The sequence below is a fragment of the Lissotriton helveticus genome, chromosome 5_1 (genome assembly GCF_964261635.1).
Source record: "Lissotriton helveticus chromosome 5_1, aLisHel1.1, whole genome shotgun sequence".
In the NCBI taxonomy this organism is placed as follows: domain Eukaryota; kingdom Metazoa; phylum Chordata; class Amphibia; order Caudata; family Salamandridae; genus Lissotriton; species Lissotriton helveticus.
The window spans coordinates 1,332,715,551-1,333,003,908 of NC_136065.1; the positions used below are offsets into that span (position 1 = coordinate 1,332,715,551).

General features: G+C 45.1%; 1 protein-coding gene across 1 annotated transcript; it reads left to right on the forward strand.

Moving 5' to 3' along the window:
* Nucleotides 1-63,152: 63,152 nt before the first annotated feature.
* Nucleotides 63,153-191,759, forward strand: CSRP1 (cysteine and glycine rich protein 1). The gene is made up of 6 exons (XM_078644189.1): nt 63,153-63,288; nt 139,104-139,216; nt 166,016-166,184; nt 172,870-172,999; nt 188,276-188,369; nt 190,387-191,759. The coding sequence occupies exons 2-6, from the start codon at nt 139,105-139,107 to the stop codon at nt 190,461-190,463; spliced, it is 582 nt and encodes a 193-aa protein (XP_078500315.1). The 5' UTR covers nt 63,153-63,288; nt 139,104; the 3' UTR covers nt 190,464-191,759.
* Nucleotides 191,760-288,358: the final 96,599 nt, after the last annotated feature.

A 288,358-nucleotide genomic window follows, 5' to 3' on the forward strand; every position in this document is an offset into this window, starting at 1 on the left:
AAATATACCATCGTCACATTAAAAAAATGGCACAGATTACCTTTGAACTTAATCGGCAGAATCAATCTTATTAAAATGAAGATACTCCCTACATTTTTATATTTGGATGTATGACGTTACAACGCATACTTTTACAACGACTACCATTACAACGCAAAAACTTTTACAACGCATACAAATACAACGCAGGATTTTACAACGCAAGTACCTTTACAACGCATACCATTACAACGTAAATATTGGTAAATATATAAAAAAAAAAATATATAAATTAATTTAAATTATTAAAATATAATTAAATGTAATGTAATTTTATTTAATTAATTTAATTTAAAAATAATTTTAATTTATTTTTACAAATTAACCCTGTACCCCAAAAACTGAAAACTGACCCTGAACCCTAAAAATACCCCTTTACCCAAAAACTGAAAACTGACCCTGAACCCTAAAAATACCTCTTTACCCAAAAACTGAAAACTGACCCTGAACCCTAAAAATACCCCTTTACCCAAAACTGAAAACTGACCCTGAACCCTAAAAATACCCCTTTACCCAAAAACTGAAAACTGACCCTGAACCCTAAAAATACCCCTTTACCCAAAAACTGAAAACTGACCCTGAACCCTAAAAATACCCCTTTACCCACAAACTGAAAACTGACCCTGAACCCTAAAAATACCCCTTTACCCAAAAACCCAAAACTGACCCTGAACCCTAAAAATACCCCTTTACCCAAAAACCCAAAACTGACCCTGAACCCTAAAAATACCCCTTTACCCAAAAACCCAAAACTGACCCTGAACCCTAAAAATACCCCATACCCAAAAACACAAACATATAATATTTTAAAAATAATTATATACTTACCAAATCCTGCGTTGTAATGGTATGCGTTGTAAAAGTACTAGCGTTGTAAAATCCTGCGTTGTAATGGTATGCGTTGTAAAAGTTTTTGCGTTGTAAAAACTTCGTTGTAATGGCAGTTCGTTGTAAAAGTTGCGTTGTAAAGGTTGTTTCCCATCATATTTATTTCGCTCCATCCCATCTGCTCTAAATAATACTTTCTTCAAACAGCTTGACGGGATTTTTAGTAGTTTCATATGGGGATACAAAAAAGCCAGAAGATCGCTGAAGCTCCTCAAAAACAACACAGACAAAGGCGGTTTACATTTTCCAGACTTAAAACTATACTTTTGGTCGTCGTTTATTAGGCGCCTTCGATCTCTACTACACAGGGAAGACACTCTTTTCCTTCATGTATTTATGTTAAAATCTGAATCTAATATGTTTTTACAGCGAGTTAACGACCATAATTATTTTAAAAGGGTTAAATTTAAGACCGCCAAAGATATTATCAGGATATGGAATAACATCCTGGCTTACTGCAAAACGTCTTTTTACCACCCGAAACTACAACTCTGGGACAATCCTGGCCTCCCGGGGATATTCAACGATGGAATGACCAATAGATGGTCAACCCATGGTATCAATACTCTGGGGGAATCTATATGGGGCACAAGGGTTTTTTAGATTTCCATACCTTACAAATTCTTTACAATTTGATGGAAAACATGAGGTTTAAATACATACAAATACATGATTTCTTAGTTAGAAAGAAACAGTTATTTAATATCTTAGATTCTGACATTTGGAACTGTCTATACTCTACCAAAAACAAATCAGTGATAAACGAGGCATACAAACATTTTTGTGCTGTTAAAATCGATGACTGTCTACAATTAGCTCAAAAATGGAGCAGTAACACTGGTTTAAATATAACGTCTAAGCAAATCAGAGGCTCTTTAGCTAACATCAATAATGCTGTACCTTCATCTAGTTTAAGATTACAACAGTTTCGCACAGTTTGTATGTTATACTATACACCGGAAAAGATCAAGGGAGGAAGAAGAAGGATAAGATGATGTAAGAGTGGAATAAGAAGTTTACGGGTATGTGATATAAAAGGAGGATGAAAAGAAGCAATCGAATATGTAAAAGCAAGAGATTCGTTAAAATCAAAGGGAGAAATAAAAGCTTTTTCTATAGATAGCCAAATAGGGGGATGAGGGCCAAGATCTGTAGAAAGCCAACAAGATGATTGTTTTAAGGAAAATACTTAATGATAACATTTGAAATCAGGAAACTTAAGACCACCAGTTGATTTATCTGCTTTTAAAGAGGATAGCGCGATACAAGGAGATTTATTTTTCCAAAGAAATTTTGATAGCAAAGAGTCTATTTACTTAAAATAGAAAACTGGAATATGCACCGGAATCATTGAGAGAATGTACAAAACCAGAAGGGAAAGCATCATTTTGATTGAGTCTACAATTAGCTCAAAAATGGAGCAGTAACACTGGTTTAAATATAACGTCTAAGCAAATCAGAGGCTCTTTAGCTAACATCAATAATGCTGTACCTTCATCTAGTTTAAGATTACAACAGTTTCGCACAGTTTGTATGTTATACTATACACCGGAAAAGATCTCAAAGTGGGCCCCTAACAACACTCAAGGGGATCGCACTAAATGTCCCAAGTGCCTTGCTTATGCAGCAGATCTAGAACATATGCTGTTCTCTTGTCCAATGCTAAAGGATTTTTGGGGGGAACTAATTAAAAAAAAAAAAAAAATGAGCAATGGGTATGAGTACCAGGAAAAGTTCCCAATGGTAAGGTCAGGTTTCATAGTCCTTAGTCATTCTAAAGTTGTCACGTGGATGCAGAATTTTGTACAGTTTAGCGATAGTAAGTCTTCAATCGGGCGGTGGTATGTGTCTGTAAGATTGCAGAAAATTGAGTTTTAGATGTTAACAAGTTTGGCATGTTAAATAATGATGCTTTGGGAAACAAGGACGTGAGGAGTAGCAGTGATATGTGGGATGATACCAATTAAATGAATGTTTAATCATCAGTTCTGTCAGTGATAACAATAGTTTGTGGGGGATAACCAGTGGCAAACATGCATAGTGAGCCTGGTGAACTGCACTCTGGAGAATATTGGCTATGTGATAAGCGAGATGTTGTGGCATCGTTCTTGTCTAATGTACGCACACCGTAAATTATTTCTAACGAACAAGGTACTGTGTGTGTCAGAGGAATGTGTCTAAAGAAGATCAAACTTACTAAGAGATTTGAATGCTATAAATGTGATTGATAATCAAAACACAAAAGTGCCAATGCTGATACCACTACTACACTCAATTCTACCAATCACTCGTGTCACTCATAGTGATCGAAGAGGATTTTGTCAGATTATTGTAATTGATTTCTTTTCATTTAATATTTTAAATCTATTATTTGAAATCTTTTTCTTTTGATATACACATAATTCAAGTTCAAACAGGACCAAACAACAGTATTTACATAATACATATAATTACATCCATATACATTTGTACAAAGCATTCAAGCTACAAACCCATTTTCCCACAACAAATCAAAAAGAATTATAATAGAGGAAATCAAGGAAGAAAGAAAGAAAATAAGAAGGTTTAGAAAAAGGATAAAGAAGGAAAAAATCTCAATACTTGATGGCAAAAATAGTATGAGCTTCAGATTTTTTTAAAGTTTTAAGTTTATTATGCAATAAGAACCAATATGAAAATTAACAAGTACAAGAAGAAACAATGTAATCTTAAAATGGCTATAAGAAATATAACATGAAAAAAGGGGGTCAAAAAGGAGGGGAAAGGGGAGGAGGGAAGGGGGGTATGTCTATCAGGTCATATATATATCTTATATCACCAAAAACCAAAAGAAAATAACAATAACATGGAATTCACTAAATGCATAATAATTAAGGTATAAAGAAACCCAATATGAATGAAGGATACACAGAGTAAGTCTTGTGATAATAAAATTATAAAAGGGCAAGACAAGTTAGCGCGTTTCTTCATGGAGGCTTACGGACTTCATCAGCAGTATTTACCCGGGAAATTCGAGTTAGATATGTATTTAAAGGGAGCCATAAGAGGTCTCTTTTGATAGATAGGGAGACAGGAGAGACGTGATTGGTATCCAGCCTGTGATGTAAACAAACAGCATTCCACCATGCTCTAAAGATGACTTTGTCCGCTTGTTTCCAATTGGACGTAATTAAGTGAAGTGCTACTGCCAGTAATACATCTATTTAATTAGCATTTGACGGGGAATGGGGCCACTGAGTGGATAGGGAACCTAAGAAGACATTAGAGAGGGAGAAAGGAACAGAGGTGTTAAAAAGGTTGTTGATGTGGGACCAGACTAATTGCCAAAAGCGATAGATATAGGGGCAGTCAAACAGCATGTGTTTTAAATCAGCATGTGTACAGGGGCAGGACCAGCAAGTTGGTTGAAAGTCTGAGGAGAAAGAGGCCAGTATAGCTGGGGTAAATATAAGCCGTTGATAAACAAAATAAAGAGTTTGAGAAGTATTAGCAGCCCGGGAAGTTTTATGAATTTTAAGCCATAGTTTATCCCAAGGAGGTATTGACCAGCATTCCTTTAAATCCTTTTCCAAGGCCAATTCAGCTTTTGTTTTATCTCTATCGGAAGAAAAAAGTAGAGATTTGTACAGAGAAGAGGCTGAAGATGGAGAGATTATTAAAGGGAAAAGAGTGGAACATTTAGCGGGCAAATCAGGAGTAGATGGTAAAGAGTTAAGGTAGTGAGTAAGCGAGGATAATAAAAGGGCGTTCACTTGAAGATCTGGAAAGGATAAAGGAACATTATCCAATAATAATTGAGAGATCCAAAATAATCCTTTCCGTCGCCAGGATTTCCAGTAAAAGGTGTGATTCTTAATACGTAGTAAAGAGTTATGCCAAATTGGTTGTTGATCAAGGGAGGAAGAAGAAGGATAAGATGATGTAAGAGTGGAATAAGAAGTTTACGGGTATGTGATATAAAAGGAGGATGAAAAGAAGCAATCGAATATGTAAAAGCAAGAGATTCGTTAAAATCAAAGGGAGAAATAAAAGCTTTTTCTATAGATAGCCAAATAGGGGGATGAGGGCCAAGATCTGTAGAAAGCCAACAAGATGATTGTTTTAAGGAAAATACTTAATGATAACATTTGAAATCAGGAAACTTAAGACCACCAGTTGATTTATCTGCTTTTAAAGAGGATAGCGCGATACAAGGAGATTTATTTTTCCAAAGAAATTTTGATAGCAAAGAGTCTATTTACTTAAAATAGAAAACTGGAATATGCACCGGAATCATTGAGAGAATGTACAAAACCAGAAGGGAAAGCATCATTTTGATTGAGTCTAATCTGCCCCACCAGGAAAGAAATAGAGGATGCCAGCGTTCAATATTATTGGACAAGGTTTTGATAATGGAATCAAAATTGAGTCTCAAAGTGTCAGGAATATTAGAGGCGAACCACAGGCCCAGATATTTTATTTTAGAGGGTTGCCATGAAAATCCTGTGGGAGCAAAATCATGTTTGAGGCAGGTTATATTAAGAGGAAGTATCTCACATTTGCCTGAGTTTAGACGGTAACCAGACAGCTGGGAAAAATAATCTACCTGGTTAAGAAAAGCAGGAATAGAAGAGGCAGGATTAGAACAATATAAAAGAATGTCATCCGCATATGCAGATAATTTAACATGAACACTGTCCAATTGGAAACCAGAGATCCGTGAATCTTGTCTAATCTTAGTTAAAAAAGGTTCTTAAGCAATTGCAAATAAAAGAGGCGATAATGGACAGCCTTGTCTTACTCCTCTAGAGAGTGAAAAATAATCAGAGGTCTTACCATTTACAAAAATAGATGCCTTAGGGCCAGAATATAGTAAAGAGATGAGGGAGATCAATTTTGGAGGCAGACCTATCCAGTCTAAGGCCTTAAACATAAATTCCCATTCAATCCTGTCAAAAGCTTTTTCGGCGTCTAAAGCTGTAGCTGAGATAGGGTAGTCATGAGACGAAGCTTTACCAAGAATATTAAAAAAGACTCTGGAGTTATCAGAAGATAATCAACCCTTTACAAAGCCCGATTGTTCAGGACCAATAAGATAGGGTAAAATAGGATTAATACGGAGGGCGAGAATTTTTGCAAAAATCTTATAATCAAGATTAACTAAAGATATTGGACGATAATTCTTGCACAGGGACGGGTCTTTATTATCTTTAGGAATCAAACAAATCATGGCTTCTGGAAAAGTACCAGAAGAGGTACCGGAAATAATGAAGTGATTAAAGAGCTTCAAAAGGTTGGGAAGAAGTATGGTGACAAAGGCGATGTAAAATTCAATAGTAAATCCATCTGGACCAGGTGCTTTACCCCTTTTTAACACAGAAACTGCTTGAGTAATTTCGGCTAACGTAATATCTTTATCTAAAGGGCCAAAATCAATTGAAGAAGAGGAGGGAGGCTGAAGATTTTGAAAATAGGAAGGCAAATCTTGTGGAGAAGGTTGTTGTTCCAGAATATATCATTTTGTGTAAAAGGAAACCAACTCATTCAAAATATCACAGTCTTTTAAATCTGTAGTACCAGTGGGGCTCTTGATGGAGTCTATCTTAGTTCGGTCTCGTCTTATTTTCAGATAATTTGCTAGCAATTTTCCCATTTTGTTTTGGCCTCCATAATAATGGGAACTACTTTTTAAAAGATAGGACGAAGCAGCCTCTGTGGATAATTTATTAAAGGTAATTTTTGCGTCAATAAGGTTCTTTAAGGACAATTCGGTATTTCATTTATAATAAGTAAGTTCAAGGTGTTTAATGTTGGCAAGCATCTGATTGGATTGAGTTTCAAAAGCTTTCTTTTTCCTAGAAACAGAATTCATTACAAACCCCCTTTCAGAAGCTTTGAAAGAATCCCAAATCATTACAGGAGAAGAGGGTGGAGTGGAATTCAAGATGAAGAAGTCTGACATAAAAGCGTTAAATTGGCCAGTGAAATTAGGATCAGCCAACAAAGATTATTAAATCACCACTTGCCAGCATGAGGAGTAAAGGGAAGTAAGTCAAAATCAACAAAAACTGGAGCATGGTCTGAAATAAGAATAGAACCAATTTTAGAGTGCAGTGCATGTTGAGAGAGGGATGTACTAAGACAAAGGTAGACAATTCTGGATTGTGAGTGATGAGGAGGAGAGTAGAAGCTATATTCTCGAAGGTCTGGATTACATAATCTCCAAATGTCAATTAAAGATTTAATGCGTATGGTGGAGGTAAATTGTGTGTGCATCTTTGTATTGACAAATCTCACTGAGGAATTCCTATCCAGTATAGGGTCAAGAACTTGGTTACAATCTCCTCCAAAGACAATATATTCATCATCAAATAAAAGAAGTTTGTCAGAAATATGAGACCCGAATACATTATCAACAGTTACCGGTGCATAAACATTCAAAAAGACTATGGGAATCTGATTGATGAGAAGTTTAAAGAAGAGCCAACGGCCATTAGAGTCCGATTCTTGATGGATTACTGAAATATGAAGTTTCTTGTGACACAGAATAGAAACACCATTTTTCTTACCTAAAGCTGGGGAAGAAAAAACATTGCCAACCCAACATCTTTGCAATTTAGAAAGTTCTGTATCCGACAAATGGGTTTCTTGAATTAAAGCCACATCCACTTTCAATCTAGCTAAATGAGTTAACACCTGTTGCCTTTTTATAGGATTATTAATCCCTTTAACATTCCGTGTAATAACTCTAAGAACAACTATTAAACTTTCATGAACAGCTAATAAGTATACAGTGAAAACCGTAAAGATACTATGTGGGGGAAAAAAGGGTGAAAAAGGATAGAGATATAAGAGCAAGGTAAAGGTTAGATCAGGAAAGTGGACGGTGGAATTAGAAATATCATGAAAAGAGAAGTGAGAAAGGAAGGAATTGATAACATCAATTATATACATGAATAGAGAGTAAAAAATCATATGATGACTTGAGAAAGTAAGAATCAAAATAGAGGAATATTGTCGGAATAAAGTAGAAAGACATAAAATGTTAAGGAGTATCAAAATAAGGAAAGTGAAATAAATAGCAAAAAGTGTATAAGAAGTAAAGAGAGGATCAGAAAATGGAGATACATAGAATATAGTACAGGAAGAGATGAAAATAGGAACATAACGTATAACGAAGGAACAAGAAGGGAAAACGAAGGGGAAAAACAGAACAAGGGCAGGAATACAAAACAAAAGGAGCATTTGAAGTGAAAATACCATAACAAAAAGTCATACCACAAGAAGACAATAAAGATGGGGATGGTGGAGCCACATGAGGGGGAGGGTCGCCAAATGGAAAACTCCAGGACAACGACGGCAAGGAGGACGCATTCAGGAACAATGAAGGAAACAAAGAACCAAGGGACCACACTTCATATCTGATGGAGAAGAGAATAAAAGAACAGATTAACAAAGCATCATACAAAATTTGACAAAATTACATCAGAAGGAAGACAAATCACCAAAACGAACAATACATAAATCAAACAACTCATGTTAAAATAATCAAGACATTTATGGTCGAGACATGTCCATGGATTCTTGTGTGCAGGAGTTCAAAAACCGTTGAAGTAGTGCAGGATCCTCATAAGACGTTGTTCTATTGTTATAAATCACCTTAAAAAGACAAGGATGAAAGAGACCATAGCGAGCGTTGAAACTGCGAAGTGTAGGTCTCATATCCAGGAACTTTTTCCGGCGATCCGCAGTCACTTTGGCATAATCTTGGGCAAAAAAAAGATTAGATCCATGCCAAGAAATGTTTCCTCGTTGTTTGGAAGCATGAAGAACTTTGAGTAAATCGGCATATTCCAAAAAATATATAATAACTCCCCTAGGTTTCGCTGAAGACGATGAAGAAGAATGCGAGCTCTGACCCAAACAATGAGCAAGTTGAATATTCAATGGGTGTTTATCAGGCGGACCAAGAAGAGAAGGCAAAAAGGATTGAAGAAAGGAAATTGGATTAGACCCTTCAAGACCTTCAACCAAACCATAAATGCATAGGTTGTTGCGTCTATTGCGGTTTTCCAAATTTTCAACTTGTTGTTTCAAATGTTCAATCTCTTTGTGCATAAGGGGGACTTGAGTAAGAGATTCTTGAGCTGAATCAACTCGATTCTCTAAGAACACAACTCTTTGTTCAGTATGGGACCAGTTGTCTTCAAGGTTTTGCAGGCATAAATTGGTTTCTGTCATAAATGGTTTAAGAGCGCGAATTTCTTCAAGGAGGAGCTCCATGGAAATAGAAGACGAGGAATTGGTAGGCGAAGGTGGATTAACCTTCACCCTTTTGCCTGACGTAGGTGTCCTGGCTGACGGTATTTTAGAATTCTGTTTAGGGCGAGTGGCAGGAGAAGCAGAGCACTTGGCATCAATAGAGTCAATGATAGTCTCATCCATGTTGTCTTGCAGGACAGTAAAGGGGTTAGGATCAGCTATAAATGAGCTGTTAGCATGCTGGGCGCCATTTTTATCACCACAAGGCATTGCCATGAAAAAGGAGTAAAACAAAGGCTCCCTGCAATAGACTTAGTGTAGAAGCAGCACGAATAAGTCACTCAGTCAATAAAAAACAGATGTGATAAGGATACTTCACAGCACTGAGGTGAGGAGAAAATAGTCATTTGCCTCAAAGAACATGCTGCACGAAGTAACGGCTAAAACAGGGAAGAGAGGTCAAAACAGGGCAAAGAAATGCTTCGAAAATGCCAAACGAGCATCATTTATGAGGAAAAGCGTTCTGAAACAATTACCGGCAGAACTGCAAAAGTGCCGGAAAAACGGACAAAACAAAATGGCGGCGCAAATCTGACGAGCCGCGTTGAAGGGAAATTCAAGCAAGCATCTCAAAAATGCAAATTAATGCTCCGTAGTGGTGGCATACCGTAGCGGTGGAATTCCGACGTCTGCACTGCCAATTTTAGCGGTCCGGCAACGCAAAAAGTTGCCTGGAGAAACCCCCTCGCTCACGTCACCGCGGAGCTCCAAAGAAAGGCGGCCATCACCCAAGGCTCCTAAGCCACGCCCCCCATGAGCTTCAGGTTTAACCAATGAAATCCTTTTGATTTAAATATTCTTTAAATAAACCTGACACCTTTATTTTAAAATACTTAAGTTTGCCAAAAACACAAAAAGGTCTATGCGTTTCAAACCCTACATATCATTAAACAGGTTCTCCTCAGGACCATGGGAAAAGAGCTCAGATATTTCTGCGAGCGCCCATCATATTCAAAGTCTTATGCAGATGCTGTCCTATGACCAAATATTTTTCCAACTTCACTTGACGGGTTCCACCATAAATCTCTGCACCATGCGTGTGAACAATTCTATAGTAACTTTCGTAAATTTTTCACGCAAGATGGGGCATTGAGAAGCCCACAAGCCGATACTGCAATATCTTAATTTTAGCAGCTTCCACCATGAACCAATGTCTTCCGTACGGCAATTGGTTCATGGTGGAAGCTGCGAAAATATTTAAATCAAAAGGATTTCATTGGTTAAACCTGAAGTCTTTGCATCAGGATTCTCAACCCTTTACATGCCTGCGCTTTATTTGATATTGACTATGCCCCTGACCTTTGACATTGTCAAAAAGAGTCAGAAGATGGATGAAGTTAAAATTATGCCCCCCTGAAAAGTTTCTGCGGACACCCATACCCACAGTCTTGTGTTAGGTTCTGAGCTGTAAACACAGTAGAAACTCTGTCACATGAGTTAACAATCTCTTTTAAACATGACACAAGGGTCTCTAGGCTGCATTGTTGCTTTCCAGTAACTCACTGCTCCTTTTTAGGTCGAGCCTAGCGTAGCGCGCAAGCGCTGCACTATGGGGAGCTTCTTGTAAGCACTCCAAACTTCCCACAGACTTCTCCGTGGGATTTAGTTAACTCCCACATATTTCATTGGCTATAGCATGTGTCTTTCCAAAAAGAAAGCACTTAAATGGCCGAAAGCATGTGTTTGTCTCACCTTTTGTTGAAATGTTCCCTCCCATGGTGTTTGGGTCTTGGGAGCAAGCAGGGACACGCATTGTGGCATCTGCATTCTTCCCTTGGATCATGTTACTAATGACAGCGTGGACGCTTGGCTTTCACTTTTGCGGTTGCTTTTTATTTTGTTTGTTTCAAATTTTTAAGCTGCATTCCTAGTGGGCTATTTCAAGCTGCATATACTTTAGCATAAAACTGGGCGGAATGTGTTTGCATGTATGACACACTGTTTTTTTTTATTTACACTAGCTACAAACATGCGCTTTAAAGCTGAACTTTTGCTATTTAGACTTTTTAAGTTTAGAAAGCTTTATTGAATCAAATAAGCCAAGTAAAACATCAATAAGAAACACAATCAGTAAAAAAAATAGAAAAGAAAAAAGTAGATAATACAATCTGAATGTGGAATATAAAAACAAACCCCGAAGGGGAAATATAAAAAATGTACTGAGGGAAAATGCTTTTTTAAGATTTTAGGGGGTGAGGAAGGAAAAGAAAAAAGGAAAAGGAAAAGGAAAAGAAAAGAGAAAAAGAAAGGCTAGAAGAGAGGGGGACAGAAAGGAGGAAGAAAGAGAAAGGAAAGAAAGAGGAGGCAGATCAGGGTAGGCGTCTGGAAAGAAAATTGGTTTGGGGTAACCATAACAAATCTCTTTTAATTAAGAGAGAGGTAGTCGTAGCATGCGCACGATCAAGTCTGTGATGATGACATAATAAGTTCCACCAGGCAGTAGAAGAGATCTGTGAAGTGTATTTCCAGTTTGAAGAAATAATCTGCAAAGAAATGGCTATAAAAAAATCTATAAAATTACGAACATTGCGTGAAACATTCCAAATAGGAGAAGAACCACCTAGAAAAATGTGAACAATATCAAATATATGATTGGAGTTTAAAATCTCATTCAACTTGCACCAAATATGCTGCCAGAGGGATGCAACCAACGGACATTGAAAAAACATATGAAACAAAGTGCCATCAGGGTGGGAGCATGACCAACAGTGGCTAGATTCAAGGACTTTAAACTTAAACAGGTCGTGTGGGGTAAGAAAAAGCCTATTATAAAAAAAAATAAAGAGTCTGAGTGGTGCAAGCTGAACGGGAGACAGTGTGAATTTTAGACCAGAGGGAGTCTCAAATTGAAATAGAAAAATCCTGTGCTAAATCCTTTTACCATGCAAGTTCAGGTTTGGATTTGGGGCGATCGGAAATAGAACGGGAGAGGATCTTATAAATGGTGGCTGCTTTAAGTGAGATAGTAAAAGTTAAAGGAGAGGAATCAGGAGGGGCAATATCTGATAAAGTAGTGTAATGTGAGAGAAGAGTAGATAAGGCAAAATGGAGGTCAGGAAACTGGGGAAAATATTTGTTAGATAAGTGAAATGAGGAGCTAATAGAAGAGAAATCCAATAAGGAACCATCAACAGAGAGCTGATGCACATACATAATGCTGTTGTCAATCCATTCCTTCCAGAAGAGGGCCTTGTTGTTGATCTTCAAAGAGTGATTATACCATAACGGGATAAGAGAGTGGAGATGAGCTTGAGAGAAGTAGGAACGAAACAAAGAGTGGGAAAGCGCCCTAGAGAGCTTAAAAGTGGGAGAAAGGAAGCGCTTTGGGGGTTGAGATAAATGGATAGTAGCGTGAAAAGGAAAAGGCGAAAGCTGAGCTTGCTCTAAAGCGCTCCATGCAGTGGGAATAGGGGAAGGCGAATATGCAAGGAAAGGCCAAATTTGCTTTAAAGTAAAGGAGGAATGGAAACGAACAAGGTTAGGAAAATTCACACCACCTAAGTGCTTTGGTTGCTGAAGGCGAGAAATGGATATCCTTGATTTACGATTATTCCAGAGGCAGTGAGTAAGAATACGATTAATTTGAGTAAAGAAATAGGCAGGAAGAGAAATAGGTAACATAGAAAGGTAAAAATTAATGATAGGCAGAAGCATCATTTTAACAGTTGCCAATCGACCCCACCAGGAGAGGAATAGGGGAGACCAGCGCTCTATGAGGCTAGAGAGCTTGGAAAGAATATCCTTATGGTTAATTTTAACAGTGTCTTTAATAGAGGAAGAATATAATACACCCAAACATTTAATACTGGTGGGATTCCAAGCAAAGCCAGAACCTTGAAACATGTGTGCAAAACAATATTTATGAAGAGGTCAGACTTATCAACATTTAACTTATAACCAGAGACTAAGGAATATTCAGTAAGTAAAGAAAAAAGTGCCGGTAAGGAGGTAGCAGGATTGGAGATGTAAAGTAAAATGTCATCAGCATAGGTTGTGAATTTGATATCTAACGACTTATAGACAAAACCAGAATAGGAGGTGGAAAGGCGAATTTGCTAAAGGAAAGGAAAGGCTCTAATGCTAAAATAAAAAGAAGGGGAGAAAGGGGGCAGCCTTGCCTAGTACCTCGATATAGGGGAAAATAGGAGGACTGAGCACCGTTAACCCAAATAGAAGTAGAGGGAGATGAATATAATAATTGGATAAGATTAATGATGTGCGGGCTAAAACCATGCCAGTGAAGAGCCCCAAACATGAAGTCCCAATTGACCCTGTCAAAAGCCTTCTCGGCGTCAAGGGTGATGACAGCGAGAGGGGTTGTAATTTTGGAAGCTAGGTGAATGATATTGAGAAGAGCTCTAGAGTTATCAGTAATAGACCTACCTTTAACAAAACCCGACTGGTAGATATTAATAAGGTCTGGAACAAAAGTAGATAAACGAGAAGCTAAGATCTTGGCATAAATTTTACAATCTGTATTGATTAAAGAAATTGGCCGATAATTCTTAGAGAGGGAGGGATCTTTATCTTTTTTGGGGAGTAAACATAACATAGCTTGGGTAAAAGAACCTTTAGACTCGCCAGAAGAGAGAAAAGAAGAGATGAGGGAGGATAAGTGTGGTATTAAACAAGTTTTGAACTGAAAATAGAAGCGAACCGTAAAGCCGTCTGGGCCAGGAGATTTATCTTTAGGTAAAAGAGTAATTGCTTGTAGTATTTCCTTCTCAGAAATGGGGACATCCAAAGCGGAGAAATCGAGGGCAGCAGAGGAGGATTTGGGTATATTGAGGAAAAAGGAATCAATTTGAGAAGGAGTAGGGGAAGATTCAGGTGTATATAAAGAGGAATAATACTGGACGAAGCAATCAAGAATCCTATCGTCTGTCCAGTGACGAATCCCAGCGGCATCAGATATGACGGCGATTTTAGATTTCTATTTCTTAATTTTCAGGTAATTTGCAGAGATCTACCCGCTTTATTACGCCCACGGTACATCTTGGAGTTAAATTTTAAAAGTTGGTTACAAGCAGATTCACAAGAAAATTTATTAAATTGAAGTTTAGCTTTGATAAGGGAAGAGAGAGCTTCAGGAGAGTTGGATGTATAAAAAATATGCTCAAGGTCTTTAATTTGTTTGAGAATAAGGGAAGATTTGGAGAGGGCCAGTTTCTTTTTAGGCGAAACAAAATCAATAATGAAGCCTCTGGCCGAGGCTTTAAAAGCATCCCAAACAAAATGAAATGAAGAAGTTGTATTAAGATTAGTACGAAAAAAGTCGTCCATAAAAAGAGTGAATTGGTCAATGAACTGCGGATCCAAAAGAAGAGAGTTATTGAAACGCCAACGGCGAGAGCTAGGAGTTGGGGAGGGTAAATCAATATCTAGGATGACAGGGGCATGATCAGAAATAAGAATAGAGCCAATTTCAACATTTGTCATAAATTGGAAGGTGTGCTGGGTGAGAAAAATATAATCTATTCGGGAGTGTGAAGCATGGACGGGGGAAAAAAAGGGAAATTCCAGAGAATCTGGGTGAAAAAGTCTCCAGGAATCAAGTAAACCTCTAGAGGAGATTGCTCGGGAAAAGGACTTTTGCATTTTATTAGGAACATACCTGGTCTGGGATTTACGATCTAAAAAGGGGTCCATTAATTGGTTGCAATCACCTCCAACAATCAAATCAACATTAGTATGAGAAGAAAGGAGTTTGACAAAATCAGACCAAAAAGTGGGGTCAATACCATTGGGACCATAAACATTGCAAAAAGATAAGTCGGTATCATTAACCTTAACATCTAAGTATAACCACCTACCATCAGAATCTGAGATTTCATTTTTTAACTGAATTAACAACGATTTATGGAACAAAATAAGAACACCATTCTTATTATTAACTGACGAGGAACAGAAAACTTCACCCACCCATTGTTTACGCAGAGAGGAGAGATCTTTTTGGGAGAGGTGAGTTTCTTGTAACAGGGCAACTTGGCATTTCAATCTGGCTAAGTGGGATAGAACCCGTTGTTTTTTAATCGGGTTACGAAGACCCTTGACATTCCAAGAAATAACTCGAAGACCAGTCATTTAAAAATAAAAAAGAGAGGTAAGCATAAAAATAGCAAAAATTGAAGAAAGAGAAAAAAGATAAGGGCAGTAGAGAGATTGCCTAGGGCTGAGAAGGAAGAAAGAATCTGGAAGGAGGGAGATAAGCGAAAAGGAAGGTAATAAGCCAATGCCACAAATGCATGAAGAGAGAAAAACTATAAAAAGTGAGAAAGAGAAGAGAAGCAGAAGTACGTGAAAAAATGCCATGAGGAAAGAAAAAGAAAAGGAGAGAGGGACAGTGGAAGAAAAGAGGAGTGGGAGAACACAGCTCCCTTGAGAAAATTAGAAAAGAGGAGGATGGCGAAAAACCAAGAGGGTTCCAGCCATACAGAACAGCTAAAAAGAAAAGCAATAGAATGAGAGCGGGAGCAACAAGACAAGACGACCGCACAAAAAAAGAGATGACGTCAAATGCATGGTCACAATGACATGAAATAAAGGTAAAAAGAGGGAAGATACAAATCAAATGAAGGACCAAACACGACGAATTAAAACAAATGAAGGAGACTTACCAAACAATTATGAAGGAGAGGCAGCGAACTGGGGCGACTAAAACGAGCTATTTAGACTTAGTCCTGGTGTGAAGCTGCGCTGGTTATGGAGGTGTTTATGAAAGAGTTGCATGGAGTAAACAGCAACTTCCTATTGATGCATGTACTGGCATTTTAACACAAAATGGTATAGTGAGGAATGCAGTGTTACTTTAGCCGGTAGTTGTAATGTTTAAAGGGCACTTGATAAGGATGAACATCTAATGGGCCCCGTTTTAATATAAATTGTAAGTGCTGTTGAAGGGGTTGCTTGGAGTAAATAGCAACTCCGTATTGTGGAACATAAAGCTGAAGCTGAGAAAACTTTTTGCTATTTATGCTTAGTTCTGGTTTTGAAGCCGCATAGGTCACGGATGTGTTTATGAAGGAGTTGCATGGAGTAAACAGCAACTTCCTATTGAGGCATGTACTAACATTTGAACACAAACTGGTATAGTGAGAAATGCGGTGTTACTTTGGCCGGTAGTTGTAATTTTTTAAGCGCACTTGATAAGGATGAATGTGTAATGACCCCGTTTTAATATACATTGTAAGTGCTGGTGAAGGAGTTGCATGGCATAAACAGCACTTCCCTATTGTGGCACATAAAGCTGAAGCTGAGAAAACCTTTGCTATTTGTGCTTAGTTCTGGTTTTGAAGCTGCCTAGGTCACGGAGGTGTTTATGAAGGAGTTGCATGGAGTAAACAGCAACTCCCTAGTGAGGCATATACTGGCATTTGAACACAAAATGGTATAGTGAGGAATGCAGTGTTACTTTAGCCGGTAGTTGTAATGTTTTGAGTGCACTTGATAAGGATGAACATCTAATGGGCCCCGTTTTAATATAAATTGTAAGTGCTGTTGAAGGGGTTGCTTGGAGTAAATAGCAACTCCGTATTGTGGAACATAAAGCAGAAGCTGAGAAAACTTTTTGCTATTAATGCTTAGTTCTGTTTTGAAGCCGCGTAGGTCACGGATGTGTTTATGAAGGAGTTGCATGGAGTAAACAGCAACTTCCTATTGAGGCATGTACTAACATTTGAACATATGGTATAGTAAGAAATGCGGTGTTACTTTGGCCGGTAGTTGTAATTTTGTAAGCGCACTTGATAAGGATGAACGTGTAATGGCCCCGTTTTAATAGACATTGTAAGTGCTGGTGAAGGAGTTGCATAGAGTAAACAGCAACTCCCTATAGAGGCACATACTGGCATTTGAACTGAAAATGGTATAGTGAGGAATGCGGTGTTAATTTGGCTGGTAGTTCTAAGTGCACTTGATAAGGATAAACGTGTAATGTACCCCTTTCCTAGTGGGCTATTCCAAGCTGCATATATTTGAGTATAAAACTAACCGGAAATTGTTTGCATGTATGACACACCGTTTTTTTTTTATTTGCACAAGCGACAAGTGCACTTCATAAGGATGAACGTATATTGGGCCCTGTTTCAATATAAATTGTAAGTGCTGTTGAAGGAGTTGCATGGAGTAAACAGCAACTCCCTATTGAGGCACATACTGGCATTTGAACTGAAAATGCTATAGTGAGGAATGCGGTGTTAATTATGCCGGGAGTTCTAAGGTTCTAAGTGCACTTGATGAGGATAAACGTCTAATGTGCCCCATTAGTAGTCGACTTTTTGAAGCTGCGTATATTTCAGCGTAAAACTGCCCGGAAATTGTTTGCATGAATAAGACACTGTTTTTTAATTTGCACTACCTATAAACACGTGCCTTAAAGCTGAAGCAGAGAAAACTTTTGCTATTTAGGCTTAGTCCTGGTGTGAAGCAGCGCAGCTCATGGAGGTGTTTATGAAGGAGTTAAATGGAGTAAACAGCAACTCCCTATTGTGGCACATAAAGCTGAAGCTGAGAAAATGCTTGCTATTTATGCTTAGTTCTGGTTTTGAAGCCGTGTGGGTCATGGAGGTGTTTATGAAGGAGTTGCATGGAGTAAGCAGCAACTCCCTATTGATACATATACTATTATTTGAACAGGAAATGGTATAGTGACGAATTCGGCACCACGTAATTACATTCTACTCAATGCAACATAAATACACACCATATAATACCACTCAGGACCACATAATCAAATGTCACAATTACACTCAACTCAATGCAACATAAATACACTCCACATAATACCACTCAGTGCCACATAAATATATGCTACATAATTACACTGCACTCAATGCAACATACACTCCAAATACCACTCAGTGCCACATAATAACACGCCACATAATTACACTCTACTGAATGCAACATACACTCCACATAATACCACTCAGTGCCACATAATAACACAGCAATTAATTACACTCTATTCAAAGCAATATAAATACATTCCACATAATACCACATAATACCACTCAGTACCATATAATTACACACCATGTAATTACACTCTATTCAATGCAACATAAATACACTCCATATAATACCACTCAGCGCCACATAATTACAATCAACTCAATACAACATAAATACACTCTACATAATACCACTCAGTACCACTTAATTACATATCACATATTTACACTCTATTCATTTTTTTTATTAGCCATCAGTTGCATACAGAAAAGCAAAACAAGACATTGCACAATAGAGTAACAGAGATAAATGCCATCATCAAACACAAATAAAAGTTCAAGTTCCAGGGACAAAATGCTCTAACAATATTAAGGGAAAAAAAAGGAAAGAAAAACCACACAAGTACAAGAATGAGAACAGAAAAATTAAACACATACTTAAATAGTATAAGCATTATCTAAAATAATCCCAATGAGGACTTGACCAGATCCTTTCAAATTTAAATCTTGACCTAGGACCCCTGACTTTAGCTAAGGCCAGTTCTAATTCATAGATCCCCCTAAGTAGTACCCAAAATTCAGTAACTTTCGGGCAGGTGTTCTGGATCCACGCTCTGGCAATGCACAGGTGGTAGCAAACTAAAATAATTGAAACCAGCGACTTAGATATATTGCCTGAGTCATTTATTATCCCCAATAATATTTCTTTCGCAGTGAGTTGAATATCTATATCTGCTAAATTACTCAGAACGAGGGTAACCTCATCACAAAACGTATTTAACTTTTAACACGTGATGAACATGTGTCGAAGATCAGCGACGTAATCCTGACATTTCTGGCAGCGTATCCTTGAAGAAACATTTATCGGTGTATAACTTCAGGGGTGTAGTACAACATAAACATAATCCTATGTTGCTATGTTGCTGTAGTTTCAAATTAACTGAAGTAACAGCACTATTAATTGTAATCAATGATTCATATAGATCCTCTTTTAAGATATCAATTACAAACATTTGATTGAGTTTAGCTACTACCTGCAAACCATCATTTTTAGTGGCTGATAAGAATAACTGGTAAACTTTCCCAATAGAGCCGCTACCAGAAGTCTGAAAGATTGCCTGTACTACCTCAGTTATACATGGTAGGGCTATTAGGCCCTCTCCTCGAATAAAATAATCCCTTACTTGGAGATATTTGAAAAACGTATGCTGTGCTACCTCGAACTCCTCTCTAAGTAATGCAGATCATTTAAAACCTTGCTCATCGTATAGCTGCCCAAGGCGAATCAAGTCGCTACGTTGCCAGCCTCTCCCGACTGAGTCAGAGAACATTCATGCAGGTCAGGTATTAAGTATGCCTTGCTGATGTCTTGCCAGACCCGCATCATAGGTCTAACTATCTTAAATCTGACCCTTTTATAGTTGTTTGGATCCACCATTTTATACAATAAAAACACCTTATTAGGGCCACCAGCCAGCTGATACGCGAACCAGATCTTTACCACCTCAGGCCCCTTAAGTAAACTCTGAATCCGGTTAACAAAAGCCGCCCAGAAATAACCTTTAAAGTCTGGAAGTTTAAAACCGCCCTGCTCGTATGTTAACTTAATATGTCTAAGAGCTCTCCTAGCCCTCCGATAGCCCCAAATAAAGCTGCTGACCGCGCTATCTAGCCGCTTGAAAAATGACATAGGAACCCTTAATGGAATTGTACGAAACAAATAAAGAAATTTCGGTAATATGTTCCTTTTAATCGTATTATACCTCCCCAAGATAGTAAGTGGTAAATTGTGCCACCTACGCATCTCGGCAGTAACCTTTTTAAGTAGAGGTTCGTAATTTAAAATAATATTATCATCTCCATGGGAGCTGAGGCGGACTTCGAGATAAGTAGCAGTTCTGGTAATCCCTAACGAGAGTGGGGCTGCCTCTAATTCGAAATTTTAGATTGACTTCGTTTTATTTATGTTTAACTTGTAGCTGGAAAACGAGCCAAAACGTTTAGCCTCTACTGTTACTCAGCCGTAGTGGCCACACGCTCTGTAGTGTATACGGCCATATCGTCTGCATATGCAGTAACTTTCAAAACCATATCATTAGGGGACACTGAGGATATAGAAGTATTTTGAAACAAGTGCCTAATGAATGGCTCAATATAAAGAGCAAATAGTAGTGGGGAGAGCGGACATCCCTGCCGTGTTCCCCTTTGCACATTGAACAGCGTAGAATATAAACCATTCACTCTAATAGCAGCAGTGGGATTGTTATATAGTTTCTGTACTGCTGAGATAAACCTCCGACCGAGACCTAGAGAAGACATCACCAGCCATAAGGGCCCCCAAGCAACTCGGTTGAAGGCCTTCTCAGCATCGAGCATCAGCATCCCAATCTGCTGATTTAACTGGCCAGCTACATCAAATGCAGCAATAGCTGTATTAATGTGTGCCGCTGTGTCCCGCCCCTGGAATAAAACCATGCTGCTGTTCAGATACTAACAGATGAATCATGGGAGCTAGGCGAGTGGCAAGAACTTTCGAACAAATCTTAGCGTCCGCGTTGATTAGAGATATTGAATGGTATGCGCCCCTATCCTCCACTGGTTTCCCTTTTTTTTGAAAACCGATTATGTTAGTTATATTCCAAGAGGCAGGCATGTTCCCCCCCCGAAGTATATTATTAACCAATTCTAGGAGGACCGGGGGCAATATGTCTTTAAACTTTTTCTAAAACTCTAAGGGGATGGTATCTTCACCTACCGCTTTACCCAAGGGTAGAGCACTGATTCCTAAATTACCTTCCTGAAAGTCCGCACCTCTGTCCAGTTGTTCGGACTGGGCAGAATCCAAGACTGGCATTGCACTTTCTTGGATGTACTCTGTGGCTGCATGTTGATTAAAGCCGGCCGAGTCGCTGTAGAGGTCTGCATAAAATAACCTAAATTGCTCTAGTATAGCTTGAGATTTTGTGTACACTAACCCAACAGTTTCTTTAATTTGCTTAATATATGACTTAGCCTATTGGTCTGCTAGCTGATAGGTCAAGACTCGTACAACTCATTCGCTGTACTCGTATTGCCTCAGTTTGTGCTTATGAAAATTGTTAGCTATGCTATCCCTTAGTCTTCTACTAAGCTTAGCCCTTACTTCAATGAGCTGACAGTAAATCTGTCATTTGCCATGATCTTTTAAAACAATTGCTCTAGCATGCCGCTGCTCTAGCTCGGCGCACTGCCTATGCTCCTCTTCTACCAGGCCATTGTTAGAACGATTCTGCTTGATAATATATTGAAGCGTTGCCCCTCTAACATAAGCCTTCAAACAATCCCATACTGTTGCCAATGTCGCTGAATGTAGATTAATCTCAATATATTCCCTTAGTGTTCCTTGAATGAATGTAACATAATTCGAATTACTGAGAAAATGCCCAGGGAAGGAAAATTCCCTTATTGACTCCTTCTCCTCCAACCGAAAATGTACAGTGAGCATGATGGGATTGTGGTCCGACGTAACTTTCGGACATATCATCATATGTGAATTTTCTAGCATATTTTGATTAGTGAAGGTCATGTCGATGCTCGAGTATTGTTTGTGCAGATTTGAAAAAAAGTGTAACCTGGTGTTAAAGGAAAAAGCGTTTTCCATGCATCCTCTACTTGATGTATACGAAGTAAATCAACTATGGCTGCCCTTGTCTGAACCATTTGGGCCCGTGTGGCTGTGTTAGTAGTATCAATTTTTTTATCCAAGATACAATTAAAGTCTTCCATTACTATAAGGTCACCATCCCGATCCAATAGTTCAGTACTCAAGAAAGAGATGACCTCAGGACAGTCAACATTGGGGCCATATACCATACATATCGTCAGCTTCAAACCAGAGATCAAAAGTTGGGCTATTGCCCATCTCCCCTTATTATCAGCCAGCATGCGTAACACCAAGACGGTGCAAAATTTGGGTTTTAAGACGCCCCCCACCCCTCCCACCAGGAACATCCCCGGAACTACCACATCCCAGCCTACACCGTCAATCACCTTCAGTGCAAAAAAAAACAAAAAGTAAGCAATACAAGGAGTATGCAGGAGACAGAGAGACACCCCCACTTAAAAAAAGACACATTCTACCTATGCCAAACAAAGTCATCATGAACATAAACACTTTAGAGCAAGCATAATTCAAAGCCATTAGTCAATTGTCGGTTGTCTCCCATCCCCTTCTTTTTATGTAAGCTAGAAACACCGTTCAATCATAATCATAATCATAGAGTCAGTCTTTATGAGTAGGCTTCCACCTAGAGAGGGCCTTCTTAGCTTCCTGTTAATTGGAAAAAAAATAGGAACGACCATCCTTTATAATTTTTAACCTGGCTGGTTCCTGTAAGAAAACCTGCATACACACTGCCTTAAAGGGGTTCATGATTTGTTGATGTTGCCATCGCTTGTCCATGGTCGATTTGCACAAGTCTGAGTGCACAAATATGGACATGGAATCAACTTTAACAGGAGCTGTAGGCCGTGCCATAAAAACAATTGCTTGATGCAACAAAAAATTCCCCAAAAATACAAGAATAGGTCTGGCGAAATTAGGCTTAACTTGACTACTTTGTGCAAGAAATATAAGCAATCTGTGGGCACGTTGGACCTGCGCATCCATGTCCCAGTCTGCCAGGTCGGGGAAAGCCTTTTGTAACAAGTTGACAACAAAAGTGCGTGGGTCCGATCCTTCCCAGCCTTCAGGGATTCCAAAAATCCTTAGATTCTGGCGTTGCAGCCGGTTGTCAAGGTATTCGATCTTAAATTGCATAGCTGGCAGTTGAGAGTCTTGAGATTCGGCCAAGTTCACTGTATAAGTATTGACATCCTCAATGCATGCCACCCGTTGTTGGCGGTCCGAGACCTCAAACGTTAACTTTGAAGCTTTAGCAGTCACTTTGGACAGAGCCTGCTTTATCTCAATATTGTCAGCTTTAGCCTGCTGGTAGTGGGTCTGTGCTTCCACCCTCTGGATTGCAAGTGCCTGCATAATCCCTGAGAGTGAGGGTTCCCCATCCTCACACTGGATGCGACTTACGTTACTCTCAGTTCTTGTCTCTTTAAGAGGTGACAGTAAAGGAGATGGCACCAGGGAGATAGCCAGAGTAGTAACAGAATGCAATGCAGCAGGGCCAAGAGGGGCGTTGTGTACAGTAGAGATAGGTTCCAGCATGTGCCCTACTGCTTGGACTGCCTCCCTTATTTCTGACCCTTGTAATAGGTCTCGGTCCCGGCCGTCAGACTCTATCTGTGAGCTGCTAATATAGATAGTCTAGAGATTATAGATTTGACCTTGCCCTTTGACGCAACCCATTTACGCAGTGGGCTCACACCAGCACCTGCACCTGCGCCACTCTTTGTAGCCTTTGAAAGTCCCTTCAGTCTGCCCAGCGCTTCTGTCACCTGTACCTTATCTCCAGCATCTCCCCGACCTCTACCACCTTTACCAACTCAAGTTGGTTTTAGGGCCTTCCCTTTAGCTGCTATTGCCTCCTCCAGAGTATTAGATTTGGGGCTGGTAGGGATACCTGTGGCACAGTTGGGGCTTAATTGAAGGTCTTGCGGCCCAGGGGTTGATACAGCGGTGATCCCACTGACATTGAGCTCCTTGTAGGTGCCGTTATCCCCATCTACACATGCTTTATCACACCTGATTGCTGACTTATCACTATGGAGTCTCTCTTTACCAGAAGTATCTAAGGGGGCCTCCCCATGTTGAGAACACTGTTCCCCAATGACAGATGCACTACAGGCAGGACCATCTGGGAGAGGGACAGGTTCCAACACTGTCTCACTGCCAGGCACATCTTGAGGCACATCTTGGGTAGTTACAAAATGCATGTTATCAGAGCCAGAGCTGGGTCAAAGTTAAAAGAAATCTCAGGAACAGTTAAAGTGCCAGGATCCTCAGCACCCCCAACACTCATGTATAGCTGCATTGAGGACATCGGCCATATGAAAGCCCGGGATGGCTCACTCAGAGCCACAGGATCGAAGAAGGGCTGTTGCTCTACCCGAGTGCAGGAGTTTCCACATTGGTTTCCCAACTTGCAGGCCAGTTACAGAGCTTGAGTTCACACTGCCAGCAGCCAACAGTGCAGTATTGCTTACTGGAATCCCCTCACTCTGAGCGCCTCTGCAAGTATCTGCCATACCCAGAGGCCTCCAGGACATGTACGGCTTCAGTAATGACCCCAGCTTCACCCGGTAATTCTGCACGTCCACGGCGTGTACTCCGCTGTGGGGCCATTCCCTCCACTTACTGGGAACCAGTCAGTGTGATTTCTCTCCTGCAGCACTACTCGAGCAGTACTTCACCTCTGCTCCCCACAAGATACTGCGGCTTTAGGTATGAAGCGATCAGTGGTCGTGGTGGCAGAGGTGTAACCACAAATCACCTCACCGCACGGCCGCCAAACACTGCATTGCCGAGCTGAGTAATCCAGCACATCCAGCAGCGGGAGGGCGGCCAGGTAACGCCGCTGGCTTTCTTCTTTACTTTCTTTTTTCAAGTTGCAACGTGACCTCACTGTGGGCTACGGGCTCGTGTGCTATACTCCCGCCTCCTGCTTCGACTCGGTTCATTCATAGCGCCCTGTGTGGGTAGGTAGCGGCAGTCCCGGTCCTAGCGAGAGGTAGTGGAGAGCGTCCACCAGCAGCGGACTCAATCCGCCGTCTTCCTTTTCCGGTCACTATTACACTCTATTCAATGCAACATAAATACACTCAATATAATACCACTCAGTGCCACATAATTACACACCACATATTTACACTCTTCTCAATGCAACATAAATACACTCAACATATTACCACTCAGTACCACATAATTACACCTCACATAATTACACTCTATTCAATGCTACATAAATACACTCCACATAATTACACTCTACTCAATGCAACATAAATACACTCCACAAAATACCACTCAGTGCGACATAGTTACACGCCACATAATTACACTACTCAATGTAACATAAACACACTCCACATACCACTGAGTACCACATAATTACACGCCACATATTTACACTCTACTCAATGCAACATAAATACACTCCACATAATATCACTCAGTGCCACATAATTACACACCACATAATTGAACTCTACTCAATCCACCATAAATACACTCCACATAAATGCACTCTATGCCACAAACCACCAATCAACATAAATGCACTCCACACCATGACACAATTTCACTAAGCATAATTTCGCTCAACACCACAGTTCCAGGCAAAACAATTCAACTCCACATGTTTCCAAAACACACCACATAATTACACACCAAACAACACATTTCAACTCCACAATCCACAACGTACCTCCAATCCACACCATATAGTGGTACCACCTGAGGACCAAACATCACTCACCACCGCCATTTTGTATCAGCGCACCACCTAAGCATCACCTAAACATCACTTAAGGATCATGTCAGTCTGCCCTCAGAACCTGGCTTCTGTTGATTCTCCCCTAGTATCCATCCGCTGCTCGTGTTCTAATTAAATTGCTGTTTTCCAACCTCCACTTCCCCAGTATTTATGTCCCACTCCCGCATAACAAAAACAATTATAACAAACAAGCATGAGAACAGACAGGAAGAAGTTGCCAGCAGTGCAAGTACAAAAAAAAACTAGAAGACAATTTTTATTTTAAAATCTTTTTTAATCAGGTTATTCAGTTGTATATAATGTCGTCTTGCTTTGAATAAAGGTAAACAAATGCTTAACATTTTTTATTATAAGTTTTCAGCATGATGCAGAGCAGCCACAATGCTCTACAACATAGCCAAAAGTTCTGGCTAAACCCATAAGGTCCCAAAGGCGAGACCTATTGGATATGCCAATGCTTGTCATGCATGAAGTCGAGAAAGGATGCTTTTGACAAGGATTAATAAGAAATTACGACACAGAATAGAAAGCATGTTTCTAAGAATCCTCTTCTAATCCTGAAAGGTTACATTATTAAATCAAGAACAACTGAATCATGGAGCATTGCATCAATTCAAATGCCTTATTTAGAGGGTTTGTGCATCGTAAAACATTTAATTACATTGGGTTCTCCTATTTCTCATTGTTAGATATTAGATGCAGAGACAGACTAAGGTCAGCATATCTTCCTTGACCTCCGTCACTAATGCTGTGCAGATCACATCTGTTTTGTAGATTAAACAGGCCGTGATTTTGAAGGCTTGGATTTATATGGCAATCAATAGAAGATCGAGTTTATATCAAAACATGTCCTTTCAAATTTGGATCATTAATAAACAAAATAGCCCTTTGCAGAAGGCAAAGTACTAAAATATTAACATGAACCACTTATCCCCCAAGTGAACATCCAGTCTAGGAACTAACTTGTCAAGAAAATCTTTTATTGTTAAACCAAGTGAACTATTCCTGCCTAATTAATATTTAGAAAACAGAAAAAATAAATGTATGGTTACTCAATATATAAAGTGTGAGGAAAGGTTTTTTGCAAACAGAGTGCAACAATGAGAAAACACCTGGTGGTAGCACCCACGAAAGAGTTGTTGCACATGGCCAGCATCCATGACTTTTCATCCTTGCTGTTAAACTAATTAGAAAAGAACCACAGGAGGAGGAACGGAAGTTGGTTACTATATGTACCGACTTCTATAATTATTCTTTCCAGAGGAGTAGCTCCTTCTTCTGTCCCTGCTCAATGGTGCCAATAGCGTAGTAGTTTTATACTAACGTTTCCCTAAACTTTTGTTTAGGGAGGTGTAACAATGACTCCCATTCTTTACCCACTCCTACCTATTAAAAATAAAAATTGTGGGCTTGATTCACTAACTGCACTTTGTAGCACGTTTTGGTGTACTACCATAGCAAAACTTACTACAAAGTGTTATTCACAAACTGCACTTTGTTGTACGTTTTGTAGCACTACCGTAGCAAAACTTACTACGTAGTACTACCGTAGCAAAACTTACTACGTATTTCAGCGCTTGGACGCCCACTGGGCAGCAACCGCGCTATATAAATAACAATACAATACAATACAATACAATTCACAAACTGCACTTTTGTAGTAAGTTCTATATTTGAGTGCGTTTTCTACTTCTCCTTATTCACAAACTGCACTTTCGTAGTACCGTACTAATTTGTAGTAAGTCTCTGCCTCCATTATTTTCCATGGGAGAGAGTTGCAGTACCACTGGTTGGTCGTGTGTAGTGCTGGACTTACTACAAAAGTGTTAGGTAATACAAAAGTGAAGTTTGTGAATACCAAAAAGTTGTAAACTTACTTAAATGTGTAAACTTAATCAAATGTATAAGTTACCTTTGTAACTCAGGCCCCACAAATCTGGTTATCATTTAATTAACTTGATTATTAATGTGCCAGAATTCATGTTATTTGAAACTCATTGTATAAAAATGCCAACTTGTTTCCCTCATTATTTACAGATTAATCAGGTGCCAATTGTTTTAGAAGTCAATTAACTCATCAGTGATTTCTAGTTTGACGTCTAATACTCAGAATCGGTACCGAACGGCTTTCGTACAGCCCGAGTCATTCGAAGCCGAATCGCACAGCTCTTTGGACATGGATTCCGAACGAGCAGGCCCACTGCAGACTCCCCTTCACTGGTAGACCTCGGGTTAGGGCCCATGGGGGTCCCCAAGGAACCCCTCTTACCACCCATGCACAGTGTGGCAGGCACCATGGGGGGCCCATCACTGGCTGCACGGTTTTCCCAAACCATCCCTTTTTGCAATGGGAGCCTGTGTTCTGAGTCGGAACACAAGTTCCCATTGAAGTAAATGTGAGTCCGACCGACAAATGTACAAATAATCGTTTAGTCGGAGTCGCAGAACCTGAGTCGGTCGAAAATGATTCCGAAACCGATTTGGTCGGAAGAGTTTCCGGACGGCATCGTAATCAACCCTATAGCGTATAAATGGTCCAAGAAGTCTGGTTTTGTTTTATTTATTAAAAGAGGGCATAGATTATTAATCAGGCCACCTTCGACAAAGTCTCAATTTGAAATTTGCTAATCAACCTCTAGTATGGATGTGTTTCACAAATTGGCTACAGGAATATCTAGCAAACACAAGGACTGAGCGTGAAACTTTTCAGACACTCACCCCTTGTCACAGATCTGGGTTGAATCTCTGAACCGGAAACAAGCATCCTGGGACCGGTTTTGGGGTAACAACTCTTATCAGCCAGCTTAGCTTGAATCCAATGGCAAAGTGAGCAAAAGACCCACGTCTGGCCATACCCTGCCAACTTAGGGCGAACAAAGCAAACAAAAGGACATAATGGACGGAGCGCTGACATTTTTCAGACACTCACCTCCAGTCACAGATCTGGGTTGACTCCATCATCGTTCTTTAGCTCACTTCCCCACCCCAGTTCAGACACAGCTATATGCAAATCAGTCTTTACCCTGTCCCTCATGGGAACAGTCCAGCCTAAACTGCCCCATGACCAGAAACAAGCATCCTGGGAGCGGTTTCACCCCCATCAGCCAGGCTAGCTAGAACAGCATCATAATCGACCCCCATGGTGTATAAATGGTCCAAGAAGTATGGTTTTGTTTCATTTATTTAAAGAAGGCATTGATTATTAATCAGGCCACCTTCGACAAAGTCTCAATTTGATTTGAAATTGACTAATCAACCACCAGTATGTGTGTGTTTCACATTTCGGCTAAAGGAATATCTACCCACATATATGTAATAAACACATATTGACAAAGTCAACAAATCTTGCCTTTTACACATATTGGCTGCGGCAATACATTTTGTTAATCTTGTACAGCATTGGCATTGCCAACACTGTACATCATGAACTAAAGAGAAAAAACACCATGATGAAATTTGGACAGCTACATCATTTTGTAGCTGTTGGCATGTGTCAAGACATGGGTGCAATTTTTTTAACGTATTGCTTTAAGATAGATTGATAAATAAAAAAGATATGAAAATGAAAACGTGCAAACGTGCTTTTATTTCTAAAGTAGAAGGGCTGGCAGCAATTTGCAATGTTTTCATGCTAACTATATCTAAATGAACCTATAAAATAAACATGCAATTTATCAAAGCAAATAAAGAGAGACTTGTGCAACATGTTCCGGTGCCATAATCTTCAGCTTCCTAGTTTATGATGGAAACAGGTTTTTGATAAAATCATGAACAATGGTTAGGACTAGTGGGATTATTTGATAGTTTGGCTTTGACCACCTAATTATGTATTTAGCACACTTGCCACAATGTGCCACTAATTTTCAGATTTCAGCATATAATGTTGTTTCTAGATCAAAGGTATGCAAATAATACTATGCCACATAACATTACATTATTTGCCCCTTTTCCTGCATAAATCGAATAACTGTCCTACATAATTTAGTCCTTCATTGTACCTAATCCTATTAATCTTGATAATGGTAACTCTTTATAGAGTGGTTTGGGAGCTGTCATCATGGTGAAGAAACATATTTCACCAGGAATTGTGAGATATTTTCCATCTATGGGTTATTTATATCACTGCATATTGTAAAAACACGCTGTTGTGTATTGTACATAAGGCTCCTGGTTTTATGTTATTTGTTTATTAACATTTCTGTCTGTATTTATCCATATTTATTTCTTGGCCATATTCTTGGTTTTATCCATATTTATTTTGTGTTTAGAGAATAAATGGAGTCGTAAAATGGTATGCATGCATTAAAGGAAATCTCATCTTTTTTTAGCTTCCCATGCTGTCTATCTGCTCAGCTGATGGCCTCTAATTCAGGAAGGACTGCATGGAGAGTCACACACAAGAAGCACGTTTTTCTGTATATTTCAGTTTTTTTTTCAAAAAGACATAAATGATATACATTGTGTTACTTCTGTATTTATCTGTATCAATCAGTAAAAACAGAAAACTGGGAGCTTTAGTTATTTAGCACAAGTGAATGGTTAAAGCATAATATAAATGTTTCAGTAGGGGAGAATTTAAGATTAACTAGAGGGAAAGATTTGAGTGGGTCATGCTTCCCTTCTCTCCATCAACAATGGTGTCAAATAGCATATTACACTCAATGGATCTACATGTATATTTTGTGCCATGCTCTTGAGTGCATTAGTATGAATTTGTAGTCCGATGTACTAAGAGACACGTTGCACATTGGAACTTGACCACTTTATTTCCGGTCTCTGATTCTGCAATGCGACTGATGGAGTGAAAGTTCGCATCACTTCAATCCTCAGTCTCAGGGGATCACAAAAAGACATGCTTAATGAATAGTAATCAGGCAGGTCAATATTTGCTATCTCCTATGCTTAGCTACAAAAACAGTGAGGTGGACTGCATCTCTGTGTTTGCATTTCCAAATGGTAAACGTTTTTGCTACATAAAAGAAAAAAATGTTTTCCCTTTAGGAATACATCAGGAGGAGTAGGCAGTGGTCCCAGGGATGACTATAGGCAGTGCTCTGCTCCCACGAATTCACCCGACAGGATTCGGAGAGAGTAAAGTGTCCTGAAGAGACAATTTCCCCTTTGCAAATCAGTTACCATCTTCTTTGAGGTTATCTGTAACTCATAAACTGTTTATGACTGTGTCTTCAAACCACTAGTATATACCATTGTGTCTCACATTTAGGAGGTTATGCCCCTTTCGTGCCCTCTACTAATTGTGATTAGGAATGGATCTCAAAACAATTTTGAGAGCTGGAAAAGCTTTTTCAATTCACAAACATTAGTAAATAGAAAACAAGTAATTTTGCATTCTTAAACCCAGTTATTTTGCAAATTGCAGGATGTACATCTGTCCCATATGTGGACCCAAAGCTAAATCTCATTACATAGGCCCACAATGTGAATTTGTACAAATTCATTTTAAAGGATGGACTAAGTGGGCAGTTGTCCACAGCAATCAAATTCCAAGGGGGCCCTAGGGTAGTGACACCTGTGTGCATAAAGCAGATGTTTTACTCTGGCAGCTAAGTATGAACAGCCTGCCAAATATTAATATTCACACTCTTGACCAAAAGGTAGCAATTAAATTAAAAACAAATAATCTTTATTTCTCCCCGTTTACTTTACCTATCCTCCACTCCTTGCCCTCATACTTTTCCTTTCTCTAGCTCTACATCTCTAAGTATCTAACCCTCTGATTCTACCTGAACTCTCACTAACTCACCTATGCCTATCCAACCTCTCTTTCTGTTAGTACCTATCTTGCTGCCTCTTGTTTCTACCTCTGCATCTCTCCCTCACATCTTTCTCTGTACCCCACTGCTCTATTAAAAAAGTAAAACAATTGTAAAAAGTGAGTAACCAAGTATTTGTAAAGTGAAATGAATCACCCCTAAGGGTCTCAAGGCGCTGGGGCCTTCGGAGAGATTAAGCGAGCTATTGTTCAGAGTCATTGGTGCTGGGCTAATCTGCCGCAGGGGCCCGGCGGGGACCGAACTGTGAGCCCCGTGCTCGGGAGTCAGCCGCCCTGGCTGCTGCACCACACCTCTCCCTTCCTTGCTCTATTCTATATCACCTCCTTGTATCTCTTCTTTGCTTAACATCTCTCTTAAATATACCATTCCCTTTACCTCACCTCTCACGCCCTCTCTACATCTCTTCATATCACACCTTTATTTACCTTTCTCAGCTCTCATCTCACTACACCTTACAACTTTCTCCATCTCTTACTACCTACCCTTTCAACTTACCTCACCTCCATGCACTGCCCCCCCTTCCTGCCCTCTCTCCTTTGACCTCATTTCCCCCCACCTCCTTCAGGATCTTACTTTCTCACTACCTCTCTTTCATTACCTTTACCTCTTTTTCTTTATCGTTACATTCTCTCACTCTTTTCTTTCTGCACTTCTTTCTCTATTGCAACTCAACCTCTCTATCTAACTTCTCTCTCTTTATACATAGCTCTACCGTACCTCTTTATTTTCTATCTTTCCAACAACCTCTCTACTCTGTATATCACATGTTCACTCTTTCCATCTTTGTAGCAACTCACCTCTCTTTCTCTAATTCAACAGTATCAGCTCCTATTTTCTCTGTGCAGCTCATTTATCTTACCCTTCACCCCCTCTTTATCTTTCTGCCTCACTACTATCTTTACCTAACCCAAGCTTTGTTTCTGCTTCTTCTCAGTTTGCTTCAATCTCTGCCACATCTCTCTTTCTACCACAACTTACTAGTAGAGAGAGGGTCTGAGGGCATTTAAAGACCTGGCCTAGGTTTACACCCCCTAATCAATATGTAAAAACACCGAAAACCTAGGGGTCTAGATGATGCACTATCTCAATCGGTCATAGTGGTCCAAACTATACCTGAATGACTACAAATTAATTAAAGAAAGTGGGACAAAAAAGCAAATAAAGTGTCTGTAGTGATTAATGAGAAGAACCCAAAAGGTATTCAGAGGATTCCCATCAACAAATTGCGATGATCAATACTATCATTTGGTCATCCTTCATAGGCAAAGAGGTCGCTTGATCATTGAGACCATGTTCTTACCTAGTACCATGGCTGGGTACTTCCCATAAACACTTTTTTTGTTTGGCAATGACAATTGTTGAGAGCTGGCCCACTTTTCAAGGGGCCGTCTCCGTTTTTGTGTTTCTATATTTTTGAAGACTACAGTAGGTTTGCAGTCTGAGCACCAGACAAGCCACATGTTTGGAGGCCTGGCAGGCAGCAGAGTATTTTGGTGTGGTAATGTCTCCTTCCATTACCTTTCAAGCATGCAATTCTGCCTTGAGTGACCCATAAACTAAGACCCATTATTTTTATTTTGGCTCCGGCATACACCGCAATCCTGCATGCAATTTGAGGACCACTGAGTCATGGATTGAAACCCAAAGTGAAGCTCTGTGACTAGGAAAGGGCTAACCATGAGTACTCTTCTTAGCAAGTGTGACCAATCTCAGCACAAACAGATTGTCTTGCATGGACAGAAGCCTCAGTGATTTAATTTATGGTGTCAGGATGGGCCTTTTTACCTGCTTCCAGTTGGGGCAGTTGATTATTGTGTGGGAGGAAGAACCAAGAGTGTTTGTGTGTCATGGATGATTGTGAGCATAGTCAATTCTATTTTTTTTAACAGAATGGAGGTTTGTGGGAGTCTGCCATACCAGCAATCTTTATTGCTGGTGTTGCTGGTGCTTGAGGGAGTCCTCATATTAGAGGATGGGGATTGACTGAAGACAGAGGACTCTTTAGAAGTGCTGGAATAGCCTTTTATGAGGTCTTGTCCTTTTGTTACATTCAAGTGTCTCCCCAAAAGTTTGAGAGATGACGTGGGAGGGTAGGAAGCAAAGGTCTCTTTAGAAGTCCATTCGTTTTTCACCCTGATCTGCCCTTTTGTTCAGGGTAGGACTCCGCAAAGGCTGATGACTGTACGATCTGTAGGAATGTCTCTTTTTTGGGATTGTGTTTTTGAACTCTTTCGGTAAGGATGCGAGCTCTTTATGCCTGGCACCTAAAGACAAAAACTGTAGTTGGCAAGTCTGCTGATGGTTATAAAAAATGGAAGAACCACCTCAAACCGGTTACAAAATTTGGCTAGGGAAATTCTATCTGTGAATATATTTGAAGAAGAGGACTTAAACCCCAAGTCGCGATTCCAGAACTTCTTGCAACTAGTTTAGGGGACACACTCCAGGGTGTGGTAGAATGTAGACTTTCCAAATATTCTTGTAGGAAAGTCCTAGTTTCATCAAAGAAAAAGAGGTGACTATTATTCTGTCTTTCTTTCCATGTGATTCAATAGAAACCAGTTTTTAAAAAGCGAGTTAGAAAAAAAACTGATAAAAGATTCAAAAGCTACAATATCTAGCAATCTTAGGTACAGGACTACACAGCTCCAGTCAGAGGTGCATCATTAGTCCTCTATAAATATTTGCCTTTCATCATCTTGCCCCTCCTCTTTCTTGATGAGTTAGGCAGTTCATCAGTGTAGAAATGGAAATCAGATGAAGAAAACACAATTGGCCATGAATATTAAAGACGCCAAAAAAATTTGGTGTCCAGTTGGTTGTTCAAGACGTTTGCAGAACGGTTGATTGAGGACATGGGAAAAAAAAGAAATGGAAAAAGAAAAAAATAATATTCTTGTTAATTGGGGGTAAATACATATTTATAATGTACAATCTAAAGCGGTGGAACAATATTTGCCTCCCTGTCTTTAATAACATTTCGATGTTCCTCCATGAATATTTGGATAATCGCCATTGCATGTCAAGACTGGAGGCTCATTATGTTATTGTGAAGCAACTTAACCACAGCAAAAGATGTGTGGAAACAGATTTGTAATAAAATTATTTGAACATGGAATCTTTGGACCATTCTGCTGCTCTAAGTATGTCTTGAAATCTGGCTCCAGACCAAAAAGCCTGTATTGAGTACAAAAATGGATACATCTTTTTCTGTTTGAGATATTAAGAACCTTACTCAAGAGGTGATAGTAGCTGAAGAAACCAGATAATGAGATGTAATAATGGAAAGAGCAGTTGACCATGAGTGGTCCTGAGAGAAGTGAGTATGGATTCATATTCTTTTAGGCATCGTATAACATAAAGTGTTGGGTGATCCAGAAAACCAGGATATTCCACAGCTGAAATCAGAGTCTTTGTTCTCTTTGACATTGAAAAATGGACCACAAATAGAATAAACTGCTGAGCTGGAATCAAGCTTTTACATCAGAAATTCTTTTGAAAGAAATTAGACATGGTTGATCAGATATTCCTCTCCTTCTCTGAACTCACCATGCTTGTGCCCTCAAACTGGAATCACCATCTCTGGCGTCTGTTGTTCAGTTTCTGACATCAGTTGTAGAGTAGAGCAGGTCTGGAGAGCTTAAGAGTAAGGAGCTTTCTGCTGTCTCTCGGCCATCTTTTTTGCCATCAACCCATCTGCTATCTGATATCCTCTGTGCTAGTGCTGCTTGAATTGGTGCAATTGCTTTCTCCAGCCTTGCCCAGCCTGAGCTATCATTTACATCTTCAATTGCCCCCAGAGTCAACCCTGTTTGTCCCTTTCCTAAAGGATGTTATATTGCTTCATAAAGGTCAATATAAAGGATGGAGTAAATTGTGGAACAAGGTTTGGCACTGGCTGGGAAATAATCTTTGCAGGGCCTTAGCTCTAGTAGAAGGCAGCAACATGTTAAGGTGTGTCTCATGGATTCGGAGTAGTGCTAAAACAGAAAATGGGGATTGTGTGGGGGTGAATTTATATCTGCTTTTTATATTGAATGAATACTGTCTGTCTTTTGCACTTAGTGGTTGAACTAAAACAATATTTCTGTAGTTCCTTTAGGATATTTTTATGAACCTAAGGATTACACGGCACTCCAAAGGCGTTTGCAACCACAGTGCATGCTTTTATAAGCCTTCCTCCTTCACCAACCTGTGATGAATTATCCAGTCAACACTTGAAATCAAATTTCCCCAGGGAATTGAATGATCAAGATTGACTGCTGTTTTTTTCCCATTCAATCTCAGGCTACATTTGAATATAATGGTATTGAATCAAACATTGTTATCGGCAACAATATACCGCTAGGTGTTTCTCAGACAGTCCCTCAACAAACCCTATATGACCATGACTACAATCTAACCATTATTGCAGGGCATAGTGATACAGTAATTACATCATCTGCTGCCCCTGTTTCAGAGCTCACTGAGTGAGCTGCGAGGTTAATATCCTGGAACATTGCCGATACTAAATCTAAATTGTGGGACTCTGAATGGGTAAACCTATTCCAGAAGTATTCAGTCTTATGTTTCCAGGAAATGTGGAGCAAAAATATTTTTTGTATCAACTGCTACATTTCATATTGTACTAAAGCAATTCAGTCAAGGCAAGCGAGGTCGAAGAGAGGTCTGGCTATACAGAGCTCTATTACCCAACCTGTAAAATTGATACAAATGTCTGTGAATTCCCCCTTTTATCAAGTTGTTTTATATGAAGTTGTAAGCCAGAGAAAGTTACCAATTATTCTAATAAAATCTTTGATCTGAGGAGTGCTAATGTTGTCCTTGTACTAGAAAATTATTTAAAATGTTCATGCAAGGATAATGGTGTCATCTTTCAATAGTTTGGTCAATGGATTCCGATGTGCGTATCTGTAACTTAACCCGCTAAAGATGTTTGTGGTGTGATTTATGTTGATGGTGAAGGTGTCCTACCCTTTATTCAAAATCCCTATGGAGATGCACAAAACAATTTTATTATTAAATTTCAACTACTTGCCACTTGTGAAATCTATTACTCTTTGTCACATTACCCAAGCATTTTTCATGTTAATGGTAGTGCTAGCACTATAGATTGTATCCTGGTCACAGAAAATCTCAAATTGCTACTATCTTGATTCCAGATCCTTCCCCTGTGTATGAATTCCACTAAGGGCTAAAAAAACTTTACGGTCAATACAGGGTCTAGAGGTAGGGTAGCAGAATGGTCTTACGATTCATTGGAATTTTATTGACAATGATAACTTCCTTGCGGCCACTATAAAAACCAACATGCCTGGACCATACAACAGATGGGGATTTAACACTTCACTCCTTTGAGCTAATCCCAACACTTATTAGGCAAGCTCTCTAAAGATTCTCTTGTAATGGACAAACAAAACTGGACAGGTCGTTTGATTCTGTTTGCGCTAAGGTGCTTTAAGCTCTAAAGAAGGCGTTAACAACAAATCCCCAAAATTGTCCTCTCAAATGTATTTATAAAGCGGTTACGACCCGTGATGAGGCATTGACATGTCTGATTTGGTTAAAAATCTAGGACTCACTATAAAGAGATCCTGAGAAAATGGAAACTAGTTATTAAAGCTACTTTACAAGATGCTAGTTACCAGCTCGATGGCACTGCATTTTGGAGAGTAATTAATTTACCTTTCTTTAAGGTGTCCTCTGATCTCACTGTTGAATGTGTTATTCCCCCTAATGATCGGGTCAAATACTTTTTTACCATTTGTTCGCTGTCCATAGAGGGGGGGCCTGTGATGATATGACTTAAAACTCCGAGGTTGAATGTGGCTTTCTGGGGAATATAGTGTTTAACACTAAAAAAGTTGTTAGTGCGATCAAAACTAACTACAAATGGAAGGCGCCAGGACCAGAAACGGTCCCTTTAGACTTGTTTATTGGCAACTTAGACCTACGGGCCCCCATCTTGATGAATGTCCTTAACAATCCAATTAGGAAGGTGGTAGTTGTCCTCTTGAGATCAGTCAGGTATTGTACCTATTTTCAAAAGAGGGTCCAGATCTGACACCAGTTGCAATAGGGCCATATTGCTTTTTGACTCTATCTTAAAGATGCTGGAAGAGTTTTGTTGGTATGATTGGAAGAGTGGGCAGATGAACAAAGGGGTTATCAATAATGTGCAATACGGGTTCTGCAAAGGCATTGGCACAATTGAACAGTGCCTAAATCTTCATTTGATAATCAATAAGTATACAGTGGAAAAAGATTTCTCTATTTATCTCGCTTTTATGGACGTGTCCAGTGCCTTTGACTGCGTTATTCACTCTAAGCTCTGGGCACTCATCGGTGAGATGGGGGTTAATGTCGCATTGATACATTTTCTAAGACAACTTTACACCAATACTAATGCATATATGTGGTATGTTATAGCTGGCAAATGTACGGATCAATTCAAGATACAGAGAGACGCGGGGCGGAGGTGCATCTTACAGGTAGACAAATTTAGAGGCTATCCTCCTTTTGTTTCGTGCCATCTCCCTATTTTATTATACACCGAAGATGCAGTTTTGTAGACGCTGTACCTCAGATTTTGGGAGTACCAATCTGCTTCTGAATTTAGATAACCCAGGTGATACTAAACTCCTGCTGAAATATGATGCTGAAGGCAGTAATACCAAAACTGTTTTGCTAGATGTTAATGTTAATTTTAATGTTAAAGTTAAAAAGACTTTTAAAGCACATGAATACCCTGGGGTGTCTTGGCGCTGAACTAGAGTAAGACCTTTAGACATAGACAAGGGGGAAATTATCTTAAAAACAGCCAAGTTTTTAGCTTTTTCCTAAAGGAAAGGAGAGAATTAGCATCCAATTAGCATTAGATCCACTAGAATATGGGACTGTGTACCTGCCGTGTATCTGCTGTTCCAAGCCTCTAGATTTTCTAACAACCAGGTTGCTTCTTTTTCTCTGGTTGCAGGATGAATTAGATTGTAGTAACATAAGCTCTGTCTGAGGTGGTGAAGTTCTAGGTTCTGAAAAGCACAATAGTGAAGAGGGCCTAGAAAAATAGCTTTGAATGAATTAAAAAGTGAGTAGACCCACTATATGTATTGTTGGAGGGAAACAGAAGATGACGTTAGTAGAAGTGCTAACTCCTTCCTGATAGTATTCTGCTTTGGTATAGGAAGATTGAGAGTTGAGAGCTTCGAGTTAACCAGAAATTCAATTGATTGCCTAGGAGATTGTAAGAATGTTTCTTGATTTATAACAAAATCCACATTTTCTGAAATAACAATGGTAGTCTGTAACTGGAATATGAGTAGTGTTTATCCTGTCATCTAGATAAATGGGAAGGCGAAACCTCTGCACGCTGAGATGTGTTATTATTTTTTTTTTATCAATTTGTTGAAGCATCAAGGAGTGGAGTACAGACCAAAAGAAAGTGCTGTGAATTTGTAAAACATACTCTCCTACTGACATTGAAGTTATTTTTGAAGGGGAGGAAGGATTGGAACCAAAAGGTAAGCATCTGTTAGGTCCAATCTCACCATCCAGTTGAAATGCTGTAAGCAGTCCTAAAGATGAAGAGTCATCTCCATTGTGAAATGTATAGAAACAGGGAAGTGATTGAAGTCTCTGAGGTTTATCAGCAGTCTTACCTTTTGTTATTTTCCTTGCTACAAATATGTTTCTTAGAATCTCTGACTGGTTGAACGCTGTAGGTTGTATAGCCTGCTTTGCTAATAGGTCTTTTATTTCCTGTCTGATAAGCCTGGACTCTGCTTGTGAAAAATGGATTATGTGTGAATATTGCACTTGAAAAGGGTTATTGAATAATTCTATTCAGTAACCTTGTACTATGTGAAGAATGTTATGTTATGTTATAAAATTTTATATAGCGCACAGCTACCCCAGCAAAGGGGCATCCCGGCGCTGTATTCCAGAACAGAAAAAAAACCATGAGCGAAGTAGCGGATAGGCATCTCCAAAGAAATTTTTTACAGGAATAGATGAGTCTTTATAGTTTTCCTAAAAACGGAAAAACTTTGAATTTCTCTAATGTAAGAGGGTAGAGCGTTCCAAGCTTTAGCTGCAAGAACGCGAAAAGAGGAGGAGGGGCCAAGATGGTGACCGAGATGGCTGCGTAAAGGCTCGGCTCCGTGAGCCTTCTCACCCCGCGCATACATCCTGGCAACTATCCTGGGCCGTAACGGCATATTTATGTAGGCGAAGGATAACTTTCACTTACCGTTCGCTCCCGAGGCTTCTGCTTGCTGCAGACCCGTTGAAATGTCCCCAAATGTTTTGCGGTCTTCACGGAGGTGGGACCGGGGTCTTGAGTGCGAAGAGCGGCCGTCCGTGACTGCACCAACAGCGGCCCCTGGTAACGGTGGGGAGTCGGCCGGAGGGAACTGAAGACCTGCTGGCCGATGGCGCCAGTGCCGACTCAGCCCAACTAGCGGAGACCCATGTGGGGAGTGCGATATAGCTGAGCAGAGGGGAGTGCGTGATGCTTGGCCCCCATTCCGGAGTTGTATCCGGGCACATTCACGACTTTTCCCGGAGTCAGCGTGCGGCCCCCAGGGAGAGGCGGAGTGTTTAGCCTTTTGGTGACTCTCCGCTGCGAACCCTGCCTTGACTTTTGAGATTCCCGTTGTGAATCCTGTCCCTCCCTGGTGTGGGGCCGGTCCCGCGGCGAGGTGGAGAAGGACGAGGCCGGATCAGCTAAGATGGCGGATAGAACCCTCTTGCGCACACCCCATCCGGGCAGAGAAGCCGTTGTGCGAGAGAGTCCTGATATCTGGCGACACGAGAAAGAGCCCACGTCCAGAGATATATTGGCTGGGTTAACAGCTCTGCATCTGACCCTGATCTGGGACGCTCGGGATCTGGGAAGAAGGATGGCCGCCATTGTTGTCCCGCCGCTCCACATGGGCATGACTCAATCTCAAGGAAGCGCCGCTGTGCCCGCTTCTGCGTCAGTGATGGATGTTCCAGCTGCGCCTACATTCGTGGAGACGCCGATAGCCCCGGTCCTTGACACCGCTTTGGATTGCCCTGTTGTATGTGTGAGTGACTCGTCGGGGCCCTTATCTGTACGGCGGCTGAAGAAACAACATCGATCCATAGTTCGGGCTGCCCCGGCGGCGTTTCAATGATTACCGGATTGTGTGACCCTCTCTTCCTGGCTGGTGAGACTGTATTCAGACTGGGGGATGTTTCCGGTATCGATACTGACACAGACGTATTTCCGCCTACTGTATTCGGCTGGGTTTTGGGGGCTACAGTCCCATGGAGTAATGGCGCTGTCCGGTCCACCCGGATCGGTTGGGCCCTCCACACTGCTCTGTATGTCGTTTGATGGATGGCCGCTTGTGGGTACTATTGTTAGGAGAGGCTAGGGGTGAGACCGTATAGGACATAGTGGAACGCATGGTTGGCTGACGGTGATTAGAGGGATACTCAACGGGGATGTTATTGATTGAATTGATGATTATTGCTTACTGTGGCTACACTGACCGGGCTTTTATGATGATTATTTTGCATGATGGGTGGGGGGGGGGGCGGGTGGTTTGCTCGAGGGCCCTTCTCCACGTTTTTTTTTCCCTTCTTTTTCCTTTTTCTATCATTCTATATTTCGGGTTCTCATTGAGGGCGACAGGCACGCTGCTGGGGGGGTAGGCCGTAGCCTTCTGCAGGGGTGCAGGGTGGGGGGTGGGGGGAAGGGGTTGTTTATTTGTTCTTTCTTTGTTTCTATGGCCCTTTGTCTTTTCTTCTTTCCGGTATCGTCGTTTTTCGAGTTTCCTACAGTCTGTTTTGTTTTAAGGGCTGGGGTGCTGTTCGACATGGCCTGTATGTGTTGTTTGCATTTATCCTGACTCGTATGCCTTGCCCCCATGTCTTTAAGTGTTTTCGCACTCTTTGCATATTTCTGTTTCATGTTGCTATTGTAGGACCATGTAGGACTGTATGGCAATTATTCTGATATTTTTTCCTTTTTATTTATCTTCACTGTAAAATGAACCCTCTTGACTCCTTATTTTCACGCTGTACGCTTGAATACAAGTTATATCCTGGATGCTTCTCTGACCCCGAATTATGGGCTACTGTATCTTTCTATATGGCTTTGCTGAATTTCCGAATTGCCTAGCGGCCGGCCGGGATGGTTGTAGGCCAATGCTTGTATTTATGTGAAGTCATAATAAAGGTTCTTAAAATTTTTTTTTTTAAAAAGAACGCGAAAAGAGCGTCCTCCCGCTCTATTACGTTTGAACCGAGGCACTTCGACCAAATTTTGTCCCGCAGAGCGTAGTGTTCGCGAAGGAGCATACAGGTCCAGAAGCGGGCAAAGCATCCTGGGAGTTGTTAGTCTTAAAATTTTAAGCGAAATACAGAGAGTCTTAAACTGTATTCGTTGGGCTACAGGTAGCCAGTGGAGCCTTCGGATGGTCGCAGAAATCGAGCAAAATTTAGGCACCTACTAGAGCTCTAGCAGCCGCATTGTGAATGCGTTGCATTCGGACAATTTCTGCCTGATTTGCGCCCAACAACAATGAGCAGGCGTAATCAAGTCTATACATCACTGTGGCCTCGACTCTTATTTGTCTGGTGTCAGAGTCAAAAAACTTTTAAGACAGGTTTCTGCTACGCAGGATGCCGAAACAGGTGGCGGCAACTTTCTTTGTATGGGTGGAAAAGCTGAGGGTCGAGTCTAGCCACACAATTTGCTTCCAAATGTGTAAAAATATTGTACCCCATTTGTCATTAAATTATCTGTCTGACATCGTGGGTAGAAGGGAGGTGTTTGGTAGGCGCACACAGATAGACCTCTGTAATTTTAGGTTTCAAGATTGCTATGGAATTGATAACGACCGGAAGAACGGCCCCCTCTGGTGGTGGTCTGTGAGAAAACCTGTTGACAGAAACCCTCCCTAAGAGATAATTGGTGGGGAACACTAGAGACTCACCTGAGGGTTCGCCATCGGGCGGAGCCGTGAGGGGAACAGCGGTAGCAGGCAGACGCTAACCGCGACCAGGGACTACACTTCCCAGCGGCCCCTGAGGCAGGCAGTGCGCTCGTGACGCGCCGAGAGCGCCCGGAGGCGCCAGTAAAAGGCTGACCCCCCGGGAGCCAGCGGGGGAACACCAGAGACTCACCTGAGAGTTCGCCATCGGGCGGAGCCGTGAGGGGAACGGCGGTAGCAGGCGGACGCTAACCGCGACCAGGGACTACACTTCCCAGCGGCCCCCGAGGCAGGCAGCGCGCTCGTGATGCGCCGAGAGCGCCCGGAGGCGCCAGTAAAAGGCTGACCCCCGGGAGCCAGCGGGGGAACACCAGAGACTCACCTGAGAGTTCGCCATCGGGCGGAGCCGTGAGGGGAACGGCGGTAGCAGGCGGACGCTAACCGCGACCAGGGACTACACTTCCCAGCGGCCCCTGAGGCAGGCAGCGCGCTCGTGACGCGCCGAGAGCGCCCGGAGGTGCCAGTAAAAGGCTGACCCCCCGGGAGCCAGCGGGGGAACACCAGAGACTCACCTGAGAGTTCGCCATCGGGCGGAGCCGTGAGGGGAACGGCGGTAGCAGGCGGACGCTAACCGCGACCAGGGACTACACTTCCCAGCGGCCCCTGAGGCAGGCAGCGCGCTCGTGAGGCGCCGAGAGCGCCCGGAGGCGCCAGTAAAAGGCTGACCCCCCGGGAGCCAGCGGGGGAACACCAGAGACTCACCTGAGAGTTCGCCATCGGGCGGAGCCGTGAGGGGAACGGCGGTAGCAGGCGGACGCTAACCGCGACCAGGGACTACACTTCCCAGCGGCCCCTGAGGCAGGCAGCGCGCTCGTGACGCGCCGAGAGCGCCCGGAGGCGCCAGTAAAAGGCTGACACCCCTCTCGCCCCGCGAGTCGCGCGCGGGAGCGCCCGGGGCTAAGCCCGGGCAAAGGGCGGGCACTCTGTGGCCCTCAGAGGCACGAGGTGGCCTGGACGGGCCAGCTCTCTTGGCTTCACATCTAAAGAAGGTATAGTACTGCATACCATTTACAAGACTATCCATGGACTTCCTGGCTTCTCCTTCACTGTCACTAATTTTGAACAGACCTTACTTTTAGTGTTACATAAGGGGGCATACCAACCTTCTATACTACAGCCAGAGAATGGAAACGCTTATTCTGAGCTATGCATCTCCCACCTCTATCTGCGAAACAAATATTGATGATCATCGCCAAATGCTATCCCCGTCACATACCCCCGTTTGTTTGCCAAACTTGTCCTACTGGGAGGAATTAAATGCTCTGTGCGGGACTAAGTTTATTCCAGTATTATCCTCCTCCCCCGTGAAAGGACTTAGCATCAACACTCCCCCTGACAGTCCTGGTGAACTTTCCCTACCACCTATTGAGGATAACATCCAGGCTACTGCTCTGTTGCCGGGCCAAAGCGTGAAAAGGAAATACGAAGGGGCAAGTGAACACGAACTCCAACCCAAAATACAAAAACGCTGTATCGATCCCCCATCGCCTGTTATAAACTCCATCATACCCAGGGGGGTTGGTGAAAATTTGGATGATAGAGTAACATCGCCTCTATTGCAACTACTGCCCCAGCTTGAACTGTTGTTAAATTCTGTAATAGCACCCTTGCTAGAACGAATCACCGCTTTAGGGGATAGGCTGACAAGTATAGAGTCTGCTATTAAAGCCAACTCTTCACATGTTATAAACATGGCAACACCCAATTGCTCCCTTCCACTAACTACACCTGAAGTGTTTACGCTAACTGACACAACAAAAACTATCTCAGCTCCCAGCATGTTACCTCCAATTGCTACTAAAACCACGCATAAACCTTTGTTTAACACAAAAAATGTCCCGATTGAAAGACAGCCTCCTAAGAGACAACCCCCACTGGTTACTAAAATTGCCCCTAAACCTTTGTTAACAAATTACTCCGCTATTAGAGCAGAGCCAAACAGAACAGCACGTATAGACCTACCCCTGGAAGCCGCCCCCTTTGTGCTTGTTCTTTCAGGAGTACCAGTTCCCGCTCACAGGAAATCCGAGAGTTATCAAGACCTATTATATAAGGTCATTTTCTGGTTAGCTAAAAATAGACCCCTGCTACCCAATATGGATGGTGGTATCCTGAGTGTTAGAAGGGTGGGCTGGTTAGGGTCTCTACCAAAGCACATTCCTGGGGACCTAATCCTTGTTAAATTTAGGAACAGAAACATTGTCCCCTACTTACGATCCTCCCAGCCTCACGAAGGTGATGGCCCCATCTCCATTTGGGATTTGTATGATTTTTATCCATGTACCTCATACTTTCCCTTACTAAGATCTAAAGTAGAACACAATTTTCTGCCTGAAAGGGGTGGTATTAGCTCACCAGCTGTTCATAGATATGACTCATTTTATAAACACTGCAATGCTTGAATAGCTGTTATTAAGGGTCAAATTTACGTTTCTACTTAACCAGTATTGTGGTTTCTATGTAGTACGTTCTTAAGCAAGGAAAAGGCTCCTATAGATTGGGCTTATGTCTCTTTCAACTTATATTATATGTAATTATGTAGAGCCAATAGCTGAGTGTCAAGCTTGTAAACATGTTAAACTTATTTTTCTTGGGAAGTATTCCTGAATTGACTCTTTAAATTTTTAATAACATTGACATAAACGTCTTTCTATGTTATTTAATTGTTTTTTTAAACAAGATTCTTGGAGGAAAATTTTTAAAATTTTAATTGTTTGTACTAACTTGTACATATTGGTTGTGTGTTTTGATTATGTATTTTATATGCATGTCTTTTATGAAGAAACACTTCGAAATAAAGACGTTAAAAACTGAAACTGAAACTGATAATTGGGCTTTGTTAATAGAACTTAGGGCCATATTATCAAGACGGGGCGATACAATTATCGCCGCTTTATCGGCAGGAAACTGACGCTAAAGTGGCGATGATGAGCTTGATAATATGCTCTATAGAATCCCAATAGAAACCCAGGTTACACATCTAACCTGGTCTTCTATGGGAATTCTCTAGGGCATATTATCAAGCCCCTTATCGCCACTTTAGCGGCAGTTTCCTGCTGATAAAGCGGCGATAATTTTAAACCCACTCTTGATAATATGCCCCAGAGTGTGTTAAATTATTTAGAGATTTATTTTATAAAATTGTCCCCAAAGAGAATCCCAATAACTGTGACCCTTCTTCCTTTCAATCAATCAATCAGGATTTATAAAGTGTGCCTAATCACCTGATAGAGTATCCAGGTGCTTGCAGGCCCCAGAGGCTTATTAGAACAGCAAGGAAATGGGGGCCATTGGGAATTCCTTTGAAGCAAGTTTTGAAAGTTTGGGATCTAATTTCAGTAGCAAATCCGTATGACTTAAGAGAGAGATGGCTGGATTGGCAATGCCAGTTAAACAAATTACACATTGTATCCTTCTTAAAAAGTTCATTATGGTCAATTGTAAAAACCTTTCTTTTGCTTGTTCATTCATCTAATTTTTTTTTATTATGAGATACATTGAATCTAAATGTGTATCCTGACAGTGCAACCAATGCCTTTATTTGGATCCTTAATGTATTTGGAAACGAAGTTCAAAAGCTTGGGGTCAATTGCTTGTGTGACTAAGATATTGTCAGGAATAATATATTTTTAGCGCGATCTGATTTTAGTCTGTTGTTTATGAGTTTATCTACCGGCGGCCTTATTCTATATCTAATGTAATCCTCTATGTGAGGGATGGTTGATTAGTCCATTGACAGAGGATGAAACAATAACAATGGATCAAACAGAGGTTCTCCAGAGAAAAAAAAAATCAGTTTGAGATTCAATGTCTCTTGACTCTTTTGGTAACTTGGTAGGCTTTTTTCATTTACTCTTGTGGGGACCTAACAAAATACATTTTGAGTCGTCCTGATTGCCTGTATTTGTGTCTGGGGTATATGTAATCACATCCAAATCACCATCAGGATATATATTATCAATTTGAATGTTTTCTCTTAGGAGTACCTCTTTCTACCTCCTCTAAGGAGGATCTAGTAGCGGTTATGTCCCCACCATCGTCAAAGGATGCACCATTCCTCTGACTGCATCAGACATCTTTTCAGCAGCAGGCCCAGCTGAATCCAAATGACTCATTCTACCTGATGTTAAAGATCTTTGACTGCGTTTGGTTTGTCAGGGAAGTGGATGAAATAGGTATCTGGGCTTCTGTTTTTTTTAAGTCGAAGAAAAATGCCTGCTGCCACCAGCAGGTTTGGTCTGGGCCATTAAAACCTCTCTTAGGCTGTGATCAACGCTCACAACAATAGCCTATATAGAAGCATCAACAGCTGAATTCACAGACAAATTTATTAAAATGTTTTAGGTTATACTGAAAAAGTCTTCATTGGTATCCATCTCTTCCTCACCTTGACTTATCTGAGAAAAGATGTGAAAGAATGTATTGAGAAAATAAAGTCTTTCGAATACATCACAGCAATGGAATTGAACTGACAATAACGTTTTTTAAAGTATCTAAGTTTCTAACCCCCTGTGGGAGATAGGGCGTGTTTACAAGAATAAGATAGGGTGGGCCTTAAATGGATAGCCATACGGAAAGACAAGCAATTACAATGCAATACGTCTCGCAATTACATTATTTTGAGCTATTGGCATTGTAAATGTCATAGGTTTTTTTTCCCTTCGTAAAGCATTAATGAAATGGTGTAATACAAAATGGCAATAGCTCACTTTGTTGTAATTGCAAAATCTATCGCATTGCATTTGTACTAGTGTGAGTTTTGTATTGTAAATGGTACTGGCTTTTATTAATATTTTTATTTTTTTATCACATTAATCTAATGCATTAAAAGTGTTAATACCCACTCATTTTGGAATAAGGACTCTAAGTGGATATTACATATACCCATGTATTGTTACTATGATTACAGTTACAGGAGTTAGATCACTATCATTGCAGATATAGGTGTGGTATTACTATCACTGCATATTTAGGTGTGAGATCAGTGTTCCTGCAGACACAGGTGTGTGATCATTATTAGTTTAGAAAGGTGTGACCTTCCTATCACTGCAGATACAGGTGTGAGATCACCATTATTGCAGATATAGGTGTGAGATTATTGTAAATGCAGCTATAGGTGTGATGTTACCATTACTTTTGATATAGGTGTGAAATTATTATCACTGCAGATATATCCGTGGGTAGATATATCTGTGAAGCATGACGCGGGTTGAAGACAAGGCCTTGGCGCTGGCTTATGCGTAGCCAACGAGATTACACATCCAGACAGCTAGCTGCATGGCTTGGCTTGAGCGATGTATTGCACACCCTACCCCTTTTCCCCCAGTTAAGTACCCATGAGCTTGTGGTTCTTCTCAGAGGACACCCAATGTGTTGGGATAAACATTGTTCAAGGAATGCACCGCAGACTGAAAGAACAGACATCCCTGCACACCATACCCTGCAAAAGTGTGAGACATCCATCCAAGGAGAAGGGTGGTGGGGCCAGCAGCATGGCCTGGATAACCAGACCTACTAGCAGAATGCATTCCATGCTGCAAGAAACAAATCCCAGACCGCTCTGCAGAATACATCAAGCGCAAGAAAAATACAAACCACTGAGCCACACACCCCTGCAGAATGCATCGTGGGTGGAAACAAGCCACTGAGCCAGACGTCCCTGCAGAAAGCATCATAAGTGGAAACATGTTACTGAGCCAGACATCGCTGCAGAATGCATCATGAGTGGAAACCTGTTACTGAGCCAGACGTCCCTACAAAATGCAACATGAGTGGAAACCAGTTACTGAGTCAGACATCCCTGCAGAAGGCATCCTGGGTAGAAACCATAAAAGACACTAAGCATGACATCCCTGCAGAATGCATCATTGGCGGAAACAAGCCAATAAGCCCGGCAGCTCAGCAGAATGCATCATGGGTGGAAACGATTTGAGATACTGAGGCAGACACCCATGCAGAATGCATCATTTCATGAGTGGAAACAACACAAGTCACTGAGGCAGACACCATTGCATGATGCATCATGAGCGGAAACAATACAAGCCACTGAAGAAAACACCCCACCCAACAGAAATCATTCTGGGTGGAAACAAACAACTAAGCCAGATATCTCTGCATAGCGCAACATGGATGGGAACTATACAAGACGCTCAACCAGCCACCCCTACAGATTGCATCATGGGTGTAAACAATACAATACACACCTCCATCCTTCATGGAATGCACTAGAGGCTGGAAGAACAGACAACCCTGCATACTATGCCACTCCTAAAGCGCACAGTACAAGCCACTGCCGCAGCCACCCCTGCAGAGTGTATCATGCAGGAAACAACCCAGGATACAGTCTGACTGTCTGGCAGAATTAATCATGCATGAATGAATTGTGCATATGAAACACAGCACATCTGCACCACATGAATCAAAGGCAATGGAGCCAGACCTCCCTGCAGGACGCACATTGTGTGAAAAGCCCCACAGGGCACAGAACACTTTGTGGTTTGCACTCTTCGCAACACTACAGGCCCGGCAGCAGCACACTGTATGCTCCAGAAGCAGGGCTTGAGCACAGTCTATCCTGTAAGGCACCCCTGCAGGAAGCCCACCGCATGGCCGACCACCCTGCGGCGTCTTCCTTCCATGCGTGCATGTAACACAACCTTACCCTTGAAGGAGGCTGCCTCCACCCCCCCGGACCCCGGTATAGCCCAGGCTACACTTAGCACACTCCCCGCCCCGGAGCAAGATCCTGTTGCACCGGAGCCAGAAGAGTCCCGCTGTGTTGCAGTGGAGAGAGCTGGAGCCAGAGGAGCCAGACAATTAAGGGGAGAGACACCAAGGGTCAGATGGGGATCTAGCTGATCGCCTCGGACAAGAGTGCTGCTGCCACGAGCCAGGTCCAGACTCCCACAGGCTGCAAGCAGGCTGTAGGTTTTCCACTAGGTGTATTGCATGCAGAGCTGAGAACTACCTCCTCCTCCCGCACTCAGCGCAGCGAGAGGCAGCCGCCCAAGGGGGGAGGGAGGGAGGTGCGTGGGTAGGGCCATGACAGGGTGGGAGGGAGAGAGCTGGGGACAGCCAGAGGACCATCCGCAGCCACTCACACCCTGCGCGAGCTGCCAAGCCTGCCGCTCGTGCTGCTCCCATCTATGGGAGGCTGTCTTTGCCTATGAGTGTGGTGTGGGAAGGAAGAAATAAACAAGCGTGCAGCTTCAATCAATGGGAGGCTGTCTGTGGCTCCGAGCGTGGAGCGGGAGGGAGGGAGGAAATAAACAAGTGAGAGGCTTCAATCTATGCGAGGCTGTCTGTGGCTCCTAGCATGGCGCAGGAGTGAGAGAGGAAATAAACAAGTGCGCGGCTTCAATCTATGGGAGGCTGTCTGTGGCTTCGAGCGTGGTGAGGGAGGGAGGAAATAAACAAGCGCACGGCTGCAATCTATGGGATGCTGTCTGTGGCTCAGAGCGTGGTGTGGGTGGAAATAAACAAGCTGTCAGAAACATAATCCGGCAGTACACACCTGAAGAAAAGAAAATGCTTCACGACAGCCTTGAAGCAGACGATCCTGTCCGGATGGGCCGGACGAAAAGGGGAAATGGTGGTCACAAAAAAACCTAATTTCCAATGGCAGGCCACCGTTTAGCATAAACTGTGACGCCAACCAATGAAAAAGAGGGGCGGGGCTTCAAGTCCCCTTCTGAAATCTCCTCATTAACAATATGTCTCGCCAAGCGAGCAGCGTATGCACACTGCAACGCTAGGTGAGATCTAAAAAACAAAAGCTCACAGAGGTACAGCGGGTCACTATTGCTTCCTTCAGAGCCAGAGGTTTGGGAGGGAAATGGGCTCCTACACAGTTTGATTGCGGCTCCTACGAAACTCACAAAAGCAATTATTAAGCCCGAGTCGCGAGCCCTGGGAGTCGCCCCGTAAATGAATTAAAATGTCAAATCAATGGCTTTTAAAGACATACATCTATCAAAAGACAACGTGAAAGGCAAAACCGATTGAAAATTGTAAAAGTAACTGCTATTGGCACAACTCAAAAATATATCCTATCGCAACATATATATATAAAAGGGTCTGGCTAGTGTTTCAACTAAAGTAACAAACTAATAGCCTTGAAAATGCAAATCAGTCTAACACAAATATGAAAAGCAATCAGCATCAAAACGTAAACAGCAACTTCGACTGACACAGGTTACTTATAAATACGAATGCAAGATAGATTTGAATTGCCTCTTGGTAGACAGCACAGTCATTCTAAATATTTAAGCAATTATGCAAAATTGCAGCAATAACGAAAGGTTAGAATAGTAAATTAAGTGATGTGACTAACTGCCAGCAGCAAGAAAGTGGAGGAACAAGATGATTGAAGGCATATATAGAGGACTAACTATGTACCAGTTTGACTGTAAGAGTGTAGTCCAGCACCTAAGCTTGCTGGGTATTGTAGTTTCTTAGAACTAGAGCTGGTGTTCTTGACATCTAGCTTCCCAGTGAAGTGACTGGACAGCACCTGAAAGAGCTGTAACGTTTTGCTTTTAGTAGTGAGTATCTGCCTTGGGTGAGGAACCCTAATGCTGCTCAGAGAGGGGAGCTGGAGGTGTCCTTGCAGGAGTAATCTGCCCAGATCAGAATCCAGACATGGCTGCCTGTAGGAGGAGCTGCCCAGTGAGAAGAGACTCTGCACAAGAAAGTACATTTGACTGCTGCACTGCAAAGTATCTTTTGGTATATCGTGAGCCCCTGAGTTCGTGGCTAGTAAGACACCAGTACCAGCTGCCCCCATTGGGGCTTGAGGGTGTTTACCTGGCAGTTTGGTGGTGTTGCCCGACTGAACTGACACTAATTATTTTCTAAGTAGCTGTGTGTGTGAGACCCCCCTGTTATCAAGTGGATCCTTTCTCTAGATCCATAAAGCATCAAACGCTTGATTAACTGCAACCATGATCATCAGTGTTTCTGTTTTTTGGTGCTGCAGATAACACTTGTGTGACCTTTTCTCACATTCACCAGTGACGCCTGGGAATCTGACGTGCAACTTTATCCCCCACAGACTCTCGATCCTTTGGCTAGTGGAACACCTTCCTTTCTCAGTGGATATCCAGCTGAGATCTTCTCCTATTTGGCCAAGTTGTATTGTTTGGGCCTGTGACCGCGCTCTGTAGATCTCTGCCGTTACCGAGTCCAACTATAGCCATTCTACGAGCCAGCAGCTTTAGAGAAGAGGTGTGGCTGGATGAACTAAGGAGCTGTGACCAGGAAGCGGCAAAAGAGCAGAGTACCTCTCTGACTGGTTTCCTTTCACCACATCATGATGTTAACAGTCTCTCTGAGGACCACACAAGCATAAAGACTGCTATTTACATCTAATAATCCGTGGGGGACCTTCTAGTACAATAGAAATAGTGACCTAAGGCTCTCAAATTGGTTCTGAAAAGCATCTACTTCAGAAAGGGAGTCTGATGTAACACTCCACGATGGGTTTCTGCCTACCATGGGGCTATGTTTTGGTGTGACTGGATGGCCAAGTGTTTTTGTGAAGGTGTTAGACTCGAACATTTGAGGAGTTTAAAAATACTCATGGTGAGAGCTGGTCCATGAGGACCAGCTCTCATCATGAGTCATGGCGTTCGTAGATGCTGCTCCAAGGTCTCTCCACTGCCATGGCCATCACAGGTGAAATAGACCGAAACTTTTCTTTGAAAAAGGAGCATCTATGTGGGTCCAGCGTTCGCTTCCTGAAAGGATGGCGCCTACCCTTTGTGGGACTCGAGAGCTACACAGCCAGACTCTAAGAATTGTCAAGTCTGCCCTTGGAAGATTTCCTGAGAGCACCTCTGATCAAGTATGTCATTTGCGGGGGGCGTGGCTTGGCTCCCGGGGAAAATGGAGGCGCACGGGTGTAGCTCAGTGGCTCACCTGGAAGACTCTGCATTTCCTAGCAATTTATTGTTCTGCTGGAGCCATATAGGAGCATGTGAAGACTCAGGGCATGCTTTGAGACCCTCAACAACTTCTGCTGTGACAGATAAGCAACTTAGTATCTTATAATGAGTGCCTTTGCGGCTCTGTTTCCATCGCGGCCGCCATTTTGATTTTATCGCGCAAATGCGCGTCTCCTCACAACGATGCTGAATCTTACACAAATGACACCCACTATGATTTCAGCTTGCTAGAATTATTATTATTTAACTGCTCTCAGTGAAGGATTTGAACCATTTAGAGAGGCGTTTCATACTTTGGTCCTTGTTTCAGCCTCCTCTTTGCAACCTGTGCAGCGGCCATTTTACGCTTTCATCCTTTCCTCACAGTAAGCCCTCAGGTTGTAGTGCCTCCTCTATCTTGAAACAATCGCTCCCTTCTTCTCTCAGTGTATTTTGGAATGGACAATTCCTGTCTTGCAAGCTGGAATGCTATTACTTTATGCTGACTCTCATTAACTGATTTTTGCTCAACTAGTGGTGGTGTATTAAAACCATGAGAGTCCCTCAATGACCCTCTAGAATGTGTATTTTATTTGTACCTTTACCACATTATTGCTTTGAACAGAGCACTTAACTTGTTTAACGGCTGTTATCTTCACTACAAGAGTCTTCCCAGCTAATATCAACGGCATACACATATGTCGGGGTATTGACTCTTCTCCTCAAGAGCTTACCTCTCTTCTTGTGTGGTCTGTACTCCATCATACCCGACTCTGCGCTCGCATTAATACGAACTGTGTTCAAAGTGCTTTATGGGCAGAACAATAACACCACATTCTTCACTTTCTATACCAAAGCACATTTTTTATAAAGAATTCAAAGAATAACAATGGAACCCTCTCCTACGGTCCCAGGGAAATCTAACACTAAACAAACTAAAAAAAGACCCTCCATTACCACCTAAATCACTTTCGCCAGTGTCCATGGAACTGTTATTGGAAGAAATTAGAGCTCTTCGACACTTCATGGAAGAAACTAACAACAAACTACAACTCTTAACGGACAATTGGCCTCAACTTGAAACAAGGGTCTCATTAGTCAAACAAAATGTTTCCTCCTTGAAAGAAACTTGTGTCAATGTTTCTCATCTCCACTCTCAAGTTGCTATGCTTCAAAACAGGTAGAGGACCTGGAAAATCGCAATAGATGAAACAATCTTTGCATCTATGGCCTGGGAGAGGGAATTGAAGGAACTGATTCTCTTGCTTTTTTCAACTCATTTTTTCCTAAATTGCTCGACATGCCAAAGGGAACGAATCTTAACATTCAGCGAGCGCATCGGTTAGGACGCATTCCATCTCATTCATTGTCCTCACAAAGACCAAGAGGAGTTATCATATACTTCTTAGAATACACGGATTTGTTGAAGGTTCTTTCAGCGGTCAGAGCTTCTCCAAAAATCACGTGGTCAGGCTCCTCTCTGTTTTACGCACAAGACTATGCTAAAGCCACTGCTAACAGACGCAAGGCTTTTTGAATATGCGTGCTGACCTTCGTTCAATTGGGGCCAGATATGGTTTGTTTCAGCCCTGCCTTTTTAAATTAACCTACAATAATAGAACAACTACATATGAAGATTCTCTGCGGTTACAAAGCTTCATCAATTTGTGCAAACCGACTGCTATGGACTCTTCTGGTCATTCTTCTTCTTTCAGGACCTGACATCGTTGTTCATTAACTGTATTGTTTGGATGCCATTTTCTTCATTTTAATGTTTGCTAGCTCAAGCATTGTTCTCTCCTTGCTCTTCTTATGCTTTTGCTACCATTACCATGACTCGCTTTTTGAAATTTGTTTATTGTCACACTTGGTTATTATTGTTCACGTTCGCTCTAGCACATCATTCTAACGTTTGTTATGCTTCTTCTCTACAGCTTCTCCACCCCGTCTCATGGTGTCTTCCCGGTTTTCCGTTTTGATGACCCCGGATGTGTTGTCCATTCCATGTGGTTCCACCCCCCTCCCCAAGCCTACCTGGTTTCTCCTTATGTAGGTGTGTCATTCTCCAACATTCCTATCCTATTTTTGATCCTCTTCTTCTTCCTCTCTTTTTTATCTACTCTTTCTCTTCTCTTCTCAGGTGTCATTGATATTCTTTTTCTTTGTGATACTTGTCATCGCTCTTTCTTGTATTATCTCTTTAATCTTGTCATTCATGTTACAACTTTCCAGGCTCTAATATTCATCATATTTACCACTTTTCAGTTTTTATTCATTTTCTCCTTCCAAATCATGGTTTTGACTCTATATCCCTCTATTTAACTGGTCTCACCTGTCAAATTCTTCTTTACTATTTAGGTGTTATTGATATTCCCTTTTTATTTGTTTCTTTTCAATTTATTATTGATATTGTCTTTTCCCAACTCTTATTGTTCATCATACGTTACTTGTCTTATGCTTCTTCTCGTAATCCACATTTTCTGGCAGCTTTTGATTTGTTTCTGATATCTCTTACTTCTCATAATCTATTATGTCGTTAAGTTAGTTTCATGGAACGTTAGAGGTCTCAATTCTCCTATTAAAAGGCAGAGAGTACTAACTCATTTGGCTAAGTTAAACGCTGACATAGTATTCCTGCAAGAGACTCATCAGAAGATGAGTCATTAAAATTAAAAAAAGGTTGGGTGGGAGAATTATTTTATTCCAGTGGAGATGGTAAACGTAATGGAGTTATGATGCAGTGTCGTAGATCCCTTAACTTTAAGTTCACCTCACAAGACTCTGATACAGATGGCAGTTGGCTTAATGTAAAATTGATGCTTAGGGATGTTCCAGTCTCTTTTTTCATTGTTTATGCCCCAACAGGCAACAACGCCTCTTTTGGCGCTCAGTGGCCAAGCAGCTCACTCTTCACATGGAGGACAATTTTATTTTGGCGGGAGATTGTAACCAGGTTTTCGATCCTTTTATAGATCGGAATTCTAATGTGTCATTTATCCCTAACCAAACACATAAATCCTTTACTCATACGATTACACAACATAAACTTTTGGATGCCTGGAGATTATGTAACCCTACTACAAGGGAATACACATTTTATTCCCCGGTGCATCATTCCCAATCACGACTTGATTATTTTTTTGTATCGCATAATATCTCACAAGCCCTTACACATGCAGAAATAGGCCCTATTTTATTATCTGACCAATCTCTTGTTTTGATTAATGTCGACATTTTACCCAAACCTAAGGCTCCCAGAAGATGGCGTTTTAACAATACTTTGCTTTTGGACCCAGAATTTTCTTCTTCATTCAAAACCTTTTTTACCGAATACTTTCTCCTAAATCACACTGATTCCCTACCTTTTTCAACTTTTTGGGATGCTTTTAAAGCCTTTTCTAGGGATTTTATTATATCCTATATGTCAAAGAAGCATTCTATTGCTTGCAATCGTACCCGTTCTTTGTTCCAAGACATTAAGAGACTGGAGCATTCTTTTCACACTTCCAATTCCAAAGATGTTTTTAATACCCTCATCAAAGCAAAGTTACAGTTTAAGAAGGAATCAACAGATAATGCTTCATTACATTTATTAAAATCCAGCGCGAAATCTTATGGTGGTAGAAATAAGGCAGGAAAACTCTTAGCGAATTATTTAAAAACAAAACAGATCAAGGTGAATATTGATGCTATTTTTGATGATGATTCTGTCTTAGGAAATTTTAGATGAGTTTGCTTTATTTTATAAAAGATTATATTTGTCCGAAACAAATTCTACAGACCATTCACTTTCACAGTTCTTTTCACTCATACAAAAACCCCACCAGTCTTCTGGTGATTTATCGCTATTGGAAACTCCGATAACGCAACAAGAACTCTTAACTGCACTCCAACATTTGAAAAAAGACAAGGCTCCTGGACCAGATGGATTTACTGTTGAGTTTTTTCTTCATTTCTCCAATTTATTAATGCCCAAACTGCACGTTCTAATTGAGTCTTTTCAATCCTTAGGAAAGTCAGGCGGTACCTTTTCAGATGCCCACATATGTTTGATTCCTAAGGAAGGGAAAGATCCGAAATACTGTAAGAATTTTAGACCCATTTCACTTGTTAACATTGATTATACGATTTTTTCTAAATCCTTAGCCCTTCGTTTAGACTCCTATCTCCCCAAGATATTAGGCAAGGAACAGTCTGGCTTTGTGAAAGGTCGTGTTATACAAGACAACACCAGACTTTTCTTCAGTATTTTATCCAAGTCTACGCATTTGAAACATCCCTTGCACCTATAGCACTTGATGCTGAAAAAGCATTTGATAGGGTAGAATGGCGTTATTTATTTTATACCCCTAAATGGTTTGGTCCTCATTTCATTTCTTTAAATTCCCTATTATATTCGAATCCACGTGCTGCTGTCTGTGTTAATGGGTTAATGTCCTCTTTCTTTGGCCTTGGTAGAGGGGTGCGTCAGGGATGACCTTTATCCCCCTTTCTTTTTAATTTGACCCTCGAACACTTCCTTTGAAGAATTCATCAAAATGTGCACATACACGGTTTTCAGGCCCCTACAACTAATGTCAAACTTGCAGCATATGCTGATGATATTCTGCTTTTTATTTCAAATCCCACTGAGTCGATCCTAGGCCTTTTTAGACGAAGTTCATTCATTTTCATTAATTTCAGGATATAAATTGAATGGTGATAAATGTGAAATACTGCCTTTGACTAAGTATACTTTAAAGCTGATTTTATCCTAACTATCTTTACGTGGAAATTGTCCTCTATCAAATATCTAGGCTTAAATTTTACACCCACAATAAAAGAGACAGTCACATTATGCTTGAACAATTGCATCCAAAAACTCACAGAACTCACTAATAAATGGCATCCTCTTTACTTATCCTGATGGGGTCGCCTGGATACTATTAAGATGATGCTTTCCCCCATAGTTTTACATACCATATCTAACATCCCAGTTTCCATATCTACTAAATTATTTCAATCCATTAACTCAGTGTTATCCTCCTTTTTATGGAACAAGAAAAGACCACTTATGTCTATCTCAAAGTTATCACGCCCTAAAGCTGAAGGTGGAGTTAATTTTCCAAACTTTATTACCTATCATAAAGCTTTTCTTCTGCGACAGGCTTCATGCTGGTTGCTTGACTCTGCGGAGGATTACCCTCTTTGGACTTCAGTAGAGCTCTCGTTCCTTTCTCCTTTTTCATTTCAAGAATACCTCTCTTTCTCTCGCAAACCCCAAACACTTTCTACTCCATTAATCAAATTTACCTCAAAATTATTGAACCCTATATTTCCCCTACTTTACGACACTCCCGAATCCTTTATGAATTCACCCATATGGCATAATAAAATGTTATTAATACGTAATAGACCTTTTTACTGGAAATCCTGGAGACAACGTGGTATAATTTGGATACATCAGTTGTTCTCAAATAAAGAATTTCTTCTGTTTTCCTTACTCAAACAGTTATACGCCTTACCTAGCTCTTTACTTTCCAAATTTCAGCTTCTTCGCAAAGCTGTTCTTGATGTTCTTACATCGCTATCCAATAACACTATTGCCAATCCCAACACTCATGTACATAAGGACGTCTCTGACCTATTACACACTCAGCCCAAGGCTTCTAAATTATACTTTTTCTTGCAAATTGCCAGCACATTGAGACAGAAAACAAGTACTTACATGCCGTGGGAAAAAGATTTCAACACGGAATGGTCTCCTATTTTGTGGAATAATTTATGGACTAAAATACGTGAATCCTCCAGATCAGCTAGTTTAATTCAAACACTGTTTTATGTGAATAATAGACTTCTTTTATCTCCACAACTTTTACATAAAACATTCCTTAATACTCCGGATACATGCTGGACATGCTCCTCTCCAAATGCAGATCTATTCCATTTGTTGTTCTTATGCACTTCAGTATATAAATTCTGGAAAGAGGTCTGGCTTGAAATTAACTTAATTTTTTCTATACAGTTCCCGTTCTCTTAGACACACATCTTCTTAGGCAGCCTTTCTTCAGTTTGGGATAACAATGCAACTAATTTTAAAATAATTGATCTATCAATAGCTGTCGCCCAACAACAAATATCAAGAAATTGGAAGAACTTGACGAAAGTTTCATACAAGGCCTGGTGGTATGATGTGTGCCACAATCACAGACTGGGTACATTCTCAAATCTACCTTCATCCACTGCCCTCAAAGGACTTCAGTTATGGTTACCAGTTACGACATTTTTTGATACTTGTGCCAAAAAAAATCCTCACTGAAACACTAGCAACAAGAAGTCCTCAAACCTCCATGGTTTCTCTAACTTCCTCCTCTTTCTTTTGTAACTTATTTATTATATTTTTCTTGTTTACCTAATGTGGACATTATTATTCCTTGTTTTAATTCAAATGTGTATGCTGGAATACAATTGTATTGTAATATTTATTGCTCACTGTTTGTTGCTTAATCACATTTATCGTACAATGACACGCCTATATTCTTAAATAAAATTCTTTTCGAATTGACAGACCATATTTCCTTGCTGGATAATAAGTGAGCAACGTACAGTGAATAGGCACTCTAGCTGAGTTAAATGCACATATAAAAGTACATATTGAAGTTTTATAACCCACTGCCGAAAGCAATAACGGAAGTTAAAGGCCCTAAACCCCAGTTAAAGCCTTAAGCCACAGGCAAGAGCTTATAGAAAGGGTGTATAGCCTGAGGCAGAAGGATTATAAAGCCTATGAAAACCGAAATACTGTTTGTATCATGCTCATATACTCCTATGCATTAAACTCTTAATGTTTAAGCATAGTGGCAAATATACCAATGTTTTACAATCAAATATGGATGTTGTTTCATAGTGGTGTAGTGGATCCAGTAGCTTTAAATATGCTTGCTAATTTTCATAATTCAATTGGGCCCAGAAGCCATGTTACTCAAAGCTGTACATTTGCCAGGGGTGTCTCCTTCATTTGAGTGGAGGAACGTAGCCCCACAAACAAAACCCCCAGGCCAGAGCTGGAAAATAAAATGGCAATAAAGTGTATTTATTGCCATTTTATTTTTCAGCAACTGACCCATCCTGAAGTGAGCATCAGGATGGGGCGGGGTCATTGCTGTTGAGTGGCAGCAGGGAGGTGTGTGCTCTTGAATTTAAAATTCACATCTCTTTAGCCGGCCGTCTTGTGACGGCCAGCCAGGCATGTGCATTATAAACTTCTCTAACCCAGATGTCCTAAGAGTTCAGAGTATTAATTTAGTGATAAATACATATATATTTTCTATATATAACCTGTGTGGTGTCCTTTCATTTGGTATTAAAGGGATTGCATATGGTAAAACAGCTGGCTTCACATGCCCTCTTGAGTTTAGCCTAAGACTGCTTTGTCCATGCTACCACTAGGATAGCTGGTCTATAAGGTTGACTTTACAACCATCACCATAAGTGTTGTTTGGACTGGTGCAAGGTGCTCACTAGATTAGTGAACATCATATACCAGGCCAACTTCTCACAATCGGGAACCTGCCTGCTGCCTGTCTCGAGGAGAGAAGGATCGAAGAGGACGTTGCACTCGTGGAAAAGGTAAGAACCTTTTTAATTTTGTTATGTGCCACCCTGCCTACCATCTTTGAGACATGCCAGCCGCCACTGAAATTTGCACATTTCATAGAAGCATAACCTCACTTTTGAACCTGGCAAGTTGAGTAAGATTTTAGGTAAATAATGGGCCTAGTATTCTATTTATGAATTTTTTCTAGTCCTCAAGGATCTTCTGTACTACCTGTGTGAAAAGATCCTGCCACCTTCTCATTCGATATGCTTTTGCTGAAAGTGACAAGTCTGCTGGGCCCAAGTCCTCCTAAGCTTCCACACCAGGCTGCCACATATTGCCACAGATTGGTGTAAAAAAAGACAGCTATGCAGCTCTTGCCATCTGTTCACATGCGGTTTTGGGAAAGGGGGCACAGTGTTTGTCCACTCTCCTTATCCCTGGCCTTTTATGGTCAGCAGTCCGCACAAGTGTATTAAGCGCAACCTTGACCAGCCCAGGCTGTCAACAACTCCAGTCAAGGCTTCTGTCATCCCCTTCCCAGAAAGAAGAAGACTGGCTGCACTGTACCTGGGAGAAGGCCCAGCCCAGTGAAAGGATGTGGCCAGCCAGCAGCAACAATTTGGCAGCAAGCAGTGATAAATGTTCAGGTCACTGGCTGGTGACAGCTAAGTAAGTTGTTCAGAAATCTGTAAATGGTGGTCATTTATTTGGGTAATGTGTATCAATTACAACACTGAAATACCAAACTAGTGTAGCATTTTTTTATGCAACATTAATTTCTAACTTACAGATCAAAGCATATGTGCATGCCGAAACTAAGATAAAATAGTTATTTGGTATAGACTATCAGCTACATTTTATTTAACGCTACAAAAAATATTACATGAAGGTATGGTACAGTAGGAAAGGGCGCAGGGCAAATTCACAAATCTCGAAGTACCCCATGTCAAGTGTGAGTGGTTTATTTAATCCAGGTACTACAATGCATTCATTAAAACAAGTTTTTCATTTTGTACCATAATCCACTGCCAGTTATAAAGTGCCAATGAAGGTGTCACACATGAGACGTGTATATCACTCATAGGTGACTTAAAAACATAGATATGTCACTCATGTGCGCTGGATGCTTGATTCCGGTCCAGGAAAGACATGGCTTGGCAGTTCGGGCTGGATTGTTCCCATGAGGCACAGGGTCAAGGCTGATTTGCATATGGCCATGTCTGAACTGGGGTGGTGTGGAGTGCATAAAAACGATGGATTTAGGCCCAGATCTCTGTACTGGTGTGAATGTATGACATTGTTCTGCATTCTGTCCATCAATTGTTGTTTTTGCATTTGTCACCCCGAGTGGGATGGGTATGCTCAGACATGAGTCCCATGCTCTCCACACCACTGGAGTCAAGCTATCCTGGCTGAAGACGGCTGATAGCCAGAAACCGGTCCTAGGATTCTTGATTCCGGTCCAGGAAAGACTTGGCTTGGCAGTTCGGGCTGGACTGTTCCCATGAGGCACAGGGTCAAGGCTGATTTGCATATGGCCATGTCTGAACTGGGGTGGTGTGGAGTGCAAAAAAAAGATGGATTTAGGCCCAGATCTCTGTACTGGGGTGAATGTATGACATTGTTCTGCATTCTGTCCATCAATTGTTGTTTTCGCACTGAAAACATGGCAGCAATGGAATGGGCTGCGCTGGTGAGGGTCGGGTGACTCTGGCCCGTGGTGACGGAGATAATGTCACTCATAGTCACTGAAATGTCACTCATAATCACACTGAAATTATGAAAATGTCACACATAGCAATCCGAAACCTTGACAGCTTTGATTCTACTCTACAAAACTGCACTCTAAAGCACTGCGTTCTACGCCAATCCACCCTACACTTTACCATTCCACTCTATACCACTTCACTCTCCTCTAAGACATTCTACTGTACGTCACTACACCCTATACTACACCACTCTAAGCCACTCTTTTACAATCTCTGCCACTCCACTCTACTCCACTGCAGTCTGTTCCACTGCAATATAAGCAGTGCCACTCTATGCCACTATACTCTACACAACTTTACTCTACATCACAGCGCTCAACATCACATAATTACTATACATATAATTCCACTGCACACAATGCCACACATTTACACTACACAAATCATCTTCACACCATTCCACGCTACACAATTACACAACTAACAATTCAAATCCAACCCACATTATTCCACTCAAACCACATACATCCACTCCATAACACAAGGGTAAAAGACATTGCCATTTACAACACCAATAGCTCTAACTCAAAAAAATGCGAGACCTATTACATTTCTATTGTTTGTTTGTATATACGGGTGGCCCTTTTGATATGTTTGTGAAAGGGGCACCATTAGCAGCCCTGGGCTTTTAAAACCAGCATCAAATGAATCCACTCTCCCTCTCACCACCCCCATCTAACCCTAGCCCCTTGTGGAATAAATGCGGCATAATATAATGCATATCAACTATGGTAAGGGTACTGGCCACAATACTTAAACTGCAGGATCTAATAAAATAACACCCATTCCCACTGGCTCACTTATTCACAAGCATGGGCGTAACAATAACCCCTGCAGCCCCCGCGGTGCGGGGGGGGGGGGGTGATCTTTAGGTCGGCCCTTGGGCAGTGTGCACGGCCACAAGCAGACCACTTGTATATGTAGTAGACCCTTGTACTCACTACCATTCCTAGGTGATTCTTAGAGTTTATCCATTTGTATCTCTTCCTTGAGTGACTTTACAACTTGTACATTTGCAAGTTTCTCTGTTTGTATCTCTTCCTTATGTGACTTTACAACTTGAACATTTGCAGTTTTTTTCTGTTTGTATCTTTTATGTAACTCATGTAATCCTAAATCCGTATGTATCGCAACTGGTTCTTTTGTAAAGCACTCTGACACCTTCGGGTAATGTTCGCGCTTTATAAAATCGCATTAAATAAATAAAATGAAATAAAACATAGATGCACTTGGTTTTTGCAGTCAGTCTTTTCATTTGAATTGTACCGATTGATACAAGCTGGGGCCTAAAAACTGTTTCCTTCCTGAATAAGATTTGGCCTACGCACAGAAACCTGCCTGGGTGCCTGCCCTGCACTGACGCCTTTATAAGGAAAATGCATCCTTCTGTGTGGGGGTTAAGTGGTGAAGGCGGTGTCAGCCTGCCGCTGGGCTGTGTGCAAAATCCGGTCTGCTTCTGGTATTCGCTGGGGCCCCTCCCCGTCTGCACACACACAAAACCCAGCTGCGCGCGCCAGCTATCGCCAGTCTGCAGGGAGAGAGACAGGAAGGTGACCCGCCCTTCACCGGAGAAGCACACAGCAGCCCAGCAGGTAAGGACTAAGGACGTGAGTGCGTGTGGACGTGTGTGGCTGTAAGCCTCGGGTTACCTGAGCCCCCGCTGGGTCTGAGCTGAAGAGCAAGACATGTCAAAACAGAGTAAAGTTTGCTGGCTCCTGTTACCACCATATGTGACGTTTGGGCTGGTGGGAGAGTTCTGTACATTCAACTCCCGCCGCAGTCATGTGTATAGGTCACGTGTCACGGACTTGTATCCTAAAATCTAGCACAGCCTTTCATCCTTCCCATATCAGTAACATTATTATATGTATTCTTGCATTGAACTACAATAAAGGAACAAACGTTTGTTTTAATCGTAAAAATAAGATGTTCCACAGCTGTTCTTTAGTTTTTATCACTCAGACATGTAAACATTGACGTTGTTGTTTCGGGTAATACAAATTGCGCTAAATCCGACAGCTGTTCCGGCTTATTAAGCGGGTGGCCAAGGCTTGGTTGATAAACAGAGTGAAAGGTGACTACTAGAGTAAAACTTTCCAAGCTGCTCGTGCTATCCCATTAAATGCAAGGACGATCTGACGAGAACTGCTGCTGCAGTCTCAGGTGCAGGAGCCATGACGAACAGCTCTGCCCCTCCCCCATTTAGATGTACATTCCCCTCCCCCAATTAGATGTACACCTCTCCTGCTGTAAACATGTAAAATGTATAGTACGTTGTGAAAGGGGCAGTTAGTGTCGTGTGATAAATGATCATCTGTTCAAATCCTTTATTTCACTACTATGTTCCTCAGTTGAGCGACGTGTGATCTTGGACACATCCATTGCCTCCCTGTGGTGCAGTCTGATCTGTTCGGAAGACGAGAGTGCTTAGAATCTAGCTAGCCCAGATACTAAGCCTCCCAGACAAACCATCAGGGGCATAGCGAATTGAGTGGCAGGGGGAGGGGGAGTGTTTGGGGTGTTGCACCCCCTAATAAATATATTTTCTCCTAAATAGTTGGGTGCAGTTGCTTTCCGTCGAGTATGGTGAGGTGTCTGCCGGATTTCAACAGGAACTTTTACATACATATAGACAAAAACACACACACACACCTACCCTCTGTTTTGAGTCTTCAAAAATGCTAGTTATTTTACAAAATAATGTGTTTTCTCTTACTCAGAAATGTTATCAATCCGCATTGTCTCCCTTTCCATTGCCCTTTAACACCTTTCATGCACCCAGCTTGTGGTATTTTAACATTAGCCAGAGCCATTGTTGGAAAATATGAAGCTGACCCCACCCCATCTTACTGACAAAGCTACGCCCCTGCAAACCATTCTCTAGGTGCGTTGGAATACAGGCATCATTTGTTAATTGTGCAAGCCAGGGCTTTATGTGGACCAGGTCTTACAAGCAGTTCTCAAAAGCAGGTTCTGATTCAGTTCCTTATAGTGCTCTCAATTTTTGCCCTCACCCTCCGGGTGAAAAAAAATCTTGACTCTGCAGCAGTGCCACCCTTCACTACCTTTGAGGTGTGCAATGAATCCATAGTTGTTGCTTATTTATCTGAGGCAACTAACAACCATTGACTAAGCCAATATTTCTGCCTTGTAGGTGCATTATTTACTTGTTGTATTATATATCTGAATGCAATGACAGAAGCAGCAACATTCCAGTGGGGTGGGAATCCATGCTAAGCACAGGTTTTTAGCTTAGGCATTTTAAAGCCACGCCCTTAATTACATGGGCCGCGGCCCTTGGAGAGACCTCCCATTTTTAGGTCGAGCCTCGGCAGTGTATGCGCTGCTCTGTGAGGCATGCTGTTTTCAGGTATTAGATTGAAGCTCTGCTACCGTCTGCTCATATTTGTAGGCGTTCCTGGATAGCGTGTCCTGCCTGAGAAAACCATTTATGTAAATAGTGCTCGGAGGCTGTAATTAAAGCCAATGCATGTAACAGAGGGTATCCTCTTGGGAGGCTACAACGTGAGGCTACAAAATGAAACAAGGCGGTACTAAGGAGGGACTACTAAGCCTACTGACCAATGAAAAGCTACAGTTTCCAAAGGACAATGACACCAGCCAAGTACAAATATGATAAGCTGTCAAGCTCTGTAAGTAGCTACCAGCCAACAATCCAAGCACCCATGAGCAAATGCACTGCAGAAAAGATAGAAAACATGGTTGTTCGAATATAATTAAAACATCCCACATCTCTGTGATAGAACCCAGAAAGACAATAACGCCTTCAAATTCAATCTACAGCTTACAACTGAGAACCACAGAAATAGGGAACAACCCAGCCAGCAAAATACTTTCAATATGAAAGTAAGCTATGAAGGGCTGGCCTGTGGTTCGCCTGAGTATTATGTAGTTCTGTCAATTCACATATGTAATTTCTGACCCACACTAATAACAACACGCTCAGCGATCCGCAGTCAACTGTGAATTGCCCCTCATGCACTCACATAAGACATATATATCTATTACGCAACTTGCCCATCACCAATACTATGCCAGCCAATAAACCATCCATCACTAAATTAGTAGGCATGGAACAACTAAAGAGATCTGCCGGATGCTGCTGGTCCATCGGAGGACTTTAATCTAGTCCACCACTGCAGATCCCACATAACTGTACAGCATGAGTACTTCTTTACATCCCACGGGGACCCTCTAATATGGAATCATAGTAACAAATCCCATCCCAGCAGATCTCCACGTATTTTTTTTTTGTCCGATCATGCCAGCTCAGAACCAAAACTATACACAACATTTCTGGTTGGGCAACCCAGTGCACTAACAAGCTTAGTAGACTATGGGTCACATGCATCAAAGAATGGAATTGCGATTCCTAAATAGCGATTATTAGGGAATCTCTATTTAGGAATCACAATTCCTTATCCATGTAAGAATCGCAAAAAAAAATGCAATTCCGACAAATTCCTTAATAGCGACTCGCAAGTTGCGACTCGCTATCAAAGAATGCCTTTCCTTTCATTCCTATGGGCCTAAAACCTATAGGAATGAATGGAAAGTCATTCGCAATTTGCGAGCATCAAATAGGTACTCGCAAATTAGGAATGCTATTTGAAAGGTGCTAGGGGGCCAAAAGGCCACACTGATACGCTCCCAATATTGGCATGTGTGTGTGTGTCACATGGCACTTAGAAAATGCAACTTTATGCATTTTTCTAAGAAATTGCAAATACTATCAACTTGAAGTTGATGATAATTTGCAATTCCAAATTGCTAAAACGCAATTTGCGAATGCATGATGCATCGCATTTTGGGAATCACAATTTGCGATTCCCTAACTGCATTCGCAATTAAGGAAATAGCAAAAAATAACGATTTCTTTAAATGCGAATACCTTTGGGCTTGATGCATCGGAAATAGCATTTTACCTGTCACATTCTGCACATCGGTCCGTTTGCGACCTGTAAAATGCTTGATGCATGTGCCCATGAGGTCATAAGAAAAAACATAAAGGGGCTGCAGAGCTACTCAAAACTGCCCTTGTTTAAAGTGGTTGTCAGGGCAAGACTGGTTTCTCGTACTTCAGTAATAAATTCCAATCAAACAGTAGTTCATTTTGTTGGTTGTTTATAAGGGTGTTGTCACTCTATCCGTGAGAGTGAGTGAGAAACAAACAAACTAACAGCCAACACGTGTTTCACCCCTTTACACGGCAATCCGGCCTGGGGCTTCCTCAGGGCGTTGCAATAAAAATGATGGAGTTGAGTTTTCTGTGTATATTGGGTCCTGAAATTTCTCATAATATCGGGCGTAATGCCGGTTCGGTCAAATTCCGTCTGTAGGTTTGGTCGGATGGCCGTGTAAAGCGGTGAAACACATGTTGGCTGTCCGTTAGTTTGTTTCTCGCTCACTCGCACGGATAGAGTGAAAACACCTTTATAAACAACCAACAAAATTAACTACTGTTTTATTGGAATTTATTACTGAAGTAGTGCGAGAAACCAGTCTTGCCCTGACAACCACTTTGAACCTTGCCTACATATTAGGGGGTTAGGGGTTCCCCCCTGTCAAGGGCAAGTATCACAACAACAATTTTCCTCAATTAACGGCCAGTAAGGGACCATTTTACTCTTTTTCTCACAGAACTACTCAAAACTGCCAGCTTACTGAAAACCATAACTGTGTCTCTATCTCTTACACTTCCTCATCCACCACACTAGAATACAATAACATCATCTCAGTGGTTATCTCACAAGGAATTGAAGCACTTTCCACATAGGATCACAAAAATGACCACAACATTCCAACCACACAACCTGCATGAAGTAACTTCTTGCTCACAGAGCTTCAGTGCCACACATAGATGTAGTAAGTACTATATAAATGCTGCAATACAATACAGTACAATGTTAAAAGTGCAAATAAAAGTCCAACAATGCATCCAGATGCCACACTTCAAGCACCACTTGTGAGCTATTATCAAGTTTCACAGAGTATGTAATAAACATTTTTTATAGAGTGTGTTACACTATTTGCATGACCTTGCAGCAATGATCATGGACACCATGTCTTCTATGTCTCATTTACATATGTACCATGCCTATAGGAGATTCATTTAGACATGCACCATACAGTAGAAAATAGAAACGTTATTGTTTGGTTAATTAAAACCATAACAATGTTACATACAGACATTTTTGTGAGTATAATAAAACCATTAGATGCATATAACTTCCTTAGACAAGAATTGAAATTACAGTTCAGTGTAGTAGGAAGAGTTTAGTTTATGATGTTGATTGAACTGGGGCGTTTTTTAAGGCTAATTCATGATACTTTAAAAACATTAGCAGGAATATCGATACCCAGTGGAAGAGTGCACAGTTTTGTGTCTATGTTAAATTCGGAATTTACTTTAATGTAAGCGCCAGTTGATTGAAAGATGTGAGACCTTTATTTATTAATGTCCAAGAACATCACTTAACATACTTATAGCTTGTCAGAAAGAACTGCCACCCTTTTCCGCAATTGTCAGGTAGTACCTGTGCATTGATCTAAATATTACTGCAAGTGATGGAGTCACAGTCTGCATCACTTCAGTCTGTGAGTGGATTGGTTACCTAAGGAACGAGATACAACTCAGCCTGTCCAGGTCACATAGGTTTTGAGTTAGGGCTTGGGAATCAACAGAGCCTCATTCTGCACCCAACACTTTTGTTTAAACCACTAGCCTGAGTAGAACACTTATAGCTCCCATATCTTCCACAAACCAGAATATTCAACTTTATTGGTGTAAGAAGGCTGAGTGAATGTCATGCTACCCACTATAAAGCATCCTACATACTGCAGCACCCCTCATAAAAGGCCTGAAGAAATAAAGCCAACCCCCTCCCCCCAACCCTAATGGAACTCCTATGGCTCCATTTGCCGTCCTGCACCGTCTTCAAAAACCGATGCATCATCTACAAAGCCTTCACGATTGCCAACCATTCCTGCTTGGCTGACAAGCTCTGCATGTCCGGTGGCTCTTCAAAACACCTGCAGCCAGGACACCATCAAACAGTGCAAGAAGTGAAAAATGGGGAAAAATGCAAGGCAACCAGTATTCTGCCTCATTCTGTGTACCCAGGATCTACAGCAACATCGCCGTAAGCATCAGGACTACACCAACCCTGCTTCATTTCAGGAAAGAGCAGATGTTACACCTTTAAAAACACTACACCATGATGCAGTAACAGTGTACCTCTTCCTTCAGAACCCAGCAATGCCCCAGTCTCTTGTTGACTGCGTCTTCGTATGTGTTCCTGTACAGTAATCTCCTGTCCTATATATTGTTGACGGCAGCTGAGATATGAAACTTGTAAGTTTGAATTTCAGTGAGACATTTGGCCTTCCATCCTCGTGATCTGTGTGAATTGAGTGCCATTACATTGCATTATATTGGATAGGTAACACATACTGGTTACAGCACATTGGGCCAGATGTATCAAAGGGGTTTACCCATTCTGTGTCTATGGGAATATGTGATCATACATATGGCCTTTAGAAGCTGCAAATTTGTGCTAAAAGGTTTTAATAAAATACTTATTATTATTAGTAGTAATAACAGTATTAATATTATTGCTGTTGTTATTATTACCTTCTCTTTAGAACCTAAACCTGTGTGCCTAGCGGCGTACTCTGGGGTAATAGGGTCTCTATGGCGACCATGATGTGGTCGCCAGTGAGGAGAATGTGTTACTTGAACTGACCTCAGTATGGATAACTGTGGCCGAGCAGCTCAGACAGGACTGTGGTGATAGCACCCCGGGGGACCTGTGGTGTGACGTTAGCACACACACGCAATGAGGGAATCATTTGCGTCCTGTTTCCAGAAGCAGGGCCACTGAGGCGGAAGGCAACGGCTAGGAGTCACATAATAGATGGACAAGATGACTTTAACAAGGTTAGAGATTCACTGAGCAAAGAACATGCTGAGTATCGAAAGTAGAAGCTCCACTGAACGAGAAGGCTGCTAAAGCTCTCTGTGGCTTGGCTCGACTCATATTGAAATCAACCTTGTTTTTCTGCAATTCTACCAGAGACAGCTTAAGAATTGCAGGGGGCCTGGGCCAAATGTATTTTGGGGGCTCCTGTTCGGAACCGCTTTTATTTTATGATCCAGTTTCATCTCTTTCATGCCCTCTATGGCCAGGTCACGGACAGTGCTCAAGCACACTCCTCCAAATTCTGAATGTATTTACATCTATTATTCGGGGATAGTGATGTGTGTTTTGAATATTGTACCACAGCAGAAGCTCACTAATATTACTACAAATTATTTCTGTGACACCCTCCCATTTCTTCTATGTGAAGTCCAGCTTTGATCTAAAAGAAAGTTTTTAATGGATGTTGCATGAAATATAAACACATTTCCCTGCAAAATATCTGTAATAGACACTCGCACATCACCCACAAACACAATTAAAGGAAAGCAGTATTTAAAACAATCTGTTTAAGAATTATTCGAGGTCGTCAGGGCGAGACTGCAGAACAGAGCTGGGTCTGTCTGCCCCCGAATTAAGGGGTCTTTGGGGTAGAGCCCACTTTGCCCACTCCTTAAAACTTCTCTGAATTCTGGAGCATTCTGTGGTGGTTTTATAAGCTTCCCCAGCTTTCCTTTTGACTCTCAGGTCGCCCCCCTTAAAGCTCTGTACTCTGATCACTGCATTGTCTGGAACCCTTTTCAAGGTTCACTGCACCAAAAAAGCAGAGTGCAGCAGATGTGAGGAATACCTGCAAAAAGCAAAGCCCCACTCTACACCTCAGCCAGCCTAGCACCTTCAATCCTCTTCTACTCACCTGATCCAACTAAGACCATTCAAAAGGGCGAACACTCGTGGAGTACAAGGTCCCGGATTGCATAGGACATTGCACCCCTTACTGTTCAAAGGTGCTCTGAAGTAATTGAGGGACAACATGTTGGCTATGCAAAACCTTGCAAAATAAATACATTCTAAGAAACACCAAACAATTCATAAACTAAACGAGGGAGAAAAATTATCTGCTAGGAAATATTGTGACATGTTTAGAGCTACATAATTTGTAAACAAGCCCTGAAGCTGGCATACCATGTCATGTGCATGTTACACAGGGACAGGAGAGACTGGTCCTGGGGAAGTGCAGACACAAAAGCATTAGAAAAAACTCGCACTGACTCAAGAAAACACGGGGACGGAGGAAACGGACACTGGCAAAGGAGAAAAATAACATTTGGATGGAAACCTAACCCTCAGATATGACAGATTTGCTGGGTTCGGGAAATTAACACTGGAGCGGAGGATTCGTACATTGTAGATAGGAAACAGCAAAATGCAACGAGGGTTGTGGATGCTTATAAGAACAGGACCCCTTTTCAGGGCTCAAACAGTAGGACAATCGACATCGACAGTTTTGCAGTGAATGCTAAAATTGACATCCACCCCGACAGGTTATGCAAATAGCGAGCATTGTACTATAGCAAAACATGTGCTGAAGCTTAATGGCAAAAAATATCCTTACTTTGAAGAATTAAAACATTTACAAACTACTAATGTGAGAAACGTACTCCTATCGCAACCCATTTGGCCACCATGGACTTATCTGGCACATTTAACATGGTATGTCCAAAATTGTTTGAAAACTCGCATCCAGCCCCTGGGCACCCCCTTATTGCAACAGAATGGCTTGCAAGGAAAGATGCATCTGTTTCTCAAACGAATGCTATTTTAAAACTTCAGATCATTCCCCGAGATTGATTGTGTTGGATTTATTTTCTTTTTGAATATTAGCTGGTTTAGTAGGAAGGTAATCTTCACCTTTTCTCCGTCTCAGTCATTGGCATTCGGAGCTCAGTTTTGTGCTTGAGTCAGATCTCCTCCTAGATGTATAACAACCTACTCCAGCTAAACGGAGATAAAACAGAGATCCTAGGCAAGACCCCACTTTAGGTGTTCTACCTACGCCATTGGACAAGGTTAAGAATCTGAGTTTCCTTGTGGATAAACCATTATCCAAGTGGCTAAGGTGATGGCCATCTGCTTTGCATTGCTTAAATGGCTTAAAAAGACCCTTTGGCTGATCCTCATCTCTACGCAAAGGACTGTCATTCAAGCCCTTATCATCTCCAGACTTGATTACGGCAACGTGCTGTATTTAGGAGCCAACAAATCTTCTATCCGTCGTCTGCAGCTAGTACGGAATTCTGCTGCCTGTCTTCTTTATCAGTTGCCTAAATTTGCCTCAGTCTCTAATCTCCTTCATGAGTTGCACTGGCTTACCATCTCGAACCGCACCAAGTTTAAAGCTCTATGCAATATGTTTAAGGCAAAAGCCAGAGGTAGTCCTAAATACATTATGGATCTGGCTCACCTGTACAATCCATCCCGATCTCGGACGTCCTCACAACAGGTCCTGTTTACTGTACCCAGGTTCCACTTGTTCCACATGAAGGGATACTCTTTTGCTTATTTAGGTCTGAAACTTTGAAACTCCCTTCCAGATTCACTGAGGAACTGTGCGTACTTTTCTTGCTTTTTGCAAGAGCCTTAAGACTTGGCTTTCCCAACCTGCCCATGTAGCTCTCTGCATCCCTTCCTTCTGCATGCACCGGGAAAGCCCTTGGGGTAGTAGCTGTGTGCACTATAAGTTCTTAATAATAAAGTTGCCAAAGCTCGGAAGAGTATGTACACCTCCAGAAAAGTTCATTTTCATCAAGATAATTTGGGGGTCCAGAGAGGATGACTTAAAACCGAATTGCCTACTTTCTCATCTCCAGACATATATGCCTATGCAGCTCCACGAAAGACTGTCAAAATTCGTCACTTGTGGTCAACTCTACCATCACAGACCTCTGTCAATATTCCTCATCCAGGCCAAACAACAAGGCAAAGATGTGAAATATGTATATGTCTACACCCATATGTATGTAAACTATTTGTGTCAGAATGTAATATCAGATTATTAAATTACCCGAACATGAGCTCCTGCTGTATATCCAGACAAGTACTGGCTTGCCGTTGTGACAAAGTGACAGTCTGAGACTAACAAAATGTATAGTGTACTCTTTATGCTACCAACACATTCAGTGAAAGATGGGAGGGAAGAAAGGGTGGAGGAAGAGTCTAGTTAAGACTCAAAAATATCTTTTCTCCATGTGTTTGTATTTGGCGTTGGCCACCCAATGAGCATAAGCTTACTCATACCTCAGCCCTCTTACTAGAATGATTTAGTCTTTCGTCTGTCTTGTTTCAACCACAAACATTACACACAAATCATCCCCAAGTTCATGAACTTCAGTGATACCATGGTATTCAGCTTGGCAGTTACTTGGTCGTTGTGAAACGCTGAATGGCCGCCAAACGTCTGAAAGTCCACCTCAGACAAAACAGAAAAACTCAGATGTGGAGAATGGCCCCAGAAGTCCCTAACTGGCCTGCAGAAGCAGCACCCCCTCAACAAACACAACATCATTTTTAGAAATCATCATAGATGCTGGCCTTACAGTGCACCCACAAACAGGTGATGTAGTGAGATCCCGAACCAATGTCCTCAATCCTAGAATGCATATTCCCACACCTAGGTTTCCAAAAAACTGAATTTCCAAGCTTCCTGGTCTATTCGGTGTTGGAGCAGCATTATTTCGTTGTTATAGTCACCTGTTCTTTTACTGGAAGAAACTGACCATATTCCATTTAGATCAACCATATCGCAAAAGAAGCACTCCTGAACTGTTTGGCTACGCCCGTGTGGTATAATTTGTTACCACTAATATATGGTTCTCCTTCACTGCGCTTCGTCAATGAGGTGTAGCTTCAGCTACATCCAACAAGGGTCCACGTGGAAATAGTTTATTTCCAGTGAAGGATTCATAGCAGACTTTAATAGAACGCGATAGACTCTATAGAGCACTCAGGTAGAGCGGACGAGATCTACCAGTTCAGTCACGACTGCACTTGTGGCACCACAATGAATTGATTTTTATATGATTGCATCCCTTCATTAATGCCATATACGAGCTAAAATGTACCAATGTCAGGCCTTAGACAATTGACCTGCCGTTTGGATTACTCGGCTATGAATGGTAATGTGGTGCTGGACTGCTGCAATGTTTGTGCGGCTGTCGGTAGATTTGCCCTTGCACCTTCTTACCTCCCTTACAATAAGGCCAATTTTGCTGCTTCAGAGACAATCAGCTGCCACCTGAAAGTGGCGCCCTTGTTACCCTTCTGGTATTGTCTGGCTGTAGACACGGCTGTGCAGAGATTTACCTCTGGTCCCCTCAGTTAAATCTGCTTCTCAGATGGTGCCCCTTCATGGGTTCCAGGCAAGTTACTACCGAAATATTTTCAGATGCCAGAACCATCCAGGGGCTGACTGCGGAGCTTTAAGTAATTTGTTATTTGATTAGTTCTTACGACATTGAAAGACAGCTGACTTCCTCTGAGGGGAGGTGAAGGTCCATGAAGGCCCCCCTTTTTTTTTTTTTTTTGAGGGCACTCAAACCTTAACAGAGCTGCTAGATCATAGACATGTTTGAGGGAGGACGGGAGAACACTGTGGTCAAGCATGCAATGGGCTTGAGAGAAGCCTTTCAAGTATGAGGATACAGAAGTAGATGAAGTATAATATAGCTTAACATAAAGTGGCCTTAGACAACACAGGGTAAGATAACAGTCCACCAGAATACCATAACTTTACATCATAAGACAGCCAGAGTAGCCCTTGTGCCTCTTCTTCGCAGAGCGTGTCTGAGCGCCAGCTGATTAGTGACCCATTTGTTCAGAATACATATACAACATTAAAATGTACCCACCCACACAACAGAGAGGACATTTATCATTGATGTTTTAGTCATGAAGACTACCCAACTTCATACTGAGTCATATAGAATCACCGATCTCTCTTGGACTAAAAAACACAAGTTAAACATTTTTAGGTCAAAGCCTGTCTGGTTTGCTAAAGACCTCTTGGGGACATTCTGAAAGCCTTCTGCCCACTGCTTAACATTGATTGTGTGATACGTGACTCACGTTAGCTTGCTTTCTATTTGCTGCCTTTATTTGTTTGACTGTCCAGCTTGCGTTTGTTCCCCTCAAGGAGCAAAGCCTTTTCAAGCCATCTCCTTGTATTCTTCCACAAGTGCTCCTTTCTATAAACAGGCCTGTAAATCTTGTTCTTATCTTGTTACATTTGCTGTGCATTCAAAGACAGAGATCAACTGTCAGACTCTGTCTTCTGAGGGAGCTAGGTGTTTACTTTTCTCTCCCTGACTTCAAAAACAGAGGATTTATGTGGCAATCTTTCTGGATACAGGGGGTAGGAAAGGCTTGTTTTTACTAGCACGCAACAGCATTTAAATGAACTGTGCAAGTATTTCAAAATATATCAGAATTCTGAAATTTTTTACTAGCACGCAACAGCATTTAAATGAACTGTGCAAGTATTTCAAAATATATCAGAATTCTGAAATCACAAATGAAACACATTTTTTGTTCATTCTGAGGTGTGTTGGAAACAAATACTTTAATATGATTTTTTTTAATTAATACGCTAAGTGATGCATTTTCACACATTATCTTTTGTGCGCTGTATAGTTTTATTAGTAAAACTGAATGTCGGTGCAAATGTAATGGTCATTTCAATTGAAAATGCGTTGTCTGTAATGGAGGTGTGCTACCACACCATCCATACTCCACTGTTCTATACACCACTCCACGCAACTGTACGCTATTCTGCCCCACTCCACTTTACACCACTCCACTCTATGCCACGTCACTCTTCGCCTCCCTACTCTAATCTGCGCTACTCTACTCTATGCCAATGCACTCTACACCACTCTACTCTACACTATTGCACTGTGCAGCACTCCAGTCCAGGCCACTCCATTCTACTCTTCACAACTCCACTCTGCAGCATTGCACTCTGTACCACTCCACTCTATGGCCCTGCACTTTATGCCAATCCACTGTGCGCCACTCTAATCTACTCTGCACCACTGCACTCTATGCCACTGCCCCACTTTAATCTATGCCATTACACTCTGCCCTGCACCACTCCACTCTATGTAAACAACAACAAAAAACCTAGGGGTCTAGATGAGAAACTATCTCAATCTGTCATAATGGTCTAAACAGTACCTAAATGACTACAAATTATTTAGAGAAAGTGGGACAAAAAAACACAAGTACAGTGTCTGCAGTGATTAGTGAGTAGAACCCAAGAGGTATTCAGAGGATTCCCATCAACAACTTGCGATGATCAATATTATCATTTGGTCATCCATCATAGGTAATGAGGTCTCTTGATCATTGAGACCTTTTTTTTCCTAGTACCATGACTGGGTTACTACCCATAAACACTTTTTTAACCAAATAGTATCAAGGTGATGGGTTATAGTGCAGTGCAAGAAAATATAAAGGTGGTGAATGATAAAACAGGATAGAGGACAGAAGAGAAGAATTTATTGAGAATATGCCCTCTTCCTGATTAAAAACTAGAACAGTGCAAGATAGCACTGTTAAACAAATAACTGCGTAAGAGCCAACATGTTTCAGCCTTAATGGGGAGGACCCAAGGCTTTCTTCAGGGCTTCTGTTCACAACGTTGCTACTGCAAAGTGAAAATGTCACATGAGAAAACTCAGTTGACAAAGGAATTATAAAGTGAGAAAATCAAAGGATACTGTAAATCAGTAGCATATCCTCCGTGTCTGTAGATGATTCAATGCATCCAGCGTGACCGGGGATTCAGCCTCACCTCACCTGGACACACACTCAGGGAAAATGAGACCACGCTCTGTCCGTCGTTGTCTCTGGCCAGAGGCCACTCTTCTCTGCACCACTGCTCTTTACACCACTCTACTCTATGCCACAGCATTCTATGCCAATGCACTCTACACCACTGCAATCTATGACACTCTACTGTGCAATACAACACTTTCCCCCTCTGAACTCTGCGCCACTTTACTCTGCACTAATGCACTCTATGCCAATCCACCCTAAGCCGCTTGATTCTGCAGCACTCCACTCCATGCCGCTGCACTGTACGCCACTCCACACTGCACCACCCTACGCCACTGCACTCTATGCCTCTCTTCTCTTCAGCACTTCTTTCTGCACCCCTGCGCTCAACACCACACCACTCTAATCTATGCTACCGCTTTCTGCTATGTTGCATTGTACGTCACTGAATTATATGCTACTGCACTCTACATCACTATACTTCACAACACTCTAAGCCGATGCACTCTACACCAGTCCACTCTACACTATGCCACTCTATTCGGCTCCACTCTAATCTGCGCCACTGCACTTTATGCCACTCTTCTCCACAGCACTCTACACCACTGCGCTCTAAATAGTCACACAATGACACTCTGTAGCACGGCAATCTACGATACTCTACTCTGCAACACTGAACTCCCCACCACTGAACTCTATGCCACTTCACTCTGCACTACCTTCTGTGCCAATGAACTCTACGCCATTGCACTCTACACCACAGCCCTCTGCAGCACTCCACTCTATTCCACTGCACTCAATGCCACTCTACAGCAATGCACTCTACACCACGCCACTCTACTATGCACCACTTCAGTCTGCACTACTGCACTGTACATCATTGCTCTCTACACCACTGCACTCTACTCTGGAACACTCTAATGAATGTATACCATTGCATTCTATGACCCTGCGTTGTACGCAGAATTCCATAATGCTGCACTCTACGCCACTGCACTCTGCAACACTCTATGCCAATGCTTTCTACACAAATCCATGCTACGCTTTGCCACTGTACGTGATTCCACTCTATGCCACTTCAATACACGACACTCTGTGCCACTACACTCTTTGACACTTTATTCCACTCTCTGCAATTGCTCTCTACAACACAACATACCACTCTCTTCTACGCCACTAACCTTTTGCTGTGCTGAACAGCAGCCACGCTGGTGTACAAGATGGCTAAAAAACATTGTCAAAGCCAATAACTCTTGCATATGCGAGAGCTATTGGCTTTGCCAATATTTGTTTAGCTTCTGGCTACAACATCAACTGTCAATTTCAAGGGCTCATGTGATCTATACAAGGCCAAGGTGTAGGAAGCTGGCATTTCATGTAATGTTGCCAATGTAAGGGCACACCATGTAAAAAGTCCAGACGACCCTCGTGTGTGTTACAGAGCTTACTTTAATAATTCCAAGTGCTCTATTTGTGGTAGTGTGGTCGAGGAGCTTAGGCTTACCAGAGGGGAGTGCAAAGCATTTGTCGCACACAGTCAATAATAAATGATGCACACACTCAATAAGAAAAGTTTGACCAATTTATAAAAATTGTCAAAGGGATTGAAAAGAATACTGGTACTGGCACTGGTCAACAAACTGTGAGAACTGTGTGTGAAGCGAGTAACACTGAACCACATCGACCATGATGCATGAGGTAATTCAGCTGTGACGTGTCAGCAGGGTGCTCCAAATCCCTTTAACTGTTTAAGATGGCTCCCGTGGGCCGTGAGCTGAAGAGCTCTGTGAGCACCTGCGCGCTGAGAGTGGCACTAACCCTGAGGAAACTGCGGCAGCACGTCCAGCGACCTATGAACATTTTCCCCACTGATGAAAGAGGAATCTAGAAATACGTGTCTGGGGATACACTTGAAAAGAATACTGGTACTGGCACTGGCCAACAAACTGTGAGAACTGTGTGTGAAGCGAGTAACACTGAACCACATCGACCATGATGCATGAGGTAATTCAGCTGTGACGTGTCAGCAGGGTGCTCCAAATCCCTTTGACAATTTATAAAAATAACAGATTGTTGTATAATTTTAGACTCTAAGATCTTTAGAATAACTTATGTGCTTTCAGGGATATTGATTTTACAAATAATTAGCAAAAATACTCGAACAACGTTTTTTGACGTATGAGCCTTGAATACGGTAAAGTTATCCTATGGGAGGAAACGGTATACATATACTTGCAGTCGAATTTTGGGGGTGCCCTATTGGACTTAAGGTGCAAGGGGGCCATGGTCCAAAGAACCACCAGCAGTTTCGGGTTACCTAGCATGGGGGTGTCTGGATGCAGAGGTGCTGGTCGGGATGGTAGCCTCAAGTGCTACACCATTGAAGAAAATAGGGACCTGTAAACAAAAGTGGTGAAAACGTTGAAGACTCATCCTTGGTAAGATGATTTACTAGCCACCCTGCTAGAGGAGGTGGGAACACCTTCTGCAGAGCAGGTATTGTTCCTGATCTCAGAAACTCGTCTGTGGGGTTAGGCTGGAAGTTACCAGTCAGCCAACACACTAAAAGACTAGTAGGGTACAGGGGGCACCTCTAAGAGCCCTCTAGGTGAATGTCTTCATAAATGCCATATTGGCATCAGTATGGATTTATTAAAATGAGGTGTTTCATACCAAACACCATTGTTTTCAGTGAACCCATTATGTAGCTTGGTAATTTGTGATGACCAGTGCCCAGTACATACTTTTTTAAATGGCTTCTTGATGACTTGCGATACCTGGCAATGGAACTAGGCACCGCCGGGCAAATATGGTCAGAGGTGCCCTCACATGTACTAAAATTCACTGTGCCTTAGGACTGTAAGGCCCGCAGTAGGGGTAATTTACATTTAGGACATGCAGTGTACTTTGGCAATGCCCACAGGGAGTGGGCAAGTCGTGTTTCTGAATAGTTTGCACCATTTCATGCATCCTGTAGTGGCAGTCTGTATGCAGTTTGAGTGTTGTTCCCTTAGGGTGGCCTAATATATCCTGCAGCCCTTAGAGACCCTTTAGTACCCATGTCCTAGGTACCAGGGGTACCACTTGCAAGGGACTTACAAGGGTGCTAAAGTCCTTGCAAATTGGGTTACAATTCACATTTGTCTTGTTTTAGGTAAAGAGACCTGGCACTAAGGGCCTGGTTAGCAGGGACACAATGCACTTCCAATAAAAAGCATCAGTACCAGTTAGCAAAAAGTGGGGGTGATCATGTCAAAAAGAGCCACTTTCCTACAGATGGATACTATGTTCAATTAGCCTTACATTATGGGTTTGGTGATGTGGAAAATAGTTCCTTACTTCACACACAAGTAGTGCAGATCTGTCAGCTGCAGAAGTAGTTCTTCAGTTCTCACAGGAGCTTCACACCGGAGGCTTGAGGCCCTGCTAGTGTCCACTCACCAGTTCTCACCCACTGAAGGCAGCTGTTCCTGAGAAACTTCCACAAACCTCTTAACACAGTGAAAAACAGCAGCATTGGTTTTGCCAATGCTTGCTTGAATTGTATAGTGAACTTCTGAGGGCTCTACAAAAGACTCACAAATCTGTGGATTGAAGGTTTCAGTGGTGGTGGAACAATTTTCAAACTGTAGGTGCTGCCATCAAAGTTACATCACTGAACTCACATGGATTCTGAAAAAGCCATGCATCACACAAAGAACAATTGTTGCAAATAAGCTACACCCATTCAGCACGAGAGTGATATGAGTGTAGTATGTAGCTAGTGTTACAATTAGGAGTACACTATCACAAATATATTACTAAAGTATGTATGGGGTGGTGGCACACTATCATTTACAGACCGTTCATTTTCTGTTGAAATGACCACTAAATTTGCAAAGACATACAGTTTTACTGATAAAACTATATAGTGCACAAACAATGTGTAGATATTGCGTTTCAGCAACATTAATCATTTGCGCATCATCAAGTAAAGTATCTTGATTCGTTTTCATCCTGTCAACATCTTTATTTCCATCACACTTCAGAATTAGCAAAAAATAGCTCAATTTGTGGTTTCCTAACTGTTTATTTATTCAGAAATTTTTACACAGCTCATTTATAGGTATTTAAATGTTATTGTGTATTAGGAGAAAACAACATCCCACAGCCTTCCCTTTCACACCAGCAAGATTGTCACATTGTTTACTTTACAAAATCTTCACACTTTGCAGTAAGAGAAAGAAACGTTCACTATACTCTACATGCTAAAAGAATAAGCAGCAATTTGTCAAAGACTAGCCTGACATTTGACCTCTGTTGCTGAACGCACAGCAAATGTGACAAGATAAAAACAAAATGTATGTTCATCTTTATTGCTCATTCACCATTGGAACTGCAGCATGGTTATTTTGGGGGTGCTGTAGCACCCCCGTGCCCCTACTTCCAGATCCTTTTTGGGAAGGCGCACCACACTCCATTTCTCCCATTTTAATAGACCTTTTGACTCTGTATAGATATGGTAGTTATCTCAATTTTTCCTTCTAGGACATTAACCTTCAGTACCTTACAGCTGTCCCAGCCCTGGTTACTAGTGCTTTGGCTCAATTGAATCAAACAAAATGCAGAACAACCCTCAAAACCTTTCGCTGAACTTAACTTTTCAATATCTCCTGTCTGCCCCCTGCAGTCTTATTTAACCACAGAGTTCATGTGCAACCAGTGTTAAATAAAGGTACAAGCGAATTAGTTCATCTTTACCCATTTTAGCTCCCACAAGAATCTTTGCTCTCCCTATAGAAAAATCGTTAAACGGAATTACACAAGATTTTGCATGAAATAGGACTATGTTTAGTTCGGTATAAGTGCATTTAGTACTCTTTGAGAAGTTAATGTTACACAAGTGTGTCAGCTGGGCAAGATAGGTTTACAACTAAGAGATATATGAGCCATTAATCTGCGGTGATCCATGAACTCAAGTTTCTGGAATAACTGCTTACTCAAATAAAAAATTAAAAAAGAATTTCAATTTAATTGGATGAGGCAGCTTTTTTCTCGTCTAACATTTCAGATTCGCAAATCCAAAGCGGTGTCGGCATATCCAAAGCCTCTGTTTGACTGGTCACAGTAAAGAAATATTTGTTGCAGTCACAGCTATAGGACACGGCCTATAGCCCGGGGCTCAGACCTTGCGATAAAAGTGTAGGAGACTTAAAGGGTCAGAAGAATCATCCCCTAGCCCTCTGGCTCACGGGTGAGGGAGGGCTAGTGGACCCTCAGAGTTTAAAAAGAAGAACAAATCGTATATTTTCAATGGAATGTATGGGCTCACAGACCTTAAGCGTGGCTCCAGGGTCTACACCCCCTCTCTGTGTCGCAAACCCCACGTCAAGTGGTCTTAGACAATAGTTGGATACCCTCTCAGAATCAAAGGCCTGGAGGCGATCCACAAACTCAAAAGGGAACCAACAAGAGTCAAAGAGTCTATTAGGTTTCTCAAATTCTCCGCTGCATCAGACAGCTCTTGCAGGGAGTGTGGGGCTGCATCAGGCGGGTACGAATATGGAGTGCAGGGCAGTATCATACAGCTATCCCAGAGACTGCTGAGCCACATCAGGCATCTCTTACATGGAGTGTGGGGCTGCATTAGGCAACTGTCGCAGGAAGTGGCAGGCTGCATCTGCCAGCTGCTGCCGGAAATGTGGGGCTGCGTCAAGCAGATGTCTCATGGAGAGTGGCTGCATCAGACATCTGTTGTGGGATTTGGGGGACTGCATCAAAGAGCTACAGCTGGGAGTGGGGCTGAATGAAACAGATATGCACATGGAGTACAGAGCTGCAATAGACAACTATTGCAGGGAATGTGGGGCTGCCTGAGACAGCTGTCGCAGGAGATGCATAACACGGCTATTGCAGACCGTGTTGGGCTGCATCAAGCAGCTGTTCAGGCAGGGTAGCATGGGGGTCCATGAGGCAGCTGTCACGGGGAGTGTGGGCTGCATCAGGCAGCTGTTGCAGTGACCATAGGGCTGGATTAGGGCAGCTACAAACAAGGAATGTGGGGTTCTATCAGACAGCTGTTGCAGGAAGTGTGAAGCAGCATGCGGTTGCAGAGCTGCATCAGAGAGCTGTCTCGGTGAATGAGGGCTGCATCAGAGAGCTGTCTCAGTAATTGTCGGCTGCATCGGAGGACTGTCTCGGTAAGTGTGGCCTTCATCAGACAGCTGTCTCAGTAAGTGTGAGTTGCATAAGACAGTTGTCTCAGTAAGTGTGGCCTGCATCAGACAGCTGTCTCAGTAAGTGTGAGTTGCATAAGACAGTTGTCTCAGTAAGTGTGGCCTGCATCAGACAGCTGTCTCGGTAAGTGTGGCTTGCATAAGACAGTGGTCTCAGTAAGTGTGGCTTGCATCAGATAGCAGTCTCGGTAAGTGTAGCCTGCATCAGACTGCTGTTTCAATAAGCGTCGGCTGCTTTAGAGCGCTGTCTCGGTAAGCGTGGGCTGCATCAGACATCTGTCACAGGGAGCCTGGGTCTGTTTTAGCTATGTAGTGCGCATATGGCTACATCTATCTGCTTTTGACAAATGGGCAGGGTGGGACCGCATCCGGTAGCTCACAGATGGGATTGCGGGGGCTGCATTATAAATCAATAACTCAGTATGAAATCCGCAGCCTCTACATATAAACAGGAATGCTAAAGCTTAAATTAGGAAGCACTATCACATCTCCCCAGCCTTGGCGCAGCCGTCTGTGAATTGGGATTATTTTCTTGGCAGCTTTTAATAAATTGTTCAAAAAACGTCTCATCCTTCATGGAGCTACAAAGACTTTTGGCTAGTAATTCCTATATAGACATTGTGATTATTTTAATTCTGCCTGTATCCTTATTTATAACTATAAACATGGTTTTGTGTTAGATTTACTTTTGATAAATCTTTTTATTTTTGCAACACCATTGTGCGTAGAACAGATCTATAAAATGTGAACTTGCAGAAGACTAGTTTTGCATACATTTTGCAGTCGATTCGATTGTACAAATAGTAGGGTATCAATTCTACTCTGTGTGTCTGGTTAGACTTTGGCTGGTTTATTAGCGTGTTGAATGACTCACTGAAACTGTAATTAAAGAAAAGGGTATTTCGCTGCTTCATGCAAAGTTGAAGAAAAAATGAGAAACTTAGCAGTCAGTGAAAATTGGGGTGTTTGTTAAACGATATGTTTTAACCAACCTTTCTTGGTATCTGTCTATTGGCTCCATGCCCAGGTAGTATTGATTTGATTCAAGATCATGGCTTTCTTGCCCATATACATTGGGTACCAACGATCTGTCATGCTGCCAAACACTGCATTGTTCTGTGGCCAACAAGAAATCTGAACAGGCCACAGTGGTAGGTACTGGAATGGTGAAATGGAACAACTGTAGAATCATCATGAAGACTTGCTCACATCTCTAGAGGAACAAGCTGGGGCCAACCTTGACATCTCAGCCTCTTTATTGTATATTACCCCACTGTTGATTTAACTGGGGTGGGACTAGTAGATCTAACTCCTCTGGAGTCTAACACTTTCCCTACTGTTGCATAGATTGGAGTGGGAATAGTAAATCTAACCCACCCACAGTATTGAAGTTTGTCTGTCTACATATCCATCTATATAGTGACAAAAACAATTAAAACTAGTTTACATTATAATAAGTTTAGATAAAATAATATTTCAAATATATTACTTTTAAAGTTTGTATTTATTAAAAAAACAATATACTTTTCTTATTTTTGACAATATTCCCTTCCATGATATTCTTGACACAATATTTTTGTCATTCCTAATATAAGTACAGGAAAAGAATATTTATGTCAACAACATTAAATAAACAGTATTTCTGTATTTCTGTTCTCAATATTTCATCATACAACCCACAGTGGTAGACTGTGCTCTATCTCAGCCTTTAGTCATTGAGTCTCGACGGAAGCACGGTAAATTAAGTTCAGGAAATTCCTAAAAGTGAACTTTTCAAACAAGCCATCGTTGAAATCTAACATTGTCTTGAAAATGATTGAAGGATGTCAGATAAAGGAGCATCTTGTGTGCTTACCTAAACTGTAGTTGCTATGCTGCTGGAACTTTCATAGTTGTATATTTTTTTAATTTCTATTTGTCACTACTCTGAATGGCTTGGTGGCTTGCGGTGCTGTAGAAAACTCTCAATTTAAAATAGTATCAAAAGGTAATACTTTCTGCAAAAACAAGCTAATCAAGCTGGCTACTTTTCTGGTGTGAAACAGGAATCGCCACATTTCGTTTCTCATCGCAATGGATCCTGACAAAAGAAAAAAAAACACGAATCTACTTCCTTACTATGATTATCAAAGATTCATGCAATTAAAAATGTTAAGATACACAGATCGATGTCACCTTCCCTCTTTTGTTGGCAACCTGGGAGCCTTACCTGCCCATATTTTGAATAGGAGACTTAAGTATAATACTCGGTGTCTGCTTACCTGATTTTGCTCAGTTTCTATTCAATCGAGGGCAGGCAGCACCTCCCTCGGGCACAGTCTGGGACAGTCAAGATTAACTCCTGGCTGGCTCTGCCAAGTGTTGTCGGATGAACGAAAGAGACAACACGACTTCTATTGGCAATATAGTACAAAGTTTATATAATGCACGCGTAAGGCCAGTCAGCGCCTTGGAACTGGAATCTTAGCTTCAACTTGCAATGTGGCAGCCAGTTTCTGTTATACATTTGTGAGCATAAATACATCATATATTTGCATATTCAATATAGCATCTGCTTAAGCACAACATTATCAAAAGATAATACTTTCTGCAAAAACAAGCTAACCACGTGTTTACAGAATACAGCTCATGTGCACGTGTTAATCGTTACATTTCTACACTACCGCTTGTACTACCAGTTATTCTACAAGGCCGACCCATCCTGTACCTCTGTGCTCCTTTATCTACATATTTTACGGGCCTCAACCTTTCCATTTCTGCGGTGTCTAATTATTTCTCTATTTTACTGATGCTTGTGTCTACTTCCCTCCCACAGGACCAGCTCCATTTTGTGCTGCTTTTCTATTCTACTATTGCAGGCAGCTTAGGCCTGTATTATTATTATTATTATTATTTTTTTTTTAGTACGAATATCTGTACATGACTTTCTGCTGATGCTTGCCTTGACATGATTGGGCCTTCTTCATTTTCTATATTTATCATAAAACAGTACGCAATGCACAAAACAAGACCAATAATACATTATTTAACTCATTTTATGGACACAAATATCATCCTGTTGTAAGGAGGGTAAATTCCATACCATGCGCTATTTTTCAAACCTTTCTCCCTTCTAAAGGTAACTGTAATGGTCTTAGCTAGAGATATTACAATATTAATTCCCAAGTATCAGTCAGAAGGGTAGATGCCCCATCTGAAACATGTGGCCATTGGCCACATCTCACCTCCAGGAACAATTATACTGTCTTTTGATATGCAGAGGAAGCATATACCAGGTCACTACTCTTTTTAGGACTGTGCTGAAAAAACATAATTACAGCCATCTAATGCTGACGTCGGTTAGCTTGTTTTTCTTTGTTCTTTGGCATTAAGCAGTGACTGGCGGGGTTCTGCTTTTGTCTCTGGGCTTCCAGAGTGTGTACTGGTCCTTTCTTTCTTCGTATGGGCTTCAGTAGGAGTTTGTGAAGGCAGCATTCCTAGGTCAAAGCTTAGAATTCCGATTTGAGGTCCAGCACCCACCCTCCAGAGGCGTATTGAACCAACGACTAAGTACCCACAGTACTGTGCAATCCAACGTGCATTATGAGACTCGTAGACAAACACTGCCCTACGCCATGAAAATCACTTTAGTGTATGTGCATAGCTCAGGATAGGGCTAGAAGGTGGTGGGCCTGGGTAAAGTGACTTACCTAGGCATAGCATTCTGCCTGTATGTTAAACAAAATCCAAGCATTCCTGAATATATGCTGGCGCTCCACCAGTGTCTGACCGCTCCAGGAGCTGTGGGCACCGGTTACATTTGGATTAATCTCGGTCACTGGAGTCTTCTTGAAAAGAGTCAGGGGTAGGTCCCTCCACTCGACCCAGGACCCAGAATAGTGCTGGCACAGGTTATCTCTGGTCAGCAAGCTCATAGCTCATTTTTTTATTGAACCTATAAGGCTTCAAAACACTGCTTGCTCCTCATGCATCATGTTCCCTTAGCAGTTAGGTTATGTCATTTTTAGTCGGAGGCCAAATAATTCTCTAAGCCTGTGCAAGAAAATGCCCTGTAGCAATATTTGGATTGGCAGTAATAGAAAATCAAGTCAGATGGAGCAGCGTCTCTCCCAGTGCCACTCTACAGATAGTAGTTCGTCTTTCTGAGCAGGCAGTGGAATCCTAGTTCCTCTGACAGTTTTGAGCTGGCCCTGACAGAGGCCACATTTTAGAAGCATTAACTAGAATGTAATTGGACGATATGCTTTACCCGGTATGTTCAGAATTCTAACAGTCTGCCCTCCAGTTCAAAGGAAAACTTCATTGTAGTGTAAGTGTTGTTGTTCCTGGGGACTGCTATGGTGTCCATCGAATTTCCAAATGAGTTTTCCACAAACAAACTTCACCAGGGAGATTTTCCCATCACTTGTCCTCCGCTCCCACGAAACAAAGCTAGTGATCCACTCCCAAGACAGGTCTACTGAACACCTATTTTCCTGACTATCTTAATAGTAACTAGAAACTTGAATTCCCCCACAGTTCTTTCTTATTTCACTGTGCTGCATTTATGATAGCTTTATTAAAGAGTTTTTAAAATCCTAAAGTTATATCCCAGAAGAAACAGCCACACTAATTGTGTGTTAATGATTGTGATATACTATCTCTTTCTCAATTTGCCCAACACTACCTATAAACCAGGTCCTAACCGTCCATTCAAGTTTCCATGGAGAATCAAGGATGCCAAACTTTACACCTTGGCGTCAGGTTCAATAAGGAACATATGATTCGAAGTGTGATTCTATGAAGTGAATTCCAAAAACCTGAAAGTCGTGCTGTGGACTAAGGAATATTTTGAGGCCATGGGAAAGAGGATGAATTGGGGAACTAGGGGCCAGATGTAGGTGTCCAAATACCGGTCGGTAACGGCCGAAAATACCGATTTTTCGGCCGTTACCGACCGGTATTTGGATACTGAGATGTAGGGCATCTCAAAATACAGATTCGGTAATTTTACCGAATCAGTAAATTTACCGATTCGGTAAAATTACCGAATCTGTATTTTGAGATGTAGGTGGCAATGTAAACAGTGCCACAGGGCTTTAAGGATTCGTTATTTACCACCAACTATTAGTTGGTGGTAAATAATGAATACCTGTGTATATGGAAATCTGTGCATGTACACCTGTGCCATGTGACAGACATGCATGCCCTTGGGGCATGTATGTGTGCCACATGGCACACAAGCACTAATCAGGGGTGCAACAGGGTGTGAAAGTGACACCCTGCCACCCTTGACTTTTTCGGTATTTACCGAATCGGTATTTACCGATTCGGTAATTGACATTCATTCCTATGGTCCTGGAGGCCCATAGGAATGAATGGTAATTACCGAATCGGTTAATACCAATTCAGTAATTACCGAATTTTACCGATTCGGTAAAAAATACCGAATTATTACCTACATCTAATTTACCGATTCTAAAATACCGAATCGGTAAATTCGGTATTTTAGAATCGGTAAAAAAGATTTACCTACATCTAGCCCTAAGACTGGGAACAACAGGAACAGATGCGAAGAACATTGATAATAGAATATTGAGGGACTTGGTTAAGGCACATAGCCGAAGAACAGACCAGCTTGGGGCATGGTATTCATGAAGAGGCCATCTCTGTAATACCATAAGTGCAACAGGCCATACATAGGGCAGTTAATAAGGAGTCTTGTCTGTATCAGGATATGCATCGTTATAATGATCCTAAATATTCTTTTTAAGTTCAAGAAAATTTTATTTGATAATAATAAGAGAGAAAACCAGGTGTCAAAACAAAGTACAATGTGATATCAAGGCAAAGACTCTGAGCAGAATAATACAATCATACAAATGTAAGCATTAGAATAAAAGAAATCTGGGTGTAAGAGGAGAGAGAAGGAAAAGGCAAAGAGAAAACACGGTAAGCATAAAATATGAAAAGCATAAAAACATTGGAAAGAATTAAAACAAAATGGTAAAATGGAGGATAAGTGGAATGTATCGAGCGATTAAGGAGGTTTAGGAACTTCCTGTTGGGGAGGCAGAGGGTGAAACCAGCGTTTACTACATGAATCCAGATAAAGTGTGACGGGAGTCCATAAGTCCATGCGTTTAGTAGCCATACATGCCGGGAAAACATGAGCAGTATCAAGTCTATGGTTGTGGCACACATTAAACCACCATGCCTTAAAGGAAATTTTGGAGAAGTCTTTCCAGTTGACCGTTATTTGTTGGAAGGCAGCGGCAAGTAATAGATCAACAATCTGAGGTTTCAGATCAACATCAACCCAGCAGGGGGAGAGGCTACCCATAAAAACATGTGTGTGGGAAAAAGGGATAGAAGTGTGGAAAATTAAATTAATTTGAGCCCAAACCTGTAACCAAAAATTACGAACATGGGTGCATAAAAATAACATATGAAATAAATCAGCTTGTGGTGACGAACAAGACCAGCATGTGTGGGGAGTATTAGGAAAGCGTTTGTGAAGGGCAGAGGGTGTGAATAGGAGTCTATTGTAAATAAAAAACAAAGTCTGAATGAGAGTTGCTGCCCTGGAAGATTTGCGAAGTTTGATCCAGATTTTGTCCCAGAAGGAAACCGACCAAGAGACAGACAAATCATGCTCCCAGGACTCTTCCACTTTAGATTTAGGTCTTGGAGTCTCACCAGCGTGAAGGTATTTGTAAATAGCAGCTGCTTTTGGTGTAGTGCGTAAGAAGGAATGAAGTGTGGAAGTGGGAGTGGAGGAAGGAGGAGGAGGGCAGGGCTGAGAGAGGTCACTGTATTTCGTTAGGACTGTGTCTTTAAGCAATTGGTATTTGCGTGCAAAGGAAGTGGGTAGGTCATAGAGGGAGCGAAGGGTGTCAAAAGATAAGAAAGAGGAGTGAGAAAAAAGTTGGGAGATCCACTGAAGACCTCGAGTATGCCAAGTTTTCCAAAAAAAAGGTCTGGCACGTATGAGTAAGGACGTGTTATGCCATATGGGAGAAGAGAGGAAAGCAGCAGTGGTAAGAGGAGGTGAGTGGGTGGAAGAAAGTAGTAATTTAGTGGTAAACTTATGAATCGGAGTAGAGATAGAAGTGGGTTTACGAGAGAAGGAAAGGTATTCAGCAAAGGAGAAGGGAGAAAGAAGGAGGCGTTCAAATTTGGCCCAAAGAGGGCATGAGGAGTCAGGGTCTTGTAGCCAAAAAGAAGCCTGCCTCAATTGGAACGCCTTGTGGTAGGCTGGGAAGTCAGGAAAGTTAACCCCACCTTCTGATTTAGTACGAATCAGACGTGCTAGAAACATTCTTGGTTTCTTTTTATTCCAAAGAAAGGACATTAGAATAGAGTTGATCTTTTTGAAAAATTTGGAGGGAACAGGGACCGGAATATTGGAGAGGGTATAGAGAACAATGGGAGACAACATCATTTTTATAGTGTCAAGGCGACCCCACCAGGATAGGTATAAGGGATGCCACTTGGATGTGAGATCCGTTAATTTTTGAATGCATTTGGACATGCACAGAGAAACAGTGTCTGGGATGGTAGGGGTAATATGCATTCCCAGGTACTTGATATTGGAAGGTTTCCACGTGAAATTAGAGGCGGCAAAATCTGGTTTAAAGGTAAATTTAGTCAAGGGGAGGATCTCGCATTTATCGTATTGAGTTTATAGCCAGATATTTGAGAATAAGCACGGACTTCACTAAGAAAGGCAGGAATGGAAACGGAAGGGTTGGAGACAAATAGCAAAATGTCATCTGCATAAGCAGCTAGTTTGACGTGGGAATCTGACAATTGAAAACCATGGATGGAGGGATGTTGACGGAGTTTGGAGAGGAAGGGTTCTAAGGCCAAGTTAAAGAGAAAGGGAGATAGGGGACAGCCTTGGCGAACACCTCTTTGCAAATCAAAAAAGGAAGATATTTGACCATTGGCACAAACCGCTGCGCGTGGGTGAGAATAAAGTAGTGAAATTAAGGATATAAAAATAGGACCGAAACCAAACCAGCGTAGGGTGTGGAAGAGATAAGTCCATTCAACCCTATCAAACGCCTTTTCGGCATCCAGGGCAATGGCCGCTAGGGGATGGGGTAAAAGGCGAGATTGAGAAAGAATATTGAAGAGAAGTCTGGTGTTGTCAGTGATGTAACGACCTTTGACAAAGCCCGACTGTTCCTCGCCCAAGAGGTCTGGAAGAAGAAGGTCGAGACGTGCCGCAAGAGACTTTGCAAAAATTTTATAGTCAATTTTGACCAGAGAGATTGGCCTATAATTCTTGCAGTGTTGAGGATCCTTCCCCTCCTTGGGTATGAGGCAGATATGGGCGTCTGAAAAAGAGCCTGAGGAGGAACCCAGGGAAAGGAAGGTGCCAATAAGGGAATGGAGTTTAGGGATAAGGAGTTTTGAAAAGTGGAGAAAAAATTCAACTGTGAAGCCGTCCGGCCCAGGGGCCTTGTCTTTCTGGAGGGTTTGAAGCGCTTTGAGTAGTTCCTGTTGGGATATATGAAGTTCCAAGTGAGAAAGATCAAGTGGAAAGTGAAGGTTTTTGAATGGAGGAGAAAAGCGTGTCTAGAGAGTGAGAAGAAGGCTGAGTGTCAGAAGAATACAAGGTCTTGTAGAAGGTAGAGAATTCAGTGAGGATGTCTGCGTCTGTGTATTTGAGATTTGAGTTGGCATCGTAGATTGACTCAATATTTAATTTGTTGTGTTTCACCTTGAGATAGTTGGCTAAGATTTTGCCTGCCTTATTTTTGCCTCCATAGAACTTGGCACTAGATTTTAATAAGTACAGGGATGCGTCATCTGTAGATTTTTTGTTAAATTGCATCTTAGCGTTAACCAGGGCGGTTAAAGTTTGCTGTGAACGGGAAGTAAAATAAGAATGCTCCAATTTCTTAATATCCAGAAGGATAGCCTTGGTAAAATCGCGAGCAGCTCTGCGTTTTTTAGCAACAAAGCCAATGATGAAATCTCTTGCCGCTGCTTTAAAGGCATCCCAAATGGTGTGTTTGGGGACAGGGGAGGTATCATTTAGGGAGAAAAATTCATGAGAGAAGGAAGTGAAGGAGGTAGTGAATTTAGGGTCTAGGAGGAGCGAGTTGTTGAAACGCCAGCGTTTGGGGCCTGTTGATTTGGGCAAGATGTCCAATTGAACTAATGTGGGGGCATGGTCAGAAAGTAAAATTGGACCAATTTCCGCATGAGTGAGAGTTTGGGCAATGTTGTGAGTAACAAAAACGTAATCAATTCGGTATTGGGAATGGTGGCATGGAGAATAGAAAGTAAATTCCTGAAGTTCAGGGTTACATAGACGCCAAGCATCTGTGAGTTTGTGTTGGGAAATAGCTTGAGAGAATGATTTATGAGATTTGTTGGGAATGAAGTGTGCTGTAGAGTTCCTATCTAGAAAGGGGTCTAGGGGCTGATTGCAATCTCCTGCCAATATAAAATTATCATCAATGAATCTGGTGATGTACTGGGAGAATGAGTGCCAAAAAGTGGGATCACCAGTGGTAGGGGCATAAACATTTAGGAGAGAAATTGGAACATTCTTGATAGAGAGTTTGGCATATACCCATCGGCCGTCAGCATCTGATTCTTGAGCAAGCAGGGAATGAGAAAGAGTCTTGTGACATAAAATAGCAACACCATTACGTTTACCATCCCCAGGAGAGTAGTAAACATCGCCCACCCAACTTCTCTTCAATTTGACAGATTCTTCAGCAGATAAGTGAGTTTCTTGCAAAAAAGCAATATCCACATTCAAACGTGCAAGGTGAGATAGAATCCTCTGTCGTTTGATGGGGGAATTAACGCCCTTAACATTCCATGTAATTACTTTCAGAGACCTATCAAAGAAAAAAGGAGAAAAATGTTATGAGAGAGAAAGAAGATGCAATAGGAACCCAGAAGAGGAAGAAAACCAGAGAGAATGAGAAAGTCAATAAAAGGCAATGCAGTAGAATGAGAAAGAGAAGGGTGACGGAAAAGAAAAAAGAACGAAGGAAAGAGAGATAGAATCAGTTGACATAAGAAATATGAGAAGGTAGACCATGAAGTAACAAGAATGATAGGTAGAAGTTGACAATAGAAAAGTTGTCGAGAAAGAAGAAAGGGAGACACCTGTGGAATAAAGGAAACTAGTGAACTTGAGAAAGAAAAAATCGGAATGAGGAAAGTGAGCATTCGGGAGAAAGGGGAAAACATACTTACGGAGGGTAGAGGTGGGGAGGAATGATCACCAGGGAGAGGAGACGAGAAAAAACAAGTGAGAGGGGAGCGCCAGGCAGAGGAAGCAAGCGTCCAATGCAAGCGATCCAACAAGTCGAGGGGAAAGCGCCATACATATTATAAACCTGCGAGAAAGAGGGAGGGAAAACATAAAGGAGTGAGACAAATGAAGGAAGAGGAAAACAGCACAACGGCAAAAGAGAAGAAGGTGTATATGAATAATGTGAAGAAGAGAGAAAAGAAACAAAACAGCGATGCGGAAGGAAATAATATATAGAGACATTAAGGAAAATTACCTGTCCATCCAACAGGGATGCAATAGAGGTAGGAAAGAGTCAGAGGAAAACATAGAAATTGAAGATAGTGGAGTGCCTAAAAAAAGGCAAACTGTAAAACAGCAAACATCAAGCAGAAAACATGTAAATTGAGGAAGACAGTGTAATCATATAGAACAGAGTTCACGGAGGAAAAGCTGATGAGGCGCCAGAGTAGTCCATGTCAGACGACTGTGCAGCATTCAAAAAACTTCTGAGACGAACAGGATCCTCGTAGGTCGTGGTCTTGTTGTTGTGAGTCACCCTGAACAGGCAAGGATGAAAAAGGCCGTATCTGGCTCCAATAGCACGTAGCTCGGGACGCATAGCTAAGAAGGCTTTGCGGCGGCTGGCTGTGGCTTTGGCATAATCCTGCGCAAAGAAGAGATTGGATCCTGACCATTGAAGACGAGGTGAGGCACGAGCCGCTGAGATGACTTTGAGAAGATCAGTGTATTCGAGGAAGTACATGATGATACCTCTCGGCCGTGAAGAGGGAGAGGGAGTAGAGGGGAGGCGACCCAGCCTATGTGCTCGCTGGATGTTGAGCGTAGTACCCTCAGGCAGATGAAGAAGTGTGGGTAAAAATGATTTGAAGAAGGCAATGGGATCAGTCCCCTCGCAATTCTCTGCCAGGCCGTAGAGACGGAGATTGTTGCGTCTATTCCGGTTCTCCAACTCTTCAACTTGCTTTTGGAGAGAGGAAATTTGAGACTGCATGTGTGAGACTTTGGAAGATGACTCTTGGAGAGAAGTCAAGGAATGTTCTACAGTTGTCACCCTAGCATCCATCTGAGACCAGTTATCGGTAAGAACCTGCAACTTTGAGTTGGTGTCTTCCATGAAAGGTTTAAGGGCACGAATTTCCTCCAACAAGAGCTCCATGGAGACAGTTGAGGTTGATCCAGTTGGTGATGGAGGGGCTTTTTTAAGGCGTTTCATCGCAGCTTTCCCTGGAGGCTGTGCAGGCCGCTCTGTGCTAGACTGCGACATCTGATCAGCGAGCGTCTGAGAAGCTCCGAGGTGCGCCAAAGCAGAGAAAACTTTTGAGTTTTTAATGAATACACGTCGTGGTGTTTTAGGAGTGCGAAAAATTGTCTTTCTTTCCATGAAAAGGAAGTGTTGGCAAAAAGAAATGGAGTCCAGTAGTAGTCACTGTGAGCCCACAGACAGCTGTAAGTGTGCGCAGGAGCCGTTGACAGGAAGATGGCAAACAGGTTCTCAGGAAAGAGAAGGCTACCTACGCAAAATGCAGGAACGTCCAGGCTTTAAACAGCTGAATGGGACAACATCCGGGTTGTTGAAAAAGCAGGTGCAACTGTGGGCTTGAGGAGCTCCGTTGTGCGTTCGCATATTCACGAACGGGAGCGCCGCAGTACGCGATGACTGGAATCAAAATGGCGGACGCAACTATCGCTCAGCCGCGTCCGCTACAAAGTAGCTGAAATAAGCATTCCGCTGCGTATGAAAGCCGCCTCCAGAAGCCCGTTGGTGCCTGTGGTGTCCGGTTCGCGAAGAGCCGCTTAGCAGGCAAGGAGAAGATGAAAAACGATGCGAAAACCCCTTCGGACCCGGAGCGCTCACATCAGAGCCGCCGTCCTCGCCGGGCGCCAAGCCACGCCCCCTCGATCCTAAATATTCTAAGACGCTGCATTTAGACATGATCAGATGATTTACTTTGGGTGAAAGGTGACCAAAATGGCTGCTGTGAAATCTGGAAAACAAAGAGATGTAAGATCCCAGGGAGAATATTTACATATATTGTTACCAGGCACTGACACATTAGATAAGTGTACCATGTCACTACGCATATGGTTGTCTTGCCACCAGTGGCTGGTTCAGGGCATGTCCTACCTTTCAACTGAAAGTGGCCCCAGCTTCCTGTGTGAGCAGACTGACCTTCCGTGGTATGGCGAGTGCTTGGAGGCTGCAGCTTCAAGTCAATGCAGTCATGGTGCATTCACATTATATCTTCTTCCCCAATTCTACTGTTCACACGGTGCTGGTAAATAATGCTCTTTATAATGTATTCATTTATTAATTATTTTAATTTGTTCGGCGCCAAAGGGATATGATGGCACCAAAAGCTACCAATTACTGCATCTGCAGGACAGAGCTAGGAAAGATGCGAAGAACGTTAATCCAAAAAAAGCCACGTTTTCAATTTTTTCATGACCGCCAGATAGTCCTCAGTGCAACAGATATCTAGAGAGAGAGAGAGAAAATTACAGTGAGTGGCAGCCAAATAAGTTAAACCGCTGCCTCCTGCTCAGGCCTTCTTAATCCTATTTACTTAGGCTAAGGCCAAGTTGGATGATCACAGATTTCTTGAGGGTAGGTACATTTTGACCCTCTGCCTAAGACGCAGAGGGCCGAATTCATGCAATGCCCTGTGTGCATGACAAAGATGCTCATACTGAGCCCGCTTACATATCTGTAACGAATGAAATATTTCTAAGCATGCAGAAACGGAGCCAAGTCTGTCTATATTGCAAATTAGTTTTGTAGCAGAATTTTCAATCGTCTGCAGGCATGCAAACAAATAGTCCGCCACACCCATGTACAGGGCGTTTCCATAATCCAAGCGGCTGACAATCAGTGCCTAGACAACTGTCCGACGGCAATGGATCGGATTCCACCTAAACATTTTCCTGAGGAGCTTCAACAGACCAAAGCATCTGCCACAATGAACAGTCAATGGAAATTCCTACGATTTTTGTTTCTTTTTTAGGTACCGGAGTGGTGCCAAGCATGGAGGGCTGCCAAGAATTGTCCCAAATATGTTTGGAGCCAAACAAAAGAATATTATTTATTCTGCAATAAGGTTTAAACAATGCACCATCATCCAGCTGGCCACTTCCAAAAGACACCCCTCCAGGTTATTTTTTTTATATGTTTGATTGTCACCCAAAGAAATGATCAGCTGGGTGTCCTCAGCATGGGAGCATATATTGAAGCCTCACTTTTTAATCGGTGTGGCTAGGGGTGCGATATTTATATTAAAATGTCATGGGCTCAAGGCAGAGCCTTGAGGTACGCCGCATTCTTATTTAAATGTGTCCAGCTGGACAGATTGGGATCTTTTAGATAGAAACAATCCAAGTCATTGAAGGGCAGCGGAGTGAAATCCTATCTCATTCAATCTCTTTAACAGAAGACCGTAAGAAACCATATTGAATGCTGCGGAGAGGCCCAGCAGGTTCTGGGTCACTGCCTTGTCCTGATCTACCTTCAGTTTGATGTTATCCAGAACGGCTAGCAGAGTACCCTCTGTACCCATGGAACTCACCTCGCTCTACCATTCCAACTTGGAGCTCACCCTGGATCAGCTGGCACCTCAAACTTAAAAAACCCAGAAGCACCCCCTCTAGGTCTTGGTTCTCCACAGACATAAATGAGGAAAGAAGACACCTCAGATCCCTGGAAAGAACCTGGAGGAACAACCCCTCCTCCCTCCTCCGGGATCAACTCAAGGCAGCACGCAAAAACTAGTATAATCATATTAAGAGCAAAAAGTTATCATTCTTCTGTTCTGCTTTAGATAATGCTAAAATCCGCCCCAAAGAACTCTTCAACATCATCAGGAGTCAAACCTCCAATCCAGTGACCGCTAACATGGTGGCGTCCAAAACCCACTGTGACAACTTTGCAAGCTTTGTCAATGAAAAAATCGCAAAAAATGAATCGCTCGTTCAGCTCTAAACCCTCTTCCTGCACGGAGATCCTGACTCCAGCAACAAACCGCAACACCCCAGTAACCTCGTCTATCCGCTGGTCATCCTTCCGGCCCGTCCAGGTTGAAGTGATAAGCAATCTAATCGCCTCCAATAAATCCTCGTCCCACTCCCTCGATCAGCTACTCTCAAGACTGACCAAAGACCTGAAACTTACCCTAGCCCCAATTTGGGGCAAGATCATCAACAGCTCTTTGAGCGAGGGATCCATTCCAGATTGCCTCAAAGTTGGACAAGTCACGCCGCTTCTAAGAAATCCTGGCCTTGACCCCAAGGACATGAACAACTTCAGACCGGTATCGAACCTCCCTCTCTTATCCAAAATCCTTGAAAGATGTGTGCTGTCACAGTTAACCCAACACCTAGAGAACAATAATCTACTAGACCCACACCAATCAGGATTCAGAAAGGGCTGCAGCACAGAAACCACAATCCTTAATGTCCTAGGTGATCTGCACATGTCACTCGACTCCAACCAATGTAGCCTTCTCATCCTCTTAGACCTCTCGGCTGCATTAGATATAGTTGATCATACCCTGCTACTCCAGGAGAGAGCGGGCATTGAAAAGACGGTTCTAAAATCGTTCTCCTCCTTTCTCAACAACCGCACACAAAGAATAAAAATCAACAGCTTTGAGTCTGACCCCCTCCCATTAGCAGAGGAGTTCCACAAGTGTCAGTACTCTCCCCGCAACTTTTCAACATCTACATGGAACCCCTCACCTTACTTCTAAGGAACTCAAACATCCCCTTCCACCTCTATGCGGACGACACACAACTCCGCGGCAAGAATGGTCACAGGAACAAAGAAATATGAGCACATCTCTACGGCACTCAAGGAACTGAAGTGGCTCCCTATAGACCAATGAGCCAGCTTCCGTACAGCTTGCCTCACACACAAAGCCCTGCACACCGGCAAACCAGAATATCTGTCGGCCAAACTCAAAAGGGCCGGTCAGTCTAGGAACCTCAGCAGTTCCAACACGCTCCTACTCATCCCTCTGAAATCACGGGAACACAAAACCTCAAATAAATCCTTTGCGGGAAATGCGCCCAGGATATGAAACTCCCCTCTCCCCCCCCGACCCCCCATATCAGAATGACCTCCTCCTTCCCGAAATTCAAGATTCTATTCAAAGCCGTCTTCCTCGAGCGCTCTTGATCGTAACGAGAAACCCACGTTTGACTGTGAAAGACCGCTAACTCCCCTCTTTGATATCCCAGGGCCGGATGATTCGCTCTTGATCTCCGTCCCGTATTGCTCTCAAGTTGATGTTGTGCAGACTTTTACTTCCCGCTTGTGTTCCTGGTTCTTGTTTATCGTCCACATTTTCTTTTTGGTGCATATCTGTATTTGCTGTGAAGCGCTCTGATACCCTCGGGTCCAGCTAGCGCTATACAAAACTTCAAAAAATAAAAAAACTGTTATTCTCTCTCTGAAACCCACCTGAGAGGGAACCAATAGATTGCTATCCTCCAGGAAAGTTGTGACTTGGATGTTGACTAATTTCTCAAGAACCTTAGCCATGAATGGCGATAGGGAAATAGGGTCATAGTTTGATAACATGGATGCGTTCGGGCCAGCTTTTTTAGCAAATGGGAACATTAAGATATGTTGCTGTCTTTTGGGATGCATTCAATATCTGGGTAGTATGCAGTATGCATTTTTTTTAATGTCATAGCAGTGTCTTTATTGATATTTGACTTGCCTGCATTTCCCAATGGAATGTTGCCTTGATATATTCAGGGGCCTATTGATCTGAAATGGGCCTGCTTTACCTAGGCAGTGCATGCGCTGTCTCTTCAAGACATGCTGTATTCACACTGTGGGCTTATAGCCTGCCCATTGCCTTCTAATTCATCTATTCGATTGTTGTTAAAAAATTTTGGCTTGCTAGTGGTTAACACTTCCTCTTTGTACCTCTTTTTTTGTCTTTTGTTTCCTCCCTCGGAGCTCCGTCCAATTACTTGTATCTTTATGCTTCTATGTTTATGTGTTGTTATAGGGAACAATTTATTTTTTATTTGTTCCTGCCCGTGTTTTGTCATTGCTTGTTCAACTTGTTGCTCGTGTTGTGTTTCTTGTTTCTCCTGTCCACACACCCTTCTACGCCATTCTTGCTTCCACATACACGCACCCTGCCCTGTCTTTTTATTGTTGTTTCCCACGTTTCCCTTGTCATTAGGCCTCCACCACTCGTCGTTGTTGTTCAACTTCCGACCACTATCTTGTCCGATGATAAATGATCAGGCTGTGGCAGAGCGGAGCGGAGGAAGTTGGCATTTCTAACTGCCCGCGATGCAATAGGGGGTTAGGAAAATCTGGTTATGCTAATTGGTGAGTGTGTGTGCGCTTCATATGGCTTCAGTATGCCTCCTTCTGCTTATTTGGAGCATAGCCCTAGTACTGATGGTTCCGGTGATTACTGTTCTTCTGTCCCTCATCCCTCCCTGTCCTCGCTGCTTGCCCATACCAGAGCCATCTTCTCCCCTCCTTGCTTGCCCGTTGCACCCGGAGAGAAAATTGTAGTCTTCGCTGCTGCTCTTAATAATATCAGGCAGTAAGAAAAAATACTTTTTGACACTAACATCTTCTCTTGGTCTTTTCAGTGGGTCAAAAGAAATTTTCTGGTCCCATCTACTTTACTTAAGTGAACAAGGGACTCACGTCTGAGCATACCCTGCCACACGTGGGGCGAACAAAGCGATACAAAAGGGGATGATGGACGGAGCGTTTGTACAAATCAAACACTCTCCTCAGTCAATTGATCTGGGTTTAATCCATCACCATTCTTTAGTTCACTCAGCCACCCCAGTTCAGACATGGCTATATGCAAATCAGACGTGAGTCCCTTGTTCACTTGGCCACTGGATTCAAGATAGCCTGGTTGATGAGGATTATGAATCCGAAACCGGTCCCAGGATGCTTGTTTCCGGTCCAGGGAAGACATGGCTTGGCAGTTCGGGCTGGACTGTTCCCATAATTATTTACAACAAGGGGTGGTGATGGACAGAGTCTCTGAATTAAGCAGAATACTCTCACCCAGTCAAGAGATCAGGGCTAGATCCAACACCGTTTTTTAGCTCATTGCACCATCCCAGTTTCAGAACCTGGCTGTATGCAAATTAGTCTGTCCCTGGCCCAGTGCATCATGGGAACAGAGCAGACCAGACTACAAAAGCCAATTCTTACACTGGGAAGGAAACCAGCTTCCGGGGACCGGTTTCTGGCATTTCAGCCGTCTTCGGCCCGGCTTGCTTGAATCCTGATGGTGCAATGAGCAAGGGACTCACATCTGAGTATACCCTTCCACGCTTAGGGTGGACAAAAATATTTACAACAAGGGGTGGTGATGGACAGAGTCTCTGAATTAAGCAGAATACTCTCACCCAGTCAAGAGATCAGGGCTAGATCCAACACCGTTTTTTAGCTCATTGCACCATCCCTATACCCTTCCACGCTTAGGGTGGACAAAAATATTTACAACAAGGGGTGGTGATGGACAGAGTCTCTGAATTAAGCAGAATACTCTCACCCAGTCAAGAGATCAGGGCTAGATCCAACACCGTTTTTTAGCTCATTGCACCATCCCTATACCCTTCCACGCTTAGGGTGGACAAAAATATTTACAACAAGGGGTGGTGATGGACAGAGTCTCTGAATTAAGCAGAATACTCTCACCCAGTCAAGAGATCAGGGCTAGATCCAACACCGTTTTTTAGCTCATTGCACCATCCCATAAGGCACAGGGTCAGACTGATTTGCATATAGCCATGTCTGAACTGGGGTGGCTGAGTGAACTAAAGAATGGTGATGGATTAAACCCAGATCAGTTGACTGGGGGTGAGTGTTTGATTTATACAAACGCTCCGTCCATCATCCCCTTTTGTATCGCTTTGTTCGCCCTAAGTGTGACAGGGTATGCTCAGACGTGAGTCCCTTGTTCACTTGGCCACTGGATTCAAGATAGCCTGGCTGATGAAGATTATGAATCCGAAACCGGTCCCAGGATGCTTGTTTCCGGTCCAGGGAAGACATGGCTTGGCAGTTCGGGCTGGACTGTTCCCATAAGGCACAGGGTCAGACTGATTTGCATATAGCCATGTCTGAACTGTGGTGGCTGAGTGAACTAAAGAATGGTGATGGATTAAACCCAGATCAGTTGACTGGGGGTGAGTGTTTGATTTATACAAACGCTCCGTCCATCATCCCCTTTTGTATCGCTATGTCTCCAGATAGTCCATGTACAGAATGGCCAGGTTTGGAGCAAAAATAGCTCCCATTGAGGTAACCTTTACCTGGCCGTAGAACTGACATTCAAATAGAAAAAAGTTTTTGGTCAGACAGATCTCTAACAATTGGAGAATAAATATAGATGGAACATTATGTGGTCGGGGGCGTGTCTCAAGAATTTTTTCAAAGACACGTAATGATTCATACTGAGGAATGTTTGTATAGAGGGATTCCACATCCAGCATACACATGGTGCTGGATGTGGGATCAAACGGGAGGTCCTCTATGATGTTGATCACGTCCATTGTGTCTTTTATGTAGCATGTGGTTGAAGCTACAAATGGTTTTATAAAGAAATCGATGTAATGCCCAAGGGGTTTAAGTACCGAGCCACATCCAGAGACAATTGGGCGACCCGGGGGAGATTCAGAGTTTTTGTGTATTTTGGGTAGGCAGTAAATTACTGGTATCCGTGGTGACTTTGTATTAAGAAAATCGAATTCCTTTTTGGATAGAAAACCCGAATCTAATGCTTCTGTAGTTACTTGTACTATTAGTTTCTGGATTTCGGTGGTAGGGTTGCATGGTAATTTGCAATAATGTTCATTATTATCTAGTTGTCGTAGTATCTCATTTTTGTAATGGTCAAGTTCTTGAATGACTATCCCTCCCCCTTTATCAGCTGGCTTTATAACCAGGGATTGGTTGTTCTTGAGGGAGGAAATGGCCTTTCTCTCGTCTATCGTAATATTGTAGGGGATGAAACTCTTCTTGTTTTCTAAAACTGTAAGGTCATTTAGGACTAGTTTTTCAAAGGTCGGAATTTCAGGTGGTATCATCCCAGCTGTAGGGGAGAACTTGGATGGTGGCTTGAAAGGGTATTGTAATGCTTTGGCGGGCTGGGGTTTAACAAGAAAAAGCTGTGTAGCCTTTTGTTTTCCTGAAAAATCTTAATAGTTCCGTTTGGGCATCTAGGAAATTGGGGCGTATAGTTGGGACGAATGATAACCCTTTACCGAGGAGAGACATTTCATTATCCGATAAGCTGTGTCTGGTGAGGTTAAAGATGGGCAGAAGATCTGACTCTAATTCTGCCACATTCGCTGTGTTTGTCTCCTCAGGTGAAATCACCAACGGTAGTGTTGGCGGCGGGTAAACCGTTCGCCTGGAGGGTTCGGGGGGTTGGGCCATCTCCCTGCTTGTTTGCCCTTTCCTCGGCCTTGGGCCTCTGATTGGCCCTGGCCTCTGCCTAAAAAATTCCTGTTGGAGGGGCCCGGACTTTCACCTTGGTCTGACTGTTCTGATGAGTCGGCTGAGCTGTCAGTGAAGCCTACAAAATATTTCCTTTTATTGTATCTGCCCCAGGGTCTCTGGTTCTGTGGTCCACTGTAAGGACGATTGGTATAGTAATCTTTCACAAGATACAGAAACGCTCATTCCTGACTGAAACTCTTAATATCTTTTCGTACCTTTATAGTTTTTTTGTTAACCTCGAACTTGTGGAAGTCTTCAATTGTTTTATTTATTTGGTCAAGAAGTTTTATTGCCTCGGTATTAGTATTTTTGTCGTTGATCTGTTTTTCCAAGATCGCTTATTTCTGTCTCGAGTTTAGACAGTTCTTCGTTAGCAATATCAATGCCAAGCACCATCCAGTGCCTGGAACAGGTGGTACTTATGTAGCTAAACCCATTCAAATACTTGGGATTGGTAGTAAAGACTCCTGGGATATTACGCACTTGAAGGCCAAGGGGAATCACATTCGATTTAAGGTAGTCTGTTAACAGCTTGATCATTAGTATCAGCCTGACTTATTTTTTCTTGAGTTTTTCCAACTCGTCAGTTAATGAAGAGCTCTGAGCAGTGGGTATCTCTGCAGAATCAGATAGAAGTGAAGGGCCTCCTAAGGTTTTATTAATGTACTCAAGGTTGTAAAGAGGTGGGTGTGGGTCAGACATGCCTAGCAGGAAACGTACGTGAAGAGAACACAGTATAGGGGAAGGAATACAAGACACAGGGGTGTACAGTGAGGATTAGCACAAAACTTGCAATCCAGCGATTGCGCAATATACTATTTTACAAAACAAGGGAAACCCAGAAGGTATGCCATAGGGACCTTGGGCAGTAACGTATTTTAAAGAACAATGGTCCCTATTTTGGAAGGAAAAATAGAGAAACACAATAATCCTACGCTTACATGTATCGTATGTCTTTTGGCCAGCCGGACAAGAATTTATTTTCATATAGGTTCAATTAATTGTGATCCAAAACATTAAATAACAAGTGGGCACAGCCGTGACCCACAGAACACAAGACAAACCAACGAAAAGATTAACTTACATATGTACTCTGGGCCACAAGCACATACTAGGCTAGACATGCAGACATGTATATTGACTAACACTCAAATGCACAAAGACAAAAATTCATAGATACATAAAAAAACACGCGTAACTGTATACACTAACAAAAGTGCTTGCTTACTCAGTCATAGAAACATACACACATGATGTTCACTCTATCAAACACAAACGTTAACATACAAACATATATAAGCACTAACTGACAGACACACACAACAATAATGAGCTTCAGCTCATACATACAAGATACAGACAACTGACTCATATTCACAGGCATAGACAGAAATAACCACACATGCTGTGCGCTGCCCATCCATCTCGGGAGACTTCTGTTTACATGAAACAGGCTGACGCTACACAGCAGAGCTTCACTGAAGGAAGATGGGGAAAGACCTTTCTTCCCAGATGCCAAGAACTCCTCCTACAATAGTAGTTTTGCCAATTCGTCCTTGTTTTTAAGAATGCCAATGAAGCTATTCAACTGGTTACTAACTGCTCCAGAACCACAAGAGATAATGCCCAAGATCACACAGTCTAGGCATGCATGGACGCCAGGATTAGACTTTCGAGTTCTTCTATTTGTTATAGATAATGTCATGCCAGTTTATGTTCAATAAAACATTTAGTAGATTTACGTTGGTAGATTGGGTGATTGATTGATCTTGATCACTTTCTAGCTTCTTTGAAAGGTCGCAGCATTTGACATGTGCTATACAACCAGTGGTTGTTTTATACATGGTATGTTTTTTACCAATTTGAAAGAGCATTGTCTAAGTAAAAATATTTTTGTAATCTAGCTTCACAGACCATGCATTTGCCCTTTTTTCACAGTGTTTTCTGTTTTGCAGTGGAGTAAGAAACGAGCACTTTAGATTTACCCGAGTTATACATATTAAGCTATGAAGGATGAAACCCAAAGCCAGCCCTGCCAAACTTTTCACACGAATGTCCAGTTAATGTTTGTACACTGTCATCATATGGTCCTGTGTTGCAGTTACAATCAGCTCGCTCTGGCTTGTCAGGCGACAACACTAATGGGAAAGTGAAACTACAGTTTGTTCCACACGTTTAGTGTTGTTAAAAACAATCTCAGCATCGTGTGGGTATGGGGGCGGGCGAGAGTTAGTTGTGAAGTTATGTTTCAAAGCTGGAGTGTACACTCTTTCTATGCAGTCCCCAAGTTCGGCAGTCTTAGCTCTAAAAAAATGTCTTCTATGTCATGCAGATTTAATGTGATTATAATGTATTTGTAGGAATAGTCAATGTATGTTATATCCTTCGCATTGGGAGTGGGGAACAGATACGGCATCATGGAAAATTATAATCAAAGCAGGAGTCTCCTGCATAATGTTTTAATCATTAAACTGAGTAACCGTAGCTACTATTAAAGCACATTTGTTTAGGGTGACCAACTGGGTTGGGTGCAAATTCGGGACGGTGAGCGTAAAAATTCAGGACAAAGGGTCATAATTCAGGACAAAAATTCAGGACAGGAGGTCCAAATTCAGGACAAAATGTAAGTTTTACAGACACATCAGAAGAGGTCACACAATAGTATATATAATAAGTAAATAGACAACCACTTAAGTACAAGTGAAAAGAAGTTTATTTTAGGTCGAGACAATTGTGCACTTTATGGGTTTTTTTCAGTATGCGTGCAGCTTTGAGCAAATGTGCAGGTCTTTTTGTGGTAACAAACCACCCTCCCCCCTCACTTTTCCAGCCTCCCAGGAAAACACTCTATGCCCTGTCCGGCCTTGCTACCACCCTCCAATGGTGACCCTCCTCTTCACATAGACCCTCTCTCATGTATTTAATTTCTTTTATAGTGCGACTCATCCCAAGCAAGTTGGAAAGGGTGTCGGAGTGTGTTACATCACACACATATTATATAGAGACCATGACTCATAAATGTGAAAGTCAATCTATAGGAAATGTACTTAAGATCATGGGGGTTACAAGGTGTAATTATTCTCTCATCCATCATTCAGTCTTTCACCATTCATTATGTCCTTCCATCTGTGTGTCCATCCATATCAATATTCAACCATTTGCAAACCTATTGATCATCTCTCCTTCCATCCATCCATCCATCATTCCACTCATCCATCCCTCCATCCACCCTTTCACTCATCCATCCCACCATTCATCCTTTCACCTTATCCATCCGTCCACTCATCCGTCCACTCGTCCATCCATTCATCCATCCAGCCATTTATCCTTTCACCCATCCAGCCATCCTTTCCCTTACTCATTCATCCGCCCAGTCACTCATCCTTCCACCCATTCACCCTTTCAGTAATCCATCCATCCCCCTTTCTCTCTCCATCCCCCTTTCATTTAGCCATCCATCCTTCCATCCACCCACTCATCCATTCATGAATCCATCTATTGACCCTATCACTCATCCATCCTTTCACTCATCCATCCATCCTTTTACCTCTCCATCTACCCTTCCACCCATACATTCATCTATTTACCTTTTCTCTCATCCATCCTTCCACTTACTCATCCGTCCATCCTTTCATCCGTCCATCCTTTCTCTCATTATCAATCCACCCTTTCATTCATCCATTTACTCTTTCACTAATCTAGCCATCCCTTCACTTACCCACCTTTTCACATTAATTATGAGCTGAGCCTTTGTCTGCTTATTTGCCGACAGAAGAGGCCCATCAAGGACTTCACCCCTGCTGTAGTTCTTAAAGCAAGGGGTGGGGCAGGGGAGGGCTCACTATGCCCCTGTACATAGGCATTCCGTAAAATTGGAAGTCATGAGTCATGCGTAATGCACAGTGCTACTGTGACATGGTGTTGTTTCCAGAGCTTTAAGTGGGATGAAAAACTGGGGTCTCTCCAAAGGGGGTGTTCGATGTAATTAAGGGCATGGCTTAAAACACCTAAGCTAAAAATCTGTGCTTAGCATAGTTTGCCGCCCAACTGGTAATTTGCTGCTTCTGTCATTGCATCCAGATACATAACACAAAAAGTAGTGATACACCTACAAGCCAGAACTATTGGCTTTGTCAATGGTTGCTAGTTGCATAAAATAAAAAAGCAGCAACCATGGCTTTGTTGAATATAGCATTGAAAATGCATCAGTTTTAAAATGATGAGACCGTGAAAGACCCATAACCCTTTTTTTTTAAACTTGTTTCACCACCTTTTCATCAACTGGATTGTCGCCTAGCAGCATGGGCCTTTTTGTTCATTTCTTCCACCTGACTGAATGTCCTGCCCTGGACTGAAGAAGGAGGAGGCTCACCACATGCAGGAAAAGCACAGACTGGCCCATTGTCATTCTCTATGTGGTAATGCAGACAGAATGACAATGGGCGTGGTGGGGCCGCTCTGGTGCTCAGAGGAGTGTGAGGTGGCCCCATCAGGGAGCTGAGGCTTCTGGCAGGGAAACAGTGATGTTCCCCAATTCCCAACATTCCGGACAAAAGGCATCCGTAAAAGGGATCGTCACGGACAACGGATGTGAGATTCCAATTAGGGACGGTCTGTGAAATTTACGGACAGTTGGTCAGTTCGTTTTTGGCTCGATGAAAATGCTCTGCTGTACTATTGATTTTGTTGTTGTTACTAACATTTTCAGGCGCTTAGCTTTGATCATCTGCTTTTTCAGCAAAACATGGGGGAGGAGGACACGGTGCTTGGTGAGTTTTAAATGACCACCAAAAACCACAGTTGGCATTCACAGTCCTCCCGCCTTCCCATAACATTTAATTCCCTTCTGAAAATCCCCTCTCTCAAGGTGCCCCCGTTTTTATATTTACTTTTTGCGACCCATTTAAGGTGTGGCATTAGCCAAGATCTTTTGATTTTACTAATGCAATATTTAATTTATAGGGGTTTCCAACCCGCTTTCTTCATCCATTGTTCTGTTATTGAGTCATTCACATTTTAGTTTTGTCTGCTACATGCCGCAGTGGTTCAACCCACTTAAAACATTGGCCAACTTTGCTCTAAGTGACTGCATTCTTCTCTTTCCCTTAGTGCCAGGGGCTACTATGGCACTGTGTGCTTTTTGAGACTAAAACAAATTTTTCCGTTCAGCCAATTACATTTTTTATAAGGGCAAGTGCCCTCTGTCTCCACCGACAAAGTTTTATAAAATGCTGCAATAGAACGTAACAAGCATTGACAAACCCAAAGGGCTCGTAGCCAAAGCCAGACCTTATCGGCTTTGCCAAAACATTTTTGCCCATATGGCTTGACAGTATAGTTTACTGCTTACCTTGTGCTACTAATTCTTTGAAATACAAATGGAGAAGGCGTTGGCTATGCCCAAACGAGTATTTGTTGTCATCTAATGCTATTAGCTGTTTGAGGTATTCCACCTCCTATGGAGTGTTTGTATTGCAAGGGAATATTCTATATCTAAATAGGGTCTCCTCAGTTTCTTACCTGGCCTTGCTCGCTGTTGCTGACTTTGCCGCCATTGTTGCTGGGGGCCCACGATGCCGCTCTAATTACTGTAGTGCCAACGCACGCTTCGCGGGCCGGGTCTCGGGTGCCGCCGGAGTGGGACTACGTTTTCCAGCATCCCCCTACCAGCGCCCTGCACCATCGTCAGAGGAAAGCGCCAGGAGGCGCTTAAGAACACGGAACGCCTCCCGCAGCGCGGGTCTCCCCAGTTTCCTACCTGGCCTTGCTCCCTGTTGCTGACTTTGCCGCCATTGTTGCTGGGGGCCCACGACGCCGCTCTAATTACTGTGGTGCCAAAGCCCACTTCGCGGGCCGGGTTTCAGGTGGCGCAGGAGTAGGACTACGTTTCCCAGCGTCCCCCTACCGGCGCCCTGCACCATCGTCAGAGGAAAGCGCCAGGAGGCGCTTAAGAACACCGAACGCCTCCCGCACCGTGGGACGCTCGCGGACGGGCCCGGGCGGGCCCGTCTGCGCCCGTCTGCGCCCGTCTGCGCCCGTCTTAGCCAGGAGGAGGCAGGGCTGGGCCACCCCCTTTCCATCAGGCTAATCGGAACACTCAAGGACTTGGTTAGTGAATGTGACTTTATCCAAAACTCTGTTTTCTGTTATTTATCTTGAGAGTTGGAACTTGGGACTTAAAGGTCATAATGAGTAAGAATAACCATAAGGGATCGGGGGGCTCTGGGGTTGTTGGAACACTCGATGCCTTTCTCGTTAGAGCAGAATCCGTTATAATCCATTAGATTGAGCTCACCCAAAGGAGGCTGTCTCTAGATCCTCATAGAGTCTCTGTTGGAGTTCCCTCAACTTGTCCTTTGTTAAACTTAGATACACCTGTTGAATCGATGTCACAATTAGTTTCTGGGCCTTCTGTAACACCAATAGCTGTTCCTTCTACCCTAGCCAGTGATTTAACTGATATTCCTTTTTCTCAAAAGAAAGTACTTACTCGTCAACAGCGACAAATCCAGGCAAACAATGGGGAGTCCGAGGCCATAGTTTCATCTAAGAAAAGGAAGGCGGGGGGGGGGCGTGCCGCTTACTATGCATCAGGCTAGTAAAGTAGTAAAAACCAGAGGGGCTGCACGAGGTAAGAAAGGTTGTGCTCACATGGTTAATACTCCAAAGGTTTCCAACCCAATAGCTAGTAGTTCTCAGGCTAGTTCTGAGCCGTTGCCTAGTGATTTGGAGGATAGACTCTTTAACAAACTTGAAGAAAAGCTACTGGCAGTGTTGGAACCCTTAGCATTAAAACTTGAAGATATTGCACAAAGATTGAGTAATATTGAGTGCCAATTAGCACTGTTAAAATGTAATTCATCTGATGGCATGTCAAGTGGCTCTATCAATCCTGTTGGAGTGTCAGTTCCGGTATCAATCATGCCAAACCCGCCCCCCAATGACACCCGTATGGCTGCTATAACTGTCACACAAGCCCCCGCCCAACAAGTATGGGTAATACACAAGTTTCCGACATAACTGCCTCACTGCCGCAATAGTCGCCCAATAGCAACGACCCAGGGGCTGGCAGCGGGGTAGGTCTTATCGCTTGGACCACAGGAGGCACAAGGCACCGACTATTGTGGCGGCAGCAAGACCTGTCTACCCCTGTTGAGGTACCCCTCACCAAAATGGGAGGTATCTTTAGAATGACTGCATGATTATGTGACATGCAGTGACAACTGATTGGTAACACTTCATTAGAAGCACTATTCAGTGTAGATTTTTCCTTTCACTTGCACTGTTTTGATACACATCACGGTCCTGAAGAATTGCCACGGTATATTGTTAACCACTAGGGCAAGAAACATGTTGACCCAGAGAGTAGAGCAGTCTAGCAACTGACTATCCCTCCCTGAGGGAACTGCCACTCCGCTTTGTTTTTACCAAGGTGGATTACCAACCAGAATAAATATATCTACTTGGACTATCTAACCTTTTTTTAATCATCCACGCACTCACTGCACCACTTGACCATCTACACTACCAGGGGCCACACACCCCCACTTCATCATACGGCTAAGGAACACAAGATCTCTGATAAAGAGCCCCTTCGCGGGTGCCCGTTGGACATTGCAGCGCCGGTCCAACGAGGAGCAGGTCTAAATGATGAAGCATTGCACCTAGCTTGCTGGGTGTGTGAGGACCCTAGTTCCGCAAAAGCGGGATCCCCCTATCCCTCTTTCTCCGCCCTACTTCTCCTTCTATTCCCCTTACAGCCCAACCACCCACCACTAATTCTGTTTGGTGGATGGCCACATTCAAAGAGGAACAGCTCCAAACTTTTTTGTTGAGCATGACCCGAAAAATGTGCCAACGAATCATGTGGAACCGGATCAGTGGGTTCGCCACTTTAAATGTCAGTTTGCAAGGGACTCTGGTCCACAAGTCACGTTTGTAATGCCGTCTTCTCCCCCTGCTCTCAATATTACCAAGAAAGAGGTAGAAAACGCTCTCCTCCAGGTACCCAAGGGCAGGGCTCCTGGTCTTGACTGCATTCCTGTAGATCTTTTTCTTCAAGATATGGACTCCTGGGCAACATATATACAATTGCTAATGAATGCTATCGACAAGGGTGCAGCGATTCCTAGCTCCTGGGCAGGTGCAGTAATCCTTCCTATTTTTAAACAAGCATTGAAAATGCAATAGGTCTCGGATTTATTTGAGTTAGAGCTAATGGCATTGTAAATGGCAATGTCTTTTAGCCATGTGTTATGGAGTGTATGCATGTGGTGTGTAATGGAATTATGTGGTTTGTATTGGAATTGTTCACCCTGCACGCTCACATACTGTTCACCCTGCACGCTCACATACTGTTCACCCTGCACACTCACACACTCACCACTCTGCACTCACCACTCTGCACTCACCACTCTGCACTCACCACTCTGCACTCACCACTCTGCACTCACCACTCTGCACTCACCACTCTGCACTCACCACTCTGCACTCACCACTCTGCACTCACCACTCTGCACTCACTACTCTGCACTCACTACTCTACACTCTGCACTCACTACTCTGCACTCACCACTCTGCACTCACCACTCTGCACTCACCACTCTGCACTCACCACTCTGCACTCACCACTCTGCACTCACCACTCTGCACTCACTACTCTGCACTCACCACTCTGCACTCACCACTCTGCACTCACCACTCTGCACTCACCACTCTGCACTCACCACTCTGCACTCACTACTCTGCACTCACCACTCTGCACTCACCACTCTGCACTCACCACTCTGCACTCACCACTCTGCACTCACCACTCTGCACTCACCACTCTGCACTCACCACTCTGCACTCACCACTCTGCACTCACCACTCTGCACTCACCACTCTGCACTCACCACTCTACACTCACTACTCTACACTCTGCACTCACTACTCTGCACTCACTACTCTGCACTCTGCACTCACTACTCTGCACTCTGCACTCACTACTCACTACTCTGCACTCACTACTCTGCACTCGCTACTCTGCACTCGCTACTCTGCACTCACTACTCTGCACTCACTGCTCTGCACTCACTACTCTGCACTCACTTCTCACTACTCTGCACTCACTTCTCACTACTCTGCACTCACTTCTCACTACTCTGCACTCACTTCTCACTACTCTGCACTCACTTCTCACTACTCTGCACTCACTACTCACTACTCTGCACTCACTACTCACTACTCACTTCTCACTACTCTGCACTCACTACTCTGCACTCACTACTCTGCACTCACTACTCTGCACTCACTACTCTGCACTCACTACTCTGCACTCACTACTCTGCACTCACTACTCACTACTCACTACTCTGCACTCACTACTCACTACTCACTACTCTGCACTCACTACTCACTACTCTGCACTCACTACTCACTACTCTGCACTCACTACTCACTACTCTGCACTCACTACTCTGCACTCACTACTCACTACTCTGCACTCACTACTCTGACCTCACTACTCACTACTCTGCACTCACTACTTTGCACTCACTACTTTGCACTCACTACTTTGCACTCACTACTCTGCACTCACTACTCTGCACTCACTACTCACTACTCTGCACTCACTACTCACTACTCTGCACTCACTACTCTGCACTCACTACTCTGAACTCACTACTCTGCACTCACTACTCTGCACTCACTACTCACTACTCTGCACTCACTACTCACTACTCTGCACTCACTACTCACTACTCTGCACTCACTACTCTGCACTCACTACTCACTACTCACTACTCTGCACTCACTACTCACTACTCTGCACTCACTACTCACTACTCTGCACTCACTACTCACTACTCTGCACTCACTACTCTGCACTCACTACCCTGCACTCACTACCCTGCACTCACTACTCTGCACTCACTACTCTGCACTCACTACTCTGCACTCACTACTCTGCACTCACTACTCTGCACTCACTACTCACTACTCTGCACTCACTACTCTGCACTCACTACTCTGCACTCACTACTCTGCACTCACTACTCTGCACTCACTACTCACTACTCTGCACTCACTACTCACTACTCTGCACTCACTACTCACTACTCTGCACTCACTACTCACTACTCTGCACGCACTACTCTGCACTCACTTCTCACTACTCTGCACTCACTACTCTGCACTCACTACTCTGCACTCACTACTCTGCACTCACTACTCTGCACTCTGCACTCACTACTCTGCACTCACTACTCTGCACTCACTACTCTGCACTCTGCATTCACCACTCTGCACTCACCACTCTGCACTCACCACTCTGCACTCACCACTCTGCACTCACCACTCTGCACTCACCACTCTGCACTCACCACTTTACACTCTGCACTCACCACTCTGCACTCACCACTCTGCACTCACCACTCTGCACTCACCACTCTGCACTCACCACTTTACACTCTGCACTCACCACTCTGCACTCACCACTCTGCACTCACCACTCTGCACTCACCACTCTGCACTCACCACTCTGCACTCACCACTCTGCACTCACCACTCTGCACTCACCACTTTGCACTCACCACTTTGCACTCACCACTCACCACTCACTACTCACCACTCACTACTCTGCACTCACTACTCACTACTCTGAAAGCAGGCAAGGCTACCACACTGGTCACGGTTAACACTCTTTTCTAGAAGAGAATAGACACGTTTATCTCGGTGGGTTGAATTAAAAAAAACACATGGCGCACCCTGGTGTCCAATAAAGTATAGGCGATCAGTAACGTGCACGCTCAGAGAGCAGACTGTACTAAATATTCTGTGTACATTCGCAGAATCCTTCAAAGCACATCTGACATCATTCTTTGCTCCCACCATTCCGGTACTTTACACTGCAAACACTCCCGCAAGTCCATGCAATTAGAGGACATAACATTCTAAACTAGCACCTACCTCTCAGTGCCCTCACTGCGTGAAACTTCTCGATGCCGGCCAGGAAGAGAGCAGTGATCGGCGCGCGGCGGGGACACTGGCGCCGTGAGCGTGCGCGCGACTGAATCCGCGCGTGGCCAGCACTTGTCGCACCTCTCCCATAAGGATTGCTGGGCGCGTGCCCAGCTCTTGTCTCCTTTTGTCGGCTTTGGAGAGTGAAACGATTGCAATATTTCTCTGCCGAGAACGCGCTTTCAGCGCGTCTCTAGGCCGAGACCTAAAAAGGGGACCACTCCCTACCAGGAAACTACAGGCCTATAAGCCTGATTGATTGATTGCATTGAAAATATATCAGCCAGGGTGATTCTAGGCAGAATGCAGGCTTGGCTGGAGGATTGCCATATCCTTTCTGATTTACAAGCAGGGTTTCGACAGTGTATTAGCACAGTGGACCAGGTTTTAAGCTTTGTTCTCATTTACTGGCGCACAGTTACCCTTGGTAAAGGTTGAATTTATGCCGCTTTTGTGGACCTTAGGTCTGCTTTTGACCTAGTTCCTCGTTCAAGACTCTGGCTTAGCCTTTTAAAATTGGGTATGCCATTGGATATTGTTGGACCCGGCCTCGTGGCGTGGCCCGTCTCTGTCCCTCAGAACCCTGCGAGCGTAGGCCTGCACCCTGCGCCCCTGCGCAGCATCCCCGCAAGAATAGCCTGCACCCAGCAGCCTGGTCGTCTCACCCCCGATGAGCCCGAACCCCCGTAAACCCACGACCAGGCCGCATGTCCCCGTCCCGCTCCCGGCTCCGAGCGCCTAACATTTGTATGCCCCACAAGGCCCGGACGCCATCTTCCCTTCCCGACATCCCTGTCTCCCTGGGCCTAGCGTGACCCCGGCCCCAGTGAAACCCAGCCTCCAAAGGCGCGCCAGTCCCGGCTGGGGGGTAAAGGGCTCCCGAGTGAGATAAGCCAGGGAGTTTCGATGGCACCTCCGGCCTCCCCTGAGGGGCTGGTATCTGTCACCCCTTTGGCCCTCCCCTGTGGGCCAGTTTCGATCACCCCTCTGGCCTCCCCGAGGGCTGGCTCCAGACCCGCTGGGCGTCTGGGAATTCCCGGACCCATCTTTCAAGGGGATCAAAGAGCCAACCGCCGGACCTCGCCAACGACCAGCCCCCAGGGCTTGAGACCTCCGCCTGCGAGGGTCCGGAGATCAAAAGCAGAAGGACTATAACTGGGCCCGCCCGACAACTAGCGGGCAGTTGTATCTTGGACCTGAAGCCCTTCTGATCTGATCGCGGCTGACCCTAAGAAGACCCATCCTGAACCTCTGAGCCCTGCTGACGCTGTCGCGGCTCAAGCTGAACTGAACCATCGGAGCCCTGCTGATGCTGTCGCGGCTCGAGCTGAACTTGTAACCATCGGAGCCCTGCTGACGCTGTCGCGGCTCGTCCTCTTGTAACCATCGGAGCCCTGCTGACGCTGTCGCGGCTCAAGCTGAACTGAACCATCGGAGCCCTGCTGACGCTGTCGCGGCTCGACCTCTAAGACCATCGGAGCCCTGCTGACGCTGTCGCGGCTCCTCCGAACGGCTCCAGATCGAGCCCTGCTGACCTCGTCGCGGCTCGAGGAGTACTCTGGTCCGGCTGGACCATCGAGAGCACCATCACGACCGAGCCGACTCGACGGAGGTGAAGCAGCCAGTACGACCATCATCCCGTACCCCCCGGCTCGAGGATTGAGAGCTGTGCGTAGGGTACGCCTCGTACTGTCCCAGAGACTAAAAGACTGTCCCGCTTCCCCCTTCCCGAATCCTCCAAGACTTTGTGGTCCCTTGACCCCTGTGTATATAAGAGTGCTACCTCGCTATTTGCTTATATAAAGATAAAACCTACTAAAACCCACCGGTGTGGTGTCTGTTCGTAGTGTGGTGTGAGCTCAGTGTATACGATCCTAGACCCGAAGTCCTCCCTGGTGAGGACCTCACCATCAAGACTCGGCAAGTTCTGTGGGAGAGGTGGGTCCGGGAGTGGTCGGGTGAGCACAACCTGACCCTCGGGGATCGCCCCTTCTTACATTGGTGGCAGCGTCGCGATAAGAACCTACGTCTAGGGATCATACAGTACTGACACACTACCCGAACGAAGAAGCAGCCATGAGCGTCACAGCCGACAAGACCACCTTTCAGATGGTGCTTCTGGGAGACTATTCGCACCGTGAGCTCAAGCAATTCTGCAAGGATCTCCGTATCCCGTCAACGGGATTAAACACCAAAGAGGACTTCCAACAAGCTCTAACAGCCTGGGTGGAGGCCGGAGCACAACCTCCAGCACTGACAGAAGCCGATGGGGGGGAGCCCCTCTGACCGAAACCCACGCTCCAGAGCAAGAAAGAACAGAGTCCCCGACGCGGACTCCCAGCACGGAGAGAGGGCCATCTCCAGAAGAGATGGCCGACCGAGAACGCAACCGAAGCCACGAGCTAGAACTAGCCCGTTTGAAGATGGAGGGAGAACTCAAGCTGGCCGAGAAAAAGCTAGCCATCGAGCAGTTGCGGCTGCAAGGAGAACTGGAAGAGAAGAAGCTCCAACGAGAACATGACGGAAAGAAGCTCTAGTTGGAGCACGAGCGCAGCATATTGGAAATAGAACTAAAAGCCCGGAACGAAGGCAGCAAAACAGCAGCGACCCGAGAGGCCATTCCCCCGGTGGAACCCAAGGTCCACATCCCCAAAGACGTGGTCAAAGAATATTATAAAAACGATGACATCCAGCAATGGTTCAAGGCCTACGAGGTCGCCATGACCTCCCACCGAGTTCCGCAGAAAGATTGGGGAGCCGGGCTGTGGGGTCGATTCCTGAGTGAGGGGAGAGACACCCTACTCAACCTACCGTCTGCCGAACAGACCTCCTACAGCCACATGAAAGAGGCCCTCCTCACAAGGTACGGGCTCACCCCAGAAATGTACCGCCAACGCTTCCGAGACTGCAAGAAGATCCCCGGCACCACCTGGGTAGAATATGTCAATTTCTACAGCCGGGCCCTGGAAGGGTGGATCAAGGGCAGCAAAGTGTCCACCTTCGAGGGGCTCATTGACCTCATTGCCTACGAACATTTGTCCCTGAATTGCTTTGTGGAACTCCGGCAGCACCTCCTGGACAGCAAGTTGGCTGACCCCCGGAAGCTGGCCGTCGAGGCCGATCGCTGGGTGAGCACCAGAGTACCCCGGGGGCCCGGGGGAGACTCTGGCCGAAATGAACAGGGGTCCTCCCGCCAGAGGGGAGGAGGGAGCCAGAATAGACCGAGGGGTTCCCAGGTAGGGCCCCCGCGTAGTCCCCCCAGAAACCAGCCCGGCACCTCGCCTCCCACAGCGCGCGCAGGGTTTCCCCCAGCTAAGCCAGGGCCCCGAGCCAGCCAAGCCTGCTACCATTGCCAGCAACCAGGGCACTATGCCAATGACCCCCGCTGCCCGTTGTTCAAAAAGCCTGCCGCTGCAGGCCCCCCAGCGCACCACATCACGTCAGTAGCCCTAGAAGAAGAGGAGGGAGAAGAGGAGTTCGGGGGAGCTGACCCCGCAGCCATGATGTTAGTATCCCTGGGTGATAGAGAGATGGTCCCAGGAGCCCCCCTACCCGACAATACCGAGAAGTATCGACAGCAGGTGACTGTCAATGGCCATCACATAGGGGCGCTCCGAGACACGGGGGCCAGTATCACTGCTGTGAAACGGCATCTAGTAACCGAAGCCCAGATTGTCCCCCACCTCTCCTGCAGGGTGATCGCAGCCGATAACTCCGTCCGCACCTGCCGGATAGCTCAAGTCCCGTTCGAGTGGGGGGGCGTCTCTGGGGAGTTACGAGTGGCAGTCCGCTCTGACATGCCCGTGGACTGCCTGCTCGGCAACGACCTAGAGAGCTCCCCATGGCAGCGGGTTGAGAAGAGGACCCACCTGGAGATGGTGGGCCTGCCCGAATGGGCCTGTGTGAGTACCCGGTCGATGACCGCCCGAAGAATCACCCCCGCAGGGGCGACCTTAGAGGCGCCCCCAACGACCCCTGAGGACCCCAAGGTCCCTGAACCCTCCGAAGCCCCTGAACTGTTCCCCGGGGAGAGCTTCCCCTCCGACGCAGGTCCCCTCGGCCCTAGCGTCGAGTCGACCCCGAGTCTGGACGACCTTCCTGAGCTGGCCCAGTGGCGCCAGGAAGGGGGACCGTCCCGTGAAGAATTCTGCCTAGAGCAGACCTCCTGTCCATCCTTGGTTGGGCCGCGGAAGCAGGCCGCCGCCCAGGCCGCCGGTGACCAGTCCGGCTCCCACTTTGTCTATTGGGAAAACGGCCTATTGTATAGCGAACAAAAGTCCGCCGAACTAGGGTCCGGCCGAGTGCTGGTGGTCCCCCTACGCTTCCGCCGTTTTCTCCTGAACCTAGCCCATGACGTACCCCTGGCGGGACACTTGGGACAAGACAAAACGTACCATCGCCTGGTCACCCACTTCTACTGGCCGGGCATGCGCTCCGATGTAGAAGGCCACTGCAAGTCCTGCCCCACGTGTCAGTCCAGCGGAAAGAGCGGAGGGAAGCGCAGGGCTCCTCTCCAACCCTTCCCCGTGGTCAGTACCCCCTTTGAGAGGGTGGGAATCGACATCGTTGGCCCCCTCGACCCCAGACCTCCTTGGGGCATCGCTTTATCCTAGTGCTGGTGGACCATGCCACCCGCTACCCCGAAGCCATTCCCCTCCGGACGTTGACGGCCCCCGTGGTGGGGCGGGCCCTCATGGCCATCTTCTCCCGGGTGGGATTCCCCCGGGAAGTCGTCAGCGACCGAGGGACAAACTTCATCTCAAAATACATGAAGTCCCTCTGGCAGCAATGTGGGGTGACCTACAAGTTCACCACCCCATATCACCCCCAGGGGAACGGTCTGGTGGAACGCTTCAACCGGACCCTCAAAGGGATGATCATGGGTCTCGAAGAGCCCCTGAGACGTAAGTGGGACGTCCTCCTCCCCTGTCTCCTCTTCGCATACCGCGAAGTCCCCCAGAAGTCCCTGGGGTTCAGCCCCTTCGAGCTGCTCTACGGGCACCCCGTCCGGGGACCCCTCACCCTGGTCAAGGAGGGGTGGGAGGCGGCGGCCCCAGAGCCCCCTCCCGATGTGTTTTGATACATCTTGGCCCTCAGGAACCAGACGAGGAAGTTCCGAGAGCTGGCCGAGGCAAACCTCGAGGCCAGTCAAGAAGAAATGAAACGGTGGTATGACCAGAATGCCACTCTGGTCGAGTTCCAGCACGGACAGCGGGTCTGGGTGATGGCCCCCGTAGAGCCCTGTGCCCTGCAAGACAAGTGGACAGGGCCCTTCAAGGTGATCGAACGCAAGAGTCAAGTGACCTACCTCATCGATGTAGAGTCCCCCAGGAACCCCTTGCGGGTCCTTCACGTGAACCGCCTCAAGCCCCACTTCGCCCGGTCCGAGTTGAGTTTGCTCCTTGCCACGGACGATGGGGAAGAAGAAGAAACGGAGCCTCTCCCCGATCTCCTGTCCACGAAAGAGAAAGATGGCTCCGTAGAGGGAGTGAATCTCTCCTCCTGCCTCTCTCCAGAGCAGCGTGAGGACTGTCGCCAGTTGTTGGGACAGTTCTCAGACCTTTTCTCCCTCACCCCCGGCGTCACCAACTGGTGCGTCCACGACGTGGACACCGGGGACAGCCCTCCGGTACGGCACAGAGCCTACCGCGTCCCTGACCGAGTCCGGGCCTGTATCAAGGCCGAGGTATCGAAGATGTTGGCCCTCGGGGTGGTCGAAGCCTCTGACAGCCCATGGGCTAGCCCCGTGGTCCTGGTTCCAAAGGCAGCCGCCCCCGGTGCTGTCCCTGAGCTGAGGTTCTGCGTTGACTACCGCGGGCTCAACGCAGTCACCAGAACCGATGCTCATCCCATCCCCCGAGCCGACGAGCTTATCGATCGCCTCGGGGCTGCTCGCTTCCTTAGCACATTCGACCTGACCAGTGGATACTGGCAGATCGCCCTCACCGAGGGAGCTAAGGAAAGGTCCGCTTTTTCCACCCCGGATGGTCACTACCATTTCCGGGTGATGCCCTTCGGGATGAAGAACGCCCCCGCCACCTTCCAGAGGCTGGTGAACCAGGTCCTGGCGGGGGTGGAAGAGTTCAGCGCTGCGTATCTGGACGATATCGCGGTGTACAGTTCCCACTGGCCCGAGCACCTCCAGCACCTCCGGGCGGTGCTGACCGCCCTGAGGGGGCAGGTCTCACCATTAAGGCAAGCAAGTGCCAGATCGGACAAGGGTCCGTAATCTACCTTGGGCACCAGGTCGGAAGCGGCCTCGTAGCCCCCCTCCAGCCCAAGATCGATGCCATCGTGGCCTGGGAGGCCCCCACGACCCAGACGGAAGTGCGGGCGTTTCTAGGGCTCACGGGGTACTACCGCCGGTTCATCAAGAGTTACGGCAGCATCGTAGCCCCCCTCACGGAGCTAACCTCCAAGAACCAGCCGAAGAAAGTCAGCTGGACCTCCGCCTGCCAGGAGGCGTTCGAAACGCTGAAGGACGCCATGTGCACCGCCCCATCCTACAGGCCCCCGACTACTCACGAGAGTTTGTAGTCCAGACGGACGCGTCCGAGCATGGCATCGGAGCGGTCCTGTCCCAGGTGAACGAGAGCGGCCTAGACCAACCCGTGGCATTCATTAGCCGGAGGCTACTCCCTCGAGAACAAAGGTGGAGCACCATCGAGCGGGAGGCCTTCGCGGTGGTTTGGGCCCTGAAGAAGCTGAGGCCCTACCTGTTCGGTACTCAGTTCCGGGTCCAGACCGACCACCGACCCCTCCGGTGGCTAATGCAGATGAGAGGGGAGAATCCCAAATTGCTGCGCTGGTCCATCTCACTCCAGGGGATGGACTTCACTGTTGAGCACCGGCCTGGTGTTGACCACGCCAACGCAGACGGCCTGTCCCGATTCTTCCGCCTCAGCGAAGAGAACCCCCAAGAGGATGGGTAGTTCTCCCCGCCTTCAGCTGGGGGGGACGCGTGTTGGACCCGGCCTCGTGGCGTGGCCCGTCTCTGTCCCTCAGAACCCTGCGAGCGTAGGCCTGCACCCTGCGCCCCTGCGCAGCGTCCCCGCAAGAATAGCCTGCACCCAGCAGCCTGGTCGTCTCACCCCCGATGAGCCCGAACCCCCGTAAACCCACGACCAGGCTGCATGTCCCCGTCCCGCTCCCGGCTCCGAGCGCCTAACATTGTATGCCCCACAAGGCCCGGACGCCATCTTCCCTTCCCGACATCCCTGTCTCCCTGGGCCTAGCGTGACCCCGGCCCCAGTGAAACCCAGCCTCCAAAGGCGCGCCAGTCCCGGCTGGGGGGTAAAGGGCTCCCGAGTGAGATAAGCCAGGGAGTTTCGATGGCACCTCCGGCCTCCCCTGAGGGGCTGGTATCTGTCACCCCTTTAGCCCTCTCCTGTGGGCCAGTTTCGATCACCCCTCTGGCCTCCCCGAGGGCTGGCTCCAGACCCGCTGGGCGTCTGGGAATTCCCGGACCCATCTTTCAAGTGGATCAAAGAGCCAACCGCCGGACCTCGCCAACGACCAGCCCCCAGGGCTTGAGACCTCCGCCTGCGAGGGTCCGGAGATCAAAGAGCAGAAGGACTATAACTGGGCCCGCCCGACAACTAGCGGGCAGTTGTATCTTGGACCTGAAGCCCTGCTGATCTGATCGCGGCTGACCCTAAGCAGACTCATCCTGAACCTCTGAGCCCTTCTGACGCTGTCGCGGCTCAAGCTGAACTTGTAACCATCGGAGCCCTGCTGACGCTGTCGCGGCTCGAGCTGAACTTGTAACCATCGGAGCCCTGCTGACGCTGTCGCGGCTCGTCCTCTTGTAACCATCGGAGCCCTGCTGACGCTGTCGCGGCTCAAGCTGAACTGAACCATCTGAGCCCTGCTGACGCTGTCGCGGCTCGACCTCTAAGACCATCGGAGCCCTGCTGACGCTGTCGCGGCTCCTCCGAACGGCTCCAGATCGAGCCCTGCTGACCTCGTCGCGGCTCGAGGAGTACTCTGGTCCGGCTGGACCATCGAGAGCACCATCACGACCGAGCCGACTCGACGGAGGTGAAGCAGCCAGTACGACCATCATCCCGTACCCCCTGGCTCGAGGATTGAGAGCTGTGTGTAGGGTACGCCTCGTACTGTCCCAGAGACTAAAAGACTGTCCCGCTTCCCCCTTCCCGAATCTTTCAAGACTTTGTGGTCCCTTGACCCCTGTGTATATAAGAGTGCTACCTCGCTATTTGCTTATATAAAGATCTTGTTACTAAAACCCACCGGTGTGGTGTCTGTTCGTAGTGTGGTGTGAGCTCAGTGTATACGATCCTAGACCCGAAGTCCTCCCCGGTGAGGACCTCACCATCAAGACTCGGCAAGTTCTGTGGGAGAGGTGGGTCCGGGAGTGGTCGGGTGAGCACAACCTGACCCTCGGAGATCGCCCCTTCTTACAGATATCTTGGCCTTTGTTATTAAACTTTATACGGATAACTATGCCCAAGTTAGATGGGATTTGGCAGGTAGTACCAGAGAAAGGTTCCCCGTGGAGAAGGGTGTAAGACAGGGATGTGTATTGGCTCCTACTTTATTTTCAATATATATAAATGGGGTTTTGGAATATTTTGAAAATTACCGCATGGATGCCCAGAGTCTAGTAGGGATAAAGATCCCCCTCCTAATGTTCGCCGATGACCACCTCATTCTCTCTAAAACAAGACAGGGCCTACAATGTTCCCTTTCAAGATTTGATGAGTTTTGTGCGGCCCATGACCTAGTTGTCAATGTAGACAAAACAAAGTTTATGGTCCTCCAGAACTCTAATAAACCTATTGGTGAAGTTACAATGCAGGAGGGTACTCTAGAGCAAGCTGAGACTTTTTCTTACTTAGGGGTATACATAGATAAAAAACTTAGTTGGAAGCCGCAAATAGACAGCCTAACGGTGATACATGCTCAACTCTCTGGTGCACTGCTTAAGAAGCATAGCTGCTCTCATACTAAACCTGTAGCTCCTATTCTGCAAATCTATAGTTCCAGAATTGGTGCTTCAATCCTCTATGGTGTAGAACTGTGGGGTCATGTGAATTTGGAATCATTAGTGGTGGATCAAAATAAATTTTTAAGATCTTTAATTGGCCTCCCGCAATCGACCCCACTGGTCCCTTTATATTAGAAGTCAGGGAGCTTGATGTAAACAAGAACATTGCATGGTTTAGTTGTGTTAGAAATATTCTCTGTGAGGTGGGGTTGAGTCGTTTGTGGACCTCCCCAGCCGCAAGCACATTTCCAAGCAAAGCAGAGTTAAAGGCAGCCTATTGGCACATGATAAATCTCAGACGGTTTACAGTTTCTTCCAGTCTTACCCTGACCAGCACTTTTCTTGAGATTAAACATGAACCAAAATTTTTGCTGTATTGGGACTTAATCACTTCAACACGTGATAGAAAATTATTCCATCAGTTCAGAGTGGGGACTTTACCGACCAAGGCCTTTATTTCGAAGTGGTCCAACCCTGATGTAAGTAGTAGTAACTGCCCGTTCTGTTTAGATAAGGTAGAATCAATGCCTCACATCTTCTTTGCATGCCCGGTATATAGTAACCTGAGGCGACGCTGGTTGAAACCTATTTGTTTAGCCCTGGGTATCAGGGCACATAGTGAGGTATTTAGAATACTCAAAACATCAGTAGACGGACCCATTATGATAGCTACAGCTAAGTTCCTCGTTCGGTGTGGGTGATTCGGTGGACCGAAGGGAGGTATAGGTAAAGTTACTGCCTTGTCTATTAATTGACATTTCATTATTATTGTATGATGTATTTTATTGTGCGATTTGATGCTCTTTTTGAAGATAATTTTTATTATGTAAGCTCCTAGCCACTAATATGGGATTGTTTTAGAATTTTTATTAATTTATTTATTGTCTTATTGATGATTATTATATGTAGTTGTATAAAACAAGTATGGTTAGATAGTGACATTTTGGTATGTCCTACTTGGCTTGATGTTTGTTTGTGACAGCTTTTGTGATTTTTTTTTTAAGACGAAATAAAGTTTACAAACTGAAACTGAAACTATATCTAAATAGTACAATGAAACATGGCAAATTAAATCATTTACCTCATAGATAGACTGAATACAGAGAGCATGTTTTTGGTTTATGTTTTTACACAGTACCAGGCTTTTCAAAAAACTATTTTAGTAGGAACTCGTATTGCAAGCCAGATTTATTGACTTTGCAAATATTTACAAATGTTGGAAAATGTTTACTGTGTGAGAGTTATGGCTGGATTTCTGAAAAGTATATTGAAAAAAAGGAAAAGCATAACTGCTTAAGCATGAAGTTAGTTAGTATATACAATTTTACTATTTCCGTTAGACTGATCGGATCGAGATTTCTGTATAGATGGAACTGTCTGTATTTATATGTCTGAAAGTATTTTTTTTAACATGCTATTTTTATGATTTTTAATGTTAAAAATCCAATAAAGTATATTTGAATTCGACTCTGTAAATGGCATTTCTTTTTGTCTTCAAATGTCTGGCTAGTAAAAACCAGATTAGCAATTGTTCCTCTGGTTTGTGTTCCTGTTGCTTCTTCTCTTCCAACCCCATGCTCCTGTTGCTTCTTTCCCGTTTCTTCTTCCCCTTCAAACCCCATCCCCATTTGTTTGTGTTTCCTTCCCCCACCAGTCACAACAAAAAAAGAGTGAGGTCACAGCCTGCCCCGGCCATGTCATTGAAAATGTTTTACTCTCCCATTCACACCCTCCTTCAAATGCCCATCCCCCTCCCACCCATTGTCCGTCTTGCCCACTCCCACCCACCTCAAGAAAACAAAGCGTCATGATGCAGCCAGTGCTAGTTTTCCTTATCACGCCTATTGTATTGCTCAGTGAACTAACTGCACATCCATATCAAACTGTTTATAGCTACGGTAAAAGATCACAGTAAAGAAAAAACACCGGTCTGTTCTTAACACACCCTCGCCACACATTAAAACACATTACACTGTATTGCAATAACAACTACACCACAGCATACAATAAAGGTGAGACCTATTGGCGCTGCCAATGCTTCTTTTTTTTTTTTTTTTTTTTTTTTTTTTTAAAGCTCCCTATTTGATCGCTGCAAGTCTTGCTCTGGCAGGCGGAAGGCTCCCAGGCGCTGGCATCGCCAAGCTTTGGCATCGCCAAGCTTTCGCTGATGTCACAGCCGCTGTGACCAGCCCTCCTTTTATGGTAAAAGAGAGCTGAGCTTGGAACAAGTTAGCAAACAGGGAGTGTCCTGGAAAACAGTCAGAAAACAGAACGAGAAGGGGAAAACTGGCTCTCGCGGAGCCGAGAAGAAGGAAATGCGTCTTTTGTAGACACAACACCGCCAAGTAATGCCTGGCACCAGGAGTGCTCTTTTGCAATTAATATTTTACTTACATATGTCAGGCTTCCCTTCGGGGTATTTCTTCAGGTGTGTGGGCAGGGACAAAAAGATTTTGAACAGGAATTTTAGAATTGTATGTTGAACAATGTCGTAGCTGGGCTGTAACCCAAATACTGGAAGCGTGTTATCCAATTTATATAACAAAACGTTCAGTGAATGCTGCTTTCGTGCCGAGGGCCTTGCGTGTCATAACATTCAAATATGACTTGCGCAGTATTCAGAGCTGTGTTTACTGTCCACGTACATATTTGAGGAATGCCCTTAAGAGATCGTAAAAATGAACAGTATTGCCAACCTTCAAAGTCACATGACAGGGCATGTTTGATGCCATCTCTGTCATTTCCTGCGGCACCACAGAGCCCCATAAGTAAGTTATCGAAATTGAGTGGGGACAAGGAAGGATTAGTTAAGGCTACAGTTGATAAAAAAAAGTTGCTTTATTGCAGACAGAGAAAAACGGACAATTCCCTATATCATTGGCACTTCGCCAAAGAAAACTATTAGAAGCCCTTTGGCCCCAGATAAATACATATAGACACCTTTACCACTTCCATATTCCTCATAAACTGACAATCCCTCTGCTTTAGCGATGAGGCCCATTTACCCATCCTGTCATTCAATGACTGGCTGAGTTTAAAATCTTTTGAAGCCAAGCTGGCTCCCAGCTGGTGTCCTGGCGCTAGCAGAAACAACAACGCGGCAGCAAAAAGAGAGCAGAGAAACCAAAGTGCAAGAAATAAAAGTTTAAGCTCTGAGATGCTTCAGGAATGCGTGATACCAGAGAGACTTGGTGTGTCCTTGAAACAGAAGAACACGTCAGAATTGGACAGAGGCAATCTCTGCTCACTGTTTCTGACTTGTTCTGATTACATATGTTTGCATGCACTCAGAGAAATTCCAAATTATATGTGAAAACTTTAGATAACGAGAACCAGAGAGCGATAGACTTAAGACACTGCAGGTTGGTAATTGAAAGATTCTGATTTGATTCCTGGGGACAATCTCGAGTCAGACTTATTCAGGTGATGTATCCACCTATGGGTGAGAGAACACAAATCACTATGAGGTCTACACACAGAAGAGAAGGAGAAGAAACGCTCTCAGTAGCGGTCGCTCCCCACGCTCCCTGGTCTTCACTGGTATCGTTGGGCTGCGCTCTCTGCTTTGTGCCTTTAAAAACTGCTGACTGCTTTAATTATATGATTCAGAAAAGGGGGTGGTGATGGACAGAGCATCTGAGTTAAACAGAACACTCATACCCAGTCAAAAGATCAGGGCTGCAATGCCAGAAACCGGTCCCCGGAAGCTTGTTTCCTTTCCAGTAAAGAATTGGCTTGGTAGTTTGGTCTGCCCTGTTCCCATAATGCACTGGGCCAGGGACAGACTAATTTGCATGTAGCCAGGTTCTGAACTGGGATGGTGCAGTGAGCTAAAAAACAGTGATGGATCAAGCCCTGATCTTTTGACTGGGTATGAGTGTTCTGTTTAACTCAGATGCTCTGTCCATCACCACCCCCTTTCTGAATTGCTTTAATTATATAGCGCTTAGCCTCACTTATACATTGCTCGTTTTTTTGCATTCCTAATCGGTATTGCTCATCTGTGCATTGCTCGCTTGTGAAGCTTAGACCATTATTTATTATTTGTATTCCTCGTTTGTGCAGTTGTAATTGTAGCGCTCACATCACTGAGTTAAATACAATTGTTAATACCTGATTGTGCCCGTGCCACTGCCCACAGCGTATTCCTACTTTGTGCCCCATCCTGTTCCGGTTTCGCTTTTGCTGCCATTTTGTTGTTGTTGTGCCTCGGAGCCCGTCCTCTCCACCCCGCTCCCGCCTCCCAGCTGCTCCTCCCTCCCACTGACTGCTTAGGCTGCCCCGTCCTCAGAAGCGCTGTGACCGTCCTGACGCTCTCAGTAGCGGTCGCTCCCCACGCTCCCTGGTCTTCACTGGTATCGTTGGGCTGCGCTCTCTGCTTTGTGCCTTTAAAAACTGCTGACTGCTTTAATTATATAGCGCTTAGCCTCACTTATACATTGCTTGTTTTTTTGCATTCCTAATCGGTATTGCTCATCTGTGCATTGCTCGCTTGTGAAGCTTAGACCATTATTTATTATTTGTATTCCTCGTTTGTGCAGTTGTAATTGTAGCGCTCACATCACTGAGTTAAATACAATTGTTAATACCTGATTGTGCCGGTGCCACTGCCCACAGCGTATTCCTACTTTGTGCCCCATCCTGTTCCGGTTTCGCTTTTGCTGCCATTTTGATGTTGTTGTGCCTCGGAGCCCGTCCTCTCCACCCCGCTCCCGCCTCCCAGCTGCTCCTCCCTCGCTCCGCCCCCCTCCACTATCCACTTATGACAGATGCTCTTCCGCGCAGCGTTCACGCGCAGCGGAAGCGCCCCATGCGCGCCGAAGGCACGCCAAAGGTAAGCCCGTCTACGCCCGTCCGCGCCTGGCCCGCGCCCAGCGCCAGACCCCCTGCCCCCTGTAAATCCCACACCACCCGCATAACATACGACGCCGCTACCCTCTCTGCCCTTAACCCCGGCCAACCACCAAACTGCTACCAAGCCGCCCCAGGACACACCCATGGACCCTTCACCTGCCACTCCTGCAAGTTCGACTGCATCAGGACCCGCACCAAATCCACAAACTACAAACAGAGCTCCGTAACTAACCACTTGAAGTGTATCCTGCTCAATACCCGATCGGTCCACAGACACGCCATTGACCTTTGGAACCTACTCGACACTACATCGCCGGACGTCGCCTTCCTTACAGAAACCTGGATGAACGCCTCATCCGCTCCCGACATCGCCATAGCCATCCCTTATGGCTACAAAATCATCCGAAAGGACTGCATCAACCAAACAGGAGGAGGCATCACCATCGTCCATTAGAACACCATCTGCATCACGACCAGTTCAGACGATAACCTCGCTACCGCCGAACACCTGCACTTCCAGATCCACACCGACCCCAAGACCACACTCAGAGGCACCCTCATCTACAGACCACCAGGAACCCGCACACAATTCAGCGAAGACATCACTGATTTCATCAGCCCTCTCGCCCTCCCCTCCGAGGACTACATTCTACTGGGAGACCTCAACTTCCACCTGGAAAAGAAAAACGACAGCAACACCACCTCCCTTTTAGACAACCTGGCTAACCTCGGACTCAAACAACTCGTTGACACCCCCACCCACTATGCCGGACACACGCTCGACCCAATCTTCACTTCCAGCAAGCACATCTCCTTCAACCACACCACAGTTCTCCATTGGACAGACCACAGCTGCGTTCACTTCAACTACATAAAGACCACGACCCACAACCTCCCACAACCAATTCCCCGAAGAAACTGGAACAAAATTACCACCGACCAGCTCTTCACATCGCTTCACCAAAACCCTCCGGCCAAATAATCGGACACAAACCAAGCAGCCACCAACCTCACACAATGGATCACCCACAGCGCCGATGAACTAGCACCCTTGAAAAACCATCAAATCAAGCAAGGCAGCAAAAAAGCCCCCTTGTTCAACGATGACCTTAAGAAATCCAAGAAGTCCTGTCGCACCCTCGAAAAAGCCTGGAGAAAAAACCCAACCACTGACAACATGGCCACCTTCAAGAACGCCACCCGCAAACACCACCAACGGATCCGATCCACCAAGAAATCCGCATTCAAGGATCGACTTAACAACAACGCCCACAACAACAAGGAACTATTCAACATCGTCAAAGAATTTACCAACCCCACCGCCGGCACCAACGACATCACTCCCTCCCAAGACCTCTGCGACTCCCTAGCCTCATTCTTTCACAACAAAATCGCAAACATACATAACGGCTTTAAAAACCAGTCCGGAGGCCAGCTCACTCCACCCACCTCCAAACCAAAACCCCCCTCTAACAACCTTTGCGCCTGGAACCCAATCACCACTGAAGACACCATCCGCCTGATGAACTCCATCCACTCTGGATTGCCAACCGACCTATGTCCCCACCACATCTTCAACAAAGCAGACTCCATTATCGCACCCCACCTCCGCGATGTCATCAACTGTTCCTGCAACTCCGCCACCTTCCCGGAAAGCTGGAAACATGCCGAACTCAGCGCCCTTCTGAAAAAACCACCAGCAGACCCCACTGAACTTAAGAACTACCGCCCCATCTCGCTCCTCCCATTCCCTGCCAAAGTCATTGAGAAAGCCGCCAACAGTCAGCTCGCCGCCTTCCTCGAATCCAACAAATCCCTCGACACCTCACAGTCCGGCTTCCGAGCCAAACACAGCACCCAAACCGCCCTCATCGCAGCAACCAACGACATTCATACACTACTGGACAACGGAGAAACAGTTGCCCTCATCCTACTTGACCACTCCGCAGCCTTCGACACAGTTTGTCATAGCACCCTCATACAGCGCCTCAACAACGTCGGAATACAAGGAAAAGCATTGGACTGGATCATCTCGTTCCTCGCCGGAAGAACCCAGAGAGTCCGCCTCCCCCCTTTTAGATCAGAGGCTACCGAAGTCATCTGCGGCGTACCACAAGGATCATCACTGAGTCCCACCCTCTTCAACGTATACATGAGTCCCCTCGCATCCATCGCGCGCCAACTCAACCTCAACATCATCTCCTACACAGACGACACCCAGCTGATCCTCTCCCTCACCAAAGACCCAAACACCGCCAAAACCAACTTACACGAAGGAATGAAAGAAGTAGCCGAATGGATGAAGACCAGCCGTTTAAAACTAAACTCGGACAAAACGGAAGTCCTCATCTTAGGCTCATCCCCCCTCTGCTTGGGACGATTCATGGTGGCCACCGGCCCTGGGAACCGCACCCATACCTACGAACCACGCACGCAACCTAGGCTTCATCCTAGACTCCTCCCTATCGATGACCAGACAAGTCAACGCCGTCTCATCATCATGCTTAAAAAACTCCAACGCATCCAAAACGCCTCAGCCAGACTCATACTAGACATCCCCCGCCAAGCTCACATTTCCGGTCACCTGAAAGACCTCCACTGGCTCCCCGTCAACAAGAGAATAACGTTCCGTCTCCTCACCCACGCACACAAAGCCCTCTACGACCTAGGACCCGAATGCCTCAACATGCGCCTGTCCTTTTACACCCCCACCCGCCAACTACGATCGTCCAATCAAGCCCTCGCCGCAATCCTGCGCATCCATAGATCCACCATGGGGGGAAGATCCTTCTCCTACTTAGCGGCCAAAACCTGGAATTCTCTTCCCACCCACCTCCGCCTTACACAGAACCACCTCTCCTTCAGAAAGCAACTAAAAACTTGGATATTCGATAAGTAAAGTACCCCCCTCCCTCAAGCGCCTTGGGACCCCCTGGGTGATTAGTGCGCTATACAAATGTTTGAACTTGAAGAAACAAATACCACAGATAGGGACTTACTCAGTGCAAGGAGATGGTATGCTATAACTAGCTCACAGTGTACCACAAAACCAACACAGGGGCTAAAGATGAAGACCATTTTGGCATCAGGAAAGGGGTAGACTGGATGAGAAGACCAATTTGGACAAAAGGGTCAGAGGGAGAATGGCAGTGCACAACAGGAGAGGGAAGAAGGGAACCGAACAGGGGAAGAAAGAGAAAGGTGAAAGAACGAGTCAAGCCGTATGTGAACTAATGGAGTATCGAGGAGTCCAATAACTGCTGTTTCCAGACCAGGGAGGTCAGTGTCAGTGAGGCCTAAATTCTCTATCTGGTACTTGTGACCTGGAAGTGTTTCTGATTGAGCTGGTCCGCTGGTGGCCTGCTCTGCAGATCTGACTTTAGGAAATATAGTTTTATGTATCAAATGGTGCCATCTCTACTGTGCTGTGTGCTATCTCTTCTATGTTTGCCTCTCTTGCGCCTCACTGTGTCTCTTGACCTGACCAGTGATTTATTATAGATAGGGTGCACTGTATGCATATGAAGAGCTCTATTGAAGCAAGTATGAATAAAGGTACAACATTACATCAACAATTATAGAAGAATTGCACAATATAAAATCACGCAGTATATATAGGCATGGTAAAATGAAAAAGTAGGACAACTACCGTTGTTGAAAACTGCAACCAAAGGCTGGAAGCAATAATGATGAGCTGTGTACCGTTTTTTTTTGCTTTGGAGAAAGAAAGAAAATAAAAAAGGTGAGCACAAGGGAAAAAAGGAAAACCAACCAAAAAGAATAGAAAGAAATCCACATCTTTAACAAATATAATATGTAAGAATATCTGATAGCTCACAACATACATTTCTGATAACAAAAAAGGAACCGTACATTATCAGCTTTAACTAGGTGGGCCGCTTGCTTGCTGACCCCAGGAAAGTCACAAACTTGTGCATGCCTTGGAGACTGTATTAGTGAAAGGAGAACCGGCTGTTTAAAGAAGTTGCTCTTTTTTCACTGAATGTGGCATTCCAGACTCCTTTACAGAGAGAGATGTCTGGGGATGCACAGACCCTCTTCACCTCCGTGCAAGTGTGTCCCTCCAGGAATCCTCTGACAGTGCACCACCTCGTTGTGATGCACAGAAGATATCTCTTGTAGCTCCTTTGCCTCCACAAATGCATCTGTAATATGCTGTGGTCGTGATGAAAGTGTTTCCCACTTTTGCATGGGGTCACTCCCTCATGTAAATGAGGGAACACACTCTCAGGATAGCGCTGGTGGTATATGTATGTGCTGTGAACTGTATTACAGAAGAGGCCCCGCAAGCATCTGTGGCACCTCCTGAAATACCACACTGTTCCGCGGGCAGAGAAATAGGATGCACATGCCCATTGCACCCGAGGTACTTTATGTAATATGGCCCCTGGGCCCATCATGCAATACGGCTTCTGGAACTATTAACGATGTAATGGGGGAGCCGAATGACATGTCGATTTTAAAGCTTACACTACAGGGTCCACACTGGATTCAATCCAGTAATTTGAAATCACACACTGATTACAGTGTGGTTGGTCTTAAATTGAAGCAAATTAATTTACCACTTGATAGAAAACTTTTCAGATTTTTCTTAGGAGTACCCAGATATTTTTCTTGAAAATAAAATATGAATCTCCTTATGCATCGTTGGAAATGCAAAAAATGCAGTTTTAGTGACAGTATTGAGAAGTCTTTTGATCTGTGAGTTAAACATGTCACTTATTGTATGTCATTGCAACACTGCTTAGTCCCATTTTTATGATATTATGATATTTTCTTTCATTTATTATTTGTCTTTAACCTTAAATGCAGCTCAGTGATGCTTCTGAGGGCTTCTCCTGGGAAGGAAGGGAGGAGAGTGAAAGAGAAGCAAGGGTTCAGACCACTGAGTCCAGGTTGCAGGTGTATTAGATGCATTTAGATAATGTATAGCTCACCTGCATATAGGAAGTCTTTTCCTTTCGCTCCAAATGACTGGTATCTTGTAGAGGGATGGAACTCTTATTCTAAGTTGCGCACCTTTGGCTGACTAGTAGGGGAGCATCGCTTTTGGTTAAGCAGCCGGTGACTGAAAAGGAGAGTTTTGGTAATAAACCAGAGTTTGAATAGTACCATCAACCAATTGAGAGACAGCAATGCATGGGGATGTAATGTGCTGTTCACCATATGCAAAATATGAGTGTGCCACGTCGGTTTGTACTCCTTGGAAGGATGAATCATGATCATATACTTTCACTGTTCAGAGTGGATCAATCCGTTGATGTTGGTGCAACAGGGTTTAATAGAGTCTATCTGAATGTTGAAGGCTAATATTTATCATCTCGCTGGTGTGAAGAATCAGTGGCGGATCCAGGTGGAAGATGGCGCTCTAGTTACAGACCTTCTGAGAAGAATTTGGTAGAGTCCATTAAATTGATACCAGTAAAAGTAAAGGGAGGAGGATCTCGTTGAGTCCATTAAATCAGCCCAGTACACATATTTGTATTTGAAACCTTCAACAGAGACAGTTTGATTGTATGCACATTTGTAGATGTGAGGCATTCCATGATCTGACCAGTGCAGATGGTTCATAGGATACTCTGCTTTGGGCACCATTAGGCATCTAGTTTGACTGTACCAACGTGAAACATTGCATGGCCTTCAGTTCCACTTCAAATAAGGAGGTTGTCAGTTCAGCACTGTTTTGTGACCCATGGCACTGTATAAATTATGTATTGGTTGTGATGTATGATGTTAATTGCCCAGGGTGGCTGCAAAGGTATTCAGTGCATAGCACTTTTAAAACAATGTCATTCTGTTCTTGGAAATGAATTGACATTTTCCTACTCCAGGATTCCGGTGCTTATTAGTAATTCCTAGAAATTATCATACTGAGCAGAGAAAAATGCTCTGATCCCATGCTTTTTGATGTCTCTTTGTTGGTGCATCCACATGTCGTGGACATCTCTTATCTGCATCATTTCTCCGTTGGTCTATACACCATGAATAATCCACACAGGCCAGAAAGGATTCTAGAGCATCACGTAAGGCATTCGTGGCAAAGCACCTGATCAGCCTAGCCTATCAACATTAGCAATTCTTTAGCTCATCCTGGAATCCTCTGTTTCCTAAACAAAATTTATATTTCTGCCAATCCTGAGTAAGAATACATGTGATGGAACATCCAATTTCTGCTTTGTAGCTGTGGAAGTCTAGAAATGTCAGTACCAGCTGTTCTAAACTCCATGTCCTTTTTATCATACTTGCCCTGCTAACTTTTTCTGTTTGGCATGACTGATAGCATCTAATCCGAGGAGCTATTTAGCCTTCTCATGGATCTCACTCAGCAGTGTATGACAGGGATGTAAGCCTCTAAACTAAAAGCTGAAAAACCTCTGAGATTTGCCAGTTATAAACATTAGCTCTTATCTGATTTCAAAACCTAATTGTACATTTACTTCAACCCTTGGTTTCTACAGTGGACATCGGGTTTTTTAACATAACTAAGATTTTATCACCACAACTAACTAGAACATCACCTTAACCTTCGTTTTATTTCAGTGAATTTCTCTGTTTTTTTATCATGTTCAACGATGACCATACGTCAAACCCCCTTGGGCAACCTGTGCACACCCCCGCTGCACACAACGATCAGGGCTGCACAGAGCTTTCATAAACGTGCAGTATTGGTTTGGGCTAGTACCTAATCCTCTGCAGGCAGCCAACCCCCACTGCTAAGGGCCTACAGCCTGTGCAATGACAGTTGTCTCCGGGCCAGGTCTATGACCAGACCATTCTTAAATTTTTTTTAAATGTTTTTTTGGGTGGTGTCCATACTAGTACCTCGGTACTTTAGTGGGTTGCATGGTAACAGGTACCATGTACTGGTCCCGTGATTCCCAGGTATGGCCACAGAATCTGGCCTCCAGTCTGGCTCTGTGTTAAACCTCCCACACCCAATGACCTGCTCGCAGCCTTCACCCATGTTCAGCAGTGGGTTGGTCCTGTGCCCAACCCACTGCAGGTTGCCAACCCTCACTGTGCATGTCCTCTGGCCTGCGCAATGATAGTTGGCTGCACAGTCTGGTTTATGACCAGATCCTTTAAAAAAAATCCATAATGCGTTCCGCATTGCACAGATCGCACAGTACCACATGGAGGAAACATTTTCTTTTAATTTTGGCCAACGGGGGGCAAAATTGGGATACCCCTCTCCTCCAAATGGATGTTGGGGTAGGGTGTCTCCACCCTGCGTCATTATGTGGCCTTCAATTTGCAGTCCAGGATCAAGTCCCCAAGTCCTTTAATGGGTAACAACACCATTTTATCAGTGATGTTATCGATGATGTCATTCAACTTGTCATGACTTTTGTAATATGTGAGATCATAAGCAATGCATGGTGAGGCGCGAGTATAGTACGCTCAGCGAACTATAACTGGTGAATTTCAGTGTTTTTTTTTGTTTTTAAACGTTAGTTTTTACCTTATTTCAAATCGTTCCTATAACGTCACTTTACAACCTTGATATTTTCAGTGAAACTATAGATAGATAGATAGATAGATAAATCACCACTTTGTGGTATTAGTGAGGACATAGTTACCATAAAAAAAAGGTTTTTTGGTTTGGCGCCGTTTAATGAACCTTCATGAAACTTTCCAAAATGAAGTTAATCCATCTCCGCTCCTTCCTTGAAAGTTTTGGGTGATCCATCACACAAGAGTCGGGGAAAAAAGGGGGGTGTCAAAATGCGATTCCACATGCATTTTCTATAGGATTTTTTTAACAGTGCTACAGCCCAGATAGCTGAACTGAATTACACCAAGTTTGGCAGAAAACTAGATCTTTACCCAGAAAGCATGTTTTTGTGATTTTTTGCAAATCCAGTAGTTTTTGAGACATTAAACGTCAAAATGTATATCTGGATGGTTGGATTTGTGGTACTTCCGTGGGAGTCCTGCAAGCACTCGCATTTAAATGCATGGAGCATTTGATTTGCTGAGAGGACCTCTTTTCTTGTCGCTGTCTTGCTCCCACAGGAAGTCGAGCTCTGATTGGCTGGTGACAACGTGAAGAGAAATTTTGTGGCCGCAAGTTCATGAGAAGCGGACTCAGTCCCTGTGTCCTGATTTTCTATTTTTTTTTTTAATGGGGCTGGGTAAAGATACTGTCCCTGTGGATCTTGGTGGATTCCCAGCTGTACACTACTCCCCCACCCCACCTCCGGCAAAAGGGGCAATTTGTTTTAAAAAACTTTTTGGGTTTGACGCTATCCTGTGGGACTTTGTATTTTTTTTATTGGGTCTGGGTAAAGCTACTGTCCCCTTGGATCTTGAGGGATTCCCAGCGGACCGGTACACCCCCACCCCACCCCACCTCCGGCATAAGGGGCAAATTGTTTTTAAACACTGTCTTGGTTTGACACGATCCTGCAGTACTTTTGCAAAAGCCAGGAGGACCTCCCTGCGCTTTTCACAGTCTCATGGGCATGCAGGGACCACACTGGATCCCGCAGGAGTACTGCATGCTCGGAAAACCCTTTAAAAATTAAGGGTAGCCATGAGCGCCTGTGGTGAGGGCTGAGTATTGTCTGCATAAGTAGCTTCTTTGCATCCAAATGGCCTGATTAGTTTTGGCACAGGGCATGGAGGACAGTGATAACTCGTGGCACACATTTAACCACAAAAAAATGATGAGCGTGAGGAAGGGAGTTTGAGAGTCGTCTTTCAACATTGTTGAAAACCATTCACTAGGTACATCAACGCAAAACAGGGTCCTAATAAACAGATATAACTATAAAACATTTAAGGCAAGAGAGAAACTAATTCTTGCTCTATTTCATATTTACTGTACCATCATTCTAATTTACTTTTTAAATTATATTTCTTTTCAAAGTGATAACCTAGCCTTGGCTTCACGGGATGCATAGAGGAACAAAGAGTTGGTATCGTTGTGTGTTTTGCGACCACCAAATTGGAATAAGGATGTATTCAAACTATTTTTTTTTCACTTGGTTAGCATCTACAATTGGCTCATGCTGTTTATCCCTACTTTAAAGTCTGTTTTCTGTGAAAGCTTTAAGGAAGGCTTTACTTTGATTGTATACTTTTTTTCATAATCCAAAATGAATCCTTAATGGAAATTATTTCCTGGTCCCCATAGTGATTCGTGTGTGACAGTGTGCTATAATAATCTGTATTATACTGTATTTAGCTGAAACAAATGGCACACCAGCTTTCATGCAATGTGTCTTGAGTGCTTCACCATGCTACCCAGCAGAGTCGAGGAGGATTTGCAGTCCCAGTATTACATCTCGCACAAAGTATTCGGCACTCTGGTCGATAGGGACCCTTGTTAGGCATCCCCTTTCATATTGGTAGATGGCCCTACAACTTCAAGATCTCAAAAAGAGCTTGGCATATCTGCTCTGATATGTGGGTCTTCTTACTCTTGAATGCTGGAAATTTGGAAACAGGAACGACTGGCTGCAAAATGGGAATCGGTTCAATATCGCAGGGTTTCACATCTTCTGAAAAGTGCAACTTGATAGTTGAGCTCTGCAAGAGAAAAATAATTGCTCTAAAATCACAGTGTGTCTGGTGATAAGTTTGACAGTATTGTTTCCCATATACTTGGTGCCTTCCTTCTGCCTGATCTGAGCTTTTCGGAAGAGCTCCTACCATAGCAAAGCACATGTGATAACGTTGCTTTTATTGCATATCTTATTGTCTCCCAGGATTCAAATATTTGAGTTTACAAAATATTTACCTTATATTTCTCTCTTCTTTATATTTTATCTGTCAACATCTCGTTTCAGTCTCTCTCTTCATTCCCTGTAGCAGTCTCTCCTCCTCCTGTCTCTTTCATCTCTCCACCTCTGTTATCAATCTTCCCGCCCTCTGTCTCCTTCCTCTCTATCAACGTGTCCTTCTTGTAGCTCTTTCCTCCCACTCATTCTTACTTACCTCAAATCATGTTCCTTTCTGTCTTCCTGTCATTCACTCTCTCTCATACTCTTCTTTCCGTATCAATCTGTCTCTCCTCTCTCAGTTCTCTGTAGATGTGGCGAGACAGCAAATTAGTAGGGAGAGCCTAGCCAGAGCAGAGCCAAGGGTCTGACTCGCATCTTAGAGCCTGTGCATGAGCAGAGCCCTGAAAATGTCTGCTATGTAAATCATACAACAAACATCACGTAAAATATGATAAAGTCTCTTCAAAATTAAAAATTGTATATTTCAATAATATGTGGAAGCTTTGGCATTAATATTTCACATTATAGCACTGCGAAGTATGTATTAAAGGTGATAGTTTCTAAACATGAACCATTAGGGAGCTAAAGAGACATGGTTTTTGACTTGTAAACCCTGTACATGACACACATTATTATTGTCAGGGCCACCGGAATTATGCAATTGTGCGGCAGCTGCCTATTTTCGCCTTGTTATGGATCTGCCTCATTTGCCACATAATCCATCCTCTGTTGCATAATTTGCAGAGTCTAACCCAAAAATGTATTTCTATCTCAAATGGGTCAAAAGATACTAAAATCACAGCAACATGTGTTCCCGCACAGCGGAATGCCATTGCAAAGGTTGACTTGTCACCTTTCTGTTGCTTATTGCTGTGTTTGGGTGTTAAACTAGTACTAATGAGGTGTTACCTATACCAAGGCAGTGTTAACAGGTGTAGAAATGACAAAACAAAGAAGTAATAGTATCAGAAAATGAGTCGTATGATGCCACATAATTTGCCTTTTCTTGCTGCATAATTTAGTCAACGCTGGTGCATAATTTGACTCTCTCTTGCCGCAAAATTCCAGTGGCCCTCATTGTAGTCTATTAAATCAGACACAATAGGTTTTTGCTCATCTTTTATTCTGAACTCACTTATTTGAATTGCTTTCATATGCTATAATGAAGAAAGTTTTAATAAAATATTTACCTAAGCTCACACACTTTAATCAGGAAAGCCCCAAGTTATTCAGTGTTCTTGGTTTCACTTTCTACCAGTCAACGGGTGTCTGTTTGCTTTTCCCTATGTTAAAGCTTTGTTTTACATTTCTTCAGTTTTTATATTGCACAAACTTGGAGCACTTTACATGAGCAGAAGTTACATTATGCAAGGTCACATTCATTGTTTATAGGCATGGGAAGATTAAGTTTTGGCCAGAATCACAGGGTGTTGAGGTGACGCCGAGACTGGAACCTGATTCTCCAGTTCCAAAGTCGGCAGCTTTGGCCCTCAGGTCACATCCTGGGTTGAGAGAGGAAAGAAGGCAGAAGCCACATGAAAGCTTGGCTCGTTATGGACTCGAGATTCCAACAGGACCTTGAGCTGAGCCAGGGTCAGGCTGCAGGCTTCACCCTGGCTCGTGCTTTCAGTGTCTCGCCCACTTCTAGCTCTCTTTAGCCCCTCCTGCCTCCAGCTTCTCTTTTTCTCTGCTATTACGCTACTTTTCCTTTCCGTTATGTTATGCTGATTGTCTTCGTTCCCCCTCCTTTATCACTATCAGTCACTCCCCTATCTCCTCTTCCCTCTACCACTCCCCCGTCAATCTCTCACTGCTGTCCTATGTCAGTGTCACTCTGTTTCCCTTCCCCTGCCTCACTTCTCTATTGTTCTCAATCTCGCTATCCCTTTGTTTTACAAAGTTGAACATAAGCCTTCCTACTGTCAGTTCGTCACACCCCTTCCTGCGCCGATGTTGAAAGGGAGGGGGCTGGGCTAATAATCCTTGGTGTTTTCCTGTTTTATTCACTCGCCATAATGTAGACCTCTCTTTCTTTACGCAGAATGCCGAACTGGGGCGGAGGAAAGAAGTGCGGCGTCTGCCAGAAGACGGTGTACTTTGCAGAGGAAGTGCAGTGTGAGGGGAACAGCTTTCACAAGTCCTGCTTCCTGTGCTGTGAGTACGAGCCCGTGTTTTATGGTCACTCTGAAAGGTTTGATTTCACACTGGTGACGGCCAGCCCTAGCGCCCTGCAGTATCCACCCTCCATGTGCCCCGTGAATAGTGGGAAAACGATGTGGCAATGGCGAGGTCTGTGGAAAGACAGCTGAATTTAGGGGCTGATTTAGACAACAGTGACAGACATTCGCTCCTCTGAAATATAAATCCCATAGGATATAATGTGATTTAATATGAATCCCAAAGGATATAATGGGTTTATCTTTCGGCTGACGTGATATCCTTCACTGCTGTGAAGGAGTAACCTTCCACCAAGATCTAGATCAGGTCTTTAGGGTCTCGACTGCAGCTCCTGCTGCGGGTGTGCTCTAATGCTGTTCGTATTTTCCCCTATCTTAAACATTGACATTAAATCCCGTCTACCCCCTCAAGTACTGCACGTGAAGTTAACAAATGTCATGGAGTGTAAGTTAAACTTGGCAAGTGTACAACATACACAGACCTTTGGACAGCGCTGAACATGTTTTGGAAGAGGTTCCTGTTCAATGTCCACCTGAATTTTTGAGTGTCAGGATGACGGTGTGTGGGGATCTTTTAAACAGGCAAAAGCATTTGTAGTCATACTGTGCGAGTTCTGTGCTGCAAACATGCCATTACTCCCAGGGGCCCAGAAGGAGCTCGTCTGAATAAACAGATCCGACTATTTAAATATGGGCATCAAGTACACCCACGCTACATACTAGGTGAGGATTATGAATCTGTTGCTTGCCTAAATCCTGCTCTGATCTCATGTGTTTGATTCTCCTCTTCGGACCAAATCAAGGCCCAGTAATCTGTTCCATGCGAGCCAACAGTTACTCTGTAGATCAGCCGCGGTCCATGCAGGTAAGAGCGGTGGGGCCAGGTTGGGGGGAATTTGACAGACGACCACGAGGGAAAATTAAATGAGTAATACATTTTTCGCTGTTGTCTTCTGTCGCCATTCTCCCCCACTCGGCCGCCCCGCTCTTACCTGCACGGGCCGCGGCTGCTGTAGATACCGCAGCACGTTCTGTGTGCAACAGGTATGGTGAGATATGAATCTTAAGCTCACTGTACCATTGGAAATAAGTTTCACTTCACTAATAAGGCTCAACAGTTTAAGTCAGGCCTGCGGTTGCTTGTGTTGTGCCTTGCAGTTTGGGGTGGACTATTCCTGTTGGAGCAGGACCACGCCGATGAGGACACAGCTGCTCCTCATCTACAGTGATATGGTGCGCGACAAACAGGGAACTGGAGTATGGCCCTAAGTAGTTACCAGAGGATGATATCAATGTAAGCCTTCCACCAAGAATGTCTATTCTATTCTTTAGCCCGTGGGCTTCATATAAGCTTTTTGCCATAAAGGCCTATCTTCCCTGGCGGTCTAATGTACACCCAGCTCCCCCCCTTGATCCCCTTAGATAGGCTGTAAAAGCTGACAGTTATTGTCTCATTACCAGTCCTGTATTCCATGGCTCTTCAAATGGGTTACACTTTCAGACTTTGCGAACGCATCATCCACTATTTGCCCCGATCCAGCTTTAATCCACATTTTCAAATAGAAACTGGCACATTCCAAATGTTGTGGGATGCACCCTGGAAACTGTAGCAACGCAACTTTATGCCCAATGTCTTTCACAATATATTTACCGTCACATATGTAACTTATGATGTAGTTATTGTCTATTTGGCACATATGGCATCATTGTGCAGAGGCGCTTTTTTTCTTGATGGAACCTTGAGACATTATCTATCACACCCAGCCGCGGTCGGTAGGGGAGTACCTGCCGGGGCGGTGACGTGGGGAGGGGCAGGGTGGGGGGTAGTAATGTATGGATAATGGAGGTTTGCAGGTAAGTAAACATTTGAATAAATCGAACGAATTTCGTTGCGCGCACTGCATTGCATTTGGGGATGCAGTGCACGCAACGAAATTCTTTGATTTATTTATATGTTTATATACCTGCAAACCTCCATTATCCATACATTACTAACCCCCACCCTGCCCCTCCCTACGTCATTGCCCCGGCAGGTACTCCCATACCGACCGCGGCTGATCACACCTCCGGGTCTTGTGCCATATTACATGGCTTGAGTCATTCATGGGTCTCAAAGCACTGCTGGCCAATGGTTTAGAATAGCAGCTGCCTCTGTAACTTGCCTTAGAAAAATGTGGGCCCTGCACTTAATCTGTTACAAATTAAGCCCAGGCACAAAATGTTAATGGGGAACAAAGTTTACCTAAGCATTTCTGGACCATCTCTTGACAGTTTCACTACACGTGTCTGATGCAAACATTGATATTTGTATATAATATCAGATGGCATGTATATGGTGGTGGCAGGTCTCCTATAGGAGAGGAGAGTGTCTGCCCCTAAGTAGGACTCGATACTGTGCATCTTCGTACCATTGCAAATGGCCGCAGGCTTGCACTGTAGAACGTTGCAACGTGAAAGCTTTACCACTGAACACAGACACAAGCTAAGTTGATTCTGATTACCTTTTACTGCAAGATGATGCTTGAAACCCTGCTATTCTCCTCATAACTAATTGTCATAGTAAGATGCAAGCATTATCTGCCAGAGAGAAATTTACTAAATTTAAATCTGCAACAGATCCGTATGTAATGTGCGTGATAATGGTGGATTGAGTGGTCTGAATATCTGACTTTTTGTGGCAGGAATGAAACATCAGCATGTGCTTCTGAATGGTTGGCTATAAGTGGGAGCCACCACTCCACTGTATGGAGGGCCAAAATGGCTGGCATGAAAGAGGACTTTTTAGAACTCTTGGAGTTCCGAACCGGGTCTTGTGCCCTATCCCAAATTGCTAGTAGGAGAGGTTCTAAAAGGGGCATCCCCTTCTATTTGCGAGTCGCAATGGTGCGTGGGTTACAAACCATTGATCAGCTCCCAACACCTCAAAGGAGTCGACACTGATTTGCAAAGGGAATGGTGTTACTTTGTTCACTTTTTTCTCTGTGAATTCTGTTGGGAAACCTTATAGGGGGGGGTGAGATTGGCATAGGGACAGATGACCCTGCGCTTTCCAATATATTTCCAAGCAGAAAGCTTTTTTTTTTTAACTATAAAAATGCAGGGCCAGGCCTTTCAGGAAAATTGACTACTTTGAGGGCTTTAAGTGGGTAGGGTCTCACCAGGTCTGAGCACCTGCAGTATTTAAAGGGGGCTCGAAACGGGTCTCTATTGGGCTCTGTTTTGTGCCCTTGCACAAGCGGTCCGTGTTTTTTCCGGACTGTAGTGACAGCAGGCACATCGATGTGTGTGCAGTCACACTGCTCACTTCTCACTAGTCGAGAAGTTACCTCATGACGTCATGCCAGGTGAGTGTTGTAGGGGAAGGGAAATCCTTTTTTTTTTAAAGTTTGATTTAGTAAGAAAAAGAAAAAAGGGGGGATGGGAGGGGGGGAGAAGAGTTACAATAAGCAGATGAAAGAAATAAGCAAATACAATAATAATTTCATAAAAATTAAGCATTACAAGCATGAAGAATTATGAACACATCATATAAGTATAAATGCAATAAGTAAAAGACATTATATTGAGAATTAATAATTATAGCAGTCAGATAAAAAGAAAAAACAGGTAATAAGAAAATCACGGAGGTTTACGTACTTCAACTGTTGCAGAATCAGGAGAGGGATGAGCAGGGGCAGAGGAAGAAAGGTATGTTACCAAAGGAAGCCAAATCAGGTCACGTTTGATGGCTAGGGAGATAGGAGTTACATAATTGGTATCTAGACGATGATTAAAACAGACTGCATTCCACCAAGACTGATATGAAATATTTGCAGCCTGTATTCCACCAAGACTGATATGAAATATTTGCAGCCTGTTTCCAGTTAGAAGTGATGATATGAAAAGCTACAGCAATGAAAAGGTCAAGTAAAGGGTAGTGATTGGGAGAGTGGGGAAGTTCCAATGAAAGGGAGCCTAGAAAAACTAGTGAGGATGAAAAGGGGACCTGAAACTGGAAAATCTTTTGTACTTGCCGCCAAACCATCTGCCAGAACTGGGCAGTAGGAGGGCAATCAAACAGCATATGTTTGAGATCAGCAGAAGGGCAGGGACAAGACCAGCAGCTAGAGGGAGTGTCTGATGAGAAACGGGATAAAGCAAGTGGGGTAAATAGAGTTCTATGATAGATGAAGAATAAAGTTTGGGTAGTGTTAGCAGCTCTAGAGGTATTATGAAGTTTAGTCCAAATCTTATCCCAAAGAAGTACAAACCAACTCTGAGAAAAGTCCAACTCCCAGGCAAGTTCAATGCGAGACTTCAATCTATCATTGATAAAACGGAAAGAATTATACACAGCGGATGCAGAAGGAGAAGTCTCCGATAAAAGAGAAGTGGATCTGCGGTCTAGAGGAACAACGTTGGAAGGTGAAAGAGATTGAAGATAGGAGAGCAAGACTGGATAAAGGGCAGTGTATTGTGATCGAGCAGAAGCAGGCAAAGAGAAAAGAGATTGAAGTTCCTGGAAGGAGAGAGGCGTATCCTGAGAAAGGAGTTGAGAAATCCAGCATATTCCTCGGGAGTGCCAAGTTTTCCAATCAATGGGACAATTACGGATTTTGAGAAGGGAGTTATTCCAAATCGGTTGTTCGTGAATGGAGAGAACAGAGGGCCCGTGCCCTTCCCTTTGCCCTAGTTCGGAACAGCAGTTCACGACCTTCGAGCAAATTGCGGAGGATACTACTCTCCCCTTAATCCAGTCCCTGAAATCTGGCTCTCCCGCCGATCCGTGTCCAGCCCGGGTGCTCTCGGAGGTGGCGGAATTAGTCTGTACTGAGATCACGCAGATTGTGAACCTCTCTCTGACTACGGGCGTGGTTCCTACTGCTTGGAAACCGGCTAAGCTTCTGCCACTCCTAAAGAAACCAGGTCTGGACTGGACGGCCCCTGGGAATTATCGACCAATCTCCCTCCTACCGGCACTCACAAAGATCTGTGAGAAGGTGGCATTTCGACAATTAGAGAGCTTTGTTGAAACTTCCAACACCCTCCACCCGGCCCAATCGGGCTTTAGGGCTGCTTACAGCACCGAGACAGCCCTATTGGAGATGAGCGAGGCCATCCGGGACTGTTTAGACGGAGGCGGCAGAGCGGTCCTAATTCTTTTGGACCTCTCTGCCGCGTTCGATACCGTCCCCCATGAGCTTCTTCTTGGCCGGTTGGCTGATATAGGCATTGGAGGGGTTGTGTTAGACTGGCTGTCCTCCTTCCTTACTGACAGGACCCAGCAGGTCTGGTTGCCTCCCCATGCCTCCGAGCCTAAACCTCTGCTTACAGGTGTCCCGCAAGGTTCCACCCTTAGCCCCCTACTGTTCAACGCTTACATTACCCCTCTGGTATATCTAGCAGAACAGTTCGGGGCTAAGATCATAGGGTACGCAGACGATACCCAGTTGCTGTTCACCTGGCCAGATGATAACCTTGATACATCTATAGTTCATCTATGTTTGTCCTCTGTATTTCGCTGGTTGACGAAGGCCCAGTTGAAGTGCAATGAGGACAAATCTGAGGTTCTTTTTTATGGCTCCTTTCCCCCCTCGTTCATGAGCACCTTATGGCCCTCTGACATTCCAGGCCCGAAAGAGATGGGGAGACCTGCCAAGAATCTTGGCATCTGGTTCGGAGAGGACTTAAGATTCGAACATCATATTAAAAAACTCACTGGCACCTGTTTTGCGACCTTAAAAATGCTCCGCAAATTTTTTCCCCTGCTCCCTAGAGAGGCAAAGGAGTCTGTTGCGCGAGCGCTCATACTGGCCAGGTTGGACTATGCAAATGCATTGTTCAGTGGAATCCCCTCCTACCTGGTGAAACGCCTGCAAATCATCCAGAAGGCGGCTGTCCGTCTTTTATTCAATATTCCTAGATGGAAGAGCGTTCGCGCGGAGATGCGCACACTCCACTGGCTCCCGGTTGCACAGCGCATCCGGTTCAAGTCACTGGTTTTGGCGTTTCGTGCTATCCATAATCAAGGCCCCCAGTACTTGAGAAAAAGATTTATTAGCTATGTCCCCACACGTACCCTGAGATCCTCCACTCTGTTTCAACTATCCCTCCCCCGTTTTAAACGTGCCAGACTTGGTGGTCAGTCGATCGCGGTGGTCGTGGCTCGCGCCTGGAATGCTCTTCCTTTTCACCTGCGCTCCACACCCACTGTTGCCGCATTAAAAAAACATCTGAAAACACATCTGTTTAATAGTGCTACCTAAGAGCCCTTTTTTTTATGTTCTGTTGTTTGCCTTTCTTTCCCCCGCGCCAGGATACTCCCCAGTAGCAGAGCGCGCTATAAAATGGTTTATAATAATAATAATAATAATAAGAGAAGGGAAGGATAAGATGAAGATAGGTAAGGAGAAATAAGATTACGAGAATGTGAAATAATGGGCGTGCGAAAACGAGTTAAAGAAGATGTAAAAGACAAGATTTTGCGGAATGTAAAAGGGGAAATAAAAGAGGATTCCATACTTAGCCAGACAGGAGGATAGTGAGGCAGACTAGATGAAAACCAGCGAATTGATTGCTTCAAGGAAAAAGCACGATGATATTGTTTAAAATCAGGAAAACGTACTCCAGATTGAGCTTTGTCCTTCCGCAGAGAGGCAAGAGCTATTTGAGGACGTTTGCCGTTCCATAAAAATTTCAGTAACAAAGATTCAATCTTTTTGAAGAAAGAAAGAGGTATGTGTAGAGGGAGCATGGAAATAGTATAGAGAAGCAAGGGAGATAGCATCATCTTTATAGAGTTGAGCCGACCCCACCAGGACAAAAAGAGCGGATGCCAACGAGTAATAGCCGGTTCCATTTTCTTGTAAATATAATCAAAGTTCAATTTGAGAGTGTCAGATAGTAGAGGAGCAAACCAAACCCCTAGGTATTTGATTTTAGATGGTTGCCATGAGAAACCTGTACAGGAAAAAAGATGTTTCTGGCAAAGAGGATTCAGAGGCAAAATTTCACACTTGTCGGCGTTCAAGCGATAACCAGAAACAGCAGAGAAGGAAGAGACCTGTTGAAGAAAGGAAGGAATAGAAGTAATAGGATCGGAGCAGTAAAAAAGAATATCATCGGCATAAACCGAGAGTTTAACTTGTTGGGAACCAAAATGAAAACCAGAGATAGTGTCATCTAAGCGATTTTTAGTAAGGAAGGGTTCTAAGGCCAAAATGATAAGTAAGGGAGATAAGGGGCAACCTTGTCGAACCCCTGTATGTAAAGAAAAATAGTCCGAGGACATCCCGTTAACAAAAATAGAAGCTTGGGGATCGGCTGTGAAGTAAAGAAACAATAGAAACGAATTTAGGAGGGATACCAATCCAACGTAAATCCTGAAACATGAAATCCCATCCGATCCTGTCGAAAGCTTTCTCTGCATCTAGGGAGATAGCTGCGAAAGGAAGAGTCAAAGAAGAAGACTTACTAATTATGAAAAAAAAAAAACGGGAGTTATCGGAGGAGAGACGCCCCTTGACAAAACCAGATTGTTCTGGACCGATTAGATCTGGTAAAAGGGGGTCCATGCGTAATGCTAATATCTTCGCTAGAATTTTGGAATCAGTATTAACCAAAGATATTGGTCTATAATGTTTGCATAAGGAGTGGTCCTTATCTTCCTTAGGAATTAAGCAAATTAAGGCTTGTTGAAAAGAACCGCTAGAGGAACCGGCATCGGAGAAAGATTGAAATAAGAGTAAAAGTTTAGGAAGAAGGAGAGAGGCAAAGTGGCTGTAAAATTCGATAGTAAAACCATCAGGGCCTGGAGATTTGCCATGGCGAAGTTTAGATACAGCATGGGAGATTTCAGAAAGCGAAATGTCGCGTTCTAGTGTGTGGAAGTCAACATGTGAAACCGAGGGAGATGGAAGAGAATGAAAGTAAGAGAGGAGATCATCAGACGTCGGAACCTGTTCTGGAGTATAAAGAGTATCATAAAATTTGACAAATTCAGTGAGGATATCTTTATCTTTAAATGTGGATTCGCCGGAAGAGGTTTTAATAGATTGAATTTTTGGGCGTTCCTTACGAATCTTTAAATAATTGGCCAGAAGCTTCCCCATTTTATTCTTACCTCCATAATATCTAGAATTACATTTTAGCAGAATATTAGAAGCAGCGTCGGTTGTGAATTTGTTAAAGGAGATTTTCGCTTCAATAAGAGCCTTAAGGGAAGAATCAGATTTAGAGCCATAATAGTCAAGTTCTAAAGCCTTAATGTCAGCCAAAATGTTCTCCGATTTGGCCTCTCGAAGTTTCTTACGCCGGGACACAAAATTAATAATAAAACCTCTAGAGGCTGCTTTAAATGAATCCCAAACCGTAACAAAAGAGGAGTCCAGGGTTTGATTTAATATGAAAAATTCCTTGGCAAAGGCAGTGAATTCGGTACTGAAGGTGGGTTCCAAAAGCAAAGCATTATTAAATCGTCATCTGCCAGAGTGGGGAGAGAATGGGAGTAGGTCAAGATCTACAAAAACTGGGGCATGGTCGGAAAGCAAGATGGAGCCAATGTCAGAACGGATAGCGTGTTGGGACAAGGATTTAGTGAGAAAGATGTGGTCAATGCGGGATTGGGACTGGTGAGGAGGGGAGAAAAAACTATCAGCCTGATTCATGAAGCGAAATAGCGCCCGCAATGGCTGCGAAAACGCAATTGCGGGTGCAAAACACGGAATCGGCATTCAAGTACAAAATAGCGAAATCGCTAAAAAATAATAGCGAGCGGAATAGCGATTACGCTGTAAAAGTCGCAGACTCCGGGAAGTCGAGCATTAGCGATACTGAAATAGCGACCAACCACGGAATCTGCGAATTGAATAGCGAAACGCAATATTGTCTCAATCGGCATTCATGAAAGAAATACATTAGCGAAAAAGCGCTAAATCGCACATTTGCGCGGCGCAATTTAAGGACAACTCAAAGCAGGTGGTAACCATAAAAGCCATGATTAACCAAAATTTGAAAAACTGTTAGCCAATCACCAACAGGTCCAGGCCTGACCAATCACACATAAGGACATTCAGCAGCAGCAATAGGCGTTCCACAATGCCTGGGATGTACATGGTGGTGAGGCGGCGAAGGCTACAGCGAGCAGCACGGAGGAGACGCATGAGGCAGGCAAGGATTTACCGGCAGCGGGTCACCTTGCTGGGGCAAACCAGAGAACAGATTTATGCTAAATACAGGCTGAATGGGGAAATGATCACCTGGCTGATACAAGAACTCGACCCCATCATGCAGCACCCAACAAGGCGAAACAATTCTGTGCCCACACATGTGCAGGTATTGTGCAGCCTGCACCTCCTGGCATCCGGCAGTTTCCAGGGCATAGTAGCCGCTGCTGGGGGGATATCCCAGCCCACCATGTCACGCTGCCTCCACACTTTTGTTGACGCCATGCTCACCCAGCTCCACCGGCACATCACATTTCCCACGAGCCAACAGGATTTGGACCTCACAAAACTACAATTTTATAATGTTGCCCATTTTCCCCATGTCCTTGGCTGCATAGACTGTACCCACGTCGCCATCTGCCCACCAGCTGGCACGGAGTATATGTACCGCAACAGGAAGTCGTACCACTCCCTCAACATACAGATGGTCTGCAATGCCAAGACCATCATCACTGACATTGTGGCCCAGTACCCAGGGAGTACCCATGACTCCTTCATCTTCAGGCACAGCGGACTCCACACACAACTGATCAGGGGAGAGTTTGGGGAAGGACACCTACTTGGTAAGTACACTTTGTCGACAATGTCACATTGCTATGAAGTAACTGCGCTGCACAGGCAATCAACATCTGCTCCTCTCATTCAGGTGACAGTGGCTACGCCCTACGGGAATACCTCCTGACCCCTTACCTCAACCCTGCCACACCTCAGCAACGCCGCTACAATGTTGCGCACATCCGGACAAGGAACTGTATTGAAAGGACATTTGGCCTGCTCAAGAGCAGGTTCCGTATACTGCACAAGACAGGTGGGGCCATGTATTACAGTCCTGCAGCGTGCTGCCGCATTGTGGCTGTCTGTGCAATGCTTCATAACATTGCAACCAAGCGCCGGATACCAGTTGACATCTCAGGCAGTGAATCTGAGGGGGACGACCGGCCACCAGCACATGCGCACCATGCACGCGGGGAGAACCCAGCTGAAGGCCACAGACGTCGCAACCACATCACAGCTAACAATTTCTAGCCCACCCCCTTCCCCCACCCCACATATCACAATTGCATGCAAACTGTAATGATTACACAAGGCGTATGTGTGCACCAAAATAAATGTATTTGTTTGAATCACAAAAAAAAAAGGGTCTTGGTAACAACTATTTACAAAATGCAGTATTCATGCATACTGCATGAGACGGTCCATGGCAGGCTTAAGTTCAGCCTGCGCCTGTGTCCCTGACACAATGTCATTGGCGCCTCCGGCGCACAATTCCCAGGCGCCTGTGAGGCTCTTCCTCATCCTGGGCAGCTGTAGCAGGCGTAGCCCTTGTGCTGCGCCTAGGTGGGGGGGTCTGTGTGGCAGAGTGGCTGCTGACACTGGAGGCACCCTCACTAGCATCATCACCCCCCACAATTGCCGGTAGCACAGGTGCGTGCAGTGCGGTGACGGCGGTGGTCAAGTGCTCCAGCACCCGGGTAATATCCTCGCAGCACTGGACCAGTTGGTGCTGCTGGGTCAACGAGCGCCGCGCAAGCAGGGTGGTGGCATTTGCCGAGACATAATTGGAGCGGCTATAGGTGGACAGCCGGCTCAGCAACTGGTGGTGGCGCCTGCTTGCAACACTACGGTGCTTCACCAGCGCTGCAGTGTTGTCTTCCATAGCCGCCGTCATGCGGTCCATGGCCGCCGTCATGCGGTCCATCCTCTCGCCGACTCCAGCCACATTGCGGCCTATCTTATGCAGCTGGAGCTGGATGGCTCCTTGCTGCTGGGACTGGCGCTGGTGTATGCGGAGCATGCGCCGCTCTACGCTCATGCAGGCATGGAGATGCCCATTGCCCCGCCTGCTGTTGGGCCGCTGTGTAGCGGATGTGGCTGGCCCAGATCTTATTGGACGTGCTGCAGGTGTTGTAGCAGCTGGTGTTGCAGGTGCGGCAGCCACTGGAGGCACATTGGTGGGGTGCCTGGCTCTGGCAGCCGGTGGGCCTGCAGGTGTTGTAGCAGCAGAGGCGGGGGGCCTGGCCTTGGCAGCCGGTGGGCCTGCAGGTGTTGCAGCAGCAGAGGTGGGGGGCCTGGCCTTGGCAGCCGGTGGGCCTGCAGGTGTTGCAGCAGCAGAGGCGGGGGGCCTGGCCTTGGCAGCCGGTGGGCCTGCAGGTGTTGCAGCAGGTAAGGTGGGGGCCTGGCTGCTGGTGTTGGCGCTGCTGCAGGGGCTGGTGGCTGGGTATCAGGTAGGGATTCCTCCTCCTGGGCCTCCTCATCGATCAGCAGCCTCTCACTGTCACTGCTATCACCCGCACCTGTGAGGGTAAGTGGATACTCATTAGGTGCATGTGACTGTCAGACGTGCAGATGTTACATGCATGCTGGGTGTCATTCCCTGGGTGGCTGTGTATTTGCGCACTTTGGAACCTTTCTGGCCGCATTGTGGTACTACTACATTGTGGACATACTACGTCTCCCACAATGCTTCAGGGCATTTCCTGATGCACAACATAGGCATGACTAAGGGCCAATGAGTAAGCCTATTTGGTCAGGGGCGGTCATAGGGGACAGGGTCGCAGTCGCATGCCACTTACCTTGGGTGTCTTGGGTGGGGCGGGAGGAGTCCAGAGGGGTCACGCCAACACACGCCTCCCTCTCCAAGGTGTCCTCTACCTGGTCCTCCAGGGGGGTGTTGGGTGGGACAGTCGGTCCACCACCTCCGGTGCCTGATGCCTCACCAAGGCGCTCCGCCACCCTTTCCTTGGCACGGCCTCGGAGGTCGTACCACCGCTTTTTAAGCTCCTCCAGAGACCTGTCCGCAACGCCCACAGAGTTGACACTGGAGGCAATCCCCACCCAGATCCTCCTCTTCTCCTGCTCTGGGACCCTCCGGGAGTTGGCACCAAACAGCTGGTCGTGGTTGGCCACCACCCCTTCTATGAGGTTCTCCTGCTCCTGTTCGGAGAATTTCAGTTTGCGCTTGCGGCCAGCGCTGTTGCTGGGGCCTGGCTGGGGTTCGTCCGACATGGCGGTCGCTATTTCGGCGGGGTTGTGAGTCGCTAACGGCGGTTTAGCGGCAGCTTTCGGTCTTCAACACTCGACTGATAGCGTCACTGTGTTGTTTGGGGGTGGGATTTGGCTGCTTCCTGGTTGTGATGTCATCACGGTGCTCGTAATGCGTCTTCCCGTTTTCCAGATCCCGCGAGATTGCGACTCGCATTCCCGATCCCACGGGATTGCGAGTCGCTATCCCGTGCGATCGGGATTGCGAGTCGCTATCCCGTGCGATCGGGATTGCGAGTCGCTATCCCGATCGCAGGTAGCCGGAAATAGCGATTTTTCTGCGTTTTTTGTCGGTCGCTAACGGCTTTAGCGCCCGCGTGCGAGTCGCTATTTTTTCCCCGAAAAGTACATGAATGCCGTTTTGCGTTTCCTCAATAGCGAGTCGCTATTAATCGCTATTAGGGACACGCAAAACGGCCCGTACATGAATCAGGCTGTAAATTCTCTAACATCAGGATTGCACAGTCTCCAAATATCTACTAAGGCATTATTTTGAAAAGAGTTCACAAACTCCGTGTGCATTCTAGAGGGAACAAAATTGACTTTCGAGTGGCGGTCAAGGAAGGGATCAACAATCTGATTACAGTCTCCACCAAGAAGTATGTAATCTCCAGAAAGGGAAGACAACTTGGTAGAGATAGAGGGCCAAAAGGATCCATCGATCCCAGTAGGAGCATACACATTAAAAAGGGTGAGAGGGATGTTATCGATGAGTAAAGTAACAATGAGCCAACGACCATCAACATCACATTCATGAGCAATCGAGGAAACATTTAACTTTTTATGCAACAAAATTACAACACCATTCTTTATAGATGTCGTAGGCGAACAAATAACATGACCCACCCAACAACGTTTGAGTTTCAAAGCCTCCGGATCAGCAAGATGAGTCTCCTGAAGGAGGGCAACGTCAGTTTTAAGTCTTGCTAGATGTGAGAGAACCCTCTGTCTTTTAATGGGATTATTTAATCCCTTAACGTTCCATGTCGTTACACGGAACGGAACAAATTATAAAACAACTAAGTACAACATGCTTATTAATGCATATAAAATACATCGTAAAAAAGTGATAACGATTGAGAAATAGCGACGAAGAAAAAAGGATGAGAGAAAATGATGAGGAGAGATAAAGATGAGAGGAAAAAGTAGAAGTACTGTTAAAGATACAGGAAAGAATTTGAGAGAGAAGAAGAAGAGAAAAAAAAGGAGAAAAGATAAGACTGTACCTGGGAAGGAAGAAAGAAGGAGAGACCAGGAAAAGAGCAAGAGAGAATTCAAGAAAAAGAGGATGAGAAAGGGAACAGAGACAAAAATAGACAGACAGTAGAAGTCCGAAACGAACGACTGAAAGACATACTTACGAAAACGGAAAAACCCAGAACAGGGAAGGGGATGGTGGTGGCGGGAGACGACGACGACAACAACCAGGGTCGACATCGAACCTCTAGTACCATAAATCCAATGGGCAAGACAGAAAAACGGTAGAAGACATCAGGATGAGGATGAAGAGGGACATATCTAAAGAAATGAGAGAAACATTAGGGAAAATACAACTGTCTACAACAAAACACGAGCTGAATTGGAATGGATAAAGTATAAAAACAATAGAGTGATAAAACAATGAAATTAGGAACAACGGTAATGAAAACGGATCCAGCAATGTAAAAGAAGAGCAGAACCACAATGCGGTGAAATCAATAAGGCACTGAACAAAGCTTCTCATCCTGGCTTGGAGGTGTCCATGACATCTGGAGTCTGCAGTCGCAGGAAAGCTTGCAGGGCCGCAGGATCTTCGTATGTGGTTGTTCTGTCTTTATAGGTGACCTTGAAGAGACATGGGTGTAAGAAACCATATCTGACATTGAGGGCTCTTAACTGCGGCCGTAGGTCTAAAAAAAAATTCCTCCGATCTGCGATGGCCTTGGAGACATCCTGCAAGAGATAAAGACTGTGACCTTCCCAAATAATCTGCTTTTTGAGCTTGGTGGCTTAAAGGACCTGCAAGAGGTCGGTGTACTGCAGGAACAGCATAATAACACCCCTTGGCTTGGAAGCTACCTTAGATCCGAGTCGGTGAGCTCGCTGGATGTTGATGGAGGATAAGGCTGGAGCGTCTAGGATCTTCGCAAGGAAAGATTGGAAGAAGGTGGTAGGATTGGACCCCTCTGTAAGTTCCGGAAGACCATATAAGCGTAGGTTGTTCCTGCGACTTCTGTTTTCCAAATCCTCTGTGTGACGCCTGAGCAGAAGGATCTCAGCCTCTATTGAAGGGATTCGGGAGCAAGCAGAATGTCACGTGAGTCCAGAGATGTCCATTTCTCCTGCATGGCTTGCATATTTTTCGTAGTTGCTTCCATAAATGGACTGAAGGCCCGCAGTTCTTCCAGGATAAGATCCATAGAGGAAGACGAAGAGTTCCTCCCAGGGGATGATGGATCTTTCTTCAGGCGCTTGGATGAAGTCAAGGAAGATTCCCATTTTGAGCTTTAGGAATAGCCCCATGTGCCGAGTCCGACTTCGAAGATTTGCCTTCCTCCATTTCCTGGGTAGATGAGTCGGAATCAGAACCGACGGGTAACTTCGGTAAATTGGTGAGCTTCAAAGTGCGAGGTTTCCCCATACAAGCCAGCCAGAGTAGCGAAAGTGAAGACAAAAAGTCCGTGTAAAGTATGGAGTCCTTCTGAAAAGGAAAAACGCATGAAGATCAATGATAAAAGTCCCAGCAGGAAGCCATGGAAACAGGCAGCACAATAGCAGGTATTAGACCAGAAAGAAAATCATCTCTATTTGAGAGAGCCACTCAAAAGAGCCATGTGAGAAGATGCAATGAACGGTGATGACACTGCGTGGGAGAAAGAAAGCAACAAGTATAGCCAAATACAGCATTCCAGGAGTTCATAAGAGAAAAATGTCAATTCTCCAGACAAGAACATGTATGTGAGAAAACTACATGGAAATGCGCAATGAGCGTGACTTGAGGCGGAATCTCCTGACGTAGTATTTTAATATGCGGCATAGAAAAATGAAGTCAGATGTTGGAGAGCGTCACAAAAGACCAATTCATTGCGCTTTATAGCTGCGGTACAGGAAGGCAGAATAGTGAAGCAAGTGGGCGATGAGGGGAAGCGTAGTAATCACGAAATGGTGCCCAAAAGTCACAGGGAATGCAGCACAAAAGACAAAGCATCCCAGAAAATAGTTCAGAATTGAAGGAGGCTCACCAGTAGAGGTTCGCGCAGCAGAAGTTATCCATTGAGCGAGGAAGTAATGGAGGGAGTAAATAAGCGTAGAAGAAGCCGGCCGCTTCTGAGAATCGCGGCCGGCGCACAAAATGGCGTCAGGAGCCGCGGAGACAGAACTCCCTCAGAGCTGACTTGAGGAGCCGCGAAACCGGGAAACAACGAGGGCGCTAGGTTCTCCCCGTGTTCCGGTTCACGGGACGCGTTGCATGCTGACTGGAGTCGCGGGTTAACTGCCCCAAAGATGAAGAGAGCGAGGGTCAATGCCGGAGCTCCCGGTCTACGCCGCCATCTTGGCCGGCGTCCAAGCAACGCCCCAGGGAAATCCTTTAAAGTGAGTCCTTTTCTCTCTGGATTTCCCTTCTCTTTTTGAAACTCAGGAGCAGCAACATTGTTGTGGTGTCACCAAGGCTTTAAGTGGATGCTTTTTCAATATTATATACAAGCCATAGTTGCTGCTTATTTATCTTCTGCAACTAACAACCACTGACAAAGCCAATAGTCCTGACTTGTAGGTATGATGTTACTTGTATCATATATCTGTATGCAATGACAGAAACAGCAAGATACAAGTCGGGCGGCACACTATGCTAATCACAGATTTTTGGCTTACGTGTTTTTAAGCCATGCCCTTAATTACATTGACCACGCCTCTTTGAGAGACCCCCCAGTTTTTTTATCCCACTTAAAGCCCCGGCTACTTTAAAAACATGTTTCCTATTTGGGAATGCAAACATAAGGCCAAGTGTTGGTTTGTTGTTCTTCGCAGGCCACCATCCCTGTGTTTGTAACCAATCAGTGGAGGTTAACTATATGCCTCTCTAATATTCATTAGGCAAGTTATTCTGTGCCCACTACCCATGACTTAAGACTTTGTGATGCAACCTATTAACATAAGGCACACCTCCAAAATAGGAGACCGTTTGCAAAAAGTCAGCGCACGTTTTGCAACCACTTTTTGCCACCTGTTTCTTAGTACATCAGACCCCAAGTTTGTAGAGTATGCTATGGCAATTTAAGTGGAAAGTGTCTGGAGAGGCCCAAAGTTTTCCAGTTCCATACGCAAGTAGCTTATCTAGTGCATATTTTATGCTGCATGCTGGGATTTGCAGTCCTGTTTAATCTGTTATAAACTCAGGAATATACACCCCAGAATTAAAATACTACCTGGACCGAATGGGCTACTCAGAGGTGGAACTGGGAATCTTGAGCTCTCTGCATCCTGACCATGATATTGTACTCCTCTAGCTCTCCCTGATTGTTGACTGCAGAGTTTTGTGAGAAAATGTACAACCTAGAGAAACGAGAATTGTGATTCGAATGTTTGATGGTGGAACCGAATAGAGGATTGACCGACAGAAGAGAAGGGTTGAAGCTCCATTTTAGCGCATAAGTCCTGTTCGTGAGGCACTGGCTCTGAAGGGCACAGTAACCCTGTGCATCGGCAGGGGCGTAGCCAGTGTTATGTTATGTTATTTATGGGTCTTGTATAGCGCAACGGCTACTCCAAAGGAGTGTCCCGGCGCTTTGTGCTCCAGACCCAGAAATTAGACTGAAAAACATAACAACATAGAAGGCTAAAACAGAGGATAGGCTAGCAGAGGTCTAATCAGAGAATAACCAGGTCTTAAGACCCTTCCTGAAGGCGACGAACTCAAGAGCTCCAAGAAGGACTGCCGAGCCCTCGAGAAAGTCTGGAGAAGGGAACCAACACCGGACAACATGACCACCCTCAAGCTTGCCACCCGGAAGCACCACCAACTGATCCGCGCCACCAAGAGAACTGCATTCAAGGACCGGCTGGACAACAACGCACACAACTGCAAGGAACTCTTCAACATCGTGAAAGAGCTCTCCAACCCCAGCGCCGGAAACAACGACATCACCCCATCGCAAGACCTCTGCAACTCCCTCACCTCCTACTTCCACAACAAGATCACGGACATTCACAACAGCTTCAGCATTCAACCATCGCACACAACGACCGCAGCAACGCCGCCCACCACCACCCTCCGCGCCTGGACTCCGATCAGCACCGATGACACCGTCCGCATGATGAACTCCATCCACTCCGGATCTCCGACCGACCCCTGCCCTCACCACGTCTTCAACAAGGCCGACGCTGTCATCGCACCCCACCTGAGGGACATCATCAACACCTCCTTCGACACCGCCACCTTCCCGGAGGGCTGGAAGCACGCCGAGCTCAGCGCTCTACTAAAGAAACCGACTGCGGACCCCACCGAACTCAAGAATTACCGCCCTATTTTGCTCCTCCCGTTTCCAGCCAAAGTCATCGAGAAGACCGTCAACAAACAGCTGGCCGCCTTCCTCGAGACGAATGGATCCCTCGACCCCTCACAGTCTGGCTTCCGAGCCAACCACAGCACCGAGACCGCCCTCATCGCTGCCACCGATGACATCCGAGCCCTGATGGACAACGGAGAAACAGCGGCCCTCATCCTCCTAGACCTCTCCGCGGCTTTCGACACTGTCTGCCACCGCACCCTAGTGCAGCGCCTCAGCAACGTCGGAATTCAGGAGAAGGCACTGGAATGGATCGTCTCCTTCCTCGACGGAAGAACACAGAGAGTCCGTCTACCACCGTACAAGTCAGAGGCCACCGGAGTCATCTGCGGCGTCCCTCAAGGATCCTCCCTGAGCCCCACCCTCTTCAACGTCTACATGAGCCCCCTCGCGACCATCGCACGCCAACACAACCTGAACATCATCTCCTACGCTGATGACACCCAGCTGATCCTCTCCCTGACCAACGACCCCGCCGCTGCCAGAGCCAATCTTCACGAAGAGATGAAAGATGTAGCCGAGTGGATGACGACCAGCCGCCTGAAACTGAACTCAGACAAGACGGAAGTCCTCATCCTGGGTTCCTCGCCCTCCGCCTGGGACGACTCCTGGTGGCCCCCCGCCCTGGGCACCGCACCCATACCGACAGACCACGCACGCAACCTGGGCTTCATCCTGGACTCCTCCCTCTCCATGACCAGACAAGTCAACGCCGTCTCCTCGTCGTGCTTCAACATCCTGCGCATGCTACGGAAGATCTTCCGGTGGATCCCCACCGAAACCAGGAAGGCGGTCACCCAGGCCCTCGTCACCAGCCGACTGGACTACGGCAACGCCCTCTACGCCGGAACCACCGCCAAGCTCCAGAAGAGACTCCAGCGGATCCAGAACGCCTCAGCCAGACTCATCCTCGACATCCCCCGACGCAGCCACATCTCCGGACATCTGAGAGACCTGCACTGGCTCCCCGTCAACAAGAGAATCACCTTCCGTCTCCTCACCCACGCACACAAAGCCCTGCACGATCAAGGCCCGAGCTACCTCAACAACCGCATCAACTTCTACGCTCCCAAGCGCCACCTCCGATCAGCCAGTCACGCCCTCGCCGCCGTCCCCCGCATCCGAAGAACGACAACAGGAGGAAGGTCCTTCTCCTACCTGGCCGCCAAGACCTGGAACTCCCTCCCGACCGCCCTGCGCCTGACCCAAGACCACCTCTCCTTCAGGAAGAAGCTCAAGACCTGGCTGTTCGAGCAGTAGCAGCACCCCCCCCCCCCAAGCGCCTTGAGACCCTCCGGGTGAGTAGTGCGCTCTATAAATGTCTTGATTGATTGATTGATTGATTGGATGTGGACCGTAAAGACAAGGGTAAGGAGTTCCACAGCTGAGGGGCCAGGAATCTGAAGGACCGACCTCCCAGACGTGCCCTCTTTATACGTGGAACTACTGCAAGTGCTAGGGACTCCGATCTTAAGGATCGTGTCGGCTGGTAAAAGTCCAGCCTCTTCTGTAGATATTTTGCACCCGTGGCGTGCAATGCTTTGTGGGCTAATGTCAAGGCCTTGAACGTTATCCTCTTCCGTATGGGAAGCCAATGGAGGGATTGCAGCAGGTTTGAGGCACTGGCTCGACGATGCAGGCCGAAAATAGCTCGTGCTGCAGCATTCTGGGTTACCTGCATACGCTGTAAGAGGTATTCTGGGAGACCCAGATACAGAATGTTAGCATAATCCAGCCTTAATCCAATGAGGGCCTGTACAATTATTCTCCGGTGTTCCTGGGATAGCAAAGGGAAAAACTTTCGAAGCATCCGGAGGATGCCGAAACAAGTCCCTGTAAGGGTTGCCACCTGGGATTTGAGTGTAAGCCCATTGTCGATTTTAATTCCCAGGTTCTTAGCCCATTTCGAAGCCTGAGCCGGAGGGAACTTGTCGGCAGGCCACCAACCATGCCAGTCCGGTTCCAAAGGGCATCCAAAGAAAAGTATCTCTGATTTATCCGAGTTGCACTTGAGGCTGTTCAGATGGAACCAATTAAAAACAGCCCCAAGGCACTCACGGATACTTTCCCCATCGAATTCTTCGCTCTTACGACAGGAGAAAAGAAGCTGGGTATCGTCAGCATATGAGACGATCTGGGCCCCGTAGGACTCCACCAAAGTCGCCAAAGGGGTCATGAGGATGTTAAATAAAGTAGGGCTCAATACTGAGCCCTGAGGGACTCCGACTCCCAGTGGTGGTATTTCAGCAGATCCAGGAGGGGCCCAGACCGTTTGTCGGCGGTTGGCTAAGAAGGAGCAAAACCAGTTGAGCACCGTGCCCCCTAGACCGATGTCATGCAGTCTTAAGAGGAGATCCTCATGGGGGACGGTGTCAAAAGCCGCCGAGAGGTCTAACATGACTAACATCACCCTACCTCCATCATCCAGCACCTCCTTAACAATCTCTGAGACTTCCAAAAGTGCCGTCTCGGTACTTAAGTTGGATCGAAAGCCCGATTGAGACGCATGGAGAAGCTCATTCGACTCCAGGAAGTTGGAAAGCACGCACGGGACGTGCTTCTCCAGGATTTTAGTCAATGCTGGAAGGAGCGAAATTGGTCGATAATTGGACGGGACTTCTGGGGCAAGGTTGGGCTTTTTGAGAAGAGGAATCACCATAGCCTGTTTCCAGGAATATGGCAAAACTCCCTGACTCAGGGAAAGGTTAAGAATAGGATTGGCTAAAGGGTTAACAACATCTGCCATTCTAGCTAAGAATTTTGCCGGGCAGGGATCATATGGTGAGCCAGATTTAAGGTTCCTCATCAGAGCTAACGATGAAGCAATTGTAAGAGGCGGGAAGTCCAAAAGAGCCGGCCCGGAGATAGGCTGGTAAGCTATCTCATTAGACAGAATCAAAGGATCAGCTGTCGGCCTCGGAGAAAAGGAATCCTGAATCTGTCTAATTTTGGTTGTAAAAAAATTAGCAATAGTATCAGCCCAGTTCTTATCCGGAGCCTCCTGATCTGAGATCGAACGCGGGGTAGTACATTCTCGTACAATCAAGAAGATTTCCTTACAGGAGTTAGCTGCTTCCTCAAATTTTTTGGCAAAGTAGCACTTCTTAGCCTGTACAATTAAAGCATGATAGGATTTCATCATGGATTTGTAAGTCCGTTTTGCCTCAGCGTCATATTCGGCCCTCCATGCGCGTTCGGTGACTTTGCATTGTCTGCGGAAATGGGCGACCTCAGCCGTGAACCAGGGGGCCGAAGGCCGTTTAGTATCCGATCTAGGTGGCTGTAGAGGGGCTAGCTCATTCAATCTAGCTAAGAGCCAGGACTGCAGGGTATCCAGGTCAAGCTCCAGATCACCCGTGACGGAAAGAGGATGGTTCACCAGGGCCTGAGCTAACATGTCGGGAGATACCCGATGATACGCCCTGTAATTACTTCCCGGTTGTCTGGTGGTCCTAATAGATGGTTTCTCAGTGCCAGATATTTGAAAGTGAGCTAGATAGTGATCGGACCACAGTACCGGCGAAAGTGCAGTAACAACAATTGGTGAGGTGGAGAAGACCTGATCTAGTGTATGACCTTTGTCATGGGTCGGGCCAGAGAGATAGGGAAACAGGCCCAGAGCAGACGTGATATCTAACAACTTAACGACATCCGGGGCCTGCTGATCTTCCAAGTGGAAGTTAAAATCTCCCGCCAGTAAACACTGTTCCGATCTCAGGACTAGTATAGACAAGACCTGCTGGAGATCCTCAAAGCAAGACCCCACAGGACCCCGAGGCCTATATACTACGAGACCCTTCACAGTTTGTTGAGGTGATAGGGACGGGGAAAAGGCAAGGGATTCGGCTCCCGTGATGGTCTGCGTGGACACTAATGTGCACGTAAGAGATTTTTTTACAATCAGGGCGACTCCTCCCCCTCTTCCCTTAGCTCTATCTTGTCTATATATGGTGTACTCAGAGGGAATAGCTGCCGCAATGTCCGGATGCGAGGATTCATTAAGCCAAGTCTCAGTGAGCATAAGACAAGTGGGGTTGTTTGTAGAGAGGAGATCAAAAATCTCCTGAGTTTGTCTGTGCACCGACCTAGTATTGAGGAGTAAACAAGGATGTTTAATGCTACACTCCTTCGTGTGGGAAGTGGTAGGAATAGCACTGGTGAGATGCCACTTACAGCCTGGGCATTTATGTTTGCCCCTGTAACGACCAGGGAAAACAGAGTGACAGGAGACCTCAACCGAGCGCAAGGAGTGGAGCTCCTTGGATGTATACGACAGCATATTGATGCAGGGAAGGGAAAAGTAGCAAACCAGGAGATCCTGCCACGCCACACGCCTCCGGGGCGCAGACGGGCAGGACTCTGGCGCGACTCAGGCGCAGGTCAGGCGCATCCGCATTACGCGGAGGGAGAGGTGAGCATTTTGTAGCGCTACTAGAGCGCGAGGGCGGAGAGTCCTACCCCCAAGATGGCGGCCAAAATCAGATCCCAGCCCTCGGCGTCAATACTCGGCCGAGGGCGGTCTAAATACCCAAGGTGAGGGGAGCAAACGAGGCGCCTAAGAGCGCTAGGAAGTCTTTTGCTGGCAACAAAACGCTTTTTTAATCAAGCGCGAAGCACAAGCAGAGCACAAGCCAAATTTACACAAATAAAAATGAAATACCACGCAGGTTAAAATACACAGCTAAAAGTGTAAAGAATAGAAGGGAGACCTCCCGGCTTCCGCCTCAAGAGGGAAAAGGTTGTAGCAGTATGGTTATCCCTGAGTGGAGGGAGAAGTTCCCCTTTTGTAGCGCTACTAGAGCGCGAGGGCGGAGAGTCCTACCCCCAAGATGGCGGCCAAAATCAGATCCCAGCCCTCGGCGTCAATACTCGGCCGAGGGCGGTCTGAATACCCAAGGCAAGGTGAGGGGAGCAAACGAGGCGCCTAAGAGCGCTAGGAAGTCTTTTGCTGGCAACAAAACGCTTTTATAATCAAGCGCGAAGCACAAGCAGAGCACAAGCCAAATTTACACAAATAAAAATGAAATACCACGCAGGTTAAAATACACAGCTAAAAGTGTAAAGAATAGAAGGGAGACCTCCCGGCTTCCGCCTCAAGAGGGAAAAGGTTGTAGCAGTGGGCCATGGGCCCCGTTGTAAGGTAGGACATTGTCCCCCAGCTCGTGTTTTTGTATTACCGTAATAATCAGGTTTCAGTTGGCTCCTCAGCTCCACACATCCCACACGTCCATTAGGTCTCAGGGCTTTTGAGCCACATGGCTGTGAGGAGCGCTCCTTCGCAGGGAGGGGAGGGCCGGGGTTATCCGAGTCCGCGTAGAGAAAGCCTGAGGCCTAATGGTGCGTTTCCTCCTCTCTGAAGGAGTTCACCCTGACAGCCGTTTCTCGGTGACCCGCTCAACCGCAGGAACGTCAGCCATGTCCAGCCGCTGACTGGAGGCGCGGGGCGGGCCGCACACACGGCACTTCTGGATGGATGGGGAAGTCTCGCCAACTATGGCCGACTGCGGATGGAATGGACTGGCGCGGGGTGTCGGGTGCGTGACGTGGGGGAATTCCTGAGAGCACCGACTGAGGCAAACGAAGGACATTTTTCTGTCAAGAAGGAAATGTCCTTAAGATCACAGGGCGCTTACGAGTTCCCTTAAACACGAGTTCACTTAAACACAGAACTATCCTTAAGAGTCTGTAAGTATCCGACCTACTTTCCTGGAGCCCATCCTTAAAAGGCAAACTTCTCGTCTCTGTTTGTCCAACGAATATATCATTTGTACTGCCCCCCCCCCCCCTCATACATTGTATAGGAGAGAATTGTAGCGAAGATGAAACACAGCGATCTGCTGTCCATAAAAGTTTCTTTTAAAAAATGTGCCAGTGATGTGAGTAATCCATTAGTCCTTCAAGATGCACGTCTCAGCTGCCTCACTCGAGGGTACCGAGACCCATGAGAATAGTCAGTGCGCGCCTGGGCATTATAATACATTGAATACACCCTAGCTACACACCTGTCCCTTTCAACAAACGAACAAAGAAGTTCACATTTAAAAACAAAAAACAAAGGGTAATAGAAGAAAGAATTAAGAAAAAAACGTGAGTACCTGCTAAATTGATGTTAGGCCCCCACCCCGAAATCATGGTGGAAAGTAATATTTTGAAAAAACACATGCACATATGTGATGGTTCCACAAGTTTGAGTAGTCTTGATTTCATTGGAAAAATGACATTTTTAAAAGTATCAAAATGTTTCTGAATTTTGTCGGTGGTCCTGAAGGTTAGTTTTTTAGTTATCTGAGTTTGTCTGCCCCAAATCTTCTATCACTCGCAAAGACGTATCTGTCTCCTCCTTTTCGTTAACCCACTTTGCTTCTTTTTGTACAGAACTGCTTTTGGCGCAGTTAATATTTTACCATTTACTAGCTACAGCAATGAACCATCATTTTTTCGGGATTCTCTGGGTCAACCATATTTATTCCATACTAGATGTCTAGCACACTGTAATTTTATCTCCCACTACCATCTGCCATAATTTGTGAATGCTTCACTCTTTTTTTCTTTCTCACTACATTTTTTAAAACTTTTTTTTCCCTTTAAACCTTCAATTCCTGTTTGGTCTGTAGTTTTGCAATACACACAGCTTCCAAATGTGTCCACCATGACCAGAAATTGTTATGTGACTTACGACTTCTCATTTGCCCAAATGGTGCAGTACTGGTAGTGTCACTTATGGTTCTACTTATGGTTTTCTCAGTATCAATACAGTGATTGACAGACAACGTTATGGTGTCTTTTATTAATCTCTCCATTACCATACTTCTAATGTCTGACATAGATGTAAACTCAATCCACTTGCTCCTGAGATCAACAAGTATTCTGTCAAACTCAAATTAAGCCACACATGGGGCCACTAAAGTCTAACCTTAAATGTTCATGCATTCGTTGAGATGTTACTGTAATCATGGGAACTAGCCATGTGAAGATACTCTTCTAACTTTGTTTATTTTGGCTTATTTGTCTATGCATTTGCCCATGTCACAGTTAATTTCCTCAGTATTCCTATTTAAGCTGTCTCTTAGTTAACAGTTTTACAAGATGTCTTTGGTGGTCCATTGTCAGTAGTTTGCTTTGGAAAAGTGTTCGTACTATTAACTTTTCTCCTTTAACCCCTTCGAGGCTGATGACGAGCTCAGCTCGTCATGAGTTTTACCTGCCGTGCGCTCATGACGAGCTGAGCTCGTCATGAACCGCGGGGTTTTTAAAACTTCAGCGCGCAGCGGGAAAAACCGCTGCGCGCATGAGGTTAAATAAGATATCCATATGTTCCAATAATTCCAGTTTTTTTCCCCAGAAGGGTCTTAGTGGGATTTCAGTGATCTTCTGATCTTCCCAGTTTCCATTTATTCTGAGTTTTAGAATGACCAGACTCAAAATATTTTCCACTTGAAGTTTGTTCTTCCATTATGCAAGTCAAATACTGGACAAGCCTCCTTTTAGGTTTCTGTGTTTGCTCCAATAGTTTGGAATTCAGGGCTGATTTCTCCCTCATTGTGTGAATTGCCTAGCACTCTGATAGTCATGATAAGGAAATTGCTAATGTATTTTTCTATTGCATGACCAATAGGCGCTCTTGAACATGAGAAGCTAGAAATTGTAGTATACGTTATCTACAGCTCCCAGTTTCAGTCCTATTAGTAGGCACTTACCATCTGCCACCCCCCCACCCCCCACAGAAAATTGCTAAAATAAGAGGTGGCCATACACACACAAGAGTTTCTCACTCAATTGCAGAGTATTACCTTTCTATCTCTATAGGGGCATGAGACACAAGTATGAACTCTTTTCCTGTCTTTTCCTTCTGAGCCAACACTGTGCCAATCTGTAGGCATTTCCAGCCGCTGCTGTCACAATTGTTTACTCACACAGAATTGTTTAAACCCTGGGAATTTCCTGTTTTTCTGTTTTACTATATTAAATGTTAGGATCTGTTGTTCATCCTCTACTCAAAGTTTTCACCCTTCTCCAACAGTTCACTTAGTGACTGATTGTGCTAGAATGTGACACAGACTTTGAGAAATACTCAACCAGTCCAATAAATGACCTGTGCTGATCTGTGTTAACAAGTGATGCTGGCTCTTATAGTTTGTGATAAATCCTATGTGGTTTTCACAGCTTGGATCGAAACTCATTGTCGTAGAAACGTGCTCTTGTATAAATCACACACTTGCCTCTCTTTATGGTGGGATGAAGGGATGTCCCAGTATGGGAGAAGTAAGGAATCACCATAGCCTATCTTGGGATGAGCCTCTAATAAAATAACAAATTACATCACTTCACTTACGCGTGGTTTAGAGTCCAAGGTGTCTTCTGTGGAACCTGAGACATGGGTTTTAATCGCGCACTCTGCACTCAACCCCATTGCCTGGTATCAGACAAAGCTCTTCATCTTCCTGCACCTTATTTGATGAACTATGGATTGCTTTGATACAGGCTTTGTATCACCCTATTCGGGTAGGTATTAACAATAACAAAAGCTGATTAGTTGTGACTTCATGTTTGGTGAATATTTTTTTGTCTTCAGAAATGCATCAGGCCACTAATAAAACACTTTACCTCTAGTGGTGATTACATGCCACTATAAGCCAAAACAAGTACTTATTTTCTATTTTTGTCTTTCTGTGTGGGTGCACCACACCTTGAAATTTTGCAACCAGAGGGAAGCTGGAGGACACTTAATTATATCTTGCACTTTGGAACTTCAGCTCTCAAGTCTTTGTTGGTCTATAAGCCGCTCTTGCAGCCAGGTCAAACCCACCTGCTTGTCCTTATTGCTTGACAGGATCATTTTTTACTTCTTTTCCTGAATACATGGATTGAGGCATACGCTTGCCCTGTCGCATGCAGTGGTCGGATTAACTGATGTCAGACAGTTCTCACCAATGTGCTTATATGTGTCTCTGGGACTCTCTGTAATCTCTGTCTGTTTTTCCGTAGTGGTATGTAAAAAGAATCTCGACAGTACTACAGTGGCTGTGCATGGGGAGGAGATCTACTGTAAATCCTGCTACGGGAAGAAGTATGGACCAAAAGGCTACGGCTACGGGGGAGGAGCAGGAACGCTGAGCATGGACACAGGAGATCATCTTGGGATCCGGCCGGAAGAGTATGTCCGATTTCCATTAATTGTAGTACTGTTATCATTTTATTACTGTACATGTTTGCTCTAGGAGAGCATGGCAGGCTTTCCATGGGAACGAAACCCATTCATTCGCCACACCCTGTCAAAATAGCTGATATGCAACACTCATTCATGTGACTCACTCATAGCATAAAGAAATCGGCTGCAATTGTGCATCCGTCTCTCACCCATTGGATTTAGAAAAGCAATGAGCGGATCAGAAATGCAATTTTCTTTCCACAAATGTCTGCCTATCGTCCCTGGCAGTGGTTAGCGATGCTTCTGCAGGTTTCACCTTCACTCGTGTACCAGAAGCTTGTAATAGATAAATAAGAAATGCAAGGTTTTTACAATAAAAATATTTACTGGTGTCACCCTCCCCAGGGCAGACCATCTCTATGCGTTTCAGTACACATGCAAACCAAGCGTGGCAACCCTGGGGCTATCAATTATGTATTCTTTCTTTAAAAGTGTGCCCCTGATCTGGGGATACCAGCTATTTAAGTTTCAGTCACAATGCTGCCCTGGAGACATCACCAGTACAGTCTTACATCAGCCTTGTTCGGCAGCGCTAGCTTTGAGGGATCATGTGTTTTAGATGCTCTCACTGAAGCGCACCATTAATAATCTCGAAGTGTCTGTTGTGTAAGATGTCTTCACTTGTATGCCCAGCCATTCCCTGAGGAGACAAGGTCTACGAATGGGAGAGTTAATTCTGTGGGGCCCTTTCTTCTGTGGCCCTCCTTGCTGAAAGTGTAGTCTTTAGGCTGTGTTTAGCAATAAGTACCTTGCACACATTCACCACGAGGAGTGATATTAAAGTTCTGGCCACGAACCTTTCCATCCATATTCTCTTTTTCTCTGTCCAATGACTTCCAGAGATGCTGGCGGTGTTTCTTCATCATGGCTTGACAATCCAAGATCTCTCTGTGCGATCTCTCTCGGGCTGATGGGGGAGTTCTTCCCATGGCAGCGTTTATCTTGGGGAACAGCCACCACCATCTGCATTTTTTTCTTCAAGTCTTGCTTGTCCAAACTTTCTGCAGCTCCATAATCACCTCAAGGATGATAGAAGAGTGCGTTCTTCAACCGTTAGCCATCTAACATTTGAGTAGCTTCTACAAAAGGCAATCCATATCCAAACTTTAAGGCTGGGCGTAGTGGAGCTACGCAAAGCGCCGGGGAGCTGAGAAAAAAAATCTGTGGCGCTCCGTGTAGCTCCACTACACCACCGCCCTATTTACAATTAATACAACTTTTCAAAAATGCCTTTAAAGTAAATAAAAAGAACCTTACCTTAAGCTGCGGTGTCCCCGGGCAACCCTCCCCGTCTTCATCGCATTCTCAGTGACAACTGCACAGTTTTCACAGAGAACGCAATGAAGACGAGGAGGGCTGCCCGGGGACACCACAGCTTAAAGTAAGGTTCTTTTTTTATTTTTTTTATTTTAAAGGCGTTTTTGAAAAGTTGTATTAATTGTAAATAGGGCGGGTGGGAGGAGGGGGCTGGCCAACTAAACTCCGCCGCAGAGTGTGCAGAGATTTGCCTATTCCGTGTTCAACACGGAGTAGGTAAATCTCCGCACACTCTGCGGCCGGAGACGGTTACCAAATTTTCTCCCCCCTTCAGAGCTGAGGGAAGGCTCCTGCTCCAGCCTTCACCTATCTAAATGCATTCTTACACAGTCTCTCTCTCTCGTTTTTGCTTATCACCTCTAAAAGTGATAGGATAGTGATGTTCTTGTCCACATCTCCATACAAGGGGTTAATTGTTATACCCGTTGAAGACAGAAAGGTGTGTCAAGAATTGTGTGCAGTTCTGAACCAGGTCTGTGGTCAGTTTCATGGATGAACTAAGATGCATGGAAAGGTCCAGCACCAGCACGTGCTTGTGTATTTGTTATAGCTTTCAGCCTGGTAGTTCTGCTGCTGCGAGAAGAATATTACTTCATACATAATAAATTCCAGTTAATTTATTTATTATAAACAAAGTAATAATGCAACTTCAGTATCTTAGGCACTTTCAGACTGAGGGACTGATTACGATGTCGGCAGTCTCATGTCTGCCCGACACAATTTCGGTCTCGGGACCGACCGCCCTCCGGTCGGCGTTCCCAGCACAGCATTGCAATGCAACCGCACATGGTGCGGTCGCTTACTCCCATTTCTCTATGGCCGCTGCACACGCTCCCAGAGAGAAATGGGAGTTTCTGTTAATCCCTGTACCGCGTGGCAGGCACCTCAAGGTGCCTACCATTCGAAGCAGGGATTAACAGGGGGGCACCATAGGTGCCCCCTCGGTCCCCAACCAGCGGTGTGGAGGAATGGGGGCCCTGCTAGGACCCCCCAAAGTTGCTTTCCGACAGGCTTTCCATATTGGAAAGCCCGACATGGAAAGGCTGTCGGAAACAGACATCGGAATCCCAACGGCGGAAATGTCATCTTTAGGGATTACCGTGAGGCCTCTGACTGGGCCTGTTGGAATCCAGCCGGAATGACCGACCGGTGTCACTTTCAACCACCTGCATATATTATTTTGTGCAAACACAGTCTTCTCCCTCCCCTAAAGTGGAGTGGGAATCGTTTAAGGTGATGATGAGAGGGCTATGCATTAAAACAACAGTATGGGTTTGGAAGACCTTATTGACAGACTTAAAGGAATAAATATCTCTGCGCTGGGGGCATGTTACTGACCTCTCAGAATTAGGCAGACAACTTGCACACATCTAGGGCAACATATTTTGATGCAGTGGAGTACTTGGACTTCATGATATTCAACCTTCGGAAAATGAAGATATACTCCCAGCAATATGCTATCTCCTCTCCTGAAAGTGTACCCCCCCCCCCCCTCCATCAGCCACATTACCGACAGGGGTAGTTGCCAACACACAATTTCCTATTAATGACTCTTTCCATGGCTATTACAAAGAACGATACAGAACCCCATGCCCATCCCCAGAATCAGCCATAACTAACTTTGTTGCCCCAATACAAATACGCAGGATCTCCCCAGAGGCACGGCTCTCTTTGGATGCCCCAGTATCCCAACAGGAGATTGCTACAGTTTGAGAGATTTTCACCCAACAGAACTGAACGTTTCCTAGCTGAATACTCCATTGGCCCTTACACTGCCACCCAATCTAGCTCAACAAAGCCCTTATTTCCACTTTGTTAAAACCTTACAAAGATCCTTCTGATGTACATCCTATTGTCTGATTTCTTTATTGAATCAGATTGTAAAATCCTAACCAAGCTTCTAGCACGTAGGTTGTGACGGGAGCTACCGGAATCAATCCAAAGGACCAAGCTGGATTTATTCCAGGCCATAATACTACCAACAATCTTCGGCGACTCTGGCATTTTAACAAAGAATGACTGATCTATAGCCACAGGCAGCATATATCGCAGTGGATCTAAAAAAAAAACCATTCAGTTCTTCACATTAGGAATATATACATCAAATCCAACAATATTTTGGGGTAGGTCCCCACTGGAGTAAATGGATGTGAATTCTTTAGTCGACTTCAACAGCTACACCTATCAAAAGAGCACTAGTAGGTGAATTCTGAGTGAGGGTGCTGCACAGGCGGAAGCTCACCCCGCCAGCAAAAAAGCATCCCTGACCTGTTTCAGTATCACACAATCTTTTCCTTATTAGTTGAGAGCTTAATCCCTTTCCAGTAAGTGGCGAAATGTCATTTTGGTGTCTCATCCGTAAAATATGTTGATGCGATTTTTCGCTCTTGACGTTTTTCACATCCTGCTTTTGATTGGGCCAGGGTTCCTCTCTTCCAGGCGATAAACTCTGTTCCAATAACTGTAAATCAACAAAGGTCCGGCTGTGGAGAAGGTCATGGACGGGGCCTGGGAGACACTGAAGCCAGAAATGAGAAGCCACCCATGCAGAACTCATAAAAAGGAAGCCCCTCGCATTGACCTTACCAACCTCAATCAGCAGAGGGGGGTGGTCACTGAACAAATCAATCACATGGAATGGCAATCACGGTTCGTGCACACCTGCTCCTTCAGACCCTGGCCTCTAGGATTCACTGTATACTGTCATGTTCAATTGAGCGGAACGGAATGACCTCAATAAAAACCTCCTCTCCCGTTATTGACAAAAGAGGTGGACAATAAAGCACACACTGTGTACTCTTTCACAACAGAGGGGAAACTGATGCCTGCCGAAATCACCGCCCTTCGTGATGAAATGATTTACCCCCCTTGCTCCACTTCTCGTTATTTTTTATAGCTATTCTCTATTCAAATCTTGCACTCGTTTGCTTGTGTGTCACCAATTTCATCTACGTGAATAACTTTTATTTTATTCGATATTGTACGTTAAATGCAGCCCCTCATTCCAGGCCCCCAAATGTAAACATCAACCCAACTAAATCAGTTACATATAATTATTTGGCCTCGCCATTCCATAAATGTCGCCAGTTGTAATTGTCATTCAAGTCATAGGCCCTTCCTTCTCATGTCACGATACCCAATGAGTGAGCATTTTCCTCCAATTTCTGGAAAACCTCCAATAGGAGGCAGCATGATTTTCAAGATGTAGAGCATCTTTTTATTCAAATTTTACACAGCTTTAATTTTTTTACGTTTCCTCTCAATCCTGTGACGTTAACGATTTTTGTCTAATGAAAATGTCATTAAACATGAGACAGAGAATTGTACCCCACGCCCTGATTGAGTCCACTAGGCGAGTGCCTGCATTACACTTCAATCAGCTAGTCAAACCCACCATGAGGATAGTTCATAATTGATAATGAAGGGTTAATGTCCTCCCAATTTGTTCCTTATTGGGTTGGTTAGAAAACGCATTATCTCTCTGAATGTTAGCATACCAATCCTGCCCCAGTCCTTGATATCAGGTTGAAAGCGCTTTGCTTAGAGAAGACATCATTCTCACCGTCAGACTTCTATAGCAGAAAAAATCCCCACTGCCCTGCCGTTCTCAAGTGGTTAACTTCAGAATCCAAGCAGAAGTTCAGAACATTGTGATGTGTCTATCAAAAACTAATGTCTGAACGATGTTGATACGGTCGACTAATTAAAATGTTAATTATTTAGATTAACAGTTACAAATGTGCAATGATGTAAAATTCAAAGCTGAAATGACATGCATTTAGAATGTGAAAACTATTGCAGTTATAGCTGCGTTAAGGCTATAGAAATTCTAAGAAGCAAGCTTCCTTTAACTAGAAGTTAACCTAATATTGCTGAACTATGCAGCAATATAATTTAGAAATCTGACCTTAACGTGACATGCTTAGAAATGTTTGTCATCACTTCAGAATGTTCTGGCTTTAATCCATCTATTATTTTACCAAGCAAAATATTGTTTGTAATGATTAACTTCCGATTCTCACCCTGTTTCACATAATGCCTGAACAGAATAGTTGCATATTTAAAACACTATTTCTTATTCGCATTAATTAAATGCATTGATAACAATATTTTGCAATTTAATGTTTCTCTTCTATAGCATAGTTCATTGTGTACATTGAAGCATTTAATATTTAGAAAGCCAACCTGCGTTCGATGCCTATGGCATCTGAGGCCTCTGTTTTTAGAACTTAACTACGTAAGAATGTCTGTGGCTAATTTTTGATACAGTTTTGCAATCCGCATGTATTTTTGTGGGAAAGGAAGTGTTTAACCAGCTCACAGAGAAGAGCTGCCATTGCATTGGTCCAGAGAGTAAGAAGCCTGCTACAATGTCTACAACATGTGTTCCTGTCTTTTATATTAGTGTGTGTTCCTAGTTAGTTTTAATGCTCTTTTCCCCCGATACTTTCAACCTACCTTCTTTTCTTAGACTGACGGTTGGTGCTACTGCTGCTTCTGTTCTTCCTTACTTCATTATGATGCTTTATTTTTATAGATCGCTACTGTAACTGTATGATCGTTTATTGTATTACTGAGACAGCTGGGTTTCATGAACTACTCTTTATGGGAAGTTCTGCTGCTTTAATTTGGCTTTGGCTTTATGCTCCTTTAAGCCCATTCTTTTCTTTGAAACTAGAACTGTTCATGCGTTCTACCAACTCTGATATTCTGATCTGTGCTTTTAAGATTGAGTTTTATTCCTTTATGGAATGCGCTTGATGCATTATTTGTCTATTTGATTCAAATCAAACCTTTTTATGAGATTTCTTTAAACTTACTAAAGATTTACTGACTAATACAAATAAAAAATATTAAAAAGCTAATTCCTAATCTCTTAATTAACATAAAACTTTTTAAAACTCTTACCATTGACTGAACATGGAAATGTATTTGAAATTTGCTTGTGATCCCATAATAGCTCTTTGAATGGAAATATGGTGGCAAAGATCTGTCATCTTAAGCAAGGAGAAACCAGCGAAGGAACAGGGGTTAACCCTGTAAGTGACGGTAATTGAAATGGTGAACAATATTATTTAATTTTGTCTCCAATCCGTGCTATCAATGTTTAATAATCTTAAATACATTCTCCCTGCCAGTGGAGCATTAATGTGGTGCTGTCGCCATGCTTTGAACCCATTTACGGGAGCCAACTGCTTCTATTATTGTCATCCTGGGAGAAACACACTGTTAAGTGATATTTGTGTTCATTTGAGCTGTCTGTGTACGCTCAATTGACCATATGAAAGTAAAAGATGTTTATATCATCCTGCAGGACCCCAAGCCATCAACCAACCAACAACCCCAATGCGTCAAAGTTTGCCCAGAAGGTTGCTGGGACCGATGGTTGCCCTCGATGTGGACGTGCAGTTTATGCCGCAGAGAAAGTGATCGGAGCTGGAAACGTGAGTATTGACTAGCTGTGTTACATTTCCAGGACAACTTTTCTATTGCACTCCATACCTCTCAATCAATGTAGCAAATTATTTAAACCAACCCCATGGTACATGCTCAGGCCCCCTTTGATGTTATATTTGCTGGATATATGGGAGGGAGCCAATGGTGAATCTTTGGCTCCACAACATAGAACTACAAGGTTGTACCATAATGAGGAATTATGCTGACAATGTGGAATAAAATGTTTTTCTTGATGAAGTACAGTAAGTTACAGGGGTGATACTCTAGTACTTAGTAAGAGCAGTCAACAATGCCACTGGTATCAAGGAAGGCATCCTGTCAAAATGTTTGGCACTCTTCCATTGAAAGTACATTGAGTTAAACACCATGAAACAATGAACATTTTCTCTGTTACCAGGACATTTTATCTTTTGCATCTTATGTATGTTCTTGGTGGTATGCAGATGAACGAAAGTGCCATATCATATGTAGACTTGTGACATAATACATGCAGCCCAAGACACTCAGAAGCATTAGCTGGAACATGTTCGAATTAGAAGACGCAGACATAGACACCGCCCCAATCTTGCCAGGCAGGTTCTCCATGACAGCGATAGACCTGTCCCTACATGACTTGCGTGATTAGATTGTATTTGTTCCTACCAATCCAGTCTGTGGATGAACACCCATGTCTCAGTGTTGCCTGAGCTCTCCTACCTCTCTTAACCTCTCTCACACAAAATAGTGTGGTTCATGTTGGTCTGTGGCTTCAGACACCAGACTCTTAACTTGAGCAGATTTCTTCATTTGAGGCATGTTCTCCACGTTGCTGTGTGGTTAATGTGTGTGTTAGCCGAACCTCCACACTCCCTCCTCTCTGTCTTTTCACCTGAATCTACCATCTGGTTCATATCAGTCTATAAATGAACGTCTCCCTCTCAATCAGATCTCCTTGTCTCGCATGCTTCGTCCCTCCCTGTTTGTCTCTCTGTTTCCCTCCCTCACCCTCTCTACCTTATGTAAATGTTTCTAGTTCTGGTCTGGGTCTGTTGGTCCTTGGATTGATACCTATATCCCTATTTGAGTCTGCACAGTTTATACATTTGCCTCTCTCACTCTTCAACTCTCTATCTCGGTCGCTGAACCTCTTTCTCTTGCAATGTCTCTTCAAATATCAGTGTCAGTCTCGACCGTTTAGCTCTCTCCACAGTGTTTATCTGTATATCGTACCTCCTCCCTCTCTCTCTCTCTCTCTCTCTCTCTCTCTCTCTCTCTCTCTCTCTCACTCTCTCACTCTCGCACTCTCGCACTCTCGCACTCACACTCACACTCACACTCACACTCACACTCACACTCTCTCTATTTATATATTTTCAGTCTCTGTCTCTCATTAAACACCATGGCAGTCACCACTGTGTAGTTATAGTTACGACCTAGTCGCCATTGGAAGAGCATTTTTTGGTTTGCTAATATCTTTGGTGCCGTTCGGTGAACAAGTTCATCCACCTCACCTCCTTACTTAAAAGATTCAGGGCAATCGGTTAAGCAGGGGGCGAGAATAACGGGAGTCCCAAAATTCAACATCCCCCTGCAATTTCCACAGGGATTTTTGAACAGTGCTACAGCCCAAACAGCTGAACAGAATTACATCAAACTTGACAGAAAGCTAGATATTTACACAAAGTGTGCTTTTTTTGTGATTTGGTGGAAATCTGTTCAAAAGATTTTTGAGAAATTAGGGCAAACAGTCTACGTATATCTGAAAGGTTGGGTTTGCAGAACTTGTGTGGGAGTCCCAAAGGTATGCAATTTTAAATAATAGAACAATCTGATTAGCTGAGAGAGCCTATTTTCCCTTTAACCGTTTCACCTCTTGATACCGCGAGTCCTACGGCTCTGTGACAGACAAGCCTCAACATGAGGAGAAAAGTTGTGGCTACCATTTCAGGACACAGGGACTCGGACATTGATTGAGCTGGAGCTTTTGCACTTCAGCTGAGGATTGTGGCACTCCCTTTTTAAGGATGCATTATGTGGCCTGAGACGTGTAAGTGAAAGACTGTAACACGTGTCTTAATGCTGACAAAAAGGCTTGCCTTGTATATTGATTTGGTCAGCCCTTGACAAAGCCAATTAGCTTGCCTTGTATACTGATGGGATCACCCTTTGACAGAGCCAATTGACTTGCCTTGTATATTGGTGTGGTCACCTCTTGACCTGTTGATATGCCTGCCTTTTAAATATTCATGTGATGACACTTTAAGAAAGCCAGTAAAGCTGCATTATTTAAAATGACACCCTTTTATCTGATGATGAGCGTGCTCATTGGCTGGCCGTGCACAGGTGGGGGTGGAGCTGGGGGGTGTTGGCCGTTCCTGGTGGGGTTGGCTGCAGGGCATGTCTGCCACAGGCTGGTGACGCTATAGTTAGGTAGGGTAATTACATCTTACTTAACATCAGCCGTGGGCCGTGGAGGGAGTTACGGTGGGGCAGAGAGGCGGGGAGGGGGAGTGGCAGGGTGGAGGGTGCTAAAAACAGGCATATGGATCATTGCAGGTAAGTACACAATTTAATTAATAAAACGAAATTCGTAGCGCGCACTCCATGACAAAAAGCAATGCTGTGCGCGTTACGAATTTTGTTTTTTTAATTAAATTGTGTACTTACCTGCAATGATCCATATGCCTGTTTTTACACCCTACACCCTGCCCCTCCCCCTCCCCGCCTCCCTGCCCCACCGTAACTCTCTCCATGGCCCGCGGCTGCTTAACATAAAAAAAAAACCTCAGAAATTTACTGGAAAACCCAAAGTTAAAATGATGTTTTAGTTAGGTTACAATGGCAGTTAAAAATACCATTTCAGGAGGAGGAGCTTCGCGGGCATCCAAGATGGTCGCGTGAGTGTAGAGCTCCCGAGACCCGCGCCGCCCTTCGCACCTATCCTTTCGAAATCCTGTATTTATTGATGGGCTTTTGAAGACAAACTTCGGCTGACTCCATCATCCTTCGAAAAATCGAATTCGGACGCTTGGGTCCATTTCTACATCGTCTGGAACTTTATCGGCCCGCCTCGAGGCGACGCCGGGGGCTCAGTTGATTTGTTGGCCGGGGAGTAGTTGAACAACAACGGCCGAGGGGTTTCTCCCCCCTGGGCGGCCTCCTTTGGACTTTCGGTTTCACTTTCCCTCCCCGGCATGGCTGATCGGACTACGACTTGGTTCGCCTTCTGCCGCAGCCTGGTTTCGCGGCATTGCTGCCAACCGTCTCATCTGACCACCGTGTCTTCGACGTTATTGCCATTTGAGCTCATTTTGTCCTGTTTCGTGGCTTTTGGCCTCACCGCGCTCGGCCATTTTCACCAGGTCACGCGGGCCCCTTCGGGGTCCCTATCTTAATATGGCCGCTAGGCACGAGCCGGAGAAACGTAAGACCAAGACATTGCATCGTGGGGGCCCATCTCAGATGAATATCATGGACCATTATTCCCAAGTCAAGGGTTCCCCCAGCAGTGCTGGCCGTTCGCTCGACGATCCTAAGGCCGTCTCTGCCGCGACGGAACTATCGTTGCAGGATGTTGTGGGCGCCATCTCCGGCCTTAAGGCCTCCATGGGCAAGCAATATGAGGCGCTTGCCTCCAAGATAGACACGGTGGCCGTGGACGTCACGTTAATCAGAGCAGACTAGGCGAAGACCAATGAGAGGGTCAAGGAGTTGAATTTAAAAACTTCTAGTCTGACCACTGATGTCACGGAGATCGGGAACCTGCGTTCCTCTCGGGACATGATAGCACGTCGTCTGGAGGATTATGAAAATCGGTCCCGTCGCAACAACGTGCGCATTATTGGTGTTCCTGAGACTTCCGATCCTACTGCTACTGATCTCTCTAGTGGAAGATCTGGTCTCTAACCATCTTGTCCCCACCGGCCTCACCAAATTCTTTGCGGTTGAGCGAGCACACAGGGTTCCCGGGGGAAAGGCTCAGCTCGGGGGCCCCCCGAGACCCATGTGGCCAGGTTGTTCCACTTCAGGGACAGGGACGCTATCCTGCAGGCTTCCCGGGACAAAGGCCCGTTGAGGTTCGAAAATTCCACAGTCAACTTCTATCCGGACTTTACTCCATTTGTACAACGGCAGAGGATGGGGTTTCAGGGAGCCAAGAGGCGGCTGAGGGACCTGGGACTCAAGTACGCCATGTTGTTTCTGGCCAGGCTTCGTGTGGAACATGGTGAACGAACATTTTTCTTTGATCGACCGGACAGTGTCAATGACTGGCTTGACTCCTTGCCCAAAAGGGATGATCGTGCTGAGCATCCCGGTGGAGCCGCAGGTGGCGTGTCGGAACAGGAATGATGCTGTGGATCCTGGTGTTTGAACTTCTAGTTCCTTTCGGCTGAGTTTGGACTTTGGTTCTTTGTTTCTACGTTATTGATTATGCCTGAGGGTGGCGGGGGTACTGGGAGCTCATTCTCCTCCTGGGTTCTTTGTGTAAAGTAGTTACTATGGGGCGACAGGCACACTGCAAGTTGGGGTGGCTTTTGAGTCATAAGCAGGGGTGCAGGGTGGGGGGCGTTGTAACGGGGTTCAGTTGGGGGATGGGGGGGGGAAATGTGTGTGTTTTTTGTTGTCACAAGGCTTCGTATTGTTTTTCCTTTTTTGCTCATGTATTTTGGGTTTGTGTGTGGGGTTCCCTGATTCGTTCTCGGGGATGGGGGGTGGTGAGTTGAAACTGTTGTCCTGGAATGTTAATGGGTTGGGAGACAGAATAAAGCGGGGGTGGTCCTACAGTTCCTCAGACGCCATTCTCCTGATGTTGTTCTCCTACAGGAGACGCATCTGATTGGCAACGTGTGTCACGCTTTGAATAGGCGGGGTTATCGCTTGGTCGCTCACTCTGGTTTCACTTCTGGTTCCCGGGGGGTGGGCATCCTTATCCGATCCTCTCTCCCTTTCGAGATCGATGACGTGATACTTGACGATAGGGGGCACTATGCCGTCCTCACGGGTAGATGGGAAGGTAAGACTCTCTCCATTCTTTCGATTTATGTCCCTCCGGGCTTGCAGGCCCCGACTTATGTTGTTTTGGGTACGGTTATTCTTGGGCTACCTGAGGGTCTTCTTATTCTCGGTGGGGACTTTAACTCCATGGTCTCTGGCACTGCTGACCGTTCTCCCCCCCGGGAGTTGGTCAGGTCTCAGATGTGGCTTAGTGATTTACTGGAGACTTTTGGACTTATCGATAGCTGGAGACTGATGCATCCCACGCAGCTTCAGTATACCTTCCATTCCGGGGCACATGGTAGTCTCTCTAGGCTTGATTATTTCCTTATGCCATCAGCCCAGTCCTCCTGCATTGATGAGGCTCGTCATCTTCCTAGGGGTATGTCTGACCATTCTCCTTTGTGGCTTCGGTTTCGGGTTGGAGTTGGCAATGCGGGTAGGGTGGCCCCATCAACCCTTGGTATTTCCGTAACCCTAAGACCCGTTCTGAACTGGTGAAATCTATTGACCATTATTTCAATGACAATGTGGGATCTGTTTCTTCATCTGTTTCTTTGTGGGAAGCCTTCAAGATAGTTATCCGAGGGCAGTCATTGTCGCTTATTGCTGCTGCTAAGAAGGCTAAAAATGAGGAAATTGTGCGTATTGAAAATGATATCACTGCACTTGAGAATGAACTTTGTTCTGGGGTGACACGTTTGGCTTTGCATTCCCTCAGTTTGAAGCAGGCTGACTACAAAGCCCTGGTCACTGATGCGGCGAAGGCGATGTATAGTGAGCAACAGGGCCGGCTGTATGATGTGGGGGACAAGGCTGGTAAATTGATTGCGTGGCTGGATAAGGAAGAGAGAGAGAATCGTGTGGTCCCGGTGATTGAGCGGCTGGATGGTGAGCGTGTTACGGAGCCTGCGGGGATCGTGGATTGTTTTGTTGGCCATTTTCAGACTGTGTACGCCTCGGTCTCGGACAGAGACGAGGATGATTCCCGGTTACTTCTTCGGGACATTGCGTTGCCCTGTCTTTCTGAAGATGACAGAGACCTCATGGACGCGCCTATCACGGTTGATGAGATCGCGAGTGCTATCCGTTCCCTTCGATCTGGTAAGGCGATGGGTCCCAATGGCTTACCTATTGAACTGTATAAGCTACGACCCGATACCATGGCACCCTACTTGAAGGAGATGTTTCTGGAGGCTTTGGACTCTGGCGCCCTGCCCGCAGATCAGCGACTTGCTACCATTGTGGTTCTCCATAAGGAGGGCAAGCCTTGTGATCGCTGTACCTCGTACAGACCCATTTCACTGCTTAACGCTGAACCCGAAATTCTCGCTAAATTGTTGGCTAACCGCTTGGTTATTGTGATTGGGGACCTGGTCCATCCGGATCAGTCCGGTTTCATCCCGCATCGCAACACCGCCCTTAATCTGCGGAGACTCCATGGAGTTCTCGCGAGGGCTGCGACGCTCACTGAGTCGGCCATTTTGGTTTCCCTTGACGCTACGATGGCTTTCGATACCATTGAGTGGCCCTATCTTTGGGCTGCCCTTTCGAAGTTTGGGTTCGGCCCGGGGTTCATTGCTTGGGTTAAACTTCTTTATGAGAAGCCCCTGGCTCAAGTGGTGGTCAATGGTAAGGTGTCTGGGACTTTCACGCTTGGGCGTGGTACCCGGCAGGGCTGCCCGCTGTCTCCGTTACTCTTTGCCCTCGCATTGGAACCGCTGGCTGAGTGGCTCCGTTGGGAGCCTTCCTTAAAGGGCATTCGGTGGTCTCCGGACTTTGAGGATCGTGTCTCGCTTTACGCGGACGACATCCTCCTATACCTTACCTCCCCTCGGAAATCTCTTAATGTGCTTTTCGATGTCCTTACCTCCTTCGGGAAGAACTCGGGTCTCGTCATTAATTAGACCAAATCCTGTGTCTACGTTCTGGCTGGGGGTCTCCCCCCTTGCCTCGTAGATGTCCTATTCAAGTGGCGGACACTGGTTTTAAATACCTGGGGATCTACATCTCCTTGGATGCCACCGTTCGCTATGAACGCAATTTGCTACCTCCTCTTCAAAGGTTGAGGATGGATGTCGCTGGCGTAAGTTGCCATTGTCCCCGTTGGGTCGTGCGGCTCTATTTAAAATGATGTCGCTGCCCAGGTTTCTGTATGCTCTCCAGAACTTGTTTGATCTTGTGCCCTCTCGGTATTTTCGTGAGGTGGAGGGCCTGCAGAGGCGACTGGTCTGGGACGGATGTGTGCGCATTGCCTTGTCTAAGCTTACCTTACCGTGGTATGACGGAGGTATCGCACTTCCTGACATCAGGCGCTACTATTGAGCTTCCCAGTTGAGCGCGGTTAACCACGCGACGTATGCCCCCGGCCCGGCCCCGGCTTTTGAAATGGATAAACACCTTTTGTCGGGTGGGGATTTCACCAGGGCGCTTTATTCTCGTAGGCTTTCTGGCTCGCTGACTGGAATCACTGGGATAGCGGTGAGAGTGTGGCATGATGCGACTGCGGCTCTTGGATGACGTGACAGATTCACCCAAGCGACCCCCCTGTATGATTCTGAATGTTTGGGCAATCTGTGGCGAACGAAAGGATTTGATAAATGGGACATGATTGGTATTAGCAAGGTGGGGGATCTTTGGTCCAAAGGAGATGTGAAGTCCTTTGCGGTGCTACAGGTTGAATACGAACTAGGGGATAGAGAATATTTTGGCTATTTGCAGGTCCGACATGCTCTTTTGTCGGTTTTCACTGTGGGTACGGATCTACCTGAATCTTCTCCCCTTGAAGATCGTTTACTTGACGGACATGTACCTGATAGTACGATTTCCTTGACTTATAAGAAGCTCATCAACAATAGGGCCGACCTGCTTGTGCGCCTCAGGGCCTCGTGGACCGATGATGGTCTGGAATTGGATGATGAGGACTGGCAATCTGCCTTGTCCTCACCTAAGGAGGTCGCCATCCCAGCTCGCCTCCGATTTGTTCAGCTCAAGATCCTCCATCGTGTGTATGTCACTGGTCTGAGTCTGGTTCGCATTGGTTTTTCTGAGGATGATCGGTGTAGGCGTGGATGCGGTATGCAAGGCACCTTCCTCCATGTTCTGTGGGAATGCCCGGTGGTGTGTAAATTTTGGTCGGGTGTACATTCTGTGATGGGAAGGGTGACTGGTGTCGCCCTGCTTCCCGAAGCCAGGCGTTGCCTTCTCAATGTCTGGGAACCGAATGACTACAATACGGCCCAGGTTACCTGGGCGACCCTGGGGAATATGATTGCGAAACGTGATATTGCACAGCTGTGGGGTTCCAATAGGTCACCTACAGTTTCGTCCTGGAAGGAAAACATGGACTGGTGCATGTTTAGGGAGAAGACTGTTTATCTATCGCGGGGTCGACCCAAGAAATGGAGTAGAATTTGGTCACAATGGAACTCCTATCGTGGAGATATTTGCACCCCCCCCCACATGCTTTGGATCCGGATGTCGCATTGTCCCCATGATTGACATTCCATTTATTGGCCTTCTGTGTTACTGCTTTTCTCCTCGCTGCCCCCCCCCCCCATTTTCCTTTGTATCCTGCTCGTTTAAGAAGTGATGTTGGCAATGGTGCGCCTCATGCGTGGACTCATGACATGCTGATCGATCGTCCTTATTGCCTTGTGATGTTTGTTGTGTATTTCTGTTTTTTGTTTCAATAAAAGTTTATAAAAAAAAAAATAAATAATACCATTTCAAACTCAAAAAACACGGACATTCTTTGTGGAACACTAGTTTATTCACTCTCTGACCCCAGGTTCCATTTCCTTCTACTGGCCCGTCCTGCACTTCTGCTTGTGTAACCTGGACAGCCCACCGCACCCCTGCTGTCCGGCTCATGGTTGGTCCAGAGCCATGCACGTGTTTAGGTGATACGGCCAGCTTGACTCTCATCGCACCATGTACCCTCACTTCTCATTCAACTCAGTGTGTTTGTTCATGTAACATCCAAATCCCGAGCTGTAGGCCTTTTATTAAAGTGTGGTGAGCAGGAGTAGAGCAGTTCATCTTCTGGCCAATGGTGGAGGCAGAGTGCGTGGGACGAACATAAATGTAAATTTCAAACATTCACCTCCGTATTTTCACCAAGGAGGATAGATGGCTGGGTAACATGGTCTCTAAATTCTTATCAAAGTGTTTTTTATCAATCGCTGATCAATAACTGACAAAATAATCCCCAGATTGCCTTCTTCCTGTTCGTGGGTCAAATTCGTGTCCACTTTTAATATGATCATTTTTCCCTAAATTGCTGTACAGCACCCCTGCTCACCTCGGTCACACAGTAAAATTGTGGAGTTTTTTTTTAGGGCGGTTTCTGCTCACTTGCTCTCTACCAGACAAACTGCAATTTCATAATCTTTTTCATAGTGTCATTGATTGCCTTTACAGTGTGGCTGCAGTGAAGGAAGTTTGGGTCACCTTCACTGTGATGTTATTTTCTATAAGCTCCATTCTGTCTTATACATTACACAGGGTGTTTACATGGTGGAACCCTGGTTCCCGAGATAAAAAAAAATTGTTGCTTTATGGTAAAGTGATACAAACAAAACATGGTATCGCATAACTAATAAAGAATTCCATTCAAAATGTCAAATATATAAACGAAATGTATTGCAATACAAAAATATTACTATGAATCCAACTCTGCTATGATAGTACTGGAGTTGCAATATGATTTCAACTGGCAGATTTTACTGCTTGGTTAGTTCGTCATTGTTGCAGTACATGTTTTAGGTCGATGCATTCACATAGATGTGTTCTAGTCTATCTTGTTTTTTTTCTCTTCCGGTCAGGCATAGGAAAAGTAGCAAATTGGTGAAACTCATCTTTGCATAGATTTTAAAACCTTAAAAAACCTCAAAAGTGCTAAATTGGCCTCTCTCCCTCTCCTGCAAGATTCTTGTGTGGAGGACCCTCCACCGCAGGTATGCTGCCCATTATTTATTTATTTTATTTATTTGTGGGTTTGTATAGCGCTGGGATAAACTCCCGAAGGAGTATATCCGCGCTCAGAGACAGCAACAAGCATAGGTCAGGACAATGACAATAATACCGCACCAGAGAGCACAGATTCGCTGAGCTTTGAATATGTCAACTCAACTACTTTTGCCTAAACAGGAAGGTTTTCAGTTGCTTCCTAAAGGAAAAATGATCGGAACACTGTCTTAATTGGAAAGGAAGATCATTCCATAAGATAGGACCTACCACTGATAAAGCCTTACCACCCAGTCTGGTCCTGCTGATCTTGGGTACCCTCAGCAGCAACTGCTCACTTGACCTGAGTGTGCGTGTAGGAACATATGGAACGAATTTATTAGCCAAATAAGCAGGTCCCAAATCATGTAAACCTTTATGTATAATGCAGCAAGTCTTAAAATTCACTCTTTGGCGAATGGATAACCAATGGAGTTTATCCAGCAGAGGTTTAGATGAAGATCTGGGGGGAGCATTGAGGACCAGCCTGGCTGCTGTGTTTTGCACCACCTGCAGTCGGTCTAGCACCTCTTCATTTGCAGACACCAGAAGACCGTTACAATAATCAAGTCGGCTGATCACTAGAGCCTGAATCAGAGTCTTTCTAATGGAGTCCGGAAGAAACGGGAATATCCTACGGAGGAGGCCTATCACATGGAAACAGGATCCCACTGTGGTGTTTCCATGTTGTTTCATAGTCCGCTCCGCCTCCAAACGTACCCCAAGGTTCTTGATTATTTGTTTTGGTTCGGGAACTGGTCCTAGATCCAGTGGCCACCAGTCAGGGGACCATTGTACCTTAGCCTCACCGAAAAGCATCACCTCAGTCTTACCAACATTGCACTGAAGAAAGTTGGAAGACATCCACTGGGATACTGCTTTCATCCCCTCGGAGAAAGATTGTATAACCTCCGGAGTTAGTAATTTAAAGGGAAAAAGCAGCTGAGTGTCGTCAGCATAGGACACTGGACAGAAACCAAAGTCTCTTGTTATATCTGCCAGGGGGGCCACATAGGTGTTAAAAGAGTTGGGCTCAGGCACGAGCCCTGTGGCACCCCCTTGATGATGTTAACCTCATCCGACCGGAAATCACCCATGGTGACACATTGGGTGCGGTCGGAGAGAAAGCTCTTTATCCAGTCCAGTGCCTTGCCACCGAGTCCATTCACAGTCAGTCGTTCGATCAAGATCTTATGAGAGATGGTATCGAACGCTGCCGATAGATCCAGTAGCACCAGGACTACGGAAAAACCCTTGTCCTGGTACATGCGGAGGTCATCAGTTATCGACAGCTGGGCCGTTTCGGTGCTATATTTTGGCCTAAAACCTGACTGTGAAGGATCAAGGCTTCCCGATTGTTCCAGGAAGTTGGACAAATGCTTATTATTGTGCTTTTCAATGATTGTTCCCAGAAAAGGCTGCAGGGAGATAGGCCTAAGATTGGACATGTTGATCCACGCGAAGGAGATGTTCTTCCGAATAGGTCTGACTAGAGCCTTTTTCCATTCCCGTGGGACACATCCCGTTGTTAACGAGAGATTCACCAGGCTCTGAATATCCGGACCGAGTACCCTCCCCACCGTTCCCATTAATCTTGCTGGTAGTAGATCAGAAGGGCTCCCACTTTTGATATTATTGATCAACATCTCTACCTCTGGCAGAGAGATATTAGGAAAGTTGAGAAATGAGTTAGAATTGGTGGCAACTGCTTGCACCGGCATGTGGACATCCTGGCTGATTATGGGTGGAGTAAATGCCTCTATTTTCTCATAGATAGCGTCAATTTTCTCGGTGAAAAAACTGGAGATGTCATCACAAAGATGTTGGGACGCCATGTCCGCACTTTCACATGCCACTGGTTTTCAAAAGGTGTTTACAATTTGGAAAAGCACTTTCGGATCGTTACCTGCCGCCTCCAATTGTGAGGTAACATAGCTCTTGCGTGCAGATCGGATAGCTTTATGGTAGATGTTTATAGCCATCTGATAATTGATTTTATCCTCATCCAAGTGCGACTTTCTCCAAACTTTCTCAGTTTTCCTAGCAGTACGCTTAAGGCACCGCAGTTCTTCAGAAAACCAGACTTCCTGTTTCCTTGCAGGACGACTTTTAAATATTTTTAGCGGGGCAATCTGCTCCACTGCAGTATGAGTGGCAGAATCATATTTAAATAGGGCAGAATCAATGTCATCAGTAGTTGGAATATGTGGGGCAGCATAAACCTTTTTAAAGGTTTCGTCAGATATTTTATGCCATCGCCTTTGCCGAACCGGGATCTGTGGAGGGTAATTGGGAAGTATATCAGTCTTCGGCAATGAGAACTCAAGAACAAAGTGATCTGTCCAGTTAGTCTGTTTAGGCACATAGCACTTAATACCAGGAAAATTGGAAAGAATCAGGTCTAAAGTGTGACCCGCCAGATGCGTGGGCCCACTATTACACTGTTTCAATCCCAGCAGAGATACATCAGTCAAAAAGGATTGAACCTCCATGCTGTCTTTTATCTCGCTGGGGATATTAAAATCTCCAAGCAGTATAAAATCTTTATCTGCATCAACATACGGAGCGAGGGCTTCTACTAGCACGATAGAAACTCTTTTTGTGGGGTCTGGGGGGCGATAAACTAATGCTCCCTTCCTGCTGTGTTTGGCAGACGAACCAACCTTAAAAACCATCATTTCGAAAGCAGGGTTGCACCATTGGTCTAAAACAGAAACCGCAATGTTGTCTCTATGTACGATCGCTATTCCCCCTCCGGCTTTCTTGGGTCGATCCAGTCTGATGATTTTGTACCCTTCCGGGATCCCAAGAGTAATAGCCGGGATGGAATGGGGTTTAAGCCACGTCTCCGTGAGAAAACACAGATCAGGTTTGTGTGTAGAAATAAGGTCCCAAACCTCGATAAAATGTTTGGCTAGCGACCTTATATTACATAACAGGTTCATCCCACCCTGAATGGTTTCGATGGGCTTGTATGTAGTACGTTGTTGGAATTTATCGGTAGTCCTGGGGCATGCGTCATTTACAGCTTGAAATTGACATTGCCTGCATGAGAACGGCCCTTCGGGAGGGGAATGGCTTTTTAGCCCACAGAATGTCTGTCGGTTAGTTCTTAAACGCATCAGAGCCTGAGAGGAGTAGCTCACCCTAGATTTCTTTGGGGCATTGGATCCAGATGAAAATAATGCCATGGCCCCTGGCCCCGTCCAGTCGCGGACGGGCGCAGACAGGCTTCTCTCTGGCTTGTCTCAGGCGCGTCCTCTGGCGCTCCCCTGCGCGTGACCGCTGCGCGCTCAGAGCGACGAGAGGGCTAAATAGCCCCTCCTCTTACACAGCTAGACCGCTACCAGCCGCGTGAAGCGGAAGTGGAGTATTGTGCTAGTCTCGCTCTTACCTGTCCGCCCTCCGCTCTACGGCGCTATTTGCCGAGTCGGACCAGGGCGGGCAGGCTACAACATCGAGCGGACTTCCCTTGGTGTAAACAGGTAGAATTATAACTCCGTGACACTTAAAAAACGGCGCTACAATTTTTAGGTTAAAACATTACAAATAGTGCAATTTTAAAATCTGGTTTCATTTACCATTATCAGAGTCAATGTCTGTGTCACGCTAGCTGGCGTAGAGCGGATCGGGAGGACACTGCCACTGTCTTCCCTAGCCGCATTGCCCCAGAGGCTCCGCCTTTTATGGGTAGCACATTGACTGGGAGGAGAATGATCAAGCAGGTGGGTGGGTCATTCGACATGTAAACCTTGGTTCGGTAAAGTCAAGGGTGTTCCCCTTCATCCGCTCCAAACATGGTTCTTTTTTTTTTTTTTTTTTTTTCAAAACAAATGCAAGACTATGCGTGCCAGACTTCAAATTAAAAATAAGGACTGTGTGACAAACTCACAGCTGACATGAGCACAGTGTGCTCTCTGAAATAGACAGGTCACTTAAACTTTTTATTAAAGATTGATTTCTTTTAATACATGTTGTTCCCAAATTGTACTAGTGCTTGTTATGATTATTGGTTGGCTTTTGGTTGGCTTTTACCTGAGACACTAAACTGGATGTGTTTTAGTGAATATCTCCAAATCGAAGTAAGAACTAGCTGGGAGGGAGAGACTGTAGACTGAACATTACGCACTATATTCTCAGCCTTCTGACTCTAACTTCACAGGGTTTGCAATAATAGTTGTCTAAGTGGTCAAATTAAGTTGGTGGTCTCAGCACTGCTCCACCGTGGAATGTTGCATGGTGCTGCTCGATTTGTTTCATGCAGGATTCTGTCAACGCTATAGCCCTGTTACAAAATGAGAAATATATGCTCCACTGTATTTTTTACATTGGACTTCACACTTCTTTTACCAAAAAGGCATGTCTTAATTTGTTCTCAGTGGATCAGTACTGAAGCCAGTGTGAACTGGTACGCATGTTGATGAGCCTGCTTTTATCGTACACCAGTCCACTGATATCATCCTGGTCCAAGATTAAATTGTTTAGAGATGTCCACATTTAGACTGAAAAGTGCAAGATGGAACACACAACCTAGAGCAAATGTTGCTTGCTTACTCTAGATCAAGCTTCTCCTGGACATTCCCAACCCAGCATCCTCCTGTAATTCAGTCCAAACACTGACACATTTCTCCTGATCTGGTGATCCTGTCAGATATCTCCCTGACATGCAATCTAGTGCCCTTGTTTTCACAAACCGAATTTTGCTGTGCATCATTTACATGTTTTCCCTATGTTAATTCGCTGCCTACCCTAATTTGTAGTGACGAGTGTTATATCCTTGTATATGGCACACTAGCAAACGATACTTAGCTCATTATGCCGATTCAGGGTGACAAATGTGCAGCTACTGCCTGGTGGATCAATGCCACATTTATGTGCTTGCTATAATCATAGATGCTGCCCCTGATTTAGTACTAAGAAGCGATTACATTTTATTTTACACACAGTCCACACAAAACCTAAAGATGAACTCCTGGACAAGCCTTGCACCATGTGACCTGAATGTGCAACCAAAAGAATTTTTATGTCTCAAGCTAAAAAAAATACTGATTCATTTTTACAGAAGACGTATTATGCTGATTAAAGGTGCCTAGTGGTTCATGCAGTTTGTCAAGTTTGAATTGTAAACCGTTGCCACTTTGAAACAAGAGGCCAATGAGATTTTCATTGTAATGATGAGCCATCCTAAGCGATTTCAGTTCCACCCTTGGCCATACCATCAACTTCTGGTGTTCTTTCACATGTTTTTCTCTCTCACTCCTTCACTGTCTTGTCTTTTTCAGTCATGGCACAAAGCCTGCTTCCGGTGCGCAAAATGCGGAAAAAGCTTAGAATCCACCACACTGGCAGACAAGGATGGAGAAATCTACTGCAAAGGTTAGTCCAAGAGCCCAGAGCTCATGAATAACAAGCATTTGCAATGCAACAGGTCTTGCATTTACACAAGTTTGAGCTGTTGGCATTGCGACAATGCCTTTTATTTATGTTTTGGTTTTTGAAACATAAATAAAACGCATTGTCATTTACAATGCCAATAGCTTAAACTCGAGTAAATGCGAGACCTATTGCATTGCAAATGCTTGTTTGTTGATGTCACAGTGAAATATCATAATTTTGGTGGCGTTGTAGTCTTATCCGATTGCTTTATGTGCAAACTGACATATCTTATCCAGCTGGTTGCATTGCTTCCTTGTCTGTGATTGGTTGCAAGCCATAGCTTGCATGCGTATCACAGTATCATGTTTGGGCCATTATGTCTGATGTGATGTTCGTGCATTGACTTCACCGTCTGACATTAGCATCTGTAAGACATTTCCCAGTCTCATCTCTTTTTCTACTGTGAGTGCTCAGACTGTGACATGGCTTCAACAATCAGACTTGAGTCATTGCCTTGGTAAAGCCCTTCATTTGGGCACTTGACAATACAAAACTTTTTAACATCACAAACTCTGCTTGAAGAAAACATAATCAACTAAAGTAGTAGAAACACAGAATAAAAAATAACTCTGATGAAAAGAGAGAAAAATAATAATAAAACCAAGTGCACCGTCCCTGAAGCGGGTGCCGCGCTCAGTAGTAAAGTAAAAAAATAAGTAATAATAATAAAACCGAGTCCGGTGTCCCTGAAGCAGGCACCACGCTAAGTAGTAAAGTTAAATTCAAAATAGTAATAAAACCGAGAGTGGTGTCCCTGAAGCGGGCGCCACGCTCAGTAGTAAAGTTAAAATAAAAAATAAACATCAAACTTTAAAAAATACAATTTAAACTGAGCGTGTTATCCCTAAAACGGGCACGGCGCTCAGCATGCAAATACAACAAAGTAGCACCCATTGTCCCCATTAGTGTCAATAAATAAAATTGTGCTTTCCTACCAGGAACATCAGACTGTGTAACAAGCCAAATAAAAGATCCAGTCCTTATGGGCAGTAACAAATGACGACAAGGAGGTACCCAGGAGGGACTAACAAGCCTCATAATAAATCGGAAGCCAGCGTTTACGAAAGACAATGATGCAAGCCAATTAAAAATATAACCGGAGAGTGGGCATGGCTTCCACTGCATACTTTATTACAGTATGCCTCACAGAGCGAGTAGTGCATGAGCGCTGCCGCTAGGCTCGACTTTAAAAGGGACGGGGCAAGACAACACAAGCCGTGCAGGTGGAGTGGATACATTCAGGGACAAACCATCTCATCATCCCTCATACTTGCCATGTATAGCAAGATTTAGAATTCCTAGTGCCACTTACATTAAAATGCAGTGTTAGTGAGTAATTGTATTATGTTGGTAAGTCCATGGTTTGAGGAGTTTAAAATCAATGGGTGTAGAGCATCTGAAAATCAGTTTTTATAAGCTTTTATAGTCAATCAAGACTCTTATTCCAAATGATCTCTTAATGCAAGTTGTAGGGCTGGGTGAATTTTAGAGATGAATTTAAACCCAAATATAATGTGTAGCAAATTACCTATGGCATGGTTTTCTGCAAAAATAAATTATACAAGAAATTCGAAAAACTATTCTTTTATACAAAACAAATACATTTGTGATGGAAACAAATGAATTCTTGGAAAATGTAAATTTAGTTTTGAAGATACAAGGTTTAGTTCGTGAAAATGAAATAATTATCCATTCATAAATCAAACGGGACAAGAATAACTTCCCTATTTTATAGATTGATCAGTCAGCGGTTTATATCCGTAATTGTAATTTGCTCTGTGCCAGAGAATATAAAACTATTTTATGGGTCCTAATTCATGCCACAGGACAACCTTTTATATAATGTAATGGGCCAAATGCTAACATGTACATTCATAAAACAATGCATTTTTTTCTCACTATTCATCTAGTGCTATTATAGCTTAAACAATCTTTCTGCTTTATTTCCCCTGTACAGCATGCTATGCCAAGAACTTCGGACCTAAGGGTTTTGGATTTGGACAAGGAGCTGGGGCACTTGCACATACTAAGTAAGGTGCAGGAGGTGCCACAACCCCCACCACCGCCCACCATCAAGAATGGAGCTGAATACTTTCACCACTATTTTTCATGCCATTCCACACTTATTATTTTCATGTTAATTATATAATTTGTGATGTTCAAAATGTTTTTTATAAATTGCTCACAATTTCACCTAGGATTTTGTAGACACTCGTAGATTTTCTATGTAGCACCAGCAGTGGCAGGCTTAGTTCTCTAGTGATATCATAAATCTGAAAGCTAAGGCAACTTTCAGCATCCTAGCCTCACAGTTCATCCTGTGGTCCTTCACTGTGACTACCATCCATATCTGGTAAGCTAAGTCTTCAAACCAAACACAGAAACACCAGTGGAGTAGATAGTTGCTCGTTGGCTAGGACATAAATACCTTTTGCTCTCCCTCCAGCCCCCCCCCCCCATTGCTTCACTCTCTATATAAACATAGCTATACCTACTTGTTCAACTTTAATTCAAAGAGTGATGACTCTGGCTAGCAGACAGAGTTGTCGAAATGAACACCCTTCTGTCATGTTTAATACCAAAGGTACAACTCTTCCATCTTCAGGAAAAGAATCCAAGTTTTTAAATGAAACTTTTTTCTCAAGTTGCACTTTTACTCTCACAAAAGCACCCTGGTCCTAATACAAGATTGCTAAATCACGTGTATGCTCATGTTCTGACTCTGAAATCAAACAGAGGGTTGTAACTCTAATATAAAAAGTAAGTAGCAGCTGAAGACACAACTTGCTTTACCGTATCAAGGACCAGATGGTCAGCACGAGGCTTTTTATCACCCTCTGTCTTTTATCCTTCTTACTGTGGTGTTCCTTATTCAGATGTGTTTGCAAGTTATGTAGTGAGCCACATTTATGACTGGCAAATGATAGCGAAGCACACATGCTGCATCTGAAAAAGTAGTTTTCCTGGAATCAGTTACTGAAGGAAGTGGGCATGTTTTGGTACAAACATTTCAAAAAGGTGATTCATCTTATCTCTTCCTTTCTTTGTACATCTCATTGTAAAGTCTGGCCACATCCTGTCTAGAGAACAAGTGTGAGACACTATCTGGAACCGGGCGATGACCTGGTGTGTAGCAAAGGAGATTGTCTCACTGTATCTCCTACCCTCTCCCGGCTTTACTCATCCAGGACAGGCACTTCCTGAACAGCTTTCAATGTCCTTTACTCTAACATGAGTGCCACCATTTGTCCCATCACAGCACATGAAGAGGGAAGAGGGAAGAGGCCAAACCTATGGATGGTAGTCAATAAACTATTTTTAAAAATACAACACCTTGCTTGTCAAATTGTGTGTGATTTTAAGGATGTGTGGCATATTGATATTGGGCTTGAATCTTCTATTTGTGAAGGTCATACATTACCGTGTGGTAGTACACTCTAGCAGGCAGGAGATGATTGACCTTTGCCATTATAAATGCCATTCTGATTTCGAATGGTACCTAGCAACCTGCCTCAGAGGAATACAATACTGTCTGTTATGTTTGTCAGTCCCTGGATACCTTGCTATGACTGCCACTTAAACAACAACCTAATGGTTCACCTGTAGTCCTACGCCTACATGGCCCAGCGCTCACCTCAGTGCCACACTGACATAGGGTTGGTTCAGTCAGATTGGGCAATGAATCCAGGATCCGACTAACCATGGTAGGGACCCTAACCTTTGCTTAATAGAGGGAACTAGGCCACGTCTTACATGCAAGAAGGCTTTTCAGGAGACAGATGGAACAGCTCTTTCATTTCCCAGTTACACACAAAATCTGCGTTCAGGCAAATCAGTCTAACGCTAAATGATGTCACCACAAGTTCTCTGCCGACCTGGATGGGTCTCAAATGTTCCCTGCATTAACACATCTTCCATATTCACACTTAAATATCACACATCCCATCGAAAAGGTATGCCTATAGGGAAAATAATCAGATTGAACAGCATACTCTGCTCACATTACAAGTAAGATTCAGACCCACTGTAGTGTAATCTCACTTCTATCAATCACTTTCTTACTAAAGACGTTTAAGAGCTCAGAATGCCACACTGTTTCGGCAAGCATGGGCAAGAGTTTATGCACCTTCCCTAGTAGTGATGGGGCATTGGGTTCATGTAGCTACATTGACACTAGTGTCGTTATCCTTGCTTTATCAGTAAACTAGGTCACCCATGAAGGAATGCTGTGACTGACCTACCTACAGGGATATTATCTCTCACTGACAGTATCGCAGGAGTAGTTTGCCCAACGAGTAAGTCCTGTTGACTTCATGAAATGCCTGAGAGTCTGAAGGGCTTCGCAAAGGAATCTTGCGTTTTCTAGACATTTTAACAGGCTAACATTTTGTAGCGTGTAGACATAGTTGTGCTGAAAGACTATGAAACTCTTGCACATTTCTGCTAGCCCACATGTGCAAGGTGCAGCATTTCTTGTGTGCAAGTCACATTCTGTGTAAATTGCCATTTTAAATGAGGTAGATACTTCATCAATGTACGCCTGTCATTCTCAAGTGGCACTTAGATGGATTTAGGTTGAGTAGATTGAGTTAGTGGGACTATCACGTTTACACTGCCTAATCACTGGACAAGATGTGGTCAGAACTCTGGAAAGTTTATCTGCTGCCCTGACCATGAGATCGCCCTCCTCTCAACGTGAAACCTGTTGCATGGAAAAGGGATCAGTGTATTTCCAGAAGTCTTCCTATATTTAAGTACTCTCTCCGGCCACACTAGATGTGCACAGAATTGGGGTTCCATTTTCGTTTTGTCGTCTCCTTACCAAGAAGCCCATAATTGGTGAAGCAGGACCCTTCTCTCTGTCAGTGAATATGGACTTTTACTGACTGCCACAAAGACAGAGACAACAAACAAAATTATCTTTGGCGTTCTGTAAATGTCAAATAATTCTTACTACCGTTTTGTTTTCAACCAAATATTTTCGGAACCGAGTAGTTGCTGCAAACTCCTAACAATCACCCAAACAATGGACTTAGAGATCATTGGAAAATAACGTAATTTCTTCAATTGGGCTGACACCTTTCCAGGTAAACAGACTCTAGTCAGGGCAACTGCGGGTTGTCCCATGTGTTCTACCAGGGAGCAGTGGTGTGAGCACCTACCTCTTAAAAAAGGAATGTAATTGACTGGCAAAATACATGAACTGCATAGTTCTTCCCCGCACTGCATGGGGCATGTTTGTAAAAGTTATATCTTTCTCTTATGAGTTGTATGAGATTATGGCTGGTACTAGGGATCAGCATAGGCGTGAGGGTGGGTTTCATCTTTTTCCTGTGATGTCTGCAACAAAGCACTGTTTCAGGTTGCTTTGATCTGACTTACACATTTTACCAAAGATTTGATTAAAGAGAGGGTGCTCACATAGGTCCATCAATAGGATCTGGACAGACAATGATATCACCAAGAAGGAGCCCTCAATTAATGGACTGTTGACTAACACTTCATATCCTGTTTAATAACCCCCTCTGGTAGTTCAAGCTCTGCAGTCAAGGACGTAAGTAGGTTTGTGCAATGGTTTCTTTCTTCTTCAAAAGCACAAAACGAAGACACTGTGTAGTTGTAAAGTTGTATTAGAACATTGGAACGTTGGAAGCTCCATTGAAATCAATGGAGTAGCTCCAGGCTTATAATTGCTGGTATAAGCCCGGAGCTCCAACATTCCAATGCTTCTTTGAGGCTGTGAACAAAAGCTTCAGGGAGCCAGAGGGGATTTCAGTCCCCTTGCGCTCCCTGAAGCCTTTGTTTAATTTGTTAGAACATTCTGCCCTCTAGTGGCAGAATGTTCTAATAGCCTTATAGCCCTTTGTAGCAGGGCCATACCGGCTATTAAAGTTCCGCTGCCTTGTTTAAGTCCCTCGCCTTCGGCTCGGGCTTTTAACGCTGCAGCTGGCCACGGCGGGCTATAAGGCTATATTAAGATCCCAGTTTGAAGCTGGAAATTTGTTATGAACAAGTACATGGCAATTGAAGGAATCTGCAAACGTGGCACTTGCGCACATATGTCCTCTCCCCTGCTCCCAAAGCAAACTGGCTTTAGGCATTTTGGGAACAAAGGAAAACGTAGTGCATCAAATGAATGTTGAGTCAAGGGAGGAGAAGGTCTCTTTACATGGGGATGGAGTTGACTAAGTATATGGAAGCAAGAGCAGTACAGAGACTGCAGTGTTTGGGCCAGATATCCTTTGGTGTCAGCCTGCAATGAAACATGGCTGGTGTTTCAATAGGAGAGATGATGCAGAGGGTCTTGCTAGGCACTTGGCATCCTCGGGGTAAGGAAGGCAAGGGGGTTTCAGTATCCTCATCCCACAGTGGTCTTTCCTCTCACATGTTAGTTATTATACCAAATGGACTGATCAGTAGTATCAATCAATCAATCAAAAAGCCACGTTTATTTAGACCTTTGGTCTTTAAACAGCATAAAATAATATAAAACATTATTCATAAATAATAGTAATAAATAATTTAAAAATCATCATAATACCATCACTGTTTCCAGTTAATCAATGCTTTATATTTACATAAAAACGCAACAATATCTCCTACAATTGGATTTCGTAGAAGTTATTCCATCTTATGAATATTTCCAATAACTTCCTAAGAGTGAAATAAAGTTTAAAATGATTTCAACATACAACTAAAAACCTCCGTAGATAAAAGTCATGCTTTACTTTGCTATAAGGCTAAATCAATTCATAGCTTAGTTCAGAGTCATTTTCTCTAAAGCATCTTTTCACCGCATGCATATGTCTACCAATAGCAATAACAATATCCAGATTAGGCACACCGGTAAGGAGCTCTATAGCTTGGGCCCGTGTTTTAATACCATACTTTAAAAATATAGGCATAGGCCAGAATTTCTGCTGTATTAAGACAGCTCCTCAGTCAACCAATATATGCGGAGTTTCACATTTAATTCCTAGCATTCATCTGCAATTGCCATCGGGCTTCATCATTACTGACCGGGTTTTATCATTTATTCCCTAAGGGTTGATCCCAATTCTTAGCGTTAAAATTTCGCACCTGAGCCAGTAGTTAGGTAGTGTATCAAGGTACGGGTACCATGCTTCATTCTGCCACGTTTTGCTCATAAAATGTGCTGATTTCTTCTTGTTCAGGTACTCGATATCAACCCTTCTAGGTGCTGGATGCCCTTGGGTCCTTAGTTTCCTTATATTTGTTTCTACCTGCAGTGAATTTGGATAGATATTAAAATTTTCACACATCTTGTACAATTGCATTCTTGTCTCCTTGACCTATTTTATACTACTAAGCTGGATTTCATTTCTGCACCATTGGGAAACCTTTAGTACATCCCCTGGATCCTGACGTTTCCAAATTCGTATCAGTGCCCTTTGAACTTGTATGACCCATGATATTGTACCTAGTTCAGTTCTGATCGCCTGGATCATTGCTGATTCTGTTAGAGCCAATAATGTTTTTAGGCACTTCCCTTCTTCGAGCTCCCACCCTTGTTTAACAATTAAATACAGCACTTCTGCACCATACAATACTTGCGGAGGTATCATTGCACTATATGCCTTTATTACCAGTATGTGGGACATCTCCCCATAATCCCAGTTGAATTTTTTCAACCCATATACCGATGTGAGCGCCTTGGCTTTTGGGGCTGCTATGTGTGTGTGCCACTTTAAGGAGCGATCGAACCAGACTCTTAGATACTTATATTCCCTTACCATTTCAAGTTTTAATGTATCTAGGAACCATCTGCTCCTAAGGTCTCTTTTCCCAAAGCACAATATTTGAGTTTTATCCTGATTTACTGTTAAATGCTTTGAGTCGCAATAATCATTAAATGCATTAAGCTTTCTTTGAAGCCCTATCTCGGTCTGATCGAAGATCACCAGGTCATGTGCGTAGTGTAAGCACGTAAGGTGTCGGCAATTCATTTTCGGGCTGGCGCTTCTCTTCACCTCTAGAGCTACAGGTAAGTCTGCTAGGTAAATGGCAAATAGGAGGGGCGCCAACACACAGCCTTGTCTCAGTCCATTTTCAATAGCTATTTTCACTGTCAAGGACCCAGTCGTGTCCTTAATTAACTGTGCCCAATTACCTCTATGTAACTCTTGAATAATGCTCAGCAGGCTTTTTGGGATGTTATATTTTTTCAGGGTCTCCCATAGAGATTGCCGATCCACTAGATCAAAAGCGGCTCCAAAGTCCCCAAAGCAGCAGAAAAGCTTCCCCACTTGTTCAATTGACTTCCATGCCACGGCCCATAGTGCGAAGCAATGGTCGATTGTGGAATGTCCCTTCTTAAAGCCACCCTGTCCTACTGGCACTATCGACTCTTGCTCGACCCAATCTTTTATTCGGTCTAATAGTATTTTAGCAAAGACATTCTCCCCTATGTCCAGCAGGTTTATCAATCCATAATTTTTGGCGGAATCCATGTCCCCCTTTTTGTGTACTGGTCCGATTATGGAGCCCTTCCAATTATTTGGCATTTTTCCAGAATCTAAAATGGTCATGAACATACCTGATAGGAATTCCGCCCACCACTGTATCTGAGCCTTTATTATAATGGCAGGCAGGTTGTCAGGTCCTGCCCTGGTTAGCTGTAATTTCTGTATCCTGTTCTTCACCTTCTCTACAATGAAGTCTAACTTAAGTTCTTCCATTGACTCCTCCCCCTCCCCCTCCCCCCAGTGCTGTGATTCTCCTATTTCTGGTATCCTGCTTGTCTCATACAGTTCCTTCAGATATTGTTCCCAAGCGGTTTCTTCAACCACGCAGTTCATGACCCCAACCGGTTGTCCGGCTGCTGCCTGTACCAGCTTCCAGAACTTCTGTATATCTTTTGTTTCAATGGCTTCTAACAGATTTTCCCAGCATTTCTCTTTATAGGACCTTTTCAGGTATTTAACTAACTTTTTATATTTGTTTCTTAGATTTCTAAGATTGATAAACCTAGCCAATTTATATTTGACTCTGATTAATCATGCTTCTCTCCTTATCTCCCTTTCCTTTTTAGTGCATTCCTCGGTATACCACTTAGCCTGTCTAACTAGGGCTCTTTGTTGGGGCTTAGCTCCTGTCTTCTCATTTTTTATTTAACTCTAAGACACTGCACTATCTGAGTGATTTTGTCCTCCAACCATTCGAGGCTTTGCCCTCTGATACTTCCCAGATCTATCTTCTGTTGTAGGGTTGCCAATTTTGCAATATATTCTCCGGATAGTCTTGTTGTGGTCTGTTTAGGGTACGCAACTTCTTGTGGGAGTACTACATCTCGTGCCCTTGGAAGATCATTTATAAGCTCAGTCTGTAAATAATTATGGTCGCTTCCTTCCCTTTGACATACGAGGAACCCCTTAATTAATTCAAAATTCCACAAGCATGTGTAAAAACATAATCAATTGGGCAAACCTGAGAGCCTATTTTAAAGGTTTTCTTTGCGGACAATTTGTATCCATCCTACCATTTAGGCAAAATAGACCTTTTGATCCCAGATACTTCCCTAGATTTGTGTCTTGTCTTGTTGGGGTACTATCTGCGAATGAGGCCATCCTTATGTTGTAGACTTTCAATATCTCAATATACCTACATGCTATCAGAGGATGTGACTATGCATTGTGTGCCAGAGAGGGAGTCTGAGTTTTGATTTTGCCTTTTGCACCGGGCTGCATGGAGTTCTTTGCATAGGTTTGCGTCATATGGCTGACCTGGAACCTGCAATATGAACACCATATATCTAATGAAAGAATCTAAAGGCCTTGATCGGCTGCCAATTACACAATTTGCCAGGGAGACATCTGTGGTGGATAGAACAGCACTGGTTTTATTGTCCTTCCTACACTAAGCTCAAGTGGGCACAGATAATGATTCAAACGCAAGGAGATGATAGACGGTGCTGAAACTTGTCAGACACTCCCCTCCAGTCACTGGGTTGAATCCGTCATCGTTCTTTAGCTCACTTCGCCACCCTAGTTCAGACCCAGCCATATGCAAATCAGTCTTGACCCCGTTCCTCATGGGAACAGTCCAGCCCGAACTGCCAGCCAGGTCTTCCCTGGACCAGAAACAAGCATCCTGGGACCAGTTTCAGGGCTACACCTCATCAGCCCGTAGCTTGAATCCAGTGGCAAAGTGAGCAAATGACCCACGTCTGGTCAAGACTGATTTGCATATGGCTGGGTCTGAACTGGGGTGGCGAAGTGAGCTAAAGAAAGCTGATGGATTTAACCCAGATTTGTGTCTGTGGTTGAGTGTCTGACAAGTTTCAGCGCTCTGTCATTCATCTCCTTGTGTTTGCTTTGTTCGCCCTAAGTTGGCAGGGTATGCCCAGATGTGGGTCCCTTGCTCACTTTGCCATTGGATTCAAGCTAGCATGGCTGATGAGGGGTGTTACAGTGCTACTCCATAATAATACAAGGAGTCCAAGTACTTTATATCACACAGACATTATACAGAGACAATGAATCATACAAGTGTGTACATTAAAGTATAGAAAATGTTACATAAGATGGTGAGGATTACATGGTGCAGGAGGTACATGTCATCCATGCTGGTAGGCAGGACATATTAAGAGTACTTGGTTTGGAGGATTACACATTAAGGATAACATTTAACACAGTGGATGGGGTTGGCTTTACTAATAAGAATGTATTCCTACCCAAAGCAAGCCTTTAAAAAATATTAGAATAACTAAAGACTGAAGAAAAACATAAGGTTCTAATCCTGTGCCTTGCAGTTTGCATGCAGCTCTTTGATGACAGTTCATAGGTAACTGTGCTATATTAGATGGATTGCAACATATGAACTGCAAACAACAAAAGAATTGCTTTGGGAAAAAGTTACACATTGAGCTATATAGAATTCCATGATCTGCATGTTACACTTGGTTTTCATCAGTCACATTAACGGTCTGCGCTACTAAAATACAAAATTGTAACAAGGCAAGTCCCATCTCTCCAGGTACATTAATCACCAGTTATCTTGACATTTTTATTATTGCATGAATATTACTGGGCACTGCAAGAAACTCGACAGCAGGTGCTTTTAAACCCATAAGATATTGGAAAATGCAGCACACATCGGCCGCACCGTCCTAAAGTCGGCATTGGATTTAACAATATGTCTTATGCCTGAGACATCGCTAAACAAGAGGCGTTTTGAAATTCTGATGATAAAAAATTCTATGACAGGAACTATTTTTTATAACTTTATTAGGATACAATGGATAATTGGGAGTCTGGACATCAATACAATGGCCATTTAGTGAAGGTTCAGTGTTTTCAAGAAGGATGGCTGGCTTTTAGGTCAAAGCCCACCAGTCAGCACAACTGTCTGGTTTGCTAACTACATCGTGGGGGCATTCAGAAAGTTCCCTGGGAATATATTCCGCCCATTGCTTACTATTGGCTTCGTGGTTTGTAACTCACATTTGCTTGCTTTCTATTTGCTGGCTTTACTAGTTTTAGGCAGTCCAGCTTGAGTTTGTCACTTCTGTGGCCCATACACGATATTCTGTATTCTTCCCCCTGTACTGCTTTCTGTAAACATACCTTTAAATCTTGTTCCTATCTTGCCACATTTTGCTGTACATTCAAAAACAGAGGTCAAATGTCCGGTTCTGTCCTCTGAGGGAGCATGGCATTCACATTCACTTTCTCTGACTTCAAAGTAAGAGGATTTATGTGACAATCTTGCTGGCTACTGGCACACAACAAAATGTAAATGTCTGTAAATGAACCATGCAGATATTTCAGAATATAGAAACAAATATTTTAATACAATCACTACACTAGAAGATGACATTTCTTCACATTATCGTTAGTGTGCTGTATACTTTTAGCAGTAAAATTGTATGTCTGTACAAATGTAATGCTCATTTTAATTGAAGATGCATTGTCTGTAATGACAGTGCACTACCCCACCATGTATATTCCAATTTACCCCACTCTACTCTGCACCACTCCACACTCCACCACGCCACTCCACAAAGTGTCACTGCACTCTACTCTTTACCACTCCACTCTACCCCTCTTCACTCTGTGCCACTCTACTTTACTCTGTACCATTCTATTGTATGCCAATACACTTTATCCCACTCTACCATACTATGCACCACTGCATTCTTTGCCACTGCATTCTACACCACTCCACTCTAGGTCACTCCATTCAATACTACTCTACTCTGCAAAACTGCACTCTACTCTCAAACAATTTATTCATCACCACTCCCCTCTGGGCCACTCTACTGCATTCTACGCTGTACTAACCCACTCGTCAATTCCACGTTACTATACTCTTACCACTGCTCTCTACACCCCTTTACCCCAAACAAATGCAGTCAGCGCCAGTGTACCCTTCACCACTGCACTGCATGCCACTATACTCTACAACGCAACATTCTACTCTATGATACTCTATTATATACTATTGGACCCTACACCAACACACTCTACACTACTGCATTCTATTCTGCAAGGCTGTACTCTACTCCACTGCTGTCTATGCCACTCTACTTTGCACCACTCCACTATACACCACTGCACTACACTCAACCCGACAGTCTACTCCATAACACTGCTGTCTGCCTCTGAACTCTGCGCCACTCTATGCCACTGCACTCTACTCTATGGCACTCTACGCCAATGTCCTTTATTCCACTCCACTCTATGCCACTCTACTCTGCATCACTCCACTCTACCCTGCACCTCTCCACTCTAGTCTGCACAACTCCACTCTATGCAAGTTCACTCTACGCCACTGTACTCTTTACTGCACTCTCTGCCACTGAACTCTATGCCACTGAACTCTATGCCACTCTACTCTGCACCACTACACTCCATGCCACTACACTCTATTCTGCACCTCTCAACTCTATGCCAATGTACTGTATGCCACTTCACTCTAGGCCACTCTGCATCACCCCACTCTATGCCAGTACACTCTAAGAAATTTTTATTTACTCTGCACTACTGCACTGCATGCCACTCTACTCTACACCACTTTACTCCATGCCACTGTACTCCACTCTGTCTCTCTCTGGGCCACTCTACTCTATGCCACTCCGTTCTACTCTGAAACTATCTACTCTACAACACTGCACTATACCCCACTCTTTTCCACTCTGCACCATTCCACTTTATGGTGCTCTTCTCTACGCCATCACAATCTACTCGACACCATTCCACTCCACTCTTCTCTACGCCACTCTATTCTATGCTACTGCACTCTACGCCACCGTACTCTTTACTGCACTCTCTTCCACAGAACTCTATGCCATTCTACTCTGCACCACTACACTCCATACCACTACACTCTATTCTGCACCTCTCAACTCTATGCCAATGTACTGTACGCCACTTCACTCTAGGCCACACTGCATCGCTCCACTCTATGCCAGTACACTCTAAGAAATTTTAATTTACTCTGCACTACTGCACTGCATGCCACTCTACTCCATGCATCTGTACTCCACTCTGCCCCTCTCTGTGCCACTCTACTCCATGCAACTCCATTCTACTCTGAAACTATCTACTCTACAGCACTGCAATATACGCTACTCTTTTCCAATCTGCACCATTCCACTTTATGGTGTTCTTCCCTATGCAATCACTATCTACTTTACACCATTCCACTCCACTCCACTCTACTCTACGCCACTCTATTCTATGCTACTGCACCCTACGACACTGCACTGTACTCTGAAACAACCTACTCTATGCCACTGGTCTACGCCTCTCTAATCCACTGTGACATTCCACTCTGTGCCACTCCACTCTACGCCACTCCACTCTACGCCACTACACTGTACTCCACTGCACTCTATGTTATTGCAGTTTACATCACTTTACTCAAAACAATACCCTCAACACCACTGCACTCTATGCCAATCTACTGTGCACCGCTGCACTGTATGCCACCATCTCCTACACTGCAACACTCTACACCACTGCACTCTGTCACTGAACTGTACACCACTCTATTCTACTGTGCCCTACTGTACTCTACCCCACTTCTCTCTATGCCATTCTACTCTGCATCACTCTACTCTACTGCACTGCACGCCAATGCACTCTATACCACTCAACTCTACAACACTCTATTCTGCACCACTCCACGCCACTACCCTCTACACCACTGAAATCTATGCTTTGACACTCCACTCTATGCCACTACACGCTAAACCACTCTACTCTACTTCACTATACTATATGCCAATGTACTCTACACCACTTACTCAAAACTAATGTACTCTACGACAACTTACTCTCCACCACTGTACTTTATGGCACTTCACCCTATGCCCCTCTACAACACTCAGCACTCCCCTCCACAATGCTCCATGTATGATGCTCTACTCCATTAAACTCTACTCTACTCTGATACTCTACTCCACTCCACTCCACTCAAATCCACTCTACGCCATTCCACTCTGGCACTCTACTTCTTCCACAACACTCTACGCCACTCCATTCTGTGCCAATCCATGACACTCCACGCCACTAAACCCAACTGTACACCACTCCACGGCACTCCAGGACTCTATCGACATTCCATAACACTCCATGCTACAACACTCCACTTCCTATATGACACTAACTTTTAGGTATGCTGAACAGCAGCCATACTGGTGCACAACATAGCTAAAACATATTGGCAACACCAACAGCTCTTGCATAGGTGAGACTTATTGGCTTTGCCAATGCTTGTTGAACTATGGTGTGAGAGGTGTTTCTTAAAAGTCAAGTAACCTGGCCCACGAAAAAAGCCAATTTATGTCCTAGGAGTGTCCTCACACTCCACAGCTATTTTGTGCCAGCCCTCATCTGCTCTTGAGGCGGATGGGGACATTATCATTTATCTTATGCGATGTTGAACACATTCTGTATTTTACCTAGTGGGTCCAGTTTGCATTGAATGACCACTTATGCAAATGCACTGGCTCCACAACAAACCTTGCTGATTAGTTGTCCATTTTGCTCCACACAACCTGCCATGCAATATATATATATATACTGTAAATAGCACATCGTGCTCATGGCCCCTCTACCACTCTCTAAAGCAGTGATGGGTTTGTATGATGGAGAATTTGATCAGTTCCATTAACAGGCTGCTTCAACTTAAGTACAGGGTACATTTGGGATCGATCGAACCCTTTCTGTAATGCACCCCAGCTCAAGAAGTTTACATGCAATTTTCTTCTGTTAACGTAGCGTGACAACTTCCCACAAAGCCTCTAATAAACGCAAATGAGAAATAATCCAGACAATTGACAATGCACTGTCTAATATAATGGCTAGCAGGCACCACATAGCCAAAAAGACAGCTGCTGAAAGGGTTCACGCACCACATGCTCTTTGCGATTGAACCCCTCTTCCTGTCTCATTCTGAAAGCATTTTTAGCAAGGTCTATTTCTACTTGTTTGGCAGAACACATTTGACTTGATAGAGCTATAATGGAAGGATGCCTGCAGAGTGCCCTTCTTTCATCACTGCCCTTACTATGAAGGAAACGGTGTATAAGATGACCTCGCTTTGTGTGCATATCCGAGCTCTTTGTGTGATCTGCACTGAAGCGTTCCTCCAACAGAGAGCTGGAACGTGTCACCAAAAATGGCCAGGCTTGGCTTTAAGGCCTACATAGATTCCTGTGGCGGTTCCTGTGCAAGGAAGCGGTAGGGAAATATCCTTCTCGTAAACAGAAGTGAACTGTTCTCCTTAGAAGGTAGTGTGTGGAAGCCACGCAGCCGCCAAGTAGGCCTTCCGTGCTTTCAGACGCAATGAAATCACACAAATGGAATTTTCTCTTCATCCGGTTGGCAGCAGGATTCTTCAGCAGAACATCTGTTCCTGTGCTTTACAGATGTCCGAGCAGTAGAAACTGCACACAAATAACTCACTGCAAATTTGACTGTTGTGTGTATGACTCAGAAAATGTATGAAGATTTTTTATTTTTAAATACACTTTGTAGAGAAAAAAGTAAAATGTGAAGCACCAATTACTCACAACATTAATCAAAGTAACTGGATTATTTATCAAAGAAATAGTCCTGTGAGCCACACTACCTGAATGTTGTAATTAAAATTAAACATTTTTAGTTTTTCTTTTTAATTTAACAGTGGGTGATCTAACAAAATGTGAAAAGTTAAATTCAATCTCGAATGGGGTTATGAAACCTTAGGGTACCCCTGTAAGGTACCAGGCGGTTAGGATGCCCCTGTAAGGTACACTGCGGTTTGGGTGCCCCTGCAAGGTACACTGTTGTTAGGGTGCCCCTGCAAGGTACACTTCGGGTGTCCACCCCTTCACTCACCCTGCTTCCAGACTCTGCTCCTCAGTGTTCAAACACCTAACAACTGCGGCAAACTCTGCCTTAAAAACATGAATTTCAATGAACTGGCTTCAAAGAGATCAACATGCTTTGCTGTAAGAGTGAGAGCAAGGCATAACAAAAGCCTGTGTTGTTAGTTATAAAATGGCGGTAGAGGTGCTAATGTTTTGGGAAGTTAAATCAATCAATGCACATCTTAAGAAAAGGATCTGTAGAGGGAATTGTAGGAGAATTGCATATGGAATCTATTTAACAAGAAGGGAAGACTAACATGAAAGTTTCATTAACTTCGCACTTTTTTTAAACATATTTATTGACATTTTGTATATAACATTACAGTTTACAAATAGTAGGCATAACCTTTATATCATCATCTCGTACAACACTAAGATACATCATTCTATGTCACTCCGATCTCAGTGCATATTTATTGACAATTGTGTTAAGACTTGCTGTGAGCTGGGAAATCAGCTGGTGGAGTAACCTTGTCTCTAGTATACAAGTATCTATTCTATAACTTGCTTCATATTTTATTTGTAACTTTTTAGGTATGCTGCCTTCAGCTACTCTCTAGGGTACATCAATATCATTTGTGCCTAATGAGTCTACTTTAACTTCAAACTATAAACTTAAACTTGTGCAGAAGGGTGCTATATACGGAAATCCTACAGTTTATATTCGGGGTGTTATAACGCAAGGGGCACACAGGAGGACTGAAAGGGACTCCCCCAGTTCCTCTCAAAACCACATATCCCTCAGCAATAAACGATCATAGGGCACGTTGTCAAGGTCAGCTCCATGCCCACATAATTAGAAAAAGGTTGTTGTGGTTTAGCACCTCTTCACTTAATCACTGCCCTGAGAGATACCTGTGCAAGTCACACTCTAGTGCATGACAGGTTGGTACTCTTAAACCAGTAAGTCCCAGGGGAAACAAAAAGAGTAAGGGCTAGCCCAAGAGAGGTCACTGCTAGGCTTGTGGCTGTAGTGCCCCTAGAAATAGATGGGTCAGTGTAGGAACGTTTGACAACTGTTAGCCATAGTTCCAGTGTGCCAGGGAGATTCTATTCCAGCAAGGAAAAACTCTAAAATTGGCACTGGTGTAGTCCTCCCTAGCCAACCAAAATCCCTGACCAGTCAGGCCATTGTCCAGCCTGGGTTGATGGTTCTTCAGCCGGCAGAACAGAGGGTGTAAGAAGGGTGTTTACTACCAAGTGTAGTGACCCCCTACCCTATAGCAGCAGGCAGGCCTTCCAGGAACCAAAGAAGCCTGTGAGTTAGCCACTTCACCTACCTGTGAAGAGCTAAAGGTGTGGTTCTGTTCACTGGCAGCTGTCAGTAGCCTCTGCTGGGTCTTAGCCTTCATGGCACCACTGTCCTTGGCATGGTGGCCTAGCCCCCTACCAAATAGCAAGATAGGCCCCCTGACTCTATTGGTCATGGTGGGGTTACTCAACCTGTGGGTAAGCTGGGTTTTGCCCTAGCTAAGTTAGAAATTGCAGAAGTAGGCACCTCTGAACCCAAACTAAAAAGATGGGGTAAAGACACGGAAGAGCTAGGAAAGGAGCATTGGGAAGTAGGTCCTGGAACTGTTGAGGTAGGCCAGCTCCCCAAAGGGACTGACCTGGACAGAAGGGTGTAAGACAGAGTAAGCACTGCAACCTTCAACCCACTTCCTCTACTCTTCCTCACCTGAAAGACTAGAAAGACTCTCCCAGGTTTGGCTGAGCCTCCTGGCCTTTGGGCATGGCGGGGGTGGAGGGGGGGGAGGGGCTTGTGTAGGAAGCTGTGTTTCTGTTGCAGTAACCCCCACACACACTTTTTGTCAGACTACTGATGTACTTTGACTTGATGTGCCCTGGGTCCCTGGCAATCAGGTTCCCAGTACCTGTGCATCTTTTCCCTAAACTTTACCATGTACTCCCAATTGGCACCTCTCTGGTCACATCTCAGTCACTTGTAAAAGGTACCATGGGTATTGTGGCCAGGAAAGACCTCAAAGGGATGCAGCACTTATTGTGCCACCCTTAGAGGCCCTATCCCTTTATACACACACACTGCCATTGCAGGCTGTGTGTTTAGGTGCAAAACAAAGCGAAGAGTCGACATGGCACACATCCCTGTGTGCCATGCCTACAACCCACTGCCCTGTCATAAGTCAGCCACCCCTCTAGCTGGGTGCACTATAAGAGTGGTGAGGGTACAGGTGCATGAGCCCTATACCCCTACAGTGACCAGACTAATTATTAGACACTGTAAGTGCAGTAATGCCTTTAAGAGTATATGGTGCTGGGAGATTGTCATTACGAACTCCACAGCACCATAATGGCTTTACTTAAAACTGGGAATTTTGGTATCAAACTTCTCAGTACATTAAACCCACACTGATGCCAGAGTGGGATTTAATGAAAAATGCACCCAGAGGGCATCTTAGAGATGCCCCCTGAAAAACGACCAGCCTCTGGTGGGTTCCCTGACTGGTACACACCAGCCTGCTACCACCAGACATGTTTCTGGACCCCTAGGGTGGGAGCATTTGCTCCCTGAGCCCGGAAACAAAACCTTTCCTTGGTAGAGGTGTTCACCCCTCCAGCTCTCCCCCAGGCCAGGAAGAGCCATCTGTGGCAAGGGAGCTTCAAAGGCCTTGTAGCTTTTGTAATGCAACCCCAGTCTCTCCTGCTATCAAGAGGATGCCCCCTTCCTGTCTCCCCTCCTTTTTGGTGGGAGACAGGCAGGAAAAGTTAGCCAGCCCAGAAGGTGTGACCACCTCTGCCAATCACACCCTCAGGTGGTGGAGGTGAGGTGAAGCCCACTCTTCAGTTCCCACCATCTTGCAGATGGCAGGCACTTCCCATTCAGGATTAGGGATTGTGATCCCTTCCCAACGTGGGGTGAGCACACCAAGGGTGTAGTCCCCCTAAGGTCAGTAGCCCATTGGCTACTGACTCGAGACCCGTAAATACAGCATTTAGGGGGCAGCCCTGAACCAAGAACTCAGACAAGAAATTACAAGAAGAAAAGAAGGACTGAACAGCTGTGCCGAAGCTAAGAAGTGGAGGACGTCCACTGACTTGGCCCCAGATCTGCCGGCCTGTCCCCACCTCGAACCTGCAGAAGCGAAACTCCTGTGTGTCCTGCTGCCAGCAGCCTCTTGAACCCCGAGGACCTGCCATGCCTTCAAAAGGAAAGACTCTGTCTCCCGTGAACACCGGATCTGTTCACCAACAGACTCTAGGTCCGGCAAAGTCTGTGAGTCTGAACCACTCTGCACATGATGCTCATGGCCCGAGTTTGAGTGGCCCAACACCCTGAGGAGGTCTCCCTGGCAATCCTGACCCAAGATCCGGTGGCACCTTACCTGCCTCAAGCCAATGCCTGCAGCCTCAAACCAGAAGGTCCCCCCAACCGCGACCAGGAGCTGGTAAGATCTGACCCTAAAAAGCACCCCTGCACCCAATGCCCCATGCCCTTGGGTGGCCCAACCGACAGTGCCTAACCAATCCCCAACATCCCAACTTGACTCTCCACATCATGGTCGCACCCAGAAGACCTTCGTCCCGAGCCTGCAGTGTCTTTGCAAACCAGAGACTCCCCATTGTGAAAACTACAAGGTGCCAGACGCCAAAACAGCACTCTGCACAAAGCCGCCCCAGTGCCGCCGAGGGTGCACCTTTTGTGCTGGCTTGAACCCCCATTTGCCCTGAGCTTAAGTCCAGGAACTTTTCTCCCACAACCTTGTGGCCTGCTTGTAAGCAGCCACCAACCGGAGGCCCCCCTATCCTTCACTTGGTAACATTGGACCTCAGCACTCTGCACCCGGCCGCCCTAGTGCTGCTGAGGGTATAACAACAGTGCATCCTTGTCCCTGGGGGACCCCTGAGTCTACCACCAGAATACAAACTCCCACAACTGAATAATTACCTTTGAACCAATAATAACCCTATGTTCCTCAATAGGATAACATTGAATGTTTTTCTGTGAAAGGTTTCTAGGTGTGGAGTTGGAAAATCTAAGAAACCCTTTAACACTGTAAGTAAATAACAAAAACGCTTTTACTTACCTGTTTACAGAAAATGTCCCAGTGCAGTACCCTGGTATACTGCACTGTGCAGCTGCAATGGAAATGCCACTCTGTAAAACAGGTGCTGTTAGGGAACTGCATTGCAAGCTTCATGCACACATAAAACAGGTACAGCATTGGCAGAAGTGCATGCTTCTCTTCCTTAAAGAGCAGATACAGACAGGCAGCAGCAGCACAACTTGCCTCATACAGTACAGGCGCAGCATGGTTAGAATCAGGTTAAGAATGGTCTTCGACTGTACAGGCTTCCATCACACTAGCACAGCAGGTGCACCACAGACAGAATGGGCTTCAACTGTACATGCTTCCATCACACTCGCACAAAAGGCATACCACAGACAGAATGGGTTTCAACTGTACATGCTTCCATTACACTTGCACAGCAGGCGCACCACAGACAGTATGGGATTAGACTGAACATTCTTCCATCCACTCATACCACAGACCGATACCAAAGGGGATGATGGACGGAGCATTGGAGCAAATCAAACACTCACCCCCAGTCAACTAATCTGAGTTTAATCCATCAATATTCTTTAGCTCACTCCACCACCCCAGTTCAGACATGGCCATACGCAAATCAGTCTGACCCTGTGCCTCATGGGAACAGTCCAACCCGAACTGCCAAGCCATGTCTTCCCTGGACCGGAAACAAGCATCCTGGGATTGGTTTCCGGCTAATCAGCCGTCATCAGCCAGGCCAGCTTGAATCCAGTGGCAAAGTGAACAAGGGACCCACGTCTGGGCATACCCTGCCAACTTAGGGCGAACAAAGCGATACCAAAGGGGATGATGGACGGAGCACTGGAGCAAATCAAACACTCCTCCCAGTCAACTGATCTGAGTGTATTCCATCATCATTCTTTAGCTCACTCCTCCACCACAGTTCAGACATGGCCATATGCAAATCAGTCTGACCCTGTGCCTCATGGGAACAGTCTAGCCCAAACTGCCAAGCCATGTCTTCCCTGGACCGGAAACCAGCATCCTGGGACCGGTTTCTGGCTAATAAGCCGTCATCAGCCAGGCTAGCTTGAATCCAGTGGCAAAGTGAACAAGGGACCCATGTCTGGGCATACCCTGCCAACTTAGGGGAACAGAGCGATACCAAAGGGGATGATGGACGGAGCATTGGAACAAATCAAACACTCACCCCCAGTCAACTGGTCTGGGTTTAATCCATCAGCATTCTTTAGCTCATTCCACCACCCCAGTTCAAACATGGCCATATGCAAATCAGTCTGACCCTTTGCCACATGGGAACAGTCCAGCCTGAACTGCCAAGCCATGTCTTCCCTGGGCCGGAAGCAAGCATCCTGGGACCGGTTTCTGGCTAATCAGTCGTCATCAGCCAGGCTAGCTTGAATCCAGTGGCAAAGTGAGCAAGGGACCCATGTCTGGGTATACCGTGTCAACTTAGGGCGAACAAAGCGATACCAAAGGGGATGATGGACGGAGCATTGGAGGAAATCAAACACTTATTCCCAGTCAACTGGCCTGGGTTTAATTCATCATCATTCTTTAGCTCACTCCACCACCCCAATTCAAAATGGCCATATGCAAATCAGTCTGACCCTTTGCCTCATGGGAACAGTCCAGCCCGAAGTGCCAAGCCATGTCTTCCCTGGACCGGAAACAAGCATCCTGGGACCGGTTTCTGGCTAATCAGCCGTCATCAGCCAGGCTAGCTTGAATCCAGTGGCAAAGTAAACAAGGGACCCACGTCTGGGCATACCCTGCCAACTTAGGGCGAACAAAGTGATACCAAAGGGGATGATGGACGGAGCATTGGAGCAAATCAAACACTCACCCCCAGTCAACTATTCTGGGTTTAATCCATCATCATTCTTTAGCTCACGCCACCAACCTAGTTCAGACATGGCCATATGCAAATCAGTCTGACCCTGTGCCGCATGGTAACAGTCCAGCCTGAACTGCCAAGCCACGTCTTCCCTGGACCGGAAAAAAGCATCCTGGGACCGGTTTCTGGCTAATCAGCCGTCAACAGCCAGGCTAGCTGGAATCCAGTGGCAAAGTGAGCAAGGGACCCATGTCTGGGCATACCCTGCAAACTTAGGGCAAACAAAGCAATACCAAAGGGGATGATGGACGGAGCACTGGAGCAAATCAAACACTCACCCCCAGTCAACTGATCTGAGTTTATTCCATCATCATTCTTTAGTTCACTCCTCCACCCCAGTTCAAACATGGCCATATGCAAATCAGTCTGACCCTTTGCCTCATGGGAATAGTCCAGCCCGAACTGCCAAGCCATGTCTTCCATGGACCGGAAACAAGCATCCTGGGACCGGTTTCTGGCTAATCAGCCGTCATCAGCCAGGCTAGCTTGAATCCAGTGGCAAAGTGAGCAAGGGACCCATGTCTGGGTATACCATGCCAACTTGGGGCGAACAAAGCGATACCAAAGGGGATGATGGACGGAGCATTGGAGCAAATCAAACACTCATTCCCAGTCAACTGGCCTGCGTTTAATTCATCATCATTCTTTAGCTCACTCCACAACCCCAATTCAGACTTGGCCATATGCAAATCAGTCTGACCCTGTCCCTGATGGGAAAAGTCCAGCCCGAACTGCCAAGCCATGTCTTCCCTGGACCAGAAACAATCATCCTGGGACCGGTTTCAGCCATCATCAGCCAGGCTAGCTTGAATCCAGTGGCAAAGTGAGCAAGGGACGCACATCTGGGCATGCGTCCATCATCCCCTTTGGTATTGCTTTGTTTGCCCTAAGTTGGCAGGGTATACCCCGACGTGGGTCCCTTGCTCACTTTTCCACTGGATTCAAGCTAGCCTGGCTGATGACGGCTGATCAGCCAGAAACCAGTCCCATGATGCTTGTTTCTGGTCCAGGAAAGACATGGCTTGGCAGTTCGGGCTGGACTGTTCCCATGAGGCACAGGGTCAGACTGATTTGCATATGGCCATGTCTGAACTGGGGTGGTGGAGTGAGCTAAAGAATGATGATGGATTAAACCCAGACCAGTTAACTGGGGGTGAGTGTTTGATTTGCTCCAGCGCTCCATCCATTATCCCCTTTGGTATCGCTTTGTTCGCCCTAAGTTGCCAGGTAATGCCCAGATGTGAGTCCCTTGCTCACTTTGCCACTGGATTCAAGCTAGCCTGGCTGATGATGGCTGATTGGTCAGAAACCGGTCCTAGGATGCTTGTTTCCGGTCCAGGGAAGACATGGCTTGGCAGTTCGGGCTGGACTGTTCCCATGAGGCACAGGGTCAGACTGATTTGCATATGGCCATGTCTGAACTGGGGTGGTGGAGTGAGCAAAAGAATGATGATGGATTAAACCCAGACCAGTTAAGTGGGGGTGAGTGTTTGATTTGCTCCAGCGCACGGTCCATTATCCCCTTTGGTATCGCTTTGTTCGCCCTAAGTTGGCATGGTATGCCCAGACTTGGGTCCCTTGCTCACTTTGCCACTGGATTCAAGCTAGCCTGGCTGACGACTGCTGATTAGCCAGAAACTAGTCTCAGGATGCTTGTTTCCCGTCCAAGGAAGACATGGCTTGGCAGTTTGGGCTGGACTGTTCCCAAGAGGCACGGGGTCAGACTGATTTGCATATGGCCATGCCTGAACTGGGGTGGTGGAGTGAGCTAAAGAATGATGATGGATTAAACCCAGATCAATTAACTGGGGTTGAGTGTTTGATTTCTTCCAGCGCTCCATCCATTATCCCCTTTGGTATCGCTTCATACCACAGACAGCAGTAGTGCAAGTGCTTCCACAAAACTGGAAAGGATCAGCATGGGGTTTTGCTTTGAAGCCATTCTTACTCAATAGCTTTAATTCATCTGACACAGTTTTGCAGTCCACATGATCCTTGCAGCACAGGAACCAGAGGTGGAAGTCTTCCTAACAAAACAAATACTGACTTGGAAGGATATGAGCAAGCAGCCCTTTCATTAAACAAGAAAACAATGAGCAGCAGCTGCACAAGAAACATTTCTAAAAAGTTACAGTACAGAAAGCAAACTGGAGTGCAGGCCTCTCTCATAAAGCAAATACATCATGGACAACAGATATGCAAGTCTTCTTCACAAAAGAAACTGGTTAAGGAGGAGTAGGCACAATGTAATCCTTGTTGATAAAAGGCACAATATGGGCAGCTATGAGGGGACGGTTGGAAGTTGCCAATTGCCACCGCTTCATGTCCAGGCTATTTATCTAAAACAACTTTGTAAATTGGGATTTTTACTCCCACACGTATACAGGTAAATACAAAGCTACAAGTCCGAGTACAAGTAGTAATTTTACTAGAAATGTAGGATTGATTTAAGATGTTGCATGTGGCATGGGGCCACTTGACAAATATGCATGTGTGGGAGCAAAAGAGTACCCCAAAGTCAAGATGCCCAATATTTTTCCTCAACCCGATTTCCCACAATTTACTAGATGGGAGACTGTGTTAAACCCAATTTGCATGAGGCAATGTGTCCCCACGTTAATGCACCTCCCAAAACACCAAAACCAGGGAAAATATAGTACATTTAGAAATTTGGATTGAATGGGCCAGTCAACAACACTTCTAGATCAATAAAAAGTTAAAGGTTCTTTTACAAAATTCAAAAATAAGTTCAGGGAGTTAATGCCATGAAGGCTGCCAAGTGCAGAGTTAGACAGAGTATGAAAAAATCAGAACGTATACTTTGTTTCAATGGGCAGCAAAATTTGGAAAAAATTGGCCAGCATCTATAGCAGAATAGGGCAGTATTCTGGTTCACCCCCCAAAATCGAGGACTTTTCTGTGTAATTCCTGCATGGAAAATGATAATTTGGACAGATACATCATGGTGTGAGTGAATGTATAATTTCTGCAGCAAATCAGAGCACATTAAAAATAAAAATCACATTACCTTAACACCTAAGCATTAGCCCAGTACATGAATAATTATTCAGCATCCTCTATGCTAATGTAACCTGGATATGTTTGAAGAGAACAATTTACATTTGCAGTGTCATGTTATGTGAATGAATAGGTCTCAGTGAAGAAACTGAAAATATGGCAACATGTGAATAGATCCAAGTTAGAGAAAATTCACCATGAACAGAACAAGAATAACAATGGAAACACCCTTATACATTACAGCCGCAGAGCTCGAGGGGAGAGTGTGTGTAGCAAGGTGGAATCCGACTACATGGTTACCCCCACTTTTGTCCTGGTGTTTTGATGTTTTTTTTAATTTAGTTTGGCTGGGGCCCTGCTAACCAGGACCCCAGCCTAGCTGCTTCCTCTCTAAACTGATCGCATGTACATTAGGTACACTCCAGATTGGTTACTGGGTTACCCTTTTGAGTCCCTAGTATACGGTACCTTAGGCACCAGGGGCACAGGTACCCCAGAGGTCTACCAGGGGCTGAAGCATGTATTATGCCACCCCTGGGAAGCATTCCAAAATGGCACCACAGGTCTGCTACTGCAGCCAGGGTAAGGTGGTGTAAGTACCCCTTACTAAGATATAGTATACCTATATCTACCTATATATACAGACACATATAAAGCTATAAGTCACTCCTATGGCAGGCCTTGACAATCCTGAAGGCAGAGTGCTTGGTTTTGTATGAGAGGGTGCCCAAGCATGCGCTGAGCCACTCTGCAGCTTTCAGGATCATTTCCTTATAGCTGTTCTGTGATGCAGCCATACCATATACTCTTAAGTGCATTATAACCTCGGGGTAAATGCTAACTTTGGAATGGCTGCATCAAAACATGTTGTGTTTAGTATCAAACACTTTGGAATCTTACTCACCCCCCTCCCCTCCCCCGCCAGTCCTGGTGGCGGAGGTAGAATTCCACCCTTCTAGAGGGAGCAGACATGTACACTTTTACTTTACTGGTAATAGTTTAAAAGAGCCCCAGCATCCCAAAATGGATGCTGCTGCCACAGACACGGGTCTCACCTCCTGCTGCTGCATGAAACTCTGACAGGGGAGGCCTGGACAATAGGTTTCCTGTCCAGGGAGGTGTAGCCACCTCCCCAGACAGGCTTTAGTGTATTGGGCAGGGTGGGTGCATTCAGTGAATGCTTTTTAGACAGTGCCTGGGTCACACAAGGTGTCTCTGTGCATATCCCAGTTCAAACCGGTTGCTGGGGCACTCATCCCCAGGTCTGGCGCGAAACTGGACAAATGGGAAGTGGTGAAACTACCCCCTCCCCAGGTCCTCCCATAGGTGGGACCTTAGAGTTAGTCCATCCCCTAAACTTAGTATAAGTATAGGAACACAGTCCCTAGGACTTTAGATTACCCTGGACGAAACTCTGCAACATTTATCCTGGAACTTCGACATTCTGTTTCGAGTAGAAGACGGAAGGACCTCCCTTGGGGTCAAGGAGTGACTTCCCTGTTCAAACAGGCACCAAGGAAGCATCTTGCCGGTCTGCATTTTCGAAGCTCCCGCCAGATCCCGAAGAATCTGCGACACAGATTTCCAGACATCTCTGAGGCCAACATGAGATCCCAGCAAAGCTGAGACCTGTAGCCATCACGAGAGATGTGGGACCGGAACTTCTGGACACCGTGCACATTTGCTAGTGCATCTACTTCCCGAGCTTCCCCGAAGTTGTGCATTAGGCTACTTGTAGTCCAAGCCCTGAGCACCATCTGCACCGAAGATTGTGGGCCTACACTTCACGAGTGTTCTGTGGGCCAGCTTCTAGCATTTCTGCTCGAGGCCCCTTCACGATCCCTGGTCCGTCCACTGGTGGTTGCCCACAAAGGTAACTCTTTTGTTCCATGGGCTTCCCTGGTTGCTCCAGACGTGCCCTGACTCCCCCCCAAAGGGTGAGTCCCTCAGACCTTGCTGGTCTGCTCCGAAGCCAATCTTTGCATTCTGCATGGGTTGCTGTTGCCAAGGCTTGTTGGGTCCAATCTGGATACCGACACTGCAGTACTCGACATCCAATGTAGGACAACTTGAATCCAGCTCCTGGTTGTCATCGACGACTCCTGGTCCTCGTGGCTGAAGAATCAAGCTTCACCTCCCGCACCTTAAATCACCCAACATCGGTGGGCATCTTCTTACTGCCTCCCTGGTCACTGGCAAGTGACCCGACTCTGTCCCCTCTGCTTTCAGGTTCTTCAGATCTTCAATCCACCCTTGGATCCATCTGGACACTTTTCATCTGGTCGCCTGCAGCACTTCGTTGCAGCTCTGCATAGGAAACGACGATGAGACCTGACACGAAAAGACACCTATGCACCAGGCTTCCCTGGGTGAGGTAACTCGAGTACTTTGGTGCTTTCATGGGTGTTGCCTTTCGAACTGTCCAGTACTGAAGGGGTTTGAACCTAGTCCACCCCTAAGTGTCCTTAATCTTTAAAAATCTAACCACAACTTTCTCCATAGAAGTCAATCGTGATTTGCGGCTGTGTTTAAACACTGCACGCGCCCCCCGTGGGTCTCCTGCATCCCTACCTTGGGTGGTTCCTGGTTGCCTCAGCGGTTCTACAGGCCCTAGGCCTTGTCTCTATGTTCACAGCGATACTTATCCCACTTTCTTAGTATATGGTTTGTGAAGCCCCTAGGGCAAAACGTATACTGTGCTAATTTACTATGTGCTAAACAAGTTTACTTTGTGTAATTTTGCCTCTAGCCTCATAAAGAGACTAGAGGGATGTGTTTAGAATAAATACATATATATATTTTATATATACCTGGTGTGGTTCTCCTTTCATTTGGTCATTCATGAGATTATAGATTGGTAAAACAAGCTGCTTTACATTCCTTCAAGACTTAGCCTGAAGGCTGCTCTCCACAGCTACCACTAGAATAGCTTTCTATAAAGGTTGACTTTAAACCTACCATCAATAAGGGTTGCTTGGACTGGTGCAAGGTGCCCACTAGAATAGTGGACAGCATATGGCAGGCCAACTTCTCACAGTGTGTGTACTGGGAGAAGCACAGAGTGAGTGATGGCAATGATTTCCATCTCTGTATTGATGGTGTTTTACACAGAAATGTGGCCTAAGTAACATATAATGGAAAACACGAAAAGAGGTGTGCCAGGTAATTAAGTTCAGTCAGTCTTGTTGTTTCAAAACCTTTATTTGTACTTATTTTTTTCTCCAATTAATAAATATCCTTAATAACACATACTGCTCAGCCAACGCGTTCTATTCCAAAACAGTAGGAACTTCACCAGAGCTTAAGATTTAGAATCAATGGATTCCTACTTCACCACAAAATCAATATTTGCAATCCACCTTAATGTGCTGGATGTTTCGGGAATTCCCAGGGCATCATCATGCCCGTTTCCAAATACCTTGCTAAGTATCCACCTCGATCAGCAATGAGACGCTGTTCAAGACGGAGAGTGCTAAGTATTTATTGCACACACAAAGTCAGTAAGTGAGACACACTCTCAATAAAGAAATCCTGCACAAATGTATTTAAATAATACATACTTTTATATCAACTTAGATACCAAGATCATCGGAATCAGGTAAGTACTTTTCAAGTTATGAATTGTAATTTTTTTTTAAATAGACAATGCAATTTCTGAAGCGGCAATGTTATTCTATGGAGGAAAGACATACACTGCATACAGGTACTCCACAGCAAGTTACATGACCAATCTCCTGTATCTAAGGTAACAATGGGGCAAGGTCCAAGGCAGCACCAACAGGTCACCTCAGGAGGCTCTGGAGCGCCTGGGTGCAGAGGTGTGTTAAGGCATCGGGTTTCCCATATATTTTGATGGGGAGCGGTCTGGTTGCAAAGAGGCTGCAAGCTGGGATTGGGAGACCAGTCGGACTGAACCAGCAAGGGGGCGTAGGTTCCACAATGCTTGGGACATGGGGACACTTTTTAACCACTTCTTCTTGGCCACATTGGCTGGGTGCAGAGGTGTTCTGAGGTGTCGGGTTTTCATCACTGGAGACACTTGCGATAACGGGGGTCTGCACAAAGAGGCTGCAGGTGGCATTGGTGAGTCCACTGTGGCCAAGCCCAAGATGGACTTTGTCTCTGGAGGATTGGGGGACCATGCTGGCACAGTTGGCCCTCTTCAACTCAGGCTTTCGGGCACGAGTCCACTGTTGCTTTCTGGTATCGGGTTTGCGGCGGTCCTTAGTCCTCAGAGTTCTTTTGGAGTGCCTGCAGGATACAGGGAAGCAGCTCGGCTACTCTATGGGAGTTCCTGGGTCTTTGTTGAAGCCAGACAGTCCTCCAGACTTTAAGAGGCACAGCAACTGCATGATTTTTTGTTGTTGTTGTGAATATGTTTTTATTGCAGGAAACAAATACAATCACATTAGTGGCACCTATAATCTGATCCAAAGTAATGTCGACGTTAGCGGTATAATCTCTATACACGGCCATTCAGCCCACAACCCGGGGGTCGGGCGGCGAGTGCCATTAATTTACAATGAATATCCCCCCGTTCTGGCAGGGTGTAACAGGTGAAAGAAATAAGGTTCTTCTGCTTTTCTAAACAACCCAAAAAGAAACACCCACCCCCTTTAACCAGTTCTATCCCCCCAGAGGAGTGAATTGTCGGTCTCGATGGTATAGCATTCTAGTGCATGGTGGAGACGAATGGTGCTCCTTTCCTCTATCCCCCTCCCTCCACCCACTCGTCATCGGCAGTACAACGTGTGGTCTAATAGACTTAGTTCTCCGTATTGGGTACAACACAACAATAGCATGTTATTGGGATCTAGGCTGTTCCTCATCGGCACTATCTGAATCAGTATGTGTGTTGTGGTCGCGCAGGGCCTGCACCAATGTCTCCCATGCCTGCGCCGCCTCCAGAGCTCGCTCATCCCGTCCTCGTCTCGCCTGTTGGTATCGCAACGTGCTCTCGCTCCCCGCCCACTTAAGAAGTTCATTGCGCCACTCAGTGCCTGTTGGACCAGCTCGCGCCTTCCAGTGTCTGGTGATCTCTCGTTTGGCCAGGAGCAACCCTAAATCGATGAATTTACTAGTAATCTTATTTTTAGGGGTATGCGGAAACCAATGTAGAATCCCTACAGCTGCATCTATCTGCAACGATCTTCCAGTCACTTCGGACAGCGTGTCTCCCACAAACAACCAGTAGGAGATCAGCATAGAACAGGACCATAGCATGTGAAAAAGGTCCGCTCCGGCTGTCTTACATCTAGGGCAGGCCGCCGTTTCCAGGTTGAAATATTTCTGTAGTTTCTCCGGGGTCAAATAGGCCCGGTGTAATATATAGAAGTGGACCAGTTGGAATCGGGCACTGCGCGTGCCCTTCCAGGCCCGTCGTAGCAACTGGGCCCATGTGGTCTCCGGGATTTCCTTCCCTATGTCAATTTCCCAGCGGGTCTTAAGAGCCGTCAGGGGGGTCAGTCTCCCAGCAATCATCCTGGAATATAAGCATGTCACTGCTTTAATCGTTCCCGCAGACATCATGACGTACTGACATGCCTCCGACAGCTGTGGTTCCTCATGACCAGTTTTCCAGTGTGCTTGGAGTGCCCTTGTAATCGCCGCGTGGAGCAAAAAATCGACTCGAGGGACGTCGTAGCGGTCCAGAAGCGCCTGAAAGGGCAGCAGCGCCCCGTCCTCATAAAGGTCTCCCAGGGTCTGTATACCCATCTCCTCCCAGACTCCCATGCGAGACCAGTCTCCGCCATGGGGCAATGCAGTGAGCATTCCCAACGGGATCTCCGGGGCATAAGGCCGCGGCCTTCCCAGTTTGCGATGCACTCGATTCCAGCACAATCGTATGGTGCGTTCCTCCTGGGTGAGGTCTTTCAAAACAAGCCTCTGTTGCAGTGCAATATATGACAAGACATGTCTGGGTATGCCACTGCCCCTTGCCTCTTCCGGGCCACGAAACTCCCGCGCCACCTCCTGGGTATAGGTCTGTAGTTGGGCAGCCAAATAGTACGTTTCAAAGTCGGGCGCCGCCAGCCCCCCTCCGCCTTAGGTTTCAATAGAGTCCTGAGTGCTATTCTACGGCGGCCCGAGCCCCACAGGAACGCCACTATCAGAGAGTCTAGGCCCTGAAAGGTAGACCTAGGGATCCAGATCGGAAGTGTCCTGAAGTAGTATAGCAGGCGGGGTAGTGCCACCATCTTCAGTAGTGCTATTCGCCCTGCCTCTGAAAGGGGCAGGGTGGACCAAAAGGCCATGCTACCCCTAAGCGCCCTGATGCCTCTAGAAATGTTGCCCTCCAGTGTGTCAGCAGGGCGATGATATACATGTACCCCCAGGTATTTAAAACAGACAGGCTCCCATCGGATCTCTCTGTGAGTGTCCGGCTGGGGACTCTCCCTGTGAACCGGAAACAGGCAGGTCTTAGCCCAGTTTACCCGGAGTCCCGATATCTCCAGTGGCGTAACGAAACTTGAGGGGGCCCCCCTGCAAAGCACATGGAGGGGGCCCCCCGCGGCGCGGCCCATCATGCCCCCCCCCCGGTGGCGCGGTCCACCATGTACCACTTTGCCTTACCACCACATTTAAAGGAAATGCCTCTATATTGTCTTTCTGTCTCTCGCTCTCTCTTCCTCCCTCTGTCTCTCTCTCTCTCCCTCCCTATCTCTCTCTCTCCCTCCCTGTCTCTCTCTCTCCCTCCCTCTCTGTCTCTCTCTCTCTCCCTCCCTTCCTCCCTCTCTGTCTCTCTTTCTCTCCCTCTCTCCCTCCCTCTCTGTCTCTCTCTCTCTCCCTCCCTGTCTCTCTCTCTCTCCCTCTCTCTCTCTCTCTCCCTCCCTGTCTCTCTCTCTCTCTCTCTCTCCCTCCCTGTCTCTCTCTCTCTCCCTCTCCCTCCCTCTCTGTCTCTCTCTCTGTCTCTCTGTCTCTCTCTCCCTGTCTCTCTCCCTCCCTCTCTGTCTCTCTCTCCCTCCCTCTCTCCCTCCCTCTCTGTCTCTCTCTCTGTCTCTCTCTCTCTCTCTCCCTGTCTCTCTCCCTCCCTCTCTGTCTCTCTCTCTCTCTCCCTCCCGTCTCTCTCTCTCCCTCCCTCTCTGTCTCTCTCTCTCTCCCTCCCTCTCTGTCTCTCTTTCTCTCCCTCCCTTCCTCCCTCTCTCTCCCTCCCTCTCTGTCTCTCTCTCTCACTCTGTCTCTCTCTCTCTCTCCCTCCCTGTCTCTCTCTCTCCCTCCCTGTCTCTCTCTCTCTCTCCCTCCCTCTCTCCCTCCCTCTCTGTCTCTATCTCTCTCTCTCTCTCCCTCCCTGTCTCTCTCCCTCCCTCTCTGTCTCTCTCTCTCCCTCCCTCTCTGTCTCTCTCTCTCTCCCTCCCTTCCTCCCTCTCTCTCCCTCCCTCTCTGTCTCTCTCTCTCACTCTGTCTCTCTCTCTCTCTCTCTCCCTCCCTGTCTCTCTCTCTCCCTCCCTCCCTCTCTGTCTCTCTCTCTCTCTCCCTCCCTGTCTCCCTCCCTCCCTCCCTCTCTCCCTCCCTCTCTGTCTCTATCTCTCTCTCCCTCCCTCTCTGTCTCTCTCTCTCCCTCCCTCTCTGTCTCTCTCTCTCCCTCCCTCTCTGTCTCTCTCTCTCCCTCCCTCTCTGTCTCTCTCTCTCTCTGCCTCCCTCTCTCTCTCTCTCTCTCTCTCTCTCCCTCCCTGTCTCTCTCTCTCTCTCCCTGTCTCTCCCTCTCTCCCTCCCTGTCTCTCTCTCTCTCCCTCTCTCTCCCTGTCTCTCTCTCTCTCCCTCCCTCTCGGTCTCCCTCTCTTTGGATTGCAACCACATGTAATGCTGCTGGGTACACTATAGAGATATTCACGTTTAAGTGTTATGTTCTTCATAACTGTATATTACAAATTATTTGTTGTTTGCCCACCTGATAACTAAAACCACGCATCAATATTTATCATTATAATATATAAAAGAATACAATCATAATAAAAAAAATCTGCAGCAAATGTATGAACTATTTTTAGAAAATACTATCAAAGCCTTTTCGTGGATACTGTATGCTAATAAATCAACACGGTAAAAAACAAAGACGAGATTCACCAGAATCTATAATGGACATCAGAAGACGTGACATCCTTTCACCCGAACAGACATCACACAGGCGTGACCCTTGGCTCATCACGACCTCTTAAAAGCCTTGTATTTGCTGGGGGTGGGGAGGTAACACTTGGAAATCACAGAAAGTAAAAAGGAACACAGGAAGAGACAGGTACCACAGAGACACGGCTCTATCTGAGAGAACGTGTGCATGTCTGTGTTTGCATGCCTTAATAGGCACAATAAAGTGCGAGTGCCTACGGTTGTTTAAAATGAATGGAAAGAAAAAGGCTTGTTGATTTGCAAAGGAAGCACATATCCATTTGCAGCTTTTGTGACTTCATTCCCTTGGTTTGCCAAAGTCATTTAAGATCGTCAACTACTCCCCCCACGGGCGGCCACGATCTGTCCTTCCATGGGGTGTGACCCCCTGAGGCTGGAGGCCCCGCCGGTGACAGACTTACTTCGGAGTTCGGCTGTTCGGACAGTCCTGAGCGTGGGCGGGCCTGGCTTTGTCTTCGTTCTCTTCTCTGTCTTCTTTAGTATGGCTATGCGCGCCCCTGATGCCACACGCCACAACTAATGCGCATTTGCGTGTGAGCTCATTGCGCCGCCGGCGATTTCATTGCGCATGTGGGGTTGTCTGGCATTGGTCACGGCGACAGAAAGTGAAACTCAGGGGGACTCAAGGAGTATAGTAACCAATTGTGTGCGCGCCGCACATCCACCCTGTGTCCTACCGCCATTTCATCGATTCGAGTCGAGAGGATCGACTCACTGTCACTCTGATATGATAATACAGTACTGATAATAAATTATAATAACGGCTCACCTCATTCAGCCTCAGACACTCACACGGGTGACGACGGGCGGGCTGGACTGGACGGACTTGACTCTCGCGGCCCCGGCCGGGGGCCCCCGCATCCAGTATTTCGAAGACTCGGGCCCTGGCCGGGGGCCCTGCACCATTTCGAAGGCTCCCAGGGGCCCCGACCGGGGCCCCAGTCCGCACCATTTCAAAGCCTGGCTGGGGCCCCGGCCGGGCACTTACACCATTTCAAAGACTCTAAGGGGCCCTGGCCGGGGCCCGCACTGGCACTGTCTGCGCACCATTTTAGAGCCTGCTGCAGCTGTGCGTCAGCGTCACAGATGTATTGAGGGGCCCGGCCGGGGCCCCCCGGAGCCCGAGGCCCCCCCGCAATGCGGGGCCTGCGGGGGCTTGTGTTACGCCCCTGGATATCTCGCCAAAAGCCGTAAGCACTGAATCAGCTCCGGCCAGGGCCGTCTTAGCGTCCTCAAGAAAAAGCAGTAGGTCGTCAGCATACAGGGAAATGTATTGGTGACCCGACGGAGAGTACAACCCCCCGTAATGGGCCCCCGTGCGGATCGATATAGCCAACGGCTCCACTGCCAGGGCGAACAACAATGGGGATAGCGAGCAGCCTTGTCTCGTGCCCCTTTCTACGGGGTATCGTTGGGAAATCAACGGGCCCGATTTCACCCTAGCCACCGCCGAGGCATACAATACCGTGGTCCATCTCAGAAATCCCTCACCCAGGCCAAACCGCCCCAGGACCCTATGGAGATAAATCCACTCCAGGCTGTCGAAGGCCTTCTCCAGGTCTATCGATAGGATCATAATATCGGGAGCATTGGTGTGATCACCCTCTAATAATCGGAACAAGCGTCGGATGTTCATCGTGGTGTTACGCCTGGGGATGAAGCCCGCCTGGTCTGTATGTACTAGGGAGCTCATATGCTCCAGCAGTCGTGTAGCTAATATGCTGCACAAGATCTTATAGTCAACCGAAAGCATTGAGAGTGGTCTATAAGACGCTGGCTCCACGCCCTCGCGATCGGGTTTGAGTAGAGGTATCACCCGGGCTTCTCGCATCGAGCTCGGTAGGCGTCCCAAAGTCCTCGCTTCTTTGTAAACCTGCAGGAGTTTGGGGGCCAGGAGTTCTACGTATGTGGAATAAAACTCCACTGGTGACCATCGGGAGCTTCACGCTATCCGTTTCAGAGCCCTCCGTGTCTGAGTGGCCCCCACTCTCTCCAGGTTCCGATTGAGCAGTCCCATGTTCTCCTTGAGGGCCAGATATGGAGGAGACCATTTCCAGTGCACCACGCCACTCCGCCGCAGTCTCTATCGTAGAGGGACGAGTAGTCCTACCCCTGCGATGTCTGAATCTCTTAGGTTTCCGCTGTAGAATGTCTTCCATCGTGGATTGGGAAGAGGCTCCAAAGCCATCTTTGCCAGCCCTGTATAATTCAAGCCAACTACACGCATCGTCCGGGGTGTCAAAGAACTTGGTGGAATCATCTATGATGATGCGGAGTCGTGCCGGAAAGAGTAGGGAGTACTGGATGCCCTCAGCACGTAGTTCTCGTTTGACGGCCAGGAAGGAGGACCGACGTCTCTGCGTCTCGTAAGTATAGTCCGGGAAAATGTTCACACGACTGTTATCCACCTGATACGGTCCCCTCTGCCTGGCGGCCTGCAGCAGGAAGTCTCTGTCGCGAAAATGGAGCAGCCGCGCCACCACTGGACGGGGGGGTCGGCCTTGCAGCGGCGGTTTGGCCGGCACTCTGTGTGCTCGTTCCAAGGTATAAAAGGGGGACAGCCCCTCCGGTGCCACCGCCTCCGTAGCCAGTCCTCCAGAAACGTCACCATGTCCTCACCTTCAATTTTTTCCGGAAGGCCCACGATCCGAATGTTATTTCTTCTGTTGCGCCCTTCCGCATCCTCCGCACGTTTCTCCAGGGCTTCTATTCGGGAAAGAGCGTCCTTCACCGTGGCGTCCAAAGTTTTCTGCGCCGGTACTAGGTGACTCACCGAACCCTCTACCTCCTTCACCCTGTCCGAGAGCTTACCGTGGTCCGCTCTAAGCAGACCCAAGCCCGTCGCAACTTGAGCAATGTCTTCTCGGAGGGCCGATCTAGTCTCAGTGATCGCCAGCAGGATTTTGTCGAGTTGCTCCTGAATATGCGGGTTCCCAGGTCCTTCCAGGGGTAGGCGCTCCTCGTTGTCAGGCGGCTCCACGTCAGAGGCGGTCTGGGCGCCTCCCTTAGGTCCCCTCGGTTTACCCATGATTTTTAGGGTCTGCGGGAGGGTCGCAGCAGCAACGGGGGATGATCCAGCCGGGGGTCGTCGCCAATGCGACCGCTCGAAGCGGCGTCACTCCGCAGTCCGTTCCCCCCGGCTACTAGCAGGACCCCGAGGAGGGCAGGTCCCTAGATGGCGGTCAAGCTGAGTATCCGCCGGTAGGTCCGTCCAGGGTCCAGGGCCGAGCGCAACGTCGGTGGTCCTAATGTTCTCCTCCGCTGCAACGTGCTGAGCAGTGGTATGCCTCTAGCCTCAGTGCCAGGGGCTGGGAAGGTCTTGGGTAGGTGCGGAGAAAGCCCGGTGAGCAGCGTGTACTCAGTCCCCTACTCGTTATTCGGCTCCTCAGTTGTGTAACCCTGCGCCATACAGTGCGTCTTTATAGCTCGGGGCGATGGGGCACTCCGCAGAACTCAGCAGCGACTCACAAGCAGTCCGTCCTCTCCCAAACTAGGGGGCCAGAGTAAGAGCTGCGAGCCGCCCCGGAAACCCACTCACGGCAAAGAATGAGCTGCCTCACCTCCTCTCTGCGCAGCACCTCAGCGCCGTCTCGAGGCAGCAGGTCCGGGTCTTTCACGGCCTATCGCCGGGCATCTCCAGTCCCCCCAGGGGCCGTATCTCAGTGGAGCGCCTTGGCGCCATGCAGTGCGTCCGCGCTTCTGGGGGACTGCGAGGGCGCTCCACAGTCTGCCCTCCAGCGTCACCAGAGCGGTCCGCTCTATTTCAGGCCGGGAGCCGGGTCCAGTGCCTCGAGCCGCCTCGGCAGCCCCTGCACAGCAGCGAGGATCCTCCCCTCCCCCACGCAGCCCTTCAGCAGCGTCTCTCGGCAGCGGGGGAAGGATCGCCCACTCCGTTGAGGGTGCCGGGACGTCCGCCGCCTCCAGGTCCTCCGGCCGTCTTCGAGGCCGTTAAAGTGATGCGGGCGCCATCTTGGTCTTCGCCGTGTAGTCCCCTCTCTCCGTCTGCGCTCAGTCCCAGAGACCGCCACGGGCTCACAAGTGCGGTAAAAGGTGTCCGGGTCGTAGGGGTTTTCTTTATGGGGTTCGGGAATCCCAGGGAGCCCCCAGAAGCAGGATTAATGATGGCTCGATCTCGGAGCCGAGCTGCTAGGCGACCTCCGCCATCGGCGCTCAAGCCAGGCCCCCCACAGCAACTGCATGATGAGGCGACTTTAGCATAATCTAGCAGGAACAGTAGACAGGCTGGAAGGTTTAGCGCCAAGTCAGTTGCTACTCCACATTCCTTGTTTCTCGCTCTCTTCGGGTCCTTCTTCTTTTTAGTTCAGCAAGAATCTAATTTCCTGGTGCCAGGGGCTCCCATAAATACTAGATTTAGAGATTTAGTGGGGTTTGGGGAGTTTAGAGTAGAAGCCAATGAGATACTTACCCCTGGGGTCACTAAGTCCACTATATGACCACTTCGTGTGGTAAGGGGGCATAACCCTGTCCCAAAATTCCTACGTTTGCCATCTTATGGATGGCAAACTCTGAAATGTCATCTTCGTTTCAGGTAGCCCACCTAAGGTGTGGATATAGCTTGAAGTTGGACACACCTCTCTGACTACTAATTTTTTCACCTGTCCTGGCTCGAAATGGGCCCTGGTCAGGGGGGTTGGCATCCCCTCACCTCTAACGGAAGTCAGATTTGCAAACTCCCTGCTGTGGAATGCTAATTTGCATGTCTTCCTGGAGGAGTTATAAACCACCTCCTTCTAGAGCAGGCACTGTTTCTGACCTCCTCAGAGGATGGACTCTCAACCCTGGGAGCCAGAAACTCATCAGAAACTCGTCGGTGGTAGGCTGGCCTAGGTCAGTCAGCACACTATTGGACTGTTAGTTTTCAGGGGATACCTTTAAGGTTTCTTCTGGGTGCATGTATTAATAAATCCATCACTGGAATCAGTGTGGGTTTATGAATACGAGGTGTGTGAGGGAAACATCCTTTACAACGCAACTTTTACCACGCAGTGCCTTTACGGCGCAACTATTACAACGCATGTCATTACAACGCATTGCGCTGGGGGGCGCTCTAGGATAGGGAATGGATTTAATTTACTATCCAACACCTTCCCTACTATCCACGGGGACAGGAGTTGGAATAGTAAATTAAACTATTCACTATCCAGCACCCCTAAGCGCTATGCGTTGTAACCGCATGCGTTGTAAAAACTGCGATGTAAATGCATGCGTGGTAAAAGCATGCGTTATAATGTCATACATCCGGTGTGTGATACCCAGTATCATAGGTTTCAGTGAAGCCATTATGTAGCTGGGGAATTCATTTTGACTAGCTCCCAGTACATACCTTAAGATGGCTTACTTGCTCACTTGTAATGCTAGTAATAGAGCTAGACATCACAGGGCCATATCTGCTCATGCAGATATGCACTCACATAAAATACAATTTACCCTGCTTTAGGCTCAGAGGCTGGCTGTAGGTGTGACAAACATATTTCAAAAGCAATAACTTTGGCATGGCACACAAGAGTGTGTCATGTCATGTTTTCATTCATGGTTTGCACCATTACATGCAGTCTGCAATGGCCGTCTGTGTGGAATTTGTGATTGGGTCCCTTTAGGTGGCATAAGATATGCTGCAGGCCTTTGGGACCCTCTATAGGACTCATGTCCTAGGTACATGGGGTACCATTTACCATGGGCTTACAGGGGTGCTAATGTCCTTAGCAAACAACACCTTATTTTGGGGGAAGGAGCACTTGCACTAAGGTCTGGTTAGCAGGCCTCAGTGCACTGCCAGTCGAAAATCAGCATCTAGTAACTAAACAGGGGGCAAACAGTGTGGGGGGGGACTAGATTCCTGCAGTTTGTACATATGGTAGTAAGTGTAAAAGTGGCTATTCCTCATTGTTGATGATACACAGAAATATAAATCCATAAAATTATTTTTCACGTGTCACCTCTATCAAAAGATGATAGGTATTCATCCTTAAATGGGATAATTAAATTGCTACCTGCACGTAGTTCGCATCTGAGTAGAAACACATGCAGTTGGGTGGTGCGCTTTTGGTTGTGTGTTTAGAGCCTTGCTTTGGTGCTATGAGAGTTTTAAAATATAGCTTTTTTGCTGTAATTTACAGGACTAAATACATGCATTTTAAAGGTAAAATATTTGCATTTAACATTCTTTAAGTGATTTTTGCAGTGACGGGTTAGGAAATGACTATACAAATGCTCAGTTGTTTTGTAATAAACATCACGGTCCGACTCCAGGCTGTGCATATCCAGGATGTAAGTTTTTGTGGTACGCTCCCTGGCCATGACATTAAACCACAGGAAAAAACAAACTTACAATTTGAGCATGAACACTAGATTTGAAACAAGGTAAGAGAGGGGCCTCCGGAACACCCTGCTGCAGGACTTGGGGTCAACGGCACTGAGTGCTACCCTCATTCCCTCGTCTGTGGGCAATTGTGCTGGAACACTTTTCAGAGTAGTGCTGGTGCCATCATTGTTAAATCACTAAAGCAATTAGGGTTTTGAAATCTCCAAGCACCACTCTAATCAGTATAGCAAAATGAGAAATGCCCATTGAGTAGGAGAATGAGGAGCGCGGTATTTAGCCAGTAGAGCATTTTGGAGCGCAGTGTCCCAAATATATTATGAAAGCCAGTGGGGTAATGATACTTGAGCGTGCCCCCCTGCAAAGTACATTAGGGGTCGGATCCAGATCGGAGCGGTCAGTCCAGGGTCCTGCCAGTGCCAGAGGGGGGGGCCCCCTGGAGATCCCCCACCACACCACAGGGGCTGTGGGTTGTTTGTTACGCCACTATTGAAAGCATGGTGCGGTTGCACACTTCATTTTTTGATAGCTCTTTTTCTCTTGAAATGACCACACATTTTCACTGACATGCAGTTTTACTGATAACACTATTTTGCACACAAGTAATAATGTGTAGAAATCAGATTTTCGCAAATATTTATCATTCGTATGTGAAGTAAAGTGTCTTGATTTGTTTGGATCCTATTAAAATCTTTGTTCCTATCACACTTCCAAATTACAAGAAAAAATTACTTCATTTGTGCTTTACTAACTGCTGATACATTTTTTATTATTTGTCCAATTCATTTATGGGAATATAAATGTTGCTACGTGTGTTATGAAAAACCTGATAGTTCACAGCCCTTCCTTTCACTTTCACACTCTTTGTACCCCAGCAAGATTGTCGGATAGCTTACTTTACAAAATCGTGTAACTGTGCAGCAAGAGAAAGAAAAGTATACAACCATCTACATGTTAAAAAATAAGCAGTGATTTGTCAGAAGACCTGCTATGTTATGTTATGTTATGTTATCCGGAGTTTTGTAGAGCGCTCAGCTACTCAAGAAGAGTGTCCCGGCGCTAACAGACCCAACAAGGCACAGAACAAGAAAGTAGATGGAATTATTGGCCAAACAGCCAAGTTTTGAGATCTTTTCTAAATGACAGCAAGTTATCAGCCTGCCTTAATGACAACGGCAGTGCATTCCACAGCCGTGGCACAAGGTGTTTAAAGGAGCGACCCCCACTGCGCGCACGCCTAATTGCCGGGACCATGGCCAGCGACAATGATGCAGAGCGTAAAGCTCTGAGTGGACAATGAAAGCCAATCCTATTCCTTAGGTAGCAGGCGCCAGTGCCATGCAAGGCCCTAAAAGCTATTGTAAGAGCCTTGAAGGCAATGCGTTTCCATATAGGCAACCAGTGAAGGGATTTCAAAAGTCCTGAGACGCCAGATCTCCGGCTCAGGCCAAAAATTGCTCACGCCGCAGAATTCTGCACCACCTGTAAGCGCGACAGAAGATATTCAGGGAGACCTAAATATAACACATTTGCATAGTCTAGCCATGAGCCTATCAGGGCTTGAACCGTAGTCCTCCTGTGGGCAATGGATAGAAGTGGAAGGAATTTTCTCAACATTTTTAAAAGACCGAAACACTGTCCTACCAGGCCCAGAATCTGTAGTTTAAAAGTGAGACAAGTGTCCATCTTTACTCCAAGATTCTTAGCCGCCATAGTGTCAGCGGAGGGTGGAAACATGGCCGCCGGCCACCAGGACTTCCAACAGGGGACTGGAGGACATCCAAAGAAGAGAACCTCCGATTTTTCTGAGTTGCACTTCAACTGGTTCAATTGGAACCATGCAAAGACAGCACCCAGGCAACTCTTAATACGCTCTCCATTGAAGTCCATGTTCTTTCCGCACGTGAAGAGAAGCTGTGTGTCATCGGCGTATGAGACAATCCGGGCACCAGAAGACTCAGCCAGCGTCGCCAGAGGGGTCATATAGATGTTAAAGAGAGTGGGGCTCAAAATAGACCCCATGGGGAACTCCCACCTCCAATGGCGGCACTACGGCTGAGTACGGAGGGGCCCAGACCGTCTGTTGGCGGTTAGAAAGAAAAGACTCAAACCATCTGAACACCGTCTCCTCTACCACAATCTCCGAGAGTCTTACAAGGAGGCGGTTGTGGGGGACGGTGTCAAACGCCGCCGAGAGATCTAACAAAACCAGCAATGCTTTTCCTCCGCCATCCTGGACCTCTTTGATGGCCTCCGACACCTCCAGCAGTGCCGTTTCAGTACTCATATTCGCCCGAAACCCGGACTGGGTGTGATGGAGGACACCATGTGTCTCCACAAAATCCGAGAGAACGGACTGCACGTGCTTTTCCACGACCTTCGCCAGGACCGGGAGCAAGGAGATAGGCCGATAGTTAGCATGAATACTAGAGTCAAGGGTCGGCTTTTTCAAGAGGGGCAGAACCAGCGCCTGTTTCCAGGCCTGCGGCACCACACCCAACTCAAGGGATTGATTTAAAATCGGATGAATGATGGGGTTGATGACATGTGCGGAACCCGATTTCATTTTGGATAAGAAATCCAATGAAGCTTTAGGCCAGAGAGGCGGAAAGTTAGACAGTGACGGCCGCCCAGATGCTGGCAGAAGCAACAGGGGCACAGGATTAGAGGCTCCCACAGGTGCGACAGGCAAAAAAGACTACCCTGACATTTGAGTGATGGGGGTGCTGCAGCACACATACTTCCAAGATGTCTCTGGGAAGTCACACATGTAGGCCTTTGGTTTCGTTTGCTTCCTCCAGTCTTCAGGTCAGAGGCCCTGTACAGGCCTATGCAATTGAGGGATGCAGAGGAGAAAAGTGAACGTAATTCTGTTAATGGCACAAAATGCACTTGCTTGCAGATGGGTATTGGACACCACCTCCCAACAGAGGGGGCGCATGCTCAGTTCCTGTGTCAGGCTCTAGCCAGTAGTAAACGGCCCTCTCCAGCCCAGACTCCTTGGCCAAGCAGCATGTGTCCTGTACGCGTGTACAATATGCTTTGTTTATTTAGCAAACTGTTTGCGAGTAAAACGAGGGTGATCTTTCTCAACACAGAGGATGTACGGTCTTCGCTCCATATGACAGACAGGAGGCACCTTTTTAATGGTCCCCTCTACTCCAGTAATATTCATTCAACAATGTTGTAAGTAAGGTAATTTCTGCTTTAAGAAAACACAGTGGTTTTACCAAGCATTTAATTGCTGTGTTTCATGCCTTTACCGGTATGATGCAGAAGAGGATGAATGTGGTTGAGGGCAGTGACGGCTTCTGATATTAAAGTTTTGTGGGGTGCGATGGTGCCAAAATAGGCATATATGCGGCTCCCCAGGTGCAGCACTTCTTATCTGGCATTCACGAGCAGGAATGGAAGGACTTCCATCCTGCCCAGTGGAACACCAATCCATCCAATCCTGGAGCTGCTTTAATGCTGTTTTCAATATGAGAGCAACTCCAGGATTGGTGTGAGCAGGCTAAACCAACCCTCATTTTGAGGCTGGAGGCCTGTGCAAGCAATACCCAGGTTGTTTCACAGCTATAGGATTGCTGGGTCTACAGTGTGCATGTCAGGCTGTCCGACCCAAGACAGCTACTGGCAGGGGCAGCTCTCATCCTGCAATGGCAAGATTTAGCCTCGCCCCCTGCCATCACACTCGTGCCACCTGGTGCAAAATAAAATGGAAAAGCAATAAAATGTCATCATGACATTTGATTTGTTTGTGTGTGCCTGTTGTGCTTGCAGCAGGCAGGGCGATGCTCCTCCGCTCTTTAGTAGGAGCCGGCCCTAGTTGAGGGGCTCCCTTTCAAGATGGGGAACCCCCTGCCCCACACCCTTGCACTGAGGGGTCTGCAGGACCCTGTGTTGCATGGCGCGCACTCTTGCAAAATTGTGTTTCAATGAAGAAAAACACAAACCATTATTTGCCCATCATATATAACATCACCAACCTTCATATAAAACATACTACCAACCAATGCTTCACTAACCACTGCTTAAAGCATAAATAGAACATTATTAGAAACAGCAAGTAATGAAGAGTTCAAGGATCAAGGTTCACGATCTAGGGTCCTATCATATAAGGCAGGATTCTCCAATGTCGGTCCTGGAGGGCTAGATCTCTGCCAGATTTTAAGCATATCCATATTTAGATAATTGTAATTATCTTAAAATCTGGCATAGAGTTTGCCCTCTAGGACCGACATTGTAGAACACTAATATAAGGGATAAAGTACCCCCTACAATACATGATAAGGATATTGCAAGTCACTAAGGAGTTCCGTTGTAAGGTAATGGAACTCCGGGTGACTGATAATACAGAACTATACAGTCGAATATTCTGTCGAGGGAATAACCTGCAAATGTTCCTCAAGTGCTTACCAGCAATTAAAGAATTGATGGCTACTAATTGTCTTAAATAAAACAATGCGAACACTGAAGTAATTTTTCATTCTTGAGGGATGCACACTGACCACTCATTCAAACCATGCACTCACAAACATTTTGATTACATCACACACACAGGCTGAGCAGCAAGGAAGGGGAAGACAAGAATACAACACATCTCCCTCCTTCAAAACCATGAAAACAAAAGAAAGCAAGAGAGAATAAATACAGTATGCCATGACGATGACAAGGTTAGAATTTCCAAATAAGCAGTTCAACAGGAAATCTCAAGCTGAATGAACAAATAAGAGAAATCGGAACAGCCATGAAACAATGCAGAATAAAAATAGATGGAAAATTATAGAATGGCAATACAGCATAAAATAGAAACTCAGACAGTGGAGATATAAGTTAAAATGGAATGATGAAGAGCATCACACAACAGATAAACGAACACAACTCGCACTAAATATAAAAGAATGATCAGACGTCACATCTCGCACAAAACATGAAAAGAGGCATCATATCACCTCGCTCGAAACCAATGCAGAAACATCACATGACAATTCAAGCTCACATAAACCACCATCCCTCATCACAAACCAATCTTCAAATCAGTTCTCAGCAGCTTGGCACATAAATATTTAAACAGTATGGCACGTCGAATTCCAGGCACACAAAGATTTTAAGCATGTCGTAACACACATCCAATATTTAGTATTAACATTTGCATAACTAAAGGTCCAAATCTACATAGAAATGTTCAAAGTTTACCTCAGCATTTCGTGTAGACATTCAAAATACTAGTAGAAAAGGAGGTGAAAGTTGCGACACGCCTCAGGGGTTGTTTTCCATTAAAACAATTCTTCTTGTAGTCTTTATCCTTGATGTAAAGCCTTAACAAAGGTATCCCATCCTCGTCGACAGTTTTACATCGAAGAAAGTGCTCTAGTGAGTAAGTAATCCAGTAGCCGAAGGTGTTGTTAAGTAGGTTTATTCATTATAAGTAGAATGGTAAAGAAGGCCCCACCCGGAGCAGCGTCCTGCTGCTCAGCCCCACTCACTCAAACTGACCACTTATTCAAACAATGCATTCACAAACATTCTAATTACATCACACACACAGGCTGAGCAGCAGGGAAGAAGACCAGAATTACACCATAAAGAATCTCTGCTCATTGCCAAACATTATAAAAATGTACGAAACATCTTCAATGCGGATATGACCCTTGCTGATTTAAATCTAAGGGGTTGCTAAGAATTCATCCTTCAGATCAAAGAAGTACGTTGTGTCCAGGATTATCTGAGAATAGTGCAATTATGCTAGGCACAGATATTAATACTCACTTAGACTTTTTCAAGTCTCTAAATACCAGTTTACAGGAAAACGTAGTTACACACATTCAGAAGCTCATAATGTAGCTATTTGGACATTCTTTGCTTTAAAAACAAAGAAAAAACAAAGGAAATGACGGACGGAGCGTTGACAATACAAGCACTCACCCCCAGTCAACTGATCTGGGTTTAATCCATCACCATTCTTTAGCCCACTCTGCCACCCCAGTTCAGACATGGCCATATGCAAATCAGTCTGACCCTGTGCCTCATGGGAACAGTCCAGCCTGAACTGCCAAGCCATGCCTTCCCTGGACCGGAAACAAGCTACAGAGGACAGGTTTCTGGCATTTTAGCCGTCTTCAACCCGGCTTGCTTGAATCCAGTGGCAACGTGAGCAAGGGACTCACGTCTGAGCATACCCTGCCAACTTATGGGGAACAAAGAAAAACCAAGTCATGTCTTCCATACTAAGAAATCACCATATGAGCTTACGGTAAAGCAGAGGAGAAGTGGCGGGCAGTGACCTTCAACACTAGAGGCGCTTTGAAGTGACAGAGAGACAAACTCAGTGAGGGGCAAAAAGATAATAAAAAAAAAGAAATAGTATTGTACTTACCCGTGTTTCGCTCTCTGTGTTTTCCTCTTTCTTCTGGAGTTAGCTCAACGGCACCTCATGGAGCATCAGGCAACCCCTTTCTGCAATTTCCAATGTTGCTCTCATGCTGCAGATGAGCAGCATCAGAGCAGCATCAGGGGGGGGTGTGGCTTGACGCCGATGTAGGGAGCAGCAGACCTCGGAGCTCCACCATGGCCTCCCTCCACAGCAAATTATCCTGGGATGCTGGGGTGGCCCCTGGCATTATAATTGGCAGCGGAAGCCCTGGTGCCTATCTGGGCGCAGTTTCGATGCGCTGAGGAGCCGAGAATTGAAGAAAACAGCGATTTCTCTCCCTGTTTGCGCACTAGCTGGGTCGCGGACAAAATGGCCGGCGCACCTCGCCATGGAGCTCTCTGCTGGTAGGGGGGCTCCATGCGCTGCATGAATCTGCCGGGCGGCGGAGTGGAGTGCGGGATCGAGAGGACAGCGAGCGTCCATCTGTGAGAGAACGACAGGACTGGACGCAGAGACGCGGTGATGCTTGGGATGAGCTCCGCAGAGGATGCCTGGCCTTAAAATGGTGACGCGGGACGCTCCAGCCAGATCACGGTGGTGATTGCGGCCGCCGATTCCAAGCAGAGACTGTAACAGCCTGGCCCTCCCTGCACAGTCAATGAAACCCTGCTCCTAGCGCCTGGACTTGGGGATAGCTGGCTGGTAGCGGAGATTGGGCTGGTGAGGACTCTTCAGGGTGGCAGGAGTAGCGGTCCAGGGAGGACACAGACTAGCTGTGAATCCCGGGGGAATACCACGTGGAGCCCAATATTTGCCACTGCCGGTGTGGGGTCCTGCACTTCAAGGAGTCTGGGAAGCAAGATGTACTGCCTGGGTCGCAAGCTGTGTGGTGCCTCGAGGGCTGGAGACCGCTGATCTGCATGCTTGAGGCAGATGTGTAGCCCCAGAGCTGGGCGCTGCTATAAGGTACTGCGTGGGGCATGGGCTGGGCTGCTGCCTGGTTGCTAAGCCCTGAGATGGAGCTGGAACTCTGCTGCTGCGTTGGCTGGAACTGCGGACTCACTGAGTGACTGCTGTGTGGCACGTGAACACTGCACTAATTGAGCTGGTCATAGAAGGCACCTCCTAAGCGGATGAGGGACATTGGTCCTGGACCCTGCTGACGGGTGCACCACAGAGATAGCGATAAGTCACTGCTTATTTAATGGTCCTCTGTTGGGGCTGGGCGTACGATCCTGTCTGGTCCATCCCTACACTCCTGACACTCTTGCGGCGCCTACCCAGAGCTCCTGCAGATTGGTATCGCCTGGCCCACATATCTCCTGGAACTGGAGGACTGACGGCATTGCGCCCACTGGTGTGCGTCCACACTCCACTTGACCTGAGAGGTTGGGGCTACTGAAATTTACTTAAGCAGCTCACTACTTTTACTAATGGATCACATAATGGGAAGGGTGGCCAAGAAAAAGGGGTATGAGGTCCTACGGATGGGCGAACCGGAGCAGCACACCAACGATGATGAAAGCACGTCTAGAGGACGTGGGGGGAGACTACCCAAAGACCCCACCCTGGTCGACATCATGCAGGCCATTGCCTCCTCACTAGAGACACTGGAGGCGAAGATGGGCGCCATTGGTACGGATCTCACCCTATAGAAAGATGAACACCGCAAACTTAAAGAGAGAGTGGTGACTAATGAGACTGCCATGAAGGATATGCGGACACGGTCGCAACCTTACAAGATACCCTGAAAGAAGTGGTAAACAGGGTCAAAGTGTGAGAAATGAGGACAGCGAGGAGCGCTCAAGAAGGAATAACCTCCCCATTGTAGGCGTACCGGAACGTGAAGAGGGGGCCGATGCGGTCCAATACCTGGAAACTTGGCTGAAAACAGAGGTAACCCCGGAGGGTCTCTCCCCCTTCTATGCACTGGAACGTGTCCATAGTGTCCCGGCTAGACCATCTAAACCTGGAGCTCCACCCCACCCAATGGTGGAGAGAGTACTACAATATCGGGATCGAGACTTCATCTTACAAAGAGCTCGTGAAACACAGAATCTACAGATCGGGGACAGCAGTGTGATGATATTCCCGGATTACACTAGGGAGGTGCAGCGACAGAGATCTTCTTTCCTGGCTGTTAAGCGGAAATTACGCCAACTCCATTTCCCCTACGCACTGCTGTTCCTGGCCCGCCTTAGGGTAACGTCAGAGGCAGAAACACACTTCTTTCTCACCCCACAGGATGCTTGGAACTGGCTGGAAACCTGACGCAGCAACGAAACACGCTCTCCACTTCCGAACTCGCCCCGCCGGCAGTTGTCCTCCACTCCGCCACCACAGAGGGCCCTCTCTCCTGCTGGTAGGCAACAGGAACGAGACAGAGTGGTCCAAGCAGTGGCAGCAATTAGCCATGGAAATGTCAGCCCGGCTAGCAACGACATGGACCATGAGAGAGACAGAACTGAGAGCTCGAGATCGAGATCGAGCAGTGTCCATGGGATCTCTGATACTGAACTTCTGGACGTTACTCCACAGACGGCGGATGGTGTGTTTGGCTGATCGGACCGCAGGTTGTATGGGGAGAGGATGGTAGGATGACCAATGTTGACTCTTGGCCCTAGAGACCCAACTGGTGCGCTGCGGGAGGGCGTGTGTATCATGGGGACCTACTGAGAGAACTAGAAGATGGGGGTCAGGGGCTGGGGGGGTTCTGAGGCCAACAGCAGTGGAGCACGCACAACCACCTTTTATGATTTCTTGTTTGAATGACTTTGTTTGGATGGGGACCTGTTCTTGTACGCCTGTCCTGGGGAGTGGGAGTTGGGTAGAATTTACAGTTGGGGGCAAAGGGATTGGAGTCAGACATGTCGCTGTGGAAGAATTATGCTGTCAGAGTATAAAGACCGTATTATGGGTACCCCTGTAGGCATCAAAATTATGACCTGGACTGTTAGGGGGATGCACACTATGAGCCGGTGCCACAAAATACATGCTTATCTGACAAGAAGAGGAGTGCAAATTGCATTACTACAAGGAACCCACCTAACGAAGACAGAAGGGGCAGTGCTACAGTGTCGCTGGAGGGGGCAGGTGTTTCATACTACGTACTCGGTCATTGCAAGAGGGACCCTAGTATGGGTATGGGCGGGGGTCCCCTTTCAATGTGTTCAGCAGATAATAGACCCTGAGGGCCGATTCATGGTGGTATCGGGGCACCTTGATGGTCGTGATATTACTATAGGAAGTATATATGCTCCTAATGTTGATCAGCCTGCTTTCCTCGCACAGCTCTCTCAGACATTGGTGCCAGTTCTGACTGGATCCGTGCTCTTGGGGGGAGATTTCAATTGCATTACTGAGGTTGCTCTGGACCGATCCCATCCATCACTCCCCGACGCTCCCACACATGGAATAGCAGAAGCCCGACGAGACTGGCAACGACACTGGGAGAGGACAAACACTTGGAGGGCCCATCATCCGGGGGAACGGGACTACTCTTATTTCTCGTCTCTACATGAGCTGCATGTTTGATTGGACTCTATCCTCTGTTCCCCGGATGTACACGTAGGGATTACACTGTGTGAGTATTGAACCAGGACGATATCTGATCATAATCCCTTTCTAGTGTCCCTGAATTGGGTGCGAGTTAGGCCCACAATCCCCAGTTGGCGTCTCCAACCGGAGACATTGGAGGACCAGGTCTTAGAACCACAATAGGTACTTCTATAGAGGAGTACTTCCGGGATAACACTGAAACGGCCACCAGCTTACACAATGAATGGGATGCTTTCAATCTAGTGATAAGGGGGCGCTGTATTGGGGAAGTGGTTGGGGTACGTAGGACACTGCTAAACAATATACAGAGAGTGGAACATCAGCTCAGAGGTGTGGAAAGAGATAGGCCCAAAAGAGAGGACAGACAGGTGGATCTAATGGCAGCCAGGGAAGAACTAGCGACCCAAGTAGAACGCTTGAGATGTTTTGACTACAGGGTGTACGCGGCTAGGGCACATGCTGAGAGGGGCAAATCTGGGGTGCTGCTGGCTTGGCTGGCCAATCCGGTGCACAGAGGGACACCAATCTTAGAACTGTTAGGTGGAGATGGAACAACTTATTACGGGCAGCAAGCTATCAATGCACAGTTCCTGGAATATTATACTGCCTTGTATCAAAGTCAATTAGATCCACGAATATTAAAGGAGGAGGGATTCTTGGATATAGAACTTCCCCAAATCGAGGCAGATGATGCAGGGATCTTGGGCCGGGATGCAGAGCTGGGAGAGATCAGGGGCGCCATAAAACACATGGCCAGAATAAAAACATTCTGGCACCGATGGGCTCCCGATAGAGTTTTATGCTACATATATGGATATCTTAGCTCCCTGCCGGCTAGCCCTCTACAATAGATCAAAGCAAGATGGCTTTTTACCTCCCTCAACCAGGGAACCAATAATCATATCACTCCTCAAACCGGATAAACCAACATGGGATCGCACCGCCTACCGCCCCCTCGCTATGCTAAACCTAGATTACAAGATATTAAGTCGCATTTTAGCCAGCCGTTTGATGATCCATATGACAGCACTTGTGCACGTAGACCAGGCGGGGTTTATCCCTTCCCGCAATACGGCCATGAATATACGCCGTCTGTGTCAACTACTGAACAGCCCACTGTCCGAAGGGGATGAGGTGTGTATCCTGTCGATCGACATCGAGACGGCATCCAATAGTCTCGCAGGGTCCTATCTATTTAGGGTCCTCCGAGCTTTCGGACTGCGCGAGGGATTTGTGGCCTGGACGACAATATTGTACAGCTATTCAACTGCCAGGGTGCACACGGGGGGAGTAATTTTAGAGGCCTGCACTGTGAGCAGGGGTACGAGGCAGGGATGCCCGCTGTCCCCCCTCCTGTTCACACTGGCAGTGGAGCCTCTGGCAGCTCATGCAAGATCGGGGCGTTACTACAGGGGCCTGGACGGGATGGGTCAGGTCCACTTCATTGCCCTATATGCAGACGATCTCCTAATGTTCCTCGCCAACGCTGTTGATGAGTTACAGGGCGCCCGAGAACTGCTGGCCAGATTGGGGCGAGTGGTGGGTCTCAAAGTCAACTGGAACAAGACGTGCATTTTTCCTGCTCAGAGTGGTAGAAGCGCACCACTGGATGTACTAGGCGTGCGGTGGGAAAGCAGCTGCCTGACTTACCTAAGAGTGAGGATTTATCATGCACCCTCCGACCTATTAGAAGGTAATGTTGGAAGAGCAATACGTACCACCAGGAGCAACTTTGAATTTTGGGGAACCCTTCCTCTATCAGAAGCGGGGAGGGTGGCACTGCTAAAGATGGTAACGTTACCTCGACTACTTTACTACTTTGGCTCACTACCACTATGGCTACCGGGAAAAGACTTCACCCAACTCAACACCATAGTTACTGGATATTTATGGGGCTCTGGGAGGCGCAGAGTAGCGCTCACCTCCATGCTGAGACCTAGGCGGGAGGGGGGATTCGCAGTCCCTGATTTTGAGGCCTATTACCATGCAGCCCAATTCCAATGGTTCACAAAGTGGATGGTGAACAGACTACGTACTGGAGAAGCTCACGGGGGCATGCACCCAGACCTGCAACATCTTTCTCGCATACTCCTCCGGCTCCCCTTAAGCGAAAGAGAGGCCCCGAGGGAGTTGTGGGTGATGCGACAATGCTGGAATCAGGCCAACAGAAGAGCCAAAATAAGACCCCCGTATGCACCTGAGATCCCACTGCGGGTTTGTGAGGCATTGCCACATGGGGGAGATTGGCAGAAATTGCGAGATTGGGAAGAAGTGGGGATCTCCACTATTGGAGATCTCTATGAGGACAGCACCCTCATACCCTTCCAGGACCTTTTAGAAAGGTACAAACTGCCCCAGCAGGACTTCCTATTGCATGCTGCAATGACAGCAACCATCCGTAAACACTGGAAGAGGGGATGGCGGAACCGCTGACCTCTCTCCCATGCCAGTATGTGGTAGCAGTGGCTGGGACGATCAAAGCGGCCACTTGCTTGTATAGGCGAATTACCCAGGAGATCAGGTGCCCCTTAGAGAGCCTGCGTGTCAAATGGGAAGCGGATCTTGGGATCCCCATAGAGGAGAAGCCGTGGGATGCGCAGATAGAACAGGCGTGGAAATGTTCTAGAAACGCGAGATTGCAACTAATCCAGTTTTATGTCTACCCCAGAACATATCTCACCCCACACAAAATTAACAAATTGTTCGGGTCCCGAACAGCCTGCCCGCGTTGTAAGCTAGAAAACGCTACATTTTTACAATGCTCCGGGAGTGTCCATTGTTGGATGGGTTCTGGAGGGAGGTAACGGCTAAACTGGGTGAACTAACGGATAGAGATAGCAACCTGACTCCGGGATTTTGTCTACTACACTGGTTCCCTCATACTGCCAGTAATAAAGTTACCAGCAAATTTATAGATTTAGGGTTAGTCCTAGCTAAACGAGAAATTACCGGCCATTGGAAGGCGACCACTGCACCTAACACCTCACGATGGCTGCGAGAATTCATAAAATGGGCTGACTGTGAAGGGATTTTTAGATTACAAATGGCTCAGAGAATCAATAATGAAAAAATGTTGGACACAACTAGAGCATGGGTGGCGATGGTGGACTTACTCAAGAGCCCAACTGATGACACTGAACGAACCCCCTGAGCGAGGGGACTTGTGCATATTGATTGAAGCATTGCCCTGCCTGAGCGGGTGACTTAGGTGATGGTAGGCAAGTGCTACGTGGTGGCTCCCCCCTATGCAGATGTCTACTTTCTTGTACTACGATGCCATGTGCCCTACAAGATTAAATATTACTCAACACTGAGAGTTGATTGATGGAGCGACATGTCTGACGGGGGGAGGGGTGGCTAGAGTTAGGGGGGGAGGGAGGGGGGGATTTTTTTAATCTATTGACTGTTGGGATGAATATGAGTGAGGACTAGCACAGATGCTTATGTAATTGATTCCCAAGATAGAGATATAGATCACAATTCTCATGGGACTGTTGTTAAGATAGATGTACACAGGAGCACTTTACAAAGCGGAGACATTAGATGAGATGATGGTTATAGAAATCTATACTCGTTAATGTAAATGTCGCTAATTACTTCAACAACACAGGGACACTGTTTCATCCTTGGTATGGTACCTTTTTGATCAGCTGTAACTGAATAAAGTTTGTTTACAAAAAAAAAAAATCAGAGCAGCTTCAGGGTTGGCTGGAGCAGGCTCCCTCGATGCTCCAGCAGGCACAGGAGGCCTGTCCCTGCTCTCCACCCAGCTGTCTGAGACAGCTAGGTGGAGAGATTTACACTGCGCATGTCAGACTGGCAGTCATAAGTGTCCTGCGCAGTGTAAACTGGTGGATTGAACACCACTTCCCTGCTGCCAGTCAGCAGCAACTCCGCCCCCAAACACTGCTCGGGCTGGGAGCAGTGAAAAATAAAACGGTAGTTCATTTTATTGCCATTCATTTTATTTTTCACTTTTGCTGCACTGGCAGCATGGGGGCCAAGCTCCTCTGCCCTACTGGAGGTGCTGCCGTCGCAGAGGACCCACTCCAAGATCTGCTGTTTTACTTTCAAGAGCTTTCATAATGTGGACTATAACAATGTAGAACTGTCCCTCAATATGTAATCTCCTACCTGATTTGGAAGCTTGTTTGATGGTTTCTTCTCATTCTCTATACTTCTCATGATTGATGCTTGAGGACATGTCTCAAGTCATTCGTAGTCATTATAGTTGTGAGAGTAAGGTCTGAATCATTCCACCCCAAGGTCACTCCGCCTTGATTCAGGTTCAGGCAATTGGGTTTGCTTTCTAAGAAGTATGGAATAGGGTCCCTTCTCAAGTCACACAAATCTTATCAATGTGTTGAGGTATTTATATGATATTGATATGTAAAACATTTACAAATGGTCAAGTTCCTTTTAAAGGAGCCTCGACCAAACGTATATATGTCCCCTCAAAGCTCTACTACCTATAGGCACCTAAACCATTTGCTTCACCTAACCAGTGGAATTCTCACCAGATTTTCTTTCTCTGTCTTTTAACATGACCTGAAACGGGAGCCAGTGGAAACAGTTTTTTCTGCTAAAACGTTATTATCAAGAGTGGAGTCCAAAGTCCTTAAGGTATTATTATGCAGCTCAAAAGGTGCCACCAAAGGAATTTCCTATCTTACAATACCTATCGAATGTTGGAGGTTCCATGGTCCCTCAAACACAAACAGAAAACAAAACAGGTTGTAAGGAGAATTTGATCATCCTGTGGAATGCATGAACTAGCTTATTCGGAGGTATTATAAAGAACTCCAAATGTGACAATTACTGTGAATATTAACCAATAGATTAATCTTGATTGATATTAATGTTGTATTAATATTAATTTAATAATAATAATTGAATATGAATATTAATTTCAAGACTCAATACAAGATAGTTTAAGCCACAGAGCTATAAAGAAGATATCTGCAGTTCTCACCTAAGCACTATTAGGGATAGGAAATATTGCAATCAAAGGTATATTAATTTATTGATCACATTTTTAATTGTTACGGGAAGAAAGCACTGTTGTATCACATGGTAGGCACCTTGCAGCACTGACTAGCAGTTTGAAGATAAGGGCGTTTTGAAATCTTCCATCAATCTGTAAATACCAGCCGGTCATCAGTGGAAGGTACTTTGACTTCAGTCTTACCTGGAAAGTTAAGGAGACATCTTTACACACATTGATGTGGTCCAGGCCTTGTTTGGGAAGCAGGGTCTCGTGGGAACATTAAGTTATGTGACAAAAGCCTCTCCCAAAAGCCTCTCTGTCAGGTTTCCTGTGACCGCTGCCAGACTTGGTTGATTCCTGAAGGCTGGACTCGAGCATTCATAGGCCTTCATAGTTGTGAGCCCCGGCTTTGAATACATACTGCCATCTACAGGCCTTTTCCTGTTGAAGCTGCTTTGCAACCAGCGTGGAATTGGACCCTTTATCAAGTCATACTCAAAGAACTCATCAATGTTTTGATATCATCGTTTGAGCTATTACAGAAGCATATTTCTGATATAAATATTAGGAAAGGTACTGTTTTAGTCACACTATTTCCTAATATTAGGGGCAGCAGGAACTTGTGGCTTGATTTCATTTGCTTGCTGCAATATTGCTCTATCGAAGATAATATTAGAAAATCTACATGCAATTAAGCAATATTTTTTTAAACGATATTTGGGCCACAAAATATTGGTCAGTCGAATATTTTGTTATCAATATTCTGACATACTACCGACCAGGGATTGCATTTCTCATGGTTTTATGACTTTGTTGTTTATAAATGTGTGTGTGTGTGTGTGTACTGCTGTGCTAAATATTCTATTGCTAGACAGAGTTGAAGAGCCTATGGTATCATATTTAGACTGTTGGAGTTGTTGAGTGGAAAGATAGACAGTTGGAGTTAAAATCCAGAGGTAGTTGAGGTAGGAGTTTCACAGAGAAGAAGGAGGGCAGGAATCAATGTTTGGAGGCAAGTAACCCATATAAGATGTATTCATTTAGGTATCTGTGGATTACAGTATACACTATCCAGTTGTAGGGAACTAGCAGATCAATTTAAAAAAACATGTGAGAGGCTGATGGACAACTCTTGCTGGCAGGTTATAGACAAAAGGCCTGTCCTGCTGTGTAATCTGTTGCTGTCAGCATAGTCCATTTTTTATAGCTACGTCAGCTGGTAGTAATCCCACTCAGTAAAAGAGGGTATTCCTGGTGTGCACTGAGGGACCACAGATGCCTGCTCTTGGTCTCATTCCATGTTCAAGGAGTTCCACAATGCATACTCGATTGTGGTATCTGCTGAGGACACAAATACACAAACGAACACAGGCTTGCATTGGGAAACACGAGCTAGGGTTACATGTACTCCTGATCCACGCAGGAGACATTTGCAATCACAACACACTCAAATATGGACTGAAAATGAGCCAACTTTCCAGGACAACTTACACAGTCAATTCTCCCTAAACATTGTGTCCACTTCTACTTAATTTCTCCTTCTTCCTACACTTCCTTAACGTCAAAATCATTGGCATTTGAACCTTCCAATAATTTCAATATGAACACTGACATCTGCTCACATCAACTTTGTCACAAATGTGCCATGCTACCCATTCCACCAACCCTTAGCTCATAACATCCATAGCCAACATCTTTGTCAATGGCAGAATTATCTAGGCTTGTGCATTCGTTGCATGTCTTCTCAACAATCAACTATTAGACATCAAAAGGCTGTCCCCCATCATGGGTCTAATTGAAAGGACCTGATACTTCCCTTCCCCGCAGAAAATCCATTGGTTCCTGGACAGATCCTTAGTCACATTCTGCCTAACCTACAAGTGATTTGCTGACATGGCCCTCAAACCACCAGCAAAAAATAAAAAATAAGTAAGCTTTAACAAACTCCCAGATATATTTAATCATCCATTACACCTGATTCTGCTCACCTTATCATAGTGTCACAACGTCTGGGAAAATACAATAATTTTTTGGGGAATTTTTACAACCTTCAATCACTGTCCCTCAGATTGTGGAGATTTCTTATCAAATAAAAAGGGGCGGGCGGAACTCGCGGAGTTTCACTCCACGGAATTCCTCAGAGTTACATGAAAACTATGCAAGATTACACAGAGTTCAGTGAATAGGCGAAAACAGACATGTCACACTGATCATGCCGATTTCCAGCGCTGGGAGCTTGTTTCATGCTGCAAAATCAACGCAAACAACACCATCCGTGCGCCAGAGGGTGCTGTTTCTTTGATGCCACTCGAGTGAATTTTCTACTTGAGCGGTAGCTTTCGCACCATGTACAATTGCGACTGCCCGCATTGAGAAAATCTTACCAGGTGTCCTCCTAGCACCCGGAAATCACGCTAAAGGATGCCAATTCCCACTTGCACTCAACAATTTACCATTGTAGGCAGTTGGAGGAGTTTGGCTGGAGCTCTGTGTTACAAGCATAGAGTGGAGTGGCCAAAAGTCTGGGAACTCCGGGGTATATTACCAACAACTAGCGATAATTTTTGTCTCTAACTTGTTTAGAGACAAAAATTATCGCCGCACATCGGCGATTTTTATCGCAGATAAACCTTGCTATTAGCAAGGTTTATCGCAAATGCGATAAAAAACGGCCGCAATGCATGAATATCGCTGAAAAGTCAGCGATATTCATGCATTATCGAGCAAATGCTCTTAGCCATGTTATCCACCTCCCATTGGATAACATGGTGAAGAACTGCTCAGGGCAGGTGTTAGCTTTTGGAGATATTCGCGCTTAGCGCGAATATCTCCAAAAGTTGGTAATAGGAGATAGCGATGTTAGCGACTGTTTCCAGTCGCTAACATCTTGGCACGCCCACTTTGCATGTCATTAGTGATAAATATCACTGACATGCAAAGCGGGGCCCAAGATGGTCGCTATCTCCTATTAGCTGTCACTAACTGGTGTTAGCGACAGCTTGGTAATAGGGAGATAATTTTATCTCCGCTTTCTTGGCTTTTAAAGCCAAAAAAGCGGAGATAAACCCCTTGATAATATACCCCTCCGTCCGTGGAGCGGAGTTTATCGCCCACCTCTACAAATAAAATATAACTTACCTCAAAAAAGCTGTGAGCTGGACTATCACAAGGATGACCTTCTAGCAAAAAAGATGAAAGATCATAGTTATTGGAGCTAGAAATATACTTCTGTAGGCTTCAGAAACTAAAAAAATATGCCTTGTTGAAGTAGAACAAGGCACTAAGCTTGAGTTGCAATACTTCTTGTATAGAGGTGTGGAATGTAGCTGAGTGTGGTGTGAGTACTTGTTATGTCTGCCTTTCCTGCAGCTTTTGTGTGTTCATATTCTACAATCTGCTCTGATTATGTGGCCAGAGAAGGAGCTTTGGTGGAGAGCACGGTTCATAGAAGTGGTAGCTCTCTCTCAGCTGCCTTTTTGTTTAATGATGTGCAAATAAACTAGTGCCTGCTAATACTACGGTTTAGGGGACTTCTTTCACTTCATCAATTCATCCTTGGCAGCGAGTGATGATTAGAATAGAAGAACACGCAACAAATGCCAGAGAGGGGTTTTGAATTACCTGTACTGAGTCAGAGATTACAAGGTTCTTTGCAGGAGTGACAGTGGTTGATAATTGTCTGCACTAACCCATGAAACTGAAGGGCAGCTGTTTTGGCGCTTCATTATTGCATAGCTATGTGGCTGCTGTGGCAGTTGTTAAGAGCATAAGCCGGCCACGTTCTAGAACTCTGATGTAGTGATGCTCCAAGGCAACCATCATCAGACTCTCTGGACCTAGTTGCCATTTTTAATGCTGGTTTCTTTTGCCAAGCACATATATTAAGCATGTTGGCTGTGTGTGTGTTACAGTATTGATGATTGAAATCAATCAAAACTGATAGAACTTGCAGATATTGCATCTTACAAAACTGCACAGTATTTCTGGCTATTTCCTTAGTGGAAGGGATAGCAATCCAATATGAAAACTTTTGAAGATGTTATAGGCATTTCATAATATAACATCATAACAGCCCCACAGTATTTCCAGCAAATTTAGAAGTGAAAAAAAATATTTGAATAGACATAGACAGTGACCAGGAATTAGTGGTTTAGAGTTTTTTATACCTACATAGGTCTTATAGATGTTTTCATGCTTAAAGCAAGCACAAGGAGATGATGGACGGAGCGCTGAAACTTTTCAGACACACCCAGCCACAGATCTGGGTTGAATTCATAATCTATCTTTAGCTCACTTCGCCACCCCAGTTCAGACTCAGCCATATGCAAATCAGTCTTGACACTGTTCCTCATGGGAACAGTCCAGCCCGAACTGCCAAGTTTCAGTGCTCCGTCCATCATCTCCTTTTGTTTGCTTTTTTCGCCCTAAGGTGTCAATTAGGATGGCGGACGGATCTGCGTCCGTCTGCCACCCCCGAGGTGGAGGGTCCGACCGCAGGGGCAGCGGCAGTCCCTCCGTTGCAATTAGGATGTGACCGCCACCCTGGCGGTCACATCCCATATATATTACATTGCGGCGGGTGCTGCTTTAAGCAGCACCCGCCGCAATGTAAAATATGCATGTTTACCTTTGGCATGCACAACTTGGCAGGCACCGCGTGGTGCCTGCCACCTTGTGCATGCCAAAGCAGGGGGGTACCATAGGTACCCCCCATGTGCAACCCCCATGTGCACCCCCCACCCGCCAACACCCTGGGGGCTCTCAACGGGCCCCCAAAAACAAAAGACCACATGCTTTTCCACGGCGGAAAAGCCGCTGTGGAAAAGCATGTTTCCGCCTGCATCGTGACACTGCCACCATATTTGCATCAACCACCGCGGTTCAGCGGAGGACGGACTTGCCGTCCGCCGCTGATCCCAACGCCATCATAATCTGGCGGTGGGTGTTTGCTATGACCGCAGCGGGGAATCCGCATCCTCCGGGCCGGCGGTGGCTTCCACCAGCCCGGAGGATGCGGATTCACCGCCATCTTACTTGACCCCTAAGTTGGCATGGTATGCCAAGATGTGGCTCCCTTGCTCAATTTGCCAGTGGATTCAAGCTAGCCTGGCTAATGAGGGGTGTACTCCAAAACTGGCCCCAGGATGCGTGTTTCCGGTCCAGGGAAGTCCTGGCTGATGAGCGGTGTTACCTTAGGTCAAGCCAGCAGCAGTGGGCGAAACATCATATTATAAAGAAGTGGGCACACAGCCTGAGCATCTGACCAGCTGCACCCCTGGGTTAATCAGGGACAGGGCTAGGCATGGGCCCAGGTTGCCGATCTGAGCTCTCACCGGCAAGGGAACAGCCTCATACCCACACCTCATCCTCAGGGCCACTGCATCCCCAGGGCCTCCAGTGGCCTGCCGCCCCACCATCTCCATGGTGCCTTCCTGCAGTTCCAGCTCAGCCCTGTTGATACCCACCTCCTCTGTCCAGGACATTGGGATCCCGGTTTAGTACTTCTGGCTGTGTCCAGCTGCATCACCTGGACACTGCTCCTCACCAATATGGAGCACCTGAGACCAGCCACAATCTAGGCCCTCACTCTGCCGCAGCCGTTGTGGCCAAGAGTTGACCTCCATGTTGAAGTCTGAGGCATCACTCTGTGCTCATTCATGCCAACTAGAAACAAACAACTTGACTGTCAGCGGTCTGTAAAGTAAGAGGACTAAGGGGCATATTATCAAGGGATTTATCTCCGCTTTTTTGGCTTTAAAAGCCAAGAAAGCGGAGATAAAATGATCTCCCTATCAGCAACAGGGTGCTAACACGCAAATTCGCATGTGAGCAGCCTTTTTCTCTACGCTTCCCCTTGCATCTCTAATGAGATGCAAAGGGGGCGTTCCAGAGAAAAATAATAGGAGAAATGTTGTTAAGCGACATTTCTCCTATTATCAAAGATATCCCTAACCCGGTTAGTGATAAAAAAAGCAGTGCTAACCGGTGTTAGCACTGCTTTTTTTACACCTGGTATTTTCCTGACTTAGCCATGATATCCTATGGAAGGTGGATATCAAGGCTAAGTTTGTGAGCTCCTATCATCAAGCTAACTCCAAACTTCGAGAGATTATTGTTGGTTTTCCAGTGATAATCTCTCATTTGGCAGTTAGCGTGAGGATTTTTATCACTTCTGAGATAAACCTTGCTAATAGCAAGTTATCTCTGCGATAATTTTCGGCGATGCTTAGCGTTAAAAAATTCGTTGCTAAGCATCGTTAGCGTTAAACATCGCTAATCGTTGGTAATATGCCCCTAAGTGTCTGAAAAGCAATGGATATCACTATGTGAAGGAAATGAATCCCATCAGCCCACCCAAATGGCGGAGCATCATCTGGGACTTCTCTGGATATTCGTATGGATAGGGAGATACACTTGTTGGAATAGTGTGTTAATCTCCATTCATGCCAACTGCCACAGCACCACCAGAGACCCTCACAGCGCCAGACACAGCAGCGGGGTAGAATGGTTGTCAAGCAGATTATATCAGCGGATCCGTAACTTGCAAGATTTACTGTTTCTAGCTTGGTTGGACAGATTGAGAAATGCAGTTACTATCAAGATGAGAATTGTTTTGTATGTGACTATGATCAACTTGATAAGAATATAAGAGAGAAAGTTGCACAGTGACAAAGAAAGAGTATCGCTAGATTTGATTCCATCAAGAGGACCAGGACGCATAATGTTAATACATGATTTTGTACAGGTGAGGTCACCAGAGACATGGGTTAAGAAAGGCGTTTTGAACTATGGCCATGCCAATAAAGTAGAGACAGTGAGCAAAAATGTGAGTATTTTGAAGTTGTCACATGGACAGTGGCGGAATTATGAAAGAGCTGTGAAGGTGGACGACGTGGGGAGTGATTTGGGATTAAACCTTCTTCCAGAAAAAGTGAGTGGTGTTCATGGATGCGAATCTGTGTGTCATGGCACTGTTCCACACAAGCCATAAGCTCTTACTCAAACTGTGCAGGAAAGGAAATGACCATCAAAATACGAAGAAGGGCATATTATCAAGGAGTTATCGCTGAGTCACGATAAATGTATTGCTCCATTCACAAGCTGGTGTTAACAGCCCATATCACCAGTTTACCTGCAATAGCAGCCGCAAATAACATCGCCACAGATGACCCCCGCAACTATCGCTAATGAGATGCAGGGTAGGCTTTCCTGAGCAAAAAGCCGCAACAACACCACTACCTAACATTCTCAACAACCAGACAGATTGGCGATAAGACCACAAACATGCAATAAGGCGCGATAGCAGCATGAAACTAACACCTGCTCTGACCTGGTGCAAAGTCGGATCACAGCCTGCACCACAAACGGGAGCCAAGGCGAGAACCACACCTAAAGAACAACAGATGCCATGGAGCCACTGATCATGCAGCCTGGACAATCAAGAGGGCCACAACACCCACTGCCACCCCCTCCCCCCCACCCGGACAAAGACATGCCACATCAACTACACGGAATCATGTATCAAATATTCCGCCTGATGTCGCACAATCACATCTGGTTACATGCATAAGTTGACACAAAAATGAGCTTCACATATTCACCTTCGAAACAACAAATGAAAATGTATTAACACAAACACAGAACAGAAATGAACACACATGGCATCGCCCCTCGGGACACTCCGAGGTCACAGCCTGCAAGACAAAAATCATGATGAGAAGGTGTGTCCTGCACACATCAAGGGACAGAGAGAGAGAGCAAAGGAGAGAGAGAGAGATAGATAGGCAGAGAGGGGGAGAGAAAGCTAGATGGACAGAGAGGGGAAGAGAGAGATAGGCGGATAGAGAGGGGAGGAGAGAGATAGACGGGCAGAGAGGAAGAGAGAGAGATAGATGGACAAAGAGGGGTAGAGAGAGAGATAGATGGACAGAGAGGGGGAGAGAGACACAGAGAAAATAAGAGAGGGACAGGGAGAGAGAGTGCTGACACTGCGCACTCAGGCCACATTGCTAACCTGCTGTCACCGTTGTGTCTCCCACCACGTGCCAGTATGTAGTGCAGTTCACTAGGTCCCACATCTGAAATAAATCCATCATCTGAAACAGAGTCCTGATACATGAATGGCAAAGTACACACCGTTGCAAGTGACATCATCACCTGTCTGCCCCTGCGCTCCCAGGCAGCTGCACCCCAGCCCCTCCCGCCGCCCAACGGTGCACGCCTGCCCCTGCACACCCAGGCAGCTGCACCCCAGTCCCTCCCTCCACCCAGCGGTACATGCCAGCACCTGCACACCCAAGCCTCACTGCTCACCTTCCTCCACCGACATGTAGAAAAGAGTGCCCACCACATGTCACTGCAAGCCACTAGCCCAAGGCCCGCGGACATGGCACCCTCTACATCATACAGCCCTGCTCCGCAGGCCACCAGGTCTCACATTTGGTGCTTGGTCCTGATTTCTCCATGGAAGAGGAGATACTAGTGCACCCGGCTTCTCCACAGGCTGCACACCCGCTCAGCCTCATGGGTGCCACTAACTCTGTGATCCAGGAGGCGACGCCACGTGGCGGTAGGCCCACGCTGCCCACTGGCTCAGGCCTACACTGCGGTTCAGCGGGGCACACAAAACCGCCGGGACGGGGCATCATCGCAGGCTGCACACCCGCTCAGCACTTAAGGTGCCCCTACCTCAGTGCACCGAAAGTCACAATCCGGTGGTGGTGTGCCTGTACGGCCACAGTGCATCCAGTGCCACCAAGTCTGTGCCCCGCTAGTCATGGACCCTCTATGATTGGGTATCGTGGTGCAGACGCCATAATGTCACCTCCGGGCCTGCGGAATGTAATGTCACAGGTCGCTGGGCCCCCATGCCTACATGCACATCACACGGATACACCCAGAGTGAGGGTGGAAATGCCGTCGTGCATGTACGCCCGGCCCTTTTTATTGTCAGGGTCACATGTGTCGTCCAGCTCCTCCTGTGGCACAATCAATCAATCAATCATACCATTTGTATAGAGCACTACTCACCCGGGAGGGTCTCAAGGCGCTTAGGGGAAGGGGTATGCTACTGCTCGAACAGCCAGGTCTTGAGTTGTCTCCTGAAGGCGAGATGGTCCTGGGTCAGCCGAAGGTGGATGGGGAGGGAGTTCCATGTCTTGGCAGCCCGGTAAGAGAAGGATCTTCCTCCGGCGGTGGCTCTTTAGATGCGTGGTACGGCGGCGAGGGCGAGGCTGGTGGACTGTAGCTGGCGGGTGGGCGTGTAGAAGGTCATGCGGTCGTTGAGGTACTTGGGGCCCAGGTCGTGGAGAGACTTGTGTGCGTGGGTGAGGAGCCGGAACGTGATCCTCTTGTTGACGGGGAGCCAGTGCAGGTTCCTCTGGTGGCTGGAAATGTGGCAGCGTCGGGGGACATCCAGGATGAGTCGGGCGGAGGCGTTCTGGATGCGCTGGAGTCTTTTCTGTAGCTTGGCTGTGGTTCCGGCGTAGAGGGCGTTTCCGTAGTCCAGTCGGCTGGTGACGAGTGCCTGGGTGACTGTCTTCCTGGTCTCGGTCGGGATCCAGCGGAAGATCTTGCGAAGCAAACGCAGGGTGTTGAAGCACGATGAGGAGACGGCGTTGACTTGTCTGGTCATCGAGAGGGAGGAGTCCAGGATGAAGCCCAGGTTGCGTGCGTGGTCGGTTGGCTTGGGTGCGGTGCCCAGGGCCGGGGGCCACCAGGAGTCATCCCAGGTGGAGGGGGAGGATCCCAGGATGAGGACTTCCGTCTTGTCCGAGTTCAGTTTCAGGCGGCTGTCCTTCACCCACTCGGCGACGTCTTTCATCCCTTCGTGTAGGTAGGTTCTGGCGGTGTCGGGGTCTCTGGTGAGGGAGAGGATCAGCTGGGTGTTGTCGGCGTAAGAGATGATGTTGAGGTTGTGCTGGCGTGCGATGGCTGCAAGAGGTCTCATGTAGACGTTGAAGAGGGTGGGGCTGAGTGAGGATCCTTGTTGAACGCCGCAGATGACTTCGGTGGCCTCGGAGCGAAACGGGGGGAGGCGAACTCTTTGTGTTCTTCCGGCGAGGAACGAGATGATCCACTCCAGTGCCTTTTCTTGGATACCGATGTTGCTGAGGCGCTGGACTAGGGTGCGGTGGCAGACAGTGTCGAACGCAGCGGAGAGTTCCAGGAGGATGAGGGCCACTGTTTCCCCCTTGTCGAGCAGGGTCCGGATGTCGTCGGTGGCTGCGATGAGGGCGGTCTCGGTGCTGTGGTTGGCTCTGAAGCCGGTCTGTGAGGGGTCGAGGGATCCGTTCGTCTCGAGGAAGGCGGCCAGCTGTCTGTTGACGATCTTCTCGATGACTTTGGCAGGAAAGGGGAGGAGCGAGATGGGGCGGAAGTTTTTGAGGTCGGAGGGGTCCGCTGTTGGTTTCTTCAGGAGGGCGCTGAGCTCGGCGTGCTTCCAGCTCTCCGGGAAGGTGGCGGTGTTGAAGGAGGTGTTGATGATGTTCCGGAGTTGGGGTGCGATGGTGGAGTCGGCCTTTTTGAAGATGTGGTGTGGGCAGGGGTCGGTCGGTGATCCGGAGTGGATGGTGTTCATCGTGCGGGCTGTGTCCTCGGTGGTCACCGTGGTCCAGGTGCGGAGGGTGGTGGTGGTGGGTGGGGGCGTTGGTTCAACGGTGGGGTGCATGGATGGAGTGCTGAAGCTGTTGTGGATGTCGGCGATCTTGCGGTGGAAGAACGAGGCGAGGGAGTCGCAGAGGTCTTGTGACGGAGTGATGTCGTTGGTGCCGGTGCTGGGGTTGGAGAACTCCATGACGATGCTGAAGAGTTCCTTGCTGTCGTGGGTATTGTTGTCCAGTCGTTCCTTTAGGGATTTCTTCTTGGTGGTGCGGATAAGCTGGTGGTGCTTGCGGGTGGCGCGTTTGAGGGCGATCATGTTGTCGGTGGTCCGGTCGAGGAGCCAGGCTTTCTCGAGAGTGCGGCAGGTCTTCTTGGAGTCCTTGAGTTCGTCGGTGAACCAGGATGCCTTCTTGCTTCTGGGTCTGCTGGGAGGATTCTTCAGTGGTGCGAGGTCGTCAGCGCAGGTGGTCAGCCACTGAGTGAAGTTCCAGGCTGCTTCGTTGGGGTCCGTTGCTCTGGCGGGTGGGTTCTGGCTGAGAGAGGTGGTGAGCTGCTCGGTGGTGATCTTACTCCAGCTTCTGTGGGGAATCTGAAGCGGGTGGTGGTGGGTCGTGGTTCTTCTGAAGCTGAAGTGGACGCAGCTGTGGTCGGTCCAGTGGAGTCCGGTGGCGTGGCTGAAGGTGATGTGCTTGCTGGATGAAAAGACGGGATCAAGCGTGTGGCCGGCGTAGTGTGCCTCTGAGGGTCGTCTTTGGGTCGGTGTGAATCTGGAAGTGGAGATGTTCGGCTGGGGCGAAGGTGTCGTTGGAGTCGGTCGTGATGCGGATGGTGTTTCTGTGGACGATGGCGATGCCTCCTCCGGTCTGGTTGACGCGGTCCCTCCTGATGATCTTGTACCCATCCGGGATGGCGATGGCGATGTCAGGTGCAGAGGAGGCGTTCATCCAGGTTTCCGTGAGGAAGGCGACGTCCGGTGATGTTGCGTCAAGGAGGTTCCAGAGTTCCACGGCGTGTCTGTGGACGGAGCGGGTGTTGAGCAGGATGCACTTGAGGTGGTTGCTGCTGGTACTTGACTTGGCGGGTGCGTTGCAGGTTCGGAGGCAGGTAAACTTGCAGGTACAGCAGGTGAAGGGTCCGTGGGTGCGTCTCGGGGTGGCTCGGCAGCAGGCGGGGTTCCGGCCGGCATTGAGTGCGCTGAGAGTGGCGGCGGCGTAGGTCAGTCGGGTAGTCTTGCATCGGCGGCAGGAGCCAGGGGTCCTGGCACTGGGCGCCGTCCAGGCACGGACGGGCGCAGACGGGCTTACCTTTGGCGCGCCTTTGGCGCACAATCGGCGCGCCCGCTGCGTGCCCGCTGCGCGTCAATGCTGCGCGTGGCAGCTGGCATCATAAGTAATGCGACGGGAGGGTGGGTCAGCTGGGTGGTGAAGGGGCGGCGGTGGGTGGGGCCGCAGGAGCAGCGGCGGGAAGAAGGTGCGAGCGGCGGCTCGGTGGTGGCTGGGTCGCTCAGGCAGGCAGGCAGGCAGTCGGCGTCAGCGGGAGCAGGAGGGGGCGACCAGGCCAAGGTAAGGCGCTGTGGTTACTCCCGATGGCAGTCTGCAGTCCCCTTAAGTAATGCGCCGGGAGGGCGGGTCAGCTGGGTGGCGAATGGGCGGCGGTGGGTGGGGCCGCAGGAGCAGCGGCGGGAAGAACGTGCGAGCGGCCGGCTCGGCGGTGGCTGGGTCGCTCAGGCAGGCAGACAGGCAGTCAGCGTCAGCGGGAGCAGGAGGGGGCGACCAGGCCAAAGTAAGGCACTGTGGTCACTCCTGATGGCAGTCTGCGGTCCCCTTAAGTAATGAGCTGGGAGGGCGGGTCAGCTGGGTGGCGAATGGGCGGCGATGGGCGGGGCCGCAGGAGCAGCGGCGGGAAGAAGGTGCGAGCGGCCGGCTCGGCGGTGGCTGGGTCGCTCAGGCAGGCAGGCAGGCAGGCAGGCAGGCAGTCGGCGTCAGCGGGAGCAGGAGGGGGCGACCAGGCCATGGTAAGGCGCTGTGGTCACTCCCACCTCCAGTCTGCACTGCTGCCTTCTTGTTGTTGGCGAGTTTCTGCTTGGATTTGCGCTTGACGTCATTCCAGCGGTATACAGTCATAATATCGAGTAAAAAATATAGAATGGGAAAAATATCGAGTTAAAAATATAGAATGGGCAAAATATTGAATGGACAGAATATAGACTACAAAAATATCGAATAGAATAGCAGCAATATCAAATCCAAAATATAGAATGGACAAAATATCGAATGGACAAAATATAGACAACAAAAATATCGATGGACAGAATATAGACAACAAAAATATCGAATTTTAAGTAAGTAAGTTAATATTTATATTTTTAATAATATGTAAGTGTTTTTATGTTAGTATATGTGTTAAAAGTGTACTTTTATTTTATAATTTATTTTAATTAATTAATTTTATGGTATTTAATTTTTGCGTAATATAATTCTGGAGCGGGTTGTGGGTTTATAGGGGAATAGGGTGGGAAGTAATTTAAAAATAATTTATTAAATATTTTAATTTATTTATTGGTATTTATTTTGAATTAATTGTTAATTAATTTTTAATTTGTAATTAATTAAAATATAATTGGTAATTAATTTTTATTAATTGATTAATTGATAATTATGTTAATTTTATTTATTTATTTTCTGTAGCGGGCTGTGGGTTTATAGGGGAATAGGGTAGGAGGTAATTTAATTAAAATTAATTAAATATTTTAATTTATTTATTGGTATTTATTTTGAATTAATACATTTTTAATTGGTAATTAATTAAAATATAATTGGTAATTAATTTTTATTAATTGATTAATTGATCATTATGCTCCTTGTATTAATTTAGTTTCTGTAGCGGGTTGTGGGTTTATAGGGGAATTGGGTGGGAAGTAATTTAATTGTAATTAATGAAATTTTTTAATTTATTAATTGGTATTTTTTGTAATTAATTGTTAATTATTTTTTCAATTGTTAAGTAATTCATTGTTATTTGTAAATAATTTGTATTAATAGGTAATTATTTTTTAGTAATTATTTTTTTTTATTATTTTTAATTGATTCATTATTATAATATATTAAATTGGTAATAATTTTTATTAATTTGTAATTGGTATTAATATTTAATTTATTTTTAATTATATATGAATTATTTACTGTCCATACTGTTGCTCTCCTTGGAGTGGGAATAGTCATTTTTACCCTCCCGATATGCAATGCTTTCCCTACTGTTGCCCTCCCTGGAGTGGGAATAGTAATTTTTACCCCTACGCTATCCAACGCTTTCCCTACTGTTGCACTCATTGGAGTGGGAATAGTAATTTTTACCCTTACGCTAACCAACGCTTACACTACTGTTGCACTCTTTGGAGTGGGAATAGTAATTTTTACCCTCCCGCTATCCAATGCTTTCCCTACTGTTGCCCTCTCTGGAGTGGGAATAATAATTTTGACCCCTACGGTATCCAACGCTTTCCCTACTGTTGCACTCACTGGAGTGGGAATAGTAATTTTTACCCCTACGCTATCCAACGCTTACCCTACTGTTGCACTCCCTGAAGTGGAAATAGTAATTTTTACCCCTACGCTATCCAACGCTTTTCCTACTGTTGCACTCTCTGCAGTGGGAATAGTAATTTTTACCCCTACGCTATCCAACGCTTTCGCTACGGTTGCACTCTCTGGAGTGGGAATAGTAATTTTTACCCTCCCGCTATCCAACGCTTTCCCTACTGTTGCACTCTCTGGAGTGGGAATAGTAATTTTTACCCCTACGCTATCCAACTCTTTCCCTACTCTTGCCCTCTTTGGAGTGGGAATATACATTTTTACAATACCGTTATCCAACGCTTTCCCTACTCTTGCCCTACCTGGAGTGGGAATAGTAATTTTTACCCCTACGCTATCCAACGCTTTCCCTACTGTTGCACTCCCTGGAGTGGGAATAGTAATTATTACCTTCTCGCTATCCAACGCTTTCTCTACTGTTGCACTCACTGGAGTGGGAATAGTAATTTTTATCCCTACGCTATCCAACGCTTTCCCTACTGTTGCACTCTTTGGAGTGGGAATAGTAATTTTTACCTTCCCGCTATACAACGCTTTCCTTACTGTTGCACTCACTGGAGTGGGAATAGTAATTTTTACCCCTACGCTATCCAACGCTTTCTCTACCGTTGCACTCAGTCGAGTGGTAATAGTAAATGTTACTGTCCCGCTAACCTACGGTAAAAATATTGTATGTTTTATTAATATTATGTTTATATAAATGTATGTATTTAAAATTAAATTGTATGTTTATTTATTTTTAACTTAAATTAATTATTTATTAATTTTAAGGTTATTTAGGTATTTTAAGTATGTTTAAGTTAATTATATTTAATATTTTATTATTTTTCAATTACTTTTAGGACATTTAAAAAGTTCGATATTTTGACTATCTATATTTTTTACAACAATATTTTTCATTCGATTTTTTTGCACTTACCTGTTTGGAGGTAGGAGTTCGATATTTTTGTATTCTATATTTTTTACTCGATATTTTGCTACATTGATATTTGTGTTATCGATATTATGTCAGTGATCCGATTCCAGCACCTCTTGACCTCTTCTATTGTCCTCTTCAGCACTCACACTGCATTCCCCTCGTCCAGGATGGACTGCCATTGTCCATTTTTGGTTGCCAATGACACAGTGGAGGTGACGAACAGTTGTCCATGGCCCCCCCACCACCTCCTTTATCAGGATCCTCTTTTCCTGTGGACTAAAGCGCTTCTTCCTACTCTTCTTCTCCTTGGCCTTCCCTGACCCCGAGGTCCCAGGCAGGCCCTCCGGGGGGCTTGTGGGGTTCTGGTTCTCTGCCGTACTTGCTCCGGCAACATCCATTTGTTGTTTCACATTTGTTTGTCAGTTTTTTTCTACTTTTATGGTGATTTTTCACGCCGGATGCATGTGGATTACAGGCCAGTTGCTGGTTTTCGCTGATTTTAGTATCGCAATTGGCCTCATCGCAGCTTTTTCACGTTTCGCATCTTTGCAGCATGGCTTTGAATTTAACCCGGTCAGTTGACACGTTTTCTGGAGATTATCACATGGTACCGCCATATTGAGAATGCTTTGTTAACACAGCATAATTTTCCCGCGATAGACTGCGATGTTGGAAGTTGCGTTAAGTAACTTTTGCAATGGTTATCACACATTCTTGAGAATATGCCCCAGAATATATTATTGGCTGACGTGTGAATCATTTTATCTACTGTTGTTAATTAGTTACTGATTATCAACACCATTTTGTGAGTTCTACAACTGAGGAATATTTATTCGTAAGTGGTAATCGTCACAAGAGAATTACTGTGGACAATCTCAAGGTCATTGGTCTCCTGGTGATGTTTGAAGTGTTTCTGTAGGACGTGTTTCTAATCTGGCTAACCAGTGTCTTGAGCCCATGGATGGTTTCTCTGTGGTGGTCAGGTGGGGTCAAGTGAGCTGGAGAACTGTCTGCAGGTTCTCGAATGCTGGTTGGGATGTCAGTGGTGGTTTGGCTGTTAACTGGACAGCTGTATTGGGGCACTGGACTTGTTGCACTGTTCTCCCTGTCATTCCTGTGTTTGAGTGTAACCCAATACACCACTGTTGGCCTGGAAAGTTTTACAAATACAGATTTGTCTTCCAGGCAGAAACAAAACATTTAATCCTAGCAAAGCAACATAGGAAGATGCTTGAAAGTAATAAAGGATTGACATGCAGAAAATCAAATGAAATAGAATTGACAGAGCAGATGCAGCAGTAGCTTGGAACAACCATAGGTCGCAGCTCGTTATTCTCCAACACAACAGGAGGAAACAGTTAGATGAAATCAGCCGATTATAGTCAGTGTAGCATTTCATATGTTTTGTTATCTCATTTAATTCAAAGTTAGGGTTCTCAGTAGGAGGCGCGGGTAACCATATGTCAGATGCTTTGACAGAAGAAACAAGCATTAGAAATGCAATCGGGCTCGGATTTATTTGAGTTTGAGCTAATGCCATTGTAAATGCCAATGTATTGTTGCTATGTGTTATGGAGTGTGTTCATGTGGTGTGTACTGCCAGTGATCTCCTTGTGAGTGTGAGAATATTGCACCGTTACTGCCTGTGATGTCCTTCTTGTGAGTGTGAGAAGCTTGCACCTCTGCTGCCTGTGGTCTCCTTGTGAGTGTAAAAAGCTTGCACTGCTGCTGCTTGTGATGTCGTTCTTGTGAGTGAGAGAAGATTGCACCTCAGCTGCCTGTGGTCTCCTTGTGAGTTTAAGAAGCTTGCACAGCTGCTGCCTGTGATGTCCTACTCACTACTCTACTCTACTCACTACTCTACTCACTACTCTACTCACTACTCACTACTCTACTCACTACTCTGCACTCACTACTCACTACTCTGCTCACTACTCACTACTCTACTCACTACTCACTACTCTACTCACTACTCACTACTCTGCACTCACTACTCACTACTCACTACTCTACTCACTACTCACTACTCTACTCACTACTCTACTCACTACTCACTACTATGCTCACTACTCACTACTCTACTCACTACTCACTACTCTACTCACTACTCACTACTCTGCACTCACTACTCACTACTCACTACTCTACTCACTACTCACTACTCTACTCACTACTCTACTCACTACTCTACTCACTACTCACTACTCTACTCACTACTCTACTCACTACTCACTACTCACTACTCACTACTCTACTCACTACTCTATTCACTACTCTACTCACTACTCACTGCTCTGCACTCACTACTCACTACTCTACTCACTACTCACTACTCTCCACTCACTACTCTACTCACTACTCACTACTCTACTCACTACTTTCTACTCACTACTCTACTCACTACTCACTACTCTACTCACTACTCACTACTCTACTCACTACTCACTTCTCTACTCACTACTCTGCACTCACTACTTTACTCACTACTCTACTCTACTCACCTCACTACTCTACTCACTACTCACTACTCTACTCACTACTCTGCACTTACTACTCACTACTCTACTCACTACTCACTACTCTACTCACTACTCTGCTCACTACTCACTACTCTGCTCACTACTCACTACTCTACTCACTACTCTACTCACTACTCTACTCACTACTCACTACTCACTACTCTACTCACTACTCTACTCACTACTCTACTCACTACTCACTACTCTGCACTCACTACTCTGCTCACTACTCACTACTCTACTCACTACTCACTACTCTCCACTCACTACTCTACTCACTACTCACTACTCTACTCACTACTTTCTACTCACTACTCTACTCACTACTCTACTCACTACTCACTACTCACTACTCTGCACTCACTACTCTAATCACCTCACTACTCTACTCACTACTCTACTCACTACTCACTACTCTGCACTCACTACTCACCTCACTACTCTACTCACCTGAGAACTTGTTCCATACAGTGCCTAATCTCTTCCAAATTGCCTCACAAACTCTCTGACGTAGGCTGGCGGTGGTCTGCAGTCTGCCAACAAATGGAACATTGATGCCCCACAATGCTTATGTTAGAAAACAACTGAAATCATGTTTTTAAGATGTATCTGTATTGAAGCCCCCTCTCGGCGGCAACAGCACTGAAACAGGATTAGGTCTGAGATTGATACACAAATGTGGCACAATTCATATCAAAGATCTGCCACTTCAGTTCAGCTTTTGCATCTCGGCCTCCGAAGAAGGCGAACTGGAATTTGAAGCATCCCTATCTGTAGAGGGGTAGCCGGAAGGAGGGTCCACAGTCATGAACACTATGGACAATCACCTTCCAAGAGTGGCACCTAACGAGGGTCACCTTTCTTATGAATCAATTCTAGTCTACCTTGCATACACCTTGTTGTTAAGGCTTTTATTTTTGAACGGGTTGACTACGGAAACGCCTGGGTCCTCCTGATAAATTGCTTAGTTGTCTGCTGCTGGTCCAGAAAGCCACTGCTCGTCTACTCACAGGCACATCAGGTGGAGAACATATACTACCAGTCCTTCGCAGCCTACACTGGCCGCCAATCAAAAAGAGAGTTTTGCGAAAGTCCCTAATATTGATTAACAGGATGGTACAAGCAGTGCTTGAAATGGAAATACAGAAGTGCAGATGCCCTGTAACAGAGTACTTGCTTGTATTTAGAAGTGCTGACTAAGGCGAGTCCTGTGTTTAGGTTGATAATGCGTTGTACGTTAATGCACGGTAAAGACGTTGAAGGGTTCTCTTGTAAAAGGTCATCATGTTCCTCTAGAACCACATAATCTATACTGGTGTATGCAGGACGGAGCACGTCAAATACAGAAATAATGCCCACTGTTCGATGAGTAGACTTGCTCCACATATGGTCACTGCATATCTGACATGGTTTCCGATGTCTTTCGTTTAAGTGAGGTCGGAGTCTGTACAAAGAAGGGGTGTGATAGTAGCACTTTATCCACTGTGCACGATGGTCTGCATATAATAGGTGCGATTTGGGAGAGGGAAACGACAGGTGGTTGTGAAGAGGGACAGAATTTTTTTTACCATTTAAAAAATATGGGGGGGGGTGGTGGAGTGCATAGTCTGCGTACCTTACTCTCGAAGGCTCCCCTTGCAGCTAAACATTTTACACGTTTGACGCTGCGTACGTTATTGAGTAAAAACCTGTTCTGTCAACATTAAAAGATTAGTATGCGGAGCCGTTTGTTCTTTGAGTAAAGTGTTTTTGTAAGGCAGTGTGGTAAATGCGTTTGTGTGTATTGTATGCATGTTGTTTATCGTTAAACTCGTATATATTCAAACGCATGTGAGCCTTGTAGTTGAAGGTGTTTTGTTTTTAGCCATACACTATTTCATGATCTCCTTGTAGTTGGGAAATATCGTGTTGCCTCTTTGCCGTAGGCACTTGTTTTGGCCCCAGCACAGGAAGCTCATCCGCCGCTCGTTTAGTGCATTGTAAGCACGGTTGCGGAGTGAGGCGAGCGAGGAGTGTTGTGGCATATTTCATCTCCGCATTCAGCTTTTCCAGTGCGGTTAAATTCCCATCTTTCCCTCCCCATGTGCTCCGATCCCCTCCCCCGCCTCTTCTGCCCGTGATTGCCGCTCCGTCTCGCTCGGTAGTGGCAGGGAGATGTACTCTCTGTTAGGTTCCCGCCTCTACATACTGTAGATTTCCTCGACGAGCATGATGGTGATTTCCGCTCTATTGTAGAGGGGTGATCGGATTACCTATTTACTTGGCGTTAGAAGTCGCCTTGACCCGAGATAGTGTCAATTCTGCATTTCAGGGCAGAAAGTGAATCTCTCTTCGCGCTTATTAAATCTGAAGCCTGTGTGCACGTGAGGAGGACGCGCGCCCGACAAACGCACTGCTCGATGGTGAACGTGCGCACACCATCTGGAATGCATTACACGGCCACCCTGACAGCTCCTAATTGATATTTATGGACGGCCGTGCGCGAAACCGCCGAGAAAATGCCAACATGGACGCCTAATGCCCTATGGCATCAAGACTACTACAAAAACAGCACCGCGACGACTAATCAACATTCAGATAAGAAAAAACTAAGGAATGTGTCTTTCCCGAGGCCCTAAAGACTCTTTTTTTTTTTTTTTTTCTGTTACATTAGGATCTCGGAGCTCCGCCCCGAGCCCTAAAAATAATGACTGCCTAAATTCTTGTAGACTTGGAGGAATGTACTCCATAAAGATGAATAAAGCTGAAAATGAGAGCAGAAGTAATGAAGTCTGTCAAAGGATATTTTGTCGGGGAATTGTTTCATGTGTTTTACTAAAATATTAATTTCCTGCCTGATGCATGCAGATGTGTTGACGCAGTGTTTCTAAACAGTCAGTCGAAGTTTGTATATTGTTCAGGAAAGTCTATCCGTCCTTCCATTTGTGGAACACAGGCTGTGGTTTTCTGAAGACTCGCCCAAGTATAAGCTTCCAAGGCATACACAAAGTGGCAAGGTCACAGGCGAATCAGTGTACAAAATGAAAAAAAGAAGGTAACATAGCTTCTGTGGCTGCCTTGGAGATGGAGCTCGGAGAAACATGCATGCACGTATCAGTGTTTAAACTCTCCAAGATGGCGGAGGTTCGCTGTGAAGGGAATAGATGGTTATACCTAAGATGGCGACTGGATTCCTCTTTCCAGTCATGGTTGACAGAGCAGTATACAAAGGCTGCACTTACATATGGGACTTCGCCTGACAACTAAGCACATTGTCGGGCGCCATGTTCTTTTTCACACTCACTTCCCCTCCAGTGCACCTTTGTTTTCTCCTGTTACTGGTAGTTCTCCCTAGGCTAGAAGTGTTTAGCTGTTTCTACCTACCCCTCGCTGGTGGAATTTCAATGTCACTGCTGTAATTTTTGGGCCTTTCACGTTATGCTTTTTACATAGCAGTTCGTGAATTTATGCTGTTGTGCGACTTAGCATGTTTGGTGGTCATGCAGGCAAAATTGCTATGATTGGAGCACTGGAACAAATGAAATGGAGAGAATCTAAGAGGCTCTTGTTGACAGTACTCTTTTCAGTGCGAAGTCTGCGCCTCTGGTCCAAAATTGAAGTGAGTATGCATTTCACACTAGAAAACAGCACAAAATCAGCAGTTGACGCAATTTTAATTTTTCCAAAATTACTCAAAATGAAATGATATGAATTTCACACACCCTTATTCAGCACCCTTCATCCTGGAATCCTTGGATTCACCCTGATAGCAAATCTTTCCTATAGTGTCTATGTTGTGAGTTGCATGACAGATGCTGTATGCAAAGGTAGGTAGATTATTCCTATATGTAGAACCTACTTTCCTATGGTTGTATATATGTATTTGGTATTTCTATAGCACAAACTTACCCAAAAGGTAGCCGATCAATGTACAGGATAAAACAAAAGCACATAGTTAACAAGTGATATACAGTGCATTTGTGGATGGTTAATCTTATGTGATATAGTGTTCTTTTACAAGGTAAGTCTTCAGCTCTTTTCTAAGTTGGAGGAGCATTGGGACAGTCCTGATGGAAATAGGGATGTTGTTTCAGATCCTGGGTGAATAGATGGAAAAGGTATCCTCCCTGATTTTTTTTATTTTTGCATTTCTTAGTGTGCATCGTAATGGTATCTTGGCTACAAGTGTGCTGAGAACTGCCAGAGGTGGTGAGCTTGTGGTGTAGCAGTGGTAGCTCATCATTAAATAACACCTGCCACTTGTCCTATAAACCTTTGTTCCTTGACAAGGAGAAGTAAAGACTTTTAGTACAGTCAATAAAGAGATTGTTTTTATGAGTTGAAGTGTTTTAGTTTCAATTCTTTTAGCTTTTCATTATTTATTCAAAGAGTATTAATCTTTTAAGTATCAGCATTGAAAGTTAATATAATCCACTAATCTATTTTTCAATATAAGAAAGAATACAATATTTGTTAACACTACAGTTAATGTGCTAATAATGCAGTAAGTGTATTCCATAAAGGAAGTTCCCTAATCTAAATTAAATTGGAATAAAATAGAATAAGGTGTCAGTTCAGATACCCAATAAAGAGCACTGATAAGGAAATCGAATCATAAGCAGAAAGCCTTTACATATTAAGCTGGAAAGTATTCTCAGCTATAACTCAGCAGCCATCAGAAAATAGGCTAAGCGGCCTCCAATGTAGAGATGTATAGTCTCAAGAAACTCAAAGATGAGTCATCAGCAAATGCGAGTGAGAGAAGCCCCACTCTGCTCTAGGAACACACTCTAATATGAACACACAATATTTTAGGTGGCAACATGTTTTCTTTCATCTTTCCCATCATCCAATAGGATTTCTGTAAACTCCTGTGAATAGGTAATCTCCCCATCGTCTCAATTCTGCACAAGGGCCTATAGAGGTTCGTAAATTCAAAAGATACATTGTCCACAAATAACGGTCCAGTCAGTTCTTTTCATGAGTCATCCTTCCTGCTGCCTCCTCTTCTCCTGATGAGAACCTCACTATCAGTTGTCTCATACAAAACAAATGTCTATTTACTAACAAAAGGCTTCTGAGCAATTATAACATCTGTAGCAAAGAAAAAAAAACATTGTGTGCAAAACAACAACTCAATGTGGAAAACAGACCTTTCAATGTTACTCTGAAACCTCCATTAATATGACATCAGAAGTTAAGTTAAGTTAAATCCACACTCATGCTGATTTAAGTTTGCATTTAGTATATATGCTATTTAAACATAGACTTCTACACACTTTTAAGAACAAGCATTTACAATTCAATGGTCTAGTCTTTGTTCAAGTTAGAGCTATTGGCATTGCAAATGGCATGTTTTTCTTTTTTTTGTTTTTTAAAAACATAATCATAAATAAATGGTATTGTCAAGATACTCACACAGATACAGAGCCCCCCACACACACACAGAGCCCCCCACACACACACATAGCCCCACGCACACACACACAGAGCCCCCCACACACAGAGAGCCCCCCCCACGCACACACACACACACAGAACCCCCCCACACACAGAGCCCCCCACACACACAGAGCCACACACACAGAGCCCAACACACACACACAGAGCCCAACACACACACACAGAGCCCAACACACACACACACAGAGCCCAACACACACAGAGCCACACACAGAAAGCCACACACAGAGAGCCGCCACACACACAGAGCCCCCCACACACACAGAGCCACACACAAACAAAGCCACACACACACACACACACACACACACAAAGCCACAGAGACACACACACACCCTCACCCCAGGGACTCTCCTTATTTACAAATGGGTTATTCGAGGCCCCCACCAACTCCCAGAGTTCACCCGTTGCTTCCCTCACTCCAGGTCAGCCGGTGCGCTGGCGTCCATGCCCTGGGCGCCCACTGGCCCTGACCACATGCCCACCTCTGCCCAGTAACACCCCAGGGAACAGAGGCAAGAAAAGTGATCACAACCAGGGATCATAGGCAAGAAAAGCGAGCACAACCAGGGAACAGAGGCAAGACAAGGACACATTCATTTTATATGTAGGCAGAGAGAGGTTAAAGTTTTTTTTGCCCAGAATCACAAGATGTGGAGTCGACCCTGAGGCTAGAACCTTGGTTCCCAGCTCCAAAGTCGGCAGGTTAGCAGTAAGACCACATACTCCTTGCCACAGGAGATTCCAGTATAGTACTTAACACTTCCTGAGTACAATGAGCAGTGTCAAAATGTAGGCCAGCATCAAAGACCTGGCTAAAATATGTAACTATTTTGTGGGTATTTCATCTTCAGGTAACTGCAAATGAAATAACTTACACATCTTAAATGAAAAATAAATGCAAGTTGAAGTGAGCAGTGGGAAATGCACTCTTCTATGTTGGAAATCTCAAATGGCTAATGCAACCTGCAGCGTGTGTGTGCATGTACATAATTGAATCCTGGTTGGCACAATAGGCAATAGTGACTTGTGCATTTGTATTGTTACGGGGTCCCAGCTTGTGACTGAGAAAGCACTGCGAAGAAGCAAGTCATTATTTGAAATTTGTATGACACACAATAAAAGTATCAATCTAAGTGCTTCAAGCTCTTTAGCTTTAAAATGTAAAACTCATAAATGCACATTGGAAATGTTACAAATAAGCAATCTGATAATTTTAGCAGCTAGGCAAAAACCCACCTACGAGTCCCAAAACAATGTTTGCAGCCTCTCGAATCTTTGAAGGTCTCAATTCTAAACAGTACGGCTGTATCCCACAATGTATATACGGTGTGTAACCTACCTTATCAGACTCTCGCCGGGCCATTTATCCTCTGTGTGCATGTTTATTTCCCAAGTAAAAGACAAATGAGTGTTTGAAGTGTAACTGAGTAGGGGATGAGATGAGCATCAGACCTAAACACACTGCACCCCTCCCTGCGAGCAAAACAGGAACAGAGCTGACAGAACGCCGAACCTCATTCACTGCACATGCGCATAGCGTAGTACGCTAATCACTCGGGCAAACGCAGATTAGTCACTGAGTAACACCCCCCCTGCCCTTCGCAAGCGTTATGATCGTATTCTTAATAGTTTGCGCCTTATGTGTTATGTTTAATTGTGGTTGTGGAGGCTTCAGTACGATCGTGCATTCGACTGCTCTCTCTGCCCTTAGCCCAAATGCCGACACGCTGCATTTCCCAGAAGGTTATTAATTAGGAGACTTGTAGAGGCTGTTATTTCGAATTGGAAGTGGTGGTGTGTACATGAGACTTTCCGGTATGGCTTTAAGTAGTATGAAACAAGCGCTCGCCGTGCTCTGTAAGCCCAGTCCTTTTCAGACTGGGGCGTGTTTTTTGTTGAGTGACTGAAGACGTCACGGAGAGAAAGGACAGCAAAAAAACACACCCCTCAATCCGAAACGGACCGGGCTTAGAGTGACAGGCAAAGCTCTTCTCCAATGGCTGGCCGCCGTTTAGGAAGTCAGCCAATGGAGAAGAGCTGGCTCTTGTAAGCTCCGTACTAGAGACAGAAAATCTCGTCAGCGAGACTGCGCAAGCGCAGCCTACACAGGTAGAGACCTAAAAAGCGTTATTTGTTTGCAAATAATTTCTTCTTCGCAAATGAATAGAGTGTGCTCTTTCCCATTGCTGAGTCTCCATTACTCAACGTTTCACCTTCCTTCAATTTCTTATATTCTCTATTCTCAGGGACATCTTAAGGGCTTTTGGGGCCTTGGGCCAAAAGCATTTTTGGGGTCCCTGCTTGGAACAGCTTTGAATTTACACTGGATATTCCAAATATTTAGCACAGGTCTGGCCTCCTGGACCTACCTTGGAGACCCTTGGACCTGCTTGTTTTGTACAATGCAACGTCTGCCTTTCCATCGTAATGTATTCTTGAATTGGTCCCTGTAAAGGTGCAAAGGATAAAAAATAACTATGGCGAGCTCAGCTGACTAAGGATGCAGTGAGATGCTACCAACAAAGAAAATCATGTCAGTTAAAATATGTGAACAACCATCAGCTGTAATGTTTAAGAGATACTTTGTCGTGCTTACAATGTAATTGTACACAGTGTTCTACAATGCCTAGTATTTGCCATGTCTTTTATATGCCATGTACTTATATATGGCGATTTGCTTGTATCTGAAGCCAGTTTTTGTTTTAATAAAAATAAAAAAAATAAAAAGAGAGATACTTTGTCCAGCGTATGTGCATTCTTGACACCACATTGCCTTTGTAGCCCATGCCTGTGCCAGTATGCGTGGGTGCGCACGCATATGCCAAAGTTTTATAGTGGCTGCAAAATATATTGATATTGTGGTCAAAATAGAAAGAAGCAGATCAGTAAGATGAACTGAACGCTTATCCCTGACCCGCCCTGTTTAGAATTTGCACCATTGTTGTTTTTTTATACAAGACAGATTATAGTACATTTTTTGGCAAAAGTGTGACTATTAAGAGATCCTCGAAAACTTTAATCATCCGAGAGCCTGCTGTTTTAAATAAAAGGTTATATTAAACATAAACTATGAGAGCAACATTTTAAGACTCTGACCATCTTATACGAATCAGACCACTCTCTAAGGGCTGCATATCATGCATGTTGTGTTATGGTATAATGGACTTGCATGCTATGTTATGCTGTTCTCAGTGGCGGCTACTCCGCTAAGTGGTTTTCACTCCCTAAGTGCGCATGAATGCTATGCCAGCAGTCTCGGGCAGGCCAAACATTCATGTGCATTTTCCATTTTCTCCATCCAGGCTGCATTACATCCTGGGTGGAGAAGATGCCCAGGCTCCCAGTCCCAATCTGAGCGCCATCTGAGCGCTGAACCTGGGTGCTCAGACCTATCACAACGCTGCATTGCAGCATTGTGATTGGCTATGGGGAGCCTGGGTGCTTCCTGTTCTGTCCGGGGCATGAGTGGAGAGATACGATGAAGAGGACGCGGCAAGGAAGATGCGCGAGGAGGTGCGTTTAATTACATTTTATATTTACCCCCTTCCCCCACCTCCCCGCCACCCCCGATCAGTGCCTCCCGCCACTGGACGTTCTATACTATGGAGTGCCAAAATGTTCTATGTGTTACGTTGTTATGTTATTTTTGTTGTTGTGTTATGTTATTATGCTGTGATGTGATATGCCATTGACGATTTAGAGGCTGCTGCAGGCAGTTAGAGGTCTGCTTCAGTGTGCTAAAACACCAGGGAGACTGGTGTTCAAAATAAAAATAAGGTTTATACAGCATCCCTACCTGGGGAAAAGGCAAAATTCAGCAGTGCTCAGGCTGCATCTCCTCATTCTTCCTGGGCGTGTCACTGCCAAGTTACTCTGGAATAGGAAGTGGTCCAAGAACTTCTTGGCGTCTTTTCTGTTTGTGGGTTCTCTGTTTCTCTCCTCATAGGGAGGAGATGAGAAAGTGCTGAGAGGCTCTAATGGGATGTTTCCAGTGTCTGGCAGCCTCCAGTTGCACAATCTGCTTTCCAAATGAAGCTTGGTAGGATATAGGCTCAGCATCGCCATTTTCCTCTTTCCTGCATTTTTCTTCCTGATGGGTGTTGGAGTTCGACCATCATCAGCTCAGCAGTTTATCACTGCACTGCAGCATGTCTTGGAAGGAAGTGAGTGGGCTCATGCCAAACCTCTCTGTGCCTTGCCCCTCCCTCCCAAGTCATACCTGGTAGGACAGTAGTAAAGCTTGTCGTCTCCTTTTGTCCTACAACTCTCCTCCCAGCCTTGTCTCTCCAAGCCAAGTCATCAGCAAAAGCTGAAGCAGCATGGAGGTGGGGGAGTCTCTGCTCTGGCTCAGCTCTAGGTCCTCTTGGATGGAGACTCGAGCCCAAAAAGAGCCAAGCTTTCATGTGGCTTCTGTCCGCCACCCACCCTCTACCCTCAGACGCCAAACATTACAGATTCTAATTAGGAATAACAATGTTATATTTAGTTTCACACTTCAATCTTGACATCATATTATTTTGTGTTTCTCTGTAAGAATGTCTGTGTATCTGACTGGGTATCCTTGGGTACTGTGGATAAGGTCATCATTTACAATGTTTTAAAGTTAATACATTTGAATACTTAGGGGCAGATTTATGTCGGACTTGCACCATGTTTACGCCGCCGTTGCGTCACGCAACAGCGGCGTAAACGTGGCGCATCCCTTCGACCCATTTACAACGTGACGCATCTAGGCAGATGCGTCACGTTGTAAAGCCCTGCGCTACATGTGGGCGTTCCGGCGCAGGGTGGGCGTTCCGGGGCAGGTGCGCCTCGCAAAAGTGCCTGCGTGAAATCTACAAGATTTCACGCACGCACCTTTAGGCCAGTGCTGCGTCAAATCCCTGCGCCTGCTTGAAGCAGGCGTAACGATTGACGCAGCATTGGACAGATAGGGCCCCCAGAGCATTGCTGGAGCTGTGTCGCGCTTGCGACGCAACTCCAGCAATGCGCCGCCTTTACAGCACAGATGCGTCACGCATCTGTGCAGTTTTTGCCCCATGGTGCGCCGCATTGTAAATGAGGCGCACCATGGGTGGCGGAGCTGCGGCGCACAATAACTGCTGCATCCCTGCGCCAGTTATTGTAAATCTGCCCCATAATGAGAAAACAGCAGTGAAATCTCTCCACTGTTTACCAAAGGAGGCGCTCATCGCATTTAAAACCACATATCTGTGTTTTAAGTGACACATCGGGGAAAAGGGCTTGGCTTCTGCGTTACTATTAGGAGCCAATGAAAGGTCTCCTCCACAGAATGGATCTCCTCGATCCACCAACGAGCCTTTAAGACATATTGAGGGTTCGAGGCCAGGACTCCGGAACAATTAAACGCACGAGGCTGAACCCTGCTACCGTTGTTTCAGAAGACTCTGCGTTATTCACATTAAGTTCTCACTGAATGCAGAAGGCACGGGGAACGAAAAAATTACATATTGTGGATCATTCCGACTGAATTTTAATTCACTGTATGTTCTTTTTCTTTTTTTGTGCGCCCTGTAGGGCCCATTGGCAAGGAAAGCGCTGCACAAAACTCTGTAATAATATAAGCCTGTCTCTGAGATGAATATGATTCGAACTTGTGCTAGGGAAATCAATAATATTGTGTACACGGTATTCTTGCGCCATCTGCTGGCTTTTTATTCATATCAGAATGAGCAGAGAAGAAAGGAGGGAAATACACTTGCTGCTCAGAGGGAGGGGCCACCGCACACCTGCTTCTTATATGACCAGAACAGACAATAAAAGTTAGTTACGCGTTAGGCCAATGGGACCCGACATTAAACATGACCTTTACCTGCAGACAACATCAGACAAAAGGAATAAACATAGCGATCACCTTTAGGAAGGGAATGTCCCCTGCATGGTTGTACAGTCGTGCTCACCTGACCGAGTTCCCGACGATGAGAATTTGGTGTCCTAGGGGCATATTATCAAGGACCTTATTTCCGTGCGGCGCCGATTCCGCCCTTGTGCTGGACATTCCAGAACAGGGTGCGGTCGTGACGGAACCATTCCGTCATCAGCACAGCTCAGCCGTGACTGATGACGGAATGGTTCCGTCACAAGCATCGAAGGTGTTAACAGCCAAAAAAAGCAGAGATAATATTTTCCCCCTATTTATAAGGCAGTGCTAACATGCATTAGTGCATGTTTGCAGCCTTTTACCAACGCCTCGTGGGCGTTTCCACAGATAACAAAATGTAAAATATTGCTGACTTCACATTGCAATATTTACAAGCATTGCCCTGACACACGTAGCGATAATAAAATCCGCGCTAACCGCGGTTATCGCCGTAATCTAACGTCTGATAATTTTATGACTTAGCTATCTTTATTAAGGATGTATGATTGTCATGCTACGACCACCAGGGGATATTTACAAGGTTTTCCCTATTGCTTCAGGAATATCACTGGATTTCCAGCGATATTCCTGCATTTTGCCGCTATTGCTGGAATTTATATCGCCTTGGAGAAACTGAGGTTCTGTAATTCTTGAGTCTGACTCCATTTTGTTCTGTGCCACCATTTTGTGTTGCCCTCACGTAGGCCTGTAAAGGTAGCCTGGCGAACAAAGTGGCCTGGCCTTCTTAGTTCATGTATACATTAACTAGGTTTCTTTCTGACTCCGAAATCAACTGTAAGAAACTGACCTCTTCATCTGAAACTGACTTCGCAAAGCCAATTTCCCTGATCGATCTTTGTCTCAGATTGCCAATCAATGTTCGAGACATCGTTAACTTCTTAGTTTCCTTGCACATGCCTTATCTTGTTCAGCATCTGTTACAGTTTCTTTTTTATGTTTCTTCATTACATGGGTTATGCTTTCAATTATAGGTTTGTCCGGCTTGTGGAGATTGAATTTGGGACATTCCTAATAATTAACTTTTGGGTTGGGATACTGTAAATTGAGTTTTTGCTATGTGATACTTTGTTTGAAAATGTATCTTATTGGCTAGAATTTTGTGCAGTGGGTGTACATTTATAATGTGAATATTGGGTATAAAAGGAGACGTCTCGCCTTAGTAAAATGAGCAGTCTCCTGAGAATTTACACCGTGATGTATTTCTAGGATTACTGTTAATAGCTGCAGCTAATAAAAATGGTCTCTGACGCCATCCAGAAGTATTCCGTGTCTTTGAATACCAAGACAGGTGAACTCGTAGATCTTAGGCTTGCCCCTGATGCCGCTGGGTTAAACCCCGGTTCTTCAAAACACGTTGTTAATAATGTGCTATCCAGGCGATACATTCCAGCGATAGCGGGCGATAACTGAAATAGTGTTAAGCGCGCTTAGCGATATTTTCCTCCGTTTGTTGGTAATATGCCTCTTGTTTTTCATTTTAGCTCCAGACTCACGCTAATCTAGTGTGTGCATAAAAGCCTGGGTCTGTCTTTTGACATGTGTGATGTCATAAATCTGTTTTGTGGCCAGGAGGGGCCAGCCAAGCAAGCCCTCATTTAACTGATAACAAGACTACAATTCCTGTCATGAGTTCAGCATGTAGAACGCTGGAGGCAACCTACCATTTGTTGTGAATAAGAAGTTGTGACTAGAACTTTCTATCTCTGCCAATGGAGTGAAGGCCCACTGGGCAAGTCTACCCACGAAAGACCAGAGATGCCAAGAAGAAGCTAGGACGGTCTACTACATTTCAACAGTTGCCATAAGATGATAGTGGTGGTCACCAGATATCAGAACTACCAATTACCATACACTTTGCAGAATGCCTGTTGGTGATCTGCCATGAATGCAGTCCGTCCACTGTCAGTTGCATTGCCTGTGGGAGCCCTTGGTGAGTTCAGCATGCCAGTCACATTATTAGTTGGCTGTTCTTTGGGACATGGTTGCATCGTGCTTTGTTAGAGGGGAGGATAGGATGTTACAGTGCCAGACCATAATTCACGAGGAAACTGACTACTCAGCACTCCAAAGAAGTGGAGGTAAGCAATGTGGCTTCCTACAAAATGTTGGAAGCAACACTACACACTTTTAGATCTAAGGGCCTGGTCTCCTGTCAAAGCTAACCCCAGCTGCCTCACAGAAGAACCACCCTTGCCTGGGCTGTGATGACAATTTCCATTCAATTTATATCAGGCTCTTCAGGCCTACAACAGAGACCAACCAACATGTATAAAATTGCCCGACTGAGATTAGAGGGAGGAGGTCTACATTGTGGCTGTGGATCTCCAAGAGCGATTTTATGAAATAGTGTGTACAAAATGATGCCAAGCATAAACAACAAGAGCCCTGGGGGCATATTTACAACAAGTGGCTGATCATGGCGTGAGCCTCCTTGGCGAAATGCCGCGCTCCACCACTTCTGAAACGCAGCTGCACCATGTTTACAACAATATGGTGCAGCCCTGTGTTTCCCCCTGCGCTGGTGCTAAATAAAGGAACCGCTCCGTCATCAGCACAGCGCCACCGCGGCTGATGACGCTCCATCATCAGCGTCGAAGAGGTTAATGCAGTACACACAGAAGAGTCAAAATGTCATTTTTAAAAAAGATTGTTTAAAGGACTGTTGCTGTTTCTATGTGTGCTGCACAATGTAGCACACATGGAAACAGCAAAAGCAAGGAGAAATGAAGCATTTCGCCTGTTTAAGACCAGGTTTCCCTGATCTTCGTTTTGGCTTTGCCTCCTTTTTATGCTGCACTTGTAAATATGGGGCGAGGCGTCAAAATCAATGGGTGTTGCTGTGGATCGCCCACCGCAACACCCATTGCTTTCTCCTTTTATGTTGAGTATAGCGTGAAAGGGTACCTTATTCAAAAGGCAGCTTTAAGCCATGTTAAGTGGCTTAATACTGCCTTGTAAAAAAGGCAAAGTGCACTAAAAGTGATGTTCCTGTGGCGATAGGAGCTTGTAAATATGCCCCCTGGTGTATACATCAGGCACATAGGCCCTAACCAGAAAGGTGTTCCTGGGTTGTACCCTGAACCCTACGAGAGTTGCAAGTTTCCAGATATGCTCCTTACACTTGAAGTTATTTTTCCCATGCAAAAAACGTAAATAAAAAATGTATCCATATATTTTGCACATGCGTAGAGCCCTGGAAGAATTTACTTCTACAGACGGTTCTTTGGATGGATTTAGAAACTGTACGATTCCAGCCCTGGGCTCAGGCATGGTGGACAGGAGGGGGCAGTGAGACCAGCAGTCCTCTTAGAACGGAGAGTTCTTTTTGTCTATAGGTTGTGGCCTGATTTAGCAGGACAGAATTGGGACCTCTGAAAAACTGATCTAGAACCTGAGCTTCAGGCATGTAAGAATTGCCCTGCAATGGAAAAGCAGGATAAGCAAAACTAAAGATGCCCGGACTGTAAGAGAGTATTTTATGTGTACTGTTATGAGTCGTGCTAGCATTTGCAGGTTTTTATGAAACATTAGCAGGTCCAGTCCTTACAAGTAGAAATTTGGATCCCAACAATTTACAGTAACAGCTTGCACCAGTTCTTTATTTGGCAGAGGGATCTGCTATGGCTAGTTGGGAGTTTCAGTGGATTCATTCTTAGATCTCAGTTTGTGCTTACTGTGTGGCAACAAGTTGCACAGTATTCCAAACTTGTGTGTGCCCTAATAAGGATAACACATGATTAGGCCTCGGTACTTTTGTTTACTTGTGACTTAGAGTTCCTAAATGATTCCTATCACAAATACCAAATGACACTTATAACCTATTATATACATAGTGGTGATTAATGAGATCATCTAGTTTTTCTGGAGCACACAAATCAAAGACAATTTTGAAATAGTGTCTTTAGTAGGGGTGGGTGGTAAACTCCACTCTACCGGCAGAGTTTTCCCGCTCCACACTCTGCTTGGTGCACTGAGTTTGTCAAAAACTCTGCTAACTGCCAACAAGCCAAGTTTACCTGTGCCTACTACATCATCTTTCTAATTTATGCACATGACGACCCGTGGAAACGAGGAAGAGTCTTATCCACTCAGACATGGCTGCCATTTTGGAGAGACTCTGTCCTCTGTCTTTGATCACTGTAATATGTGACTTGTTTCCCAGCCGTCTTTTACCGTGCTGACAATACTCAGCAGCCTCTCAGCCCACCCCCCTATCCAGCAAGTAAAGTCGTATGAGTTCGCCTCTGCCACAGTATGACTCTGCGGGCCTCAGTACTGTCTTCAGTAATTGCCGGTGGGTCTTCTCGGAATCCAGTCTCCACCCCTCCTATAGCAGCCTGTTATCACCTCCCAGCTACAAGGAATCAGCGAGTAACCTCCACGGGGGCCACTCCAACATGAGTCATCCCCCAACCCAAGAAGATGTTGATGTTGAAACCCTACAGAACTGGGCAGAGGTGAGAGGTAGAGATTCCCGGGGTGTTGCTGGGCCACCATCTAGCAGAGTGGATGCTCCTTTGGTAGGGTAAATAGTTGGCTAATTTGAAATTTGTTTGCCCCACAGGTAAAGGAATGCTCCCTCATAGGGCCTTGAAATGTGTCTTTATCAGTCTAGCTCTACTAGCCCCACCTCTCCCTGTATGCCAGCTTTTGCTGCTGTTTGTATTGATCTGTGGCAGTTTGTGGAGGTCTATAGCGTCCCCCTCATTCTGCTTATGTCGCTTGTATCTGCTCTCCGCTCAGCTCTGACTAATGTTTCAGGTTTCTCAATAACTATTAAGCCACTCTAGTTACACCATTAGGCTTCTGCTGCTGACAAGTCCCTCCTCTCGCACGGTTCTAAGTGTAAGAAGCCAATAAAGGAATACACACAGCTGGTGACTTTTGGTGGCTGACATCAAGCAGGCTGTTGAAAGACTAAGGAAGCAGAGAAGGCAACATCTGCTTTTCTTTGTCACTGACTACTATGCAGATACAGAGGAAAACTGTGAGAGGGAATCATATTTAAACAGCTCTTGGTATCCGGAGGGCTCTAATACAAGGGAGAACACACCTGCACCACTAAATCTGCCAGCTATCATAATCAGATTTTTTGAATTATTCCTGCTCCACAGAAAATGCACAAATGAAGAATGTACTTGATTTTGCTTATATGATATGGCATACTAGGCACTCCACAGGTGGATGGAACTCCGCAGAATAACATGGAGTTTTCATTTAACTCAACGGAATTCCACGAAGTAAAACTCTGCGAGTTCTGCCCAACCCTGGTCTTTAGCTTCAGAAATATAGAATGTAAAATATTATATATTTCTTGGGCAGATAGGAATGACAGAGACTATTGAATCTCATGGATGATGACTCTTCTTGGCCTAGGTTAATTTGGTGTGTGCTTGTTCCAGAGTCCAAAAGCCAAGCTTGAAAAAGCGCAGCAAAGGGGAGCAGGGAATTTGAGAATTAACTGTGTCAGTTAGGAGCCTTTTATTTTCTCAGTTCAAGAAAGTGACTTTATTGAGGGAAGTAAGGTAGTTATACAAAGAACGTTATAACACTAAAAGATCACATACAATAAAGCAGATTAAAACTGAGAAATAAAGAAATTAAATGTATACGTCGGTTTAGCATATCATACAAAGGAAAATAGCAGTGATATGCAAAATGATCGGTGAATAAAGGCAAGTTACAATTTATATCGAAATCATAATACAGAATGGAATATGACAAAATAGTATAATATTAACATGAGGAAAGTCATGGAGGCTTAGACACTTCTTGCTGCGCAGGATTCAAAGAAGGGGAGCGTCTAGCACTAGCATCAATAAATAACATAAAAGGTAACCATACATTTTAACGTTTTGTTGCCACATGAATAGGGTATACAAATGTTGCATCCAACCTATGGTTATAACAAACAGCATACCACCATGCTTGATAAGACAGTTTGGTACAGTCTTGATAAACAGGTAAATAGGACAGTCTCCACCTGCTGTGGTGCGCTAAGAATCCTTAGAAAAATCTCCCATTATCTCTCCCAGGAAGCGCGTGAACAGGTCACGGTGGCTCTTATAGCCTCCCGGCTGGACTACTGCAATGCACTGTACCTAGGCATGAACAACGGCTTGGTCCAACGCCTTCAGATTGTGCAAAATGCAGCGGCCCGCTTTGTTGTAGATGCACCGAAGTGTGCGTCAGGCACTGCCATTAGAAAGAACCGGCACTGGCTCCCCATCCAGGCCAGGATTAACTTTAAGGCCCTCTGCCTTACGCACCACGCCTTAAATGGGACTGGGCCAGAAGACATTCGTCCACTCGTGTCCTTCTATGTTCCCGGCAGGGCTCTTCGCTCTGCAGATAAAAATCTTCGAACAGGTCCCCGAGTCCATAAGGCCAGATGGGGTGGAAGGGCCTTCCGCTCCCTCGCACCCAAACTATGGAACACGCTCCCTAATGACCTCAAGGAACTTGCCTCTCACCCCCTCTTCCGTAAATCACTTAAGACCTGGCTTTTCCGAGAAGCTTACCTGATCTGCACATCACCTGTTCATACTGCCATACCAGCTTTCAGCGCCTTGATGCCTTCGGGTTTAGTTGCGCTCTACAAATTCAAATTCATTCATTCATTCATTCTTTCCAATTCGTGGTTATCTGTTGAAAGGCAACTGCTAACGACAAGTCGATTATCTTTATGTTGAAGTCAAAGTTTACCCAAACAGGGGATAAGCTTCCTAAAGAGACATGAGAAGCAGAAAGAGGGCAGCTGGAATCAAAAATTGAGTTAATTTGAGACCATACATGTTTCCAAAAGTTATGAACGGGTGCGCATGTAAAAAGTAAGTGATCTAGATCTGCATGTGGCGAGGAGCATGTCCAGGAGGCATATGAGAGCTCAGTATATTTTGCATTTAGAGCAATCGGGGATAGCGGAAGTCTATTGTATATAAAGAAGAGTGCCTGTGTGGTGTTCGCTGCGCTAGAGGATTTCCTGACTTTAATCCATATCTTATTCCATAACTCTGTGGACCAACAAACCTCTAAATCTTTTTCCCAAGAGAGCTCTACTTTAGTCTTTTCTCTTGAAATGGGTGAACTATGTAAATAGTTATATATGACAGAAGCCCTAGAATTATTACTCAGAAAAGTATGTAATTTGTTAACAGGAGAAACCACAGGGTCAGTAGGAGGGTGTGGGAGCATGTAATGGGTACGAGCATTATGAATGGCTTATGTCAAAAGGCTATATTTAGACTGGAAAGATGTAGGCAGGTCAAAAAGACTACTAGCTTGCGAGAAAGACATAATCTCATCCACTACATATAATTGATGTATCCAAATTAAACCTTGTTGCCTCCTGTACTTCCAATATAAAGGTTTGTCATGTATCAGTATCCTAATGTTGTGCCATACGGTGGAGTTGAAAAAAAGAACTCCAATCCATAGGATCCAGTGCTGAAATAGGTGGTATGATTTTGGAACTATATTTAATTATGGGAGTGAATAAAGATTGTGGCTTGCAAGAAAAAGATAGGTATTCTTGGAATGAGAAATGGGAGATGAAAGACTGTTCAAGTGTAGCCCAAAGAGGGCAGTCCACAAGAGACTCAGAGAGCCATCTCGATGCTTGATGAAGTAAAAAAGACTTGTGGTATGTAGGGAAATCAGGGAAATTAACACCACCTTCTGATTTTGGACGGATCAGTTTTGATAGGGACATACGTGATTTTTTTTAATTAATCCATAAAAAAAGAGGATAATCTAGAGTTACATTTCCTAAACATTTTTAAGGGAATGGAAACTGGAATATTGGCGATTGTATAGAGAATTATAGGGGATAACATCATCTTTATGGTGTCCAAGCGACCCCACCAATATAGGTATAAAGGGTGCCATTTTGTGGTTAGAAAGAACAATCTCTGTATACAGTTTTCCATACAGCGTGAAATTTTGCCTGGAATAGATGGAGTAAACTGTAGGCCTAAATACTTAATATGTTCAAGGCTACATGTGAAACCTGAGATAATGAAGTCAGCTTCGAAAGTATATTTTGTTAAAGGTAAAATTTCACATTTGTCTTTATTCAATTTATATCCAGAGATAGCTGCAAATGAATCCACCTCTTGCAGGAAGGCGGGGAGGGAGGATTCAGGTTGTGAGAGAAATATTAAACTATCATCTGCATAGGCTGCCAATTTGATTTGGGTATCTTTAAAATCAAAACCATGGATGTTCTCATTTTGACGAATCCTTAACAAAAAAAGGCTCTAGGGCTTAGTTGAATAGAAACGGAGATACTGGGCAACCTTGTCGGACACCCCTACCTAAATTGAAATAAGAAGATGTACCACCATTTGCACACACTGCCACTTGTGGGTTAGAATACAAAATAGATATTAAAGAAATCATTTTTGGTCCAAAGCCAAACCACTTCAGTGTGTGAAAAAGCTAGGGCCATTCCACTCTATCAAATGCTTTTTCTGCATATAAAGCTATTGCTCCCAATGAATGTGAGACGTGGGAGGATTTGGACAGGATATCAAAAAATAAACGAGTATCATCTGTAATGAGGCGACCTTTGATAAATCCAGATTGTTCCTTTCCTAATAATTCAGGCAAATGGGATTCCATATACAAAGCTAGGGCTTTTGAAAAAATTTTGTAGTCAATATTAACTAGTGAAATGACTCAATAGTTTTTACATCATCTTAGATCTTTATCGTCTTCAGGAATACGACAAATTGGGGCATCGGAAAAGGAGTCAAAAGATTCATCTGATTGCAAAAAAGTATTTAAGAGATTATGCAGTTTGGGAAGTAGCAAGTGTGCGAAGGGGGTAAAAAACTCAACAGAAAAACTGTCTGGACCTGGAGCTTTATCCTTCTTGAGTGTTTGTAAAGCAGTAAGGAGCTCCTGTTGTGATAAATCACATTCTAGGAGTGTAAGGTCCAGTTGTGTATCAGAAGGTTGTTGAATTTTGGATAGAAACTGAGAAATGTGCTGGTCTGAAGGAGGAATTTCTGATGTATACAATGTTTTATAAAATTGGAGAAATTCATTTAAAATATCATTGTCTTTAAATTTCAATGTATGATGTTCATCCATAATAGACTCTATATTGAGTTTGTTATGCTTAACCTTCAAGTAATTAGCTAGTACTTTCCCAGCTTTATTCTGGCTCCTTTAAACTTTGTGCTAGATCTTATTAAATACGTAGAAGCATTGTCAGTCGTTTGCTTATTAAATTGAAATTTAGCATCTATAAGTTCAGACAAACAAGCTTTCGACTTGGAAGAGTAATAAGAATGCTCCAATCTCTTTATCTTGGCCAGGAGGGTTCTAGTGAACTCCTGCGATTTTTTACATTTTTTAGAAACTTATCCAATTATGAATCCTCTAGCTGTTGCTTTGAAAGCATCCCAAACCGAATGAAAGGGTAAAGTATCAGATTGATTTAGAAGAAAATATGAATTAAGAAACTAAATAAAGGAGGATGTAAATGTTGAATCTAAAAGCAGAGTATTATTAAAACGCCATTTCCAAGATCAATTGGGTTTCAGTAAAATGTCCAATTGAATGGTAGTAGAAGCATGATCGGATATTAGAATAGATCCAATGTCTGCTGCCATCAATGACTGAGATATGTTATGTGATATAAAAAAATAATCTAGTCGTGACTAGGTATGATGTGCCGGAGAGTAATAATTATATTCCCTTAATGTGGGATTACAGAGTCTCCAAGCATCTATAAGCTTGTGTTGGTTAATTCTTTAAGGAAAACGTTTATGAGTTTTGTGAGGGACAAAGGAGATTGCTGAGTTACGATCTAAAAAAGGATCAAAGACTTGATTACAATTGCCTGTAAGGATAAAGTTATCATCAAAACAGTGTGTAATTTGTTGAGCCAAAGATGTCCAAAAAGAGGAGTCCCCAGCGGTGGGCGCGTAAATATTAAGTAAACAGATCGGAGCATTACCCATCATCATTTTAACAAACAACCATCTACCATCCTTATCAGCACATTGGGATAGCAATTTAACAGGAAGCGATTTACGGCAGAGAGTGAGAACTCCATTATGTTTGCCATCAACTGGAGAAAAAAAAGACCTTCCCCACCCAACCCTTCTTTAATGTTTTTGATTCCTCAGCCGTCAAATAAGATTCTTGTAGACAAGCTATACCTGCCCCCAATTTAGCTCAATGTGTCAGAACTGTCTGCCTTTTAATAGCCGAGTGTAAACCCCTGACATTCCAGGAGACAAATTTTAAGGACATAGGCCAAAAATGGAGATAAATAATGGACACCAATCAAAGCAAATCATTGGACAAGGCAGAGCGTACCAAAGAACAAACCGACTATATGTAAATTGAAACAAGAAAACTGGGAGAGAAGGGAGGGAAAAATAAAGATCCAAGTGAACAAGCTACATTTGAGATACAAAAAACCAACAAATAAGAAGAATGAGCATCTGAAGAGAAAGATGTAAGAAAGGAAAATGGAGAAAAGAAAATAAGAAAAATGCTAAAGTACAGAAAAAGAGACATACCTAGAAACTTACAAGTAGTCCAAGACATATGAAAGGTGGGGGAGGTGAGGCCACATTGAACAATGACGTATCCAGACTCCACGCGGGAGGCCAGGAAGGAGAGCAGAAACGACGGGCATTGAAACACAAGGGAGGTATAACACAGAGACATAACCTGTAGGGGAGAAATAGGGAGGTTAATTTTAAAATCAAAAATATTGAGAAAAACAAACAGTGTTGTCAGTTAATTACAAACATAGAAAGTTATTAACGGTTTAAAGCATGTAACAAAAATGAAGACACATCAAACCCTGAGGCATCTATCTCCCACACGATGAGGAAGTGTCAATAAAGTCTGCGTGATAAGAATTAAGGAAGCTTTTCAGTTTTACAGGATCTTCACACATGGTAGTCTTATTGTTGATGGTCACCTTAAACAGGCAAGGGTCAAAGAGGCCATACAGTGTACCTATCAAACGAAGCTGCGGTCTCATTGCTAGGAACTCTTTGGGTCTATCCGCAGTGGGTTTTGAGTAACCTTGAGAGAAGAATAAGGAATTACCTGACCATGTAATGTGATTGATTGCTCTGGTAGCTGAGAGAATCTTGATCAAGTCAGTGTATTCCAAAAAATATAGGATCACTCCTCTCGGTTTCCTCAATGTGAAAGAAGATGCTGAAGATGCCAGACCCAGCCGATGAGCCCTTTGAATATTAAGAGGAGTATCTTCTGGTAATTTAAGAACTTTTGGAATAAAGGATTTAAAGAAAGTAATTGGATCTGTGCCTTCCAAGCCTTTGGATAATCCATATATTCAAAGATTTTTTCTTCTGTTCCTATTTTCCAAATTTTCAACCTGCTTTTGTAATGTCAACACTTGAGAGTGTAGAGATTCCATTTTGATAGTACATGAGTTCAGAGATTCAATATTTTGTTCCATTGTGGGGACTCTATCTTCCAAGCTTGACCATCAGTTAGGAGTTGTAACTTAGAATTAGTTTCTTCAACAAATGGGCGCAGAGTCCTGATCTCTTCTAGCAATAAGTCCATTGAGACTGAAGAAGGTTGTTTGGGGGGAGAAGGAGGGTCTTTCTTCAAACGTTTGCTTGGCGCCTTGTTAACACCAGAAGATATATTGGTGACATGTGTTGAGGCGCCCATAGGCGAAACATTTGTTGAGTCTTCCATATAAAAGCAATTAAAACAAAAGTTGGAGCGAGTTGAGAGCTTGCCTGCCATGGACGTTGATTGAGAAAACACAATGGCTTGTTTGCCCATACACCTGAGCAGAGATGTATCTACAAGTCTAGCAACACCAGCAAATATAAATTTCTATATATGACGTTCTGTTCCCCATTACCAAAAATAGCCCCTCAATACTTTGAATAGGAGTATATATTTGAAAAGAGAGCTATATCACTTCAGATGTGTCGAGTGAGGCTGAAAAACATTTTACACCATGACAGACAATCTCTTATTGGTGTAATCTCTTACATTTCTCAATAAAACATCACAAAATAATAGGGAAGCAGAGCATAGGATTACAGACTTTATACTGGCCTGTGAGGAAGGCTGGTTGAAGCTGTGTCAGGCAAACTCTATCATGTAGAAGGAAGCAGGTCAAAATATGGCATGTACGATGATTTATCCCTCTTAGGATTCAAAATGACCACAATAATTCCATTTTGAAGGCATCAATAAAGATATCACCTATTGAAGGAAAAATATGTTTATGAATTCGGTGTCAGCATACAATTCAGCCTCAGGTAAAGTAAAGCTGAGAAATGCGTGTCTCTGAAGCCGGTGCGCATGAAGTTCTCCTCAGGATGAAAACAAAATAGTGGCCGTTCAACAAACAAAGCCGCTCTGTAGCTTGGAAAAAGAAAAGTGCTCCTTATGAGTCACCCCAGAGCAGATGGAATGCCTCATTTAATGCCTTTCGGTTCCCGACGCTCTGGCATCAGTGTGTGTGCTGGCTGCCGCATCAGGACCCCCGCTGCCGCCGCCGTCCCGGGAGAGTCATGGACCAGCTGTCATCTTCTTTGGGTGCTAGCCACTCCCCTGTCAGTTAGGAGCCTTTGACTAGACCTTTCACTGGAAATGCTTTCTCATCCCCCATGTTTCAGGAAATCTTGTTTGGTTTCGGTGAGAGGAGAACAGGAACGATTGATGCTTGGGAGTTAGTTCTTTTCCATAAAGACTGCCCCCACAATTTCTGTTATTACTAAATGTCTTTTCTATTATGTGCCTGGCCTGAATGGAAATCTTCGGACTACAGTTATAAGGAAAAGGGGAGTTTTGGATGAATGAACTAGTTTGTGATAGGCTGAAATTTCCCTTCCAGTGCCATGCTATCATTGTTACCTAGGTATTCTTGCTCAGCCACATTTCCTTAGATCAAGACTAACATCTGGACCAAAATGTGAGATGTTAGTGCTTGCGGCTGTGCAGATTGGAAGGATTGTTCTGAGCTCTAGTTTATATTTATTCCCCCAAAGATATATAGGCCCAGATGCATGAAAGGAAAATCTGGTCGCAAAGGGGCAGATTCCCAGAATCTGCCCCTTTGCGACCAGTATTTTTGCATTTGGGATGCATTATCCGAAATGCAAAAATCGCAATTTAGGGAATCTCTAAATTGAGATTGCTTAAATTGCGATTGCATTTAAGGAATCCCAAATTGAGATTCCTTAAATGCAATGCAACAAAGTAAAAAATTTAGCGATTTCGCTAATAGGGGGAGCAAATTACCATGAAGTTGAACTTCATGGTAATTTGCAAAAACTTTGAAAAATACACTTTTGTGCATTTTTCAAAGTTTCATGTTGCGCACACACATGCCCTCAGGGCATGTGTGTTGCGCAACATATGTGCACAGATTAATTTCGGGGGTGCAACAGGGTGTCCTTTGGACACCCCTGCACCCTTGAAATTGCATTCTCAATTTGCGATTCGCTAATTGCTAATCGCAAATTGAGAATGTCTTCCCAATCATTCCTATGGGTCTCTAGGCCCATAGGAATGAATGGGGAGGTATTCCTTAATTGCGACTCGCAATTTGCGAGTTGCAATTAAGGAATATTAAGAAATCGCAATTTTCTTTAGCGATTTCTTCATGCATAGCATTTTGCTATTCCTTATTAGCGAATCCTTATTTTCCGCTAATAAGGAATCGCAAAATGGATGCTTGATGCATCTGGGGAATAGTTTTCTGATCTACATTCCCAGGGTGAGCAAAAGCTCAGAATGCTGTGGGTGAAAATTGCCGAAGCTGGTGAAGAAACTACTTCTGGAAGCTATTTTACTCATAAAACAAACTCCTGCAAACTTAGAGGGGCTCATAGAATAAGGTGGATTCATGGTTAATTGGAAGTGTTGCATTCTTGAGTTGACTGGACTCAATTGTGTGGAGATAGCTGGTGTCTTGTGGAATGCGGGACCCAGCTTTCCAAACGTTACTTTCCAGAGGCCTGGAATGCAGAGTTTGGGGAAGACCTTAAAACAGGAACTACATTTGGCCAAGGGGCAGATTTCCGAGTTAATTGGTTTGCTGACTTTGAGGCCACACCTCAGTCAATGACTTAATTTCAGAGAACTATAGTCACAGTGGCGTACCTTGTATGTCCCTGAGAGAAAAAACTTGGAATGCCCATCAAATAACACCAGAGTAGCAGCATTCATAAAGATGCCTGACTTCACCCAATGCGGGAAGCCTCTATGAATACTTTTGTTCACAAAGTTTGTAGGGAAATTTCTCAGTGCTTTGCTGCCCAATTCTGGTTGTTTTGCTTGAATTTGATGTTTACATCCATTCCCTTCTGTGTCTAAGTAAAGTGATAGGGAATTCTTATATGGCTTTTGACCGCTCTGGATGTTAACATAACCCACTTCCGGTAGGTTATAGGTAAAGATTATTTATCTCCGGTTAGCTTTATTTTTAATATTAAATGTGACCTTTTTTCTTAAAATTTGTAGGAATTGGTAGCGCTAAGAGACCTCCCGGTGAATGTGCGCTTTAGAAATAATCAGTAACAACATAACATAACAGTCTAAGATCTTTCTTTCTTACTATATTGTGGTATTAGTTAGTTTGTTAGGGACATCATATTTTTTTAAATTTCTTTATTACATTTTGCAAATGAATAAAGCATTAGAAAAAAATCGTGATTTAGAATAAAGGGAAAAAAAAGAAAACAAAACATCACAGTATACATACATACATGATCCAAAGATCTTCCGTACAGAGTGTAGTGTTGATGGGTTTAACAATGAAAAGTGATGATCAATACTGGGATACAATCACCATCATCATTGAGTACAGTGATGGTAAACGCCGGTTGAAATGGACTCAAGTTATTCCGTCCCTTTTTTACGATGCACTTAAAGAAGCCTGTGCGGCGGAATTTTTCTGCTGCCTGAACGCGGATTCAACCGCCCTGGGTACCCTTAAAACATTTGAGGAGATAGTTTCAAAAGTGGGAAACCTGCTATCTTCCCCGGGGAAAAATAGGGCGTATAGTGATCACAAATGGTTCAGTCCTTCATGTTCTAATGCCGCAAGAGTCCTTAAGACAGCTCTGAAAGAAATCCCAAGGGACAGAGTACAGATCCGAACACTAATAAATACACATAAATATAAAAAAATGCTGGCAAATAGTAAAAAGGAATTGAAAGAGGCTACGTGGATGGAGCTCTTAGATCCCCTGACCCTCTCTAGCAGCTCCCGATTCTGGAGCATCATTAATAGACCTCTCTTCGTAGCGGATAGAGTTGAGGAAGTGAGCTCCAACATAACGGAGGAAGAATGGGTAGCTCATTTTGTCACTATTTTTAAAAGCAAATTAACCCTGGTACAGTTGCCAGCTAAGACCTTGAATAAGGAAGCAGTTGTGTGTTCTATAAGTGAAGAGGAGGAAGGCATTAACAACCTCACAAACAAGAAGGCGCCAGGCCCGGATGGTGTCCCACCGGACCTTTTTAAATCAGACCCCTCCTTTTGGGCTTCAATCTTGGTTGCGGTAATTAATGCTGCAGCTAAAGAAGGATGCCCAAAATCTTGGGGAACCTCCACAATTGTGCCAGTGTTCAAGAAGGGAGACCGTAACTGCACTATGAACTATAGACTGATCTCCCTTATTGACTCCGTTGTAAAGGTTATAGGTGGAGTGATACTAAAGAGACTGACTGATTGGGCCGAAGAGAACAAGATTATCTCAGACATCCAGTTTGGGCTCGACTATGGCACAATGCCTTAATCTATATTTGATCCTCGGAAAGTATACCATCGCCCGCCCAGGGACAATCTACTTGGCCTTCATGGATTTGTCATCTGCTTTTTATTGTGTCAATCGGGGAAAGCTGTGGCAATCCATGAGGACCATGGGGGTGGAGTCTAATCTGGTGGACTGTCTGATGGAACTACATAGAGATACATGGGCAAATATTAGATACGCATCCGATCTCAAGGTATCCAGGAATTTTAAAACTTAAAGGGGGGTGCGACAGGGGTGTATTTTAGCACCATTCCTTTTTAGTCTTTACATCAACGACCTAGCGGGCACCCTGCTTGAAACAGGGGCTGACTACCCGTATGTGGGACGCCGGGGACTGTCCTTCTTGCTATATGCAGACGACGCTGTCCTCCTGGCACGTACCCCCATAGGATTACAAACCATACTTGATGTTTTCGGCAGTTTATGGATGATAGAGATCTGGCCATAAA

Bases quoted from the DNA above. Each gene is read 5' to 3' on its own strand.
- CSRP1 (XM_078644189.1), top strand. From the start codon at position 139,105: ATGCCGAACTGGGGCGGAGGAAAGAAGTGCGGCGTCTGCCAGAAGACG. The intron at 139,217-166,015 runs GTGAGTACGAGC...GTTTTTCCGTAG, and splicing joins CAAGTCCTGCTTCCTGTGCT to TGGTATGTAAAAAGAATCTC. The intron at 173,000-188,275 runs GTGAGTATTGAC...TGTCTTTTTCAG, and splicing joins AAGTGATCGGAGCTGGAAAC to TCATGGCACAAAGCCTGCTT.